This window comes from Microtus pennsylvanicus, chromosome 9, assembly GCF_037038515.1.
Source record: "Microtus pennsylvanicus isolate mMicPen1 chromosome 9, mMicPen1.hap1, whole genome shotgun sequence".
Taxonomy (NCBI): Eukaryota; Metazoa; Chordata; class Mammalia; order Rodentia; family Cricetidae; genus Microtus; species Microtus pennsylvanicus.
In genome coordinates, this window is record NC_134587.1 from 92,293,495 (window position 1) to 92,571,064 (window position 277,570).

The window sequence follows — 277,570 nt, forward strand, 5'->3', positions numbered from 1 at the left end:
TGTATGATCAGTTCACAAGAGCCTGAGGGCTTCCTTTTCTTGACTTTACCATATTAAATATCACGCTTAAGTGACAAAGAAGAGGGGAAGTTTTGCCAAGTCTACAGAGGATAATGCCTGGGATTGCTAGTGTTATCGAAGAAGAAAAAGTTCTCAGTCTGTATGCATCTCAGTTACTATCTGGAATATTTGGGGAATAAATAGAAAGACTAAGTTCTCAAATCTTCTGCCTTCCATAATTCTATAAGTACACAGGTACACAGTTATTGTGAAACTTAGCAGGAGGTGGAAAGTGAATTGTTCTACCAAATTGCAAATTTAAGTTAGGTATGGGAATGAATGAAAAGAATGAAAGATTGCTCCTCAACCCTTTGTGCAATATATTTGATGTAAGTGAGCTTTGCAAGGGCCATCTGGGGACTTTTCCCAAGACAAAAACTGTCCAGACTTCTGTAGAGGCAGATACTGAGTTAATCCTGAATCATCCAAATGCCATGCATGTGTTAGGGCCTGTAGACCTTTCTACTCACTTTGTACCCCTACCTGCTGTTCTCTCAACCAAAGATAGCTTCTGGAAACACCATTTCTGCAGGTTCCAACTCTGTGGGTATTGGCAATATAGTAGCAACCGGTATGCTTCTCAGACACACTAGTTTCCTCTAAATAAGGACAGGAAAGGTCTTAGTTCAAAGAAATCATTCCATTATGGTGGATACTGGAAGTGAGGTATTTAACTAAGACTTCTGACCATTCTCAAATGACAACAAAGGTGATGTTAACACACACCTGCCCCGACTATAAAATATTAGTTCTGATTGCCTCACTCATGAAACTTCTGTATCAATAATCCAGGTTCATGCCAAGCACATCAGCAAAACCCCCTCCATATCTTCAGCCCCGAAGACATCTTGCAACTGCTAGAAATAATGCTTCCTTTCCCTGTAGCATAAGAAGATTCAGTTCCAGAGTCACTGTCAGTGAATATTCAAACATTATGCAAATGAGAAAAATTTATTCTGAGCTTTGCTCCTTCATCAAAAACCATGACAACAACCACAAGAATTTTCCATAATTCTGCCTACAAAGCTCTCCAGAAATAGAGTGTCCATTAAGTTGGATTTCAGAGTGTAACATTAGAAAGATCAAGTCTTTTTTAAAACCACAAAGAGAATAGAGTTGCGGAGTCTGGTATTGCCAGGGCAAGACTCCAGACTCCCTGCAGGGTTCGACCCTGTGGTAATAGCTCTTCTCCTTTTCCATGTTGGCTCTGAACCACAAGACCTTTGCTGCACACATAATGTTTACCGTTGTCTCCCTACCCCACCCGCAGACCATTATTCCTGATTTAACTGCTCTGGAAGGCAGGTGTGGGAAATGAAATGTTACTGAAAGATAAATATAAATTGAGGTTAGCCATTAGATTTCAAACTACATTTTAAAACCAGTATGTAATTTATTTAAACTTCATACAGTTTCAGAGGCTATCTTTTTCCTTAAGAGAGAAAGAAAAACCTGGCACATTATTGCAGAATTCATAAAGAAAGAAGCAAAGAAAATTATTCTTGACTAGCTACATGGATAAGCGGTTATATACTTTAACTATAGAATATAAGTATTCATGTAAATCCTGTCAATGTCAACTTCACCTTACACCCCACCCTCGTCTAGCAGTCTCTTCCCCCTCCTCTGTGTGTGTATGTGTCTGTGTGTGCCTCTATCTCTGTTTCTATTTTCCTTGTGTCTCTCTGTGTGTCTGTCTGTCTGTCTCTCTCTCTCTCTCTCTCACTTCCTTCTCTTTTTGTCTCTGCTTCTGCATTTTTGCCTTGTGTCTCTCTATCTCTGTCTCTACCTATGTTTCTCTATTTCTCCCTGTCTCTGTGTCTGTCTATGTCTGTCTCTCTACCTCTCTGTCTTTGTCTTTCTCCCCTTCCACATTTTCTTCTTCCCTCCCTCTCTCTTTCTATCTCACTCTTTGTCTATTACTTCACATCTTTTCTTAACTTGGGAAAGTATCAGATAGAGTATGTGATGCTTGTTTGACTTAATATGGTCACTTATGAAATGAAATTGGGGAAAATAAAAGAGAATGTCTTGGATAGTTTTAGAAAACAAAGGAGAGTTATAGAATATCAATGACCTTTCCAATAAGATAAAATTGAATCTAAATACAGAGAACTTACTTTAGAACATGTGAAAATCTGACTTGATTAACAGTTTCTTCTTCATGTATGGACTTTCTCAAAAGCAAAATCAGATGGAACAAGTTGTACCTGCATACCACATACCATATATGGCAAACCTAGACACAATTATAAAGGCAGCTCTGGCGGTTAGCTATTACTGTTCATCTTCTCTTGTCTACAGAATTAAAGTTAATAAAGAAGATAAGGGAATCTTAGTGGCTTTCAAACTGTGACTTAATAAAACAAAACAGTTTCATAGTCAAGAGGGAAGAGTTCCTGACCCTCAGTCGTGTCTTCACTGCATCATATTGATTTCAGACTGTTTTATATCCCATGCACAAGTTCCTTGAACAGTGTCCAGCATGTAGTTCATATTCAGTAACTACTTGTTGAACAATAGGGCGATAATTGAGTATTTGTTAAAAAGTAAGATCCTGCTTAAGGATATATATTCTAAAGAGATACTGCTTGGTTAAAAACAAAATAGAAAAGAAAAAAGAAAAACAGAAAGGATCAAACACTCTAATCTAGTTCTACAGTCTGCAGAGTAAGGACTAACTACTCTACTTGCTTGGAGTTTTCAGGGTACTTGCCATCCATCCTGTATATATGTCATAAAATTAAGATACTGTTTCCTTTTTTCCCCAAGAAAACTCTCCTCTTGCCTTTATCTTCCAAACTGTGACTCATGCACTTTATAATGGAATTTGGTCCAAGGTATATTAAACAAGCAGGTAATGAAAGCAGCTAAATACAGGTTTTTAATATATGATAGGTTGAGAAACATACTCCAGGAGCCTTTAGTTTAAATGCAACAAATTCTAAAACACTGAAGTTATAGTTTGCAGCTTCAGCGTCTTTTATCTCTTAGATTTAAAATTGTAGGAATAATCAACTAAATCTCTTAAAAGAGCCTGGTAGGAAAATTTACATTTGATTCAAACAGGAAATACCAGAAGACCAGGAAGCGGTGGATCCTAGAGAGATATGCAGCTCAGGTTACAAATCCCAAGGATGTAAATGTATTGGATGATACTCAGAAGAAAAATAATGATAAATTATTTACTTTTGTCCAATGAAATCACCTTCAAATACTTTTTTACTAGCATTCAGCTCTCAGTTTGAAAACCATTGGCTGTGAGGCCTCTATTTTTCATTCTTATACCCCATTTTACCTTAAAGTCACTCTTGTCTTGATTAGGAATTCTTATTAAACCATCTTAAGGCAATCCTATCATTGTGATAGTAGATTATTGCACAATTATCCTAAGGTACTGGTTGTGTAATGACTAGCCAGCATATAATGAACTTTCTTTTCCTGATTACATCTCATAATATTATCTCATACAATAATACCAATGTAGTTACTAGTAAACAATATATGGCTAAGAGATGACATAAGTATTAAAATAGTGCATTTCTTAAGCCTTGAAATGTAGCATGCCTTTCCAGTACTAGGAGCTTTAAATTTCTTGGTGCTTTTCTATGGGCGTAATATACATATATATATATATATATGAACTGTTTATTGGTGCAAGAAATGCTAGCTTTAGTTATTTCAATATTCCTCAAAAATAAATAAATTAACCCACTCTAGAGCTTAAATAATACAAAATAAAATAATTTAAATGTGCAAAGGAACCTGGAAGGACTACTTTCTGGCATTTTAGGGTATGGGAAAACATATTAATGTCCAGGTATGTACTGAAGCAGAGTTTTCATTAAAGGACTCTTGTTCGTGGATTGTGTATCTTGGCTAAACAGCTTGTGAACAAAGGAAACCCAACTTTGCTCCTGGATTCAATTTTCCAGTGTAATGCGTGAGTACAAAGGAAACCAATGTTGACCTCCCCAGTGTCAAGTAGCTAAAACTCCTACTAAGATTAGAGGCTAGCAGAGTCTCTCCCTTCCACTCTCCCTCCCTCTCCAAGTGACAAGGCAGTTGCAAGCTGTTTTCTATATTTCATTAAATGTCAATAGAAATTCCATGATATACTAATAACATATTAACAGCATAAATCACTGCTTTTAGTTTTAACAACTGCAAGGCCAGAGGCTCCTATGGTAGGTCTCAAGTAATCCAGATATAGAGCAGACTGCATGAAACCAGGACACTTACCTATTGGAAACTAGTATACTTATCTCCCCAATCTATTCTTCAAATGCCCTCTACTTGGTTTACATAACATTAAATTACGTGAAAGAATCATAAAGCCATTTTTAATGGTGTGTTGATTAAATAACATTTATCAAGCAGACCCCTTCTAAGTGCTCTGATTATTATTGTGAATACTGGTTACAGTCTGGATGAAGTGACATGATGAGGAGAAGGAATCAGAATTGATGGTGAATGGTCAATTCCAATAAAACCAACAAGTTATATAATTCTGATTCCAAAACTAGTAATGGGTGCATAGAATATGCCATAGGAAAACAATGATGTCAGAGAAGAATTATGGTGAAGAAAATAAACAGAATAAAAAAAACAGTTTGCATAGCTTTAGCTGGAATTGTGTGTTTGTGTTTAATACAGTTTATTTGATAAATTTATCTCTTTATTATAAATACCCTAAGAGAAAAGATCTAAATGGGACTCACCTCAAAATAATACGCAGAGTACATGATAGATTATTATCTAACAATAGACCAAGTGGAACCACTCCAAAAACTTTCTAAGATCCTAAACAAGACAAGGACACCTATCTTCAACACTTTCAAAAATATATTTGAGAATGTCATGCATAATTCCATCATTGTCTTTCCCTGATTCCTTCCACACACCCTCAAAAGCATGACCTCTTCTTTTAGTTACTGTTTTATTCAATTTAATATTGGAATCTCATCCAAGGTAATCAAACGAGAGAGAAAAAGTAAAGGTATCTAAGTCAGAAAGTAAAAGTTTCCCTTCCACAGTTGTGGATGCCATTATCATGCAATTATAGAGAAAACTAAAACATCCTCTAGAAGAATTAAATGCTACCAGTTTGCAGCATATAAATGTTGGAGGGAGGCTGCTTGTTGATTCCTGGCTGCCCAGCTAGGAATCACTGCTTGGCCCATTAGCTCTAACTTCTTATTGGCTAACTCTTTCATATTAATTTAACCCATATCTATTAATCTGTATATCACCACAAGGTTGTGGCCTACCCGCAAAATTTTATCACGTATATTTCCAGTGGCTGCTCCATGGTGTCTCTCTGACTCTGCCTTCTTCCTCCCAGAATACAGCCTAGCTTTCCCCACCTAGTTCTGTTCTTCCCAGCCATAAGCTCAAAGCAGTTCTTTATTCATTAGCCAATAAAAGCAACACATAGACAGAAGGACCTCCCACACCATATAAAGTCAACATGGGACCGTCATTAAACTTACTACAAACTAATAGAATATTACCGCATATAGAAATAAATTTAACCAAACAGGCTTATCACAATGAAAGTTAAAAAATAATAAAGAGAGAAATATAATAAAACACTATAAATTAAAAAAGCATCCTATGTCCAAGCCTTAGAAAGTTAATATTATTATAAAATGTTCATATTACTCAAAAAATCTACAGAGTCAGTGAAATTTCTATCCAAATACCAATGACAAACTAGCATCATAGTACTAAAATATATCTGGAAAAAAAACAAAAAAAATAGCCCAAGAATTATTTAGAAAAATATTAAAGTAGGGAGATATACATTTTCTGATTTCAATGGATACTATAAACCTATAGTAACAAAAACAATATTAATTTCTATTAAAACCAAAACATAGACCAATGGAACAGAATAGAGTAGATATAAAGATATGTTTTCACAACGAAATGATTTTCAAAAAATGCATTGAGAATATGAATTGGAAGAGGATAGTCTTTTTTAATTAACAATGCTGAGGAAAATTGATATCCACATGCAGAAGGCTGGAGCCAGATTCCTATCTCTTACCAAATACAAAAGTCAACACACATGGATTCACACTCTAAATTTAAGATGTGAAACAATCAGCAATATGTCCACTTCAGCACAAATAGAGGATTGCACAGGAAAATCCAGGCCTTCTGAGAATATAACATAGGCTATGTGACTTAGAAACACAGAAATTTGAGGCAGGAGAAATGGCTCAGCAGTTAAGGAAACTTGATTTGCAGATGACCTGGGTTCAGTTCCCAGTCCTTTGTAACACTTCAGTTCTATGAGATATGGGTGACCTCTTCTGACCTTCAATAGCACAAAGCATGCACAACAGTTGTATAAACAACTAACTATATCCAAACTAATGAAAGGGATCATAATTAATTTCAATGATCTAATAAATAATATGAATATACAAAGAGAAGTTATGGGGAATAAAGATGGGGGTTGACATAATCAAATATATTATATACAGAAATTAAATTGTTAAATAATATACAATTAATAAGATTCTATCAACATCTGATGGAGCTGTTAGAGCAAGTCAATGCAGCGCATTTGATAACCCTCACACAAGGAAGATAGTGTGAGTTCTACACAAGTGCTAAAACATTAACTCAAAAACACATCAGGAAATGTAAGGGTGTAAAACAGAGGCACAACTAGTCTAAGTATTAAAGCCTCAACCAATAAAATGTAAAAAAAAAAGAATAAATTAAAACATTAAATAAATCATATGAGCTACACTAATAAACATTGGAGTACTGTTTTACAAATAGTAGATTTGGGGGAAATAAATTATTTTTCTAAAGCCAACCCTAGTAAGAAAAACTGCCAGAGCCTTTTGTTTGTGTTTGACTTTCCTGACAGGTGAGGGAGAGGTTAGTTTGATAACTGTTAGATTAGATTAGATTGGGTAGATTTGATCCAATGTCTTCCTCTCAGGTAGCTCTTGTCAACTTTTACTGTCTATGTAGATAACAGGGGAAGAAGTTTTGATTGATCCAGCCAGTGCTGGGATTCTACTCTTGGGAAAGCTTTGATGCAGTTGTTAGCATGAAAACAAGGTTCTCTTTCCTCTACACAAATTCCCTCCAGTTCTTCAGCTCCTTTCCATCACCTGCTTAAATACAAACTTCACAGTAACCTACAGGGCAAACCTTTTGAAAAGGGGAAATTAGATTGTCTTCAAAGTGTTCCACAAAGGGAGATGGGCCTTTGTTTTACAGTGCAGAGCTCACTAGATGAAACTGAAAACAAAAGGAGAGTCACATTTTTCAGTTAAGTGGTTTGTCTAATGAAAAATAAGCACCAAATCTTCCCAAAAAATCAAAACTGCAATTCTGATCTAAATGTAATTCACTTAATTTCCAGAATCCATTGCGAGTAATTATCAAAAAGAAAGTTCAGATGTGAACCTTTTTTCATTTTCTTTCCTAAATGCTTTTGCTGTCCTACTTTATTATATTATCTACAAAAGGAGTTTTCTGTTTTATGATCTGTGATTGCTAAGAGATGTTTTCACGTAGTATCAAAATTATTTGATTTATATTTTCCAGCCAGTGGCATTTTCAGAGGTGAAATTTGAAACACAAGCTTAACATTTGTTAGAGTACATCATCCTTTAGATGTATACTAAAAACTGTAGGAGGCAGGCCACTTATTTTTCCCAGTCGTCAGCCTAACTTAGACCCAAAAATAATCACACAGAAACCATATTATTTAAATCATGCTTGGCCCATTAGCTCTAGCTTCTTATTGGCTAAATCCTACATCTTAATTAACCCATCTCCATTAATCTGTGTATCACCATGAGGTCATGGCCTACCAGCCAAGTTTCAGCACGCCTATCTCTGGCTGGGCATTCATGGTGTCTCTCTGACTCTGCCCTTCTTCCTCTTAGCATTCAGTTTAGTCTTCCCCACCTACCTAAGTTTTACCCTATCAGACCAAGGCAGTGTCTTTATTCATTAACCAATAAAAGCACCACATAGACAGAAAGATCTCCCACACCAGAAAACCAACTCCCAAGCATTACTTCAGGATGAATGTAAATATGTGTGTATTCTTAGAAGCTAAATAACTAAGCAGTAAAGTTTTATGGCACATTAAATTTTAATTAATGAATCATGAATTTCTCCTCAAGCAACAAAAAAATCTAGTATTTATTAATTATTACATACAGATACTTAAAGTAGTTGTAGCAAACATAAGTTGTATGCCTGTCAAAATATTGCTGATTGACCTGTCCTCATCAATTTTATGAAAATAACTATTTTGTATTACTCTGTTGTCAGATTAACCCTGTATTTTAATAGGGTAAAATTAATAACTCCATACATTGATTTAACTCCATGCATTGGTTTTTCCAGTGAACCTCAACAGTATCCAAACTTCAAGGAATATCAGGAAATGTAATGGAATCACTCCTATGTCCCTTGGTGTCTCAGCAAGCATTAGGAGCTGCTTAGTTTTTCAGTCAAGTAATTAGGAACCAATTACATTAAAGATTCAAGAAATGAGAAATTAAGTATCATTTTCACTGTGAGTGGTTGTAAAATGTAGGTTGATCATTGCTGTTCATTAATCTATAATGATTTTTCCCTTCTTCCAAAAAGTACCATTTGCCTCAAAGAAATTCTTCGGGCAGCAAAAACAAATACATGATAGACAATGACTCCACCCAAAGTTAGGCAGATTCCTAAGATCATCAGAACTCTTTTCCCATCTTAGACAGCATTTTGTCCCATGCAGCCACAGTATTTGGTCCTTCCCACTCATGTTCTGAGGCTGAGAAAGTTATCTTGTCACCTAAGTTTTTCAAAAACATTCTTCTCTAAATCTTTTTTAACTCCTTTTTTCCTTCTACTTTATGAGGAAATTTGGGGCCTCTCAAAAACTATACCATTGCCATAATTTTTGTTGTCATTGTTGTTTTTAAGTATATTCCTTAGAAGGTTGTAGATCAAAAAGTAACTATCCTACAAATTCTTAAATTTGACTTTAGAAAATTTAAGTATGTCGAGGTTTATTAGTTACTCAAGAAATAACTCTTCAAACATTCTGTTCAATTAGACGTGGTAGCCATCAGTTTGAAGACAGCCTGAGCTACAGAGTGATTTCCAGATTTGTCAGGGCAAGAGTAAGAGTGCTTCAGATAAAAAAAAAAAGAAATAAAAAGAGAGAGGGGAGAGTGAGGGAGAGAGAGAGAGAAGATAAAAGGAGGGAAGGAAGGAGGGAGGGAGGAAGAAAAACAAAATCGATAAGAAAAATCCACTCTTTTTATCTGTTCCATTTCTTCCGGGCTTGATTTTCTTAAACTCTTTTAACTTTCATTCGCATCTAATGAAAAAGTAGAGGAAATGCATCCTGACACTGAGTTTAGCAACGATTTTTTTTGGATATCAAACCAAAATCTCAAACAACTAATGGAAAAATAAATAAGCAATACTAGATCAAATAAAAAAGTTTCTTTGCAAGGGCTCAACAAAATAAAAAGTCTATACTTTTGGAGAAAATGTTTGCAAATATAACAAAAAGTGATTAACATTCCAAACATAAAGAATTCATGAAACTCAATAGCAAAAATACAAATTACCTGATTAAAACAGGAAAATATCCTGGGTAAACATTTCTTCAAATAAGCTACACAAAAGATCAGCAGGTAGAAACCACCATGAGGTTTTACCCCATTGTTAGTAAGGCTATAATAAAAGAGATTCAAGATAGCAGAAGTTGAATGCATGTAAATATTTTACATCAAAAGCTATCATTTAGATTAATGGCATAATCACACTGGGAGGATCAAAGAAAGAGAAATTTGTCATTGAAAGAATATTAAAATAAGTCAAAGCATAAAATCAAAGTGCATTGCTTGCATGGTGGGATGATGAAATTCCACGGTGATAGAAAGGCCACCTATTAAACAAAGTTGGAGGTGAGATGGAATAAGAGAAGGTAGGAATTTGGAAGCTAACAAAATAAATATATATTGAGAAGAAATTTATAACTCAAAGTATTGAGGGAAAGATTTGAGATGCATACTTGAAGACTTAACAAAGCAAAAATTTAGTACCTCCAAGACTTAAAAAATGATCATAGGACACTGAATGTCTCAGTCATGAATAATTTTCCGAGAATTATAATGTTAGAATGGAACATGCATTTAATAAACCTTGCTATGGTTAAAATGAGGGTGGGTGAGTATACAGCTGGCAAAAAGCCAGAGGAGCAAAATCCACACCCAACAGTGGAGAACACATGTGACGCCTGAAGTTAGTGAGCAAAGATTAGAAAACCTAGAGAGGAGACCAAGCAAGGGTAAAGTAGGAAGGATAGAGGGTCATAGAAGGATCCATGGACATGAAAGTGGAAAAGATATTGGTGAGGAAAACAACAAACCAGGCCTAGAAGGGTGGAAGGGGGGACAAAGAAGAGGAATCTACTGAAGCACTCTGCTAGAAAATGCAGGAGGAGAGGAGGGAATTGGCATGTGATAGATAGATGGATGATAGATAGATAGATAGATGATAGATAGATAGATAGATAGATAGATAGATAGATAGATAGATAGATAGATAGATAGATAGATAGATAGATAGATAGATAGATGATAGATAGATAGATAGAGATAGAGAGAGAGAGAGAGAGAGAGAGAGAGAGAGAGAGAGAGAGAATTAAAAACAGAAAGAAAATGCCATAATGATGCCTATTACCTTGTCTGTTTTAAAATAATAAAGTTGGAAGGTGGTAGCATGTGCCCAGTATTCTGCAGGCAGAGGCAGGCAGATCTCTGCTAGTTTGAGGCCAGCCTAGTCTACAGAGTGAGTTCCAGGACAGGCTCCAAAGTTACACAGAGAAACCCTGTCTCAAAAACCAAAATAATAATAAGGATTATTATTATTATTCTATCAAAAATCAAAAAAAAAGTTGAGGCCCATCACTAGCCCAACTAAGTATACTTTTGCAAACCTTCCTTTAGAGTCAATCAGTTCTAGCTGTATTCCAAGTTCTAGAATAGTAGAAAGATTTGCAGAAAAGCCTCAGCTCACTTCCTGCCAGCCCTTTCTGTAGGAACAAGCAAACAGAAATTGTATGTATCTTCTGATGGTCAATTTTAAGTGTCAACTTGACTAGGCTACATCCCCTACTTAGTGACTTAAATATTAATTCCAGGTATTGTGAAGATGTGTGTGTGTGTGTGTGTGTGTGTGTGTGTGTGTGTGTGTGTGTGTGTGTATGTATTAACCTGACATGACCTGGGTAATCTATATGGACCTGATACCATCTGCTGAAAGGCTCAAGACTGGAACTGACTCTTCTTTGAGAAAGCAATAACTACAGCTTTAGCTCCTGCCTCACAGTCCATAGTATAAGCCATTCCAGCAGAGTTCTGACCTGCTTAGTCAGCCCCCACAGACATGTAATTATTTGCGATTTATATCTCCTAGAGGCTCTAAGAGATTAAACCAGGACCAAGATCTATACAATGCCAGGAGCAGGATATAAAAACAAAGCTGGACTGGAGTGATAAAATGTGAGTCAGGGAAAGATGTTGCTATTTTGTATTGGGTGGCCAGGAAAAGCTCACTGATGAGATGCTGTGGTTGACTGATTGTCTCCCTGGTGTAATTCTTCATCCCTCCATTATCCTGGCCTTTTACCATGTGACTTTGTAATACCTTTTACTAAACAGCAAGATAAATTTTCCCAGCCATTGACGAGGAAGAAAAAGATATGTTTCCCAGTCATCCCTACCTGACTGACTTTGTTGTGAGTTTTTTTTTCTTGATTATTGTTGTTTTTGCCAATAAGAAATTAAAAGATGAGCAGAAACTTGAGAAGGACCAGTCATACATCACATGCCTCTTGTTCTTTGGTCACAAAGATACAGCAGAGCTTAAAGAAGCTGCAGAGCTATTAGCCCTAATTATCCTAAGCATGGTCATAGATTAACCAAAAGGCACATGACTTTAGGACTCACGAGTCTGACCATCCCAGATAAACATGAAGAGCCCAGTTAAAAAGGAGACATTTAAGGAGTGAAGTGTGAACCACAAGCAAGTCTGGTTCAGACTGGGTGATGCTCATACATTACATGCATCGTTGTTGCTGGAATGCTTTGGTGTTTGTTATCTCTTGAAATTCAGTGTTACAGAAGCCATTGGTAACTGTGTGGTTTAAATTTTGAATAGACTTGATAGAGGCATAAAATAAGACTGTGGTAAAGCAACAGCATTCCAAACAACAAAAACAGCCCAGAGTAAACGTGCTAATGCAAGAGTCTGCTTGGAATGCGATGGATCAGTATATATACTTGTGTGACAGGATTATCAAGAGAAACATATCAGGAGAAAAGGCATGTCAAGTAGCAAATAGCCAAAACTATAAAGCTTTATAATATAAGGTAAGGCTTAGTGAGACAGGAAATTGATAGATGATTCTAAGCAAGTTTTTTTTCAGACCTGACTTCTAGTTTTAATTATAACCCTCAGCTGTGGAATGGAGAATGGAAATATTGTGGTAGGGGTGTGTAATACCCTCTGCCTTTGGCTCATATGTTCAAATGTTTAGTACCCACCCAGCTTGAAATAACTTTTGGGAAGATGGAACCATTAAAAGATGGGATATTATTGAAGGAGGAAACAAAAGCTAAAATGTGCAACCGAGAGCACTCTTTAAATATTTGTCCACTGAAGACAAACTCTAAAGATTCCTCTAGCAACAAATACTGTTTGTGCTACTGGCATTACAGGCTGCCCTCAAAGAGACATTCACTCTTTGCCTGAAAACTTCCAAAGCTGAAAATGATGTTATCTCTTTCAAAGACCCTCCGGACTTTACTCTGGGGGTGGCTATCAGAAGCGTCCACCAAATCTGCTTCTTTGTTTGCCTGATGAATACTCATGATGAATATGTTACATCATTTGCTTTGCCAATCAATGGGAAAATGTCTTATGTGGCCTCAGAGCTCTCTTTTAGAAGAAATTAAAGGCAAGGCCTAAAGGCACAGGTGATCAGTATCATTATTGTCAAGCAGTGTGCTACACCAGCGATTCCAACTCTTTGTGTGTGGGGGGGGTGCGTGTGTGTGAACGCACGTGTGTTGCTGTTTATTATTATTTTGTATTGATTATTTCTGTATTTGACAATTTCACACATCTATACTATGTATTCTGATTACTTCTTTCCATCATCTATCTATCATCTATCTATCTATCATCTATCTATCTATCATCTATCTATCATCTATCTATCTATCATCTATCTATCTATCATCTATCTATCTCTATCTCATTCTCATTGCTTTCACACTCTTATCAACCACTTTCTCCCTTCCAGTCCCTTTCCCAGATCCATACTTTTTCTTGAAATGGAGAATTCATTCCAGAATCCAAAATATGGGAACAGCTCAGTTTTGAATTTGGTGTGTCAACTTAATTTTACTACAAACCAAACGTTTTAAATATCTTAAAAATGGGCTTTCACCTTAGCGAACCATTTCTCAAATGAAGACATGATAAAGATTGTATGTGGCCAGGCTTTGTTTTGTTCTTGGTTTGGGCCTTTATATCTTAGACAGGATCCCTCACTAAGCCTGGTGCTTTCTCTGCTGGCAAGGCTGACTGGCAATAAGTTTTAAGAATGCACTGGTCTTACAATCCTCACACCCAGAACTGCCATGGTTTAGTCAAAGCATGTAGGTGAGAGGAACCCAAACTCAGGTCTTAAAACCTCATGGCAAGTACCTTTCAAGCTGAGATATCCTCTTAGTTACTTTTCTCTAACTATGATAAAACACCATAGCCAAGACAACTTATAAAAAGGTTTACGGCTTCTGAGAGTTAAAGTCTAACACCGTGGAGCAAAGGTAAGGGTGGCAGAAAAAAACAAACGATCACATTTAAAATCACAAGAAGGTAGCAGAAAGAACATCATGGCTGGAAGGAGGCTTTTGGAACCTCAAATACTTCCCCCAGTGACACCTCCTCCCAAAATATCACACCTCCAAATCCCTCTCAAACAGTCCCACCAACTGAGAGCCAAGTATGAAAGCAATATGAGCTGCTGGAGGCCATTCTCATTCAAACCACCACAGCCATCTCTCTAGCCCACAAATCTTAAAAGTCCAATAGAAATAATTTCAACGTAAGGAAGTTTCCTCAAGGATCTTTTTCTTTGTTCTTAAATACTATGGTATACTAGTGTCCTGATACCAAAACTCAAGGAAAAAGACCTCCCGGGTTTTAAATAATTTAATAAATCCAAAGTTATTGCAAAATGTTCTTAGGAGAAAACATTGCATAATTTCAGGGAAATCAAACTAACAAGGTCATCCAGACTGTGTGACTGAAGAATTCTTAGGGACATAAAATGTGAGTGAGTGAGTGAGTGAGTGAGTGAGTGAGTGAGTGAGTGAGTGAAAGTGTACCCGGAACTTACTTAGCAACATGGTGGCCACACAATACTAACTGGCATTAACTGAGAATAGGGAATCTATTAAGAAGTAAATGGGAAACATAATCATACAAGCTGTTGCTTTAATTATGCTTAATACTTGTACAAATAACAACCAGAAAGTTGATTTGTCTTTCAAAGAACGAAGCCCTATTGTGTTATATTGTGAAGGCTACTTGACATGGTTTCATCAAATATATTAGAGCTGCCACTCTGGCAGCAATTACTAACTTTTTTCCTCATGCTTAAAATCACCAAACACTTCAATGTTTGTTTGCCAGTTCTCTAAAAATACCATTTATATTTAATTCTAGTAATAGGCCAACAGGCAACCTCATGGGACGTCACTGTATTTTCTTACTTCAGTCTGTTACTTAGATATTTAAGAATACTTTACTCAAAGGCAAAACTTATTAGAATCACACTAATGTTACAATGCACATAGTAATAAGAAATTAGGAGGAATAAATTTATGTCAGACACTATCTTTGAATAGGTAGTGGATATAGTTATTTTCCTTAGCCATTTCAATTAGCTAAATTAGTTTAATAGAGTGCCCAGAAAGAATATTATTTTTAAAAGTAAATGTAGACTATCATCCTTTTATGAAGCATTAGGATGAATAACTTCTAAAAAGTATCACAGAAACAAGTATTTTCTAAAAATATCAGCTCAGTCTCTTCCCCTTCATAGCTTTGAAGTTAAAGAATGACTTCATTGTTTCCTTCGCCAGCTGTGATAGTAGTGATGTCCAAAGTGGATGATACAGAGGAAGCATAGCAGTGTTCAAATAACAATTTGTGGACAGTGAAATTCAGATTTTGAAAGTATTTTTATACATTATGAAACATTTTTTATTCTTTTTCAATGTCTTAAATTATAAAAATTATCCATACCAATTGATAATACATAAATATGGTGGAAGTCTGTTTTCATTATAGAACATTGTATAACCAAGTCCACCAGCCTAGCCTGTTGGAGATTGCTCCTTCAGGTTTCATATTTCTTTTTTCTATTGTTTTTATTGAGCTATACTTTTTTCTGCTCCCTCCCTTCCTCACCCTCTCCTTCTAACTTCTCCCATGACCCCCCAAATTTCTTAGCTATAGAATGAGGATATATAAACGCCTCTATCCATTTTTGTATCTGGTGATTTTTTTCCTGCAATTACCATAAAAATAGTTGATGTGTTAATAACTTACATTTTTAAGATATGGAATGATGTTTTCTTTGCAAAACTCTTTTACATCGAACCATTTAATCTTCCCCCTTTTCTATGAGCTAATGAGACTTTTTCAACTTTTTGGAAAAGAACAGGAAGGACCTGCGGTTTTAGGAAGGGTTCCAAAGGTCATTCAACTAACAAAGGCATACTCTGTTCTAGAATGCAGATCATTGGACCAAATCAAGTTCACTGAAAATTTGTAAGACATCGAAAAAATATCATGGGAAAAAAAGTGTTTAAAATATTCAATACTCGTGTTCTCAATATTTTGATCTCCCTGGGAAATGAGTAGGAAAGCTTTCAAATGAAATTGCACTTGTCTCATCCTTCCTGAGATGCAGGCTATAATTCTGAGAAGAAGCTAATGACGGCTGAGAAAAGAAAGGGGAAATTAAGTGGAATAGGTAATAGAACATCTGTGTCTTGTCTACATATCTTGTAAAATTGAGAAACTAGTAGCTGACACTTACATTTCAAGGTAATGAGCATCGCATTGAATTTTACATCCTCATAAATGCCTTGCCTGTTTCCAACTTGTCTACCCGCATAATAGGCTATATTCTTTATGTAAAGACAGCATTACCACTAAACTGAAATATCCCAGCTCACAGAGTCTCTTTAGTGACTCAACTAAACAATATCCTGACTTTTGGCCTTTTCTTCTTCATCTCTGATCAATTCCTTGACCTTCAAAACGTTAGTAATTGTTTGTCAGATTTTCTTTAACCACTAAATCCTAAAACTAAATTTATTAAGTATTTTAGTTAGCTGAAGTGATAATCTGTATGAAATGTAAGCAAAACAAACCAATTATACTTTAATTTTTTGACAGTTTCACACATGAGTACTGTTTACATCATTCCCATATCTCCCTCTCCTCTTTGTATGGCCCCCACTGAATCTCAAATTCATGACCTCTACTTATTGTCAACACACACATACATATTAGTGTAGCGTCTATAATGCATCTATATAGTACACACATATACCTATATATGTATAATATATGTAAGAAATTTGGGAGGGTCATGGGAGAAGTTAGGAGAGGGTGAGGAAGGGAGGTAGCAGGAAAAATGCCTAGCTCAATAAAAATATGTATGTAAAACCTGCTGAGTTAATTTAGTTTTACTTGCATGCATATGTGCTTAGCTTCAAAAGCTAAATACTTTGGAACTGATAACCGGTGGGGGAAACCAAATTATCTTAATGTCCTCATGTTATGACAAGTGGGTCATGCCACTTCTATAAGACTATGAACATTCATCCTAAAACTGTTAGGGTTAACTAATGCCTTGCAGTTTTATAGGCTCTATGCATATGACAGTGATTGAAGAACAACTTCTTATTCCCTAGAGCTTGCATTTTGTTGGGAAAGACAGATGTATAAATAAATCCATAGCTTCTCAAGTGTTAATAAGTGATATAATGTCTTAGTTAGGGTTTCTATTGTTGCAAGAAAACACCATGACCAAACAGCAAGTTGATTTTATTTGGCTTACACTTCGACATCATAGTTTATCATCAAAGTCAGGACAGGAACTGACACAGAGCAGGAACCTGGAGGTGAGAGGCTGATGCAGAGGTTATGGATGGGTGCTGCATATTAGTTTGCTTCCCATGGCTTGTTCAGCCTGCTTATTTATAGAACCTAGGACCACTAGCCCAGGGATGGCACCACCAGCAATGGGCTGAGTCGTCCTACATCAATCACTAGTTAAGAAAACATTACAGCTGGATCTTATGGAGACATTTTTTTTTCAGTTTAGGTTCTCTCCTTTAAGATGAGTCTATCTTGAGTAAAGCTGACATAAAACTAGGCAGGACAAATGTGAGGAAAAGCAAAATGAAATGAGAAACACGTTCAGTTGAAGAAGTTCTGGGCAATGACATTAGGCAAAATTATACACAAAGGCCATGAGGTACATTGTTTAGCAGCCCCAAAGCATAGCACCAGGGCCCAAATAGGTGAAGATGTAGAGCAAAAAAGGTGAATTAGCAAGGACCTGAGGCCAAACAGTATTCATCCTGCTGAGACAAAGAGCCTCGAAATGGAAATCTTCTTTGTAATGTAAAGCCATCATCTGACTTAACTCTTAATAGGACTGTCCAGATTATGTGTGAATAACACAGCATGAAAGAGCAAGGTCAGAGGCAATGATTTTTTTAAAAAGCAATTGCAAATGTCCCGGTGAGAATTCATGGTGAGCTGGCAAAGAGCTACTGTGGTGGAAATAATAAATGGTAGTCAGACTCTTTAAGGCATATGTCAAAGGAACAACTGCCAGAATTTCCTGGTAGTTTGGCAATGGGAAGTGAGGGGAGTCAGAAATAACTGAGAATGTTGGTGTGATGAACTAGAAGATGAATACGCCTTCAATAACATGAAGGGAGAAAAGGTGTATCGGATTGGTGAAGTGGGTGAATGTGTAAATCAAGAGTCTCCTTCTGGATATGTTAAAGTGATTGTCATGCAGAATGTTGGACGTGTGACATCTAAGTTCAGCAGAGGGTGGAGATACAACGTTGACTTTTGAAGAATGAGTTCACCTAAGAAATGAAAATGGCTGGAGAAAATAATATGACAGTTAACTCCCAGTGAGTCCACAAATGTTGAGAAGGTTAAAAGAAATGGAAAGACATACAGAAAATGGTTAGTGAGGAAGATGGAAGACTAGGAGTAAGAATGTTCTAACGACCAACCAAAAGAATAAATTGAGAAACTGCCTAAGATATGTAAAATGAAGTGTGAAGGTTAAGGTAAGGGAAACAATAGGAAGTAAGAAGTAACAAAATGAGAAAACAAAAGCATTGACCACGGAAGTAGCAATGCTCAAGTCTGACTATCTTACTGTGTTCCCTTGAGTGATGGAGGTGGCAAGACCCTTGTTGAAGTCGGAGTTAATTCAAAGGAAAAGAAGAAAGAAAAGTGAACACTTTAGTATATGAACACTTGCAAAAAGTTTTCATGCTAAAGGGGCTGAGAACTGGGGTAGTGATGGGGTCATGGTATAATAAAATTACAGTAAAGGAAAGTGATTCATAGAGGAACAAGAAGAATCTGTTTCAGTGACATGATCCTGGAGCAGACAGTAGCAGCTAGGGAACAATGCACGACAAAGGGCTGCTGTTGCTAAGATAACAGTCCAGTCATGGTGATAAGGAAGATAAAGTATGACAGGCAGGCATATGTAATGATAAGATCATGTGGACAGTCTCTTCTGATTGCATCAGGAAAATGAGGAGCAAGATCATCAACTGAAACTCACTAAAAAGTCAGAGAGTTTGGAGAAAACAGTTCAATAATGGCTTAATATAATGGGGGGAAAGGGAATTAAGGACAATATACTTCCTGGAAACTCTGAGTACACTTGGGATTACTTGTCATTAATATTTTAAAATTTAGTTATGATCATATACTTACTTTCTCTGAGCATGATCACCTCTTTAAGTATATAATAGTGTTCAGAGAACTTTGTGAGATGACACACGCCTATAATCCCAGTACTAGAGGGTTGAGGCAGGAGGATTAAAAATTTAGTGCTAGCTTGAACTATTCAGCAGGACCACATTTCAAAGAGGGGCAATCAGAGACTACAGTTTAGAAAGGGCTGAGTGGTTTTTAGGGGTTCATTCTGGACATAATAGGCTCAAATTACTCTAAGGACAAAAGTAGCTGGTGTCTTTGACATATAGCAAAACAAGATGTGGAATTCAGAGAATGAGATAGTTGAAGTTAGGTGACAAGGGTGATGCAGATACCGATAATAAATCCTCAGCCAGGATCTTATTGGGTGTGGGTGATTGAGGAAGGGTGGAGAAACAGTTTTGGAGATCAAGACACTGAAAGTCCTTTTCCCTTCTGTGGTCTAGGCCTGGCAGAGATGGGATGTCATCAGGAAAAGAAGTAATCAGTGGAATTCTTTTATTGTCCTGCAAAATTCAATGCAAACCAGCTGAGAAACTGGTTTGTTGAGCTCTTCTCCTGTCATCTATTAGCAGATTCAAACACATGGAACCCTCTGGACATCTGGTATCTGTGACAATGGAAAGGAACTTATAATAAAATTAGAAAAATATACTATTTCTCAAGATATGTGAAAATTTCAATTTTTTTAAGATGGACAGTCAACTAAAACCTTGGATTCATTTCGTCCTCTTCATGTGTGCACTGTTGTCATAAAAAGTGTTGGAAACAATGTCAATTTCCCTCTATTTCCAAGTCAGTTACTCATCTTAATTCTCTCAGAAGAAAAAATGAAATGAAACTAAGTATTGCTTCTTCTCTTGAAGCTTTCATTCATGAAATCCCAAGAAGGGCAGGAAATAGAATGGGTGTCAAAATTTCACTCTACACTTTAGGTAATGAGCAAAAAGTTACTCCTGTACAACCCACTTCTCAGGGAACATAACCTAATAAAAGTCAAAACTAAGGGCATTTTGAGGGTCTTTCATTTCCTGCTATTGAGGCAAAATAACATTAACATATAATTTTAGCAATAATAGTATATCATTAACTCAGACACACTAAGAGATACAAATTTTTTATCCTGAAATATTTCTCACAAATTTATTATTATAAATATCATAGAAAGATAAAATACATCTTGTCTCTGTCTTAGTTGCTTTAGATAAATTTTTCAAGTGAAATATATTAGCCATTTTAATTGAAGCTCCTTCTCTGTCAGATAGATAGATACATACATAGATGCATATAGACAGATCCATAGATAGATCCATAAAGATAAATAGATAGAGAGATAAATATATAGCAGTATGTAAGTAGATACATACATACATACATACATACATACATACGGATGGATAGATAGATGAGAGAGTAGTGTATGTATGACGAAATTGGATTTCCAGTCAGATTGGAAAATCAATACTCTCTCATCAGCCATGTACCTTTACTGTGCTTATATAATCTTACCACAATAAAATATATCTCATGGTTTTAATAGTACAAACTTCACAAAGGAAGAAGAAGAGGAGAGCTAAGAGAACAAAGCTAAGGAGAAACCAGATACACTGGGTGGGAAGTTATCAAACATTTGTCAGAGTGAAAGTGAAGTGTCCGCTGAAAGATCATGTTTGAACACTGAGTCCTCAGATGGTAACTGTGTTTGGGAACATTGTAGAATTGTGGCTTAGCCAAAAGCAGTAGATTGCTAGGGTATGCCTTGAAAGTGGTATCTGCTGCTGAGTCACCCTGGAGCTTTTCTGTTTCCTGATCCCGAGATGGGAAGAGGGTCATGCCACCAGCCATGTCTTCTAGCCACAGGATGGACTCTGTCTGAAACTGTGGGGCAAACTAAACTCTCTTCCTTCCAACTTTTTTTTTGGTCAGGTATTTTGTTACAGCAATGAACAACAGTAACTAATTATTACAGATTCATTAGAATCATTAGAATATAGTGAGCATCATGGGAGAAAGCAAATACATCTGTTCATTTGAATAAGTCCAAAAGAAAGAAGGAGACGGTTAAGTTGAATACAGAACCAGTGAGAAGCAGTGATCAGAAGTTGCATCCCTGCCCAAAACCTGACCCAGAGTCATTAACTCAAAGGGGAACATCTGTCAACATTTGACCTTGCTGGTATTTACATGGAGTTGAAGTTAGATACACCGAGATGTCACACTTGAATTAATTCCAGACAAAGGAAAAAATACATTTGCAAAGGAAAAATTATGGGGATAAGATACTTAAGGACTTCTTTTGTATAACTCTTGGAAGATGATTGCAGAAACAAGTAGAGAATTTGATTCTGCAGCCTGGATTTCTCGTAAGAAAGACAAAGTAAGAGAATTTGAAAGCCCTAAAAATGTAATTATCTAGGCAATAACTAATTGTTCCAATGAGGCAGAAAAATGAGGGTAAAGGAAGAAATAAATGAGTTCTATAAAGTGTTCTGAGTGAATTAAGATGGTAATAGATGAGCATCACAGCAGGCAGAATGAGCACATCGCCAAGGACAGATGTGAAGGTGCTGGCACGGAGAAGTCAGAAGCGCAGCATCCTTAAGTCAAGAAAATGGGAAAAGATGGGGTTGCGTAAGACAGATCATTTGAATGTTAACAGAAAATGGAAGGAAAAGAACTACCTATTGGGTTTTTATTTTTATTCACGTGCTGATTCAGACTATAAAAAGTAATATAAATACATTGCTCAGTAATGACTATCAAAAATATAGTGAGAAAGGTGTTGAATAAAAGGATAATTTTTAATTGCTACTCTCAGGTCACTTACTATATGGAAAGAGAAACTATGCCTTTATATTAAGGAGTTGTCATGCCTTAACAAAAAGGTCAGCTCTGCATTGTTGCAGGTGAGGGAGGCCAACTGGTATTATATAACTAATTATAAAGTAATATAACACTTTTCTACCAAAAATATTTACTCTAAATTTATATAAGGCTTTAAATGTAAGCATCAATTAGCAGAAAGTGCTAGAGCTAGTGAAGTAATCTAACTCCAAATTTGGAATATTTTAAGTTAAATAAATTAACCATTTTTTCAGGAGTGGATGGGAAGGTGAGCTGGAGGGGGAGGTGTGGTGGAGGGGGAGGAGAAACTGTGGTTTGTATGTAAAATAAATTAAAAACTTAAAATAAAAGAAACTCTTTACCTTCCTCCCAAATCACTGTAATAAATTAATACTAAAGCATGGAGAAAATGTTCTAGATACAAAATAGAATAGCAATCAAAGCAACACACGAGTTTAAATTGGATGCTGGTTCTGAAAGCAATCTTAGATGCAAGGTGGCATTGTAAGAAGAGGTCATCCTGTCTAGAGAAGCAGCCAATCATCTGGAAAAGGCAATCGAAAGTATTATTTGATCATTTTTGCAACCTTATAGGACACACAATAACTAGGGGAGTTCTCGATGATGAGAGAAGCACCTGGCTTTTTGAAATGAGCCACATGTGTAACCCAGTTGCAATCCCCATTCTTTAGCTACCCTACAACTGAGGGTGCAGCAGCTCCATGTCCCTCAAACAGGATGGGTGCTGAGAGCTTTGTTCTCCGAATGTGTTGGATAATGTAAAACCTGCATGGCTGCTTGCCTTCATCTCAGCTCTACCAACAGTAGTGACACTCGAGGATTTAAAGACACAAAACTCCATTGCTCCCGTTTTAGAGCCAGTTCTTTCAGGAAATCTTTGTCACATCTCTGACACTTGCATCTCACTGCTAGCTAGGGAGATGGAGCTGTGGAAGATGAGTTTGCACAGACAGCCAACACCCAGTCTACAAGAACATTACATGACACTGGTAAATTGGGTTTTATGTAGAGCTACTCAAGGAGCAAAGGGTCATGATGACACTGTCTCTCTCAATGCTTTCTTAAAGGTGGCAATGTGTATGATGTTGTGACGTGGACTTGAACCTGGAGAAACACCAGCTGATGTGCCATTTTCTGCCCTTTCTTCTCATGTGAGCTCAGCCAAGCTACTTACCCATGAAGAACCAGATTCTTTGTCTTACTGTAGGTAATACTGTTACTTAAGGAGGTTCAAATCTATAGCTTCTCTTCAGTGTTATCTGGTTCACTAACGTGAGATCTCATGCCAGGGAAAGATAGTATGTTCAGAGATTTTCCAGCAAGGTTAGTCCTCTATGAGGACCCTTGTTACCATGACATTGATCCAATCACTCATTGTCCCCTTAAGACTGGTTCTTGACTCATTTACCAATCCAGAGAAAAATGACTGCAGCTCTCAATAAAAATCAGATGAATTCTTTCTTCAGCCACTTCGCTCCATTTTTAGCTATATCTTCTCTGCCTTACTATATTATCAAAAAATAATTCAGTTTTAAATATTTTCTTTATTAAAGCATATCCCCAGCATTGTTGTGGGATAATGCTCTTGTAAAGATTTGTCGCTCCTATTGGTTTAACAAAATGTTAATTGGCCAGTAGTCATGTAGGCGGAGTGACCAGACTAGGAGAATTCTGGGAAGAGCCAAGGCTCTGTCTGCAGTCTCCACCCAGATGCAGAGGAAGAAAGCTAAAAATGCCGCATTGAAAAAATGTAACAAGGATGTTGAGCATTTCCTTAAGTGTCTTTCAGCCATTTTAGATTCCTCTGTTGAGAGTTCTCTGTTTAGGTCTGTACTCCAATTTTTTATTGGATTATTTGTTCTTTTGATGACCGGTTTTTTGAGTTCTTTGTATATTTTGGAGATCATGCAAATAAAAACAACTCTGAGATTCCATCTTACAGCCATAAGAATGGCCAAGATCAAAAACACTGATGACAACTTATGCTGGAGAGGTTGTGGGGTAAAGGGAACACTTCTGCTTTGCTGGTGAGAATGAAAGCTGGTACAGCCCTTTTGGATGTCAGTATGGTGATTTCTCAGAGGAAACAACCTTCCTCAAGACCCAGTAATACCACTTTTGGGTATATACCTAAAGGATGTTCAATCGTGCCACAAGGACCTATGCTCAGCTATGTTCATAGCAGCATCGTTTGTCATAGTCAGAAACTAAAAACAACCTAAATGCCCCTTGATTGAAGAATGGATAAGAAAAATGTAGTACACAATGGAGTACTACGCAGCAGAAAAAAAATAATGACATCTTGAATTTTGCAAGAAAATGGATGGAGCTAGACAACATCATTTTGAGTGAGGTAACCCAGACACTGAAAGACAACTGTAACATGTACTAACTCATAAGTGGTTTTTAAACATAAAAATCAGCCTATAAATCACAATCCCAGGAAACTTACACAACAATGAGGACACTAAGAGAGACATACATAGATCTAATCAACATGGGAAGTAGAAAAAGACAAGATCTCCTGAGTAAATTGGGAGCATGGGACCTTAGGGGAGAGTTAAAGGGGAGGGGAGAGGCAGGGAGGGGAGAGGCAGAGAGGGGAGCAGAAAAAATGCAGAACTCAATAAAAATTAATTTTCTTAAAAAAGGAAATAATAAAAGCTACCAAGTCACATTACTAAACATAGACCAGAATTATAGGTTAATTTAAGCTGTAAGAGCTAGTTAATAATAAACTGTAGCTAATTGGCCAAACAGTTCATAATTAATGTAAGCTTCTGTGTGTTTCTTTGGGACTGGATGGCTGTGGGACCAGGCAAAATGAAACTCTATCAGCATCAACTCAGTTAATCAGAAACTGGATTTTCCAGTTGATTCTAGTATCCTTTCCACACATTCTCAGAGAGAAATTATAAAATTACCAACATCCGCAAAATCTCGGTGTTCTTTCTTACATTCCGGGTAAGTTTCATGAATACCTTAATTTTGGGATCTCAGAGCTCCTTAATTGAAATTCTATTCCCTGTGAGCTGTGACTTCTGGTTTAATATTCTTATCTTTCATGATACTTCTTAGTGGTACTATTTACACGCACACAGATGATTCATCCACCTCCTGGCCACACTTCTTACATTCCTCTATTTTTTATTCCTGTGTCGTAATGTTCTTCACTGCCAGTATTGTATCATGCCATCTTCTGTGGAGCCTCCATCTATAATGCCATATCCTCAAATTATCCTACTCAAAAATAACCTCCTCTTTTAAATTCTTATACAAACTTCATTCCCCCAAAATTACTCTTAACTCTTCAATGACTTGAGTTTTCTTTTATTCAAGAGAGCAGTTACTGGTCTTCACTTTATTCTTTCCTCAATGTATAACCCATGGTTCTTTGTACACATAACCTTTAAATGAGCCAAAATCTTTGTATGTGATCTAATAAGTACTTACTTATATTTTTCACCTAAATAAAGTATGTTTCTTTACTTACCAAACAACATTTACGTTAAATTTAACAGACTCAAAAAAACGGTCATTTGACTATAAGAACAAAGTTTTCTAAAGCTTAGTTACAGCAAAACTTGGACTAGTGCATAGAAAATATGAGAATATTTAATTAATAATAATTTAACTATGCTTCTTTTTAACTTTAAAAGTTAGTGATAATTCAGTATGTTTAACTATATATATGATCTAATACTTTCTGCTCTTGTAAATGAATAAAGAGCTTATCAATTCTAGAAATTATGATATATACTTGGAGTCTTCAGTTTTAAGAACCTTTTTAGAAAAACTGAGTTCAAGGCCTGCCTAAAATCCATAGTAAAATACTATCAATAAACAAATAATAAATTCAGACAAAACAACACTAAAGAATTGGTCAGAATAATTACAAAACTAAAGCCAAAGTTGTTTTTAAGACATTATAATAATATATCTTGATATTTGGATGTACTAACAAGGGATTTTATAACAAAAATGTCAGACATGAAGTTCAATGCTTATCATGTATAAGAGTCACAATTTCACCCACCCGCCAAAATTACACAAAGTCCAGATGGACTACAATTTTGAAGCAAAAAATGACAGCTTTTATCAATGTTTATTGAGCATTCCTCAGTATGAGTACCGCAAAAAATTAATAATGTTGGCATATTTGTACATAACATATATTATTTATGTAAATTTATGGCATTAAGTACTTTGTGTGTGTATGTGTGTGTCAGTAAAGAAAATATGTATGAAAAAAACATATTCCAAGGTAAGTTAACACCATTAGAAATTAAAATAAAGGACCAGAGCTCCCCTTTGAATAAAAGTTTCAGCAAATTAGATCATATGAATAAGCCTAATTTAAAGATTAGCAAAGATTAATAAGGCTCTGTTTTTGTTAAGTGCATAGAAACACTGAAGCTTATTAATATAAAAGGATTTGATAAATTAATTGAAACAGATTTCAGGATTAAAAGTCCTCAAGACTGCTAAATTTCACAAACGACTTAAAACAACATAGAATTTAACCTTTAAAGCTGAAATCACACCAGTTTTCAGCCCTGTTTTGATCGAGTATTTTACTTCTTAAATTAAATAACCAAACTTGAGAAGTGACTCCCTGTAGTTTCTGCTGCTGTTCATGTATGCTTAATGTAACCTGTTTTTGTGCTTTGGGGTTGACATAGGCTTACAACATCAGGAGGTGTAGACTGGGTATGTTTTTGCTATCCATAAACAATGTGAAATTACATATCTAGAGTCATTATTGATGGATTTGCTTTCATAGTGTTTATAAAGAAGTGACCGTGAGGGAAGATGGCATGTGGGCATCTTTCAGGATAACTCAGTAGACATCAGATTAGTAAATAAATAGCTCTGACCTGTTTTCTCACATGTAAAAGTCACCTCCAATTTACGCAGATTTAATGAGTTGTTACACTGTCAAGCATTGTGTGACATGTCTGTAATCTAAGGGAGATGACTGAGTGAGGCATGAGGAAGTCAAGTTCAGAGCCAGCTACACAGTAAGACCTTGTCTTTAAAAATGAAGACGTAAATGCTTGGCACATAGAAAGAGCTTTGATGACATAGACACAGTACACCTGAGTCACACACATGAGATTCTTGATTTATGTGCAGGAAAAAGTTCAGCTTAAAATGTCGTTTTGGCTACTAACTACTTGTGCGAATATGACAGTTAATCTTTGAGTCTAGTCTTCTCATTTACAAAATAAGACTGATCATACTGACCTATATTTCCCTTATGTTCTAATATGAGTCACTTGCCTACAGTTACTTAAGAGTAACTGAAAACACTAAAAAAATTCTCATTTTTCAAAAAAGTAAAAGGATATTATTAATTAAGATGATAATTAAGAAATTGCTTCAACTAGTTTGTTGTCACAGTTGTAACACAGTGTAACAAAGAAAAAATGCATCATGAGAACAGTATTCAACCCAACATTAGAATAAATTAACTGAGTTAATATGGCTGAGTTTACTTACTACATAATGCTGTCATGTATCATGTACTGTCTGTGTTATTTATGTTTAATAGCATGTGTATATGGGTTACATACACAGATGTGCACATGTGTTTGAAGGCTAAAGGTGACTTTTGTGGACAGTCTTCCACCATACTTTTTGAGACAGCGTCTCACAGACTCAGTTAAGCTACCTAGCCAATTCACTTCAGAGATCCTTATATCTTACTCTTCCTCCTTACAGGGCTTGTGTTTTGACATGCACAGCCATGGCCAGCTATGCACGTGAGTGCTAAGAATGGCATCCAGGTGCTAATGCTGAAGAAGAAGAACCCTTACCAAGTGAGCCATCTCCTTGACCCCAGAGAGCTTGATTTGATCCATTCCAGTAGTAAGCCCCCGTTGGTGTAAAAAAAATGTTAAAAATTATTCCATGACATGTCAAGACTTTTAAACCTCAGCATCCTATGAATCAAAGCACGGTGTTTAAAAAAGAGTAGCATTGCACCAATCCTGCTGAAAAGTTCACACTGTAAACATACCTTCGGGGAAACAGTTGGATCAGCTTTACATAGTTATACTAATCTGCAGAATCCCAGGCACAATTGTTGAATAAACAATTTAACGTTACATTAGACATGAGAGACAGGGGAGGTAATAGATACTTGGAAAGACTGTGAAGTTATTTTCACAATTACAACAACAAGAAGGAGTCTGAGATATGCAGAAAATGCAGATTCTGTATATAAGACCCAACTAAATTTAAAAATTTTTCCTAGTTGTGTGAGATGGTTAATTAATTTGGCCTTTTATCCTTAAGTCTTTTGCTTGTCATGATACTTGTACTTATTCTCCAAAATGTACACATATTCTCCAAAATTTTTCAGGATGTGGACCTCAAGAATCCCAGTCTTATGCACTTTGAGCAAATCTACATAAAGAATGATGTGTAATTTTTATTACACTTTACAAATGTATATATTTGCCTGAGTACACTTGTTATGGCATAGGCGCATGCATGTGGAGCTCAGAGGATTTGTGTGTCCCAGAAATGCCAGCCAGATTGCCCGGCTTGGTGACAATTATGTTTACCTGCTGAGCCAACTTACCAGCCTAAATGTACTTCAGTATTGGAAAACAAAAATCCAACCAGTCACAAACATGGAGTTCACCCCAAAGACACAATAAGAATTTGAGCTATCCAATAAAAGGAATCTGCGTATTAAAGAAAATAAATCAAAGACTAGAGAGACACAACATTCTCTGTAGCTACTAGATCAAAACAAATCCAAACTGGATTTATCTTTTTATACAGTATACAGAGGTATGCCAAAAGTTGAGTAAATCATACAGATAAGTTTGACATTTGGGACAGAATATTGGTACTTCTAAATAACCAAGGTATAATGCAAGTTTTAGCAGTATCCATACCTTATAAATTTTGCTTTCTTTACAATTAAACATTCTTACCTTCACCAAATACATAATTTTATGTAATCTATGTAACTATACCTTATAACCTTATACATTACTATCATTGGTAATGAGGATTCTATTCTATACCCTGTGTTTCTCCAGCTTCGTATTCACAAGAATTAAGAATGGCAGCCTCTTCCCACTGTTTCTGCTTTCCAGATACATTAGATTGATGCCCGTACTCTAAAGGACCAAGTCTCCTGGATGTGTCAAGATGTTTCTCTCATGGTGACTAATGTGCTACTAGCATCTACACCCAAAGTCCTAGGAGGCAGTCAAGAGGTAGTTGTTTCTTGGGTGGAGCACATATGGATGGAGCAAGTCAGAATACATTTACCATGGAGCATCCATACTTGCAATAAGGGCACTGTGATAAGGAAGCAGTCAAGGGTTGGAAGGAAGAAAAGAACAAAGCTAGAAGCCAGCCCTTTCTTGTATTTTCACCCCCACCATTCCAAACTCTCCCAACCTGTTGTGATTTCCTTTTTATAACTTATCAAGTCCAATTTGTGCTGCCTATACACCCATAGGTATAGTGTCATTCAATGAAACATTATCGATCTACCAGAGGAGACAAAATAATGACCTCTCCTCCCCCAGAAGCCATCAACTGGAAACTGTTCCCCAGCCAGGGCTGTGGACTTGTGAATCCCTCTTGACCTCATACCAGAATGTGGACTGGCTTGAACTGGTGTGGATCATATGTAGGCCTCAGTGGCGGTTTGACTCCTTGGATGTAGCAGTCCTATCATGTCCAGAAGCCATATTTTCACTCTGGCCCTCCCTGAACACTGCCTCACAATGTTTCTGCCTCTTTTCTGAGATGGTCCCGAGTCTTGGGAAACAGATGTGATACGGTGCTCCCATGTGTGACTGATCCCTCCAACTGATATTTATTCTCTACACTTTGACCAATGTAAATGTCTGCATTCATTGTTGTATACTGCACAAAGTAATATTTTCTGATGATGTCTGAGAGCTGCACTCAACTATGGATCTAGAGATATAAACATATCTGGAGATATGATAGTTTAGAAAAATAAGATTAGTAGGTTCACTCCTGGGACAGATGAGCCCCCAACCACGGGTTCTTTGCCATATTTACAATATCGAGCAGGCATTTCTCCTATAGAGTTGGTTTTAAATTGTTCAGAAAGAGATTGGTGGCCACCCATAACACTCATGGCACTATTGTACCCATGTATCCTGCTATTCAGTCATTATTATAGTCATAAGGTTTGCAGTTGAGTAAGGCTGTTGACTTACTTTCTCCCAACAACCTGCACAGCACTTTTCAGTATATGAAAGTTTGCCAGCAGGGGAAAAGCTTCCTGATCAATACAAACTTGACCTCTTCATGTCCTGTGATCAAAGTGTGTGGTATGCTCAGCAATAGGGTCTTACCAAGTTACCAATAGTCCGGTGGTATTAAACACAAATATGCAGCTCTAAGTCATAATGGACATAATCTGTTTCAAGGAAAATGGAACATTTCACCTAATTTGCTATTATCTTAAGTTGCCATTAAGTATTTGGATATTTAGCCAATGTATTCTGGATCCTTCACTTAGAGCTAATATCAAAGGCAAGCTCTCAAGAAATGCTTCACTCGCAGCTAAAGGAGAAGTTGCTGTCCCTTTGTCCTAAAAGGAACTGAGAAGGTAAATATTAAAGCAGTGCTATCAGTGAGAATATGGTTGGGTACATTCTTTATGATGAATTTAACCATATAGTATAAATAAATGGCTTTGTTTTAGATATTTGTAACCACTGACTAACATGAGATTGTTTCAAACTCTATTCTGCAGCACCACAATTCATATTTTGTAAGGTTTCTTTTAATTTTTTTATTATATTTATTTAGTTAGTTAGTGTGTACGTTGTGTGTGTGTGCACGCACTTACATGCACACGTGCACATGTGACAGACAGAAACATGTGTATACCACAGTGTGCCACAGTGAGGCTGTGGAGGTCAAAGGACAAATTTTAGAGTTAGTTCCTTGCTTAGATCATGTGGCTTCTGCGGGATTGGAATCAGGACATCAGACTTGTCAGCAACACCTTTACATACTGAGCTATCTTGCCAGCACAGTTTTCACACTGATTAGAAAAGAAAACTCTGCTATGCTGGGCCTTGTCCTAACAAGATCCACATGCAGAAATGAGAGAAGGTTAACAACGGCAAAACAGAAATGTTTGTGAAGGTCCAGGTTCCCAAGAAGAAAGACTGCTTTGGTTTTATAGTACAGGGAACTTTTCATTTTATAATCAGTAGAAATGCTCGTTTGCCAGATCACAGTCTCAAAAATTTGATGTTAAACCCAGTAAACAGAGGGCCTGGCTATGTTTCCACACCAATAAGGAAAAGCCATTTGCCAGTGTAAACTTGGGCAGCATTGTTTTAAGGCAGCGGCTGCCTCTCTTATCAGAAATATGCAGGTCAAAGAAGAAAGTGGGGAGGTCTCAAGAACCCACCTCTGCTCAGCAAGCAAACATTCTCTCAGATTGGTTCCCGTGCTGAGGATGGACGTTACGACTGCTAATAAATCTGAAGGGGTACTTCTGCTCTTTAAAGGGAGGAAAAGGAACTGTGTGGCTTTGTAAGAAAGGAAACTGCCAGTGAATCCAATCTACAGAGAAATCAATTTCACACGGCCATAATTCAAGGAAATGGGGCTGCATGTAATGACGTGGAAATTCATTTTGCTCCTTAAAAATTTCAACTTTCTTCTTGGCTACGATTATTTTTGAAAACAGCTTGGATTTTTTTTCCTCATCACCCTCTGCAGCGTTCTTGCTAAGCATGGGAATCTATGAGACACAGGCTCAACCGTGACTCATTACTATTGTTTCCTTTAGCTTTTCTCATAGCCCATCCTGCATCATTTCCCTTTTCTCAAGAACTAAAAAGAGCACAGAAGAAAAAAACCAATGTTTTAAAACACACTAAACATGTAGTGAGAAATTGTCTAGGTTCGCTAAATTTGCCTTTGCTTTCCCCCAGGAGTACATTTAAGAGTTTGCTCGGAAATCATTTTCAAATGCAAATTTCTCATGAAGCAGCATAGTTGGTAAATTTCTGCTTCTTCTGTTTCTGAACAAGGGAAAGAGGAAAATTTTTTGTCATTTCTACTTTTGCTGAAAATAATGACTAAACAGTGGAAATGATAATAACTATATATTTTTAGAAATTTCCAGAACCTGAAAAATAGAAAACTCCATGTAACTTGGCTCTAGAAATTATAACAGCTACGGCTTTAAGAGTGATCATTTTAAATGAACAAGCATGCTTAGAGTAAAGTTTCGAGTCAAGAAACATTTTCATAAACCTATTTCAGGAAGTTGAGAGTACAATGTGTTACTTGATGCAGTCAAAGGGTACCACATTCCAGTTCCCAGACCAAAGTCTCCAACAGAAGGACCGCATTGTGGATGGAGAACTATAGAGTGATATTGTGGAAGGAAGACTGAGGACTTTTTCAATATATAAACGTTACTGCGGACAATAAAAGCTGCAGAAATGTCTCAGGCTTGGAAAGAAATCAATCATCTAATCTTATCTGTCAAGAGAGGAAGCCAAGTCTATGAGTACAGTAGTGCATCCAGGGTCATGTCGAATGGCGTGATCTGGATAAACTGCCCAAGTTTTGGATTCCAAACCTGTAACTTGGTGGCATTGTCTTTAACATTACTTGCATCTCCATTAAGTAAAGTTTATTGCATAGCAAAGCCTTAGAATTAGCACCTTTGAAAAGATTAATAATTACACTTTTGCTTAAGGTAGAAAATATATAAATAATGTATGTTTGATTGTTTTTTGTTTGAGACAGGGTTTCTCTCTGCAGCCCTGTCTGAGTCTAACTCAATTTGTAGACCAAGCTGGCCTTGAACTCACAGAAATATATCTACTTCTGCCTCCCAAGTGCCGGAATTAAAGGTGTGCCTGGCCATAAATGTATATTTGTGTTACTCCTCCATTATTCTGTCACTGTTGTTGTTTAGTATAATATTGAAGATGCTGGAGATAGAAAAACTCACAATGATAAATTCATTAATCTTTCATGCATTTGTCAAAATTAATCAACCCTTCTGAAAGTAGGTTGGTGTGGGAGTTCCTTCTGTTTGTGTGTCGCTTTCATTGGTTAATGAATAAAGAAACTGCATTGGCCTTTTGATAGGGCAGAAGTTAGGTAGGTAGGAAAATAGAATTGAATGCTGAGAGGAAGAAATCAGAGTCAGAGGAGAAGCCATGGGTCCTCCAGCTAAGTCAGATGCCAGTTAGAGTTTTTCCTGGTAAGCCACTGCCACATGGCGATACATAAATTAATAAAAATGGGTTAAATTAAGATAGCCGGGCAGTGGTGGCGCACGCCTTTAATCCCAGCACTCGGGAGGCAGAGGCAGGCAGATCTCTGTGAGTTCTAGACCAGCCTGGTCTACAAGAGCTAGTTCCAGGACAGGCTCCAAAACCACAGAGAAACCCTGTCTCGAAAAATCAAAAATAATAATAATAATAATAACAATGGGTTAAATTAAGATGTAAGAATTAGCCAATAAGAAACTAGAGCTAATGAGCCAAGCAATGATTTAATTAATACAGTTTCTGTGTGGTTATTTCGGGGCTAAGCTAGCTGGGTGGCTTGGATGAACAAGCAGCCTCTCCTTGCAACATTAGGTTCTATTTTCTCTTATTTAAAATCATTATAAACTTCACGTGAGTTGTAAGCTTGTGAAAATCAAGTTAGATGGTATAAATGAAAATTCCCAGCGTGTCGTCTGCCACTAGGGAAATACAAACACACCACCTTAGATGAGAGCATGCTATCTAAAGTTCAGATGACGATACGACATTAAACAAACACCCAGACAAGTTGCTGCTAAACAAGCGTTTGTGTTGTGATAATGCGGAGGACAGTAAGGCAAGGACACTCAGGATAAGCCACAAAACAATGAACTCATAGGAAAACATGGGGTTTGAATTTGAAAAGAAATACAATTGGTTGAGTGGTTGATGGAGTACGCAGGCCAAGATGGTCTAAGTGTGATTGAAAGGCAAGGGCTGGGAGGCAAGCCATGAATAAAACATCTTAGACCGAAGAGAAGCAGAGGAGACTTTCTGAAAGTATTAAAACATGGAACTGGACAAATAGAAGCCTCTCAGAGCCTTAAATGCCGGTGGGAGAGAGGTGCCTTTGTTATCGTAATGATATGCCCTAGATTTCAATGTAAGGAAATGGGGTAAAAGTGGGGATTTATAAACTAATAACATAGTAATAAAGGATATGATGTATTATATTAGGGGGAAATATCTTAGAAGATCAAGAGAATAAGTAAAGGCAATTCTAATTATCTAAAAACAAGGAAAGAGAGGCCTGGAGTAAAGATTCTAAGATGGCTAACGTGCATTTGTAAGTAGGCAATTGCCAATGGCCAGGACTGTCCTTGGCAGGCCTCCTAGGCCAAAGCAAATCTCCTCACACCTAGGCAAAGTACAAATCCAGGATTCTGCCCTTTCTGTGGACAGTTATAGACAAGGACCTAGGTCCCTCACTCAGCCCCAGCAACGTGCTCTGTGTGTCTAGCCTAGTGATCTCCCTTCTTAGAACTGTTCATCCAATTTTTGCTACCGAGGCCTTCCTACTTGAACAAAACCTTTAACACCTGCTTTTCCACGGACTAAGAATGTAAACTTTTTACTCCTAGCCTCCCCCTCTTGTTGATCCTCGCCTCCAGCCCTGGTTCCATAACCTGAAAAAGCCTTGTCTTAGGGTTTTGATAACAGTGACGGAGATCCTGTGTATGTGTTAATACATGACCCTCACTCTGTGACCTTTGGCAAGGAAATGCAGTATTAGGGAGGTGGTGATTGCTCTATGTGTGTGTGTGTGTGTGCTAACTTAGCAAGCCATTCAAGGCCTGACCTTCACATCCAGTTAATGTGCTGTCCAAACTGACTGTTCAAACCACGGGCCCCTCAGGTCTCTCCTTCTCAGCTTGACTCTAGACAAGAGGCAGGGGAAACTAAAACACTGAACACAAAAGACGCCTGGGTCCTGATCTTGCTTGAAATGAGCCTATCCTCTCAGTCCTCAGAAATATAGACTGTCTGTTCAGAATGTTTGGAGGAAGAAACTTATTAATATTTTAAAAACACGCTTCAAATTCTTTAAACAAAGATTACAACAGTGTTTCCATTTCAAATTCATATTCAACGTGTTAAAAACCCATATTTCATGTTGCAGCCTAACTTAGAGAAACTTTCATAGTATGAGAATTTGTCATGTTGATCCCAGTCAAGAGATCTCTAAATTATTTTATATCAAATGCTGCTGAAAATTAATAATCTATAGGGATCTCAAAGCTCACCCAACCAGAAAATGACAGAATGCCTCTCAACTCCTTCAAAGTGAGGAGGTGGAGCAATAAGCAAAGGGGCCTATGTTTTAACTTGCATTGTGTTCAACTTTAGCATATTCAAATTCATGCCAAAAGCAGTGCGTTTGTTTTGTCATGCTTCGGTGCCCCGATCACAGTTCTGACTTCTTATGGGAGTATCACTGCCTAGCAAGAGCCAACGAAGCTCATCAATCAGTGTGTTCAAATGCTGGCTGCTCATTAATGCTGATTCCACCCGGAGAATGTACACAGTCTCCTTCTCTGCTTTGCCCTTCCAGCAGGTCTCCTTGGACTATCATCACAGCTTAGACAGTCCCATGCCTCATCCCACGTTCCCACATACCCTAAAGACCTGGTAGCCATGCTCTAAGTCCCTTAGATTATGTGGTATACTGACACTTCTAAAGAAAACAAAGAGCCGGGCGGTGGTGGCGCATGCGTTTAATCCCAGCACTCGGGAGGCAGAGGCAGGCAGATCTCTGTGAGTTCTAGACCAGCCTGGTCTACAAGAGCTAGTTTTAGGACAGGAACCAAAAGCTACAGAGAAACCCTGTCTTGAAAATCCAAAAATAAAAATAAAAAAAAATAAATAAAACAAAGAGAGGGGTGAGAGAACTGTTTTCATCTTTCATTCATAAACCCTGATGTACACATCAATAATACAACATTTGAGGTACTACCAATTCTGTGAGGAGAAGTTCCGGTATAAAGCAGTATTTAAATTCTCTTCTGAACTTTACCATCATGTTAACTTTACTTGTGAGATTTTTTTTCAAACATGGCAAAAGAATTTTCTTCCTCATGATGAGACTGTGCTATTTTTTATAAAGTTACTAATAGCTCACTGCTACATGGCTTTTTCTTCCCTAATTTTTCCTAGTTTTATATAATTTGCTTCTCATCATTTGAGTTTCCTGGTGAGTAACTACTGCTTGGTATATAATCCTTCGATATGTAAAACTTAGGCAGATTCATCAAACATATCTCAATAGACTGAAGAGAATCATAGTTTTTATTTCATGTGCTTGCAAATGACCTGTAGACAAGGAAGATCCTTGGAGGAATCTAGGAAGAGCCCTCTGAGAAGCACTGTCAATGTGAATCCATCAGGCAAGGTCACTAGATAATCAGCAAGTCCTCTGCAGAAATGTTTCCTTTAATCAGGCAGGTTCTATAAACTTATCTGAAATGCAAGAGTCGCGTAAAATCACAGAGAAATCATCTCCCCACAACAGTTCCGAAGTTTTAAGGGAATATTGGCAAAATTGTTTCTTTTTCATGAGCATAGGCAGAGAATATGGAAGGTAAACCCCTAGTTGTTATTAAAGAGAGAAAGTGGGATTCAAATATATTTTAAGAAATATATAAGATTACATTGGCTTTTGCATTAGATGATAGATAGATAGATAGATAGATAGATAGATAGATAGATAGATAGATAGATAGATTTCTATGTACTATTGGAACTAGAGAGATGGCTCAACCTTTAGGCTGCGATTTATAACCAAAAAGAATAAAAGGCCATTTCCCCTGGCTAGGTATTACCCAAACTTACCTCCTGAATGTGAGGCTTGCTTTGCTCTAATATTTGGAAGTCCATTCTCATCTAGCACACTCTGTGACAGGGCCAAATGAAGGGAGGTGATGGGTATTTGCCATTGTGTTACCAGAACAATGGCAATATACCACAAGCCAGGTGATTTACTTTTTATTAACCTGCCCAGCGAAATCATAACCTCACATTGACATCAAAGCTTTGTCTTCATGTTTTTAATGTAGAAACCAATTATTTTACCACAAATATAAATTTAAATTCCGTTTTCTAGTTTATTTCCTGGTTCTAAGGTTCAGAAAATGAGATGGAGATTAACAGAAACTAACTGAGAAACTAAAAAATAAAAATCCATCATTGTTTGGATGTGAAATACCTTAAGTTCCTTGATAGGTTAATGGGAGACATTATTGTTGTGACAGATTATTGTCATTTATTATAACTAAAGGTGATTTCTCCTCTGCTGGTCATAGGCAGGCAGGAATGTATGTATGGTCATGAGCTAAACTTTGGATTCTAAAGGGAATGGCTGCCATCTGCTGGACGGCGTGATAAATGACAAGAAAGCAATTCAAGTAAAAACGCGCACAACTTCAGAATACATCAGTGTTTACAACCTAAAACGTGACGTTACCATCATTCCCCTGGGATCGAAAAGTAATGTCACGAAGTGAAGGAGCACAATGTGTAACTTTGCGTGGGGACATCATGTTCAATCCCATCACGAAAACTGGGCCAGGAGCAGTAACGCAGCCTCTATAAATAGTTCATGCCTGCTGCTCATGGCTTCTCCATGTCTCGCTGCTGACTTGTACCGTCTCAGGGTTCCTATCAGCTTGAGTCTTGCCAGGTCTCTGCAATCAATCAAATAGGCTTTGCCAATCTACAGTCAAAGAGTTGGCCATTAGCAGGGTCAAAACCCAACCTATCCTCCACATGAAAAACAGTCCTACCACCAAGCATTGCATTTCCCTGTCATACGTTGAGCTTGTAAAGACATATTACATTTTAAAGTGACTTCCTAATGAGATAAGGAAACGGTTGCTCACTGATAACCTACTGTCATTTTATTTGGATTACAGTCTAATTCCATAAAGTAGGCATTTAATTCCATCGTATAACGTGTTTCTCTCTTGTGATTTCGTTTTCCATTCAACAATGCAGCCGCTTGTTTGTTAATTTGTTTCACATGAGAACTTTCTGTATTTCTCACACTTCTTTATCTGAAGTGATTGTCTCATATCACACCCAAGTCACTGTGACTACCAACATGTGCCCTGCTCTGACTTAACTCCATTTTCTTTGTGGGAAGCCCGAGTGTCAGATAAACATAGAGATCTGCCCGCATTCACAGAGTGTAAGCAGGAGAACTCCCAATTCATTGTTCAGTTTGACTTGACTCCCTGGTCTGTGCTTTCTGTCACAAAAGCTACTGCAAGGGACACAGTCTTTTTCCCTGTCACGTTAAAGGTATTTTATTAACACTTTTCACAGTCACTTACTGAAAATCCTCCTCCCCACTCACAATCTCTCCCTGCTCTTGTTTTACCTTTTTTTTTGGGGGGGGGGGGTTCTTTTTTTTTAATATTATTTTTTTTATTGAAAAAAAAATTCTGCCTCCTCCCAGCCTCCCATTTTCCTCCCCCTCCCCCCACTCCTCTCCCCTTCCCTCTCCAGTCCAAAGAGCAGTCAGGGTTCCTTGCCCTGTGGAAAGTCCAAAGTACTCCCCCCTCCATCCTGGTCTAAGAAGGTGAATATCCAAACTGGCTAGGATCCCACAAAGCCAGTACATGAAGTAGGATCAAAACCCAGTGCCATTGTCCTTGGCTTCTCAGCAGCCCTCATTGTCCGCCATTACCTTTTTAAGTGGCAGTTAGGTTAAAGACCCCAGACGCTGAGAGAGAAGCCACAGAGATGCCAGTGACTCTGCCCTTGCTCAGTCTCTTCATTTGTATAGCAAAAGAAAACGGCCTCAGCTGTTTGGCCATCACTATTCTGCCATAACCTATTCAACAGCTGGGCATTCGCCATTCATCATCATTGAAAGAAACTCTATTTACTTTTTGGAATTTTTGATTTTCTTTGCAGTGTCACAAGGCAGTGAACTGGAAAGTCTGAACTCGATAATAGTCTGTTTTAGATACACATCCATTCGCGTTCTCTTTCTTGATGAAACATGAGAAATGCTTTAGCTTTGGGCCACTTTATCTTCTCTTTTATAGTCTGAAAATGAAATCTGTGTTCTATCCAAAAGGTAAAATATCCATATTCTGAATTAAAAGCCCATTGTAAGTGCTAAGGAAAACCTATGAATTTAGAAAAAGCCAGTTATATGATTTTCACCAACATAATACCCTTAAAATGCTAACAGTGTTTAAATTTCAAACATTGTGAGTTTTGGTTACTGTCTCTAAAATGGATAAAATGTATCCCAGGCATAGATTTGAGTATTAATCCAGGAGGAGACAAAAGAACAGTATGGTGTTTTCTGTGATTAAATTGCTGTATTTAAAATATGGAGCAGATTGCATTTTGGGCTCAATAGCACCACCTAGTGGAAATAAGCCAGAAATGCTGTAGCCTCTCATTACGTACATGGTCTGTGGAATTGCAGCTTTTCCCTGTGTCTTTCAGTAAGTAATACTGTGATTGAAGAGAAAGGAATGGTGAGAACACCCTCAAAACAAGTGTTAACTTTCCACAATACTGATTTTTGTTAAATATAACTGATAATACTTACGCCAGATTTCAATCTGATTATATATTAAAAAAAAGTATCTAACCCTGATCTGTTGCTATCCAAATCCTTATAAGCCATTGACAAATGTTCTTTACTGGGTGTCTTAGTGAGGGTTTCTATTGCTGTGAAGAGACACCATGGTCACGTAAACTATCATAAAGAAAAACATTTAACTGAGGTGAAAGGTTACAGTTTCAGAGACTAAGTCCATTATCATCATAGCAGGGAGCATAGAAGCCTGCAGGCAGACATGCTGCTGAAGAAAAAAGGTAACATGTTGATATGTAAGCAACAGGAAGTAAACTGCGTCCTGGGTGTGGCTTGAACATATATGAACCCTCAAAAGTTAAAACCTGCCTCCACAGTGACATACTTCCTTCAACAAGAGCACATCCCTTCAACAAAGCTACAGCTCCTAATACTGCCACTCACTTTGGGGGACCTTTTTCTTTCAGAACATCCCACTAGAGTTGAAGTGAGCTGAATGGAATGTTACCATTCATTGAAAAAAAAACAGAAAAAGAAACTTTGAGCTGCAGAGTCAAACTGGCCTGGCACAGCCCCTTCGTCTACTTTCACATTTGGGGGAGATGGTGGGTTTCATCTCACTCATCAGAAACATAAAACATTATTTCATCCGTGGGACCTTTTGAGGGGCTAGATTTATCCATATGGATTACCCATCCACTCAACGTTGAATTAGTGCTTTTGCATTCTCAGTCTTCAGCGCTTTGGCTTCTATTCTGCCCCTGTGCTTATTTTTAGTGTTCTCAAGCAAAGGCCTATCATCTTCTTAACCTTCTGCCTCCATCCTTTCTTCTTCCAATTCTTTCTTTCGTTTTTTTTCCTCTCTTTTATTTTTTTAACTTATTTGCTCTATCTTAATGCAAATGGATTTTTGGTTTACATGTATATATATGCACCGCTTGTACACCTGGTGCTTATGGAGGTTGAAAGAGGGTGTCATATTCCCTGCAACTGGAGTTACAGTTGTGAGTTATTATGCGGGTGTTAAGTCCTTGTAAAGCAATAAGTGCTCCTAATTGAGCCATCTTTCCATTGCTGTCCTTCTGTTTCTATTACTGCTGTTTCCTAAACTGCCCTGGAAACACAATTGGTGTTGTGTTCACTTCTATACAAATCCAGTATCCCTATTATACTATGCAAAAGCCACTCATTGTACAGGGTATTGAAACTATCCTGAAAATTAATTCTGGGTGGTGGTAAAACCAAAATACAGTAGGGAGACTACTAACTTTTTGATAACATGGCCCTAGGAAGAAACCCTTTTTGGAAACAGATGTTATTTATCCCTGATAAGCAACTGAAGTCAAGAAAAGAAGAAAGGAAGGAAGAAAGGAAGGAAGGAAGAAAGAAAAGAAGGAAGAAGAGGTTCCAAAAGTGATTGAAAACATATAACTATGTACTGTTCATATTCTGTAGACTGTAAATATAATCCACCTGCTCAAAGATGACCTGAAAAACTCCACTGCTTCATTTAACATACATCCTCTTCTTACTCCTCTTTTCCTCCTCCTTCCCCCCTCCTCTTCTTTTTCCCCCTCCTCCTCTTCTCCCTCCTGGTGTGGGAAGTCCTTCTGCCTATGTGTTGCTTTTATTGGTTAATAAAGAAACTGCTTTCAGCTAATGGCTTAACAGAAAAAAGCCAGGTTGAAGGAGTAGACAAAGTCAGAGCGAAGCCATGTAGCCACGACTGGGGACAGAAGCATTGGAACTTTGCCGGTAAGCCACAGCCACATGGCAATACACAGATTAATAGAAATGGGTTAGTTTAGGATATAAGAGCTATCCAATAAGAAGCTGGAGATAATAGGCCAAGCAGTAATTTAATTAACACAGTTTCTGTGTGGTTGTTTTGAGTCTGAGTAGCCAAAAACAAACAAACGGCTTCCCTCAACACCCTCCTCCTCTTCTTCCTTCTCTTCCTCCTCATCCTCTTCTTTCCCCTGATCCTCTTCTTCCTCCTCTGCTCTCTACTCCTCTTCCTCCTTCTCTCTCTCTCCTCTTCTTCCCAATCCTATTTTTCCCCTCCTCTTCTTCTTTCTCCTCTTCCTTCTCCTCCTTTTCTTCCTCCTGCTCTTCTCTCTCTTCTTCCCCCACCTCTTCTTCCCCCTCCTCTTCTTCCCCCACCTCTTCCTCTTCATCTTACTTCCAGCAATTCCTCCTCCTGGATCAAATCCCTGGATGTTTGGACACAGATTGCCCAGGACAGAGGCTGAATTACAAAGATCAGTGCCTGGCTAAAATCTCTACTATGTATTGTGATTAAAAGTAAATATTCTAATAAGCTACTGAAATTTGGTGGTTATTTTCAGAATAACACAAACAATCCTGATAGGATGAAATAAATTTAAAATATATGGCAAAATTCATAGATACATTAATGCAATAAACAGAAACCATTTTTAGTATATTGAAAGCAAAGAAGTGGGAGTATTACTTATTCCTCAGGGCTGTACAATTCCCATGGCCCCTGAGAGTGATTCATATTTTATGTGACAAGAGACTTTCTGAAACACTTACTAAACAAAGGTCTGAGAATATTTAACTTCCCTTACATCAGCTTCTACATCTATAAAATCATGTAAATAATATCTCCACGAACCTAAAATTATTTTTTGTTTAATGATCAATGAAACTTTTCTGATCATAAAATCTATGTCTACAGATAGAGTGGCAGAAAATAATCCCAATGTGAATGACCTGCAATGTATGAATCTCTCTAGGCTAAAAGGAATATAAAGTGGGGGTAGAAATAAAAGGCAACCTTCTGGGGAATTAATATGCAAAGGAATAGGATGCATTTAGTACATGTGCAAATAACCACAGAGTGGACCTGCAAGATCTAGGCTCCATTGTGTTTAATACTTGACCAATTTAAGTCTGTTTCTTTTTCTCCTGGGATTGGGAAAATTGCTACCATTTGCAATGCCATCAAGGATCTGAAGCATGTGGAGATGGTGAAACTTATGATATAGTTTATACTATCACATTAATTAAATATTTGTATACCGGAGATATAGAACATTGAGTGTTGCTGTCAAAAATGAGTAATGGAATGACAATGTATCTCCCCCCAGCTTATAAACGTGATGTGTATTTTCCCCTTTGGATTTATCTAAATCATCAGTTACTTGAATTAACATCACAATAATCATTTTAGTGGGATGCTGTTGGATTATTCCACACTATAGGTTTTAGAAAATGTTTTAGATTTCTATGGAATCAGTGAGTGACTTTCTCCTTCTTTCTCTTCTTTCTTGTCTTACCAATTACCACCTTTATAGGACCCCAAATCTTCATTCTAACTCACCAGAAAGTTCCCCAAATGTTTAGCTCTTATCATGAAATAAATGGAGGTGAGCAAAAAGTAAAAAATAGAACAACACTTGATTACCTATTACATAACGGACCTTGTCGTAGAAAAATAACTGTGTCTCCAGAGCATATCATGGTGGGAATTATTGTTGAACTAATAACACTGAGACTAAGAATAATTAATGCAGACTTAATAGATGCCAGCACAGTATTATCCAGTGTCTTGAAGTAGTAAAGATTGATAAAAGGTTCATCACAAAGATATGGTAGAAGAACTAAAGAAACAATGTTTGGTTAAATTTGATATATGTGCATAACATTAATTTAGTATTAACCAAATAAATTATATGTGGTGAATCTTTCTGTGTCCCACCTGCCAGCTCCTAAACAATGTACAGAGATTTATTATTATAAAAGCTTGACCTTAGCTTGTCCCATTAGATCTTATAACTTAAATTAACCTACTTATATTAACCTACATTTTGCCTTGTGGCTTTTTTTACCTTACTTTCATCTTATACCTCCTATTTCGTCTCCATCTGCCTGGCAACTTCATCCCTTTTTCTTCCCAGAGTTCTCCTCCTCTTTCTTCCTCTCCTTGGAAATGCCACCTATACCCCTTGAATAGCTATTGGCAGCTTTTTATTATACCAATCAGAACAACTACTGTAGCACAAATCTAATTGGTCTTAATAATAAAAACCCGAAGTCAGATATAGGGGTAAATACTGAAAGATCAGAGAAGCAGAGCAGTCAGTCACTAGTTCTTACCTCTACTGAATCTTCAGACAGAATGGGCAATCCTTTCTCTAGGAATCCTCAGACTGAACGCTGTCTCTAACGAAACCTCTGTCTAAATGCTGAGCTCCTGTCTCCTCTTGCTTTATGTTACTCTCTCTGCCCAGTCATATCACTTCCCATCTCCACTTCTTTAGTGCTGGGATTAAAGGTGTGAATAAGAATCACTTGGATCTTTCTCTCTTTAAAATAATTCAGTCTTATGTAGCCAGGGAGGCCTTGAACTCAGAGATACATCTATCTCTGTCTTCTGAGTGCTGGGATTAAAGATGGTGCCACCACTGCTTGGCCTCTATGACAAACTAGAATGGCTATCTCCACACTATGAACATCAGGCAAACTTTATTTGTTTAAGCACAAACAAAATATCACCACAAACTACATCTTCACACAGTTTACAAATATTCCACGACAATTATGTTAGTTTTTCATTGAAAAATCAGCAATTAAAAATATTTTCTTAGAAAAGAATCCTGTTCTGGCAACATTCTAAACAAATGATGTTTTGTTACTGTTGTGGTGACAAAACATCCCAACAAATAACCAGCCTACAGCCGCCACTTTACTATACCAGCATAGTATCTAAGCAGAGTAGAAGTATGTGGCCTTTACCCACAGATAAGTGTAGTCCACACCCTTCATTTAAAAAAAAATTCTCTTTGAAACAAAGAGAACCACAACCAATAAAAATGCAGAATTGTAGAGCCCAGACCCAACTGATATCTACAACAAAACTCCTGCATGTGCTGTGGAATAATCCTTTTGTATGCTGTGAATATGTATTACTCTCATTGGTAAATAAAAAAAAATACAATTGGCCTATAGCAAGGCAAAATAAGGCTAGGAGAGAAAGCCAAACTAAAAATGTTGGGGGGAAGAAAAGCAGAGGCATAGAGTCATGAACCAGCTGCCCAGGAAGCAAGACATGTTAGAGGACAGGTAAAGCTAGGTGCCACAAGGTAATACATAGATTCATAAAAATGAGTTAACTCAAATGTAAGAGCTAGTTAGTAATAAGCCTGAGCTATTGGCTGAACATTCACAATTAATATAAGCCTCTGAGTGTTTATTTAGAACCAGGCATTCAGGACAGGAAAATTCTGCCTGCATGCACTTAAAGCTCCAGAACCATTGCTGAAGAAAAGGTGGAAAGGCTGTAAGAAGCAGAGGAATAAGAAGTGTTTCTGTGAGAATGTTTTTCCTAGAAATGTCAGAGCACCTATTCCAATGAAGTCTCACCAACACGGCTGTCTAGACATGTTGGGTTGGCACAATAGACATGCTAACATGGACAGGCTGGGAGGGGAACAGGGCAGAGGGAGTGTTGCTTAGGAGGTTTCAATCCTAGAAAAAATTACAGTCAACTAAGAAAAAATGAGTAATAGTCCCTCTCAGGGAAAAGCTAGCAAATTGGTTAACCAATACCAAATGAATAATCTGAGCAGGTTGTATTTATATATCTCGGGAACACACAAACACACACAAACACACATACACACACACACACATACTACCATTACCACCACCATTACCACCACCAAAATAACAACAACAAAAACAAAAAGAGACTTTGAAAACAAGGGCGAGGATGCATGGGAATTTGGAGGGAGGAAGGGAAAGGTGGAAATGATATAATTATATTGTAATCTCAAAAAAAATTTTCATTAAGAAAAATAAACCTAGAAGGGAAAGAGTTTTAGTTCTGCACATGGTTGCAGAGTACACAACCAAATGAAAGCCAGAGTGACAGAAACTTGCAACCACTAAGTCACACCACAGTCAGGAACAGAGAGAGACTGGGCATGCTTGTGTCTTTGCTTGGCTGACTATGCTCGGCTCATGTTCTCCACTCATACTTTTCAGGAGGCCTGCCTAAGGAATGGTACTACCTACAGTGGGATGAATCTACCCACATTTAAGACAATCCTCTGCTGATAGGCCCACAGCCCGACCCAATGTAGGCAAGCCCTCATTGAGACTCATTCCAAGCAATATTAGGTTTTGTCATAATCATCATACGTGGGAACTCATAAATATCACTGACTTAAAATTCCTACCACTTCTCTGCAAGTTCTTTATTATTATATCATATATTGATCATAAATAAATTTCATGAAGTACATTTATAAATATTATTAATAATGTATTGATAATAAGAATTTATCATTGATTTGTTAACAATAAAAATTTATTTCTATTACTATATAAACATTTTAATATATGATGTTATATATTATTATATATAATATAAAAGTAACCACAAATATTTTTAACTCCAAATTCAAAAGTCTCTATTTAGGGACTTATCCTAGAAAAATTATCAACATCATCACACACATACACAAATATTTATAAACTCATACCCACACTAATGTATTTTTAATACTAGTTTTTTATCTCAAATTTAAATAATTGAATTATATCATATTGATTATCTATAAAATTTGACAGTATCTAAGGTCAAGAGGTTGCCAGTGGTCTGGGTTGCATTCAAGTGCCATACCGTCACTGGGGTCATGCTGATCTTGGTGTCCTGCGATGCCAGCTATGGCCCTGATGACATCTGGCCCCAGACCGCTATGAGTCGGTAGTCTGGGTCGGTAGTCTGGGTCTACATTGATGTCTACGGCCTGTATTTCCACCACAGGCCACACAGATGCCCAGGATCTGTGCCACCACCTGTGTTCATGTTTGTGCCCGAGGGCCATGCTGCTTACCGAGGCCATACAGACCTGAGTGACACGTGCTGCCAACAAGCACCATGGTGTTATATGGGCAGAGTCACAGCCAGAGCCATGTCTAGGTCTGTGGCCCAGCTGCAACCAAGGTCTGCGTTGATGTCTAGGTACCTGTGGCCATAGAGGGCTGTGCGGATGCCCAGGGTCTCGTCCACCACCTGGAGCCATATAAAGGGCCATGTGCACTGCCAGGGCCATAAATATCTAGGCAGCCTGCACTGCCACCTGGGGCCATGATGTCGTCCAGGCCTGAGTTGCTTCCAAAGGCTGTGCCTGAGTCCGTGTCCCTACCATAGCCCAAGTCTGTGTTGATGTCTGTGGCTCTAGTTACCACAGCAGACATTGAGGATAGGGCTGCGGGGAGTTGATCCCGCCCCTTACTGGCTACAGTACTAGGGAAGATTGGCCCTGACGCTCACCAACTGCAGCACTCGAGAGAGGGTTCTCTGAACCTTGCCTGGACAGCACAGTATAGCTGACCACATTGGCGCTGGTGCAGGTTAGCCCTGAAGGCAGGAGAGTGGGAGAGCTAGCCCCGCTATCTATCTGTCAAGAGGTGGCATGGGCAAGGGAGAGATGCTCCCCTTGCCCATCACCCTCGCCCCTCACTCCATGCCACCTACTTCAGGTGGGAAATGTCGTGAGTCACACGAGTGGGAGAGATGACCCTGACCTTCACTGGCTGCAGCACTCGGGAGAATGGGCCCTTCGCCTCTCTTGGGCAGCACACTAGAGCTGACCCTGTTGGCGAGGGCACAGGTGTGCAGGCCCTGAGGGCGTGAGAGGAAAGCTGACTCAGCCCTATCAGTCTGCCCTGTGGTGGCATGGTGAGGAAAAGATGTTCACACACACACACACACACACACACACACACACACACACACACCCCTTGCCACCCGCGGCATTCAAGAGAGATGGCAATGCACCTTGCCTAGGCAAAACAGTAAAGTTGGCCCTGGTGCTGTGTACCCAAGGACGTGAGAACTGGACCAGGAGAACCGGCCCTGCTCCTTACCGCATGCTTCATTGGGTGAGCTAGCTGGGCCATCCCAGCTACCTCCCAGGCCCAGAACCAGGTCTATGACTTGGTCAACCCCAACATCCACCTGGTCTATGAACTACTGGATAATGTGAAGGGGGCTGACCTACAAATCCAAAGCTACGGGACTTCCATGACACAAGGCAACAACTGGATATCCAAGAGGAGTTCCAGTGAGGGCAGACTATCAAGCGTGTAACAGAAGCCAGAGACATCGAACCAGACCAAGTAACGAGGCAGGGACTAAAGGATGTACCATGTGACCCACTGTGTCACGCTACAGTTTCCATGCTGAGACTTTTTTCTTTTTTTGTTTGTCTGTTTTTTATTTTTTGTTTTTCTATTAAATTTTTTGCAAAGAGGGTAAGGTTCCAAGGGCAGAGGGTGATGAATGGGATCAGGATACATGATATGAAAATCACAAAGAATCAATTTTTAAAAATTAATGGTACGGAAGATTATTTAACAGCATAGTAAAATGTTCAACATATAATAATTAAAACATATTATTATAATATACAATATGAATGTCAGTGTTGTATGTATACATAATAAGATTCTATATATTACAAACACATGTGATAATCTTGAGAGAGTTTTACTCAAGGTCAATCCTTTGATTCCTAATTCCCAGACTGCAGGGATGTTTAGCATGCTCTTATTTGTTTATTAGTTGTAGACTAGAGCTCATAAATTACAGGCATAGCTAAAAGAATTTCTCAATGATAGAAAATAGGTTGCATTTACTTTCAGAGCTCCATCCCATCCTCACCCTGATATATTGGCTGGAGTACCGCCAAACCACAGGTATAGCCATCTACCCAATAATGGCCCATGCTTTTAATTTCAAGTTATTTATTATACTAAGTTTAGGCAAAACAAATGATGACTGAAGGGATACCTAGACAGATTGTAGTTCTGGCGGAAGGGATAAAGAACAATATGCTTTTTTTTTAGACTGCAGAAAAAATTTCCAAATGACACTATAAAACTGACTTGAGAATGCTATTGCTGTTTCTGCCATGGTTAGGATGCCACTACACTATGGTTATTTTGGAAACTCATCCCCATTTGTGCCACTCCTCTGTGACTGAGATCTGAATCAGCCTCACACAAGCACTTTGGCTTCTTAGAATATAAATCATTACCCGCAGTGACTATTGGACACAGGGAATTGTGAGAATACGATGTGAGTTTGCCATCTCTTCAAACCGGGCCTTGTGAGAGCAAGTGCTTGCATAGCTAATTCTGTTTCCTTGGCAATCCAACTGTTTGACAACACAATACCTATACACAGAATTATTCCAATATTCACCTTTTAAGGCTTATTTTCTACTAACATAATGAAACTATCCCTGATAGAAGCACAAATATGCTCACCTTGTCCATGAACTGGGAAGTCAAAAGTCTCCTCAATTATCGCATTCATTGCTCATTTTTCATTCCAGGTATGGCTTCACTTTCATATTGCACAGACTAAAGGAACAAAGATCAAAAGCAACACAAATAGGAACCAGAAAAAAAGTAAGCATGCAAGAAACAGGTGCCTGGTAAAGTCATTTCTATAACTAGTCATGAAGCCTTGGTCAAACTTGACTGTTGTCCTCCTCTACATTTTAAAAACTGATTATATTGAATTTCTGTGTTTATTTTATGGGGGAGGAGGTAAACACAAGACACAGTACATATTATGTACATCAGTAGATCAAAGTTCTTTACCTAGTGGCTTGACCCAAGGCTTATTTCTTATTATTTTTTAATTTCACTATATAGTTAGTTGGAGGCAATTCAGTCTTATAATCTCCAGGCATAATTTTCCCCCGTCTTTTTTTGTATTTTTACCCCTCCTTGGATAAATAAAATAAATACCTTCAGTGAAGGTGACTATTAGCCTGTAATACACCTATAAAATTACAGGCCTTGGACTGGGCAGTGGTGTCGCACACCTTTAATCCCAGCTTTCGGGAGGCAGAGGCAGGAGAATCTCTGTGTGTTCAAGGCCAAGCTGGTCTACAGAGCTAGATCCAGGACAGCTAGGACTGTTATACAAAGAAAACGTGTCTCAAACAAAACAAACAAAAAACAATCACAGGCCTTGCAAATGTCTAGCAATTTTCCAGATTGAAACAAGAAATTGAATCAAGGCAGAAGCAAATGAAGATTCTTCTTTACGGAATGTCACCAGCCTTAGCAAGTCAACATTTTCAGACTGAGTCATCTTAGACATGGTCTCATAATTATGTTACTTTCTCTTATGTGTATATGTGTGTCTACCTATGAGTCTGAGTGCATGTGGGTTCCTCTAATCTCGTTGAGTGGGACACCAATGAGGCTTCCAAGAAATGACTCTGGTCTTCAGAAAGAGCAACAAACACTCTTAACCATTGAACAATCTTTGCAGGTCCGACAATATATAAGCCACAAGTCAGAGTAAGTGGAGGAAGTAAAAACAACTTCAGGAATAAGAATTTTCAAAAACAATAACAAAAAAATGAAAACATAAAATAGTCAAGTAGAAAAGACAGAATCAAATAAATTAGCAAAGACCAAGAGATTTAAAAAAAGACAGGTCACAATTACATATAATAAAGAATTTAAAGAAATAAAAAGTGTAGCAATAATAAATTAGCTGTGACTGAGAAGGAAAGTATTGATTCAATTCAGAGTTGAAGATTTGAAAACATTCCAAATGAGCTAAGACAAAACATGTGTGTAAGTAAATACATATACACATATGTGTAGTCAGGCTTTCTTTGGACCACCAGCTCCCAAACAATGACATGGAGACTTCTTATTAATTATGAAAGCTTGATCTTAGCTTAGACATGTTACCAATTAGCTCTTAAAACTTAATCCATGAATATTAATCTACATTCTGCCACAAGGCTCATTATCTTTTGTCCATCCTGTGTGTCTGACTCCCTCCACCTCTCGCTGGCAAATTTCCACTCTTTTCTTCCCAGAGTTCCTATATCTTCTCAGAACTCCTGCCTTTCTTCTCCTGTCTAGCTATTGGCCATTCAGCTCTTTATCAGAAGAGCCTTGGCAGAGACATCTTCACCGTGTACAAAAAGACTATCCCGACACATACATGTCTGAAAAAAGTTAGGATGATGAAAGAGAGTGATGCATAATACACATAACATATCAAATCAAAATTTGAAAATAATTTTTAGGTTATATAATAACCAATGAGTTTCACTATGGCATTTCATATACATGCATTATTATACTTTGCTCTTATTTTTCTGCACTGCTCTTTCTTGATTTATAATCCCTCTGACTAGCTCTTTTCTTTTCCCTAAAGTTTTCTCCCTCTCCTTTATTTTATCACGTGTTCTGCTAGCCCCTCTATTTCTCCTTCCTTAGCTTCTTCCTCTACACCCACAGCCATCTTTCTAGTCCTGTGACGCACACCCTCTCCTACCACCCCCACACTAGTAAACACACATTTACTCACACATACACATTCATAGTTTTCTCAATAACCCAGACTCAGACAAATAACATATGTTTTCTTTTAGATGAAGAACTTAAAGTATGTTCTATTTGCCTGAGTCTGGCTTATTTCAATGAACACACTGATGTCCAGTCCCACCCACTTTTCTACAAATGCTGTGATTTCATTGATCCTTACAACTATGTCAAATTTCGCTTTATGCGTGTAGTATATGATGCTGCTCCTTTCATCTATTGACAGACATGTAGGTTGTTTCCTTTTCACAGCTATTGTGAATGCTGAGGCAGTCAACACGGATGTGCTGGTATCTCTGCTATGCGTCCTTCGGGTATATACCCAGGAGGGGCATAGCTGGGCTGGTTGTAGCGTCATTTTCAGCTTTTCCACACTGATTTTCACAGTGGATGCGTAAGTTTACATTCCCACCAGTAGTGAATTATATGATGCCCCTCTAGCTACATCTGTTGTTGATTTTCTTCACTGCAGCCATTCTGACTGGGTCGGGGGCAGTGTCTTGAAGCAATTTTGATCTGCAACCACCTGTTGGCTACAGATGCTGACTGCTTTATAAAGTACTCATTGGACATTTGCATTATTCCTTTTGAAAAGTGTCTATTCAGACTCATGCCAAATTGAATATGGGAACAATCATGAAGCCTCAACCCTAAGGAATGCTGAGCGCTGGATAAATAGTCTTTCTCCACCCTGAAAACAAACTTACGTACAATTAACATTATATAGACTGAGCAGGTTATATTTAGGAATGTGAATGCATATGCATATACACCTATTCATGTAACAACAACTAAGGAATAAAGATGCCATGAATTTGAAATAAAAAGGGATATATGGAATGGGTTGGAGGGAGGAAAAACAAGGGGATAATTATATAATTATATTGGAATCTCAAAATGAAAGAAAATTATCTATTCAGTTTGTTAGGCCATTTATTGATTGTGTCTTTTAGTGTTTAATTTTTGCAGTCCATTTTATACCCTGAGCATCTATGTTGGTAATCATGAAGTGTCTTATTTCATGCTTGTCTTGAGTGCCTCTATTATTTTCCCATCAATTTTAAAAGACAAATTTGCTGGATGGTAGTCAATTATTTTCAGAACTTGAAATTTGTCACTCCAGAATTTCCTGGAGTTCTTGTTGCTGATGAGATGTTCGGTGTTATTTTGTTTTTTCTGCACTTGAAGATGAGTTGATATGTTTCCCTCCTAGCTTTGACTATTTGCTCTGGCTGTGTATCTTTTGGCATCTTGATTATAATATGTCATAGAAGAATTCTCCCTTGGTAATGTTGTTTGAAGTTCAAAACACATCTTGCGTTTGAGTGTTTATTTCTTTCTCTGGGTTGATGAAATGTCTTTCTATAAATTCATTGAATAGATTATTTATGCCTCTTATGTCTGTCTCAGCTCTTTCTGTCTTGGTGACTCTTAGATTTCGTCTTTCGATTGTTCGATTAAATCCCAGAGACCTTGGCTCTTGTGCACATGTGGTTTCCCCTTATTGATGACTGAGGTAGTATTTTGTGCTCTTGTGCACATGTGTTTTCCCCTTATTGATGACTGAGGTAGTATTTTGTGCTCTTGTGCACATGTGGTTTCCCCTTATTGATGACTGAGGTAGTATTTTGTGCTCTTGTGCACATGTGGTTTCCCCTTATTGATGACTGAGGTAGTATTTTGTGCTCTTGTGCACATGTGTTTTCCCCTTATTGATGACTGAGGTAGTATTTTGTGCTCTTGTGCACATGTGGTTTTCCCCTTATTGATGACTGAGGTAGTATTTTGTGCTCTTGTGCACATGTTGTTTTCCCCTTATTGATGACTGAGGTAGTATTTTGTGCTCTTGTGCACATGTGGTTTCCCCTTATTGATGACTGAGGTAGTATTTTGTGCTCTTGTGCACATGTGGTTTTCCCATTATTGATGACTGAGGTAGTATTTTGTGCTCTTGTGCACATGTTGTTTTCCCCTTATTGATGACTGAGGTAGTATTTTGTGCTCTTGTGCACATGTGGTTTCCCCTTATTGATGACTGAGGTAGTATTTTGTGCTCTTGTGCACATGTGGTTTCCCCTTATTGATGACTGAGGTAGTATTTTGTGCTCTTGTGCACATGTGGTTTCCCCTTATTGATGACTGAGGTAGTATTTTGTGCTCTTGTGCACATGTGGTCTTCCCCTTATTGATGACTGAGGTAGTATTTTGTGCTCTTGTGCACATGTGGTTTCCCCTTATTGATGACTGAGGTAGTTTTTGTGCTCTTGTGCACATGTGGTTTCCCCTTATTGATGACTGAGGTAGTATTTTGTGCTCTTGTGCACATGTGGTTTTCCCCTTATTGATGACTGAGGTAGTATTTTGTGCTCTTGTGCACATGTGGTTTCCCCTTATTGATGACTGAGGTAGTATTTTGTGCTCTTGTGCACATGTGGTTTTCCCCTTAATGATGACTGAGGTAGTATTTTGTGCTCTTGTGCACATGTGGTCTTCCCCTTATTGATGACTGAGGTAGTATTTTGTGCTCTTGTGCACATGTGGTTTTCCCCTTATTGATGACTGAGGTAGTATTTTGTGCTCTTGTGCACATGTGGTCTTCCCCTTATTGATGACTGAGGTAGTATTTTGTGCTCTTGTGCACATGTGGTTTCCCCTTATTGATGACTGAGGTAGTATTTTGTGCTCTTGTGCACATGTGTTTTCCCCTTGTTGATGACTGAGGTAGTATTTTGTGCTCTTGTGCACATGTGGTTTCCCCTTATTGATGACTGAGGTAGTATTTTGTGCTCTTGTGCACATGTGGTTTCCCCTTGTTGATGACTGAGGTAGTATTTTGTGCTCTTGTGCACAAGTGGTTTTCCCCTTATTGATGACTGAGGTAGTATTTTGTGCTCTTGTGCACATGTGGTTTCCCCTTATTGATGACTGAGGTAGTATTTTGTGCTCTTGTGCACATGTGGTTTTCCCCTTATTGATGACTGAGGTAGTATTTTGTGCTCTTGTGCACATGTGGTCTTCCCCTTATTGATGACTGAGGTAGTATTTTGTGCTCTTGTGCACATGTGGTTTTCCCCTTATTGATGACTGAGGTAGTATTTTGTGCTCTTGTGCACATGTGGTTTTCCCTTATTGATGACTGAGGTAGTATTTTGTGCTCTTGTGCACATGTGGTCTTCCCCTTATTGATGACTGAGGTAGTATTTTGTGCTCTTGTGCACATGTGGTTTCCCCTTGTTGTTGACTGAGGTAGTAATTTGTGCTCTTGTGCACATGTGTTTTCCCCTTGTTGATGACTGAGGTAGTATTTTGTGCTCTTGTGCACATGTGGTTTCCCCTTATTGATGACTGAGGTAGTATTTTGTGCTCTTGTGCACATGTGGTTTCCCCTTATTGATGACTGAGGTAGTATTTTGTGCTCTTGTGCACATGTGGTTTCCCCTTATTGATGACTGAGGTAGTATTTTGTGCTCTTCTGCACATGTGGTTTCCCCTTATTGATGACTGAGGTAGTATTTTGTGCTCTTGTACACATGTGGTTTCCCCTTATTGATGACTGAGGTAGTATTTTGTGCTCTTGTGCACATGTAGTTTTCCCCTTATTGATGACTGAGGTAGTATTTTGTGCTCTTGTGCACATGTGGTTTTCCCCTTATTGATGACTGAGGTAGTATTTTGTGCTCTTGTGCACATGTTGTTTTCCCCTTATTGATGACTGAGGTAGTATTTTGTGCTCTTGTGCACATGTTGTTTTCCCCTTATTGATGACTGAGGTAGTATTTTGTGCTCTTGTGCACATGTGGTTTCCCCTTATTGATGACTGAGGTAGTATTTTGTGCTCTTGTGCACATGTGGTTTCCCCTTATTGATGACTGAGGTAGTATTTTGTGCTCTTGTGCACATGTGGTTTCCCCTTATTGATGACTGAGGTAGTATTTTGTGCTCTTGTGCACATGTGGTCTTCCCCTTATTGATGACTGAGGTAGTATTTTGTGCTCTTGTGCACATGTGGTCTTCCCCTTATTGATGACTGAGGTAGTATTTTGTGCTCTTGTGCACATGTGGTCTTCCCCTTATTGATGACTGAGGTAGTATTTTGTGCTCTTGTGCAAATGTGGTTTTCCCCTTATTGATGACTGAGGTAGTATTTTGTGCTCTTGTGCACATGTGGTCTTCCCCTTATTGATGACTGAGGTAGTATTTTGTGCTCTTGTGCACATGTGGTTTTCCCTTATTGATGACTGAGGTAGTATTTTGTGCTCTTGTGCACATGTGGTTTTCCCTTATTGATGACTGAGGTAGTATTTTGTGCTCTTGTGCACATGTGGTCTTCCCCTTATTGATGACTGAGGTAGTATTTTGTGCTCTTGTGCACATGTGGTTTCCCCTTGTTGATGACTGAGGTAGTATTTTGTGCTCTTGTGCACATGTGGTTTCCCCTTGTTGATGACTGAGGTAGTATTTTGTGCTCTTGTGCACATGTGGTTTCCCCTTATTGATGACTGAGGTTGTATTTTGTGCTCTTGTGCACATGTGGTTTTCCCTTATTGATGACTGAGGTAGTATTTTGTGCTCTTGTGCACATGTGGTTTCCCCTTGTTGATGACTGAGGTAGTATTTTGTGCTCTTGTGCACACGTGGTTTTCCCCTTATTGATGACTGAGGTAGTATTTTGTGCTCTTGTGCACATGTGTTTTCCCCTTATTGATGACTGAGGTAGTATTTTGTGCTCTTGTGCACATGTGGTTTCCCCTTATTGATGACTGAGGTAGTATTTTGTGCTCTTGTGCACATGTGGTTTCCCCTTATTGATGACTGAGGTAGTATTTTGTGCTCTTGTGCACATGTGGTTTTCCCCTTATTGATGACTGAGGTAGTATTTTGTGCTCTTGTGCACATGTGGTTTTCCCCTTATTGATGACTGAGGTAGTATTTTGTGCTCTTGTGCACATGTTGTTTTCCCCTTATTGATGACTGAGGTAGTATTTTGTGCTCTTGTGCACATGTGGTCTTTCCCTTATTGATGACTGAGGTAGTATTTTGTGCTCTTGTGCACATGTGGTTTTCCCTTGTTGATGACTGAGGTAGTATTTTGTGCTCATGTGCACATGTGGTTTTCCCTTATTGATGACTGAGGTAGTATTTTGTGCTCTTGTGCACATGTGGTCTTCCCCTTATTGATGACTGAGGTAGTATTTTGTGCTCTTGTGCACATGTGTTTTCCCCTTGTTGATGACTGAGGTAGTATTTTGTGCTCTTGTGCACATGTGGTTTCCCCTTGTTGTTGACTGAGGTAGTATTTTGTGCTCTTGTGCACATGTGGTTTCCCCTTATTGATGACTGAGGTAGTATTTTGTGCTCTTGTGCACATGTGGTTTTCCCTTATTGATGACTGAGGTAGTATTTTGTGCTCTTGTGCACATGTGGTTTCCCCTTATTGATGACTGAGGTAGTATTTTGTGCTCTTGTGCACATGTGGTTTCCCCTTATTGATGACTGAGGTAGTATTTTGTGCTCTTGTGCACATGTGGTTTCCCCTTATTGATGACTGAGGTAGTATTTTGTGCTCTTGTGCACATGTGGTTTCCCCTTATTGATGACTGAGGTAGTATTTTGTGCTCTTGTGCACATGTGGTTTCCCCTTATTGATGACTGAGGTAGTATTTTGTGCTCTTGTGCACATGTGGTTTCCCCTTATTGATGACTGAGGTAGTATTTTGTGCTCTTGTGCACATGTGGTTTTCCCCTTGTTGATGACTGAGGTAGTATTTTGTGCTCTTGTGCACAAGGTTTCCCCTTATTGATGACTAAGGTAGTATTTTGTGCTCTTGTGCACATGTGGTTTCCCCTTATTGATGACTGAGGTAGTATTTTGTGCTCTTGTGCACATGTGGTTTCCCCTTGTTGATGACTGAGGTAGTATTTTGTGCTCTTGTGCACATGTGGTTTTCCCCTTATTGATGACTGAGGTAGTATTTTGTGCTGTTGTGCACATGTGGTTTTCCCCTTGTTGATGACTGAGGTAGTATTTTGTGCTCTTGTGCACATGTGGTTTTCCCCTTATTGATGACTGAGGTAGTATTTTGTGCTGTTGTGCACATGTGGTTTTCCCCTTGTTGATGACTGAGGTAGTATTTTGTGCTGTTGTGCACATGTGGTTTTCCCCTTGTTGATGACTGAGGTAGTATTTTGTGCTGTTGTGCACATGTGGTTTTCCCCTTGTTGATGACTGAGGTAGTATTTTGTGCTCTTGTGCACATGTGGTTTCCCCTTGTTGATGACTGAGGTAGTATTTTGTGCTCTTGTGCACATGTGGTTTCTTCTTATTGATGACTGAGGTAGTATTTTGTGCTCTTGTGCACATGTGGTTTCCCCTTGTTGATGACTGAGGTAGTATTTTGCCAGTCTTGTCCTACACCCAGTATTCTTCCTTCTGCTCAGTTGACTGCATTTGTTTTGTTCTATTTGGATTTGATTCAAAATGTCAGCTTCCTTGCTGCCTTGTTTGTCCGTTTGCTCTGCTATCCATATTGTTGGGTTTTTCCATCCATTTTGCTGACGTTTTCCTCTTCATTGTTGGCTTCTCTTACCATACCTTCAGTTGAATTCATTTCCTTGTCTGTATCCTCTTTCTTGCCCTTCAACATTTTACCAGAAACCTTAAATTCATCTTGTTCTTTCTCTTCTACAGCATTTTTGAATTCAGTAATTAGAGAGTTGTAATCTGGGCGTCCTGCTGTCTTGCTGTTTTACATTTCCTGGGTCTACATGCTGTGATTTTCACATCTCTTGGGTGCTGTGAATCTGGGTTTTATTTAGCCATCATCTTATTGAGCAGCCCAATCTGCGAGGCGCACAGCCCCAGGTGTCACTCGTAAGGAAAAACAAGCTGCTACTGGCACACAGATTCTGGACCTTTTTCCTGTAGAACTGAGACAAGAAATTCTCTTGTTGAAGCCACAAAGTCTGTTGATCTTTGTCATGGATGCCCAACTAAGCTGTTGTCCAAGAATAGAAAGCATTTCTCTATTGAAAGAATGAAATTGTGTACAATATACAGCAACACTGAGTTGAGGAAAGTGCTGGAGTGTCCCAGAGACAAATTGTATAGAAAGATGCTAAAATCTATCCATGTGCTCTCAATATAGATCAGGGAACTAAAGGCATAATGTCTGCTTGGATTTTTCTCCTGACTAGATGACAAAATCTTCTTCAAACCAAGCATGATACTCACCATTCAGTGTGCCAGTCACCAACAATATGAATCTTTTAAAAGAAAGCTTGTCAGAGTTGTTAAGTGTGGAGTATCAAGAAGCCCACATCTTAAAACCAGTTTCTTTACTCTGAATCTTATAAGAAGATCAAGAAGAGTAGAGATATTTGAAGAGATGGTGGGATGTTTCTAGAATTCACCAAATTACTTCATGAATTCAGAAAAACACAACTTAAACAAGAAAGAAAAGACCTTATGAATAGGTGTGGGAATAGGAGAATAAGACACTGATTAGACTCACAGATATATATATATAGCAAAAGAAGATAATTATCAGACTAGCTGATGCATTCTTAGAAGCTAAAGCAGAAGGCAGACAATAGATACAGACAAAGAAAGTATCTTGAAAGTGCTGAGAGAAAATGCCAGCTAATCTAGTGTCAAATACTCAGTAATGCTTTTCAAAATTTTAGACAGATAAGATTGTGTGATTAAAAAAAGAATTCAGGTGATTAAATCCATCAATCCCTCACCAGGAAACATATCTGAAGTAGACTTTGAAGGGAGAAAATCAAAAAGAGGTAATGGTGAATGGATGAAATGGTAAATAAAAGGAAATCAAGCAGTGACAATGATATCCATCATGTATCAACAAACTAAAAATTCTAAAAATATATACTTAGCCACATATCAAAATGGCAAAAATGATGGAAGAGCCAAACTGGCTGGGATCATTTAGAAACTTAGAATATGGACAGGGAACAAAAAGGAATAAAAGTTCCAGCTTGTGAAGCATATGTCCTGAATCCCTCTTATTCTTAAGCATTAATTTAAGAATCATTAATTCAAGAATCTGTCCCACCTGTGTGGTAACATATAAAGACTAACACTAAAAGTTTTAAATCAATGAATGAACACATAATAATAATAAGTAAACATGTTTCTTAACTCTAAAGAAAATATGGATGAAAAACTAAGCAAAAGAACATATTATATACAAAGCCCAGAGAGAGAGAGATGAAATATGTCCTTATATTGTAATAATCACTGATTAAAATAATTTATCTGATCATTTTTTTAATTCAGCTTAATGTTACTTTTAAACAGACACTTGAGTCTCAAGAGATGGCTCAGTGTTTAAGAGCACTAGCTGTTCTTCCAGAGGGCAACTTACAACCATCTGTACCTCCAGTTCCAGGGGATCAGATGCCCTCATAGGGCCTCTGTGGGCTCTGCACACATGTGGTACACAGACCTACATTCAGGCAAAACACCCATATATGAAAAATAATACAATCATTTTAAAAAATACCCAAAACCTATGAACAAGAAAAGAACAAAAGTTAAAAATGAAAGAAACCATAAAGTATAATGGCAACATATCTTATCATCCTTTCTTACTATAGCCTTTTCAATTTCAAATGGCTTCTCCCCTCATTGCTGTCATTTAAGAGGAAGCAAGATCTCATGTAGCTCAGCTGCCCTATTGACTAAGGACCTACAAGTTCTGATTCTCCTGCCTCTACCTTCTAAGTGCCAAATTTTCACATGTGTGTAGACACTATGCAGTCCCTCCAAACTGTTCATTTAGTTTTTTTTTTAATTGTGTTTGTATATGCTGTCTTAGTTACAGTTACTATTGCTGTTATGAAACACCATGACCAAAGCAACTTGGGGAGGAAAGGGTTTATTAGGCTGGGGGTTGTTCTTTCGCTATAATGATTGGCTCATTCAAAAGGGCTATTATCAATAATTGGCTGGAGAGTGGTTGCCAGATCAGATGAGGTAAGGGAAAACATCTGAGGGTCACTTTGCCCCTTTTCCAGGGCTTAATTAAAAACATCAGTAACTGAATCAACACCTAAGTGTTATCATGCCCCTATTCAAACTGAGTTCTATTTGGAGAACATCCGCAAGGACTCAGGGAGATGATGATAGTTCCCAACATTTGAGTATGTGTGTGGACAATTGTTAGGTTCTTGGTTCCCAGGGAAGGGGGGACATTACTGAGACTGAGAGTTGTCAGAGTTGGCTTCAGAGTTCCACAATATCACTATTCATTATCAAAAGAACTTAGAAAAGTAACTAGAACAGGGCAGGGAGCTAAAGACAGGAGCTGATGCAGAGGCCATACAGAGGAACTGTTTACTGGCTCACTCCCATGACTTGCTGGGCCTCCTTTCTAAAATAACAACAACAACAACAATAATAATAATAATAGGCCTACCAACCAAAGAAAGGTACCTCTACAATGAGCTGAGCCCTCCCCCATTAACCATCAATTAAGAAAACACCCTACAGGCTTGTCAGCAGCTGAATCTCATGGAGGCATTTTGTTAAATGAGGTACTCTCCTCTCAAATAAATTTAGCATGTGTCAAGTTGATGTAAAACTATCCAGAATATATAAATGATTAAAACTATACATGTTAGATGGGGTGTGCAGAAAGAAAGGGGAGAGGGAGGTAATAGAGTGCGGTGGAGAGAGGGAAGGTAGGGGAAGGGGAGCAGACTGAAAGGGACAGAGAGAAGAAGCATTGACTACATCGACTGGAAAGCAGGTTTTTGTTTCCACCAGTTTACACCACCAGAGGGCGCCAGAGGACAAGCTATTAAACAGCAAATAAGCATTTGCGGAGTCTGAAAATTATTGAAAATCTCTTCAAACTTTGCACAGTGTATCTGGTTTGAGTTAATTATTTCCAGTTCATCTAAGTCAATGGAATACAAGCCCAAGCCATAATGCCTGGGTACTTTGTTAAATAAAGGAATAAAATTTGAAACTAAGAAAACCAATTACATAACTCTATAGTGACTTTACATACTATACCAAATTAAAAATATATTTATAGAATAAATAATTCCTCTAAGATGCCCTGCTACTTTTGACATGAATTGAATATATTTGGCTCTTTCTCCTAAATTTTTTTTTGAGCTTGTGTTCTTGGGTACCTTGAGGTCATGAATTTCTTTTGTGAATTCTAGACACACTTGTTTCACCAGATGTTACCTAACTGCTAAATCCTTACAGCTAAGGCTGGAAGAAAGAAAAAAGGTATTGAAGTAGAGGTCAAAATACATGGAATTCTTCCCTGTCGCAGAGACCTGTCAGTGGCAGCTGTGCTGAGATGCCTTGTACTTTGGGGTTGGGCTATCATTCCCAGGTCTTTTAAAATCTGTATCCCTCTCCCTTCCCCCCCCCCCCATCCTACCTGTCCCTTAAATATCCCAAGAATTGCCTCCTGTTCTGATTTTTGGTAGTCGTCCTGTATTAAAGAGTTTTTTTCCTCATATCACTCTGACTCCTCCAGGTATCACTTGTGAAATAAGCAAACACACACAGAGACACACACACACACTTTATTAATCATGCCTGTGTATTTATTTTCATTAAAAGATCAGAGGACAGCTTGCATGAGTTAGTTCTTTCTTTCCACTGTGTTTGTCCTGGGGATCCATCACGGGTCACCAGGCCTGGCAGCAAGTACCTTTAACCTGCTGAGCCATTTTGCCAGACCCACTGCTTCATTTAAAATAGGACTTAGAGTATTGTCAGCTGGTGTTCCCCAGACTAGGTCGTCCAGGTTTTGGGTGTCTAATTTGATGGGTTAAAAAAGTCTATTTAAACAGCAAAGCAGCAATGATTTTCACTTATGAGCAAAGCAAAAGTACAGGCCAGACACATTTCAAGCCATGAAAGAAACTTACTCAATAGGAGTGGGTTGCCATTTGGAGTTTTCTTTTTCTTCCTCTTTCTTTCTCTTCTTTTCCTTCCTTCTTTCTTTCTCCCTTCCTTCCTTTCCTTTTTCCTTTCTTACTTACTTTCATTCTTTTCAGATTATAGTTACATCACATCCCCTTCACTTTCCTTTCTCTAAATCCTCCCTCATACCACCCCTTTCTCTCTTTCAAATTCAATGGCTTCTTTTTTAATTGTTTTTATACACACACATGCACAAACACTCTCTCTCTCTCTTTCTCTCTCTCTCTCTCTCTCTCTCTCTCTCTCTCTCTCTCTCTCTCTCTCTCTCCTAAATACATATATACTGGAAACCCAGCAAAGTGGCCAGGCTAATAAAGTTCTTGGAGGAGAACCTAAAACAGTGGTTTTTCAATCTATGGGTCTTGACCCCTTAGGGACATACATTAGATATCCTGCATATCAAATATTTATGATTCATAACAGTAGCAAAATTATAGTATGAAGTAATAATGAAATAATTCTATGGTTGGGGGTCACAACATGAGTTTGGTGGTTTGCAAGTAAATGACCTCCAAAGAGAGTGAAACTCTTAGGAGGTGTGGCCTTGTTCGAGAGGGTGTGGTCTTCTTGATGGAGGAAGTGTGTCACTGTGGAGGTGAGCTTAAAGATCGCATATATGCTCAAGCCACACCCAGTGTTACAGACCATTTCCTGTTGCCTACAAGTCAAGATGTAAGAACACTCAGCTCCTTAGCTAGCACTACGTCTGCCTGCATGCTGCCTTGTTTCCCACCATGATGAACTGTAAGCAAGCCACCACAATAAAATGTTTTTCTTTATTAGAGTTGCGATGGTCATGGTATTTCTTCACAGTAACAGAAGCTGTGAGGATCTTTATTAAAGGGTTGCAGCTTTTGGTTGAGAATCACGGACCCACAAACTCATCTTTACTAAACCAGCATAATCCCTAACCAAATTTTAAATCTGTTCCTAAACAAACAGGTAAATGTAATCATCACCCCTGATCAAGAAAACTCTTTATAGCCGGGCGGTCGTGACACAGGCCTTTAATCCCAGCACTTGGGAGGCAGAAGCAGGCGGATCTCTGAGTTCGAGGCCAGCCTGGTCTACAAGAGCTAGTTCCAGGACAGGAACGAAAAGCTACGGAGAAATCCTGTCTCGAAAATCCAAAAAAAAAAAGAAAAAAAAAGAAAGAAAACTCTTTATAACAGGTGGGAACCATTTCAGAAAACTACAATCAATCAACATGCAAAGTTGTGGAGCCCAATCCCACCTGGTACACCTACAGCTCTACTCCTGTAGCTAAGGCTCAGGGGTCACTGCAGGAGAGGTTCTGAAAAACTGTAACAGTCAGGTGAACAGGAAGTTTGCTGTGAGACTCTCCCCTAGAGATGTCAGAAGCTATACCCACAAAGCTTCACCAACATGACTGCCTAGACATGACAGGAACAAGGACACACCAGTAGAAATGCTAATGTCAGTAGGGGAAGATCAGGAGGCCTCAACCCTACACAAAGAACTAAAGACTATTAAGGAATGCTGAGATCTGAAGAAATAATCTTCCCCTAGGGCCTTCTTTTAGAGGCCCAGGAGAAAGGGAAGTTTCTCATTAAAGGGCCAAGGATGGGCAGCTTTTTGCTTTGATTGATAGGCTTGGGTTACACAAACTTTTGCTGACTCTGCATATCCTTTTATCCATAATGCATGCATCTCCAATTCTGCACAGGCATAAGGTGGAAAATATGTGATTATTCCCTAAAGGTTCACTCAGAGGCTGCAGTTTGCCTTACTATGCATGAGGCTTAAGCTCCAGGTTGGAACGCTGGTCTGTTGCCCTTTGATTATGGCTGTGCTCTAGGATGATTTTGATGATAAAGGGATGGGGGGACTAACAATTGCTAGGGAGCTGTAAGTGGTGTAACTGCAAGCCTTTATTTAAAGAGGGGTGTGGATGCTGTTTAATGTAGGTGGGGCTTCAGGTTACTAAGTGCATGATTGGGAAAGGAGTAGGTGTAGAGCTTAAGCCAAGCAGCGGTTGCTAAGTTACCCCTGCTCTCACCAACACTGCATTATCCCTTTTCCTTGTTATTTTTCTTTTTCCACAAAACATGTCTCGATTTTGTGTGTGTGCTAGATGCCAACATTCCACAAGAATAAAACCCACCCCCAAACCTCATTGTAAACATTGTTCCTTCTCTACCAAGCAAGTGGTGCACTAAGCAGCGCTTAGCAAGTATTTGTTGAATTAGTGAATCCCAATACTGCTACGACAAATCATGCAGCATGATTTTTTTCTTTTTGTCTACATGGTTTTATTATTTTATATTAAAAATAAGTATACTAACTTGCTAGGGGCCAGCCTCAGCGGAGAAGTATGTCTCAAGTGTGGGATGTCTGGAAGGTAAAATGAGTCCATGAACACAAGCTTCTGGTGCAATCTGACAGGCCATCAGCTTCAGGGCAGCTTCTTCTGCTGCTTCCTCCTCCTCCTCCTCCTCCTCCTCCTCCTCCTCCTCCTCCTCCTCCTCCTCCTCCTCTTTCTCTTCCTTCTTCTTCTGCCCTGACCTTCAAACCCAGTCTTTTATTGTGAATTTTACACAAGGAAAATGATTCTTTTTTTCTTGCCACAGTACCTGGGCAAAGCAGTTCGCAAGAAGTATAAAGATTCTTTGAAATCAATACATCATCATTTATTATAACATTTTCCCAGTTCCCAAGTCCCATGCCAGCCACTCTATTCTTAATTCTTAGCCGAGTTAATCATAAAACAACTTCTGAGGCTTTCAGCTCAGAAGCTAACTGCTTGCAGTTTACAGAAGCATAGTTCACTGGGTTTTACTCCATTGTCATAACTTTGCCACTGTTGTTCCTCACAATTCCAATTCCATAGGCAGGCAGCCCTAGATTCTTCAGAAACTTTATTCATCATAGCCAAGTTCTTTTCTGTTTCAGTATAATTCTTTTGCTGAGTTTTATAATCAGGCAAAGAACAATTTTTGCATTTTCCCCAAATTTCCCCCAATTCGAGGTTTTTCCCATAACCTGCATTACAGCTTCAATGTTGCCCGCTCTATCAGATCATGAAGACTCAAAGTATTGTACAGCACATCCATATCTTGAGAAGCCACTGGTGTGGAAGGATAAAAAGAACATGAAGAACAAGTACACTCGTAGAATTGCTATAACCCGAATCATCTGTAACATTGCCAAAAGCGTATGCAGACACCACAGAAGCAGCCCTCCAGGCATGAAGGTGGTAGGTGTTTTCTCCTTGACCCTCAAGTAACAGGCTCATTTAGCTGCCAATGGGTTTCCTGGAAGGAATTGCTTCCTTCATCCCAGGAACCCCACGTTGGGGTGGGGGGCTGTGCTTTGCTGTTTATTTTGTTGATTTTCCCCAAGAACCAACTCTTTGTCTCATTGACTCTTTGTATTGTTTTCTTTGTTTCTATTTTGCTGCTTTCAGCTCTCAAGTTGATTATTTTCTGCCATCTGGTCCTCCTGGGTGAGTTTGCTTCCTTTTGTTCTAGAGTTTTCAGGTATTCTGTTAACTCACTGGAGTGGGATTTTTCCAACTTCTTTATGTAGGTGTTTAGTGCTATGAATTTTCCTGTTAACACTGCTTTCATTGTGTGGGACCCTCACCCCTTATTCTCAAAGGAATTTCCTAGCAAAATGTTTTAAAAATAGAACCCCAGACTTGCTTGTTCCCAGGAAGATAGTGGCCTTACCCACTCCCACCCGAGAAACTATGCCTGGCCACCTGGTACAGGCTGATAAAGATGGCCTTGCTCTAAGAACAGGGAGATAGCTGACTTAGTAGGATGGGAGAGAGCAAAAGTCCATACCAAGGCAGCTTCAAAAAGCCTCTTTATAGTTATGCCTTTAAAAGCTTAGCCCACAGAGGAGATCCAACTCCTCTCTCTACTCCACTACAATGAGGATGGAGAAGAGTTCCAAACATGTTTGTATCATGATGATTAAACCTCGCTTATTACAGTCTGGGCCTCTCTGGTGGTCTCTCTCTGGGGGTCGTAATCTGGGCACAACACATTGTGTCTCATAAATTTTGGTATTATTCTTGGGCTTGGTCTTTTCATGGTATCCCATATTTCCTGGATATTTTGTGTTAAGTTTTTGTTAGATTTAACATTTTCGTTAACTTACAAGTTTATTTCCTCTATTGTATCTTCAACACTTGAGATTCTTTCTTCCATATCTTGTGTTCTACTGTTTATGCTTGCATTTGTGGTTCCGGATCGTTTTCCCATATTTTCTATTTCCAGAATTCCCTTGGTTTGTTTTCTTTATTGTCTCTATTTCAGGATTTCAAGTCTTGAATTGTTTCTTTCACTTGTTTGATTGCTTCTTCTTGGTTTTCTTTAAGGGATTTGTTGATTTCTTCCAAGTTTTTGTTTGTCGTTTTCTCCATTTCTTTGAAAGAGGTGTTCATTCCCTCTCTAAGGGCCTCAAACATTCTCCTAAAGTTGTTTTGAGGTCATTTTCTTCTGCTTTATCTGTATTGGACTGTTCAAGTCTTGCTGTTTAGAGCCACTAGTTTTTGTTGGTGACATGTTGTTCTTTGAGGTGTTGAGTGTGTTCTTACTCTGTCTACCTATCACTTCCTCTGACTGGTGTAGTTGGGGCTGTTTCTCTGGTGACCAAGCGATCTCCATGGGAGCAAGACCAAATTACCTCCAGGATTGTAGAGCAACCTCTTCCGAGAGTGCTGAGCGACCTCCAGGACTGCCAAGTGACCTCAGGGGTGACTGGAATTGTGGCTCCAATTCCAGTTCAAGGAGGAACCATAGAGACTTGGATCCTCCCTTCCTTTTGAGACATCATGCTGCAAACATGAAAGTCCTCTTTATTGCCACAGTTAGGATAAAAGCATCTTTATTTCATGGTACATTTTTGTTATTCACATCAACCTTTGGTCTATCTCATTATTTGTTGTTTATCTCTGACCCTTCTCATGTCAGAAGACTAAAATGAGAGTAAATTCTTCTAGTTTTTAGGATAGTTAGTAAATTTTATGGTTACACTAAGAAAGAATTTTTTTTTTTGCCATGCTTACTTTTAACACTGAATGCACTCAACAATACTGGAAATCTCTTTACATGAACTCACAGCAATTCTGAAAGAAATGTATGGTCAACCTCATGTTTCTGAGGACAGGGCAGCAATGCTGGGAAGTAGAATTCAGAGTCTGGTACCAACCCCAGCATTCGATTATTGACTTTACACTAACCATTCTGGTGATCATGGACAAACAACTTGCCCATGTCTAATGAGAATAATGTCTGAGAATAGCACGAATGTGTGCAAGACCCTGAAGACCCCGACTCACTTGGCAAGAACCTGTGGACAGTTCACTGTATAATTCTGGGCATGACACCAGAACATGTATGCTACATGCTCTCCTTGCTTTCACTATGCTAGCCATACTGATGGCCTGAACAAGTCACAGTCAGTCATGAAGTTTAACATTACATATTTGCCTAGCTGTTCTGGAAAGAATTATTTTAACCATAAGAATTTTGAGACATATCTAGGAACAGGGAATGAATCAGAATCATAGAAACCCACAGTTCCATTTCTTATAGCTGTGCCCAAACCCTAAGAAGTCAACAGAGGGAAAGACATAAACACACATAAGCACAAAGGATAAACAGTGCCAACTATTAAGAGTAAGTTTCCATGTTATGTTGCCTATAGGATAAATGGAAAAACTTGATATCTCCCCAGAGGAGACAGAATAGTACAAAATGAAGAATAGATTGATCCAGCTTTGGATGATGTCTGTATCATAAAAATCCAGATGCTATCAGGTGTAAATGTTAACCACAAAAGACAAAAATGTCTCTTATTTTGCATAATGCTATAACCACATGTGCTGCCAGCTGGGCACATTTTTCTACCTGTGGGTATGGCTAGTTGGAAAAGCTTGTTTGTAGCTTCGAAGACTGCTTATGCTTCTTCAGTATAAGAGGTAATGGATACAAGTGGGAGAGTTGGGAGACCCGAGGGGAAACATGCAGAGAACAAACTGATAATTATTGAAACCATTTTTAGAGAATTAGGAAGCAAGAACTGATTGTAAAACTGTTCATGCAAACAATTAAAACTGTCCAAATAAAGACAGCCCAGGCTATCTGGGCACAATTGTTTGAACACCAGGTAGTTAGAGTCTCTTCTTGGAGCCGACTTCACATACCCATCACAGGTCATCAAACCCGTCTGGAGTAGGCTTCCAGAACATGTCTACATCAGCTTTCATTTCTTTAAAATAGTAATGATATTAGCATCACTTAAAGTACTGAATGAGTTAAATACGTGCTATGCAATATATATTGCATATGTAGTTCAATAAGCATGAAACAAGATTGGAAACTTTTATGTTAGCTAACTGCATATAATTTTCTCAGGTTCACATAACTACCAAGGGATAGTACCAGAATTCAAATCCAGGTATTTCTGATTTAAAGGCCCGTACATTTTCTTTTATATATTACAGCATGATATATGGTAAATAACTATGGCAGAAAATAGCTTTAAAAAGTACTAATTAACTAAAAGTTGAAAATGCAAAACTAAAATTTTATTATGAAAATAGAAGTCATAATGAGATATAGTATTTTTTAATTTTAATTTATTTTTATTATTTTATTTTTTTAAAAGAAAATAAACGATCTCTTTTCATTTTACATACCAATCCCAGTTCCCACTCCTTCCCCTCCTCCCATTCACTCCAACTTCTTCCCCACCTCACCCCACTTCCACTCCTCAGAGAGGGTAAAGAGCATTGTTTTGGGGAAGGTCCAAGGCCCTCTCTGCTATACCTAGGCTGAGCATGGTATTTATCCAAAGAGAATGGGTTCCCAAAAAGCCAGTAAAAGCAGTAGGGATAAGTCCTGGTGCCACTGCCAGTGGTCCCACAGTATGCCCCAGCCATACAACTGTCACACAATTCAGAGGGTCTAGTTTGGTCCTATGCTGGTTTCTTCCCTGTCTGCCTGGAGTTATTGAGCTCCAATTAGCTCAGGTACACTGTTTCAGTGGATGTTCCCATCAAGATACCATATATTAATATACAATAAATCAATGTCAAACAATAGAAAATTAGCAAGTTGTTAAAGTAATACAAAGAAAAATGTATGAAAATTGTAATGGTTTAAATAAAATGCTGTGGATCCCCAAGGAGCACAGTGGCAGAAACATTGCAGGTCTCCCAGTGGTGGCAGTGGACAGTGGGCCATGAGAACTTGGCAGACCATGAAGGTGGTGATTCCCAAGCAGGCAGCCATGTGGCAGTTGAGAGACCAAGACGAATAGGCATGCCATGCAGGTGAAGTTGGATATTTATTTAATGGGTTATGGAAGGAAAGGGGGGAAGTAAAGAAGGGGGAAGAGCAGAGAGAGGGAGAGAGAGAGAGAAACAGAGAGGGGAGAGGAGGGAAGAAGCCACAGCAGGAGCTACCTCTTTGGGAGATGGAGGAAAAGGAAGAGACTCAGGCTGAAAGCTGAAGATCAGCTTGCCTCTTAGGAAGGGGGAGGAAGTGGGTGTGGCTTGTCTGTTAAAGGAATAGGACAGACCATTGTATTTCCATCTTTTTTTTTTCTTAATATTAAAAAGGCGTGAGTTTAGGCACAACAGGTTAAAGGAATTGAGGCAGCAGATCCTCAAGACTGTTCCTGTTTATTTGTGGGCATCATTTTCGGGGGGGGGGTTGGCAACCTGAGAAACCTGGGTGCTGGTCACAGGCATTCTAGGGTAGCTGGTCTCTGTTCCTGTCCGGTGTTTGTGGAATGGAAATGCCTGGTGTCTCTTATACTTGTTTAAGTTATTGTCATAACAGAGGACAAAGTTAAGCTTAGGGAAAAAAAATTTAGGACCAGGGAATTGAGAGGGGGTATCTGACCTGTTTAATGTGGATCCTTCAATTCGGCTCCTTGGAACTCACAAGAATTCTTTGGGTTTGGGAAAACAGAAGTTTCACACAGCAGCAGAATGATTGTGACAGATGTTTTTGCACAATGAAAAGTATTTTTAAGATTCTGAAAGGCAGCATGAGAGAAATTTGATAATTCATATTTATCCTTACACCTTTATAACCTGCAGGTACACTCCTTAATAACTTGTATTTATATTTTGCTGAAATTTGTTTGGTGAGGTTGTTCTTTTAAACTGACAAAACCTCTCAGCTGTCAAACTGCATCAGAGATCTTTGAGATGAATAAATTTTTACTTGAGTTGTTGATTTAGAAACAGCAGAGAACTTACTTGGTTGTCACCTAGAGCTCCTCCTCAGGGTCCTCTATAGTTGCTGAGGGTTGTATTTTTCTTTTGCTGTTTAGTGCAGGCCCTAACAGGCTCCAGAAGATCCTGTGGGCTAAAGAAAATCTGTAGAGCTCTTTTCCATCTTCCTCTCAGAGAGGCAGCTTCGCTTCTGCCTCCCTCCCCACTTCTCTGCTTCCCCCTTCTCTGTCTTCTTCTCCCCCCTCTCTCCCCCTCTCCCTCTCTCTCTGTTCCCCCCTTCACCCTTTCTCCTCCATAACTCCCTGAATAAACATTCAACCTCAAAAAAAAAAAAAAAGAAAGAAAATCTGTAGAAAGACAGAGCGGCTAGGCTGTCAATTCCAGCGATTCTGTCCACTGTCCAGAGATCTTCAGTTTAGATAAAAGGCAGTTTTGCCCAGTGATCATCACTTGGCAGTTGAAGCAAATTGTGGATGGACGTTGTGTTGCGCCCATTTGTCTTCTGTCTTCTTTGGAAGAAACAGTGTGCTGCTGCTAGGAGCCAAACTGTCTCTTTTTGTTATGAAAAGTTTTTAATAATTAAATATTTAAATGCCATATTCTCCAGATATCTGAGCAGTTTGAGGGCTGTTTATCAGGTATAACTACAGTATAGAATCTGCCTGGAGAGCTGGGTGTGATCTTGACCGTACTGGTTCTTAACAAGTAAGATTTATACTCATAAAAAGACAGAAAGAAGAAAAAACTGTTTGAAATACAAGGTTAAAAGCAGAACCGACAATAGTAGAGAACAGCTTAATATATTTTAAATGAGGGTTGGATTAAATATAAAGTATTTTTGTAAGAGTCTTAAAAGTACATGCCGATTTAAAACATGAAACATTGTTTTTGTAGTCTGAAATGAGATGTAATAAACAGACAATTATAACATTTGACAGTAAACATAGGTGCATTTAAGTTACATGTATGAACATACACACAGAGTGAACAGGAATTGGGCAAAGTGGAGGCTCTTGGTGGGCCCTACCAAAGGCACGCCACTGCACAAAACACATGCAACAGAGTCAACAAGAGGAATTTAGTGAAAAATAATGGGAGATCTTGGTCACCTGACCTGGCTCTCAGTTAAGATGACAGCAAGGTCATCCATGTAACAGAGTTAACATTGGGTTGCTTTGACCAGCCTCGACATGAGGACTCTGCCTTGTCTTATTGTATGTTGTTCTGTGGCTGTTTGGCTGTACTACTCTCTTGGAGGTCTGCTGTTTCCTGAAGAGTAAGCAGAAGGTGAGTGGATCTGGAAGGGAGGGGAGGGGGAGGGTAGCTGGGAGAGTAGAGGGAGGGGAAACTGTGGTTGGTGTATATTGTAAGATAGAAGAATCTATTATCAATAAAAATAAACCAATAATCTTAAAAAAGAAAGAATCGAGAAAGAAGGGGGAATGGGGGAGTAGAGACTGAGCGTTTCCAACTGCTCTTAGGTTTGCACTACTGTGGATCTGCCTGTGTTCAGTAGAAATATTCTGATGTTCTTTCTCACGCCTGTTGTTTATCTTTATCAGAATTCCACAATATTTGCCCAGGTCTACCAGTGATCCATGAGAATGTCTGATTAATTCTGAGAATATTTCATAGGTTTACAGTGAGTTTTATCACTTTGGTTTGTTTCCTTGAGACATGGTTTCTCTATCTAGACCTGGTTGTCCTGGAACTCACTCTGTAGACTAGGCTGGCCTTGAAGACTCCTCTGTCTGCCTCTGCCTCCCAAGTGCTGGGATTAAAGGATTAAAGGTGTGAGTCGTGTTCCTAACTATGTGAACTGTTGTTACTTTTACAAATAATGATAATGATATCATATATTATGAATAATTTATTTGTTCACTTTTAAAATGATTGAAACTTTGAAAATAAATTAAGAGATTATTTTGAATCTACATATGCTATACATGCATATACAATCACTTTTTGTCAAGAAGTTAAAGTTATCAAATAAAGATGTCAATATAGCATTCTCTATAGTATTTATCACAGGATAATTTTTTTCTGAAGAGAAATCTATCATTGAAAGAGAAAAAACAAGGGGGCTGGAGAGATGGCTCAGAGGTTAAGAGCATTGCCTGCTCTTCCAAAGGTCCTGAGTTCAATTCCCAGCAACTACATGGTGGCTCACAACATCTGTAATGAGGTCTGGTGCCCTCTTCTGGCCTGCAGGCATATACACAGACAGAATATTGTATACATAATAAATAAATAAAATATTAAAAAAAAGAAAGAGAAAAAACAATAAAAATGTTAAACACCACAGAAGACCTTATTGGAAAAATGTTTCTAAATTCCAGACCATTATGGTGCTAAATTCCAGCTGGATACATTTGAATACATTTGTTAAAAATAATGCCTAAGAGTAATACCAGTGTGTACTTTAAAATGCTAATATTTATTCACTAAAATGCTTTTATTTTAACAGCACATAGTTTCCAATGTTTAATGATGTTAAAGATATTTTTCTAAGAATTTACATGTAGACAAAAACCAGCTAGAATTCATTTTCTACAGAAACAAACTCTGACATCCAGTCACTGACACAGAACAATGTCCACCAGTAGACAGGTAAAGGTACCACCTACTCTGGGGCCACACAGACTCAAGGCTTTCCCTGAGGCCTTGCTGTTTTCAGAAGCTTTTTGCTTAAAACAAGGAAATTGCTTCAGAAGACCAGCAATGGCCCGAGGCATGGACCTTGGAGAAGCTGTGACTTCCTCCTGAGAATTCTACCTCCCCTAGAGTGCTGTCAACTATCCCAGGCTCCTGTGTGCTAGGTCTGTCTTCCCTTTTTGCAAAGTTGCTTGGTTAGCTTTCTGTTGACTCTTCTCATTGTACGACGATTTTTCAAGTTTCCCTCATTTCCCCCGAAAACTTTAAATAAGATGCTCTATTTCTTAATAAATTGGCCTCACAAACAATACAACTTGTACAAAGCACTAGATTTCCTTTCTTCCTCTCTTCTCTTCACCTGGTCCTCCCTGTTAGAACCCTGTCACTGAAGAACGACCCACAGGGTCAGCTTCCCATGGATGGATTGTCAAGGATGACTCCTTATCACTGGATTACTACATAGCAATGAATATTAACAAATTACAGATTTGTATAAAAGACATAAATCAGTTATTTAAATTCAGTGCTCATTCAAAACATCAAAACCCCCAAATATATCTATAGTAAAGATCAACTTATATTCATAACCAAGTGAAAATAAACTTCATAACAAATACCTGATGAATCACAAGCTAAGAAACACTCTTCCCTTCTTTATACCTAATGCCAAATAATCTGCAGTATTTCCCTTGGGGAATTTATAACTGTGATTTATAACTGACTCTCAGTTATATGATATGCTTGAGCCAACAAATGAATAGCAATGATACTAGTCACATTGGAAGTTCCACAATTTCCCACCAATTTTGTGTACTAGAAGAAACCTTTTTGTTTTCCAATCTAGTCTATGAAATGAAGACACATATTATTTTTCCTAGATCAGCCCTCCTTGATGCAAGAAACACGTTTTCATAGACGACCTTGAGTCTTCTCCTTTTCAGAATGGCACCCAAACTGACAAATCTGATGCCATATGGGTAGCAAACACCTAAGCAACGCTGAACACGGAGTGAAAAAGTGAAAGCAGGGTGGGGGAAAGGTGATGCAGAAAACTTGTGGAAGCTGAGGCCAGCAGCAATGGTACTGCTCTAATTATCAGTTTAATCAGCAGCAATAGCAACATATTTAGAAGTATTCACTAAATTACATGTTAATGGCTCATATATTTACTCTACCCTTCATAAGGTAAAGGTAAAATACATAAGAATTTATGATTGTTCGGATTTGCTGACTTGTCTCACTGTATGGAAATAATTTTTTTCTTTTTCTTGTTTCCTTCCTTCCTTCTTTCCTTCCTTCCTTTCTTTTTCTTAGGTTTTTCAAGACAGGGTTTCTCTGTGTCACAGCTCTGGCTGTCCTGGAACTCACTTTGCAGACCAGGCTGGCCTTGAACTCACTGAGATCCACCTGCCTCTGCCTCCCAGAGTGCTGGGATTCACACTTTCTGGCTGGAAATAATTCTTTATCTGTCTATCATTTCACATTAAGCACTCATCACCAAAGCTAACTTAAAACAACTTATCTTGCCTAGGTGTCTGTGTTTGCATATGGTATGCATAAGTATAGTGCGTGTATAAGGATGTGTGAGTATAAGTCAGAAGAGAATTTCAGCAGTTAGTTTTTGCCTCCCACCTTGAGGCAGGAACTGTCTTGTTCCAGGCCTCTGCACTGCACACTCTAGGCCTTCTGGTACACAAGCTTTAGAATGTTTCTCCCTTCCATACATACTCATCTCTATACAGCAGGAATAATTAATTAATGAATGCAAACCATTCTCTCTCTCTCTCTCTCTCTCTCTCTCTCTCTCTCTCTCTCTCTCTCTCTCTCTCTCTCTGTGTGTGTGTGTGTGTCTGCCTGTCTGTGTATATGTATGTTTTCCAAGGAACTAATCATGTGATTTGGCTTATACACTCAACATTTGTACAAGGTAAGCAATTTTCCTAGCCAGAACTCTAACTTTTTAGAAAGGAGAGACAGAGACATAGACATAGAATAGACATAGACGGGGGGTGGGGGAGGGCTAATTCATTTAGCAATAGAAAATTTACTAGGAGATGTTTTGATATATTTTTACCAAAAACAAAACATGTGGGCAAACCACTATACTCAACCAGCCAACCAAATCAACAGTTTTCACATCTGCAGATCCACCTAAGTGTGACAAAATGTTTGAAGTTCAACTGGTGCTGCTCTGTGCTGTGCAGTTAGGTCTCCAATGCCTGTGTCTGTTCTAAACATGTATAGATTCTCCTCACCCTTAAATAACATAAATGTTTACATAGCATTTACATTATTTTAGGCATCATAGGTAATCAAGAGATGACTTAAAAGTATAAGGAAGTCTACTTTTGTATTATGTACAAACACTACACCATTTTACCTAAGGGAGTCAAGCATTTTTGATTTGGGTGTCCTCATGAAGTCCTTAAGAATTAATCTCTCAAGGCTAACAAAGGTCAATTGTAAAGAAAATTTACTAAACACACTTTCATTTCCTTGCCTTTTATTAATTCACACAGCAATAAGTATTTAACTAGCCTAAAAGAAAACAAAGAAACCAAGTCTCCATACAGAAAACTGTTAACCAGTAAGGGCTTTATATATACACATGTATATAGGTATTCATTTGCAAGCATGCAAACACAAAGGCGCGACAAATATAAAATAACAAAGTCATGATTCGGCAAAACATTTGCTGGGTTTGAGGCTAGCAAGGAAATCAACAGTGAGGAAGGTATGTGCTCTGGTGCTGTGCTCCAGGAAGCCAATCTTACACTTCTTAAAGCCGTGGTGACACAGAAGTGTTAGTATGTTCTTGGAAGTTCAGATTACCTACACACAGCTAAGTCACACTCCTACTTCTTCCAAGCTCAGACACCATCAACAATTACGCATGTAAGCTGTCAAACAACTCGAGCAGACTTTGGCAAAGTATTCTTTATATATTTAAACTGCATCAAGTTATATAAAGAGCAACAAACACAGTGGGTCGAAACATAAACTGGGCAGAGCCAAACTAAAGTGCTACGACAAAACAGAAACAAACAAACAAAAACCCTATTTTCTTTTCCGACTCTGAATGTAGGAATAAGCTACAAAGCTCAGGTCAGTCACCATCAGATCAATCCTTAACGTTTGGACATCACACACCAAATGTGCGCACACACCCAAATTAAGAACAAAACAAACACACTCCTGACAACTGGTTCTTGCCGTTCCAGCTGGTGAACACCAAGTGGCAACATAATTAGGTATGCTAGTGGCCTCGACCTGTGGGTTGCAACCCTTCCACAGAGGTCATCTAAGACCAGCAAAAAACACAGATATTGCCAGGCGTTGGTGGCGCACGCCTTTATTCCCAGCACTCGGGAGGCAGAGGCAGGTAGATCTCTGTGAGTTCGAGGCCAGCCTGGTCTACAAGAACTAGTTCCAGGACAGGAACCAAAAGCTACGGAGTAACCCTGTCTCGAAAAATAAAAAAAAAACCCACAGATACTTACAATTTATAACAGTAGCACAATTAGTTCTGGAGTGGCAATGAAAATGTTATGGCTGGGGTCACAACATCTGGAACTGTATTAAGGGTCACAACATTAGGGAGGTTGAGAGCAAGTGCACTAAGCAAAAGTTTGGCTCCTTACAAGTGTGCTTCTGAGAAGCAGCTGTCCAGCTGCAATTTCCCACATGCCCCTTGCATCAATACTGGGTGGTGGAATTCATTTACCCCTAGAAGATGTTGATGGTATAACACTAGAGCAGGGGAATTTTTTTTCTTATTTTTGAAACCTTACCCAATTAATTCAAATCTACGGGGTGAAAGAACGCTAAATCCTTAGGTGACAGTCCCCAAAACTATAAGGCACGAGCCCTTCCATCACACCTTGCTCAAGGATTCTTTAACAACCACAACAGCTACTACATGAGTAAAAGTCAATTCACTTAAGCTAGAGAAATTTTGTTACTTTATATGGAGATTTGGGTTAGCTCGGGGCTTAACTGGGCTCTCCAATATTGATCAGAAAGCAACCATCAGATGGCAGCTCTGGGTTGTGTCTAGAAGGCAGTAGCAGCCACTGAAGCTTCTGCTTCTCTAACCTAGCAGACACCCACTGGGAAGAGTCCTCGGGATCCAGTTAACACCAAGCTCAAGCTATTCCAGATCCGCACTGCCCCTCAGAGTCCTCTCCTCACTATAGTAAGTCCCTTCCCATTCTTTGTATTAAGTCACTAGCTAGGAAAGCTGAAGCCATTCCAGGCCCACAAGAGGGAATGTGGATAAGGCACATGCATGAACTGTATTTTCTGTCCCAAATGTTTAATTTTAATCAGCACTTTTTTTGCCAACTGCAAAACGCCGACCTCCAAGTATCCACAAATAAGCGCAAGGCTCAGGGAGAGGCTTGAGGGTTCCCTTGAAGGTGGTGTCTGCATAAATTCATACCGAAGTACTGAAGGGGATCAGTACACATCAAGCAAGGGTACCGAAAGCCGAGGTTTCGCTTTTATTCTTTTCCAGGGAAGAGGTAAGAGGACAAAAGTGTGAAGCAAAACTTCTAAGGAGCAAAGAATGTTCGGGCATGGAGGGGGGGGGGTGTGCTCCTGGGGAAGGATAGAAACCCAGTCCCAAACCTCTTATTACCCAATGGAAGACAATAAGCTCATTGATTTTATTTTGATGGAACAATTTTGTTTGTCTAAGTTTGCTGATACGGGTTCCTTCTGAGAAACTCTTCTCTTGAGATAACAAATGGAGAATTTCCACACTTCAGTAGGTTCAGTGCTGTCAACTGGGCCAAGCCAGAGCTAATGCCCAAGCAAAGGTCACGACATACACCAGGCTTTCAAATAGCCGTGCAGTGGGCTTCACTTCTTCAGAGCTACACTTAAGAAGCAGTCTGAGTATTTTGCTTTAGTCTGCTTCCTTGGTTCTTCTTGTCACGGCCACTCAGTGCTCTCACTGTGAAAACCCGAAAGAGAGCAGTGACAGAACTTGGGGGAACACCACCAGGTACCCCACTGGACAGTCCAACTGAGCTTGAAGACACAGGAAGAGAAACCAGGAGAGAATCAAAAAAGCAGCATTCAAAAAGGGGACAATGAACAGACAGTTCCTGAGGCTGCATCAGACACAAGCACTGCGCCACCAATATTGATTGGGTTCTGCCTATCATCTGCCAGACCCTTTGCTGGGTTCTGGGCAGGATCCAAGGGCAGATCTGACAGCATGCGCTCACAGGACTTACAGTCTAGTACAGGGGCACACAGCCCCCAGCACATCCTGAGTGGAACGAGCCTCCAAGGCCTGGCTGTGCACTCCTTCCTAACACCTGATGTTCACTACAACTGGGTTTCCTTTCAGTTTAGCAGCTTCCCCAAAATACATATATATGGACATCTTTAAAATACATACTTTTACTCAGAAAAGAACTCATTTTATTAAAAAATGTTGAATATTTATTGTAATTAAGAAAATCTTCACATATATATTCAGCATTTTAATGGAATATTTTCTTGTGAATTTAACAAGAAAGTAAACAATTTCCCAAATCTATGGAATAACTTTTTTTAAAACATACATCTCTGAACCATCGGCAGTCTCATGGTAAAGTACACAGGCCTGCTACTGAAAGCGAGGGAAGCTTTTGAAATAGACAAATGTTTGCTTACAATCAAAGGTCACAGCTACAAGGTCTCCTCTGTAGACTTATTACTGTTAATTCAAAGTATAACAAAGCAAAACCTCCACTAGCCCCAAGCCAAAGCTTTAGATCCTTAAAGTCCATTTCTTCACATGAAGAACTGACTAGCCAGACTGTTGAAGAACTATAAGATAACTACCAGAAAAGACATTCAAACCAACAAATGCTCCGATTACATTCTTAACAGTTTTTGATGTTGCCATTTTCCTTTTGGCATAAGGACAGCAAATGCCATGCATGGTCCTACAGCACCAGAGGAAGCTGTTTCTAGGGGAGCCTGAAGGGGATATGCTGAGTGCTATATTTTATTCATTTTTAACCACAACCACCCTACTAAGTAGCTTGCAATTAACCTCTTTTCCAAGAATCAGCTATGGGATCAGATTCTATCCATAGATTACCTTGGCTTGTTAAAATCTGAAGCACCAAGTCTCTTCGAGACCTGACGAGACTTCTCTGAAATAGAGACTAGAGATGCTCATCAAACACACAAAGTGTGTAAGGTGAGGACTGTCACAAACTAATAAAGCTGTCCAACACAAAATTGAGTTCCTGAGAAACAGGGCTAGAGGTACACTGGGTCAGCAGTATCCTGGGCAGCTCCTTAGTCACATTGTACAAACTGGGCCTTCCCGGCTTTCCTTTACCAAACTCCTAAAATTGGGCTGTTCAAATGAATAGTAACCTTATAAATCTTCAGTTCTAGTTTGTCTGTGCTGGACTAACAGATCCATTCACCACAAAACATAGTGAACAACTAGTGGAACAGAGGTCGGGCTTTAATCTACAGGCTTGTGCATGGCTTCCTTAACCAGGACACACCCACATATTCTAAGCTTTGACACGTGTAGATTTTCCACAGCTAGTATATGCTCAATGTATAAAGCTCAACTTTATAGGTCTAAAATGTAACAGAAGCTCAGACCACTATGAACTATGTGATAATCTCTCTATCACCTCCTTGACTTCAGATGACTAACGTGATTTCCTGTTCATGAGCTGCTGAAGAGCAAACACTTCAGATGTGTATCGTACGTAGTAAAGAATCATTTTTATAGACAGGAAACAGACAGCCTGAAATGTTTAATGAAACTGCTAGTGCCAAATTCAGGCTGTACCTTTGACCTTTCTGATTTGAAAACCTCATGCACATGCGTTTGCAAGAACTGCACCACCACACACAAGAACTGCTAAAACGAGTATCACCAAGCAACGATACACTTCAAATGAGGTAAACAGAACAAACACTAATTAATTTATGCTAGTGCTAGAAAACAACCTGTTTTGGGTTACTGCTTGGATGTGCCTAGACTGCCTGTTCTTGGATTAAGAGTAGCCAATCTGCAACTGGTAACTGAGGGCGCTGATTGCTTCAAAAAAATATTTCATGTCAAATATAATTATATAGTTAGTTATATACAATGTATTTAATCTCTAAATTATTTTATAAACCTAGGTAGTTTTAATTTGGATAAAAATGAATAGTCACAGATAAAAATATCACTGTGTGTAAAAATGAATATCCACAGATAAAAGCATTACTGTGTGTGTTGCTGGCTATTGGAAAACTAGTTTCACACTCCATCACTTCTAGAAGGAATGTAACAAAAACTATAATAAAATTAGGTGAGTGGGATTACTGTGTAAACTGAGGTATAAGAGAACTCCACTGCTTGCTATTCAATCTGGGTGCAAGTCAGTAAATTTCTGGGTTTCAGTTTCTTCCCCTGCAAAGAGCTAACATTTGCAGCGTCCACCTCATTAGGACTACTCAAGACAACACTCAAACATGAGCAAATTCTGTAGATGGGAAAGCACATAATAAGAATTCTTACGATTCCAACTGTCAAAATATGGAGCTAATTACAGCAGCATGTTCAGTGGGACAAATCCAGTTCAGGAGGCAAACCATGCAAACATTTTCAGCTTTCAATAGCAAAGCTTAAAATTTATAGAGATATACAAAGGAGCATTCTGGAAGCACTAAAAGACACACATTATGGTTGAGTTGAGATTTTAAAATGAGCTTGTAAGATTTTACAGCACACAAAGAGGTTCTTGGTCTTTGTTTGAAGAAAGCTGCTAGTAACCTAAGGAAGACAAGCATTACGGGTATTTCTAAAACAAATGGAATACAATTTTACCACTGTGCTCTTTTGTAAACCAGACTTCAAAGAGCCACACTAATGTTCCCAATAATCTAACATACGCTAAAAGATAAAAGAGAGTGTTCAGGTGTAAGTCACAGTCACTGTCAACTTTGCATGAACACAAAACAAATAATTAATAAATCTTCTGACTCTGTAGACACCTGGGAGTTTAACAGCCCTTTATGCTCATTTTATATTCCGTAAGACAATGCAAATAAAAGAAATATTCAAACCCCGCTTACACGGTCTTCCTCTGCAGCTGCCCCATTCTTAAACTACTCCTCTCTGGCGGTCTTCACTTTGTCAGCAAAGCTAAGCTTAAGCAACCCAGACCCTTTCACTTCAACTCTGTCTTTTGACGTTAGCCGTTCGTATCCCAAAACCGAAAGAAAAAGAAAACTATAACCAAAACAAATGAGGATACAGGAAAGATATGAGATGTAATTCATCACGTATAAAAATATGCTTCAAATTCACAATAATTTAGTAACTCTTTGTTATTTCATAGGTATCTGGAAATGGGACAGATACATGTCCTGATCCTGTCACGAGAGGTAGAATCCCAGCATTTGGTACAACATTCCAAGAGAGCGTCAAGGTGACATTCCTGTTGCCCCTACAAAAAGATGTAATAACAAAGGTTAGCAGAACAGTCATTTAATAAAAATAATTTCAATCAAGTACTATGGGGCCACATACTTAATTTATTACTAGCTATTTCTAATAGACAAAACAAAACAATTTCTTCATCCTATTTGAAATCTACAGACAGCATAGAAGACACCAGCATTAACCCATAGGTAACCTAAATGGCCAACCTAACCTCACAGCTGCCATTAATTACCAACAAAAAGCTTAAATGAAGAAAACACAATGAAGAAAAAATGAGACTCATGCTAGAAATCTGAAGGTAATAATCTGAAATCTAATTTTGCTATTCTTTAGAGGCACAAACTCCAGCAGACAAAATCTATCATGTTCAAAATTCTTTATTTGTAAGTCCAAAGGTGTGGCTAGGTCAAAATAGCTCTTTTCCTATACCCTTTCTTATAAATCATAAAAAGGTCAAAATGACCTGAGATCTTGACCATCAATCATTTGATTTCCTCTTTTTGTGAAGAGTATACTGAGCTTTGGGAAAAAAAAAATTCAGAGAAGCAAAACTAGAAACCTAGGTACCTGCCCTAGATCTCGCACATCACTTCCTCATGAGGCTGCCCTGACTTGCGCTAGAAAGTAGGTCTTTTAACTTCTCCGTGTGGATCCTTTCACTCATGAGAGAGCCTGAGTCCTACTCACCTGACAGAAAAGCTATCGCACAGGTCAGTTTTCTGTCAACACACCATAAGATATAGTCATTTCAGAAGAAGGAAGCTCAATTGAGGAACCCCATCAGATTGGCAAGTAGGCAAGCTTGTGTGACATTTCATGACTGATGTGAAAGGATTGAGCCCACCACTGTCAATGACACCATCCCTGGGTACCATCCCAGGTAGTCCTGGGGTGTATAAGCAGACAAACTGACGAAACTAATAAGGAACATTCCTAAGTGGTCTCTGCATCAGTTCTCATCTTGGCTTCCCCTGATGATGAACTATAACATGTAAGCCAAATCAATCCTTTTTCTCCAAGTTGATCTGTTCATAGTGTTTTATCACAGCTATAGCAAGCAAACTATAACAGCTATGGACTATTGTGACTAGTGCATTTAGCAATAGTAGAGAAATGATTGCTAGGACATTTGTATCTTTCCTTGGATTTTTAGCTAAGTTCAGAACACATCAACACTTCTCTCACTAGTCCCCCATTCCTAGCCCTATCTTCTTCCCTTCTTTCCTGTCTTCAGAGTTGAACCAGATCCTGTGCATGCTAAACAAGTGTCCTACCTCTGAGCTACTTCCCCAGGTACAATATCTTTTCTTTAAAACAAATACAGTTCAACTTCCTCTCACCAACCTTACTTAAAAATGTTAAAAATAGCATAGATTCACTCACTTGAGGCCGTTTCCATCATCAAAGAAAAAATACTTTGTCTTCATGTCTTTCAAAAGCAGCTTCGGATTATCACCTCTCAAAACGATCTTGTCCCAAAGGACGACTTGGTTCAGAGCCTGCATCAAATTCAAAGTCACTTAGATAACTCAGCAGAAACATTATCACTTCAAATTCAAAATTTAAGTGTTTTAAATTTTGGACTTACTGAGGTAAACCAGAATTACATGTGCTCACCATAAGAGTAACATTGATCCTTGTAATTTTTTTATACCCAAAAATAGTGTTTATGTACAGTAGTTACTCTTATTTTGAAGAACAGGTTTTTTTTTATTTTTAAAATGCAGAACTTTTATTTTGAAGGACAGCATTTCTGCTATCTTTAAAATATATTTTGTTGATTTAAAGTTCACTCACTCCAATATTCTCAATGCCCAATGAAATACCCGGAATAAGATATATACACCAAGTAATTAGCTGTAGTGCCAAAAATTACTACATAAAGCTGTTTAACATGCTGCCAATACAGGCCAGTAAATATAACAGTAACAATAACAACAATAAATAATACAGGTCAAATAAAAAAATAGACCCATCTTTAATTACAAATTCCCTACCTACACTAATGAGAAACACAGAACTGCTTTGGCAAAAACAACACAGAAGCGATGTTTTGTTTATACATATCTCAGTTTGATGTGCTAAACCACTGCCTACCTTCGGCCGTGGTTCTACCAGAGAAGCTAAGGCAATCAAACAATACTCTGCTGTTACACAGCATGTACTTCTTTCTGGACCCTATAATGCTAGAGAGCTAAGGCACACACAGTATCAACAGACTTCTGCAGGGGAGAGAGCTTTCTCATCACAGTCATCTCTCCATAAGCTTGATTTGTTCTGTTGTTGTTTTTTTTAAATAAGTATGCAGGTCAGATATTTTGAATATATAAAAATTGATATTCTCGGGCCAGTAAACAGACTCAGTGGGTCCAATCCCTGAATCCTTAAGGTAGGAATGAACTACTTTCTAACAGGTCACTTTTAAAATTATATTCTTTTACAAGAAATAATATTTAAAAAGAAATGATTACAATATACTTAGACAAATACTTACATTATTTTTTGTTGAATACTCTGCTGACAAATAAAGAAATAACTGCTTAACATTCCAATCAAATATATTCTCTAGATGTAAACAAATTAAGGACTCTAAGGATTGCAAAGCAGCACACAACTTTCAAAGAAATCTCAGTCTTAAAACATCCATAGCAACATGAACATGAAAAAAAAATATAATAGGCAGTCCAGAAATATACCAAATCACCATTTTAAGATAAAAATACAGGATAATATATGGCAAGACCTAGCACATTTGAAAGGGTTGTGCATCAGGACAGATTACCATTCTCCCTGTAAACATAACTAGCTGACATATTTATTAAAAAAAAAAAAAACACAAGAAACTGAAGTTTTAATTCTGTCTAAAGCGGACCCAGTTGTCACTACCCAAAGAAGCAACATGCGCATATGCACAGAGCTCAGGCAATTAACCAAGTCCAGCATTCTGTACAAGCTAATTTGGTTACAGGTCAGTATAAACCACGCTGCCTCAGTGTGTGGGGTTCTGTGGTAGGAGCGGAGAAACGCAACATGGCCCTGATCATCTCGGAGAGGGGTGCTCACTATAGAGAGGGGTACTCAATATAGAGATGGATACTCACCATATGAACTACAACACTGTGCCTCAACTGAGAAATGAGCTAACACCGGGATTTTATTAAGTATTACATGCAATTACTAATTTTATCTGTGTATATACCTATTGGTAGTAATAGGCTTATTGTAATCTAGTTTTGAGGTACACCTATCACAAGCTATTGTTCAGAATTGAGGGGCCTGCAGCAGTCCCGTACAAAAGAACAAACCCATTTTCAAGAATCAGGAGCACATTACGAAAATCTGAACAAACTGTAAGATTGATGATGTATAAAAACAGTAGTCAAGAATTCCCTTGAATATCTGATCCTCAACCCTGCCCTTCCCTCTCTGGTGCTGGGATTATAGGCATGCCCCACTAACCCAGTTTACACAGTGCTGGGCAAGCCCTCTACCAAATGACTTACATCCCCAGAGGCTTACTGTAATTTCTAGATTATGAATTACTCCTTTCACCTATGTATAAACTCCTTCCTATATGAATTTTAAAAGTAGAATGAAAATGTAAACATAAAGCTTATCCTGAGATTTTTCTAATGACATCTCTATTTCCAAAAAATTGGGTACACTGAAAACTCCTATAACTAAATCCAATAATTTGTTTCATTAAAAAGTGCAAATGGTTTCAGAATGAACAGCAGGTATACCTGTCAATAACATGTTAGTCAGATGCTTAATACAAGCAATCTCCATAACATAATAATAATAATAATAAACAACTGCCAGGATTCTAACCTGTGGCCCTAAAGTTACCAAGATGATGAGCTGCTGAAGACAGAAGCTCAAGATAAAGGGGACACAGGTCATCCTGGCTCACTCACTTCATGAAGATACGGAGTTTGGTTTTCTTGTTGTTGTTTGGTTTTTGAGACGGGGCTTCTCTATCAGCCCTGGCTGTCCTGGAACTCATTCTGTAGACCCGGCTGGCCTCAAACTCAAGATCTGCCTGCATCTGCCTCCCAAGTGCAAGGATTAAAGGTGTGTGCCACCACTGCCCAGCAGCTTATGGTTTTGTTTTTTTTTTTATCGTTTTCTATAATAAAAAACAGGGAATTATTTGGGACTGAAAATGGACTATATCTAGGCAGGATGATCTCTGGTGAAGTTTTTCTTCTTTAACCAAAATGATGTTTTATCTTTTCTTTCCTAGGTTCAAATCAATGTGTACATGGCAAATTAAGAAATATTCACACTATTAACTTTTCATGAAGTGTGAACAAGGAAATCTCAACATTGTTTTACTGATGAAAGAACAGAGCTGTGGTGGAGTCAATTTTCATACTCACGCATCCTCAAACACCCACACCTGCATCTCATTTCAAACCTACAGAAAAAGCAAGCCAACACTTTTGGTGAAGGATATCAGCAGTTATATCAAACGTGATGAATCCCAGGTCGCTTCTTTCTCGAGGGCCAGTGAAGTCTTCTACATTTTTTCTAAAAGTAAAGATAAAGGTTTCACCATCTCTTCAGGGCATCACACAAAATTTACACCACTTAAACCTGCAAGGGTTAGCAGTGTGCATCAGTAAAATATAAACGTCACGAAGAAATGGGTTGGGTAAAAGAGAAACTGTAAGTGTAAAAGTAATTAAGTATTATAATTCAATATAAAATAAGGTACTCAGCTATTTCCATTTGCCTGAAGAGAACTTTTGAGAAAACTCAGCGGAAAATAAAACATAAAAAGAAAACACAAATACTTCATGGAGAGCAGGTAAGAAGAGTGAATTTGAGAGCTGTGAGCGGCCACAAGGTGACCTGGGAAACAGCACCTGTTCATGAGAGCACAGCATATGGCAGAGCCACCTCGTACTCCCCACAACTATCCTAAATCCTGCCAGTTACTTTCTTCACTAGCAACAAAAACTAGCAAGCAGGAGAGCAAGAAACCTATTTAGGATCACATCAACGTTTAATTCGCTTCAAGTTCATCTATGCCCTCAGAGAACTGAAAGTAACGGTGGCGCTGGTATCTAAACCACACTTCTTTTCATCAACAACAGTACTGAATAAAATCAATACAGACTAAATGAGAAATCAAAAAAAAAAAAAAGCAGCAGCTGCAGTAATCGAAGGGAGGGGACACTTGTGATTCTGACCAAAAATAAATAAACTAAGGGAAGGACAGGTTATAGAAGACAGCAAAGAGCAAACAAGAATTAAAAACACTTATTAATTACAGAAGTGAAAGAAAAAAGAGGGGAATGCTATAAATAAAACAGGCAGCACGGGGAGGGCAGTCACTCTGACATTCTATTTTTAGTGTCTCCAAACATTTATTCAGTTTGCTGGCTAAAAGAATGACAATTAAAATAACAAGAAAGCACTGTATCCAAGGCTGGGGTCTTTAAACCGCCCGGTGCAGCCTGTCTAGATTCACATCCACACTTCAAGACAGTGGCGGTGTGTCCAGAAGGAGAAAGGCGCCCTAAAGGCATTGTCAAAAGGAACCAACTGTGTGGGGCCGGTGACACCAGAGCCACCCACTGAACCGCCTGAGCCTCGGGCTGGCAAGGGGTGACACCGGCGACCCCACGCGAGCTCGCAGGCGGGGACGGGCCAGGCGGAAGAGCGGGTGTGGGTGTGCTGGTGTGTTGCTCGCTCATTGGCCAGCGTGGGTGAGGGACGTGAAAAACAGGAAGGAAGGGCAGCGCCGACCCAGGCCACTCGGGAGCTGACCGCGCAGGGCTGGGGGTCCCAAGGCCACCGGGCCCCGTGGCCCCCGCGGTGGCGGAGTCTGCGGGGACAGATCCGGGCCGGCGCGCACACGCGAGCCCAGCCCCGGCAGCCCCGCCCGGCCGCACTCACAGCATGATCCGCGAGACGTGCAGCCGCACCGGGACGCTCCGGTCTTTGAAGGCGGTGGTGATGAAGCAGCCGAAGGTGAGCGCCGCCATCACGCTCAGCGAGAAGGCGAAGAGCGAGTTCGCGCGCGACAGCACGGTGTTCATCGTGACGCCCTTCCCTCAGGAGCCCTGCCGCCGACGCCCGTCCCAGGCTCCGCTTCCCCGCCGCCCCGCTGCAGACCAGTCCCTCCCACCCGCGCACCCGGTGCGCACCTTCCGGGAGCGCGCGCCGCCCCGCCCCGCCCCCTTTCCGGTACTCGGCACCTTCCGGGAGCGCGCACGCTCCCTTTCCCCCCTCCCGCTAGGACACACCCACCGCTTGGCCGTGCACGCGCTTGGGGGGCGGTGCTCTCAGTCAGTCCGCCAATCAGCGGTAAGCACTGGGGTTGGCTTTTGCCACAGGAGTCCCGCCTCCTCCCGGGCTCACGTCCTTGGTTCCTGAATCTGTAGAGCGTGCCCATTTACCAGTTGGCCTTCAGATGTGTTTTGGGGGACGGCCCCTCCTTAACTATACATGTGACATTCACTTTCAAAACGCATGGTCCTAGTTCCTATCTATCAAAGCTGTCAAATTGCGACGTTTTCGTAAAGGAGAAAAAATTAAGTCATTCAATGTGAAGGCACACAGACGTGTGGCTTCTGACAACTCATGCCCCTAAATAGCAATAAGGAGCCCCAGCCTTGGTGGGCCATAGCTGTCGGCCACCCAGCCTTAGTGTAATTCCTCTTGCTCTGCTTTCAACGGAGAATGGAAGTTCTCACATTATGTGTGTTCATACCACAATTCCAAATACTTTTCACTTAACCAACATAGGTAAAGAACATGTAGACCATGAAAGGTGTCAATGAGAAGCTGATATTAGTTGAACTCCTTTTAGTCAATTTCATACAGCACACGGGCAGGATTTTTAAGAATTGCCTAGCACGTGACAGGAACAGGTCTAGGCTCTGAATGGAGAATGCCACACGAATAAGCCCCGCCTCAAACAGAATAGGGCCAAGAAATGAAATCTTTAATCTGAACTATAGTCTGAAAGGTGTTTACTCTGTTAAAACCTTGAATTCTTTACTCTCCCGGGTAACCACACTTTATTCAATAAAGCAAGGTTCTAATAAATGCTGTGTTCAAGTGACACACAAATGTGTACGGATCACTTTCTACCACACTGGGGGTTATAATCGAGTAAAGTTATCAAAATCAGTGCTGCAGTCTAGATTATAAAAGCAGGTATGAATATTGAGAGAGGCCACATAGCGCTACAGACTTAAAATAAGAAGTTATATATGTGGTGAGGTGGAGCAAAACTACATGCAAAAATTTTAAAACCATCCTACAGGCTGCCTTATATTATCACTGTAGAGTAACATAGAGAAAGATGTCTGCTGTGACAGATGATGAGGGCCAAGATAAATGCCACACTGGGCATAACTTCAGCATATAAGAGACCTCAAAGCCTGTGTCCTCAGTGACACTCTTCCTCCAATAAGGCCACACCTCCTAATAGTGCCATTCCTTGTGGGCCAAACTTTCAGATACATAAATCTACGGGGCCATATCTATTTAAACTATCACAACCAACAATATGTTGTTACTATGACAGGAATTGGAGCAGCATTTATTGCAAATGGGAAGGTAAAGAGAGATCTCAGAAGCAATCTGTTGTCTTCAGAGAAAATGTCAGAAGAGGAAGCCAGCCTAAGACTAAACTGTGAACACTGGATTTGATAATTATTGCTGGTCAAATGTCCTTAATCCACATCTTACATAATTTAAACATGCAGTAGTTTTGTGGCATAGTGAAAATCGGGTATGATCATAGCATGTTCATTGATATAAAATAACAATGTTTATCTGACATATTTTGGAAGCCAAAAAGATATTCTAAGGAAAGAGTAGGGGTGAATGTTGACTGCATGATCTGTATATTACTATCAGTCTTTTAAAGTTAATTTTTATATATTGACCATTTTTAGTCATCTTGCTGTCTCCTTTCCTAATGTATTTTCAGGTGCTGACTAATTTGCTAATTTGATAGAAATCACAAAATGAGAAATATTTGTTGATGACTGTCACTGCTGCCTAAAATCCCAAATGATTTAATGGTTTCAATAATTGGATGCATTTTTTTAGGTGATACAGTATAACAGTTAAATTACATTTTCATTTTATTCAGCATTATATTCAGCATTCAGGCCTCAAGATGCTTTTGTTGAGTATGTTAAGAATAGTAAAGGAATGTGTTTTCATGATTTGAGACTGATGCACACACATATAAACAGGTAAAAATGAATCTCATTTAGCAAAATTAATGCCCTACAATTAGACTTGTATATTATTAAGTGGGGAAAAGCTAAACAACCGTTTTCAATTCGGTTACCTTTGTTAAAGAGTAAGGAATCTCACTGAACCACTGAAACATGCGACATTTTCATCTTATGTCTTATTTATTTACCCTCCTGCATCATTATGCCAGGTGTTTCTGTCACCACAGAATATAACTTTGCTAAGGATGTGGATTGTAGAGAAGATAATCCATTGCAATGGAAGTGGAAAAATAATGGGGAAATGTTCCATTGCGAATAGAATATGTAGATTCAAACAGATCCTTAGCTGCTGAAGATTCTAGTAGGCAACTCTGTTTAGAAAGAGCTGCTCCTGCACATGGCCCATGAAAAGCTCATTAGCTGGCTGGCTTTTCTTGGACAATTTAAAGAACTTATATACATCTAAAGTAGTGTTTCGTTACTAGGATAAGTCACATTGTGATTTTGTACTCTGTAACCATTTCCCTTCTTGTTGCCCTTTGCATGAAGTGAATTATGTGATCGGCAGGTGCTGAGAGAAAAGTGTGGGCATAGCTCAGCTACTCTATTCTATGTTTTACCTCTTAGAAACTAGGTTCTCACAGGAAGGAAGGATTCACTGTAACAGTCTCGCTTTGTTTTGGGACGGCAACTACATTCTTACAGTGTCTGTCTTAGGGCTTTATTGTTGTGAAGAGGCAATACTGCAACTCTTATAAAGGACAACATTTTATTGGGGCTGGCTTACAGTTCAGAAGTTTAGTTCATTGTCATCCTTGTGGGAAGCATGGTGTCACATGGCAGTCATGGTGCTGGTGATGTAGCTGAGAGCTCTATATTCAGATTGGTAGGCAGCAGGAAGAAAGTGCCACTGGGCCTAGCTTGGGTTTCTGATACCCCAAAGCCCACCCCAGTTGCCGTACCTACTCCAAAAAGGTCACACCTCCCAATAGTGCCACTCCCTGTGAGCCCATGGGGGCCATTTTCATTCAGAGCACTACAAGGGCCAATGTTATTGGTAACAAAGGGTGAAATTTTTATTCTCATTTTCAGTTTTTCTTCTTTCTGTGGAAGGATGAAGATGTTGATAATTGGGTTCCTTCAAGACTTCATTGTTTTGTTGCATTGGCCAAGATCATAGAGAAATAAATGATCAAGTATTTAACCTAGTGGGAATGTACCAAGACTGAGCTAGGGCCTCATACTTTCTTGTGTGGAGAGTGCATATTAAAGCCTGTACCAGAGCTGACTTAGTCCATAGTCATAGTAGGCATAGAAACTAAGTTTGGAGAATAGCTTGGGATACACAAGAATGTTTTCATTTCTTTAATTTTTGAAGAATAAAAAGAAGAAACACATGTAACCCTGCTTGTATTTGTTTTCATACCAATGCAATCAGAGCATATTATTTTGTTTTTAAAATATTTTGATTTTTTTTAGGTCTTTAAATAATCCAAGAAAAAAACAGCCAGAACAGGAGCTTTGATTGGGGCATGTGTAGAAGCAGTTCTGCTGGCTCAGAGTCTAGAGTTCATGTTTGGTTTTGTTTCTGGAGTTGATCTCTCTATTCACATGATCTTAAAAGCAGTTTGACTGACTTCTGTTCTTTTACTTTCTTTGATAAAGGAAGTTTTATAAATAGAGCTTCCTACTGGAATCTTCAGTAGCATAAGGATCTGTTTGGATTTACACAATAGCAATGGAATATTTCCCCATTATTTTTTCACTTCTTTTACAATGGGTTATGTTCTCTACAATTCAAATCCTTTATTAATAAACTGGTATTTTAACAGTTTGGTAGCATTTTAATTATTTTAATGATGGGAGCTCCTAAAGGCAGAAAAGATAAATATCCACCAAAATCATACTGCCACTCTGCTTAATGGTCTGTGAAAAAATTTAATTCTGCTTGTCAGCTGTTCACAGTCCAGTTGGTTTTAAATTGCTCTGAACTAATTTAAGTTGGTATAAGCCACTAACGGTCATTCTGTTGTGTCCACAGGTTAGTGGCTGCTCTTCATGAAGCTAGAATGGCTCACGTGAGGTGCTCTCAGCAAACAGCCCTTGGGCAGGATCTTCCTGGAGAAAGACACAAGGTCATCAACAAGAGAGATGTCATGGGACACAGGCTCTTGCTGTTCGACCTCTGAATTCATTTTCTTAGCTATGGATATCAACAGATATTACTATGTCAGGAATTGGAGCAGCGTTTATTGGAAGCACAGATTTTAGGAGAATATCACAGTTACTTTTAAACAGTGCACGGCAGCCAAGAGCTGATACTACTAGCAAACGCTACTAAGATTCTAAACTTATAATCAAAACTACCTAAATTCTACATTTAAGTATATGAGAGCTAATCTTTGTTGTCAATTTGACTACATCTTAAATCAACTAAAATCCAAGCCACTGGCCATTCTTGTGAGGGACTTTTGCCATTAGACCATTTGAACCCGAAAGGTCTACCTACATCTAGGTGATCCTGTCTGTGGTAATCAAGAAAATAAATGATATGAAAGAAGAAAATACTGCTTTTGGCTTCTTGCCCTCACTTTCCCTGAAAGTTCATCTATTTCTTAGCACTTCTTCTCTTCATGGTATTAGAACCGCTCCTTTTTAATTCCATGAGACTGAAGAGAAGCGGCCTCTAGGAATCCTCCAGGATTTCCGTGGCAGATTCCGACTCCTAAGATGTCTAGTCTCTGAATGGTTCTCAGTTTTTTTTTTCAGTGTGAGATAGCCATTTTGGAACTATCTGGACCACATCCTGTAAGCCAGTCTTTTAAATGCCCATTTAATATTTACAATCACTCCATTCGTCTGTTTTTTTAGATGCTAATGCAGAACACAAGTTAAGGCTGTACTCACAAAAACTCTGAATTCTGAATTTGTCTAACTTTTCCAAAGAGTCAAATATAAAAATACTCGAAGAATCTTAAAAATGTCAAAATGATCATCAACATCAAAGCCAGGTTGCTAGTGCAACCTTCAGTTCCTGAGTTTATTGGAGTTGGTTTGTGAAACTTCATTTGTTACTACCTCGTTAACTCCCATTTCTGTCAGATTGTGGAGTTCACACACAAAGCTGCAATAGAAACAGAAGGCTGAGCCGGGCAGTGGTGGCACACGCCTTTAATCCCAGCACTTGGGAAGCAGAGGCGGGCAGATCTCTGTGAGTTCAAGGCCAGCCTGGTCCAACAAGAGCTAGTTCTAGGACAGGATCCAATCTACAGAGAAACCAAACCAAACCAAACAAATGAAGGGACAAAAAACCAAGAGGCCGAGAGGGGAACTGGAAATGATGATGATTAGCTGGATGGAAAGGAAAGAGCTCCAAGTAAGACCTAGAAATGTCTCAAGTGCATTAGAATATTTTTTATAAAATGTCCACCACAGCACTGTTCTCTCAAAGAGGAGTTTTTGGACTTTTCGGTAAATGAAAAATACCAAGGACACGGGACTGAAATTTGATGTTTTAAACAAGATTTATTTTCTGTGTATCTGTGTGTGTCTGCATGTGTATGTGTGCATTGTGTGATTGCCTAGTCTGCACAGAAGTCAGATCCCCTTGACCTGGAGTCACAGTGGTCCTGAGCTTTCACGTGCATCCCGGAACCCAGCCTGGGTTTTCTGTAATAGCAACGAGTGCGCTTAACTACTGAGCCATCTGTCCAGCTCCTGAAGCTGTACTCTTGATGCTCTCAAATTATAGTTATTCAAATAAAAACACACGTTGAGATGCATTTGATGCCTCAAGTGAGTGAGAATTACAATCTCAATGAGACTTCAACTGTAAATCAGTTCCTAAGAGTGTCTCTCACTGAGGCTGAGCAGAACAGGAAATTGGAAAAATTATTTTTGCTGGAGGATTTTGGTTATTTGCTTTCCTTCTATAATTAATAACAACAAACAAACTCAATTTTGAATTCTAACTCCTTTGTGTGCTAACATGTTAATGAATTTATTTCCATTTTTAAAGTAATTATGAAATCCAACAACAAATCAAAAATTCATAAAAATGTACATTTTAACAGATTGTTATAATGTGATCATCCAAGTTCAGGGCACAGAGAGAGGGTTGCCTTTTCTGTCATACCTCATGACTCTGGAAGCTAGCTACCAACTCAAACAGGAAACAAAAGAATGCTTCTGCTGCCTAAGAATATGGCCTATTTTAGCTTCCTATGGGATTTACTTAAGTGAAAGTATGCACTTCCATTTTCTATGTAGGCAGTCAGTTCCAAAACATGATGTTTGTGGAGGTCATACATGTGTAGCTGTGTTCTGTTTTCATAACCAGCTAAGTGCCTGTAGGTCCTAGCTTACTGATGAAATGGTTCAGCCTCAGTGCTGACCGAAAGTAGACATAATTTCTCCCTTCACTGACTAGCACTTAGTTCCATGCTCACATTTATGGCCAGTAGTCCCCTTGGTGACTCTCTTATTTTTATTGTACTTGTGTGGTGACCAGTATCCTAACTGCTTACTTGGTTTTATACTTGGAAAACTTTCGAGTTCGGGGCCATAAACTATGAAAACAAACCACAGTTGCTAAATTAACTCTTTGCGAAGCTCTTTTAGATAACCACGGTTAGGAACCTCTAACACCCGATTCTGTGTTACCCCCTCGGTACAGTTCGCACCCACGAGTCGGGCAAAGGCCTGGAGATTGAAAGAACAGGAGAATGGGGAAATCCTTATCTACCTGACTGCTGCGCAAGGATTTCCGCCCAGGCAGGTGGGAAATTACCACACCAAAGATGGAGTCAGCAATCCCCTACAGCTAATCACCAGGAAGGGCAGAGGGAGCACAGAAACAGAATGTTTTAGCTGGCTGACCAGAAACTGTCCTCAAGATGAACCCCAAGAACAAGGGTAGACCCAGGCCCTACAGGAACCAATTTTTATTAACTTAGGTAAGGTCAAACTGAGCTGCTCACTGAGCCTTGCATGACCCAGTATGTAGGCATTGCAGCCTAGATTTATAACCACAGCAAACATGACAGCATATCCACTGTCCCAGAATCTGGATAGTCAATGGATGTTTTTGTCTCTTGTTGTCATTAAGGTAATTCCACTTATGTAAATAGCAGTAAGTTAAATTTTTTTTTATAAGTAGACATCATCATTTTTACTTAGTACTTTTAAAAGCAATAAAGTCAGGTGAGATGCTTTAAAATGATACCAAACAAAATATTGGACAAATATTCCTCCTTGCAAATCCACAAGATAATAGTTATCCCTCTATGTAGGTGAAAATTCAGGATTAGAGAGACTAAAGGATTTGTTCAGGTACACTAAAGTTAGAGGAAATGGAACTTTTTATTTGTTCTTTTTAAAAATTGAGATGTATCTATTATTTATTATGCCCTTATGAATTTTTGTATGTGTGGATGCATGGCCATATGTATGCACATACATGTGGGTTAACATGTGTATGTGTATTGATGTACATACATGTGGGGGGTGAGCATCTGTGTGTGTGTGTCCTCTCATGCACCTATCAAGCCCAAAGTAAATGTCAAGTGACTTCTTTGATTGCGTTCCACTTTATTTTTTTACACAGGTATATTGATGACCCAGGAGGTCACTGATGTAGCTGGCAGCAAGCCCCAGGAATCCTCCTGCTCCATTCCTGGACTGAGTTTAGAGACATGCACCTCTTAAAAAAAAATGTAGATTCTACAGATCCAAGATTCAAACTCATGTCCTCCTGGTTGTATATCATAAATTTACTGACTTCATCATCTACCCTCCTTGTCCTGGACATTTCTTTCTAATTGTAACCAGGTAGGGGTTACAATCACTGCCTGCTCTTCCAAAAGTCCTGAATTCAATTCCCAGCAACCATATGGGGGCTCACAACCCTCTGTAATGAGATCTGAGGAAGAGATCTGGTCAGTCGTCTCATCAACTTAGACCATGAAACCCAATATGGACAGGTACAGCAGAAACTGCCATATACGGGCTGCCCATGGTTAAAAAAAAAAAAGGTACTTATCAAAGTATATGCTATGGCTTTAAATTGACCCTACAGATTTCATTTTCTTCTTTTACCTTTGGCTTCAGTTAACTCATTGACTGGATTATGGTTGCAATGTTTAACAAAAATCATGTTGCTGCCACTAACCTTATTTTCATCAACATTATCACATCATCAGGTAAGATTTGGCTGCACCATAACTTTGCAAAGCCATAACTTAATGTTTTCAGTCAAAATATACGATACTAGAAGGAGATGGCATCTTGAAACCCATAGTATCTTCTTTATTCCCAATATGTCCAGAGGGTTGCTTATCTTTGTCTCAGAGTCAAGGAAAGCTAAAATAAATAAAAATATTCATGATGATGATATTTCTTTGAAGCTATAAATAGATAGTCTTTCTTATCACCGAGAAAACAGTATGTGGTGGTTTAAATGAAGGTAGCCCCAAAGTCTTTTTTTTTTTTTTTAATTTTTCAAGACAGGGTTTCTCCGTAGCTTTTTTGGTTTCTGTCCTGGAACTAGCTCTTGTAGACCAGGCCTGCCTCTGCCTCCCGAGTGCTGGGATTAAAGGCATGCACCACTACCGCCCAAAATGTTTGTTTGTTTGTTTATTTATTTATTTATTATGTATACAATATTCTATCTGTGTGTATGCCCACACACCAGAAGAAGGCACTAGACCTTGTTACAGATGGTTGTGAGCCACCATGTGGTTGCTGGGAATTGAACTCAGGACCTTTGGAAGAGCAGGCAATGCTCTTAACCACTGAGCCATCTCTCCAGCCCCTGCCCCAAAGTCTTATATATTTACATATCTAGTCCCCAGCTGGTGAGTGTTTGAGAAGGATTAGGAGGTGTGACCTTGTTGGAGAAGGAATGGACTTGTTGGAGGAGGTGTGTCATTAGGGGGTGGGCTTTGAGGTTTCAATAGTTCACTCCAGGCCCAGATTTTCTCTCTTCACATATTATATTATATTATATTATATTATATTATATTATATTGGATATAAAGCTCTCAGCTACTGGTCCACTACCACCTCTGTCTGCTTTCGACCCTAATAGGAATGGATTAAATCCCTGAAACTATAAGCCAGCTCTCCATTAAATGCATTCTTTCGTAAGACTTGCTATGGTTATAGTGGGTCTTTATAACAATAGAATTTTAATTAAGAAATAGTATATCATTTGTTTTATGGTCAGCATTGCTTATGAGTTCTGTAAGAAATGGATACACCTTCCAACACTACCAGTAGGAAAATGAAGGACTTGAACTTTAGTCTTGACTTCCCCAGGTAAAATGTATAATTTAGAGAATAATCAGAGACTCAGTCTTTTCCACCTTATTAAACTTGATAAAGGAAAGATGAAGCCAGCTTATTTTCCCTGGAATAATCATGTAGAAGAATTAACTTTTACTTTGTTTTACCTAGGTGAGATGGGTTAAAGGAGAGACAATCAGGTATTTTGCACACCCTCACATGGCTGACATCATCCCTATTCCAGGTTTATTTTACTTACTTTTCATATAGCAGCTGTTAATACTAATATTTACATTTATTCTTAAAGATTTATTCTTATTTATGTGTGTGCGTGTGTGTGTGTGTGTGTGTGTGAGAGAGAGAGAGAGTGTGAGTGTATGCATGTGTTTGAGTGCCCACAGAGGCCAGAAGAGAGTGTCTGATGCCCCCGTATTGGACTTATAGGTGGTCGTTAGTCACCCAATGTGTGTTCTGTGAACTGAACTTGGGCCTGCTGCAAAGGCAGCAAGTTCACCTAACCACTGTGCTCTTTCTCCAGCTGTGTTAACATTTATAATGGACCTTTCACCATCTTCCTATTTTCCGTCTAGAATTACCAAAGATCAGCGGATGCCAGTCAGAGGTTGATGGTGGTGGAGCACTGAAAGGTGACCCCTGATCCTCCATGGACTTGGTTTTGCTCATTTTCTGTCACACTGGAACGAGGAAGGAGCGTGCAGAGAATACAGAGCTGACTGCAAATCACAGTGGAAAGGTGACACACACTAGTGCTGTTCTTACTAAGTAATGAGTACTAGAGCCATAAATCTGACAACAATGTGTTTAAGCTATGATCCCCCCTCCAAATTCATAATTGATGCTAAAATTAAACTTAAAAGCATTCCAGGCAATCTTTCTGTTGCCAAGGAAACTACAACAGAATGCCAACCAGAATCATCCAAATATACCAATTTTAATAGCCAATTGATCACATTCTAGGTTAACTATGTATTTTATTTCAGGAAAAATAATAATTATTAATTGATGTAACTGTCGAAGAATTCTGATCCCATTTCCAGGCCTAGCATACTTAGAGGATGACCTAATCATGATGCTTCTCATGTAGTTCCATTCTTTGACCTTCAACACATGGGGTAGGGAAAGGTTCCCCTATCTGTAACGCCTTAAATACGTAATTAGCCAAAGTGTGACAATTAGAACAAATTCTTAATCTCAGAAGGTTCGTTGAAGCCCGTTGGATTCAGGCCACTGAAGCACACACGTATTTAGCCCAAGGCTATTTATAGTGCACACATGGCTCAGATGCACACTGCGATCGCCAGGTGTGGGAAGCAGAGGCCTGTGGGTAAACTACACAGTGACTGTTTCAGTGCTGACGTGTGAACGCTAGCCTCAGAGGCATGGCCATGGCCATGGAATCCTTGTGCTCCTACTTCCAGATATGTAGCTTGCAAATCCCCCCCAAGTCCCCCCCCACCCTTTTTAAGCTTCTTCCTCCCAACTTCATAGCTTCTTCATAAAGACTCCAATAAATATATCAGGACATTTTGTTTACAAGTTGAAAAAACCCAAATTCAAATCTGATTTAATTAGCAGGAAGGACTTTAATATTTTATGTTACTATTAAATTCAAATTACTATTGCATAGATCTGTTTTAGTTAAACCTATACCAAGATTCCCCAATGAAGATAATCTGATGCTTCCTATATTAATATTGACTCAGCTTCCCTTTTTATTGGCATGACCCACACACAAACCTTTTTATACTATTGAAGAGCTACTAGCAACTTTGCTTCTTCTGCAGAATAGAAGAAAAATTTTAACTCTTCAGAAATATTCTCAAAAATATCTTTTATTGGCCTTATTTAGACAAATGTCCTTTGCTTAAGCCAAAAAATTAAGTGAAGGGAACCAAGTTGAGTTAGATATTATCCCTTAGAGATATTCTGGACCTGTAAGCCAAAGAAGAAGTTGAAAAGCAAAATAAAGTATTTAGAAAAGTATTTAGCATAGATTACTTATTAATATATATTTATAATAAAGATATATAATTTAAACTTTTGAATATGCCTAGCTGCTAACTTTCAGTCATATTTTCTTGGGCCACACATAAAAGATGAGAACATGATGAACACAAGGAAAATTCTATTAGATCTAATCAAATTTGTGAGTTTGATATATCTCAAAGTTTGGACAGAATCTATTCTATGTTTCAGAGAAAACCAATGACTTTCACCTGGGGGCCTAGATGCAACCTAAATTAATAATAATCTTGTGATAAAACATTTGTGTGAACTATCGTAACAATAACAGATTATTGTTTTGGTTCGTTATTCTGGTAATTGATCTAGAAACCCAACACATTTACTCCCAAGTCCCACAGTCAAACAAAGTAGAATGGTTCTCACCCAAACTTTACCCACCAAAAATTTAAGTAACAAGTATTGTGTGAATTTTAATCCTAATTACGATATATCTTTTATCAATAGTTAATGGAAAAGAAGATGGGAGGATCTCCGGGGAGCTGGGGGAGGAGAAACTGTAGCCAGAATATATTATATGAAAACAAATCTGTTTTACATAAAGAATTTAGTCAATTCAAAAAAGAATAAGTAATAGAAACCTAGCACATTGGCATCCATAGCTCTTCTTTGAAAATGTTTGTTTATGACAGAGACATCACATCATAATGTCTATGACTTTAGAAAGAACTGTGACCAAGTGCCTTGACTTGCTTTTATAAAATGTCTTTCTTATAAGAGCAACTTTGGGGTAAGGATAAACAGGATTTACTAAATGAAGATAAGGCAAAATTCATTTACTAATTTCTTTTAAGAAGCTCCTGTATAGACATTTCTGTACTTATTTCTGACGCTTCTCCACTCTAAATATCTAAGTCTTCAGTATATTTATTTTTTTTCTCATGAAGTTTCACAAAACTAAAAAAAAAAGCTTACATTCTAATGGTGTTTTAAGTGGTAATAGTGATGTACAATATGTTTTAAGTGGTAACAGTGATGTACAATATCCCCAGTAAGAACTTGTGTGATTTCTTTTTCTTTCATTTTGTTTCAGCCATAACAAGCCTTCATAGTTATGGGTAAACAGCAGTTTACACTCACTGTTTTCCCCAGCGTCCCTGTTCTAGGACTGGAAAGATGCCTGGAATTAGTGGAGCTGGGCATTAGCAGCTCCTCAGTGTTTGAAATATGTTCTTGTCATTTTTCTTTTATTTTGGAACTCAATATTGTAGATTCATTAAGAGCCTGTATATTTCTGCCAGAAAATAAAGGGACATAGTGTACTTTAAAACTAGTGAATGCATATAAATGAGCTCATTATCACCTTAAGCAAAACAAGCCTGATTCAGAAGACAAATATTGTATGTTTTCTCTCACTTATAGATTCTGTGTCTTATGGGAAGGGGGAGGGAAGGAAGAAGAACGAGAGGCTATAGAGACATAAATATGGTGAAAATACAAAATAGAATGACAAAGAAGACTTTGTCATTCTGAAAGCTCCAATTATATATGTCAAATTATTTTAATCTATTTCCCAGTTTTTGAGAATTTCACAGAAGAGTAACTGCGTTTACATCATTTCCACTTCATTCTTTTCCCTCCAACTCCTCCTGTACTCCCAATCACTCTCAAATTCATGATTTCTGAACTTATTGTTATTGCATATGTGCATGTGTCCGTGCGTCTGTATAAATATAGCCTTCTGCATCCACTTAGTGTTGTTCTTCCCATGTGTATGTGGTTAGGCTGATCACTTAGGATTGCATACCATCAGGGGATTTGTCCTTGGAGAAGGCAGATTCCCTGTCTCTAGGGGCCATTAATTACCTGTACCTTTTCATCTAAGGGGTGGGGCCTTATGAAATTTCACTGTCCACAAAGGAATGTCAGCTGGTGTTGTTACACAGGTCTTGTTTAGTTGGTCACATTATTAAGATTTCTTGAGTACAGCTCTCCTGTTATATACAGAAAACATCAGGCTTTTAGAGTCTTTCTGCCCCCTCTCCTCCTTCAGTGTTCATGAGCCTTAGGTGATGGGATTTTGTTGTGGGTGAACTTTTTAAAGTGGGGCATCCCACAGTCACTGATTCTCTACATTTTGACCAGTTGGGGATTTATGTGATGGTCTGGGTCTGTGACAAAAAAAAAAAAGAAAGAAAGAAAGAAAGAAAGAAAGAAAGAAAGAAAGAAAGAAAGAAAGACAGACTTTTGGTGAAGGATGAAAACTACACTTTGCTGTGGCTAAAAGGACAAGTATTTGGAATTCAGTAAGTAATTACACTGATTTGGGAAGGTAGCCACAGTAAGTTCTCTCTAGGATCCATACCTCACCAGCCACAGGGAGACAGCTAGGATAACAAAGAATAACGGGGTATGAGTTCTCTCTTGTTGAGAAGGCCTTAGTTCCAATTAGACTTCTGCTTCTGCTTACTCCTAAGACCTAAGTGCCACTACTGTGCCCTTGTGAGTGTCTTGTCCTGTTTGTCATTATGTGCTTATAGGCTATGCAATGGGTAGGATTGTTGTTGTTTTTGCTCCGTTGGAAGCTTGCATAGCACCTTTGGATTCTATAGGAGCTGGTCCTCAGGGAGGAGGTTTCCGGGTCCCATCCAGTTCAAATCTTCCAAGTCCTGGGTCCAAAGTGCATGATGTTTTCAACAACTGGGTCTTACCTTTAAGTTCTTGGAGGCAACCAAGGGCGATGGTCAAATTCTTTATTGTTTTAGGGATCTCTTGGACTACTTTGAGGTTTCCCATGCCAGATACTAGTAGTCCGTGACCCTGGTGAGGGACAATGCACATTCTGACCACAATTGACCAATTTCACTTAAAATGTGTGTGTGTGTGTGCATTTTTAAGTAAATAAAGTAATATGATTTCCTATGGCTTTTTTTTGTTTGTTTGTTTTTTGAGACAGGGTTTCTCTGTAGTTTTGGAGCCTGTCCTGGAACTAGGTCTTGTAGACCAGGCTGGTCTCGAACTCACAAAGATCCGCCTGCCTCTGCCTCCCAAGTGCTGGGATTAAAGGCGTGCGCCACCACTGCCCGGCTTTCCTATGGCTTTTTTTTTTTTTTTTTTTTGGTTTTTCGAGACAGGGTTTCTCTGTAGCTTTGGAGCCTGTCCTGGAACTCCCTTTGTAGACCAGGCTGGCCTCGAACTCACAGAGATCCACCTGCCTCTGCCTCCCGAGTGCTAGGATTACAGGCGTGCGCCACCACCGCCCGGCACTCCCTATGGCTTTTTAAACATCCTTTTTGTACGTTATCCATTCTCCTTCCCTCGCTCTCTGTATTTCCCTTTCTTCTCTCCAGATAGAGCCCCTCCAAGTTTTTCTATTTTCTACTTTATAGTGCCTGTATCCTGCCGTCTGCTTCCCTAGACTTAAATGCATGGGAGAAGGTGAGATGGAAATGCTATGAAGTTCTCATATATTAAATTCTCAAGAAACATACTAAAAGAAGAAACAGCAAAAATTTACTTTGATTCAGAAAAAAGAGAAAGAAAATTTTAAGCCAAGAAAATGGATGTACAAATACTTTTCAAAGTCTTTTATATATTGCCAATCATTTAAGATGATGTTTTGGAGTCTTTTATATGGAAATTAGCATCTGATTTGTATTTCTCAGATCATTTACTACGTTATTTTATTAGGCCTTCAAATTAAGAAGCTAGCAGGTGGCAAGTTTTATTATGGGTGGGTGTTACCTTCATAAAACAAAGAGGTGAGAATGAATGAATTTATTAAAAAAAAACTAAATTTGACATCTGCAAATAAAATTTTAAGTATCGTGTGGTAATGTGTTGCTACTAGCAAGGCAGGAGGGATTGAAGCCTGCTGGGCTGATGACTTCAGCCGTAGTGAATGGAAGTGTTTCTTAGCCCCCAGGAATCTAGGCTACCGAGTAGCTGCTGTGTGGGGATTATTTATAAGAGCATTTACTGGTAAGAGAAAGGGCCGAAACCTTAGACAGGCACTTAGATGTGACTAAGGCAGGTTTATTTCTGATTCCAGAGCACTGGAGGGGAAGTCACTCCATGAGTCAGAGCATTGTGATGGGCCAGCTGTTCACGGGCTCCTCTCCAGTGTGTGCTCAGACCTCGCCATGCCAGCCAGAAGAATCACCAGAACATAATTCCGGTGAGTTCACTCTCTTGACACAGTTTCCACATCAGGGGTAGAGAGGACCATGTGGTCACTCTGTCTTCAGTGCTTCAACAGTCGTGGGCGCTGTGTCCTAGATGGCACATGTATGCAACCGCCATGTCTCCTTTCTCTTAGGACTATTTGGTGAGAGTCAAGACTGTCTTGATAAGAGACACATTAAAATGACAAGTCACGCTTCTCAGTATGCCACATCACAGATATGATCCTTGCCTCCGCCAGAGCTGCTGTTGTTTGCTTATATTTTGTTACTTTGAAACCTAACAGAATTAAGACATAATCTAAAACAAGCAGACCCTAAATCTGGTGACATAAACATATATCACAATATTTTGTATTAGTTTTTTTTTTTTACTCAAATGCTTATGTTAGCAAGGGAAAGTATTACTTCAAAAGAAAATTAAAGTAAATTGAATTTATGAAAACAAAGTCTCTGTTCATCATTTTTCTAAATAATTGATTCCATTTCTCTTTTAAATTATCATTTATTTTTGGAAATACATAAGACCGCTCATATATACATAAGATACACATATATTTCATTCCCAAATTGATCTTTGTTATTCAAGAGTATAGGTCTAGAAAGTACATTTTAGGTTGATCATAACTAGACCTGTGACTAAGTTTAGTTGGTTTGCTTTTGCAGTTTTTTTTTTGTGAAACAGTTATATTTGTTCAGTAATTTTTTGTGTATCACTCCCCCATCCCCAGGAAGCCTTCTCATTTCCTGCTGGAATTAAACATTTTGCCGCTTTATCTTTTATTTGTCTAAGTTCTTCCATTTTGCTTCTGAAACTTTGCTGCCCTAGTGGCAGGCACTGTTAGGTCTTGGGCTCAGCATATAGAAAACAGCCAATAGGTGTTTGAAAGTGTGGCACTAACAGTTTAAGTCTATTAATAGATGACAGGATAGCCTAATTTATATAAAAACATAAACTATTGTGTAACAAAATCAATGTAATCATTTACTTCAATGGGTCCTCATTCAGATCCCATTTGTGGACTATCTGATGATTTAGTTCATGGCCAACAAATTTTAAACTCTTGAGTTAGAACAATTAATTTCTCTTCAGTATTATTACATAAACCATGTGTATAAAATACATAAAAATATTCAATTTTCTTTTTAAGTTATTTATTTTTGTGAGTGCCTGCGCGTGCGTGCACACGTACACACACACACACACACACACACACACACACACACACCACAGCACATGCAAGCAGGTCTGAGAACAAATGGAAGTTAGTACCCTCCTTCCACTGTGTGGGTCCGAGTGGTGGAACTCAGGTCTCCAGGCTTGGTGCCAGATGCCTTTTCTGAGCCCTGCCTCTGCCCTCCAGTTGTTCTTGATAATTAGATACCAAAAAGGGAAATCATCGGCATTATTTATTTCAATATTTGACTCCTACATCCAGGAACAGAAAGAGGGTGTATCATTTTATATGGAGAATGGAAAGTCAGGAGGCTTGCGAAACGTGATTTGGTTGCTTCCATGGAATATTGTCAGACCAATAGGAGCTGGCGAAGAACTTTTATGGACAGTATAAATAAATTGAGCCTTAGACATCATTACCAGTTGATATTTTCTTTCCTGAGGACCAGCTGTTCAAGAGTACCCCGGAACAGAGCCAGGCACAGTTGAGACTCGGCTGGGGCTTGGCACCGCGGCAGATTCCTCTGCAGCAATGTCGGTGTTAGAAGAAAGCCGGCCGTTTGCTCAACAGCTATCCAATGTCTATTTTACGATACTCTCCCTTTTCTGTTTTAAACTTTTTGTGAAAATCAGCCTTGCCATCCTTAGTCATTTCTACATCGTGAAAGGCAACCGAAAAGAGGCCGCCAGGATAGCAGCTGAATTTTATGGCGTAACCCAAGGACAAGGTACGATTATGATCACAGGCTCCTGTTTCAAGTGGAGTTGAACTATCATTTGATCTTCAATCCAAGAAAACATCACAGGTTCTCTTTATGGGATGTTTTGAAGACTTTACTGGGAGGAAGTTCTTGTAACTTACTTTCATTGGCTTCATGAAAAAGATAGCTGTTTTTCAGTATAAGTGCTTGGGCAGTATGGGACTACAGCATTAAGTATAGATATCCTTGCCTAGTAATCATTTTAAAACATTACATATTTCATTTTCCACATTGTTGTTACAGAGAATAATGAAGAGATAACTAATTTGACTTCAATTGTCCTATAACGTTAAATTTAGCATTGTGATTTTTTTAAAGGATATATTAAAGTCATATATAAAAGTGTCCAGTTGAGCCTGGTGATGCAACGTGTATTCCTAGCAACTCAGGTGGTGGAGGCAGGAGAATTGTAATCTCTGGGCCTCACTGGGCTTTAGTGAGTTCAAGTAGAGTCAAGACAGTGTACTGAGACCCTGTCTCACAACGAGGACTGAACGGAAGACAGTGGATAGCTCAGTAGGAAAGCACCCCCTGATATATGAAAGGCCCTAGGCTCAAACCTCAGTACTGAACAATTAATTAAAGTAAAATGAAATAATTGGTATTAAACATAGAGGATTTCAGAATTGTTTATCGTACAATTTTATAACTTTATTGTGGAATAAAACCCAGACACTAGCATTTACGGACATATTTTCCTAAAGGGATTGATACTGCTTTGTTTGGATTGTGGAAATTGTTTACTACAAGGCAGGATCATGAATAAGCAAATCTGATGTTTGTGCAGTCAGGCTCCTCAGTGCGTTTTAGAAGAAGTTGAAATGAGATGAAATAAAAAAGTGGTACCACCACTCACAGATTTTCAATTTTATAAGACCATTCTATGCTAGTGGAGTAATATTCTAGATAGTAAAAATGATTCATGTGTTGGTTGGGAAAGTGACGTTTTAATTTCTTGTAATCTTCCAGTTTATTTCTGATTTGGAATTACCCAAGCCAATATTGTATATGTGTCCTGATACCCCCCAGACAATTTAAATATTCAAAGTAAAAACTTCCATCACATAATTAGAGAATACAGCATTTTTAAGAAAGAGCCTTTTAAGTTGTGTTGAAACTGATTTTCCTCTATATTTTAATTTTTTACGTGATTCACTTTAAAGTTCAAGCTACTGTCGGTGTGTGGGAATGTTGAATAAATGTGAGGAATTTTAAGTGGTTTGTGGAGTCACGACTGTCCCCTAAGGGGTGTAAACTGAGGACCTCATCTACAAACTCAGTGAGGAAAATTTGAGTGTCCAGAAGTTCTCATAGAGAAAATAAAACCTAGATGAAATAGGCCGCAACCCATTCTCTACCAGCACTGATCCCGAACTAGCATTAAAAAGCAGTGTCTTTATTTTATGATCCATGGAAAATGGAAATGTCATTTGGTAGATGGAGTATTTGAGTACTAAATGAAAACATAAAAATAGCTTTTAAAACCCAAGTCATATTTCTAGATGTGGCTAAGCAAATTATGAGATTATAAGGTGTTAAAATGTATCTTTCCAGAAACCACATAGCTCGTTATTTCAGAGACAGACCTTATCTCCATTTTATAAGAACATTCGTACATAAAGCAGTGAAACATTGACTAAAAAGAAGAAAGGTATTTCTGCCTTCACAAAGGTGGCAGAGCAGACCATGGAAAAATCTTTCTGTGCATCTTGGCAAATAAGAGAAGCAGGCACGCTCTGTTAGATCATAGTGTTCCCTTCAGCGTGTTTTAGACTGAGATTTTTAAGACTTACTCCAAAATAGTGTGTCTATCTTTTGATATCAGTGTTCTTTATTTTGAGCTTTGAGGGTTGCAAATGCACCTTTGAAGTATTTGTTTGTTTCAAAATAGATTGGATTCATGAACAGAATATTTGGCTGTGGAAATTAACTCAAAGAAATGTGTCCCCGTGAGTCTGTGGGTTGACTTTGAAAGTATCTGGCGACACTGAACCTCACAAGGAAGACCTTTTGTAGTTGAGACTTAGGAACTTAAGATGCATGAAAATTTATGTCTGTGATTCTGATTTCACATATTTCTGAACTTACATTCGGCATCATGGTTACTGTCAAACATACATTTCTTGTCATATGTATAGTTGAGACTTGAAAGTAGTATATAATATAATATGCCACCTTCAGTCAAATGTCAAAACAAGTTGCCATATTGAAGAATAGTACAACCAAAATATAAAAAGAAGCTAGATTTATATCTAACTATACATGGTTGTTTATTTCTTTTGTGGTGCTAGGACTGAAGCCAAAATGTCACAAAGGCTTGGCATGTGCTGTATAAGTAAACTATACCCCAAGATACCTTCTATCTCTTACTCTATATCAAAAAGCCTTGCTGTGTTGATGTTTGCTTTAATAACTAAACTTAGTAGTAGCTTCCAGCAATATCAGAAATGATATGCATTCTACCATTTCTGAAGAATAATGTTTTGTGTGCTACTGTTGGATTATTTATGAGATCAGTTGTCGTAGAAACATCAATTATGTCAACAATGAATACTTTCAGGAGGCAGGTAGGATGAGGTCTTTAATGGTTTAAATTATATAAATGTGTAAAAACCACCATGAACATATTTTCTGGACTTAGATGAAATAGCTCTCTATAGGAATAACTGAAATCAACAGATGTGCTCCTAAATGACAAAAGACATTACACGAAAAAGATGTTTTAATTTGTCCAAGCTCTGTTCTATTTTAGAATGCCAGAACATCTTTTGTACAAGAGGCTATTGTTCTCTGGTGACTCAAAAAAAAATTTAAGAACAAGGTTTCAAGCTTAGAAATGACTGTCAGATTTTAATATATTTATAATTTCTCCTGCTGTGTTTGGTGAGAAATGTATTAATTCTGGACTTAGAGAACATAACAACTCATAGTGTTTGACAGCATAAGTTTCCTTAGGAATATATTTCTTATGCATTTGTTCCCTTCTTCTGTTATAATTTTATCATTCTATATTTCCTTCTTACAAAGTCCACACTATTTATTTTCATTTGCCCAAAGTCAAAGGTACTGTATTTGGCACTAAGATACAATATACCAAAGCCCACAGTCTCCTGAATGTGTGTGGGTATTTTACAGAGTCAACCAATTGCTATGCGGGAATGAAAGGAGAGGACCCAGCCAGGAGTAGCCTTGCCTGGGACAGGTCAGTTTTAAGCTGTACTAACAATATTCATGTTCTCTTTTCCAACTGTGCACATGTTTCTTTCAGAATGTTTCAGAATTTCAAATTCTCCACTTCTGCTCCATATGTCTTGTTCATTTCTCAACGTGTCACATCTGAGTCATATATATCACACATACAGCTTTACCCCAATCATTTCACTGTGGAACATTTTTATCTCTAGGAAAGGCACATGCTGGTGTTCTCAGCTTTCCTAGGCTTTTTGAAGACATCTCATGGTCAGTCCATCAACTCATAAAAATTTTCTTGTCTATGCAGGAAGTAAAGAAATAAAAATGAATTCTTAACTTGTTTCCTGTATTACTGTTTCTTTTAGAAATTGGTAAGACGTTCTTAAAATTGGCTATTTTTCTTATTTATTGACACAGTTAAGATAGTCCTCAGTCAACTCCAGGCCAACAAATATTGGATATCACTTTATTCCTGGCACAGTGTTGTATGTTGCATACTCATATTATATATAATGAATATATAAATATATATAGTATACACAAAATACACATGGAATATATGCATATATACTTTCTAGACAGACTATTAAATTACAGCATGTATGTGGTACAATATTTTTACTTATTTTTTACTAAAAGGAGGCAATGTAATTAAGAGTCAGACATTACACATGTAAAATAACCAAACAGCAAACAAGGCAGAATTCATAAGGTCCTAAAAGGAAAATGACCACATTTAGAATTCAGTGAGGGGAAAAATATGGAGTTCACTCAAAGAGATAGCGTAATTTAAGGCAGAAAATACATGTTTACGAAGAAGTATAAATAAGATCAAATTGCATGCAAAGAAAAAGAGGGCAAATTTAAAATTAGAAACATAGAAGCATTGGTTTATTTTTACTGAAGTATGAATCTTAGAGCTAATGATAACTTGGTTGAGTAGATGATGCACCTTTTCTCAGATCCTGTATGCAAACACCACAGTTCTGCTCAGAACTTTCTAATGTCTTTACTGGATTAAGCATATGAAAGTGTCACGGGCTTATAGGAGGAATAATTACCACCGTATGTACTTTGTCAAGTCCCTGTTGTAATGATTCAGTGTGTCATGGTCTACATTGTATGAACTGAATATCAGAGAGGGTAGGTGGTCTCTTTGTTATAGGCTTAGCAATGCATGCCCTCACAGTGTCTCTTAGTCCTTGTTGAAATGAGTCCGTTTGCCATAGTATACACCTTATGAACTGCATGTTGGAGAAGGGGCCTGGCCTCCTTGTTGTGGGCTTAGCAGGGCATGTCCTCACTGTGTCTCCATGAATGTTTAATGGATACTGGCAAAAACTAGTATACTAAGCACATTTCTATATTGAAGAAAGATTTTTTTTCTCAATGACTCCCTTTGTCTACCAACAATGTGATCTGAAAGATAATTATTTAGAATGTCTTTTCCTCCAAATCCTCATTGAAGTGGAAGGAACGGATGAAGGATATGTATTTATGTGTATGTATGTATGTATATATGTAGGTAAGTGTGTATGTATGAGCTGTGAGGGACATTTGGCATTCTTCACCAGCACAGGGAACAATTCTTCTTTCCAGCCTTTCTTTGTTAATATTGCGAAATGAACCATGGGCTTCTAGACTGGGAATGGTCAGTTACTTCAGAGAGTGTCATGAGTAAGCAAGTCTGCGTTAAACTTAGGGACAAATTGAATGCTGTATAACTTTTTGACCAGGCAAAACTCCGTGAGTTTCTTTGAGGAAAAAGTTTGAATGTCATTTTATTATATTTAAGGGAGTCTGGAAAAGGCTGAAAGACTAAGAAGCTTGGGTGGTGTGGGGAAGATAGGTTCTCATGGCCTCCTTTCGCTCTTTAGCTGGAACAAGTCTTTCTTCATGAATCTTCCTAAGCTGGGCAGTAGAAAAGGTTTTTTTTTTCCCCAAAGAATAAGATAATATTTATAACTAAACCATCTCAGTTAGTAAGGTATTATTTAATAAACCGTATGCAGCATTGTTGAACCTGACAAGCTTATATGACCAATCACCAAGCAGCCGTTCAACATTCTTCTCAGGGGATCAGAAAGAACAGTTAAGATTTCGGACCCCTCAGGAATGTGCATAACCGTGAAGTGGTATGAGGGCAGCTTTTCTCCAACAGGGCAGCTGAAATATCCATGGCACCATTGCCTACGGAGTAAAATAGAAACCTTCAGAAATCCACAGACTCTTTCCAGAAGGCTTATCGTCTTAAACTCCGGGCAGAGAACAAACAAACTGAAATGTAACACCGAAATGCCACTCATGTTCTTAAATAGAAGCACTGGCTCCTGGGAGCTGTCAAGTGTGCTGCTTGAGTCCGAGGGAAAATGGCAACAATTGAGCTTGAGTCCCTGAAAGCCTACTGTTCTCCATCCTAACGTCGTAAAGTCCCTCATTAGAGCGAGCCAGGGGAGACTGCCTGAGGGTGGGAGGAAGCCACCCAGCGTCTGAAAAGACTTCTTCACAGTATAATAGGGCTTCAATCATGAGTGCAGAAGTAAGAACGCCTCTGTGGCCCAACTCGGTACCAACTAAGCACATCCTTGACTGACCACTAATGAGAACTGAAAGCACTTATTTTTCTGAATTTTATCCTGTTACTAGGAACATAATAACTTCCCTTCAAGTGAAAGCAAAGAGGATTTTTTTAGAATTATGTGGTATGGCGAACGTGTGACCGGATTTGGAAGTTGTTCATTGTCCCTTAAACTTTGATCCACAGTGGTAAATTTGGAAAATGAAAAAGTGTTAGTTGGTTTTGAGTTCAAATACACAGAAGATCATGAATAATGTCTTCCTAGTGACTCTTCTAGCATTTCAAGTCCAGGAGTTGATTCTTTAATCCCAGCACTTGGGAGGCAGAGGTAGACAGATCTCTGTGAGTTCGGGGTCAGCCTGGTCTACAGAGTGAGCTTCAGGACAGAAAGAAAAACAAAACGAAACCTTTGATTCTTCTTTCACCTTTATCATTCCCACTTTAGACAATTGTGATGAAATGGCTCACTGATTAAGTTTTATGGCTTTTTTAAGTTAAAAAAGTCAACAAACAAGACCAATTTAGGTTATAAGAATCTCCTGAACTTTAAGTCCTAAAACAATATTTGTATACCTAATTATTCTGGTATTTCAAGAATATGAAAGATGGAAGAGTCTTTCAAGAAAGCTGAGAAAGCAGAATCCACTAAGATGGATTTTATCTTTAGAATTTCATTTATGAAGGTCAATTGGATTCAAAAATGGAATTAATTATTTAAAGGTCAATCATATTACTATTATAGAACCACAGAATTTAATTCTGTAGAGTTAATATGAAATAAGTCTACAGAATCAAAAATGATATTTTCACTTTTAAGATATTTTTAAAAGACAAAATTGATATTCAGGTGAAAAAGAAAAGTATACTTAGTACATATCTACTTAACCTAAGATAACTACAACTCTTGTGAAGTAATTGAGTATAGAATAATTGTTAACAATATGATAGAGGACATTTCAAGACCATTGCTATTCTGAAGAAAGAAATTATAGCTTACTAGACAAGATGTCACTTGTTCTTTGAAAGAACTGTTCATGGCACACAGGAAAAGCAGTGCCTTAGATATTGAAGAAAGTCAGTAAATATTTTTAGAATGAATAAAAGACCCTTAGAGAAAATGGGGATTAAAGTTGCATTACGCATGGCTAAGTACATTAGTCAGACAGAAACAGATCTATTGCGGTTCTAGCTTGCTTTAGTTGTGTCATCCATGGAAAATAGCTTAGTATCTGCAGGTCTCAGTTTCTTCATCAGTAAAACAGAAATAACTACCTGGACTCCCATGGATTAGTGTAAATTTTACTTGAGAGATATGTTGTCTAAAATGACCAAAACCACTTCCTACTATATCTGGCTTACAGCTTATACTGTGTAAATGTTAGCTTTTTACATAACATTGTTATTTTTAAAAAATGGTATACTACTTGCCATAATTTAGAAGTGAAACTGCTGATAGGGTATCCAATCCCAAGTGGTCAGCCCTAAACATACTTACATAATGATAACGATAATTGGATCTAGTTTGTTGTTGTTGTAGGGTGTGTGTGTGTGTGTGTATCAATAGTTATTCTAGAAGAAGTCACAAATTTGAGAGATGGTCAAGACATAGAAGTAGCTATAGGGAAAAGGATGATTGAAATGATATAAACACCGTATACTCATGAATGAAATTCCAAAAGAATTAAAAATTAAAAAAGAAAACACTTCAGAATTCTAATAAGAAACAATGTTGCCAAAAAGCATGTGATCGATCATGCCAGGCTGTGTCTAGTAAGCATGTCTTATATGCCAACTGTGTTAATTCAATAGGTAAATAATTTCAGAACCCAAGTGTTTGATTATTTTTGTCAGAGTTATACTAATCGGTGGGGCCCCTACAGTATTTAGTAAGTTGTTATATGTTCATTAAATACCTAGAAGTAGAACAATTTCAATCAGGTTCTGCTGGCTGCTAACTTCTGCTACCACCAGCAGCTACTTCTATTCCAGTCCTTCATGCTTACAAAAGAAGCAGAGAAGGAGCAACAGCAACAACAAAATCAAAGCTCAAATTTGCGATTCCCTGTCCCACCACTCTGCCTGCTCTCCCTGCTGGCCTCCAGCATGCAGAAGGACGAGTATCAGAGAATCGGAATTATTCAGTCTACAAAACAAAACTGGCTAAAGACCCAAGCAAGAGAAGCAGTGAATTTTATTTTAAAGATTACGGATATCCTTGTTTGATACTGTGATATCCTTCATGAATATCGGCCATCTCGAGCCATTACCTAGAACTGGAGCGAAGCAGTGAAAGTGGTTGGCTGGTAGACTGGACCTAAGCAGAACTCCATTTAGACAGCCTAGCTCACACGTGAAACTTTCCTCTACGCTCTCCATGTCAAAGGGATTTTCCTTCACATAAATGCATTGAACAGAAATGATTCAGGTCTCTATTCTTAGAGCTGTATGGTTTGTGGTAACACCTTCCTCTACTTAATAACCATTCTAGCTGTGGTTTTCTTCTTGCTGTCGTTATCAGCCACCTGTTGAGATTTTGTGCTATGTTGACTTCATTATGCTAGAATTACTCTCATTTTTTTGTGTTTTTCTGTATTGAATTGGCCAGACCAGAGACGTGAGTATAAGGTTTGTTAGCAGCATAACAAAGCAGCCAGTTTTACCCTGTAAAGTTATCATGGGGCAGCCAGTATTACGCCTGTTTGCAAATGCCACTAGTTAGTTCAGATATCCAGATCTACAGTTATCGATAATCCACCCAATCTCTCTTTTTTGAGCCATTTGTGTCCCCAAATCAGGCCTACAAAGATTTTATGTAGGACACCAGCTTCTGCTCCATTGTCAAGGTTTCTGTCCTTCCCAGTTCCTGCCATTGTTAAGTCCCAAAGAAATCGCATAGAGGTCTACATTAACCATAAGCTGATTGTTCCATTAGCTCAGGCTTCTTATTAACTCGTATAACTTATATTAACCCATTATTCGTATCTATGTTAGCCACATGGCTTGGTACCTTTTGCAGTGAGGCAGTCAGCAGTCACATCTTCCTTCTTCTGTGTCTGGGTAGGACTGCAGAGGAATGGGCTTTCCTCTTTCCCAGAATTCTCCTGTTCTCATTTCCCCACCTCTACTTCCTGTCTGGTTTTCCTGCCTATACTTCCTGCCTGGCTATTGGCCAATCAGCATTTATTTAAAACATAATTGACAAAACACAGAATTGTCCCACACTACTCCTCTTGTCACTTGTCAAGAATATATTCATAGACAGACATGGTTGCACACTTTTTCTGTAGGTTCGGCTTCATTTTTGCTTTCCTCCATTTCACATAAGCATTCAATCTATTAGTGAGGGCCACTGTAGTGACTCGAAGCCCAACATTGGGTACAAAGGTTTCTTAACCAGATTCTGCAAAGGTGGAACATATAATTTAGCATAGCATACCCCTCATACTGAGAGAGATCAAGCTAACAGAACTTTACTAAGGCCTCTAACATTTGCTACAAGAAAAGTAAATTTAGGATAATATTACTTACGAATATATGGGAAATTTTTCAAGTATTCATGAATTAAATCCAGCATAATAAATGAGCTTCCTAAGAAATTTATTATGAACATTTTTCTATTTTAAACAACATTCTGGTTGTAAATTGAAAAGAAAAATAATAATGTTTTGGTACATACAAACTTGCTTTTGTAAAGAGCACTGACAAACTTGTGAAATTTCTCAGGTAAATTATTTTGAAGCAAACCTTAGACATTCCCGTTAATCAGTAGAGAATGAATGGACCAGATGATGGCCCGTGGGTGGGGCTCAGTAACTATTTCAGTGTTGACTTTTCCCATGTTGGCGATCAAACATCCAGAGTCTTGAACGTGCAAAGCAAGGGCTTTCCAGTAAGCTTTATTCCTGCACTCATTGATAGGATTTTATAGCTTGACCTTAGGAGCAATGGAATTAGAAGTAAAATGTGGAGATGATCAAGGAAAATTCAGGAGTGGTGTACTGACAAAATGAAGTCATGGATTGAATTATGCATACTTACACTTCAGTAAAAGCCTTGGGGTAGAGATAACTGAGTTTATTAAGACATTGTCTGTGTAACATGTGAGAATGCATTTTTATTCATTTTTAAAAAATATTTATTATTATGTATACAATATTCTGTCTCTGTCTGTGCCTGCAGGCCGGAAAAGGGCACTAGACCCCATTACAGATGTGAGCCACCATGTGGTTGCTGGGAATTGAACTCAGGACCTTTGGAAGAGCAGGCAATGCTCTTAACCTCTGAGCCATCTCTCTAGCCCCGAGAATGCATTTTTAAACACTTACCTTCCATCAATTCCCTATTGATCTCCAGTTCACCTAAGGAAATACTTAGACAACAGTACTTGATTCACACCAGCAAACCCGCAGTAGACATTGTCCAGACTACATGTATTAAATATCCATGATCTTCTAGCACTTGTAAGCCAGTGACAGGAGGATTGGGAGACTTCTAGGCTTCAAATGTATCACAGCTTCAATTTACTTCAAAACCTGCTGCTTTTTTGGGACATGGAAAGAAAGGAAAGAAATCCTGAGTTTGAGGTGATAGTGTGGAGCTGTCATTCCAGCACTTCTGCTACAGAAGAATCCTGAGGGCAGCCGGGGCTGCACAAGACCCTATCTTGAAAGCAAAGATAACAAAAAATACAGAACACAGAATAATTCTTCATTCCTAGTTTTATTTTATTTTATTTTTTGTTTTTTAGGGTTTTTTGTTTTTTTTTAAATTTATTTATTTATTAAGGATTTCTGCCTCCTCCCCACAACCGCTTCCCATTTCCCTCCCCCTCCCCTGATCAAGTCCCCCTCCCTCATCTGCTGGAAGAGCAATCAGGGTTCCCTGCCCTGTGGGAAGTCCAAGGCCCACCCACGTCTTTTCCTCTTGGAAATGGCTCATTGTTTAAACGGTGCATCTTACCCCTGAGTGAAATGAGGTCATAACTGCCCGAAGGTGTGACTGAAGAGAACACTTTTCTTGTAGATTGAGGGAGGCAAACAGGAGAATCCTCAGCAGGGAGAAAAAGTAGTTGACTGTACTTGACCACGTACGTGGGGGTGAAAAGAAGAAAACAGAGAGAGAGGAACAAGAGGACCAAGAAAGCAAAAAGAATCGAAAAAGGGAGAGCATGACCTGGCAGAAATAACAAGGTTATAGAAGAATGGGAAGCTGTGGGAAGGGAAGCTAGAAAGATTTTAGGATGGGGTGTGGGATAAGAGCTGAGGGAGACAAGATGCCAATGGCCTCTGTAGCAGGTACTGGCCAAGAGCACCTAGAGGCCAGCATGTGCCTTGACATGCTCATATGCACCACAGCCTTTTGTCAGGAGTTTCTTTTGGTTCTGACAACACCCTGCTTATGTTTCTTACATTGTACCCAGTTTGTGATGTTTAAAAAGATGTAGCATGTCTTCTCAAAATTGTCTCCATACATACTGATGATAAAATGTCCTTTGCGTCTTGCTCGTAAGTGCTATTTTCTAGCTCTACTGACCATCTTTCCTGGAAGTGGGTGACTTTTTCTATGCCCTTTCCTACCCACTCTGCTCTAGTCAAGAGGGAAATATCAGGAACCACAAGACTGTCAGCTGTAGGTTTCACTGCCGTGTAAAACAAATGCTAACTGTTAGATAACAATCCCTGTGGACCTCCTCTTTGGCTTGCCCTCAGGCTTCCCCTACCCTCATCTATTTACTGGACCATCAGACTTAGCCTATCATGTTCACATAGAATAGAAAAGGAAGTCAAATGGAGCAAGAATGGGGGTCTGAAATATCTCCTAGAATTGTATGGACACATGGCCTTGTAAGCAAGCTCCAGCACGGCCTGTCGGGAGTGAGTGATGCTGCTTTGTAAGGAGGAACACTTACCCCTGGGAGGTAAGGCTTCCTCAGGGGCTTTATGATGCTATAAAGTGACAATCCTGCCTAGTCCTAGCCGACTCATCAGTAATTTGGATGGTTAAGTAAACATGGAGTGAGGGTAAAGGGGCTGCTCAAAGGGAAAAGGTGGCTGCCATGCAAGGCTGACAAGTGGAGTTTAAACACTGGAGTGGCCCATGTGAGACATGCGCACGCGCGCGCACGCGCGCGCACACACACACACACATCCCATATAGACACAACAATAATAAAGAGGGTATAAAATAATTTCCCAATAATGAAGGATTTAAAGAGCATATAAATTAAAGTGCCCCTGTAGAAGCAAACTTATAAATTGAGTTCTATGGGAAAGAAAAACTCTCAAGCCATTCTGTAATAAAATTGCTGTTTTTTTCTTTGATAGAATACTGTGATTACAGTGAAAGTGGTAGAGACAGATGCTGAAATATTTATATATGAAATTATGAACTGAGATTTGCTGCCAAAATGTCCTAGAAGCCTTTTTAGAGTACAATGATGGTTATGTCGATGTGTTTGCTCGGTAAAACACTGGGGAAGGAACCAATCTAGACTTAAGCAGGGGCTTGCTTGTTTATCCTATCTTTTTCTGACCGTGGAAGAAAAACCTGTTCTGGATTCAAGTCTCATCATTGAGAAATATACTTTCAGAAATGCTAATCTTTGAATAATCATGGATTCAACTAAATGCTGCCTCTGAGAAGCAATAATCTATGTGGACTGGTTATGCCAACTTAAGAAAAAAGGTTAAATTTGAGCCACAGAGAAACCCTGTCTAGAAAAATCAAAAAAAAATAATTGTGCCTTGAAGTTAGATTTGTAACGTGGTCAGCAGGTAGGCCCTCTTTCTATTTTTTTTTAAGTTCATATTTGCCTAATCATGTCTTACATCCTTATATAGATTTCTGTCATACTTCTTCTCAGGTTTTAGCTTTCTGGCTTGTAGTGTCTAGAAGGAAGAATCTTTGTCCTCCATAAGAACTTCCATGTCTTAAGTGACTTTCGGTGCCTTTTTCTGAATCATTTCCAGTTTCATCATCTCACTGGGGACTAGTCACCACACCAAAGATGCCTGTGTGTTTAGACACATTGGCACTAATGAAAATGGGAATAAAATCAGATCCTTTCATATTCCAACACTATATTTCAGCCTTTATGAGTAGAAATTACTGGGTCAGCTCTGGTTCATAATATATTTTCGTTATTTTTTCTCTAATATTTAATAAATTAGAGTCCATAATCTTCTATGGAAAATGATTTTTCTTAGTTTCCCTAGTATTTTATCTGAGATTAGTCATACTAATATCATAACTACTCATCATAACCTAATGATACCTTATATATACAACTTACTTTTTGCATTTACGCTAGGAAAGATATTAGATTCTTCTATATAAGTAGAGTTAACAGTACACAGATAACCAACATCTAAAGGTATCTATTTCAAATATTTAATTTACTGCGATTTATTTTAATGAAATAATGTAGCTAAGCAGATCATGTATAAAATGAGCATCTTCTATTCAATAGTTTATAGTTTTTTATTGAATGACCTATATCATATTTCTTAATCCATGAAATCACTTTTAAAAATCCCTTTCTTATGAGTAATTTACAATATTAAAATGGAAAAAGTCTGCCTCAGTTTATCTGCAAGTCAAAACATAACTCAGTTAAGTATATAGTTATGATCAAATCCAGTGTCTTCTTTTATAGACAGACAGCTAGATGGATGGGTGGATAGATAGATAGATAGATAGATAGATAGATAGATAGATAGATAGATAGATAGATAAAATATAATCGTATCACCCCTTTATCTTTCCTCCAGCTCTCCCAATTACTCTCACTCAAACTCAAACCCATAACCTCCCTGAAGTTAGTAATTTTTCTTTGACTATTATTGTCACACACATGTGTATATTTATGCATGTGTATGAACAAATATTATATAACCTGCTTGAGCCTGATTTTGTTGGTAGTGTGTATGGACTTTCAAAGATGGTCCTCTGCATCGAATACCAAAAAGGATTCCCATTTCTGGTACAAGCTAATTCTCCTTTTCCCAGAAGTCATTAGTTACCTGTAGTTACTCATCTAGGAGTGAGACCCTCTTATACCCTTTCCACATTCCCATGCCCATTGATATTGCCATTGTTGTGGTCCTACTCATATAGCCATTTATAGGAGAGATGGATTCACAGAAGACTTCCTGGTATTCTAGCTCTTACAGTCTTTCCTCCTTCTTTCTCATGATGTTGTCGGAGCCACAGATGCAGGAGCTGTGATGTAGTTGCATTCACTTGGGCTATACTTCCCTTGATTTGTTGATCTCTCCATTCGGTCCCATTGTGTTTCTCTGTAGTGGTCTCCACTGGCTGCAAAGCGAGACTTTTAAGAGGAGGAAGAACAAATTAATCTTTAGAAAACAGTACAGATTATGTTGGTTATTTTACCCCTTCGCTGTACTGGAAATTTGCATCACCCAAGACTTAGAAAAACTTCTGAGATTTCCTTAAGTTTCGTATTTGTGTTACTCTTTAAGATGGCATGCCATTTAAAAGATGGGCCAGGGAAATAACACAGTGATTCAGGCCTTGCGGTCATACTATACAACTTAGGTGGAGAGTCAGACATAGACAGTTTAATATAATACATTGTATCTACGACTGTTTTAAGGACAAAATTGTTCCAGTATTTGAATCTTCCTGTATTTATTTTTTTACATTAACAAAAGCATGAAGCTGAAAAATCCCGAGCCTAAAACTGAAGTTTCTTATAATTTTTTAAACAAAAAATATTATTTACTTTTATTGTAACAATCATACTTTCTTAGTGAGTGTAAAACTATGCCACAAGGAGCCAGTGGTCAAGTATCATTGGCTCAAGTCAATACAAAACACTGAATAGGCCTTTCTAGTCTTTATTTCATCTGGGGAACGAGCCACCCATACCAATTGCCCTAGCTGAGCTGTCTCTGAGCGTAAGTTTTACTGGGAATATCTAGGTTTTGCAGTGGCAATATATGGTGCCTAAAACTCCAGTACTAACTTTTCTTTTATGTGTGCCATAAAAACTGAATCAAAGACTCTTAGAGACAGAAGAGTATGATGACACCCACCCAGCCAATGTTTTAGAAAGTGAGGAAGGGGTATAGATAGTTAGGTGACTTTTCCACGTCAGCGCTTGAGATAAGAAAGACATGTTTTGGGGTATCCATTAGTGATTTATTTGATGTAAGTAGCAGCACTGTAACGTGGCAGCAGATGTCAACAGGTAAAGCATGGAAAATCACTTTATTAAATGATTCGTTCTCCTCCTCCTTGACTTATTACAGGGGGACAGAGCTCCAATTATTTCATTCCCTCTATGGCCAATAGCAGCTAGAGCCCTAAAGATGGCACTAAAGAAATGAAGGCAGATAATTGGCTCTGTCACCATTTTTCATCTGGACAAATCTCAATATGTAAATATCCTGTAATATGATGAGCAGCTCAGTTAATCCATGGAGTCCCTTCACACTTTACTTGTTCTTCTTCCTCCACCGTGGACTGTTAACCCTGCTCAATCCTACATGCTAGCAATAAACAAATAAACAACAGGCACATGTTTAGTTTTTTCCACTCATCTCTCCAACTTCTTCTCCTTTTACCTTTTAGGGTAAAAAATCTCAGCCGTACTTCAGTCGCCTACTGACTGACGTCTTCTGGTTTAGAAATGACCGCTGAAAAAAATCACAGTAGTGAGCTGTGCCTATGGGAATAAGAAGTCTAAACTTAGATACTCACAAAATTAAAACACAAGTTAGATACCAACGGATCCGTATGCATATATAATGCTTATTTCTGATGATGCTGGGGTAAGGCCGAAGGAATCTTTGAGCCTGAGCCTTCTGACTATGAATTTCTATCTAGCCTTCATCAGTGGACAGTTTTACATTTTATCAGTAGGCAGTTTTACATTTGGTTGATGTGCATGTCACTGAAATAGGTTTCGACATTAAAGCAACAGCAAGTGATTTTAGTAGTATTTCACGATTTGCATCACACAAACAGTTAAACATTTCTTGCTGCGGAGAGTCTCCGCTTTAAAAATAGAAAATGCTGCAGCCTTTCTGGCCCTTCCCCCACACTGCATCTACCAGCCCCTTTCCAAGTATTTCTGAATAGAGCTCAGTGCTGAAGCTTTTCTCCAGGCAGCACACAGGAAACGTTGTGAAAGTCAGAAGGGGAGGAAAAAGTAGGTAGAGAGCCAGATGCTAATATTTCTTCTGGGGAAGAGCACTTGTATCCATGACACCTGCTTGTTACAGACAAACACACCAACCAAAGTATGTCTGCAGACATTGCTGTGGAAGGGAACGCCATTAAGCAAATCCTCCCGAAAAGAAAACTAGCAAATGTAGAGGAATGTTCTTCTAAGCGAAAAGCTAGCTGGGGTATTCTGACCAGTCAAGGTTAGTATAGCAGCCATTTGCAGTAAACTACATTGACCTAGTTTGGCAAATACTAACTTTAAACTGTGGGCGCTTTCCAGAATGTAGATTCGGGAACGTATGACGTGGCAGAGGACTGCACAGCAGTTTCATCCTTTAGTGTGTTTGAAAATGCATCTGCCAAGTCTCCACTGTGATTGGATATTAAAGACAATGGTCAACTTTTAGATGCTGTGTTAATCCTCTTTGCGTTTTAGCAGTGAACTCTACATTGGCATGGGAATGGAAACAGGCTATGATGCAGGAAAAGGCTGTTTAGAAACAATATGAATTTTAAATCATGTATTTTAGACCATAAGCTAGAAGGGTGATTTAACTAAGAAAATGAGTGCACGGTCTTTGTTGAAATGTCCTTACATTTTGTGAATTTTAACGATAGAAAATTGTGTTAAGCATGAAGAAGATTGAACACAGTAGTTCAAAGAGCGGTTCTGGGAGGGAACTTTATGTTAAAAGCAGAAAATACCTTAGCAAATAACAGGACACCAATATAGTCCATAAAAGATTTAAATGCTGGAAATGTGGAATCGGAAACAAACTATTACCCCATCGTAGCAATTATGTTTACTGTATAATAGGGTTTGAAGATTGTTATTTATAAATTATTCATTTTCAAATAAAGCAGTTATAAATCAGACACATATTTTTAAAAGATTGAAGCATGCAGTTGGATTGTTTCTCCTCACTACAAACACATCTCCTTACTTAAGATTATCAATGTGCTTAACAATAAAAAAGCCGAACAGCATGAGCACAGTTTGACTGCAAAGAAGACAGGCAGAAAGGCAAAAAATAAATAAATAAATAAAATGAGCTGTCACTTTAAAATATGAAAGCCTAATTCAGTGACCTACAAATTGTTTTTCTCTTGTGTGTTTATGATGCCCTGGGAATAGTAACAGCTGTTGGAAAGTATCACCAAGTAGTTTCACGTGTCCCGCTAAGCCTTTACGTCCGCAGTGAATGCAGTGCTTTTGGAAGAAATAATGATCTTTTAGACTTTCGTTAAATGGAAAGAAAATTATCCCAGGGGTAGACCTTGCGAAGTGACAATGATTGATGTGTGAGAGATGGCCAAAAAAGGGCCTGAATTCACCTAAGTGAGTCTCTGGCATCTTAGTGCTGATAGAGGCTCCATGGGAGGTTGAAAGTAAGCTACATAATTACACTCAGAATCTAATTATGATAATGACCTTTGACCTACCTTGACTATATTGAAATTATGGTAAATGGGAAATTCACTATATTTTGAGGGGAAAACAAGACTTAGCAAATTTCTACTTGACTAAGCTTCAGGATTTTCCAACACTGTTAATGAGTGTAAATAGGTCCAGTCCTGATGGGGGTCATTTGATGGTAAGGATTAAAATTTTAGGAATTTCTTGAGCATACATGGAGGGATATTCACAAAGCTAAGTGAATCTGCTGATTTACTAAATCTAGAAGCCATTTGAGGGCTAGCAAAATTATAGATAGGTTGAATTGTGATTTACCAATAGGGAGATTTTAAGGACTCCAAATTAAGAGTTCTACTGTGTTAGATTATCTATTTAAATATCTAAGTGGAAAAGTTGAATAGTTAGCTGGACATGAATTCTCAATTTGAGAGGAAAGGACTGGTCTGGAGATAAACAACTGGGGTAACCACCATGGGTAATGTTTGTACACAGAAAAATGGTTCAGAGGGTACAAGGTGCATGCCCCTAGTCAAGCTTGCCAACCTGAGTTTGCCTTAGAAACCCACATAGTAGAAAGAAAAATGCCTCCCACAAGATCTCTGATCGCCACCCTCATGTGCTGGCCTGCATCTGCTTGTGACACACACACATGTACAAATACAGGCACACATTAAATAATTAAATGTAACAATAAGTGTACTGATAATTAGTTGATACATGATAAGGTAAATAGTAATATATATGACTATGATAAGTGATTAATACCAAATAGTATTTATGTAAAATGCTACAGAATTGTATTTTGTGACATGAAACGATGACAGTATGACTAAATGAAACAAGTAGAGTCCTGGCATGGTAGGTTACTTCTGTAATCTCAGCCTACTGGAGGCTGAGGCAGGTTGATGGCCATGAGTTTGAGGCCAGCCGAAGCTACCTAATGAGTTCCAGTATGGCCTAGACGACAGAGGGGTACACTATATAAAAACCTTGAAAACAGAACCCCTAATAGATTCAAGGCAGAGTGAATCATATGATTGCATCTCCATTTAAGCACTTGTTTACTTTAAAAAATTTATTAAGAGGCCCGGCGGTGGTGGCGCACGCCTTTAATCCCAGCACTCGGGAGGCAGAGGCAGGCAGATCTCTGTGAGTTTGAGGTCAGCCTGGTCTACAGATCAAGTTCCAGGATAGTCAGGGTGACACAGAGAAACCTTGTATTATTACTAGTTTTTCAATAATAATAGTAATAATAATAATAAAGTTATTAAAGTAGATAAGTAGAATTGCCATTTACCAATTTACGGGCTGCTTCAAATCAAGAATTCAATTAAGTTGAAATGCCTGTTTACTCATCTAAAGGAAGAGGTTGGATAGCAGCTGGGACTGAAGTGTAAAATTTAGAGAAGAATGAACTGGATAAAACAACTGGGATACCCAACCTGTGATATTTAATAACCATGGGATGGGCAAAGATCTCAAGAGCTAGTGGACAGAAAGACACAGTCTGACATAGAGGGCAGGCAATGAAAAGAGAACATCTGAGCCACTAAGAGTTGATTCCTATCAAAGAAACACAGGAATGGTAAATGCGTATGAGGTTCTTGAACAACGTAGACTTAACTTTAAGACTATGTCACTATGGCCACTTGCTAGGATGGGAATTCCTTTTAAACCAGTGGAGAAGGAAAACAAAAAGTAGCTGCTTTTTCGGGAAATGATGAGTTTGCTTTTAAAAATGTTTTGAGAAGTCAGAACGTTATCTGAATGAATGTTCCAATGTGGGTACTAAGACACCCACACACTGAGACAATGGGGATGTTCTATCGGGAATTCACCAAGGCCAGCTGGCCTGGGTCCGAAAAAGCATGGGATAAAACCAGACTTGCTGAACATAGCAGACAATGAGGAATACTGAGAACTCAAGAACAATGGCAATGAGTTTTTGATCCTACTGCACGTACTGGCTTTGGGGGAGCCTAGACAGTTTGGATGCTCACCTTACTAGACCTGGATGTAGGTGGGCGGTCCTTGGACTTCCCACAGGTCAGGGAACCCTGATTGCTCTTCGAGCTGATGAGGGAGGGGGTCTTGATTGGGGGAGGGGGAGGGAAATGGGAGGCGGTGGCGGGGAGGAGGCAGAAATCCTTAACAAATAAATAAATTAAAAAAAAAGATTTATTAGAGGAATCAGGCTGACTTCTAGCTGTGGAGTTATTCATTTATATACTCATGATGACTGTCCTTGTACTGTGACCATTCCTTACCTACTCATCTCATTTATGATGATAGATGAAAAAGGTTTGATGATATAGAGCTTCATAATCATAAATAAGTTATCCCTTCTTCTGTTCATTATATATAGCTAATTTGTTTCTTGTAAGAGGCACTCACTGTGAGAACAATTAGGAGCCAGTATTCAAAACTGAAACACCATGAGAAAGCTATTTCTCTCTATATTTGCTTAGACATTTCCTGACATTTACTCGTCCATAATAAGAAAAAGGAACCAAAATGTTCATGGGTGACCAATGGAAACCACAGGAAGCTTCTAGTTTGCCTGATGTTAGTCTCTTAATGTATTTATTTGTTTATAAGCTCATTAACACCAAAAGCCTATGTTAAAGTATAACATTAAATAATTTTTAAACATGTATCTTAAGTGCATGGTTGGTGAGAGTTTTTCATGCATGTATGTATGTGTAACATGTGCTTGTCTGGTACCTGTGGAGATCAGAAGAGGGGGTTTTATATTCTGAGCCACAGTTATGGAAGCCTGTGAACCCTCATGTGGGTGTCGGGAACCAAACCAGGTCTTCTGCAAGAACTAATGCGCTTAACCACAGCACTATCTTACCAGCCCTCAAATAGAGTCATGGTTTCTATATGCACTTTTGGCTTTGATGTTTTCTGTCATACTAATAATTTTAGTTTGTATTTTGACTTTTTTTTGATTTTGGGGGCTTTTTTCTTTGTTTTTTCTTTCTTTTTGTCTTTAGAGGGGGAATGGAGAAAACATGAAATTAGGTGGGTGGGTAGGTGGGAAGCATCTGGGGAGAGTTGGGAGAGCAGGGAAGGGGAATGACTATGATCAAAATATATTGTGTGAAAAATTTTTAATAAGAAGATCAAAGTATAACATTACTGTTTTGTAATGGCGTAAATGAATGCAAACAGATTGTAAAAATATATACAGCTTTAATGGGGAAATAGACTTACAGAACCACCGTTCAGGCGAGTGCTGCAAGCATGCTCGCCAGATTTATAGGTAAACATTATCCCAAGGCAAACACTCCCCCTAAGGGGCGGGACTTATCCCTACACTGTTTGGTTTTCAAATGAAATTCACTATTTCATTTCATTGGTTTTGCATGATATTATAAACAAGAATCATAAAAATGATCAGTAATGTCTTTCAATTCCAACGCTGATCAGACAGCTAGAAAGAAACCAGTAGCATCTATAATGATTTGTAGTTATGGTCTAAAGATACATTGACCTGAAGTTGGTTGAGTATAATTATGTAACTTTCTTTGATTCTAATAAACTCAACAGCTGAATCTTAACTGTTTTCTGTGAAAATTTTATTGCTTATATGGTCAAATATTTTTTCCTCTGTGAAAAATTTCAGAAACTGGGAAAACACTTTACTTTTCTTTTAAAAAATGATATGCACCTAAAAGTTCTTGAGGAAAAAACATAAAAATATTAAATTTATGGAAGTTTTATTCAAACAGTCATAGCATTAGGCTAAGTTCTTTATTAATACTGACTTCAATCCCATAAGGAGTTGGAATTACCTTCCTTTTTGACGTTAAGAAAACGTTGTTTTCAGGTGCTGACTTCCAAAGGTCCCATAAGTTGTTATATATGTAGGCTTGATTTTGAAATCAAGAATTTCTCCTGGCAGCACCATTCATCTATAGGGGCAAATTGATATGATTAGATTATCTGCCTCAAACTAAGGCCTTCTTTTAGAAAAAATATTTAAAGTCATTTCTCTTGATTTGGAATACATTTAGAAGAAACTGATCAGTGAAGACACTGCAAACTTTATTTAGTTCCTTAAGATAAAGGGTGACATGCATTTTGTTTGTCTTATTTGCTTAGTTTTTCTAATTCTGTCCAACCCCATAAGCAGAGGCTGTCTTACAAGATAATGAATGGCTCATAGTGAACAAGAAAAACTAATTAGAATAAGTTGCATCTTCATGTAATTCAGTGTATTCTTCTATAACCATGGAGAGTCCAGCTATGGCTGTGCTAATATTATTATAAGAAAAATTTCGTAGTGGTGATAGGAATAGAAAGATAAGGTCAGTCTCTGTTCTTGAAGACACTAGTTTTGACAGCACATTATTTCCATCTTACTAAACATGTCCTCAAGAATATCTGTTAATCTGGTTGTTTGTATATACAACATAGCTCATTACATGCCTGGTGACTTATTTGTAAACTTGTGAGAGAGGGACAAAAAAATCTTGGGCCTGGAGCCTACATGTTTGGGGGTGTGTTTAAGTTCTTAAGTTACAGAGTTTTACAAAGGATTCTTGTCAGTTATGGTCCTAAACCTAAGTTGCCTTGTATTCATAGTGAATCTGCATCGATTGCAAAGAAGACAGTTGGTTTAATATCTTATAACTAAGGGGAGTTATAAAATGCCTCAACATTTCCCATAAAAATGAAAAGGTTACATGAAAAATGCCATTGTTTTTCTCATGATTATAATTTCTTGTTTGAGGTAAGTGTGGTGCAATTCATATTTGGGAAAATATTTTTTTAAAAAAAAAAAAAAGCCAGAGTACCCAAACGCCCAAGTCCTCCATATCATTGCTAAGTCAGCTCTTCAGTGAGTCCAGTTGTCACGATATTGATGGGGCTAAGAACTGGAACAGGCAAAGACTATCTAAATAACAACATGATGTCACCGTAGCCAGGGACAGAAGTAAAAGTAAAATGCTTTTGTTTTCATGACAGGATCCATGGTCTTAAGGATAAAAATAATTTAGGGTTACTATTTCTCAAAGAGGGCAATCAACTAGAAAAATAGAATTTTGAAGATAATTCGGATGTTCTAAACAACAAGTCATCATATTACAAGGATCTTTCAGCTCTTTAAAATGGCTGAGCACAGCTAGTAAATGACAAGGGATTTTTTTTTTTCATGCTGCTAAAAAAAGATGAGTCGAATTTACCTCAGCAGCGGCTGGCTTGAAGTGCCATGGGGAGACGGTGACTTAGGTATGGTATAGATCTTTATGAAACTGTGTATATATAGAGATACAGATATAGATATGAAATCATGAATTTTTTTTGCTCTTGCAATGTGATATTTAAGAGCAGGCGCTTACCCTGTAATAATAAACCAGATGTCTGGGAACTAGTTCTATTTCTAAATATAGACAGTCACCCCTGCATAGCTCCACACACTGTAGCAGTATGAATTTGATTAGCATGATGAAAGTTACATTTTGTAAAAAAAACAAATTCCATACTGATAATTTATCTGGATGAGTAAGATAAACATTTTTCAAAGGATTTTCCCTTTGATCCTAGATACACAAAGTGTAAAAATTTGAAATACTACAAAATAGTTATATATTAAGCTATTTTTATCTTGTTTGATCTTGAAAAATAATATAAAGCATGTCCATATGGAGAAGTATGATATTTAACATTGAATATATTTGAATAGATATTTGTAGTGGTTAAATTTCTGATACTAACAGAAAAAAGCAGGGATTGGTGAAGACATTTTGAAATAGAACAATTTGAAACAAATAATTTTTGTATAAGGTGATGTGTATATTTATAGATAATTTCTTTCATAGATTGAGTCATTTGTTGATTAATTACTTGATGAATTCATGAAGAAAAAGTGTAATGCAGTTACTTATTGTTTTCAAGCTGGAACCAGCTGTTGTAAGCATCAGTACAGTCAATAAGGTGAACCCATCGTTAGAATGCAGAAGAGACCTTGCTGGAAGGACTGTGGAGGATCCCTCTGCTGTAAACCTTGTTAGCTTTGCTGATTCTTAAAGGCCTTCATGATGCTGGGAAGGTCTGGGCCTAAAATAAACTTCAAAGATCATTTTTCTAGGCTTTTGTCATTCTTATCATTCAGTTGTCTTACATAGCAACAGTTGTAAAATGTGTAGTCATAATGAAGTAGAATCACATTATTTAGTGTCTGTTGTTAGAATAAATAAAAAATGCTGAACTTTATTACATCATTAGTTAGGAACTAAAAAACTGACATTGTAAATATTATGATTGAATTCAATCATATATCTAAGCATTTTTGATTTGAGACTCAGTGATTCCCTACCTCTCTGTTGATGAAACTGAATGTAGTGACAATCTATTTTGAAAGGTAACATAATTTTCATATTTTCTTGCTTGAATATTCACAATAAGAACTGATCTACATTTGAAGTGCTCAGGCATTTCATTTTGCATTAAATTTTCAGTGACAGAATAAACCAATGTGGATGATTTGATAGGCATCACATTTCACCCTGGAATCTTGGTCACAGCACACATTATGGAAGTCAGAAGACATTTAGGGGGAGTTGGCTGTCCCCTTCAACCATCTGCGTTCCAGGGATCCAACTCAAGCTGACAAAGCACTCTTACCCCGATGGGCTCCTCACCAGCCCTTTCTTTCTTTTTGTGAAAGGTGTATGTGCCTGGGCGTGCGTTAGTTTGCGTATATATGGGTGCTCACACAGGTAAAGTGTTTAGACAGCAGGTAAAGGGCTTAGAGTAGTGTCATACACATAGTGTACCTCTTTAACATTAACTATGACCACTATGATTTGCAGGTAAACAGGAAAGAAAATAAGGCACTCTTGCCCCCTCTGCCTTAGTATTTCCATTTTCAGTAAAATACTCTTTTGCCTTTAGATGTAAAGATTCTGCTGTGTGGCCAGTGACCTCAACACTTTGTGTCAGGCTCGTGTGCTTACTTATTTTTCCTTGTCATGTGTACCCAGACTTTATTCAGTGGAATTATTTAGGTATCATTTACAGGGTTCTGGTCAGTTTGTGGAAAGATTATGATACACAGGTAGAATCAAGAGGACTTTTGAATTCTCTAAACGGTGGAAATAATGAAGTCATTTCTAAAATACAGCATTCTTCTGTACTTACATCACTAATAATTTCATTATATAAATAAAGTTTAGATAGGAATTTCATAACACGTGCATTGTTGACTAATATCCAACTGACTATATCAATTTATGAAGTCAAATTAATTGGTGGTCTTAAAATGTGTGTGTTTATTCTATCCTATGGATTTAATAAGGGAAGAGAATTAGAGGGAAGATAGATATTAGTATTCATAATTTTACTATTTTATGAATATTTTTAGTCAGTTTTGGTTTCATTTCTTAAATTTTATTTAAATAAATGTTTTCTGGCACATATAGCCTCCTTATTTAATCACTTTAAATCCTATATTATTATCTTTAATATCCAGTAAATTAAACCAATAGAGACAGGACTGGGGCTATTTTAACTGCAGGAATCATGGTGAACCAGTCCAGCACACTTTCTAACTGCTTGACTGACCCTGACCCTCCGAGAGAGAGAGAGAGAGAGAGAGAGAGAGAGAGAGAGAGAGAGAGAGAGAGAGAGAGAGAGAGAGAGGAGAGAGAGGAGCAGTTGATGTGTCTCTTGAAGAGAGGGAGAGAAGAGCTCACGCACAAAGACCTCTTTTCCTAATGGGTGGGATATAAGAAACACCTGAGAAGAGGAAATTGAAGAGCATGACATCTAGGTTGGAAGACAAGTGCTCTGGTTTACCCACGCCTAATACACAAAGAATGCGTGATCTACCAGTGGGCCTTTGACAATATTGGCACCATTTCCAAAATAGTTGACTCTGTGTCCCCTTTGATAACACCTTTCTGGGACCTATTTAGGCTATGCCATGACCCAGACTTGGGGCTCACCTACTTGTCCTTCTTAAGCAACATTTTGAAGCTCATACACACCAGGATGAGGAGAATCTGAAGGCTGGGGTTAGGAGAGATAATAGGGCAGGCTGGGAGTGTGAAGCCATGGGTTTGGCTCTTAGCACTACTAAAAATCCAATAAGTACATCATTTGTGCTTATATACGAAAAAGCGTTTACTCCAAACTTTGGACCTTTTGTGTGTCCCATACTTTTTGGTTGATTACTCAGTAGATACTGTAAGCCTGCTGTAATTCAATTCTAGAGCAAATACAGCTCTCTGCATTTACACATTCACTAGCGGGATACTTCAACTAAGTTTTTTAAAGTTTTTTAAAATATGGGATCAGTCACTGGGTCACTTTGTTAAATGCTGGATGTGAATAATTTACATTGAACCTCATAGAGTTTGTGTTGACCCACGGGATCTTGTCATTTGTTTTTACAGGCTCCTGGGCAGATCGATCACCACTCCATGAAGCTGCAAGCCAAGGTCGACTTCTTGCTCTGAGGACACTATTATCACAAGTAAACTATTACATTATACTTCAAAATAAGCTCCCTTCGAATGAGCACAGACCACTGTCAAAGCAAATCCCTTTGAAATAAACTTTCTTAAATGTTACTACTGTTCCTTCTTTATAACTTGTATCAGATAAGACATTAGTTTCTGTTTTACATTTGAAATTCTTTCCTGAGTATTTTGTCATAATGCTATGTCTTCCTATTTCAAATTTCTCTTGTAGTATAGTTGAACAGTAATGTGGATTTTAGAAATTAGTTATTGCATTTATGTGTTACTTATTAAGCATTCTAAATATGTGTATTTTTATGTAGTATGTACAGCTAACTATAGTCTTAGTTCAGTCACATGTCTCCAAAGGGGTAGGCAGACAAGATGTTTAAGCAGCATATTTTACATTGTGGTCTTTTATGAAATATCATGGTGAACTGCCTGTGAAGTCAGTAGAATGCTATTCCTATACTTCATCAGAGGGAGCAGAGAGAGAAAGAAAAGCATAGATTCCTCCTTCAAACAGAAAGTGGCTAAGCTTGTGTCAGTGCATTACATATTATCAGCTTCCAGTCTGACTGTAATGTATACTCAGGGCATTAGTGATTCCCAGTGAAGGAATTTCTCAGATGGTTATGAGAAAGGAAGGTTTCTAACAACATAGTTGGAACAACACCGGACACTTGACATAGCCACAGCCTACCCAAGTTTCAGTTTCTCACCTGTCACATGAAGATGTGTCCAAGGTGTTCCCTTGGAGTGTCCAGTCCTGTGACAGCCATGTGACTGTTTTACTCATCACTTCAGGGTGGAGGGAGGACCTGTGCAAAAAGGTCAGTGGTTTCAAAGGCTAATCCCCTGGGGAGGGTCACATAATGCTTTCAGAGGATGGCAGTCCCAGTGTTTCCCAATGTGTCTCCTCCCCACAGATGATGCCAACCCTGAGGAGGGAAAGGCTCCCGCAGCTCCTTCTCACATGCCTCCATCATTGGGTCCTACTAGCATGTGGCCACATCTCCTCAAACAAGACCGGTTACTAGGAATTTGAAATCATGAAAACGATAAGGACAGGGTTGATAAAAATTCGACTTTCTAGCAACAAGATACACTGAGATTGTCTATGCCTGTGCCTCCATGTGTTCCCCTGTGACAGTTTATGACACTCTATGCTAAGATTTTGCCTTGAAACTTCATATAAAGTTCTTACTAAAATTAACAACAATAAACCATGAATTATTAATGATCTCCAGGAGGCAAAGACTCTTACATCCTAATAATTTTATATGATTTAGTCTGATATTATTAGCTTAATTAGAGCACAATGCTTATTAAGATAGAGAATTAAGTGAAATCTCATATTTTCCACTCACTGGGAACAGTAATAATTGCCATAAACGTATTATCCCATTTAACTCTCATGACCACTCTAAATTTAGAACTCAGAATATTTTTTCCAATTATCATGATTATTGTGAGTCATGCTTTAAACGCAAATCTAATTTTCAGGACAGAGTTCTCAACCTTACTGTATAACTAAATCATATCTATTAAATGAATAGCTATTTCATGACACATTCATAAATCAATTTACAAACATTTATTTTTTCAGTCTGGAATTGACCATTGATTTTATGATTTTTATAAAAAGTCTTTAATTCTATAAAATAAAAAATAGAGAACTAATACCCCACCAAAGATCTTAAGAAAATGAACTTTAAAGAAAATGTGCCAGAATCAATTAACAAAATACTTACCATTATTAGGTGATGCTGCTATAATAATGGCAGTGTTTTTAAACCTCAATTGTGTCATTAAAGGGACACATTATAATGATTATGTGTTTACAGGCACAGTGTAGTAAAATGTGTATATAATGTATAATGACCAAACCAATGTAGCTAACTTTTCCATGTCATACATTTAAAATTTTACTAACACTTAATAATTGTGCATATTTATTGAGTATAGTATGACATTCCAGCACATGTATTCACTGTTGCTGGGCAAAACAGAATAATTGATTTATAGTAGTTACTTTTCTCATTATTGACCCCAACTGTCGTACAAGAAGTCACTGGAGTGGGGGAAGGGTTTGTTTGGACTCACGCTGTCATGTAGGGGAGGCTGGTTGACTGGGGCTCCGGCAGGAGCGAGGCGACAGCTGGCCACACAATTTGTTATATTTTCACAAGGAAGAAGCAGAGCAGGCTGACAAGAAACAGTAGGAATATAACCATAAACTCATCCTGCACCAAAGTGGTTTACTTCAGTCAGTTAGACTTTTCCTCTTAAAAACTCCAGGACAGAATTATAAGTAAAAATGAGATACAGGGTATTAAGTAGGCAGTTGGCACAGAAAAATATCACAAAAAAAGCTTTAAAATGTTGACGTGAAGACAGAATAATGACTAGCTGAAATTAAAGGGCTCCAGAACATGGTCAGATGACATTTATAGTGACTTAACATTCATACTGTGCATAAATAGAAGAGGGGACTAAAGAGTTTCAACAGCTGACTCAGCTGCTACACTGATTAGATCCTTTCGTCTTTAAACAAGCTCCGTGACATGTATACCTTCTTGTCTCACTCTAGGGTTATAATGTAAATGCAGTAACCATAGACCATGTCACCCCCCTCCACGAAGCTTGCCTGGGAGATCATGTGGCATGTGCAAGGACTCTTCTGGAAGCTGGAGCTAATGTAAGTACTAACACGAAGTTAAGAACTTCACATCTACTGACCAAGAGAACAAAAGTTTTCATTTTATTTTCCTTTCCTTCTTTCTTAGCAGTAAGTATTGAAGACACAAGAATACAAACAATGCCCTAGGACTGCCTCAGCCTTCTCAAGAAACCTGCAGAGGAATCCCAGTCATTGTGTAGAACAGTGCATTGATGATCTTTAGATTTTCTGTTTTTGTGAATCAAAATAACAACAGATGACCATCCGTATCTTGTATCTTTGCTTGTTTTCTGAACAAGTTTCAAAAAACTTCTCAGAAATAATAGCTATGGTGCATACTTGTATTCCTGGATCTTTGGAGGCAGGGTAATGAGGAGTTATATAGTAAGTTGGATAAAACCATAGATCCTCTCAAAATACATACATAAGTACATACACATATACATACAAATCTCAGAATAAAATCGATACCACATTGAAATATCCACTAGTAAAGTGGCCTTATCATTTCCTTCGCTATTACTTGCTTCTTCCTTTTTTGACTTGTTGATTTTGTGTGACTTCTCTATTTGAATATTGACTTTTCAATGAACAATAGCAGGGTGTCCATTCCTGTGACTGCTCTCGCACCTCATGTTGAAGGTGTAAAGCTTGTCTCATTGATGTCTATGAAGTAAATGCACATTGTCGTATTTACAGTGCACACTTCCCAATTATCAAGTCATATAGCTTTGAGCAATGCATCAACCAGTTCCTAAGTCCTGCATGATTCATGAATCATCTCGTTTTCCGATTCTGGGTTCTGTTTAGGCAAATGCAATCACGATAGACGGTGTGACTCCCTTGTTCAACGCATGCTCACAAGGCAGTGCAAGCTGTGCAGAACTTCTTTTGGAATATGGTGCCAAAGCCCAACTGGAGTCCTGTTTTCCATCCCCAACACATGAGGCTGTGAGTAAAGGTTAGTTATTGGGTTAAGTCAAAAAGGGACACTATCCCCAGTTGTGCATACTCCTATATGTATTTCAATGAATTATACGTCTCTGGAAAACATCAGGTGAGGTAAAAGCTCAAGAGAGAACATTAACAAAAAGTAAAGCTGTCTTTTATTGTGTTGGCAGGGCACCATGAATGTCTAGATATTCTGATGGCCTGGGGTATCGATGTTGACCAAGACATTCCTCACCTGGGAACTCCTCTTTATGTGGCTTGTATGTCACAGCAATTCCACTGCATCTGGAAGCTTCTTTATGCTGGTACTTCTCCATTCTCTCCATGCTTGTAGATAATTGTTCATCTAGCTAAGCTTCTTCTAAAAGTCTTATCTAATTGTGAAAATGTTCTTATTATAAACATTACCACTTCTGCATGTATAATAATTAAAGAAACACATTTGATGAGAATACTTCAAGGCTCATAGATGAGTATACACTCTCTATGGGCTGCATCTGAGTCAGTATACCATTTGTTACATAACTGAGACGTTCCTTGTAATCAGTCATAAAAATAAGATTCTCCAGACTGAATATGATGTTGCTAAGTATGTAAAGAAATCTCAAAATATTAGGGACTCTGAGGACCTGGATAACCTTATTGTCTACCATTGAAAAACCCATAGACTGTCCCAGACTTTGGACTTTTTGTCCTGTTGTTTGAAAAAGCTTATGGCCTTCCCCACTAAGTTCCTCAAAGCTCAGTTTTTGCTCCTTGAGAAACAATCCTAACCCTTTCAGAATTTGGTGGTCTCTCCCACATTAGAGCTGGAAACTCTTTGGAGATGGTTTGTGCCCTGCCTCCCACCACCATCATCTATTTTCCCTAGCAGAGTGCCTCTCTGTCATGTGCTAGCTACATAGGATATACATGAATGAGACCCTAGAGTTTTGTGCTATTTATTTTGTTTGTGACTAAAATATACTATTTACTTCTGGTATATTCAGACATATAATTTTAGCAACCCCTTGACACATTACTCATAGTGTCTTACCTGACCTATACATGTCTTATGAGCAGGACGTCACATGCCCTATTTTATTCACTTTGCACATAGAATTGTAAACATGAATTCTGTTAATATTGACAAATTATTTCCTAGAAAATTGATCATAAATTTGGTGTAACTAATACAATATATGTTTTATCACCCATCTTCAGTTTTTGAGAATTTTTTCACCAAACACTTTAATGTATATTAAAGAACATTGGAAATTGTTGTTAGCAATCATTGATGGGTTGCTATTTTCAGGCTCCTTTCCTCTCATAAAGTTGATCATCCCAATGAAGTTTGTGATTTCTTTATGGAAATTTGGCCAACAGACATTTCTTGACTAGATACTTTATATTTGTTTAAAAATACCGAAAGCAGTTATATCTCCTGAAGGTTGAAAGCACAAAAGAGCTATGAATAAACTTATGTGAACTGATTCTTATGGGTATGGGTAATTTTACAAACTATCAGAAGGCTGACTCAGAAAGCACGTATGATTTTTGTTAGTAGACATTTCTTGGTTTCTAACCATTTATATACTAGACAATAGTATTAATAAACTTTTATAGCATTAGCTATTACCTACTTATATCACCTGCAGTCACTGAATGACCCTTATGTTCCAGACTTGGGCTAAGATGAATAACCAAGCAGTAGAAAATTTGTATATAAGCTTATGGTTTTCAAGGAGAACATATTCAAAAGTTTGAGGTTTTATGCAGATATCATTGAAGTGTTTTTCCACTACAGAGGTTTAGTCTTTATGTATTTACTGACTGAATATACGCAAGTGAAAATTGGCAGGCTAATTTATATACATTTCACCTAAATCATTCACATGTTGATATTCATGAGTTCCCAAAGAAACCAACAAGTTTTCTTGCCTTAAATGAAAATAATGAAATCAATATTATTCCAAATAACTTTAAGAACTATTATCTATGATAAAAGTATGTGTGTGCGACTGAACAATGCTTTTAGGCTGAGATGGCTCAGTGCGCAAGGACACTTGCCTTGCAAGTCTGATGATCTGAATTCAATCCCTGGAGACCATGTGAAGATGGAAGGAGAGAACTGACTCCTTGAAGCTGTCCTGTGGCCAAAACACGCACCCTATGGATGGCATCCAGACCTATACACACACATCTAAAGTGTGCGCGCATGCACAAACACATACCGTTATAATAAATAAGAACCTTGTCAAAATTAAAAGACTCTGTCTCCTGACATATTTCTAGATGTCAGAAAAAAATACTCAGAAAAGTATTTGAAAATAATATAACTAATGTGTATACCTCCATATCCAGAGGTAGCAAGTTAAAGATTTTACATAACAGCTCATCACCAATAAATACTCTTCCCCAAGTTGTCTGCCACTCTTTTACCTGCAAAGGTAACTACCCATGTCATAAGTGCTTTTCAGAGATCATTCCTGTCTACTTCCATACAGGTGCTGATGTCCACAAAGGCAAGTATTGGGACACGCCACTCCACGCTGCTGCTCAGCAGCCCAGTACTGAAATTGTGAACTTGCTGCTAGAATTTGGAGCAGACATCAATGCCAAGAACACAGAACTTCTGCGGCCAGTTGATATGGCTACATCTAACAGTGCTGTTGAGAGACTACTTCTTCAACATGAAGGTAGGGAGAACATTTGGGAGCGTTTATAAATGCAAACATCTACTTCCCCCCAAACAGATGAAAGCGAAAGTGCCTTGTTACCATATGAAGTAGCAATGACATAAAATTTCAAGTGTTTGTTGTAGGAACCAAAGAATTCAACTTGGGCTCTATGTTAGGAAAATATGACAATTTTATGATTTTTATTGAATCTAAACTTTTATTTTCCTTTAGTAAAATATATTGAATTTTTATCAACAATAAATAATATGCCATTTTCTGATGCAATCTCTATTTACATGCACTATTTTTAAAAATATTTGAGCACATGGCATGGTGGCATAGGCCTTAATCCTATCACTCGGGAGGCAGAGACAGGCAGATCTCTGTTCATGTTTAAACAATAACAACAAACCTGAGAACTAAGTAACTGAGCCTTAGATCTAGCACAAAGCACACCAGCACATACTAGGCCAGCTCTCTACCAATGAGTCACATTTCCAAGCAGCTAAATCCCCCAGATCCCTTCTGGCTCCCCTATAACTTTTGAGGGTTTGGTTGTTGTTTTTTTGGTATGGTTTTCTGTATCTTATGCTGGCCTTGAACTCATTAGATAGCTAAGGACAACCTTGAAAATTAATTCTCTGACTGTGCCTCTCAAGTGCTAGGATTATAGACATGTGCCACCAAGCCTAGTTCATGTAGTGCTGTGGAGCAAGCCAGAACTCCATCTGTTCTAGGCAAGCAGTCTGCAACTGAGCTCCATCCCCAACCCATTCATGCCCCATTTTATAAGGCGTGGTGCATGTTCTTTAGTGTATTGTAGATTTGTAGATACATAATAAGGAAAGAGGTTTTTTTCCCTTTAAGACTTTTATCAAGCAACTTTTATAAAGGTTAGTTCAGAATGTAACTTTAAAAGTTTGCCTTTGTGATCTATATCTTGGTTCTTGAGTTAGATCTCCTTTAAAGATAAGAATTTGTTCTAAAAATTCTGTGAAGCAAGAATTTTAATAATCTACAAGATAATTATGAATGTTATTATGTATTTGTATTTTGTATGTGTGAGTGTTTTGCCAGCTTGCATGCAAGTGCACTGCATGCCTGGTACCTGCAAAAGCCAGAAGAGAGTACCAGATCCCCTGGAGTGGGAGTTAAGGACTTTTGTCAGCCATTGCATACTGTGGGTGCTGGGAAGTGAACTCAAGTCCTCTGTAGGAGGAGCAAGTGCTCTTAACTGCTGAGCGACCTCTCCAACAATTTGAAGACTGTTATGATTTAAAGAACATGTATGGTACATTCAGTCATGAGACATAGCTCAAGATCTCACAAATAAAGGCAATATAATGAAAAACGTGTCTTTAGCCAAATTAATTTACTGTTTTATGCTTTTATTTAATATAGCTTATCACATATAAAAATTCATTTTTTAATAAATATGTCGATGTCTTCTTGTAGCTACCCCAAGTTCTCTTTGCCAACTCTGTCGACTCTGTATCCGCAACTACATAGGAAGACAAAGGTTGCATCTTCTCTCCCAGCTCCAGTTACCAACGTTGCTGCAGAATTTCATACAGTATCGATAACACAGTAAATAGTTTTACATTCTTTGAAAATCAAAACTTTATATTTCATTTTCTTTTTAAAATATAGATTGATATGGGTGAAGGCAAGTATAGTTCACCTAAGGAAGCAGTGGAATCTCAACAGAGTTGCATTGAAGAATACTCACTAGTACTATTTATGAATTTTTGTGGTCTTTTGAACTATAATATGTTTAAAATATCTATACTATGTTAGCAATCTCAGTATACCTTCTTGACTTAGGGGAATATGAGTATTATTCATTTTATGTTTTTTATTATAGAGTAGAAAAATTACATACTTTTACTAAATTTTTAATTCAATAATAAATTTCATACTGTGTTACATTTTGAAGAATCTGTAGTCTTCAAATAATGGGCTAACTGTAATTTCAGCTGCTACATTGGTTATCTCTATATTTTTAATATTGACAAAAATTTTAGAGCAACTAATATGCTTTTTGAAATAAAGATGAATTATACACTTGCTGTTGTAATGATCAGTCTTTCCTCCTCTGTACAGAGCTCCAATTTGGTTTCATAGTCTTGTGGTAGACTAAGTGACAGAAGCAACAGATGTGGGAGGTTCAACACCTGTGAGGGCTATTTATAGACCTTCTCAAGAGATGTTTCACAAGGTGTGACGTCAGTGCTTCCAGATGTTACTGTACTTTTCTGCCAGTTCAAAGACTGTCACAATAGCAAACTGAAGAAAACAGACCTTATGCCTCAGTGACGAAGTCATGAGTTACAGTCATACAATGAATGAGTTCGGCGATAACTGTCCCAGAAGAGTGGGTACCAGGACTCCTTAACTCCTTAGGGTTTACACTTTAAGTGACTGGGTCACTCTCTTGATAAGTGAATCCCTTGGCTTCAGTCTTTGAAATAGGGTCAATGATGAAGGAAGCAGATGAATTCATTCTATATCCTGTTTCTTTTGTTACCATAAACAATTACACATAACCCTGCAGCAGGGATTCTCAAGCTGCGGGTTATGATCCCTTGCGGGGGTCGAACTGACCCTTTTACAGGGGTCCCAAAGCAGATATCCTGACTATCATATATTTATATTAAAATTCATAATGGGAGCAAAATTACAGTTATGAAGTAGCAATGAATATAATTTTATGTTTGGGGATCACCACAACATGAGCAACTATGCTAAGGGGTCGCAGATTTAGGAAGGCTGAAAGCTGCTGCTCCAGCAGAAGGAGGTTAGACGAGGCACGTTACTATTCCTTAAGAGGAAGATGATACACATGTGTCTTTGGTAAGGGGAGACATGTGACTATGACACAATGCAACGTATAGAAAACGCACATCGGAAAAGACGGACAAGCAACAAAGTTCCCTTAGTGTGAACACAGGTGGGCACAGGGCTCTAAAGATAATCAGACCCACAACCCTACTGAAGGCTTTAATTATTCTTGGAAGAGTAATGTTTTTAGTTAATTGTCATGGAAACGTAGTTTTAAGATAAGATGCATTAGATGTGTTCTCAGCAGAGGGCAGAACAGCAACGTGATGACCTGTAGTCACATCCCAGCCCCATAGCATTTGTATACCATTTGCTTTCTTGACTCCTTCAAGGCTTGCGGAGGTAAACACAAATACTGCGAGCAAATTCCACTGGCATCTTCTCAAAGTTAGATGTCCTCCCTGGAGAGAGTAGAGTGAAAGTGGAGTTTACCAAGGAAAGTTAGAGATTACCGAATTGGCTGAGTTTGGTCAAATTTCACTTGGGAAAGGGAAGCTTGGATAACAAAAGTAAATAAGTGTTGTTCTGAGTAGACTTTTTGCAAACATGAGCATATAGTTTTTCCAGTTTTCACTCCCAATATGAGCACGCAGTTTTTCCAGTTTCACTCCGAATATATGGTTTTCATAGGCTAAAATTACTTTGACCCCAATATTACTTGTAAACATATTTAGTAAGGGCTTAGATGATAAAATCTCTTGCCATACAAAGGATTTGATTCAACCCCTCAGAACCCAGTAAATGTTGAGAACTATTTGATTTGGACCACTTTGATTCTACACACACACACACACACACACACACACACACACACACACACACAAAGATACTGAGCTAGATTCTCTTGCAAAGCTGAACAGATAGAGGGGGTGCCATGCTGACTTATCAATCAGATAATAATGTTGTAACAATCTTCAAGTTTTTGAATGATACCAAGATTTTTTTTTTTTTTTTACTGTTCAGAAACTGTGTAGACAACTTTGTCCTTCTGTGCAGCTATTCACACACCAATGAATAACAGCCACCTGGTAGAAGTCTTCCTTTCTCTTAGATTAGCCAGGTGAGGATTTTTTCAGATAATTCCCTGGAAAGAGAACTTAGTAACCCAGTACCAAGAACCAACCCCAGGAGTGCGGTCTATTAGTTACTTTGCAGTCTTTGATCAAACTCCATGGCCTATTCAGCTAACAGAAGAAAGGCTTTGCTTGGGCTTATAGTTCTAGCACACTGGTTCTCAACCTTCCTAATAATGAGACCCTTTTATACAGTTCTTCATGTTGTGGTGAAGGCCCCCAACCATAAAAATTGTTGCTATTTCATAACTGTCATTTTAAGCTATTATGGATGGTAATGTAAATGTTTTTGGAGATGGAGAATTGCAAAAGGGTTCGGGACACACAGGCTGCAGCACTTACAGATTAACAGCCAATATATACCTTCCATCTTTTCATATTATTATTTTTACAATGACCACATGACCCAGAGGGCCCTTCTGCACCTTCCTGGATCCCTGTGCTTAGCTACGTTTATGTCAACTTAATACATGCTAAAGTCATCTGGGAAGTGGAAAGTTCAATTGAGAAAATGGCTCCCCAAATTGGTCTGTGGGCAAAGCTGTGTGTATGTTCTTGATTGATGCTTGATGTGGGAGGGCCAAGCTCATTGTTGGCTGTGTCACTCCCTGGCATGGTGGTCCTGGCTCTATAATAAAGCAGGCTGAGCAAGCCATGAAGAGCAAGCCAGTAAGCCGCACTCCTCCATGACCTCTGTATCAGCTCCTGCCTCTAGGATCCTGTCCTGGTGAGTTCTGCTCTGACTTCAATTAGTAAGGGACTGTGATGTCGAACTGTAAATTGATATAGACACTCTCCTATCCAAGTTGCTTTTAGTCGTGTGTTTTATCACAGCAATAGGAACCCCTAAAAATAACCCCAAATGTGGAAACTGCTTCTTGCACCATGACACAAAGCACGAACAAAATGCCCTTTTCTGGCCACCAAGATTTTTTAGTTTATGAATCTTATTTAGGATCATACCTCTTAATAAACTAATTTTCTTACAACCTTAGGTAATCACAGTATAAGATCCAATAGTTTATTTTTTGTCACGCTCGACTCTTGATTCGTTTTTCTGCAAGCACAGTTCTGTATAGTTAAGAAAAAGAAGGATATCTATTCACACTAGAGTTTCTATTTGTAAAGTAGTAGACATAACTCATAATAATTGTTTTTTATTTGAAACTTACTTGCCATTAGGCAATGTTATCCATCATTTCATCTATGTAGATAAAAGCAGGAATGGATTATATCAGCATGTTATTATAATTGATGCTTCTGGTATATGTTGCCTGGTTTAGAGACAGTAACTCAAATTATGAGTACACAAACAACAAAGAGTTTCTAGACATATTAGCTTCAAAATAATTCAAATTAATAATATCATTTGAGGGATCAAGCTTTTTAAGTGGATGATTAAATCCTACAACCATTTTAAAGAAGTTTATTCTAATATTAGAAATATTTAGCAATATGACAAGTGGATATACTCTTGAGCTTGAAATTCTAATTATTTAAATATGAACAATTTTTCCAATCGATTGTTTAATTATTTCATTTTCATGGTTGTATCTTACAAATTAAAATGATTTCAAGGGGTGATGTAACTGTTTAAAAGTTTCTTCTCCATTCTAGTTACCTTAAAAATGGACCTAATATTTCAGTAAAACCTTCTCTGAAAATTGGGCCTTGCTTGCGACATTACAAATTAGCATTGGGATGAGATTCCCAAAGAAGGAAACAGATAGATGGCTTAGTTAGAAGACAAGTGAGAAAATTTATGTTCACAGGCAGAGTAGAAGTTCACTTGGATATGATTCTATCTATTCAAGAGCAAATGTTCAGTGGGTGTAGACCATTCTATAAGACTGGGGTTTCCCAAAGTCGGGCATCCCAGGCAATGATGTGCCCACGTTATGTCTAATCTTTGCGTTTGCACTGTTTTTGATTATCCTGTGAGCTGTGAAAGACAAGAGCAGTGTGGCCTGAAATCTGAGGTCTTACTGTTTCCTATGCTGATATATCAAGTTCTTTAATTCTGTTCCCAGAGTTTGGAGTCTTCCACAGGATCCACGAAACAGATAGGGTAACTCTCTTCAGGTGGTCTCTACAAAAAATAGAAAGCAAACTACAACTCCCTAAACAGAAACAAAACCCTCATACCTTTCACAGTTCTTGGCAGCACTGCCTCTTAAACTTCACTGTGATGGGCAAGTAAAACTATTCTCAGCGGTTCACTATTAGATCTTGGAAGGGGTTCAGTAATTATACCCCATTTCTTGGCCAAATTCAAACAACAGCATGGAGATATTTGCTCTCTGCTTCTAAGATAAGTAGCGATCTGTGGGGTCTTCACATCTCACAGCCAGTCACACTACCCCTACATTGACAGTAGTACAAAAACTGAACCCAGTGAACAAGAAGCAGCTAGCTCCTTAGATGGCCTTGGTAAGAGGTGGGTGAGCTAGCAGTAGGAGAAAAATTTTCTTCAGTTATTAGTCAGCATCCTGTCAGAAAAGAGAAGTGCTCTGGGTACCCATCACTGAGAACTTAATGTAAGGAACTTGTTAAATAGATGCTCAAAAACCGAGCAACTAAAACAGGAACATCGAATTGTTACTGCCACTGATGCTTCTGGCAGCAGTAATCAACCCCCTTGCAGATGTCGAGGTTGTAAACAACTGGGATTTGGGGGCCAAGCACCATAAACTTGTGAGCAAAAGATGTCCACAGCTAGTGCTTCATTTCAAGAGCTCCAGAGGACCATCCCAGGACAAAATCTGGGTCTCAAACTTTTAAGGAGGATAACTTATGGGTGGTTGCTAAAAATCTACCCCTGTGAGAGCATGAAAATACAGACAAGATGGAAAAAATAAAAAGGAAACAAAGAAAGAAACATCGGATTAGATACTAGAACCAACAGCCAGAGCCAGGGGAGGTCTTGTTGTTATGGTAACATGGAAATGAATAACAAGCAAATTGGGAACAGCAAATCCTGCCTTTTGTCCCCCTAGTCTCCTGGGTTCTTCTGTCTCCCTTGCTGTCAGAGTTTATCAGATGTTTAGTGAATGAGAAGTCAGACTCCAGAATCCCAGTTCAGAAGTAAGGAGAATATGTCGTAACAGTGATACATGTACTTAACACCAGACACATTACAGAAACAAAATTCTAGCATCAGAGTAAGACTCCAGAATTAAACCCCAGTGGCTAGCTCACTTGCCTCTGTGAGTGGTAGCAAGCAAGTCTTGGGTTAGTCTTCATGCATAAACACTCTCCATAAGCCCAACGGGTAACTCATTTCCTGAGGAAACATTTACAGACATGCTAACATGGAAGGGTGAAAAATTCATGAGGTCCCACACCTAGACAAAGAACTACAGAGAACTTCTGACTGCTCAGAGGACAGCTTCCACCAGGGGTGAGCCCCTGATTGGTTGTCCAATGCAGAGTGGCCAGTTTTCAGATCACAGATACACTAGAAACACCACCAAGCAAAACAGACTCAGCAGTGTGTGTGTGTGTGTGTGCGTGTGTGTGTGTGTGTGTGTGTTTGTCTGTATTCCCTGAATTTGTTTACATTAACTTAATCCAATGCACAGTAGAAAGTTAGTTGAGCTAGCAGTAGGGGGAATTTTTACTTTGTGTGTGTGTGTGCATGCATATACATACATATAGATCTGTGTATATAACAATAACAAAAAAGGATATTAACTTAAGAGGGCAGCTATGGGATCAGAGCAAGGGAGGCCGGCCAGGAGGGGCCAGAGTGAGGGAAGGGGAAAACGATGAGATTCTATTTTCATTACAAACATGTTGTTAAAAACCATTTCTCTATCCTTTTATTCACATTGGTCATTCCATGTGGAACTGCCATTTCCTCTATGAGGAAACTTATTTCCAGGCCCATAAAAATGATAATATACACTGAGGACAAAGTACTACCTGTGTCTTCTGTTGCTCTAAGACTATATATTTTGAGGTTTATATTTAGTCCTCAGAAACCTTGTTTTATCCTATTTTCATATTTTATAAATAAGATTGGTTAAATAACTTGCCCAAAGCCACATAGCTAATGAGAAGTAGAACCAGTTCCTTAAAGCTCACATCTTAAATATATTTAGTTATAAGGATACGTCTGTGTGTGGATACGTTCATGTGAGTACAGGCTCTCTGTAGAGGCCAGCGGTGTCTGATTCCCCTAGAGCTGGAGTAACAGGGGTTGTGAGCAGCCTGACATGGTGCTGGGAACCGAACTCCTAACCCTTAAGACATTTCTCCAGGCTCTGAAACTGTCTCTCAACTAAGAATACTGCCTTCTGAAATCCAAATACAACATCATTTCCTCAGAGAGCACTTGCTAGATTACCTCAGGCCAAATTACCTATTCCATTGTTGGACACACACACACACACACACACACACACACACACACACACCCCACCTTGTCAGTTTAAGTGATTTTTCACTTACATAAACACATCTGTACCTCAAAAGAAGTTCCCACAGTGGTGAAGCCTGTATCAGCGTTATCTAGTATGATAGAGAGGCCCACGCATGGGTATTGGACAGACAAAATTTACTGAATTTATTATATTAAATTGATTTCACTTTAACTACAAACATCCACATGTGACTAAGAGCTACAATAGCAGACAGTTAAGCTTCACTTCATAGCGTCAAGATAGTTTCTTAAAAATTAAATGAATGAATCATTGATAGACATAATACTGAGCAAGGAGAAAACAACGGTATTTCATTTCTCTCTTTCATTTTTATTCTTTAAGGATTATATTGCTTTAGTATGTATGTTTTTATGGGAACTCATGTGCCACAAGTGCATATAATGTCAAAAGACAACTTGAGGGGCTGATTTTTCTCACTCTATCACTGTACAAACTGAAGTCTGAAGCTTTAACAGCAAGTGCCTTAACCACCTGAGCTGTCTCTCCAGCCCCTATTTTAACTACGTACAAATTCACATTAATATATTTTACTAATGATCACACATACAAATACAAATAAACATTCAATAAAATATTATATAGTGCCACCCAAAAGATCCAGTCCATGTTTTACATTGTGGAATATGTATTCATATTTGACATTAAACATATTGTTGCTATAAAGACTTTAAGGCGTTTCCATAATCTTTCCTACATAGATACTTAATTTATAATTGCCTATGATCACTTTGAAATAGCTTTTTTATTTTCTCCATCACTCGCTAATGAATTGCAAGTGTCTACATTACTGGCACAGAAGGACTCAGTAAATATTTGTTGAATAAAATCATACATCCCGTGACGCTTTGAAGTATAAAAATGTAATCTATAAATTGTTTTAAAATACGTGACTTTAATGGACATTTGATGTAATCATTAAGGAAATTGTTATGATAAATTTTAAAGTTATTTTTCTTTTTGAAACAAAATTTCTGCGGCTTCCAGTTCTAGCCTCTACTTCCCCTATCCCCACCCCCCCAAAAAAAACTACTTTCACTGCATTCTAGAGCTTTCTCACATCTTTATTCAAAATGCTTTATTGAATACTGGCCTTTGCTGACAGGCCATAATATGCACAATATAAAAATGTGTGACCCCGGATATATATATATACTCTCAACATAGTGCAAATAAAACCAACTTACACTTGAAGCTCTGCCTAAGGTATAAGTTCCTCAGACTGTTACGTTCTAATGGGTCCAGAGATACCGGAACTCAGCATACAGCTTCACTTCCTAAACTTCTAAAAAGTTTCCAAAGGTCCGGAGCAACCACTGATGCAGATTCAACGTCCAGATCGAAGCCCCGCCCCTTGACGTTAAGCGTCCCACTCCCGCCCCCACCCACGCACAGCTTGTCTGTTGTCATAGAAACTTAGACAGTGCCATGGCTGCCGCCGGCCAGGCTGATGAGTGTTCACCACTGCCGGCGGCAGCCCCATCCCAGCCAGCCTCAGCGGCTTTACTGCCAGCGGTTCCCGCCCAAAAGAAGATTAAGAAATGTCTGGTGTATCCGCACCCCCCGAGGAGCTCCCGCCTGTCGCGTTCGGTCCTGCGCTGGCTCCAGGGGCTGGATCTCAGCTTCTTCCCTAGGAACATCACCAGGTGCGGAAGCCAGCCAGGTCCCAGAGAAATCTCAGCCTCCCTCGGTCACCTGTGGCGCTTCAGCTCAGTCTGGCTTTTGATCCTAATGGAAACACTCTCCCTGCTTGCTCACTCACCCCACAAGGCATACACATCACGAAAGGATGCTCAAGAAAAACGTGAAACATTTTTTTACATTGATTTTATTCCACTGATCACTACATTGCTGACTTTGACTTAGGCTAACACGGAATGCTCTGGTGATAACTACAAAAGCCAAGGGCTCTTTGTATTAATAAGGAGAAGAATTAGTTTACCCTCCTTTAGAAATAGCGTCTGGTTTGAGTGTTACCTGAGATTTAAAAAGCCTCTGTTTACCAGAAACTACACTGAATGTAACTACTGGCCGTTACTATGGAATGTGAACAAAATTCCGTAAAAATGAAGACCATTGTTCTTTTGCAAAATAACTCTAGTTTACTAATTTCATAGTGGGTTTTTCAAACAAACACCTGTGGAAATCTCAATGAGCATTTGAATTACTAGGAAATATTGTTAAAGCGAATAATTTGGATTCATTAAAAAAAAACACCAAAGTCGTAGACAATAATTTTAACAAACTGCTTTCCCAATAAGAGTCCTCAAAAAAATGAACCAATACAAATTTTCCTAGATGTTTTGCCATTATAAAGTATTAGACAACCATTAATTACAAAATTATGTAAATTATATTAACTATACTTTTTCTTTTCCTTATTGTTATGCATCAGGGATTTTTCAAATGGCTACCTAGTTGCAGAGATATTCTGTATATATTACCCCTGGGACCTTAGATTATCATCCTTTGAAAACGGAACCTCCTTAAAAGTCAAGTTGGATAACTGGGCACAGATAGAGAAGGTAAATTAATAAATTAGCAGCAGTTTACTGTGAAGGTTGTTTTAGGAAAGTGCACTCTTTACACTGTTGATATCTGTGTGAAGAAAAACAGAAAGGCCAGAGAGAATGTGTCAAGTCTAGAAAATAACCAAAGTTTGTCATATTCCAATTGTTTACTGATGGAGGAGTTACTTTCATTTAATAAAGAAACTGCCTTGGCCCATTTGATAGGCCAACCCTTAGGTGGGTGGAGTAAGCAGAACAGAATTCTGGGAGAAAGAAAGCCGAGTCAGTGAGTCACCATGATTCTCCCTCTCCAGACAGACGCAGGTTAAGATCTTCCCTGGTAAACCACCTCGTGGGCTACACAGATTATTAGAAATGGGTTAGATCAATATGTAAGAGCTAGCCAATAAGAAGCTGGAACTAATGGGCCAGGCAGTGTTTAAAATAATACAGTTTACATGTAATTATTTAGGGGCATAAGCTAGCCAGGTGGCCGTGAGCCGGAGTGGTAGGAACGCAGCCCGCCACTCCTCTCCATTCCAACATTTACATTACAAAATTATAAATGATCTGTGAAATTTAACATATATCAATTAGTGTGGCACATAGTAGTGGCTTTCTTGAAAAACAATAATGAATGTTAGTAATCAACCAAAAAATTAGTTCAAAGGGGAAGAGGGTTGGTTAAAGTAAATTCATAGCACTTGGTTTTATTTTCCTAGAACTTCTGATGACGAAGTATTTTCTTTCTGTTATTGAAGTTTCTAGCAAAGAAAAAATTTAAACTACCTAAAGAACTAATCCATGGAACAATTCACTGTAAAGCCGGGGTGCCCGAAATACTGATCCAGGAGGTGTACACTTTACTAACACATCAAGAGTAAGTAGTTTGAGATTTTCTAACTATATAATTGAGTGTAAATGTGTCACGATATAAGGCTCATTAGTAAGACATGGGGTGCCAACAATATTTTGTTTCTTATTTCCAGAATTAAATGTGTCCAGGATGACTACGCCAATTTCACAGACTATAGTTACCAAATGCGCTTGCCGCTCGTTCGCAGGTCTACAGTTTCAAAGTCTATTAAAGATAACATTAGGTTATCGGAGTTACTGAGCAATCCTAATATGCTCAGCAATGAACTCAAGATAGAATTCCTCTTCCTTTTACAAATGTTGCAAAGAAAATTAAGCAGAAAATTGAACCCAGGTAAGCTTTCCCTAGAGACAGGTGAGTTCTAAAATCAGCACGGCTTTTCTTCAGCTCTGATGAGAGAAAAATTTTAATGAGTTCTTACCACTGGAGTGGATTCTTTCTCAATCCATTCCTTCCTATGGAAGCACAAGTTACATAAGGATATATGCCCCATTTTTAGAAAAAAAAAACGTTTGTCAGTCTATTAACTAAACTTCTGTGGGAAATAAGTTCATCTCCCACCATAACTCAAGAGAGCAGGAACATTTGACTCAAGCCATCCTTAAGATTTTGGGAAGAGCAAAGATTATGATTCAGTCTCAATTCTGTGTGGGAGAATATGGTAAGAGATATTTCCTCCATAGTACAGTTGTTGGTGTGTGGGTGGAAGGGCAGCTTTCCAAAGGCTCACCAAAAAGATTGTTAAGTCACCTTGAGCTCTTGCCATACAGCCCATTAGTTGTCCCAGGCCGGTGACAAAGTAAGTGGTAGTGGTATTCTGTCCATATCACTATCTTTGTTTTCTGGTCTCTGGTTTTATCTTTCTCATATCTATATCTTATCCACTGCCTAGATTTCACAAATAGAAAAATGATTGTTTCTGTAGCAAACTAACTAACGTTAGTATGTTAGTAAATACGTATGTCATTAGGATGTTTTTTCACTTTGGACTATATTTACTGAAGGAAAGAGCCGTTTTCTCTCCTGTCTCTGGAAGGCAGAAGGCTGCAGCTTGAATGCTTTTCCATATTTGGGCTATTTGTATAGTTCCCCCCCCATATGAGTACTGTTTGCCTTTTGTCTTCCCTTACTATGTTCATTTTTTAAACTCCTATATTGTTTCCCTTCCTTGAGCTGCTATGACCTCTGGATCTGCTCATTTATTTGTGAGCAAAGAAATAAAATATTAATAATTTTGCAGGATTTTATATTTAATATGTGTGTGTCTTAAACATTAGAGTTAAACATTACAATTTTGCTGCAAAATGTATTGCACACCAGGTATATAATACATGAACAGTTTGAGAAGCTGCAGATCATGGCAAACAGTTGTGCATCTTTATGCAGCTTAAGAAATGGAATATTATTAACACCTTCTTGATTGAACTCATTACACTACCTCCCAGGGAAACCACTGTCTTCCTGCTTGTGCCAGTAATTTCCTAGATTAAAATACAGTTAAGCTATATATACTACAATGTTATTTTCAGCTTTAGCCACACACATACCCACTTGTGTTTGCATGTTGTGTAAGAGTTGTATTAGTGATTGAATCAAGGGCCTCATGCATGCTAGGCAGGTTCTCTACTATTTAGTTATATCTCCCCCCACCACACACACACTATCTTTTTTCAGACAGGGTTTCTCTGTGTAACAGACAACCTGGCTGTCCTGGAACTTGCTTTTTAGATCAGGCTCGCCTTGTATCCACAGATATCTGCCTGCTCCCCAGCTCCTGTCTCCCAAGTGCTAGGATCAAAGGCGTGGTTCACCATGTCCAGCTATATCTCCATGTTTTATATTCTTTTTAAAGTGGGCTTCTTTAATTTTACTTATTTTTATTGCTTTTGTTGTTTTATTGAATATAGTTTGTTTTCACATGATGTATTCTGATTAGAGTTTTTTCTCCCCCAACCCCTCCCCATCTTCCCTCTCACTTTATGGAAGAGAAAGTTATTTTCATACAATATATTCTGATTACAGTTTTGTCCTCATTTCTTCCTGGATCCTCCTCACTCTTCCAACTTCACACTTTCTCTCTCTCTCTCTCTCTCTCTCTCTCTCTCTCTCTCTCTCTCTCTGTCTCTCTTAAAAAAACAGACAAATAAAAAGACAAATAAATAAAACAAACTAAACAAAACAAGAAAAAGAAACTAATAACAGGAGAAACACACACAACAGAGTCACAAACAAAACCCTTATCAATACATCTAAACTTCTGTTGATTTTACTGGGCTTTGTAATGTGCAGAACACATCTTTGAGAAGTATATTTATCACATTATATTGCAGAGAGTCTTTTGTCCAACCAAAGCTTGGAATTTATAATAGGAAATAGACGACAGATAAATCAGTGGGCTATTACATGAGCTCTTATATGGCTACGGACATTTTTTCTCATTCTTTAAACAATGCTCAGTATCTTATGGTGATTTGTATTTTTCAATTTTATTAATTTGTTTGATTGTTATTGTTACGTGTGTGTGTGTGTGTGCGTGTGCGTACGCGATGTGTGCAAGCACCCTTACCACAGCACACATGGTCCTAGAACAACTCTGGAATTAGTTCTCCCACCTTTACCTTTTATCCTGCTGGACCATTTCACTGGGCTCATCTTGATTCTTGGTACTTTTCATTATAAGAATTTTTATTGTAATCTATTCCAAAGCAGTTAGTAGACATGTTATAGTTATGGGAATGCTGCTTGTGGGTGTTTCTTTTGCCCTCAGACAGCATGAGTGATGAGTAAACAACCTTGGTGTAAAATTAGCTACAAGGATGGAAAGGGCCTTTAAGTATAGAGGGAAAACGCTCAAAAATAGGATTAGTTTAAAAGAAATGTGAGAACTTTGAAAACAATTTTGTCACTAAAGTAAATACATGTTTCCAAAATAAAAAATATATGCTGTGATTTATTTACATGAATTTCAGAAATAGGTAAAACTAACTTAGAGTGACAGTTGTCAATATCCTTGTAGGATACAACGGGCAACAGTGGAGGGCCTGGGGTACTGGGATTAAAGGATATATTCTGAGCTGTATAATAATACCTCAAGGCGTGTCCATACCAATAGAAGCAATTCATTGGAATGAATTAAATTTATAATCTATCTTTTTATGTAACATCTTGAATAAAGCCAACTAAAGCAGAAGGGGCCACCTACAAGTCTCAGTGGAAAAAAAAGTGTCACAAAAAAAAAACCTGATGACCTACATTTGATCCCCACAACCCGCATGGTAGAAGGAGAAAACCAACTCCTTCAAGCCACGACACTCATGCATCACCTCCCTCTTCACACATACACTACAAGCAACAAAATTAAAAAAAAAATACAGGAACATAAAGATACTACCTTTAAAGTAATAATTTCAAGTACAGTGACTACTTTGTTCATCAAAAATGACCACTGGGGAGAAGAGTTATTAACTAATAGAATATGATAAAAACAATAATGTCCTCAATTATTAAAACCCAATGTCTTCTTTTAGTAATTCTCATATGGATTTAAAAAATAACTGGTGTTTATATCTTATAGGGTGGTTTAACGTCAAACCAACTGTGGGAGAAATTACAATTAATCGTCTTCCTGCGCAGGGCTATGGGAGCAGATATAGACCAAAGGTTTCTAAGGAAAAACCTGTGTCTGTTTTACGTAAGTTTTGTTTTTAAGTTTTAGTCTGCAGGAATAATTTTTAAAAATTCTTCCCTTAGAATTTTGGAATAAGTTAAAATGTTAGTCTGAACTTCACCCTAAAACCAGGTATTGACTTAGCGGTGTTCTGTGTCTCGACAAGAAGAGTAACATAGCCAAAGGTCTTCTTTCCCAAACCACACTATACTAACCATTTGAGTTCTCATTTATCCTCAAGTGCATCTGCCAGAAATAAGAGAAGCTTCTCTCAGAGCTCAAAACTCAGTCCCTCCATAGCTGGGGTCGAGGGATGAGCTGGATTTTCCAGAAGAAAATGACAAGAGTACACTTGTCATTGTAAACCTCGTCAACACAGAAAGCATCTAAATTACAGCAAACCACAGACCACGGGAACAAGGACAGCCCATTCAACTGTTGTGTAGCTTATCAGTTCAGAAAGCATTTTTTCCCCAAATTTGTGATGGCTGGAAAAAATCAAAGCAACATTTCCAGACATGAGAATATGTAATGGAATTCAAGGTTTTGTGTTGATAAACTACACAGGATGTACCACCCAGCCTGTTTTCTGCCTGGTTGTGAAATTACTCTACAGTTGCAGGGTAACATAGTTGCCCAAGAAATTTTATAGCTCACAAACTGAAGTTGCCAGAGTTAGCTGGTAACAACCAAGGTTCTTTTTAAATTTTTTGAATTTTAAAATTCTTTTCAAATTTTCTATTTTGAGACACCACCCTGTTTTGTAGTCCAGGCAATACCCCTGCCTCAGTTTTCTGAATGTTGGGGTTATAGACGTTTCCTGCCATACATGGCTATGGTTATTTACAATGAATAACATACTTACTTAGTATACATTTTCACTTAAAAGACAATACTTATCTTGAATATATATTTATTAGATGTTGAAAGATGTTTCTGTTCTGCCTGGTCCCACAGCCGATTATCCCAAAGAATTACACAATGGCTTACATTAATTATAAACTGGTTGGCTTATTAGCTCAGGCTTTTTGTTAGTTATTTTTTAAATCTTAAATTAGCCCTTATTCTTGTCTGTTAGCTACCTGGCTTGGTACCTTTATCAGCGAGGCTTTCTCATCTTGCTTCCTCTGTGTCTGTGTGACCACTGCAGACTGACCATTTCCTCTTCCCAGAATTCTTCTGTTCTCCTTGCCCTGCCTCTATTTCCTGCCTCGTTGCCCCACTTATACTTCCTGCCTGGCTACTGGCCAGTGTTTTGTTAAAACACAAATGATAAATCTTTACAAAGGAAAAGACCATTGTCCCACAGTAACTAGATACTATGCATTTTATTTGACAGTTCTAAAATACTATCTAGTCCTTTATCGAGCATACTTGTTCATGTTGGAATGTGTTTTTTACATGCTAAATTTTAATTGGTAGGTGGTATTCCTTGTTTCCATCAGATATGATAAAGCAATCTCAGTAGATCCATTACAAAAGAATTATGGGGGCCTTAAATATACTGATATATATATATATATACATATATATATACATTAAAAATGTTTTGATTCTTTTTAAAAATTCATAAATTACTATTATTTACTTTTGTTTTGTTCAATAGCCTTGTTGAACAAGTGTTTTTCAGAGCCCAGGTTGTAGGTTTTAATATCCACACATGAAACTGCCCATCAAAACCCCTTAACTCATCATCTAGCTGAGTCGTGTACAAGGCTTAGTATTTTAGAATTTGACAGGTATGTGACTTACGATGCTTATATGAAAAACATATCCAGAATCTCTTCAGATTCCTGGAATACATCCTGCCTTTCAATATTCTTCTGTTGTATAATATTATTTTAGGTGTTTTGTATTTGTTTATGCTCTAGAACGTTTGTTTAACCATGTAAAGATTTGTTGCTTTTGTTTATGTTGCATTTGTTGAAATCTGTGAAGCTGTGATTTCTTGCCTCTCTAGAACAGCTGGTTTAATAGAGAGCTGAGCAACCAATAGAGAGGCAGGAGCAAGGATAGGCGGGACTGGCAGGCACAGAATATAAGTAGAAGGAACACTAGGGAAGAGAGACGAAGGGGCAAGATAGAACAAGGGGAGGAGGACTTAAAGGGCCATCCACCCAGCCACCTAACCAGCCATGGAGGAAGAGTGAAAGTAAGAAAAGGAAAGACCCCAAGGCAAAAGGTAGTCAGAAATCTTTTGAGTTTAGAAACACTAGCTAAAAACAAATCAAGCTAAGGCTGGACATTCATAATTAATAATATGTGTGTAATTTATTTGGGGGTTTGGTGGTAGGCCCACCAAAGAGTAAAGAGGAAAAAAAAAGACAACATTTTGGCATTCCAATGAGAAGCGAGAGTAAAAGAAAATAAAGCAAACTTTCATAAGCATTTTTCTACAAGTGGGATTGGTAATAAAGGCTCCAGCTTGGTGGGACTGTCAGTAGAAACAGTATGGAATTGATGCTGGTGGGAAGACCACAGGAGTTTGCTCCATCCTCATCTCCTTGCTTCATTTTCCTTATGGCTGTTGGATCTAATTAGGGATGGGAAATGGTCTGAGCATGGTTTCCTTCCTGTGTAAGAAAGAGAGGCAAGAAACGTACAAAATCCTGGACCTGCACATTCACACAATGATATGCAAAAAGAGTAAATTAATTAATTAAGAAAAAGAATTTAGAACATGGCCTGTGTGCTGGCTCTATCAACTTGTCAAAAACTTGGAGTCATCAGAGAGGAGGAATCCTAAATTGAGAATATGCCTCTATGAGACTGGGCTGTAGGCAAGCCTGGAGGGCATTTTCTTTATTAGTGATTAAGTGGGAGGGCCCAGCCAGCTGAGTGGTGTCATCCTTGGGCTGGTGAACCTGAGTACTATAAGAAAGCAGGCTGAGGATGCTATTTGAACCAAACCAGTAAACAGCACCCATCCATGGCCTTTGCATCAACTCCTGCCTCCACGTTCCTGCCCTGCTTGAGTTCCAGCCCTTACTGTTTTTGATAGTGAACTGTTAGATAGAACAGTGAATGAAATAAAACTTGTTAAAGTCGAGAAAGCTTAACTGAATTGCAAAAAGATTTTTCTGATTGTGGTTATTTAATTTGGAAAGCTCTAAAACCTCACACAGGTCTTTAGAAAAACTGACCGCCAAACTACTAGGCAAGGTAGTGTTTGTGTGTGTTTAATTCCTCCATCATTTGTCAGGCTGAGACCAGCTTGAATTACATAGTGGGATGCTGTGTCTAAATAACTACATAAGAAAGTAAACCGAAAGAAACAAGGAAATGAAAACAGCTTGCTTTCATTACTTCACAAAGAACTTCAAATAGAATGAATGTTTGCATTAAACATTTGAAAAAATACACTGCTGTGTAGACACTTCCTCCTTCATAGTGTTCTTTCAGCAGTCAGGTTAGTGACCCTCTTGATGGCCCTTTAGGATCTGTGATTCTCTTCTTTCTTCCAAATGGCTGATATATTTGAGGGAGGATTCCCACTGGATGGAATGCTGGACACACAATATTGCTTTTTACTTCTCTCAACCCTGTTCTAGCCACTTAAATTCTTGAGCCACACAAAGAATAGAGGGATGCTGTGAGTTTGATTTGGGTAATTAATATGTGAAAAGTATTTAAAATTTTTTATTCAAGTAATTTCAGGTCAGTTTTTTTTTTGCTGAAAGGATACAATGATTATTTCAAGTCAGCTTTTATGAAGTGAAAGCTAATAAAAGGAGAAAGAAGTACTACACTCTAAGGAGTGTGGTCAGAATCTCACTAAATTGCAGGCTGTTCTCTGGAATACAAAATTCCATTTAGCAGTAAAACAAGCTATCATTTCAAAACTTACACTCTTAAGTTTCTGTATTCATTTGCCTCAATCTTGTGTCTCAAGGGACAACAAAGGCAGATTTCTTAATTGCCACTGGCCCATCATATTAGAACTGAATGATCGATCTGGAGTCTGGCATGCAGAGTGTATGACAGAGTAATGGGAGCTCTATAAAATGTGTTATGACCCATGCTAAAGCTAAGGACAAAATCATGTCTCTGTTCAGCTGCTTTCTGAAGCAATATCTAAAAATACTGAGTTATATCATATGTACCAAAATAAACCCTGGATATTTTTAGGCATTGCTGACAAGATTTGGAGGAGGTAATGCATTCATGTATTATATTATACATATGATTTAAATATTTTGTTCATTAAGTATAACTAGTGCTGAATATATTTGATGTATGAGAGAGATACTGATAGGGCTATAGATATTTCATAACCATGAATTAATTCTTTGTTACTTTAAATATCTCAGAAAAATCAAGCAATGATGACAATATACATAGAGAAATTCAGGTGAAGCAAAGTGGAAAACCTTCTTGTGAGTCTGTTACAAAACCCATGAGAAATGTGGCAGAAACAACGCTGGACCCCTATGAAGTACCTTTGAAGAAGTAATGTCACCAACACCTAACGCAATATGAGAACATAATGACCCAGTCGTGGAAGTATTTAATAAACAAATTGGTGTCTTAGCTGTAATTGAGCTAAAAACATTTGTCTGTTTTATGTGATACAGCAAATAGCTTGTAAGTATCGTCAGAACATGGACAATTGGGTGACCCATGGTGAACAAGGCCTTGGGGAACTGAGAGAGAGGCTCCAGGAAAACATGCAGAGAGCCTTTTACCTCGGGTGCATTTTGTTCCCTGGATTGTCCTTGGATGCAATTTCATGCCTCCTGCAACAAACATTCAATTTATAAGGCATGTTTATTCTTGTTGGATGTTGCACCATAGCTAGAGAACCCCATCTGGTGAAAGGGTGTGCTGAGCACTATCCTCTGAATCTGGGTATGGCCTTCTGCTTCGCTTTCATGCTTTTCCAGATATAATCTATAGTACATGCCGGGAAATTGTGTTTAAAGTGGTCTGCCCTGAGAAAGTTTTGGAAAATGGCTGCTTTGTTAATATTTAGTATGTGCTTATTGGCATTTATTTACATGTTTTTCTGATAATGTTTTTTTCTGAACTCAAACAACTCAAGAAACCTTGCTTTCTTTGTTTCATTTATATATAAAGGTACTCTGAAATTAAGGTAAAATTGTCTACACCATTAGACTATATTTTACCCTAATCTTTAAGGTTCTCAAATCCCAGGTCTTGCAGACAGATCTACACAGGTCAGTGAAAGTCGACAAGTAGGAGCATCAAGAAACCACTGAACACAACCAAACTCTTGTGACAAGAAATAGTAGCACCCAGCTGGGAAAGTTTATTGGGTTATATAGGGGCAGTGGTGGGAGGGGGGCTCAAACACTGGAATATCCAGGCGGGTAACCATGGGAACACTGGAGATATTTCAGTTGTGGTCAGAAGCATTCATGTGCTAACTGCCATGGTCAGGAGTGTTCACGCATTGCTGCTCTGGTCAGCAATGCTCAGGGAGCCATTAGGGATTTTCTGAGAATACTTCACTCTTTTGTTTTTCAGCAAAACCAAGTCTTCTAGCAAAGCTGGTAGAGCCTGGACCAGCACTCTAAAATACTGGCATCAGCTCTACCAAGTTGGTGACCCCGTCTTGGGGACTTAGCTTTTCAGTCCTTTGTCGGTAATGAGGGATAGCAATAGTTGTCTTAAGCCACTTACAGCTGAATAGAAATATTGGAAAAATGAAGACTTGGAATTCTGGTCATAGGCAGGGCCTCAAACTGACCGATAGTGATAGGAGACCTGAGGACATTCTATCAGATTGTCTGGTTCACTGAACATGGGGTCAGCTCATTATTTCCTGAAAAAAAGTCTGAAGAGACTGGGTAATCATTACTATGAGGAGAATGCAGGTGGGAGGCCAAGGAGAGGCACCAGCCTAGAGGCCACAGGAGAACACAGTGAGGGTCCTGTATTGGAATCAGTCCCTGGGGCTCAGACTCTGCATGCCAGGTCCTGTAGGGTTTTAATTTGCTCTTCTACCTGGCTAGACTGCTTTACATAGCAGCAGAATCCTTACTGAGTATGAAACAAGTGCCTTCTCCCTTAGCTGCCAATGGGTCCTAGGGACCTTTGATCTTGCAGTGCCAGTGAGGCCAGAAAGCTGAGCTGTTTTTGTTTTTTTTTTTGGCAGTTGGGTTGAAGTGGAATGCTCAGTGATGTGTGTTACGTGGGTGGGGATCTGTTGAGATGCAGACTCTTACCCATCCCACTGCCACCAAGTCCATGACATCCACCGAGATTACCAACTTTTCTCCAATCACAAGTAGATGGGCTACTGCATCCCAGTCCCTATGGGAGGGTTGGGGAAGATTATAGACTTCCTCTTCAACATATAGAGGAACTAACAAAGTTGGGAGCAAGGACCAGGGGTAGATGCATCTCTGCCTTTATAGAGCTTAGAGCGACACCAGAAGAGGGTCCTTCTGGGGATAGTATGGGTTTTGAAACTGAGCTAGCCTTATGAGCAGATGAGCTCAGGAGTAAATGGAGTAGATGTCAGGGTTACCTTGGAGAGGGGGATAGCACCACAAGAGACCAGAGCAAGAGAGCAGAGAGAGGAAATGATACTGTATTGAGGAACCCCATGTCTCTACTGAAGGAAAATCATTTAAGATCTGCGGGGGGACAATGCTCTTAAACACTGCCAAGATTTATCACTCGAATTGTTTAATAAAACACTGATTGGTCAGTAGCCAAGCAGGAAGTACAGGTGGACAAGGAGACTAGAAGAATTCTGGGAAGAGGACGGGCGGGGTCAGGAGTCACCAGCCAGGTGCAGAGGAAGCAAGATGAGAGAATGCTGCACCGAGAACAGGTACCAAGCCACGTGGCTAAACATAGATAAGAATTACGGATTAATTTAAGAATAAAAACTGATTAGTAATAAAACTGAGCTACCAGCCAAACATTTACAATTAATATAAGTCTCTTGTATAGAAATTTGGGAGGCAGCTGTGGAATGGGGCAGGACAGAATCTCACCTCCAATTACAAAGATGGTTTCCATGAGATAGGGTTGAAAAGTTTAAGTTTATAGAATTCTGAGTCTAGATTAGATACTGATTGTTAATGGTCTTGGCTGCAGTGCCAGTAGGGGTGGAAGAGGCCTTCTTAAAGGTCCTTCCTTCTGTGAATTGGGACACCGTCTCTCACACTGTAATCCCTGTCAGTCCACCTTTTGTTTTCAGGGTTTTGGATGGTGAAAGTAGCCATAACATGTGCAAGCTGGAAGTGAAGTTGTTGTGGCTGCATGCCTCAGCCTGGCTCAGAGTAATAATTTCTACATCCTCAGTTCTGATATACATCCCAGGAAGAGTCAGCCAGACAGTCCTTATCTGCTTGATCATAAGAAAAACAAAATATTTGGGGTTATTGTGAAAAGTAGAGGCAGGGGGTCTTTGATGGCTCGTGCAGGTGGGAAAGAGAGCAGGCTGCATGAGAGTCAAAGGTCAGCTGGCTCTCTGAGTTGCAACCAGGGAGGGGACTGAAGGTGGCATTCAAGATGAATGTAGTTTGGACAGAGTATATTTGAAAATTCCATGCCAGTCACCATGCCTGATATATCAAGAGGGCTGAGAAAATTCCCAGCGAAAGAGGGAAGAAAGAGTCCATTTTGGGTGTTCTCAAGGACAGGAGGTTAGCATTCTCCAGAGGAGCAGAACTAATAGAATGAATACAGATGATAGATAGATAGATAGATAGATAGATAGATAGATAGATAGATAGATCGATAGATAGAAAGATATAGATAGATAGGGGACTTATTAGGCTTACAGGCTGTCAATTTGGATTAAAAATGGGTCTTCCCACTTCAAATCATTCAATTAAGAAACCCCCCTCAAAAGTACATCCAACCACTTGTGTTTTAGTTCATTGCAGATGTGGTCCAAGTTGACAACCATCATAAATAGCCATTATAGGAGGCAAGCAAGAGATTCTTAGTTCTAGTGATCCCATGTACCAACAGAAGTACTTATCTTAGAGGAGGGATCAGGGGCCTGTTTGAGCTATAACAGATGGGTCCAAGCCAAGACTCCCTGGAGCTTAGCCACTGTTGGGGAGGTGAGGATGACCTGATGTGGGAAAGTCTGTGGATGAGAGGCTATCAAGGAAACCCACTTCCGTGGTAGGGTGGTATGGGTGACGGGTCAGCTGAGTGTGGACACAAGCAGCATGTCCACTGAGAAGGTGTCTTAAGAGACTAAGTGAAGGGAAATAGTCATAGAGTGCGCCTGCTTCCAGAGGAGGTAAATTTCCTAGAAGACCAGAATAGCAGTACATTAACGAACTCAAATGGGCGGAGGGAAGGGGACTGGGGCCTGTCCTGAATGTGAGTTAGGCTTAGAGGTAAGAGTTGAGCGCAAGGAAGGTCAAGTTCAGAAGGCAATTTTGGTCAATGAGTTTTAATAAGTACATTAGCTCTCTACCTTTCCCGAGGATCTAGAGTGAACGGAATACGAAGATGCCAGAGCTCTTGATACTAGCAGGGTGGTGACTTAGGAGATGAATGCCAGGCCGTTATCTGACTGGACAGAAGTTCAAACATGAGCAAAATCTTCATGAGGTGGAAACATGCCATTTCTGTAGTCTCAGCAAGAGCAGGGAAAGCTCCTACCCATACTGAGAAAGTGTCTACCATAGTAAGAAGGGTTTTTTTTTTTTTGTTATGAGACATATGTGTGAAATCTGCCTGCCAGTCTTCCCCAGGATGACTATTTCAAACTTGGTATGGATTAAAGGAAGACGGGTTCACAAAGCCCTCTGTGAAAGTTTGGGTATGGGTGCAGGGGGTGGGTTACCCTGCGTGGTGGCTTTAAGAAGACCAGAAAAGCTGGGGTGGAAGAAGAGAGGTTGGAAGAAGTGGTGAAGAGATTGAAACCCAACATGAAAGGACTTTTGGATATCAGTCTGTAAGGACTTTGCCTGAGCATCAGGGAGAAGTATCTGTCTTGTAGAAGAAGCCGGCCCTACAGGCCTGAATTCAATTAAAATGTCCCTGTAAATGTAAAAATAATATAATTTATCAATGAGATATGCATTTTTTCCTTTGGAATTATATATTTTATTTTTGAAATCAATAAAATTTAATATTATTTCTTCATATCTTCCAACCACCAACCCACCTCCCAACATATTATTCTTCAACAACCAAAATGAAGGTGATAAATACCCCAAATTTCTTTTTTACAAAAACTACTAATTACAGAGAAAAACAATCTGCAGTCAAAATGGATTGAGTCGTATTCCAGTTCCTAAAGGTGAGAATGGATTCACCTTTGCCCACATCAGAGCGTCGTTCAAAGAAACAGTGGATTTCCCATCTTCCAGGAAATACACAGGCCCCTGTGCAGAGTTGAGAAAGAGAAGATGAGACTGGACATTTGCAGCAGTGGCTGGAAATTTAGATGCATTCACCACTAGCTGTAGAAACACCTTCAAACACTTCACTCATGTACCTCCATTTTCTGATGGCTGCTCAAACAGCCATTAATATAAATTAATGCTACAATTTTAACTCTTTGTATATAACAGTACTACAAATGACAATAAGTGCGGTTAGTTTATTAACTGCCCCAAAGTTAATTAAGTTATGAAAGCCCACTGTCAATAACAGATATGGATATACTTGATTGTGTTAGTTAATGTAGCTGATGGCAGCATGGCTGGGAAGTGTCTGAAGCCAGAAGCTTGCATCCCTCTCTACAGAAGAAAAGGGGGCTTTGGCTCTACATGTGTGTGGTTTAAAATTACACTCTGCCTCATGACTTGAGAGACTGTTTGCAGTTTAGTCACATCAGTTATTAGTACATCCTGAGTAGTTTTGAAAAGTCTTTCAATCTGTCTCACTCTGCTCCAAGGAGGAAAAGCATAGTGTAAAATATAATAATAAATAAATCATAAGATAGTACAATTTTAGATTTTTTTGATCTATCAAGTTCTGTTTATAATAGTAAATACCTGTTTTATGGTTTGTAAATTATTTTTAGAGTTGGACAAGTTAATCATTAGTTAACTTCACATTAGTAAGTACTTGAGATGCATAAAACAAAACATATTAATTTCAAGTTAAAAATCCTCTAGAAAGGTATTACTTATTCTATATTAGTTACATATGCACTGGGATAATTTGTATATCCTATTGTGGGTGTGGTCCTGTGTAAAAAAAATCAGATTTATTGGTAAGTTACTGGGTTCGTTGTTTGTTTTAAATCTCTAAACACAAGTGAGTAATGCCAGTGTACAAAGTCGTGTGTCCTATGCTTTTAGAGATTATTGGTGTGTTCTCAAGAGTCTGGCTTACAATTGGTGAACTAAGCTAGAGGCAGGGATTGTATTAATGGGTGGCTATTCCACTTATTGTGAGTATCTGGATCACTCATTGGCCTGCCATGTCATGACAATGAACATGATTTTACTAGTTCATCGGGACTATAATGACATGGCCATTAATGTGTATAACCCTGGCAGCTGGCACACTCTGTGACAGATTGTGATAATCCACTTTGCTGAATTTGGCTTTGTTTACTGCTCAGAGACTTCTACTCTCAGACAATGAAGACTGCTCTTATAACAATCTCCTTGGGTTCCACTCAGAGCTCTAAGCATTGTTCATCATCAATTTGTCTATATGATAAAGAATGCTCTTCTGAAATCAGTCATCCTCCGTGATGAGTCACGGTGAACTTTAATTTTGTTAAAGTTCAGTAAAATAATGGAAGATCAGTGATATACATCTATTGGTTTTATTTTATTGTGCTTATGCAACACAAATGGAGACTAGAAAGGAAAATACAATCTTCTGTGACAAAATCATGTGTAATTGTCGATTATCTCACTGGCTTACTTGTTTTAGGATATAAAGTGTATTTTTAAAAAGCTTTGTTTCTCTATAGGCGATAAACTGCTGCTAAATGCGTGCATTACACAATTGCTTCAGTGATAATAGCTCAGTGATCACATCTCTGGGGTTTATCTTAAGGGAAAAGAGACAACCTGTATTATCACAGAAGCACAAAGGGCGATATTTTAATACTGAAATCTATACATTTGCCAGGTTTACTGAGCTTATATTTGTTTGAGGATAACATGTAAAACACATAATAGAAATATAAAGTTGATCTCTGATATTAGTCTGTACCTGAATTTTTAGTCCAGTAAGACAAGAGATGTGAATGTCTGAATGACTTGGAAGATTTGACCCAGTCACATAATCTGGTCCAACAATTCCCTTGAGCGGCTCTTCTTTCAGTCTCTTTAATAAAGTTTCATAAATGGTTCGTTGCAAATCAGAAGGGGGTGTACATGGAGACTCTTCCGATGATCTACGTATTAAACAAATGTTCATATTTCATTTTTTAATATTGTGGAATAATATATTTTTGTTTACATTGAAGATGTGTCTCTTTGATTGGTTTAATAAAAAACTAAATGGTCAAGAGCTAGGCAGGATTTTTAGGTACAGAGGATGCCAGAGGACATGGAAGAAGCAGGGAAGCAGGATGAGCAGTATGCAGATGAGGTACAAGCCTTGGGGCAGCACATAGATGAATAGAAATGGGCTATTATAAGTTATAAGCGCTAGAAACTAAGCCCAACCTATCAACTGAGCTTTTCTAATTAATAATGAGTTTCTGTGTTGTGATTTGAAAACTGCCTGGCTGGACAGAGAAAGAATCTTTATGTTCTAATTAGTCCATTATCCTATATAGATAGAGACAAATAAATTAAGTTATTGAAAAACAACTTCAGAAAGGCAGGGATTAAAATCACAATAAATTACTATTAAGTATATGCTTAAAAATTGACAAATTATTTTCCTAAAATCGATTTAAAAATAAACATGCACATCCCAACACTTTTGTCTGTAACATTAAATTCCTTCTGCATTTGAATGCTATGGTGTATTCACTCACTGGTTGGCAGACTGTGTGCAAGCTCTCCACGCATTCAATTCCTCAGAGAGATGTTCTATTTTTAAAGGTACCGACACCACTCGGCGTTTTAATAGCTGACTGAAACATAAAAAAAAGGCATCTGGCAATCTCGCATAACAGCAAAACATCAGACAAAACAAATGAACTTTAATAACTGAAATTTTATCTATATCAATTGTTTAACAGTGTGCATGCACATACAATTATGTATACATAGGCACATATATGTTCACTTATATGTTTATCACTTAAGTCCCTGGTAAGTCTAAAATGCTCAAGAAACATGGCTGGAGGAGTGACTGCAGCTAATTGTGAATAGTCTATGGAGCATGGTGAGACAAGACAAGCAATGTTGAAGGGAGATACAACAGCTACTTAGAACCTTGACTTAGTTCTGAATAGCAGGAATATAAATACACTATTAGAAAAGGAAAAGGACTCGATTTGAGAAGCTTGTTTTACTTGAGAACTCAGTTTAAGGCTGGAGTGGTGTAGACCCCTAGACTCACAAATCAGGTAAAGCTCAGAAACAAGGTTTCGGTGCTAACTGTGCAAGCCTGGCAATCTGAGTTTGAGTCACAGGATCCATGTAAAGGTGGAAGGAGAGAATCAGATCCACAGGGGTTTCCTCTGCCTCCTGATGTATGCCTTAGAATAGGCATGAACACTCCACCCCCATCACATGTACATGCAAACATGCACACACAGATACACACATGCACATATGTACACACACACACTTTGCAAATGAACCTTCTGTAGAACAAATAATAGCACAGAGAGAGAAGTGTGAAGATATGAGTGTTTAGGGGGTGGGGAAGCAGGGGAAGAAAAGAAGTGGAAACGAAGCTGACAAGACGATGGGGAATTGGAGATTTAGTACAGCATAAAAATAAACCTGGGCTTCAGGACATAACAACCATCATAAAGAATTATCTGGAACTGAGACTTCTTAAAGTTCTCTTTCTTAATCATCATGTTTCCATTACCTAGACATATTCTATGACATTTCTCTTGCCTTGCACATAATAACTTTGGCTTTTATGCTTTGTTTGATTCCCAGTTTCTGAGGCAGTCTCATTCTGTATGCAGGCTTATGTGGAACTCTCCATGTAGCCCAGGCTGGCTTTGAACCAGTGGGAATCCTTTGAGCTCAGCTCCCTATGATGAGATTGCAGATATGAGTCGCCACTCCCTTCTTCCATCTATTGATTATTAATACTAATTTAAGAGACTGTTTTCTCTCCCTTGTCATCAGTGAACTCACACATAGCTGGACAGACTCAGCATGATTTTAATGTCTATGAAACCCCCTATTTTAAGGTTGAAAGTGGGTTTGACATTTGGTTTGTTGCCTGGACTTAAACAAATTCTCTTTGAGCATCCTGATGGCCTTAGCCTACCTTATTATTTGGCTTGTACTAGGTAGCAGTGTCTGCTTCTTCAATAGAGTTATTAGGAATAAGAAAATTTTCCATTTCCCTCACAATCTCCTACCTTCTGTAAAAGATACTCAGAAAAACATGTTCCCCCAGATTCTAAGCATCAAAAATCAAAAGGTTACACACTATACTATTTAGCAAGTTGATGGACTTCTAAATTAATTTCTGGAAATACTCTGTGAATTTGCTCACTCCTGGAATCACACTCATACAGTGAGATGTGTCTTGTTAAGCAGTGAGATGGATTAGAAATGAAGAATCTTTGTTTCAGCCTTGGATTTTATTTTTGAATGAAGGAAGTTGTAAGTCTAATGGACAATGACTGAAGCTTAGCAAGCTATTAGAGAATGTAGATGGTTGGCTGGCAGGGTTATAAAATCCAATCTACAATGAATGTAAAATACTTGCCTATTTGCTACTTAAAAATGTCCTTTACTTGAGATTGGGAACTAATACATATGGCTTACTATATTTTAACAGTGGTGTTTTGCAGTGATGGAAGTGAAATGCAGGCATGAATATGGATGGGAGACTTTCTAGAAAAAATGAAGAAGTCTTGCCTGCAGACACTCTTTTAAATCCACTTCTACTGCCTCTGTGTTCTCTCTAGATTGCAGACACGATGTATAGGGGCTAGCATGGCTCTTGAAACCTTGGGAAACTCAGAAGAAGAGAGGCTAAGAGTTTCAGAGTAGAAAAAGTAGGAAAGATACAGGTCTTTGATGGAATTGCTGGGCCATTTTATGAGTTCTGGGACACCTCTCTGAAGCGTCCTGATAGGCAGACATCAACAAATCCTAGAGCACACACCAAGAAAACAAGTGAATGCAAGAGAACACAATAATGCATTCAGTTCCTGTGACCTACTTAGAGGCTATGTACCTTAGTACAAAGGATTTCTCTACAAAATATTTTTATTTTTACCTTGTGTACTCATAAAGAGCTGGAACAATGCTTTGATATTGTCTCCTGATAGCCAGTAAGGCACCAACGTAACCACATAATATGAGTAATTCATTTCGAGCACTGAAAGAGAATATATTTATTTTTAACTTTTACAATTTGAAGCATAGGGTACTAATCTCTTACATAATTCAAACACAACTGTTTATATTCTGAAAAATGATACTTATAAAATACAATTGGGGGGCTGGAGAGATGGCTCAGTGGTTAAGAGCATTGCCTGCTCTTCCAAAGGTCCTGAGTTCAATTCCCAGCAACCACATGGTGGCTCACAACCATCTGTAATGAGGTCTGGTGCCCTCTTCTGGCCTGCAGACATACACACAGACAGAATATTGTATACATAATAAATAAATATTTAAGAAAAAATACAATTGGGGACTGAAGAAATGGTTCAGTTGCTGCTCTTCCAGAGGTTCAGCTTTATTCCCAGCTACCACATGGTGGCTCACAGCCATCTATAATGGGATCTAATGCCCTCTCCTGTCAGGCAGGTGCACATGCAGACAGAGCATTCATAAATAAAAAAGAAATTAAATTAAAAAAAACAGAAATTATAAAAAATACATTTACGAAATTTTGTAAAATTGGAGAAAATGATTTTTTCATTAGATAAAAATTAATCCAGAATTCTTATTCCAAAATAAATGCTATGAAATAAATTATAATTTAAAGCAAGTATCTTTAAATAGCATTTAGTTCTTATCTGCTTATTTTATATATTTAACAATTTTGTGTTTTTATGCTGGTACCTGAACTAGAGTCCTCAAACAAAATAAGTGCCCTATTGTTCTAATTGATTTGCACGCTGAGGCCTCTCCTGCCTCTCTCTCTTCATGTCATTTATCTCTAAGTAATTCCTTTTATCAGATTTAGGAACTTAATGGCCCATTATGTCCACCCTAGGAAAGAACCAGCAAAATCAGTTTCATTTACCATGGGGTTATGGGGTTAACTTGACAGTTTCCCAGACTTTCATTGAAAGTCTCTCTAACAAATTATCCTCAAATCTCTGAGGACTTTAGTTATATATGAAAGAAAATTCCTAGGTGGTCCTTGAGTTTGAGGATGTTGTCATTTTCTGTTTTCTAGCATGGTGTCTCTCTCTTTTAATCTTAGTATGCTGGTTTACATACAATATATATTGAATAAATATGACCTTTAATTTCTTAAGAATTCCATGCCGACAACCATCAAAATGTTTTCAATTAGCCTTCTTGAATAAGTATGTATAAATGAAACTACACACATGTTCACATACATAAAGTATACACATACTAGCTATTGTTAATAGTAAGTATTCATTTCAAGTTCACGATATTGTCCTGTCTTGTTATTGTTGTCATAACAACAAAGGTGATAACAAAAACATCATTTGTCCTAAAACCTCAGCTACTTAAGCTGATTCTATTTCTTGATTTGAACACCAAACACATCAGTGCCATTTAAAATATTATACTGATTGTTTTTATGTCTGGAACAAAAGTACTTACTTAGTGCATGTATGCAAGAGTAATTTTTCAGTACGAATGAAACTCAATAGGTCAAGCACAGGGAAAACAGTATCCACAGACCAGTCTGAGCTGCTGATACATCCTGTCAAAGTAAAACCAAATGAAATGCATTTTAAATTACAGTATTAAGTCTTAATCATCCAATTTTTAAAATTGTATAATCAGCCCTTGTCAGTCCTTGAAGCACGGATAATAAAAACCGAGAGACAGAAATTGAGGCTCAACCTGAAGGTCAGAAAAACAAAACAGTCAGCCACTGGCTCTTACCTTTCCATCAGTCAAAATGGCGATTCTGCCTCCAGGAACCTCAGAATGAGACTGTGTTCCTGAGCTGTCTCCTCCTATCTTATATTCCTCTCTAGGGCTGGGATTAAAGGTGTACACTGCCCCGTTTCTATGACAAACTCGTGTAGCTACTGTGATTAAACGTGTGCGTTACTACTGACTGGTCTGTAAGGCTGACCAGTGGGACTGCTTTACTCTGTGATCTTCAGGCAAGCTTTATTTATTAAAAAACAAATAATATATCACTATCAATCCTAATTCTGTAGTTTGTAGAGAAAATATTATTCTTTTCACTGTCTCTAGGTCCTCCCATACCATAAAATCAGGAGAGACACCGTATTTTACATCAGTAATCTCTCTCCTTGTGAAATGAGTGGTGACTAGTGCTTGATTATCAAGACGATTATCAGTTAGTGAAAATATCAATGAAAAAAATAGACCAAAAATCAACTGCCAATTAGAAACTTACCTTTGACAAAGTCAATACCAATAGGAAGAGCCTTTTCAGGTTCCTGGCTTAGTAAATAATACTTTATGGTTTCAAATACATTGCCATCTTCATGGGCCTTTTCAGCTAACAGAATACATTCTTCTACTGGAGGTAGATTGCACTAGGAAATAATTTATTGAAAGACAATGTTACTAAGATTTGTAGAGTTAAAAGCTATAGCAGAAACATTCATTATTGCCACAATAAGCTCTGTTTGTTTCATTTTTAAAGTTGCCCAAAATATATGTAAAATTAAATTGTTTATAAATGAAATTATTTATGGAGATAATTTTAAGACAAAAGAATGCAGAAGAACAAATTAATGAACAAATTAATGGCTTTCACCACAAATGCCTAATAAAGATGTAGAACTAAATTTTTCTTATCAGTGATGTAGGATTCCCTTCTGTATGCTGTGAATACCATTGGTTAATAAAAAATTGGCTTGGCCTGGTAGGGTAGAACAGAGCTAGGCAGAGAAAACTGAATTGAATGCTGAGAGAAAGGAGGCAAAGTCAAAGAGAAGCCATGTAGCCCTGCTAAAGACAGACACTGGTCAGAATCTTGCTGGTAAGTCAGAGCCATGTGGCAATACATAGATTACTAGAAATGGGTTAAATTAAGATGTAAGATTTAGCCAATAAGAAGTAAGAGCTAATGGGCCAAGCAGTGATTTAATTAATACAGTTTCTGTGTTGTTATTTTGGTTCTGGGCAGCCGGGATGAACAAGCGGCCTCTTACAGCAGATGAGAATGCTGTAATTAATTTTCACCAATGCAGTTCACAAAAGTGAGCAATATAAGCCCCATCTGAAGTCATCCATTTTAGAGTAAACATATAATACAGACATTGTCAAAGCTACATTAAATGTAACAAATATAACATCACACTATCACATATTCCTTTGCACTAGAATTGAATTTAATCTTTGAGGCCAAACAACCCTAATTCTAAGACACTAAATATACTTAATGTCTAAAACTGTACAGTTTAAGATGTACACAGAGTGGAAAGCTTGGGTCCCCAAAATTTCATCATTACCAAAGGAAAAATAATGTCCCTTAATATTAAAAACAGACCTTTCTGTGGAAATGGAAATTATGGTCTCTCAATGAACATGTTTCACTTTCATTTATGAATAGAATTAATTACCACATATCATTTTAAATGTATGTAAAATATATTGTACAAAATGAAAATGAAATCCATTCAATCTCAACAATATTGCTACGTAAACAAGAGCCAAACAATTCCAACAACAACTGGCATGCCAACATAGGTGGGGAAATTTTCCCAGGCCCCTACCCCTAGATAAATAAATAACTGCTAAGAGAGGGAGAATTAGTCCTCCCCAGTGATCAGGCAAAGACTGGTTATTTAATACTGGGCTACTTTGAAATATATATACATGTAGGCCACGTTGAACAGACTATGCAGGTTGTGTTTATGCGTTCATGTCTCTGTATGTATATGGAGTGACAGTGGTTAAAGGAGAGGAAGCTGTGCATTTGGGAAGGAGACATACATGGGATGGTTATGAGAGGGGAAATGATGTAATTATATTTTAAACAAACTTAAAGAATGCTAAAGCTTACTCTTAAGCAACATAATGTTGCTTAAAAGCTAAGTAGACTAAATAGTTTAGGTATCTCCTTCTCCTCCTCTTCTCAAAAAAATCACAATAAACCTTGCTAAGAAGTATGTGTGTGTATGTATATAATATATATATTCTATATATGGAATGTTTATATATAAATAGATAAGTCATACATAGGGTTTATATATAAGCCATATATAAACAATCACTAATATATATATTATATTTGGCTGATACTATTGCATTTCCATCATTATTATAACTCATTAAAATCTTTTAAAAGGTAGATATTATACCTGAATTAAAAATTAGGCTTAAAAATAATAAGAAGTAATTGTCACTGAAATTTCAGACTCTAGAGTACAAGATTAGTCTCAAATTTAATGCCCTATCATTAAATTTCTCAAATAGAGTAATACTGTGATTTTTATCACCTTAGACATTTTTCAGATTTATTAACAACTTTACAATCACTGATTGTCTGAAGAACAAATAATAAATTCTGATTAAAGACTCTGATAATATCCTTTAGCATGTATAATGAACATTAGCTGAAGATGCTCTTGCCTCTATTATTCCAGCAAGAAAGGGAGATGCTAATCGTGCTCTCTACAGCTCAGAATCACAGACAAGAGGAGTTTTTAAGTTCTGTTCTGCTGCATAGCAAGGTGATTGCATTTAATAGTAGTGTATCTTTCAAAACACTTTGAGGAAAGGATTTCAGGTGTTTTTACATTAGATAATAATAAATATTTGAGGTGGTGGGTGTGGAAGTTGCTCTGACTTAATTATAATGCATATATATAGGTGTGTGTATATACATACATACATTCATACAATATGTTTATAGTGAGACCTGAGACCCTGTTTCAAACAAACAAGCAAATAAATAAAAGTAGTTTCTAATGTGTTATAACAATATGCACATTATTGGCTATTTTTCAAATGAAACCATACACATGTTCTTTATAGACATATACTTACAATATTAAAGTCAATCTCATGATTTTTTTAAACAAAGAAACATACTCTAATCTGTATAAATAATCTCTTCTATTAGATACTGGTTCTTTTTATATGTAATATTGGTAATTAAGATTCCGGCAGTCTTTGAATCAATATTTTTTAAATCACATTTGAATACCATGTATGAAATTTATTGATTTTTTAAAAGAAAAGCTATTAATAGGGTCATGTGATAGCTCAGTCAATAAAGCACATGGCTTGTAGTCATGAGGTCCTGAGTTTGCCTCTCCAGGACCTGTACGAAAGCCCAGCAAATCAGTCTTGTTTTTAACATCAGCAATGAAGAGGTGGGGATGGGAAGGTTCCTGGAGTTGACTGGTCAAACAGTCTTAGCAACCAGTGAGATCTACGTCCCATGAATGTGTTCCTAAAAACAAAAAGGTGGGAGCAATAGAGGAAAGCATCTGACGTTGTCCTGTGACCCCCTGATGTGTATGTGTGTGAACACACACACAAACAAAGATGTTAAAATATGGTCTTAACTTGTAAACACACCTTCAGATACAAAGTGGTACAGTAGAAAGGACTACGGATTAGTTAGACTTTTTGGAGTTGAGATTCTCAATCCATCTTCAATTAATTTGGGCAGATTCTTTACTTCTGTGAGTTTCCTTTCTTTGTATTTTATATGTGTGTGTATAATATATATGTATATATCCATCCAAACTATATGTGTTATATATTATATATATTATATATATTCCAAGCCATGAATAGAAGTCAATAAGTGTTCTTTCTTTTGGTTATTGTTTTTGGTTATTAAGTTAATAGGTATCCCAAAGTGACCATGTCATTATTTAATTTTTGGCATGAATTTCTATTCATACCAAAAATTACTAAATTCATAGCATTTCATTCCAGACTAGATTCATTAATATATCATCAGCTACCTTCTTGTGAAGATCATTTATCTCTTCATTGCACCCTGGGTAGAAGGCACACAGTTTTACTAACTGTACTTCGTTATCAGGAGTCATCAGGAGAAGATCAGCTGCCAAGTTCCTGTTTGTGTAACAAAGGAGAAAGCTCCATTGAGGAAATGATCCAAAAATAGATCCATAAGTGTTTCAACAAAAGGAGACTCATAAAATACACCAGCCTTGCTTATCTATCTACGTAATGTTTATTTCATTATTTATAGCAAACTGTCACAAATACAGATTACAGAAAACACTATGAAGGATGAGTGCATTATCAAAAGTTTTCAAAATGCCAAATTTGAATAAACTAAATTTTCAATCTACAGCACTCCATTTTATTATTAGAGAAGAATTCTCTACCAGACTACAGTGTTGTAATAGGATTTTGGAGAAAACCATTAAGTAAAGAGAAAGCTAACTAATTTCCCCTCTTTATCTTTCCTGTCAACAATGGAAGTTCTATTAGCCTATGCTCTGATGCCAGGAAAATAGAAATCTTAAATCTTTGACTTCTGTTGTTCTGCATGCTTTTTAAGTTATAAGGAAATTAAAGGAAGAAATATAGTTTTAAGGTATTTTAAACGATTTCTACTAGTGTAATAAATTTCTTACAAGGACAAAGTGATATGGACTTAACATTGTGATATTTCCTTTGAGAAGTTAGTCTCAAAGCAGTAAGAAAGGAATTTTTTGTTTCATGTATTATAATTAATGAAACACCAAATTTCCAGTGGCTCAAGGGGACATTTAACTTTTAAGAATGGCATACACACACACACGCTCACAAACACAGTGCTTTCCTATATAACTTTAATTGCAAAATCATGTATTTAGCTATAAAAATATTCTTATTGTTCTATGACTAGGTTATATATGTATATATATGTATACATATATATATATCTTACATATACAAATTGGAATATTATAAAACGAAATAGTATGAAGCTAGTCTTAAATACTTAAAATTGTGTGAACTTTTAAAATAACATGCTAATATGAACAAAACTAAAACATTACCTGTATGCAACTGATGGGAAGCTGGAGAGAAGATATTGAATATGAATATCAGAAAACATAACTACCAGGAGGCAAACAAAACTGCATTGGTAAATGTAAAATAAACAAACTGATTTGATTTATGAAATTATAACTAGCTACCTTAAACCAAATAACAAAATTTTATTGATCTTTAATCTGTAGAATTCAAATAGCTATGTATGCATTATTTATGAAAATTATTATACTAAACATGATAGTTTCCAGAATTTGAACCTTATTCTGGTTTCTGGTGTCAGATTATGAAAAGGAAGAACACCTGGTGGGGGGGTTCACCAGGGAATGGAAGTTTGATCTTTGTTAGAAGAAAGTATGACAGATATCAGCTCAGTAAAAAAGTTCCTAACACCTGAATAAAACAATTACAAATTTAGCAATTAGCAACCATTTTATCTTTACTTTTTTCTTTTTTCAAATATATAACATATTTTTACTTTTTGAAATCAGAATTACATCATTTGTACGATTGCCTCCATCCAAACCTTCCATGTACCCTTTCCCTCACTCAAATCTATGCCTTCTTCTTCTTTGTTGATACAATATATATATAATATATTGTATATGTAATATATTATATATATAAGCCTAAACTTATTAATACAACTGTTCATTCAATCTAATGTTACCTGTATATATCATCTTTTAAAACTTTTAAAAACACTTAATTCAGATTAGATGTCATTAATGTGAATAAATGTCAGCCATATTTGTAAATAAATGATTTGTGTTAGATTTCAAACTTTTTGATTGGCCTCAGGCCAATCATAGTAGACTACATGGTGGATTGTTGCAGGCTTTTGACAGGGATGGTGTCATTTGGAACTCTCAGCGCACAGTGGTGTTGGAGACATTTGAATCTATCATGGGGTACCACTATATTTTTGTAGTGGAGAGTGCTCTTAAATCACTATAAGACTTGAGTAAACTCTGAGTAATGATGATATCCTTAGTTTACTATCCAAGGTCAAGAAAAAAAGGAAAAGAAAAAAGTAGAAAGCTTCTTTTCAATGAGACAGTGATATAGTCTGGTAGTTAAGGGCACAAACTTTTTATCTAGCTCTTACTTTCGATCATGATTCATTGAGTCCTCTGGCAAATCAGTGTCTGCTTCACAGAATAGTGTAGTTCATGGCATGTAAACTATTTAAACTATTGCTTGGTACCCAGTAAGAAGTTCAAATGTGTTAGCTGGGCCTGAATCATCCCATCATAATCATCCCATCCTTTCCTCCTCCTCCTCATCATCATCATTAACAGCAGAAGCTTTGATACTTATGGTCATCACCAAATCTTACCAGTTTGTTCACATGAAGTGTGGACTAGGAAGAAGTAAAAGTCCTCATTTAAAAGCTTGTTTAGAAACTTCCCATAGGTATTTTTGGAGAAAGATAAAGTAAAATTCTGAAGAGTTATACTTATTTTAGTTTTTGGTGAGTATTTGTGTTTGAATATAAGTTGTGTACCAATGTGTACAGGTGCCTACAGGGACCAAAAGGAGGCACTTAAACTGGAGTTAGGAGTGCTTGTAAGCTGTTTGACATGGGTACTGGGAACTGAACTTGGGTGCTCTGTAAGAACAGCAAGTACTTTTAACGGCTAGGCCATCTTTCCAACCTCAAACAAACAAACAATCTCTATAGTCATCTTTAGTCAGGACTTACCCATTGAACAACAGCATCCTATGTTTTCTAAAAGGGCCTATGTAGTGACTGATTGTCTGTCCTAAGAAGAGGGTGATGCAAACTGAACGAGAATGACTTAGATCCAGATTTCCATGCAACCCATTGAAAGCACAGAGTCTGGACAAGGACTGCTCTATTATTTCAGACAAACAAACCTTGTTTCTCAGCCTTAAAGTAAATCACAAAGATAGGACAAGAATAGAGGAGATGTGAAAATTTTTAATAGTGGAAATTGGGGCCCTAGCAATGGTGAAAAAACATACACTTGTTGTCTCATGATATTATATCACTTGAAGTATTACAAAATTATAACCAGGCTACCTCTGAAAGGGTCATGATAGATTTAATTCCCCTGCTACACTTTCTTTCACAATGATATCTCAAACATATATATAACAGATATAAAAAGATATAACACACATAACATATTCTTCACATTATCTTCTTAAAATCTGTTTTTAATTTTCTAAAATGCATGCCATAACTGCAAAATTACTCTTTCAATTAGAAGTTTCTTACCACATTGGAGTCATCATGCATTTTCTGGCCAGTAACTGCAGGGCATAATGGGTTGCTGGGGCTGCAGATTCTCCTAGGACAGTGCCCACCGAGACTGCCAGCTCTAGTTCGTTCCCACGGATCAGGTATGCCATAGCATGCTTGTTTGTAAGAAAACAGTTCTTTCAGTTGCATAGATGCTTAGTGGAATGGTTATTTTCATTCAAGCTTATAAGCAGATAAATTAATATTAGCCTAGATACTAATTTTCTTCGATATATTGAATATATTTCCATAATAATTCAGATTTTCAGATGGGAGAAATGAAGCTGACTGTGAAAAATAAAGCTTATTTTCCAACTTAGAATTTAAAATGTTACAACTCAATTTTTTGCAACCCAAGGCTTCATAAATTCTAGTTAAGTTTTGTGTCAATGAGCCATGATTCTAATCTCTTTGCTCCTATAATATTGGCCTATATCTTGAACATGTCATCTGTCTTCATCAGAAGAGAACATTAAAAGCTTCTCCTAGATTATGCAACAATACTAAATTATTGCCTAGGTTGTTACAAATATTTATCTGGTAAGCAAAATAGATAAAACAAAGCACATAGTGCGTAGTATGTGCATGTGCTATTTCATCGTGAGACTTGGAAGCATGCTACACCAGATGCCATCTGGTTTCCCCCCTTCCAGCACCATAACATACTTGAGAGCTATTTATCCATATCAGTAGTTTTCAACTTACCTAATGCTGTGACCCTTTTATACGGTTCCTCATGTTACGATGACTACCAACCATAAAATTATGTCGTTGTTACTTCATAATTGTAATTTTGCTACTGTTATGAATTGCAATGTAAATGCTTGTGTTTTCTGATGGTCTTAGGTGAACCCCATGAAAATGTCAGTTAGCCCCATCAAAGGGGTCAGTGACCCACAGGTTGAGAACCTCTGAGCTATATGGATCATTTTGAACTATTGTACCTCAATATCATCTACAGCAAGATGACAGCACGCAGCCAACACTGCTCGGCCATCCTGAAAATACCATTCTGCCAGCTCATTAATGACTTTGTGTAGGATCCTAGAAAGAAAAAAAGTAATTGGTATTAACTTAGTAATTCTATCACAAATGTGAATTAATGCCCTTTTAAGGCAATTAAGAGAACAAATAGTTCAGTTCACATTCTTGTTTTAGACTTAACCCTGATTTAAGTCAGAAATCAGACTTTAAGAAAGTGTGATATAAAGCTCTTTCCAGTCTTGGTTCCCACAAGTGCCAACAGGAAGGCTTGGGAAGTCAAGACATGATTGTGGTGTCTACCATTCTGCATCGAATAATTTGCAACAGCTATAGGCTGACTGTAGAATAATCAAGGTTGAAATGTCATTTTAAAAAATTTTAGTTAATATCAACGATGTGACATGTACCTATCTTTAACAGGCCAAGTTTAGAAGAAGAAAGGCAGCTAAGACACAAAAAGAAATACTTGTTTAACATTTCAGTTGGGACTGAAGAGATGGCCCAGCTGTTAAGAGCTCATTTCCCAGTGCACTTCCCAGCAACCACATGGTAGCTCACAACATCTGTAATGACACCTGGTGCCCTCTTCTGGCCTGCAGGCAAACATGCAGACAGAATACTGCATACAAAAATAAACATTTCACAATTGTTTGCTAAATGGCAGGAAGCTTAAAAAAGTACAATATTGTCCTGGAAATTAATAGGAATCATTAGAAATATCATAGGAAAGACAGATAAGCAAATCAACTTAAGGGAAAGGTTGAAAGTCTACAAAATTTTAAGTCAAAACTTTTTACAAGGATTTCTTCTTTAAAAGAAGAATAAATCATATTCTAGGCACTAACACTGACAAATGTGGTTACCGAGAGATCTTGGATATTGGGTATTCTGCTTTTTAAAGCAAAGCCACCCCTCCTCTACTACATGTCTTCCTCTGTCCCATTGCTCTCCCCCTGGAAGTGCTGAGTGTGCAGAGGCTGTATCTACCTGCCTAGCAGTTTTTCCTTCATAGGGATGGATGTTGTCATGGAGCTAGATAATGGAAGAAATGCATTTGCACACTAGAGGGCAAGTGCTCACTTCACAAAAGGAGGCTGAATGACCTTATTTCAAAACTTCTAAAGGGAAAACAGCCATAAAATAATGACCAGAAACAAAGGCATATCACTCACTCATTAAAATCTTCTTTGTAAATATCATCAGAACATGAAGCTCCGTTAGGTGGAGAAACATGTAAGGGTTGCATATTTCCTTCACAGGCAGCCTACAATACAATTGAAGTTTAATTAATTATTAGATAATTACTGGTATCCAACTTCAGTGCTGATCAACACGACTTTCTCTACCCCCCATATCCAGCCACAATGTATTCACCTGGCATGCTTATGTAATTATACCTGTGCAACAAGCAGAGCTTCTTTAAGCTGACCTCTGGACACAAAAAAGTTGACGAGTTTTTTCACATCACCAATGGCTATGCAGTATGGAATGACATCATCCTTATCTTCCTGAATTAATTGGTCAGCTCTCCTAAAGAGAGAAAGACTATCTTTATTACTCTAAATTCAATTGAAATCTTAGTTTTAAGGTTTCTCAATTAGACTGTTATTTAAAAAAACATGGCTAAAATTTCTAGGTTTCATAAATACTGAAGTTCATATTTTAAACATAGATCATGTAAGGAATATGAATAAAAGCTCTACAAAATACTTGATTGATTTTCCCTTGAAATACTTTTAGCCCTTCTTCTTCTTCTTCTTCTTCTTCTTCTTCTTCTTCTTCTTCTTCTTCTTCTTCTTCTTCTTCTTCTTCTTCTTCTTCTCTCTCTCTCTCTCTCTCTCTCTCTCTCTCTCTCTCTCTCTCTCTCTCTCTCTCTCTCTCTCCCCCTCTCTCTCCCCCTTCTTCTTCCCCTTTCCATTCCCCTTCCCTTCCCTTCCCTTCCCTCCTCCCTCCCTCCCTCCCTCCCTCCCTCCCTCCCTTCCTTCCTTTCTATCCATCTAACTAGAGAAAGGGTCTAGTTTTGAACACAGTATATATTTGAGGATAAACCTGAATTACATTCTTACTACTTCTATGTCCAGAGTGCTTGGATTACAGGCATGTGCCAATGCTTAATTTATAAGGTGCTAGGGATCGATCCCAGGAATCTGTGTGTTCTAGGCAAGCGCTCTATCAACTGAGTCACATTTAAGAAACAGAAGGAAAAAATCAGGCATTGGCTTTTAAAGATATGTTTTAAATTTTTTTCTGCATTCCAATCTGCTCCTCCTGTCCTATTTAGCTTATTCTAATCTTGTTTTCTCTTTTCTGCCCAAAGCTTTTGACCTTTCAAATCTTACAAAGGAAAGTACTATCCTAGTGTGGTCCAACTTTCTTATATGGACTAAAGAAGTAATATTATCTACTTTATATTGCTATGAAAATAACAAGGAAATCTTCAATTTAACAAGCTCTGTGAAAACTAACAATCTCATGTGCTAATTATTTTAAGTATGCCTAGATTTTGTTGGTACTTCGTGTTGTAGTTTAGGGCAGGAGGAGGGAGATGAACTACAATGTACGAGAAACCCACGTGGCAGTTTATTCATGGGAGGGGGGTGAAAAGGGAGAAAGGAGAGGTCTGTGGAGGCCTGCCTCGGAAAGAAAAGAGAAGAGCAAGGAACGGGCAAAGCCTGCTTTTAAAGGGGACTTGGTGCATGTGTACGGAGACTTGTGCAGCTATGCAATGAATACACATTGATTACGTAGTGATTCACAGCTCTAGGCCCCTGGATTAACTAAGTATGTCACTGAACACTGACTACGCATGCGCATCAGTAGGACCCTGGGCCTGGCTAGGTGGTAACGGAAATGCTTTGTTTTGAAATCTCAAGTCAACAGAAAGCAACATCTACCTTTTTTTTTTCAAGTCTACGACCCAAGAATTATCTATACAATCATGTCTCTGACTAAAGCCAGTTCACTTTAACTCTTTAAGTAGTCACATGTGTTAGCCCTTCTTCCCTGTCACTGTGTAAGGGTTCCACGCCTCTCTTGTCTCGTGGAGCAGATGCCACTGGGCTTTTCTCCTAGCTATTATTGGTCTTCTCCAATCTGTCTCCTTCTTCAGTTTATGTGAATTTTCAATACAGAAGTTCGAGGTGGTCACTTTCTACCCTGTTTAAGATCTTTTAATGTCTTCTGTTGGTCTTAGGAACAAGAAAATAATTTTAAATGTTTAAAAGCCCAGAACAGTTAGGTCTTGTTTCCTTCCCATTTCCATTGGGCACTCATGCCTGAGACCTGCACTCCAGCCTTTAATTCCCTTTCTCTACTGACTAGATCTCAAACGCTTTTACTAGTGCATTCTATTAATGTCTCTTGATTTGTGGCAGAGAGGACAAATACAAGTCTATGCCAGATGTCTTCTGTGATAATATATTTGAAGGTTGTTTACATTTATCTCATAAATAACTACCATTAAAAATATAACATTATTATGGTAAAGATGCTGCAAAAGTATATTAACAATCATATAAAATACCAAATATTTTTAGTTTTACCTGCTATCAACAATGAGTGAGTGACTGTACTTTTGTCCTAAGTGACATTCACTTTAGTTTATATTGATGGAGGAAAAATGGTTTTTTATGTAATAAGTCACTACTAACTTGAATTTATTAAGCATTCACGGGAACAGTATCATTCCCAAGTTTGTTGATAAAGTATAGAAAGGATCTGACATTCTCAGAACTTGAAGGTTCAAGCAAATGGTGTACTTATACTATTTCTGGAAGACTGAATCGTAGCCAATAGTATACCTTTCCATGGCAAACTATACACATCCTTCTAGCTTTCATGCTTAGCCTTCACTAATTTTAATTTATGTGCCTGACTAGAAATAGGATTTTTCTTAAACCAAGACTTAAAAGAAAAAAAAACTCTCAAATTTCTCTTTATAATAGCAAAAGAAAGATTATTACTCTCTAACAGTACTCTACTGGCTTAGCACAAAGATTAGCATATAACCACTTAATGGTTATAAAACAGTTGCTGAATGTCAGATTAGATAAAAATGTGTTCTGACTATAAATGTGCTCCAAAAGGCATACATTTAATTCTTAACATTTGGAATCTTTGAAAGCAATATTACAACAAAATACTTTTTTTCTATGTAACTTACTAAATTAATAGGGGGTTATACCAAATTAGGATAAGGTAGGTCTAAATTCCAGAAGGAATATTTTAAGAAAAATTAAATTTGGCCAAAGATACACAGTGGATAAATCAGTGAGAACAGCAATGTAGCTTTAGCTAGCAGAAGCTGGAGATTATAGCAGTGAACAGAGGGTTCTTCCTCAGAACCTCCATAGTTAAATCAACTCTGTCAACGAACTGATTTTGAATTTTTAATTTCAGGAACTCTGAGATTACAATCCATCTTGTGGCCATTTGTTACGGTAACTTTAGAAAATTAAGAAAAAATAAAAGCATAATATGTTTTTTTAAAGAATATACAAAAAGTTCCTTCAGTGGTCAGACAAATCTGTTATGTGGTCAGACAAATCTGTTATTAATTTAGACTTAACATGGAGGCATGGCAAGAATTCATTTCCCCAGAGAGAGGCATTATACATAGAGCAATATTCTACAAGCTTATGATAACCTCAGAAAGTCTTCCCACTGCTACTTCAGTAGTAATATATATTTGGTAATTTGCTAGTCTTTGTTTTTCTTCATTGGTAAGGAGAAACATCTGGCTACTATAGTGTTAAGATCTCAGGATAAACATAATAATACCAAAATGATTTGTAAACAATTATCTAATTATTATAGTGGTAGATACAAAATTCTTTTATTATTTAGTATAACATAGGTATATGGACTGTTAAGAACTACTGTCATATTTGCATGTTCTTTCTATGTCAATACATAACATTAAGATCTCTCTTTGAACACAGACTGTCACTTTACCTCTGCATTAACTTCCTCCAGTATTTCACAGATACTCCAGGTGCAATGGACAAGGCTTTGTCCCACTACAAAGTTGAGCAAGAACAGAAATGTACACATTTAGATAAGTAATTCTAAGCAGACATTTTACAGATTCATGTTAGTCATAAACACTTTTTAGAGTTATCATAATATCAGAAATACAATAATAAGCTCTTTAATATAGTCCAAAACAGGTAAACAGCAACATATTGTAAAATAAAATACATGAAATTCTACTGTTTAAGGGAAAATCCTACTACAAACTTCGAAAGAATTATTAGTTTCTTTTGTTGAATAAATGCATCATTTCTATTGTATAACTTATTGTGTAAAAGCTATTTACTATCATAGCTTTCTTTAAAACTAAATCTGTCATATTTTATAACATGGGCAACATTTAAAGGTCATTCTTAATTCAAAACTGATTATTATTGTCACTTCAACATATGGGTTTGAGGTCTAATAAGAAATGGAAGAGAAAATATTTTAAAATATCACTGCATAAATAAAAACTTCACTTTAATTAAGGCTTTCCAAAGCACTGGGGTCTATAGTGCAATTAAGGCTAAAAGACTGGTAATTAACTTAAAAATTGAAGTTAAAATTTAAATAATATATTGAATATATCTGTATACATTTTTTGTGTGCATATGCATGATATTCTAATCTTTTTAAAACTGCATACTTAAATCATGTTAATAAACAGTTTCCTTAAATATGTTTTTACTAAAAAACGTCTTCATTGTAGGGGAATGGAAGAATAAACGTTGAAATGTAGATAAGCTTTCAATTCACTAAGCTGCTCCAATAAAAACATAAGTCTTGTAAGTGAAAAAGGGAAAGGCTTTCCTAATTTCATAGCAATAGGTTTCCTGAAATAGGAACTGTTCATAGAGTCATGGTGACGAGTACGTATAAGTCGACTCCGATTCTGAAGAATTCAGGTACAATTCCAGGAGTAATTGAGGCCATTAGGATGTGCACAGTAGTACTACTACACAGCTTCAGAAATAGATTCCCAACTGAGAAAGGGATGTAGGGAAGAGTTTACAATCTTGCCAGGCAGTTGTGGTGCACTCCTTTAATCCCAGCACTAGGGAGGCAGAGGCACGTAGATCTCTGGGAGTTTGAGGCCAGCCTGGTCAAGCCTGCTCTACGGAGAGAGTTCCAGGACAGACTCCAAAGCTATACAGAGAATCTCTGCCTGAAAAATGAACAAACAACCAAATAAAAAGTAGAAAAAAAAGGAATTTAAAATCTCATATACTCACATGCAAACAAACATCAATGAAGAAGAATGCACCGTTCTCCTAAAACTTATCTATTCACTTGACACCCTGGCTTTAAGGGCTCTGTGGATATTGTAACATTTAATCAAACAGTCACAATATGAAAAATAAATAATTTTATTACTTTTAAATACTTTTAAGTGCCTATTAATCAGGATATTTTATTATTTGTCAATTTGCAATTCATTTTTTATCTATATGTGTGCCAAAAGTTATAAAAAGATAGGAGTTAAATTGCATTTTGCTACACTTTAATTTTACTTATTTATGCATTCCTTTGTTTTAGGTTGATTTTTATTTTTATTTAGGGTTATATGTATGTGTGTATCTATGTGAGTGCAGGCCACATGAGTGTGGGTATCTACAGAGGCCAGGAGAAGATGTCAGAAAAATGTGCTTTGTTGCTTTGGTCTCCATTAGAAATTGTAACAGTCCCTACCACATTTAAATGCACCCATTGAGGCATTCCTCTTTCAGCCAGGGTGGGATCTAGGTGTGCCAAGTGGAGGAGATGCTACTCGAAGCAAATCAGCCAACACAGACACATCACAACAGTCCTGGAGTAACTCTCACACTTCGGCACAGATGACAATAGCCACAAGGGCTTACAAAAACCAAGCACAGATGCTTGAAGTGCAGACCAACTTTCATGCTCTTGTAGGTCTGGTGTGGGTCTGGCGTTGCTAGCCTGGAGACCTCACTTTGCTAACTCCCTATGATACAACCTGACACCTGCTTGTTAATTATATGGGGCAAAGTGAACTTCTATATGGAATTAGTTGAATTCCTAGTATGTGGGGTATCGTGGTCGACACAGTTCTCTTCCTTTAATCGCACATTACCTCTCCGAGCTCCACCATCAGTTCACAGTATCTCTGAATCTGCCCTAATCTCAGGTGTATTTCAGCAGCTTCCTTCAGCTTTTTCTCCTTAGTAGGTGTGCCAATACCTCCACCGAATTTAGATACCTTGATTGTTGTGAGTTCTTGGGCTTCAGACTAAAGAGAAGATTATAAATAGATGAATGAGTATGAGAACAGATATTTTAAGAGCATGTACTATTGGAAATTAAATATTTTAAAGTGATATTTTTATCTGTAAAATATGATCGTCTTTACACCCTTCTGAGCAGTTCGCGGAGTAAGCACTCTGGAAGCAGTGTGTCCCTCGTTCCTTATTCCCTCCCAGTGTGGGTTATCTAGAATCCCAGAGGCTGAACGTGGTGAGACACAACTGTTTAGACACACAGAAATGCTTTCCAATGGGAGTGAAAATTACTGGCTCACTTCGGCTCCTATATTGTAGACCTGTTTTTCTAAAACAGTTTCAGATATTTGTTTGTGACTTAAGAATTCTCTTTTTATGAAGGGAAACATCAAATCTGATTCCTAGTGTGATTTCCGTGCTGTCTGAATCACTGCTTTTTATTAAAAATATATAAACTTTTGCCTTGTTGTTGTTGTTTTAGCTTCCAGGGCAGATTTTGTCGTCAATGGTATATATTATCTCAGCAGGTGGTAGCTAGTAGTGCCAAGAGCCCATCAGCTAAGCTGTGACCACCTGAGGTAGCAGTAAAGAGAAGACTTTTCATGGAGTCCCAACTCAACTTGAAGACTCATGTAATTTAATCTCTACAAACTACGGCTACCTTATTCTCGTCTTTTCACTGCTGTTACTAATTTTGTCTTCTCAGTGTTTATTTCAGTCTACCAACCACTTTCTTGCTTCAGTGGGTAGAAAAGGAAAACTTCGGTGGGAATATACCGTGCTTGTGTGATCACTTACTGTTTTAAATTTAACCAGGTGTTTTGAGTGCATTATCCCTTTGCAGTAGTTCTGAGGAAGCAGGCTGTCATCTTGTCCTTTAATCACAGCCACCAGGTTCCACAAATTGTCACTGCCACCTGGAGGCTGGAAGGAATTATGAGATAATCAAAGAGAAATCCGCACACAAGAAAAATCCTCACAGCATTCTAGCCCTCAGAGGCATTACATCATACAGTCAATAAATTAACAGAAAGCTAAGTACACATTCTTATTTTTTCTTGTGGTTTTAGCTCCACCCTCTAATATTGTACAGATCATATTAAAATACTGAGCTGCGATGGTTCATGCAAACGGGCTACAGTTTAAAGATAAGACCTTTTCTCACTGTGGTGACTTATTCTGCCTAAAGAGACAATGTCCACTTATAATTTCTATAATACTTACTGATAAACATTCTGAAAACAATCTTAGTTTTTTCACGTGAGGGTTACACGTTAGTTTTTCTGCTTCTTGTTTAACGTCTCTTGACACTTTCCCACACAGTAGAGGAGGGGAGCCTTGTTTTATAGCATTGTCTGAAGACAAAACACCATTCAGTGAGGACATTTTTCTTAGAGAACATTACTTAAAGATAAAATCAAGTGCATGCACATATTCAATACCAGTGTTCCCGATAATTTCTTCCCAAGATCTGTCTGCCAGAATATTTATTTGTAAAGGGGTGATTAAAGGTATTAATGACCAGAGTCTCACTGTAGAATCACGGGAGCAGGAAGCCATAGTGAAGGGACGACGTGGATGACAAGTTAAACCTGATGGGAGAAAAAAAAAGCCTGCTTTAACAAAAGTAAACCTGGAACAATGCTTTAAAAACATATGCATGCTTTCATTAAACCATAACAGAACTGAAGTTATGAATAAATGTGGGCAATTCAAAGGCTCTCCCTCTGAGCCAGCCTTCTACTTGTGTTTAATGAATAAAGGGAGGTAATAAGTTGGTTAGTATATCCTATAAATATAGTTAGAAACGCGTGGTTATGAGAAAGCAACATTTCACTTGTTAAGCAGTAAGTACACTGGAATTCCATCTGGGCGTATGAAACCTATGAATTAACGGACGAATAAAGGAACCTTCTAATTTCAAAATGAAAAGCTCAAGACATTTAAGTGTAGACATCAGAAAAAGAATTATATATTATATTTTATTAAAATATTTATTATGTTAAACTACTGAGACTTAGGCCTCCATTAAACTTATCAGTGGCCGGGTCCTACTCTGGCAGGTGATAATGGTTGGAAGTAAAGGACTTTCTTTGGGTGATCCGTTCAAATTTAGCTTATCATGGCTGGCTCCTACATGGAGCTCCACAGCCTCTGCTCTGAATAGTTATTCTAACTGTAGAGAAGTTCACTGCATGTATAAGCTTTAGGTCTGGTTAATTTTGGTATGTAAGTTTTTTGTTATTATTTTTATAAAAAAATATTTGCAAGTATCGCTGGGGGGCAGGTAGCACACACCGTTAATCCCAGCACTAGGGAGGCAGAGGCAAATGGATCTCTATGAGTTCAAGGCCAGCCTGGTCTGCAGAGCCAGTGACAGGACAGGCTCCAAAGCTACAGAGAGAAAATCTGTCTCGAAAAATCAACAAAAGAAAGAAAAAGAGAGAGAGAGAGAGGGAGGGAGGAAGGAAGGAAGGAAGGAAGGAAGGAAAGAAAGAAGGAAGGAAGGAAGAAAGAAGCCATGTCTTGAAAGGACAAGGGAAAAATATTTGCATTTATTTATTTATTTATTCATTCATTCATTCATTTTGGTTTTTCAAAACAAGGTTTCTTTGTGTGGGTTTGATTATTCTGGAAGTAGCTTTGTAAACCAGGCTGTTCCTGAGCTCATAAAGATTTTCTTGCCTCTGCCTCCTAAATGCTGGGATATAAAGCTTATGTTGCCACCATCTAGTTTTGCAAGTTTTTTCTTATAATAACCTTCATACAATTAAAGTTTTATATATATATATATTATATATATATATAAACAAATTATATATATACACATACACACACACACACACACACAACCACACAACTCAATGAACTTCTCTACAGTTAGAACAATCATTCAAAGTAGAAGCTATGGAACTACACATTAAATTATATATTTTATATATATAATTATAATTTATAATATATTATTATATATATACTGAGTCTCAGTAGTTTAACCTGAAGCAGTGCTTGGTTGCAGGAAGGACCATTAAACTAAGATTACCTGAGCACCACCCAAGAACAGACGATCCAAAGGAAATGCCTAACGTTCCAACCACTGTAGATAGGATCACCTGCCAGCACACTCATCAGGACACCCCTAGACAAATGTCAGCCAATCAGGAGTCCTGAACCTCAGAAACCCCTCACCCCTACCTTTACTACTATAAAAACCCAATTCTAATTGAGCTCGGGGCTCTCCATTTATTCCAATACATTGGACATATGGAGGGTCCAAGTTTGCAAACTTGCATAAAATAAAGGCTCTTTGCTTTTACACATGGAAAAATAAAATAAAATATTTATTATGTATATGGAATTTTATAAATGAGTACTAGAACATTCTACTCCTTCCCCTTCACGCCTTATTTCTCAGATTCAGGTGTATCTTCTATAATTATTGTTGTTTTATATGAACATATGTGTGTGTTTGTATATACACATAGCCTACTGATCTTACCTAGTGTTGTTCATATATATACGTATTTAGGGCTAGCTACTTGAGATCTGATGACCTACTGAATATTCATCCCTTGAAAAAAATGATTTTCCCTTTCTCAGATGGTGCGGGAGAATTGTCTGTATTCTGTCAATCATATTTTAAATAAATGCTGATTGGCCAGGCAGGAAATAGAAATGATGTAATGAGAACAGGAGAATTCTGGGAAGGAGGAAGCTAATTCCTCCCACTCCTGCCCAGATCACCGAAGCAACAGGATGTGATCTGCCTCACTGAAAAAGGTACTGAGCCACATGGCTAACATAGATAATAAAAATGGGTTAATCAAGATGTGAGAGTTAGCCAATGAGAGGCTAGAGCTAATGGGCCAATCAGCTTATAATTTATGGAGACCTATGTGTGATTTTTTTGGGGGGGCTAAACAGTTATGGGGTACCGGGCGGGACAGAAAACAACAACAAACAAGCAGACCTGGACCCTCCATGTTACACTCAGAAGTCACTGACTGCCTTAACTAGAAGGCTACTAGGGAAAGCAAATGGTTGTGAAGGCAAGGATTTGATCTGCTTTGCCTAGAGCATGTTTTCAACTCTTCATCTGCCTACTTACTCCCAGCAAGGCTTTAGAATAACAGAAAATGCAAATACAAATGGGTAAGTTGCTTTCTATTTTAAGCTTAGCTGTACTAACAATTGTAATATTCAAGAAAAAAAACACTGCCTGCAATAACTTCAAATAAAGTAATGGACAGATGATACTGGCTCATTTTGTGTATCAACTTGACACATACTAGAATCGTCAGAGGAAGGAGCCTCAAATGAGAAAAATGTTTCGATTCGATAAGATCCAGCTGTAAGGCATTTTCTGTAAGGCGTTTTCTCATTTAGTGATCAATGTGGGAGGGCCCCGCCCATGAGGGGTAATGCCGTGCCTGGGCTGCTGGTCTTGAATACTATAAAAAGGTAGGCTGAAGAACAATGAGAAGCAACCTAATAAGCAGCTCCCTTCCATGGACTCTGCCTCAGCTCCTGCCTCTGAAATCCTGCCCTGTTTGAGGTCCTGTCCTGACTTCCTTCCGTGATGAACAGCAATGCTGATGTGTTTGCCAAATAGACCCTTTCCTCTCGACTTGCATTTTGGTCGTGGTGTTTTGTCGCAGCAATAGAAACCCTAACTAATACAGTAGATAAGTTGTATCCATGCTATTATTAATTTCATATTCTTTGGCTATTTTTTGGCAATTCTAATAGTTTTATTAAAAAAATAGATGTGTTTTCTCCAATGAGAAATAGTGTCATTTCAAGATGAAATGCTGTGACTTATTTAAAAATACTGCATTGCTCAAAATATAGCATCATAATTACAACAAAATAACAAATACATGGAAAAAATTTACCATATACATCTGCACCATGATCATACACAGTGTCTAGGCAAACTCCATCTCGAGTATCCCATACTTTGATAGTATAGTCCCAGCTTCCAGATATTAGCAGGTACGGAATCTCTGTATTCCACATTAATCCCCTTACAGGTGCAGTGTGTCCATTGAGAATGTTTATACAAGCATCTTGAGTATAATCCCAGATTCGAATAGAGCTGAAAGACAGTTTTATGTCTATATTATAATTTATACCAAATAGTAACATTGTCTTATTACAACACAATGCTTATTTCTTAACATATTTAAAAAGAATTTTTTGGGAGTGGAGAGAAGGTTGGTAGGCTAAGAGCAATAGATACTCTTCCAGAAGATATGGTTTCAATTCTCAGCACTCACAAGGTGACTCATAACCATGCATAACTCTAATTCCAGGTGACTGCATGCCCTCTTCTGGCCTCCTTGGGCACTAAACATGTACAAGGTGCACAGAGGAAAGCAAAGCACCTATGTGTGTAGAACAATAAAAATTTTAAAAGCATTTTATGTACAAGACTTGTGAATTTTCTTTTTACAGTGACATAAATGAATATATTAGAGTTGTCTATTCTAACATAGTTTTTCATTTCATTGGTAATTTATCATGGATACCAAATACAGTGTTTTAGAATTTTTAAAAACAATTTTTGTTATTATTTTTATCAGTTTGTTTTGATTTTTATTTTGTTTTTATTTTTGTTTGGGGAGAGAGAAGAAGAGAGGGAACATGAAGGAGGAGCTGGGAAAGGGGAAGGAAAATGATCAAAATATATTATATAAAAATTTTAATCAAAAGAAGAAAAGATAATCTTTCAGAATTTATATGACCAAGAGAGGAATTAGTATGAACCAGTAGCTCTAAAAAGACTAACTAGGTTACCCAGGACAATGTTTAAAAGTTAAAGATGCATTAGAAATGTATAAATGTCATCCATGCTAATGGTAATTACTACATGGGGAGTAAACAACCAGAATTTAGTAAAGGCTTCTAATTGTCATTAAAATGAAAATAGCACGTCTTTACAGATTAAATTTTAGAAAATTATGAGATGACACAGTTTTCCATGCAGAATGCAATTTAGATGTTGAACTCTATGCTGAGAGACTGGAATAGTCTCATGAATAAAAGTATATCCAACTTCATACAATAATCATACTAAAAGTCATATTGCAAATGATTTCTCCTAGTTAGTTGGAATTTAATCCAAAAAAGCAAAGGTGAAAATCCTCAGCTATCCAATAAGAATCTGGAAGTATTATGCACTATGACTTTAATTTATACAAAGTAAGGTTATTGTTAACATAATTTTATCTTCAAAATGTGATTAAACAAATTATAATCTCAAAAGTAAAGGAAAATACACAATATTTCAGAAACTCTTGCCAATAGAAAAAAGTGTAAAATTGTTCCCATTTCCAGTGTTTTGCTTTAAGATAAATTTTATAGTCAGTTTTTATTCCAGTTTTGACAAGAATACAAATGTGTTCTACATAAAACATAAAATGTTATAAATTATCTCAATTTATAAATATTTATTTCAGATCTTTTTAATTTTATAATTATTTTTCTATGAATATTCTTGATAATAAGCTAGAAATGAGCATTGACATTGAGGAAAATAAATAAGACAATTAAAATCAAGAATACAGCGGCAGTGTAAACAGGATAGGATTTAATTTAATCTTCAGAACTTATTTTGACTCCTTCTTAGTTGTCTACATGTTAAGTGCCTATATCTCTCCATAAATTGTTATTACAACATATGCATATCTGGGAAACTGTAAGTTTATGATTTAAAGAACAAGAATATTAGAATCCAAAAATACATACCCATCATCAGAACCACTGCAGAGAATTCCTTCCCTCAGAGGAGACCACTTAACATGGAAGACTCGTGCTGTGTGCCCACTAAACACCTTCAGTGGCTGGCTAGAGCTAGTGGCTACACAGAAGATCCGGACGTTTTTGTCTTCACAGCCAGTGGCTATCATATCTCTGAAATGCCACCCATGGAGTGTTAAAATATGACAATCAAATTAACTACCACTAACAATTTTAAAAGTATGTCACAGTTCTAATTACTAAAGATGTTCTTCTTGCTTCCTTGATATAAAATATATTAGCTATAATTACACAGCTGCTCATTTGTAGAAACTGAATAGTTGTGTAGTGTAGTTTCATTCTCAGTGTTCATTTTTCATTGGCTGATTTTGTGCTTCCTTTATTATAGACCTTAAGTTGACTTTCAGCATCTCAGGCTTAAAATTTCTTATGCTTCTCAAACAGTATTTTTTCATTTATTTTGTCTTATGACGGTCCCACACAGTGAGTGATGAGATTTGTTTACTTACTGCTCACCCAATTATTATGATACATAATAGACCTTTTTTTTCTTTCTGTGGAATATTTCACCTAAGGTTGAACATAGATAATATCTACCTGGTTCTCAGTAAAAAAACTAATTTTTAAATTTTTATTTTTGTCTTTTGTTGTATTTCCCACTTACTCAACCTCCCCCCTTCTCCCAGGATCTACCCTTCCCAGCTCCACATCTTTCTAACAAATTTTGTGTAAAAATGAAATAGAAATAAAATGTTTCTCCTAAAGAAAGTTTTTGAGGGTCTTCTGGATTCTCTTTATTATCTAAGGAAGAAGACCAGGAGGAGACTGGATCTTTCATCTATATCTAAAACGTTGCTGTCTCTAAGACTATACAATACCGATTGTCTTCCCAGATTTAATGAATTTTTTTTATGCTTAAAAAGGGAGCCTGCATTTTTGTTCTACAATCAGGGGGATAATATTCAGGAATTACCCAGAAGAATGGTGTGTGAAGCTCTGTGTTTTCTTTTGTTCTTTGTACTGGGGGTAGAAGCTCTAGGATCTCACATGTGCTGGGCAAGCCTTTACCTCTGCTTGCTCCCAGACCTGTGTTTTAAATTTTCAATGACCACAGTATAACAAATATTACTGATGCTGGATATTTAATCACATAGTGAACCCCGAGTTTGCATTTGTGTGAATTAAATAAAATCAATCTTGGGTCAGGAGGCCGAGTTAGCAAATAGTTGATAAAAAGTCATCATAGAGAGCCAGAAGGAGTCTGGAAGATGAGAGAGAGATGCGCAGAAAGTAGGGAGGGACTTTGTGTGGAATGGGTTTTAATTTTTGGAAAGAGGGAAGGGCCATCTCTTTTTCAGAGAAGCAGGCAAAGAGAAAAGGTCAGCTAGTTGCTACCTCTCTGAGCTAGCAGGTTTTCGACTAGCTTCTGGCTCCCAAATCTTATTGATAAATAAAACGAGGGAGATTTAATTAAAATCATTTTTTGGTGGCAGCCACAGAGCTGGTGCCTGTGGGAACAAAATTGCCAGCAGGTTGCAGGCTGAGCAGCTGGGCCACTGGCAGAGAAGCAGGCCTGTAACTACAGAGCCACAGGTACTGGCTGAACGGCAGCAGACTAAAGCGTAGCCTCTGTTCTGATGGGAAAACAACAGGTGACAGAGAAAAGGCAGACATCATAAGACATGTAACTTCTGAAAGGACTTTGAAGGAAGCCAAAACCAACCCTATAAATACCCAAACTGCATAATATCTGGAAAGGGCATGTTGGGATATAAATATTCAGCAATAACCACAGGTCATGAGGAATTGAGTCAGATTGTATTCAGCAATAGTCCAGCTGTAAAAAACTGCTTAGTCCCAACCTGATACTTCCTGGTAGTGTGTGTGTGTGTGTGTGTGTGTGTGTGTGTGTGTGTGTGTGTGGCCCCAAACCCTCTAAATGTGATTCACCTTCATCCCATGGAAAGATTGGGGCCTCTTGCAATTTCAGTATAGTAGTCTCAGCCTGTTGAGACTGATTCTGCTTTTTTGCTTCACTTTTCTTCCAAGTATAACCAGCATTGGTGGTTATGATAGGGCATGAAATGATAGGGTATGGAAAATACCACCACCACCAAAGCCTCCTGCATGGCAGCCTTTGTTGTCAATGATTGTTAGTCTTCAAGACAAGAAATGCGGGGGAATGTCAGCCTGGTCATGAGCTAATTTTGTATATCAGCTAGTTATATGCTAATAAATTCTGTTATCGACTGGAGCATACCTACTGGAAGAAACACAGATCCATTATTTTGAATTGTATATTATTTGTTTCAGGAAGCATGTTTTTAATATTTAATTATGCTTTTGATATTTAGTACAGCGAAGCATAAGAGAATTCATGGTGTTTCTGACAATATCTAAAGATAGCTTCCATTTAAAACACACTACTTATATCCTATAAAAGAAGGTTTTAAGCAAAATTATTTGAAGTGCAGTCAGTTGGAGGTCCAATTTTACTGGAATTTTACTTGTATTTAATTTTAAATGGAAGTTGATTCTTACAGGAGAAGTAGTTCTCATGCAAGCCTGTCTTTCAAATCCACCCACTGAAGTTCTACATCTTGGGAAATTATGCAACGCAGAGGCTGTTGACTGTGCTGGGGGGGGGGGGGGTAGAAAGTCAATGCAGAACTGCTGAGATGCTTAAAGAAATTAGAAAAAGAACCATGTTTGTCTAAGAGTCACACATTGGATAGGCTCACTTCTAATTTTTATTAGTTTTATTAGCAGTGTGTTTTTCTCCAGTGTATCATAAACTGATTTTGAAGATGGTAAATCGTATTCTTAAGTCATATAAGAAAGCACCTTGGTGCTGGGGAAATTCCTGGGAGTCCGCAAGAATGACTCCAGCTAAGAATCCTAGCAATAGTGGAGAGGGTGCCTGAACTGGCCTTCCCCTATCATCAGATGTGACTACCCTAATTGTCATCAGAGAACCTCCATCTAATAACTGAAGGAAGCAGATACAGAGATCTTCAGCCAAGCTCTGGGCTGAGCTCCTGGAGTCCAGTCAGAAAGAGGAGGGGCGATTATATGAGTAGGAGGGTTCAAGGTCACGATGGGGGAATCCCACAGAGACAGCTGACCAACTCAAGCTAGTGGGAGCTCATGGACTCTGGACTGACAGTTGGGGAGCCCGTATGGGACCAAACTAGGCCTTCTGAATGTGGATGACAGTTGTGCTTTGTCTGTTTGTGGAGCCACAGGCTTCCTGGTGCATGAGTTGGCAAGAGCCCAATCTCTATGGTGGAATGCCTTGTTTAGCCTTCATGTTGAGGAGAGGGGCTTGGTCCTGCCTCAATTTGATATGCCAGGCTTAGTTGCCTCCCCACTGTAGGCTTTACACTCTCTGAGAAGTGGGTAAGTAGAGGAGCTGGGGAGAAGCAGGAGGAGGAGTGAGCGGGGTAACTGGTTGGTATATGAAGCGAAAAAAAAAGAGAGAGAGAGAGAGAGAAAGAGAGAGAGAGGAAGAGAGAGGAAGAAGAAGAAGAAGAAGAAGAAGAAGAAGAAGAAGAAGAAGAAGAAGAAGAAGAAGAAGAAGAAGAAGAAGAAGAAGAAGAAGAAGAAAAGAAGAAGAAAAGAAGAAGAAGAAGAAGAAGAAGAAGAAGAAGAAAAGAAGAAGAAGAAAAGAAGAAGAAGAAGAAGAAGAAGAAGAGAAGAAGAAGAAGAAGAAGAAGAAGAGAAGAAGAAGAAGAAGAAGAAGAAGAAGAAGAAGAAGAAGAAGAAGAAGAAGAAGAAGAAGAAGAAGAAAAGAAAATACCACGGACTACAAAGAGCCAAAACAAATGGACAGTTACCATGCTTTTCATCTGCCAGAAAAAGAAATTAATATCCAAGGAGAATAGGTATTATCTACGGGAGTAGCTTTAAAGTTCTGTTTCCAATCTCTCAAATACAATTATTATTTGGAAAAACAAACTTACTTGTTGTTTTGACTCCAATCACAACCGAACACTGCAGCTGGGTGTTTGTACTTGTGTAGAAGTTTACCATCAATTGTTCGGATGATACTAAAATTAGGTAAACAAAGTCATAATTGCCACTTTCAAAGGTCAGTATTCTAAGATAAAAGCCATCTCTGAAATTGCAAAGAACATTTAAAGGAAAAAGAGGTGCTAGATGTGGGGACACAGGAGACAGAGGGATACAGATGACTATGAGTTCAAGGCCAACCTGGTCTATATAAAAAGGTCCAGGTCAGTGAAGGTTATACAGAGAGACCCGGAAACACACACACACACACACACACACACACACACACACACACACACACACACGAGCCAACCATGAGAAGCTTAATAGAAACAGACCACCCAAAGGAAGTTCTTCCCACCATTATCACCTGCCAGTGTAGGACTCAGTCTTGATAGGCTTAATGGAGGTCTGGGTCTTAGTAGTTTACCCTGAAGCAATACCTGGTTGCAGGAAGGACCACAAACTGAGATTACCCAAGAACCACCAAAAAACAGACCATCCAAAGGAAATTCCTAATGTTCCAACCTTTGTAGATAGAATCACCTTCCAGCACACACTCACCAGGAGACCCCTAGATAAATGTCAGCCAATCAGGGGTCCTGAACCTTAGAAATCCCTTACCCCCCCCCAACCTTTACTACTATAAAAACCCAGCTGAAACTGAGCTCGGGACTCCCCCATTATTTCAATACGTTGGACACAAGGAGAGACCGAGTTTGCAAACTTGTATAAAATAAAGGCTCTTTGCTTTTATATACAGGACTTAGTCTCCTTGTTGGTTATTGGGGGACTTCGCGGATCTAGGCATAACAACACACACACACACACACACACACACACACACACACAAATGATGATACCAATTACAAATCTACTTCACATAATATGAATTACCATAATCCATTTAGATCAAATTATAAGTGATAACTGATTCAGAAGCTATTTGGTTAAAAAGTTTTCTTAATTATAGAAAAATATAATTTCAAGTACTACCAGATATATAACAGATATATTAGATTTTCAGCTTGAAATTTAAGTGCTTAAAATTTATTTTGCTTGCTCATTCACAAAATTCATTCAATGCACTATTTCACCAAGACCGGAACTTACATTACAGTATTTTCCCTGGTGTATATTCAGTAATGCAACTTAAATTCAGAGATCCTTAATACAGAAAAGTGCCTTTATTATTTGATAATAGGAAATAATCTCTGTTAGCTTATTTTATTATTGTCACAATACAAGTGCTATTGACTCCTCTGGAGATTAATCTCTTTAGAAGATGCTTTTATTTTATTTTATTTTATTTTTTTTAAATAAACTTTCTTTTTTCATTTTACATACCAATCCCAGTTCCCACTCCCTCCCCTCCTCCTATTCCCCTCATCTCCCCCAACCCACTCTCCATCCACTCCCTAGAGAGGGCAAAGCACATTGCTCCAAGGAAGGACCAAGGCCTTCCCTACTGTATCCAGGCTAAGTAAGGTATCCATCCAAAGAAAATGGGTTCCAAAAAACAGGTACACGCAGCAGGGACAAATCTTGGTGCTACTGTCAGTGGCCCTGCAGTCTGCTCCAGCCATGCAACTGTCACCCACATTCAGAGGGTTTAACTTGGTCCTATGCTAGTTCCTTCCCTGTTTGGCTAGAGTTAGTGAGCTCACATTAGCTCAGGTAAGCTCTTTCAGTGGGTGTCCCCATCAAGATGTTGACCTCTTTGTCCATATTCTCATTCCTCCTACTCTTCCACTGGACTTTGAGAGTTCAGTCCAGTGCTCCACTGCAGGTCTCTCTGCCCTGGTCTCTATCAGTTGCTGGATAAAGGTTGTATGGTGACATTTAAGATTGCCATCAATCTGACTACCGGGCAAGGCCAGTTAAGGCACCCACCCTTTCCACTATTGCTTAGGATCTTAGTTGGAGTCGTCCTTGTGGATTTATGGGAAATTTTTCTAGTGCCAGGTTTCTTGCTAGCCCCATAATGGTTCCCTCAATCAAAATATCTCTTTCCTTGTTCTCCATCTGTGTCATTCCCCGATTTTTTTTTTGGTTTTTTTCTTTTTTTTTTTGGTTTTTTGAGACAGGGTTTCTCTGTAGCTTTGGTGCCTGTCCCGGAACTAGCTCTTGTAGACCAGGCTGGCCTCGAACTCCCAGAGATCCACCTGCATCTGCCTCCCGAGTGCTGGGATTAAAGGCGTGGGCCACCACCGCCCTGCCCTTCCCAGACCTTGATTATCCCTTCCCCTCAAGTTCTTCTCTCCCCTCCCCTTCTCCTCTCCTCCTCTCTTTCAACCATCTCTTTTCCTCCTCACCCCTATGCTCCCAATTTGGTCAGGAGATCTTGTCTATTTTCACTTTCCTGGTGGATCTATATGTGTTTCTCTTAGGTTTATTGAAGGTTTACCTAGAGCAATAAGACAACAAAAGGAGATCAAGAGTATACAAATTGGAAAGGAAGACATCAAACTTTCACTATTTGCAGATGATATAATAATATACATAAGTGACCCCAAAAATTCTACCAGGGAACTCCTACAGCTGATAAATACCTTCAGTAATATGACAGGATATAAGGTTAACTCAAAAAAATCAGTAGCCCTTCTATATACAAATGATAAAGAAACTGAGAAAGAAATCAGAGAAACATCACTCTTTACAATAGCCACAAATAACATAATATATCTTGGGGTAACACTAACCAAAGAAGTGAAAGACCTGTTTGACAAGAAATTTAAGTCTTTGAAGAAAAAAATTTAAGAAGATATCAGAAAATGGAAAGATCTCCAATGCTTTTGGATAGGTAGGATCAACATAAAAAAATGGTAATCTTACTGAAGGCAATCTATAGATTCAATGCAATCCCCATCAAAAATCCCAACACAATTCTTCACAGACCTTGAGAGAACAATACTCAACTTCATATGGAAAAACAAAAACCCAGAACAGGTAAAACAATCTTCTACAATAAAGGAACTTCTGGAGGCATCACCTTCCTTGACATCAATACAGCAAGGAAAACAACTTGGTGTTGGCATAAAAACAGAGATGTTGACCAGTGGAGTCGAACTGAAGACCCGGATATTAATCCACACACCTATGAACATCTGACTTTTGACAAAGAAGCTAAAATGGAAGACGCTTCTGAACTGCATTAGGCTTGTCAAAACTTTGTAGGTGCCTGCACACTGGCGATGAGTGATGCTCACAAATGAAGCTAAATAATGTCCTGAAGATGTGTGGTGAAATTAATTGTGGATTCTTTAGTTTTAAAAATCTTATGCATGTCTTAGACTTTAGTAAATACCAATTATCAACTCACTCTTTAAGGAGGAAAGCCACTAATGGTGGCTTGTTCAGCATGCTTTTGTTTACCTTTGTTCTTTTTCTTCCAGTTCTAATTTTCTAAATGAGGGTGAAAAAAATTGGACTTCGTACAGCAAAATCTAATGAAGATAAGTTTCCCCACCCTCAATGAGCAACCCTCAATGATGACTCAATTCCTAATACAAGGTAGCATTGACTTAAAACATGGTAATTATTTCTGTATGGGTTTTTACTTGGAAATTCACTTTTTCCTGGGACTTGTAAGAAGTAAGAAAGCATGTATGCCTGAAACACAGTGAAATCAGCTCCAGGGGAGGGCTTTTCACTTTACTGTCCTATTCCTACTTTCAACAGTGTGGAGCCTGAGAAATGCGGGCCCTTTCCACCTTGTCTGAGGGTCAGAGAGTTTGGAGGTTACTCAAATGATGGACAAGGTAGTTGGGTTTCCCAACTCAGGGTGCATGCAATTGCTTGGTTCTTTTAACATTAAAATAGCTTATCCTAGTAAGGCCATGCCATCCAGACAGGTGGTCAGAATATGTAAATGTACTTCTGCTCCTTCTTTTGTAACTATGAGGTCACCTAGGGAAGGGCAGCCTTCAACATACATGACCTAGAACACTTTGGCTACCTAGACTACAGAATGCTAATGATTTGCTGTCTCAGAGTGAAAAAGTGATAGACTGTATTATCCTTTGTATCAAGTTAATAAAGTCTTTTGTTATCTCCCCCCATTTACATTGGTTATAAAAGCTGTGAAAAAAATAAATGAGGGTGATTTCAGGATTTCAGTCACTGGAATGCCCTCTCAATAGTTTCTATGGTTTTTGTCCTGTTATTTTTTTTAATGCCTCTTCATATTCTTTACTTATATTTCCAAAATTCCCATGCCCCTCTCCTGGCAAGAGGTGATTTTGTGGAGGCCGGTTCTTGACACACAGCTTTCATCCTTTTATAAATAGTGGAATCTGTAAATCTGGGAGTATTTATATTACTTAGCGTCTCTTAAGTTTTCTGCGAAATTGAGTACTCAAAGGGCAGTTTATTCCTTCAGTTTAATATTTTCACTTAGAAGGCAATGTCTCTGCCAGGCATGGTGGCACACACTTATAATCCCAAACTTGGAAGGTGGCAGCAGGAGGATCAGAAGTTCAAGGTCATCCTCAGCTCCATAGGGAGTTGAAGGCCAGCCTAAGACTTAAAAGACCCTGTTTAAAAAAAAACAAATTCTATATTTGGTTCATTTTTTTTTATTTTGAAAAGATTTTGTATTGCATTGTTCTTTAGCAATAATATATCACATCAATATAGCATGTGTCTATATGAAGATTTAAATAAAATTTATAATGGAACATTGTACAAACAAAATATACAACTGAGATGACCAAAGGTGTTCTTTCTAGACAGATTAGCTTTATACTATCGGATATAGTACTTACCAAAAACCATCGCCACTGCAGGTTGCTATTCGTTTAGAATCTTTATGACTCCAGGCAATGTAGAATATTCCATTTTTTCCATGCTTGAAAAAAAAATACAACAGTTGTCAGTAAAAGTTAATTAACCCCTTTTAAAACTTTAGTTATTTCTAGGAATAACTTTTATTAGTAACTTAGTCTAGGTGATACCAATATAAACATTAATGTCAATGACAATTTTATTTCTGTGTGTGGTGTGCATGATAAGTGTATGTTCATGTATGTGCATGTATGCCATGACAAGTGTTAGGAGCAGTGAACCCCCAGATCCTGAATTTCTGGTAAGCAACTTGTTTTCCCCTGATCTGAGTGCCTACAGCTGCTCTGAGCACGAGACCCTAAGGAGTTCCTGATGGCAGGGGAATGGTTTCTGGTGTGTTTGGCTGGGGCGTGGCTATCCCTATATAAGCTGCCCCTGGACACAATAAAGGGGGCATTCTTGGGGGCATTTTGGCATCAAGGATGACCTGTGTCTCTCTCTGGCTGTCTCTCTGTGTTTCAAGCTCCAGCCCCTTGCCTGGTTCACGAATGATATGGTGGCACAGAAGGGCGTCCTGCGCCACAGACAAGTATACCATTTTCCATGCACATGCACAAGACCCATGTTCTCAACTTGTGTGGCAAGCAGTTTATATACTTGGACTTCTCCCCAATTTTAGGTTAAAGTGGGCCCCCCAAGTAGTAGTGCTGCTGGCCATGTCCTAAATGACAGTGTAGGCTCAGCACCGGCTGGACTCTGATTGGATAAACAGGATAGCTACTTAAAGTCAGCATTCCTGGAATCTCCCAAAGAGGGCTTCCATTTGTAAGGAGAAGCTATTACTTCCCTTATCCGCCTCTGCAGCTGATTGCATCCTGCAATGGGAACTCTCGCTCCTATTAGCTCAAACTAGTCCACAACAGATCAAAGTCCTACAACTAACTCCCAGGCCATAGCTCCCAGGCCATAGCTCCCAGGCCATTTGGTCCCACTCCCAGTACTCTGTCTCCTAGGCTGTTCCAGCTTACATGCTTCCTCCTCCACACAGCCTGTCTTTCATCATCCGGTAAGGCTCTCCCTGCAGTTTTGATAATCTCTTTGTCTTCTGGAAGATAGCCCGACAGTTTCGATTCCCCAATAAACCTTTCTTTCTAGTCATGGCGTGGTCTAGCTTGATGGTTTCACCAGGCCCTCCTCAGAACCTGAATACATATTTTAAGAATATATAAAGGAGTGACCACTCTTAAAAACAGATTTATTAAGCATAAAATAGGCCCTTGTTTGTGTTGTACACAAAGTTAAAAGTTGAAATTGGCCTCTTTGGCCATCCAGACGATTCAGACTGACTATTGGTCCCTGTGAAGTTCATCATATGCTGATATTCACCTTCTTGCATTCAAACACAGATAATGTATAAAGTATGATGACAAGGTATACCACAACTAATGTCTAAGGTATAATGTCAGTATGGTTTTTCACTCATGTTGTTCTAGCTTCAAAGGCTTATTTTCATTAAAATACCTGGAAAATGTCTAGGACTGGGAAACACCCAAGAAGTATAGTTACAGCTCATACAAGGAGAACATTTTAAAACACATAGAATGTATATCTTTTATCAACTGTGGGAGGAGGAAATGAAAGCTGCAACCAACCCATTCCCAGATTGTAATCAAATTTTCTTTGTTTCATGAACTGCTTAAATAATGTATGCTATTAGAGTAAAGTAAAAAATATTTATAACCTCCATTTTAAGGTTCATTTATAAAAACATATACTCAAACTGTTAAAACAATTTTCAGTGGTTTTCATTTCTTTGAAGAGCCACAGAAGGCTAATTTATACAAGTGAATTAAAAATGAGATTAGTCCCTCTATATTTGTAAAGTGCATATGTACTTTTTAAGAATGTTATGATTATTCATTTTGTTTGTAGATATTAGAGAGCTCTAATGGCATTAAGGATAGATACAACTTTCATACCCAGCAGCTTCTAAAATCAAGATCTCAGACTTTGAGATCTTTAATTTCTGGTCAGAAAAATGTGATCTGAATATCTCTGGACCAGATGAATCCATGACATTCTATCTGAATTGCTCAACAATCCTAAGATTTCTATCTTCTCAGAGGCTTTCTGGTAAAGAAGAAAGACATACCACTGCCTTTTTCTGTAAGAGATAATTTCAACAGACATGATGATCATCTATATAGGAAAACACTCTTTAGGAAAACTGTCTATAGACTTTAAGAAGGACATAAAACCTACTTAAACAGGTAAGTGGACACAAGACATTCAGGAAGCTTAGAGGAAGGCCGTAGAGAGGTCCTGGTTACATTGTGACCTATAGTTCTGTCTTTCCGGTCTGTAATCGTTTCCGGTGGATCCCAGAAAACATCCTATGATTTTTTTTTAAAAGAAATCTAAGAACCTCTCTGAACAGTATCACTTCAGAAGTCACCAAAATCATCCATATGGTTATTGTTAAGGCATGTAGATATGACATTCTCTCATGAAAAACCCTCACTTAGGTTACGGAGCATATTGTACTTTCCCTAAATATAGGTCTTTTTTTTTCTTTAATTACCATACTTAAATCTATGTTGAAATAATACACACACAGAGACTTCAATTTGTTTCAACCTGACTGGGAGCAGATTATCTGTGAAGACGCATCTCAGCGTGCAGCTTTGTTTCTCAGTCCTACTAATAGGACAGTTGTAGGGCTTGTCATGAAATAAGAGAATTTGTGTGAAGATCAAAGCCACTGTGGAGTCCATCTTTATCATTTTGTATGTGAAGAACCAGGGTTATAACAATAAATTGAGTCTATATCAAGCGATATTGCTAACAGAACCACGTCTTGTAGTAAAGCTGTTTCTTCAGTCAGGCCATTGCCATCATAAGCCATTTTTGTTGACCTACTTTGGCTCATATGTCTGTACAATTCAGTGATGGTCAGGTCTATACTAATGTTAATGATGCTGTTAATACTCCCTCCTAGAAGAAGTGACTAGGTTCTCCTCACTCCTGCCTTAGATGCATATGTCTTAGTGGCTACTAGAGTATACATAGGGGGTAGATGGACTAGGGAAGGGTCTTTGGTGACATTTCTACAAGGTGAGCCAATTTAGAGGAAACGTCTCAGTGATGTACCCATTTTAAGTGATACTTGCTCTTTACATAACCACGACAGATCACAAAGGTTCACAGGCTGAACTTAGAATTCTGTTTTGGATGCTTGGGCAGAAAATTCTTCATGATTTTATGAAAAATGTCACAAAACAGGTAATATTTTAGGATTTCTGAGTTAGTCTTCTACCCATTATTTGCTTAGATTTTGTGAGAAGTATAACTTAAAATTCTTTGGAATCTCTGGTGCAATTTGAGATGAATTTTTCTAAATTCCGTTGTAATTCTCAAATTTATCCTGAATCAGCACTAGTTTGTTGTAGTTTCTTCTAGTTGGAAAAGCATACATACCATTATATAGATGAAACATTTACATGCTGTGTAGTAAGACATAATGCGATTCAATAGCAGTAAGTTATCTTACCTCATTAAATCGATGTATCATTTTGCCCTTTTGAACATCCCAAATAAAAGCACCATTTTGGGAAGTGGCACCCGCAATGCAATCGGAATCACCTTAGGACACAAGTGGTCAGAGATTACACATTCAATATTTTGTAACAATATGATTCTCTTTTAAAATGTAATTTCTGATCAGGTGGTTGCAACACATGCCTTTAATCCCAGCACTCAGGAGGCAGAGATAGGTGTATCTCTGAGTTCGAGGACAGTCTGGTTTACAGAGCAAGTTCAAGGACAGGTTCCAAAGCCAAACAGAGAAGTCTTGTCTTGAAAAAAAAAAAAACAAAAAAACAAAACCAAAAACCAAACCAAACCAAATTCTAAAAATGTAAGACTCTGCATTTATTTAAGAATCATAGTTAATAATAATTTTTTATTTCTGTGGGGAGGGGCATGTATGTTTTGGAACTTGGAGGGAGGTTATAGGAATTGGTTTTCCCAGTCTACAGTGCAGGTACCAGGAGATTCAACTCAGGCCACTGGGCTTGGCAATAAACTCTGTTTCCCAAACACTGGACCCATAGTTGACAATATTTACAATGGAAATTTTGCAAAGTATAATTATAAAAATTTCATCAATGTGTCAAGTATGAAAGAGAACAAATAAATGAATATATTGGCTATACAACTTCAATAGTTACATGATCAATTTATTTAGTCTATACCTCCTACTAAATTTTTGGGACAAATATCTGATAACATCTTGAGATCAATAAAAAATTCATAATAGAAGTTGAAAAGACAGGAATGTCTCTATTATCAAGCCAAGTACTATAGGCCGCATCTGCCAAGTTATCAGTTGCTGCTAAGTATTCCATGAATGTATAATATGTTTCCTATTCATATTTCCTAACTATCAAGTAACATTTTATTGATTATGAAAATATATTTGTAAGGTGATAAAATTTTAAAAAATCAGTTGAAAATACAAACAATACTTCTTTTTTGAAAAAATGAAGTGATGGCAGAGGGTCATGTGTCTATGTGTTACTTTCATTGGTTAATAAAGAAACTGCCTTGGCCCTTTGATAGGACAGAAAATTAGGTAGGCAGGGAAGACAGAACAGAATGCTGGGAGGAAGAAGGCGGTGAGGCAGACACGATGAAGCTCCAGCCCAGGATGGACGTAGGAAGATTATCTTTCCAGGTAAGCCACCACATTGTGGTGCTACACAGATTATAAGAAATGGGTTAATCAAGATGTGAGAATTAGCCAATAAGAGGCTGAAACTAATGGGCCAGGCAGTGTTTAAAAGAATACAACTTGTGTGTTGTTATTTCGGGTGTAAAGCTAGCCGTGCCAGAGCTGGGCGGGACGAAAAGCAGGCCTGCTGCTCCTTTCTACAATGAAAAAAATACACAAAATTGAAACCATTGCCTAGAAGTTTTTATTTTCACAAATCTGAATCACAGGAACATTTTCAGAAAAAAATTTTATCATGCAAAATCAATTAATCTTTAAAGGCAGAACTCTACAAATACAGCCAAAATTAGATAATATTCAAATCATCTATATTTACTGTAAGTTTTCTATGTGGCTGTTATTGTAATAGCCCAGGAATCAAAGTTCTTTTGCAGGTGAGCTATATTACAGCCTTACATCTCACAGATGTAATAATAATAATAATAATGCTATTAATTTGCCTCTTACAGCCACTTGGAACAAGATTAAATCTGGATGAAGAAGATAAATTTGAATAAAATCAGGAAAGTCACTTGATTTCATTCTGAATTTTAATAAAAGGAAGTCTTACCTGGAGCCCATGAAAGCGCAAAAATGACCCCTTCATTACCAGGAGATGTATACAGGGCTGTTAAGGTGTTTATATCCCAGACTTTTATAGTGCCATCATATGAAGCTGTTGCTAAAAGATTTGGATCATCAGGTTTGAATTTGCAGTCAAATATAGTTTCCACATGGCCCTAGAATTAATTAGTTTTTTTTAAAAAAAATCACATATGGAGGAACCCCTTATTAATAAAGCACAAAACATAATAAAATTTATACATGTACAGTGACAAGAACACACATAAGGACATAATTTCCACTATTTATACTTAAGATATTTTTCCTGTGGCTGCGCTTTCAAATTGCAGCTTTGGAAACCTGAAACCTCACATGGCAAAATCAAATATTTCTTGTTTCTTTGTGCCAAAAGGAAAAGATATGTCCAAGAGAGAAAAAAATAGAATTTTTCTTCATTTCAAAGCCTTGTTTTGAAGGTTTTTGATGCCCAGTGAGGCAGCAACTAGAAGGAGGCTTCCCAAATGCTAAGTAATGCGTGAGAGTCAGGCCTGGTCAACAGATCAACATGTTGGGATTATTCAGAAGTGGTAGAAATTTCAGGAGGTACGGTCTCATGAACAGATGTAGGTCTTGGGGGCCCTGTTTAGGGTGTATCTCTTTGGTTCCCCCCACACTACCTCTGCTTCCTGGCGGCCAAGAGCACATGCCAGTCATTTTTCTTTCAATAATATACTGCTGCCTACTCCTTCCTTCCTTCTCTTCTGTGGAGCTAGAGACTAAATCACGTCTCAAACACAAGACAAACCATGTACCAATGGGCCACATCCCCAGCTTTTTGTTGCTGTTGTTATTCTGTGTTATTTTCTACAATGTTTTAACAACAAAAACATCAGCACGTTATTACCTACAGAATAATGTTCTTTTTTATATACTGAATCACAGGTGTATATAAATATCACAGATCTGCAGAAAATAAGCATGGTGACTAACAGAAGGGAAAACTGAAGACATACCAGTTCCCTAAGAAAATCCCACTTCCTGGCTCCCATGTCATAAAGCCCAACGCCACCATCCAGGAAACAGCACACCACATGACCAGGAGGAAGAGAAAATGCTTGATTCTGTGTCGCATTCGGGGGAGGGTCCGCTTCACTTGTTGAAGACGTATAATGATTTTTGTTTGGAGACCGGACTGAAACTAAAATAGGATTGAACAATAAACAATCATTTTTCTCTAGAATGAAATTACAGGACCTAATTTATATTTCAACTTTCCGCTTTCTTCTAAATTTATATCTATCAATGAGTACAATTTCTACTTCCTCAGAATCACCAAAACTACGAAAATATGAACATAAAACTTGATTATGATAAAGAAGTACATACAAGTACAGACAAATCAATATGACTGAAAATTAGTCAGAAATCTTATTCTTTTAAGAATATGTTGCTTGTTATCTCCAAAAATTAAAATATGATATTATTATTTCTAAAAGTTTTCTTTCCAAATACTGTCATAGTAAGCCAGAAATGACAGCTCAGCAGTTAAGAGAGCTGGCTGTACAATCACAAGAACTAGAGTTAAAATTCAATCTCCTATGTAACAAACCTGGATGCCTTATGGATATATGAAGCTCTATCTCTAGTGGATCCCATGCCCTCTTCTACCTCCCCACATAAAGCCATACACACATGTGCATATGTACTCCACAATTACATGAAGAGACATATATCAGCACACACCAAAATAAAATGAACAGTACAAAAGCTTCATACTCAACCACACACATAGGTGATGTTTTTCTATCATATAACTTTATGAGTTAATGTTCAAGTCAGTAAGAATTGCTTGTATTGCTTGATGCCATTGTAAATTATCAGTACAACCTATTATTAATTACTCATTGAAATATGCATAAGTACTTCTTAGTATTTTATTTTCTGTTTAAAACATAAGAAAGTTCTTGTTGCATTCAATATGGATGTTGCTCATTTCTTTGATCCTGAGAGTGATGGGGAGTCTAAACCAGAATGGATAATAAGAAAATAGGCATTTGATAGTAATCAGTTTAGTTCAACGACATATAGTATGGGTGAAAGTTAACATGATCCATAATATTTCTTGAATATTTTAATTATTTCAGATCATGTGTGGTCTTGACAAACTTTCTTCATCAATCTCTTAGAATTCTTGTAGTTTATAATTAAATGTCTTTACTTTTAAATTTCATTTCATAATGGTTCTTAGTTCATGGTATTGTGTTCAATGCAAAGTAGGAAAATAAGCCTGCAAGTCTGCCTAACAACAGTATTTGAAAGATACTACTCAAAAATGACAATATTATTATGTGCTTCTTTACAATTTTGGGCTTTTTACTAATAGACATGGTGACTTCTATAGTCAGAAAAATATGAAAGAAAAGGATTATGAAGTCTAAGTCTTTCCACAATATTAAAATTCATAATGGCAGAACAAAGAAAGTAATGCCGACAGAAAAAGCACCTAGAAGCAATGTGCAATGTGCTAGCTAGCCTCTCAAACATCCTCCTCCTAATTCCTCTAAACCTACGTTCAAATTCCTGAAAAGCTGGGACTCTACAGAAAGGTTCAATGGTTGGGGTTCAAATATAGTAACTTTGAACTATTTATCAATTTTATCTAATTCTCTGAATTAGAACAAAAAACATTAATTTGAATAGTCATTATTAATTATTTTTATTTGTTTAAAGAAAAATAGACTCAAGTAAGGAGGAAATGACTATTCTAGATTAGTGTGTGTGTGTGCGCATGTATGTATGTGCGCATGTGTGTGCATGGTGTGTGTCTGTATCTGAGTGTACACTACATGTGTGCAGGTTCCTGTAAAGGCCAGATGAAGGTGTCAGATGTCCTGAAGCTGGGGTAACAATGTAACGTGTGAGCTGCCTGAATTTTAGTGTTGGGAACTGAACTCAAGTCCTCTGAAAGAACAGCAAGCTCTCTTTTAACCACTAAGTGCCAATCCTAGATTATTGTTTTAATCAAAAGCCCCATGTGAGGCTGTTCAATACACTGTGGTATATATATATATATATTTCTAAAGCTATATGAATATGCAGCCAACACTGAATGAACTCAGCAAATCATATTTAAGCTGATTCTTTTATGTTTATCTGTGATAGCAATGGCTAAAGAAGAGAAGTCTATGAATTTGGGGGATCAGACATTGGAGGCGGAGGAAATTTATTTAATTATGTTTTATTGGAGGAGAGAGTTCTTTAGTCCACAGTTTTGCAGTCACAATATGGATACACTACCAGCTATGCACAATTATAATAGACCTAGTAGAAAGTCAATTTTATTCTTGCTTACTTTATTCAAAAACATCTAATTAAAAATTATTCCAATGTTCCAGATTGTTTATTTAGAAAATGTGTTTTATTATTTATCTAACATTAGAAAAGCACAAATAACCAGAAAATAATGTGCAAAAAAGAGTAGAGATGATTAAAAATTCTATAAATTCGGTGACATCTGATAGCCAAAATTGAAACCCAGATTTCTAAGTCCTATAATTTGAATACTGATATTATTTTAACATTTTTGCTATAAACTTTGTAGCTTGTAAATGATGTATACTTAAAACATTAATTATATCTGCAGTGGTAATTTTATTTAATCTCACCATTCTTGATAATTTCTATCAATATCATTGTTTCATCCTCTTCACAGCAATAATTTAAGAGTATTTGAATATTATCATTCAATGGCATTTTGCAAATATAGGTTGGCTTTAAATAGTTCTATATAAGGAATCCAAATTATTCTGTGGATTTGATGGTTTCTTTAGCATGGATATTTTCAAAGATAATTCTCTAAAGTGTTTTTCAGCAGTATAAAATATGATACATTTATGTTGTGATATCACTTTATGTGCAGAAATTTGATACTGTGAAATAGTAAAACTTCTATATTTTTACTTACATTTCTTCTTTGGAGGAGAATTAACTACATGTAAGCAATGAAATCCAGTTTTCTTTAATTTAAAATTATCAATAGGTGTTGTTCTTGAAACATTCCAAATGCGCAAAACGCCCACTTGAGAATCTAGTCAGATCATCAGAAATGCAAATGTCAATTTATTTGTTTGATAGTAAAATATCCAGTATGAGAAGTAACAACAAGACGTCCAGCAGCAGTCACTGTATCACTGAAATATTAATGATAGCCTGCTCTAGTTTCAAATTTGGGACATGTTTATTTTTTATTCCATTACACTCTGTCACGGGGTTAGAAACCTCCTTCCCTACGTGTCCACTGTGAAGGTCAGATAGGATGATCACAGTCAATCTCCATTGACAACACTCACTCTAGGAAGTGGTCCAGCAGAGAAACTTGTCCACTTCTAACAATAAGCATTCCTTCTATATTAAAATATCCATCAACCGCTTATTATCTGCTTCCAGTAAAATAAATCAAACATGCTTAAAAATCAATTAGAGAACTGCTGTCCCCTCCAAACCTTTCCTTAATACCTGGCATGGAGAACAGTCTGCCCATGTCTCAAACAATCACACACATCATAATATCACCTTATTACACAGCAATTTTACCAGTGTTTATAAGTTAACAGAATTATAAAAGTTCACATAACAGTTCTATACTGATGCTCATAATAACAATATTATTCATAATCACCTACAGAGCAAATAGTATAAATAGATACCAATGACATGATGGGATATTACTTATGACAGGAAGGAGTAAAATACTGTTCTATACTACAACACAGACGAATCTTGGAAATAATGTATTAAGTTAAAGAAGCAAACACAAAAGACCATATTTGGAATGATTGCCTGAAAAGCCCCAAATAGGTAAACTCAGGGGCAGAGAGTAGATTGTCTGTTTAGATGCATGTGTGGTTTTCAGGGTGTAGAAAGGAACAGTCGAACTTGGTTATTAGGGGGTACAGGTTTTGTTGGGAAAAAAAATAAACACTCTGGATTGAGATAATGGCCATAAATCCTTGAGGATAGACTAGAAACCACTGAACTGTAGTTGAAACAGGTGAATTTTGTGGTAAGTGAAGTTTATCTTAATAGTAATAAATCTATTTAAAATTTTCTTATCTATTATTCATAAAATCTCATAAACTTATTAAAGTTTGCTAAGATATGTAAATCAGGAATCCATCCATTCTTTATTTTTTTTTTTAAAAAAGATCTATTTATTTATTGTGTATACAACATTCTGTCTGCATGTCTGCCTACAGGCTAGAAGAGGGTACCAGATCTCATTACAGATGGTGGTGAGCCACCATGTGGTTGCTGGGAATTGAACTCAGGACCTCACTGGAAAAGCAGCTATTGCTCTTAACCTCTGAGCCATTGCTCCAGCCCCTCATCTATTCTTTATTTAAATTAAATCTGCAAAAGTAAAACAAGTACAGAATCCCACAAACCACTGAGATGAAAAATGAAAAATAATATTATTTTATGCCATGTAAATGTAACCCTCATGGAATGTTTGACTTTCTTTCTCTGTGTTGCTTTCTCTCTCTCTCTCTCTCTCTCTCTCTCTCTCTCTCTCTCTCTCTCTCTCTCTCTCTTTCTCTCTCTCTCTCTCTCTCTCTCTCTCTCTCTCTCTTCTCTCTCTCCTCTCTCTCTCCCTCCTCCTCCTCCTCCTCCTCCTTCTTCTTCTTCTTCCTCTCTCTCTCTCTCTCTCTCTCTCTCTCTCTCTCTCTCTCCTCTTCTCTCTCTCTCTTTTTCTCTCTGAGACTGAGTAAATGGTAATAGCTGAATGTCACATTGCTATGGCTACTCCTAAGTTGTTCTACCTTCTCAGATTTCATTACTCACCTTGATAGCCTCTCTCGGGTGGGAACTATTTACTACTTTCATTTTTAATCTGATTGAAAAGCCTTCACTGCCTTAACATATCTGGCGACAATCTGTTAAAATTAGTGAGGTTAATAGGGCTCCTATCAGAAAATTTGATTGTTTTCCAATCAGTACCTTTATTATCTCTCCACACCTGGAATCCAATTGGTTGTTGTTTATGCACATATAAACACAGGTACATGTATACACACACACAATATTACAATATAATTTCACACACAAGAAATATAGTGCCTTAATTTTACTTTACTCATGTCAATGACACACTTTATAAACCAGACACTTAGATATTGAGTATTTGTGATGTTAATTAACAAGTTTTATGAAGTCAACTAACAAAATACAATGTATCTAATTCAGTTAGTGAATATTCATGCATTCGAACCTTTCAGGAATATGGATACATTACCTCCGGTTATAAACATGCCTGGGGCACTGGGAATCCAGGCTAAGCACTGCACAGACACGGCTGTGCTGGGAAAACTGAACGTTGTGATGCAATAAAGTGACTCCGAATCCAGCAGACGAATGCCATGCTGCAAATTCGCCACCAGGAGATAGTCAGTGGACAGTGGGTCCCACTCCAGGGCTGTCACTGGGTCCTCTTCATCTGTTCCCTCAAGATTCTCAGGTCTCAGAACGTGCTTCTGATGTTTACTACCTAGTCCATAAACAGAAAATTGTTTCAATGAGCTTCAAAGATCATTGTTTCATTGTTGCTTTCTACCGTATGTCTCCAGTCTGAGACTCCAGAAGGCATCGATGACATGTGAATGGCAGAATTGTGTGCCCTGATAATGCGAGACAGGGTTAATGGCTTTGCTTTGATATTCTTGAGAGCTCTATGTATTTCACATACTTATTACTGAAAATCTGAAAGAAAAAGGTGTGCTTCTCTAGTCAGAAAAAAATTCACTTTCTCATGACAGGACAGGGATGGGGAAGTAGTTGGGGAATAGAAAATATCAGTAAAATGTTTTTTGAAAGGAAAAACAGTAACTTTGGAGTGGGTTTCCTAGGTCCACACTCAGGTTTTTACTGACTAGCTTTGCTCTCCTGAACAAGACACAGTCTTTGATGCCTGAGCTTCTCTGGTTTTACAATGGAGGGTTCAGTATTGGTGCACAGAGATTGGAAAGCCATTACATGAGTAGCTCGTTAAAGAACTGATCACAGTAGGCTCCGTTACAAGCGGCATTATCAGTATTTTCAGTTAATTCCCTTCTCAGTCATCATCATTAGTTATCATAATTCAAACCAGAGCATTAAAGCAAGAAATTCAAGGTGAGCCAAAATTAGCCAAAATAAACTTTTTGTTTTTCAAGTTGTTCATTCTCAGACTAAAAATACATGAATGTGAATAAGAAAATAGATTTGCTAAGAAAAAAAGATGATATCAAGATAAATAAATACTTACCAGGCTGAAAAATTGATATGCTTCCATCCATATGACCAAATACAACTTTTCCCTTCTTTTGGGTGTTCCATCTAAATATACAGATATCGGACACAAAACTATGAGCTTCTTTGTGTACAGACACTCCACTATCTGGTCCTGAGATAGTCCAAATGAGCAGAGGCCCTTTCTGGGAAACAAATGCCACAGCATTGTCTGTGTTCCAGCACCAGCCGAGACAGGCAGGTGTCCCTGGAAAAAATTAAATGCAGACACACAAAACAGAAAGATGGGCATAAGATTCTAACATCTTGCCTGGTGGTGGTGGCACATACCTTTAATCCCAGCACTCGGGAGGCAGAGTCAGGTTGAGTTTGAAACCAGCCTGGTCTACAAGAACTAGTTCCAGGACAGCCTCCAAAGCTACAGAGAAACCCTGTCTCAAAAAATGAAAAACAAACAAAACAAAACAAAACAAAAAACAAAGATTCTTACAGCTATTGTTTGCACTGCACATTTATCAAAATTCAAATGTAAGAATTATTTCATTATTTTAAAAAACAATCAACTTCTTAATATGGGAATTATACTTACAAGATAACCTTTAAAATTACAGGGAATATACATAGAGAATACCAACTCATTTAATCCAGCAATTTTTACATTTGAAATATGCAAGGCTACTCAATATGTTTCTGTGTAGAGCTAGTGACAACTTTAACATTGAATAATTGAGCAAATCTAACACTTATTCCACTAGATAGATTACTAAGGGAGAAACAAAAATAGATATGAAAAACACACAGATCCAACACTGTATGTGGGAGTGAAAATTTTGTTAAAAATAACAATATTTAAACATTTCTAAATAAAGTATTACAGCCTTCAGTTTCAAACTAGGAAAATATTTGGATATAACCTGGAGGAATTATCAATTAGTCTTTAAAAAAATTTTCAAAGCAAAATTAAAACAAAATTTTCCCACACTATTATGACAGTCATTTAATTTTTTTCTACAAGCGGCTGTGAAAAAGTCCCTTTAAACTGTGTATCCAGAGACACGGGGGTCTAAGGCGAAGTGAAAAAGTCTTTTTAAGTTGTATATCCAGAGACACAGGGGACTTTGACTCAGGATCTAAAGCTGACTCTGCAGCAGATACATTAGATTCACAGAAGGTTTGGTCATTAATATTTGACAAAGGTAGGTATTATTTATCTGTGCTTCCTATTATTTTCAAACATAGGTCAATACAGACTCTGTGCTGTTGAATTTATGAGAAAACGCATCACAAATCTTTAGTTTCTTTATCATAAAATATTAAATTAATTTCAAGTAGAGTATTCTGTCTTCTATAAGATCATTTACAAAAACAAAGTATTTGGTATATATACTATTATTACTGTAAGCAATATTAGAATGATTCATAGAACGTTTGATTAACTGAAATGATCAGAAAAAAAATGTAGAGATATGAAAACTTCTGACTCAGGCCACGAATAGCTGTTTTTATGTCAAAGTGGATTTTTTTTCTCAGTGATACACTAAAAACATCAAAGAAGAACTGTCAACTATATTAATAGACATTCACTAAATGGTTGGCTTTATAAATACCCTTCTCAGAGCTTGAAGCAAATTTTACTCGGTATCTAATCACTGGTTATTCCAATAAAAACCAGATTACATGAATTTAGAAGTAAAATTCACCTTTTACAGTTGCAAATTATTCTAATTTGGAAAACACCTGAAAACCACACTTGAGTAACAAAATATATCTTTTTCCCTGAACTTTTAAACATTTTTAGTGACCTAAATTGAAAAGGCAATATATTGAATATGTTAAATATTGCTAGAAAGTAAAAGAAAAAAAGGTTGTACTGTTACAGAAAACTTAGAGATAAAGGTATATATGAATTACTACTATTGCAAGTACATGTTAGAATATAATAAAGAAATCTTGAACAAATTTAAACTACTACAATAGTTGTGTCTCAGTTTCTTTCTTTTTTCTTTTTCTTTTTTCTTTTGTTTTTGGTTTTTCGAGACAGGGTTTCTCTGTAGCTTTGGTGCCCATCCCGGAAGTAGCTCTTGTAGACCAGGCTGGCCTAGAACTCCCAGAGATCCGCCTGCCTCTGCCTCCCGAGTGCTGGGATTAAAGGTGTGCACCACCACCGCCCGGCTGTGTCTCAGTTTCTATCTCAAACTTATTTATATTACTTTTAAAAGAAATTCAATATTGACAGTATATCTAGAAATACCTTATACAATTATAAATAATCATCAAATTATCACTGGAACTGAAAAATAAAGTGAACTATGATATTGAAGATAAGATCATTATTCAATTATATCATCATTATAGATCAAATTAAAGCCCAATGGTGAGTAAAATAAAGTTGAGATATTATCAAATTCCCAAAGACCTGTTAGTTGAAACAAGCTTTTATCTTTACCATATCACACAGAAAGTCACAAAACGAGCCCAGCAGTACATCATGGAGATGCATATTGTCTGCATATTCTCGTCCTATGTGTCACAGATCATTAGGGAATACCCTAATAAGAAGACAAGGCCTGCTACTTACCTAATCAATTTTTCTACTTTGATTTGTGTACTTATTCAAGAAATTCTCATATTAAATTTTAACATTAGTTTGATTATTTGTAGCTGGTTACATCCTTAGTTAATAACATCCTCTATGAATATTTTATTTTAAGAAGTTTTGCTTCATTTTTGTACCATGCACTTGCATTTCATATACGTTACTACTAGAAATTTTAAATATTGTTTAAAATCTAAACTAATTAAACAGATGGTGATTATCGAAACAGAAATATTTTACTTTGATAAAATACTTAGTGGTAAGTATACCTTTGATGTGGTCAAGTTTAGCAATGACTTTCTGCTCTGCAACGTTCCAAACGATCACCAAATTATCAGTGCTGCCACTTGCAAACAGGTCAGGGTTATGTGGGCACCAAGAGATTGCCGTGATGGTCTTTTTATGTTCCGACATGATTGCATGAAGTTTGAACTCATTATAACGGTGATCCAACTAAAACGAAGCACAACAAGCAGTTCAGTCTCCTCTTTCAGTCCTGTGCTCTTTATTAGAAATCATACTATATAAAACAAACCGTGCACAGAAAGACTGGTTTGCATAATAATAAATTTAATTTATGCCTTGGTTTTCATACAACTGAATTCAGTGAGCTGAAGGAAACCACTTGGAAAAAAAACTGAAGAAGCAATGATTTTAAATTAGAAGTAGTCAATTGTTTACATTTTAAACATGCATATTTTATAAATTTATGACATTTTTATCAATGTTTCATGAAATACAAAAGCCCTGTTGATTCAGAATCTTTTAAATAATTTCACGAATTTAAATTAAAAATTAGATTAAAGGGTTGGAGAGATGGCTCAGCGGTTAAGAGTACTGCCTGCTCTTCCAAAGGTCCTGAGTTCAATTCCCAGCAACCACATGGTGGCTCACAACCATCTGTAATGAAGTCTGGTGCCCTCTTCTGGCCTGCAGGCATACACGCAGACAGAATATTGTATACATAATAAGTAAATAAATATTTTTTTTAAATTAGGTTAAATAAATCGACTTCGTTTTTTTTACAGAAAAACATAAATAGGTTTTAGTTTAAAATAAGTTTATTAATAAAAACCACTTAACTGTTTATAACAACTTTTAAGAAGTTTTCAATGATGTGCAAAAACAGTTCTCCAAAATATTAAAGGTGTTTCCTTTTTAAAATGTATTTCTTTGACTGTCTCAGGAATGTATTTAATGTATTCTGGTTATGGTTTCCCACTAGTCTCTCTTACTTTCCCCTGAACCTATCAACTCAACTCACCTCCTCCCTATCTTCCCTTTCCTAGATAAATGATTTTGAGTGTGTGTGTGTGTGTGTGTGTGTGTGTGTGTGTGTGTATGTGAGGGGGGGGAACCTGTTTAGTTTAACCAGGACTAACTGTGAGAGTGTTGGATTAGGATAATCCACTGGAATTTGATGGGGCCAGCAGTGCCACCACAAGGAATTCAATGACTGGCCCTCTCCCTGAATATAAAGAAGCTCAGGACAAATGGCTAACCCCAAGGAGCCTATTAGCATTACCAAAGTGTCTGTTTGGTCTCTAGCAAGTACCTGTTAGGGAGCCCAGGCTCCACTCAACACTTCTCACCCAGCCCCCTACCCTAAACTTCAGCAGCCCTGAACCTCACTTCCCTTTCCCCAGCTTCCTCCTATGTAACTGCCATCTTGGCCACAGCTCTCTTGTTGGCTTCTAGGTTCTCTCTCTCTCTCTCTCTCTCTCTCTCTCTCTCTCTCTCTCTCTCTCTTTCTGAAATGATTCAGCTACTCATTTTTAAACTAGTTATGGTGTAACAGACCCTATATATCATTGTCTCGGTGTGTGTGAGTTTGTATGTGTAAGTGCCTCCAATTAATTATTACTGTAGAAATTAATTTCATATTATTTTATCACTTGAATTTATTATGTCTTGTACGTTCACATATCAGTGAACCTTCACAGTAGCCCTTGAAGTTTTAAAAACCTTTAAATTAAAGGTTAGCTCTTTTTTTAACCATATGCTTGAGGTAAAATCCCACGTGCTAACATACTGTATAGTTTCCTACATGATCAAACTTCTATCTCATTGTTCCCTTGGCCTCTAATGCTTTCCTCACTGATTTTCTCATTATTCTTCACTCAGCACCCCAGAATATGAGTTCAAAAATCACTCCTCAGAAACACACTTTCAGACCAAGTTCCTTAAATTCATGATCTCTCCATAAAACACAGCCTGGAAGACTCTGGCCTGTTGTATATTTCATAGGCCATGTGCCACCGAATCGCTTTTTATTTTTTAATTATTATGTATGACTCCTCAGGCTCTTATTCTTATGAAGAGGACAGTGTCTACAAGGAGGGTCAGCCTCATTGGCTCCTAGTTGCATTTCTAGAGTCAAGATTCAGAAAACACTAAAAAAAAAAAAAAAAAAAAAAAAAAAAAAAAAAAAAAAACCAACACACCCTTATGTTACTGCTCAGCATTTCAATAGCTCTCCTCTTTGCTATACCAACAAGCTACAGTGAATACCATGGTGTAAACAATATTGAGTAAAGGCCTAGCCATTTCCCGAGACTCCTCTTCCATAAAATTTTCTCTTTCTTTAATTATAGCTTTTCTTTGACAATTTGGATGACATGAATGCTTACATCTGGCTAGCACTGCAAGTGATAACAATTTTAGGGTGTCCTATTTGCATAACTATTTACTTTGTGTAGCTATTTCATTTTAAAATTCAAAATTGGTTAGCAGTGTAAACTATCTTAAGCAATACTGTGAGTGTCCCCAATGAGTCTAACAAACAAGTGTGCTCTATGTATTAGCAGTTCAACAGAAATATCTCTATATACACAGATACATGAAGAAGCAATGTATTGTATTCCAGTGATCTTCGTTGACTTTACTATCATAGTGTAGAATGTTAATTTATTAATAACTCCTATTATAACAGTATTATGAAACTCTTCTGTTACACTGATAGGGATCATAAATTGCTATTTGAATAATTTAGCTTAATATATTTTCTTCATTGTATTTGAACAGATATATCAAATTCTAATGCCAGGTAGAAAAAAATACCATTTAATAACATAGAAAATATGCTAACAAATTATTGGTATATCTAAAATGTGACAGGTTATTTCACTTTAGCTACACAGTTAGTGTGCCCTGGTATCAGTAACTATTTAATAAACAGCCTCTGAAAAGAATTTTTTAAATTTGTGTATATGTGTGTGTATGTCTGCATGTGGGCATATAAATATAGCGCCCAAGGAGGCCAGAAAAGGGCACCAGATCTGAAGCTGGGGTTTTAGCCAGTTGTTAGCTGTCTGATGTGGGCTCTGGAAAACAAACTTAGGTTTTCTGAAAGAGCAGTTCATGTTCTGAAATCACTGACTCATTTCTTCAGACCCTAAAAATAATTTTAACATTTTCTCCTCATGTACCACATTTTGCAAAGCACTTTAGATGGCATTTAAAACCATACGCTTAAGTAAGATTAATATCATTGTTTAGTGATCTAATTTACAATGTTAATATAAATATTCAAAGCAAATATACAAATATCAATTAAATTATCATTTTTAATATTACATAGAGTTAATATAAACATTAATTCAGTAATAACGGTATCCACTAGAATCATAATTGAGATGATCCATGCTGTTAGACCTGGTAGATATAGATGGCCAGAGTTGCGCAGTATGCAAACCGGTCTCCGCTGGCAGCACACACGTCTTTGTTCCATGGCTGACACCCAGCAGCCAGCAGGCCCACTTGTCTGACCTGGGACATGGTTGCCTTAAAAGCAAATTTGAACAAGTGTCAATCATTTTCATCATTTGATACTGTGGATCATTTGATAAACTTCAGAACTTTATCTTCCATGTATCTTGCCTTTATGCACTGCAAATATATTGCTGGTAGTATAAATCTCAACCTAATATTTTCCAATAAAAATAGTTGAAATCACCAAATAGATTTCAAAGAAGGCAATTTGAGATAGAAAAGGCATTCATAAAATGGTAACTGCCATAAGACATGGACTAAGGCAGGACGCCTGTCAGGGTTGGTTAGGGTAGAGGGCAAGGGAAAAAGCATCTACATGGATTTAAAACAGAAACACTCAGATGTCCCTGTGACATATACCAGTTTTCAAATATCGGCAATTTATTCAAGGTAGCAAATCCAAATTTGAAATACAATGTGTGAATGTTGGGACAGCTATGACCTATTTTATTAAACCTGATGTTTTACATTGATCTTTATCCTTGGGAGGAAGGGGGACATTTGAAGTACATAAGACAGATAAACAAGCTGGGATAATGATATCCAAAATTGTTAGGAGGGGACAAAAAGAGAACTAGAAACTATATTTGAATGCCATTGTGATAGGAGAATAAGTATTTATGAAAACAACTATTTTTGTTTCTTTTCTATTGCTGATAAAACAACCAAGAAAAGCAAATTAAGCAAAGAAGAGATTATTTCAGTTTAGAGCTCCAGGTTAGAATCCATGGTTGCTTGGGAATCACAGAGGCAGGAGGGAGCTTCTCACAGCACATCCATACTCATGGAGAGAAAACAATGACCATAAACATGCCACAGTTCAGCTAGATTCTTTCCACTTAAATAGCTCAGGTCCCACCCATAATTAGGATGGGTCTTTCCACATCAATTGACTTAATCAGGACCCCCCCCCCACACACACACACACTTATACACAGGCATGCCTTCCATCCCCATACAGGCATGCCCCTCCCCCAGCAGGCTCCAAGGCCCAGTTCCCAGTTGATTTTGGAAATTGACAAGTGGACAGTTAAGAGTGACCATCTCGACAACCTTCTGCAATAGGTAACTGTAACACAGTGAAAGGTATCCAGGACAGAAACCAAGAATAGTAGCTAAAGACCGACTCTACTCTGGGTATGACTGTGAATTGAAAGACAACAAAACCCTCACATGGCTGCTTCTTGCAGCTACTTTTTTGGTATGTTGATAATATCTGATGCACAAAACTTATTTTTAAGAAGTCCTCTTTGCTCACCTTTTTCTTGGGTTTCCTGTGTTTCTTGTGTAATTCACAAGAAGACAATGAATTAGTATTGTGAATTTTCCCCTGTGATTTTATTCCAAGGCTTTAATTTTTCTATGAAGGACTCCTTAATTCTATGTAAATGTTAGGAGTTATTTTTTAATTTCTGCAAAAACATCATTTAGACTTTGGTAGAGAATACTCTGAATTTAAAGCCTACACTGTCATCTTAACCACATGAAATGTGTTTTTATTTATGTCTAGTTTCTTTTAACATTCTTTTGTTATTTTACTGGAAAAGTATTTTACATCTGTGGTTAAGCTAAGTACTGAATATTGAATCATTTTGAAGCTATGATAATTGGAAATGTCCTGATCTTGAACTTGCAACAATTTTCAAGCCCCAGCCTCCTCCCCTTCCCTCCCTCCGTCCCTCCGTCCCTCCCTCCCTCCCTCCCTCCCTCCCTCCCTCCCTCCCCCCTTCTCTCCCTCCCTTCCTCCTTCTCTCCCTCCCTCCCCCCTTCCCTCCCTATTTCTCTCACTCTCAGTGTGTGTGTGCATGTGTGTGTGTGTGTTGTGTGTGTGTGTGTGTGTGTCTGTGTGTGTAAGCCACTACCCTGCTTGCTGGGAAGTTTTTGATATTGATCCAACCTCTTTACTAATTATGGAATTACTTATAGTTTGTGTTTCTTCATGGGGTAATGCCTACTGGCTTTCTATTTCTGTAAAATTTTCAGTTCATCTAGTTAATCCAATTTGTTTGGGTATACTTCTCTTTAGTACTAGTTATAACAATTTTCATTTTTATAGACTAAAGTGACACTCACTTATAATGTTAATAATCTGTGTCTGTTCTCTTGTATTCTTACTCCATCTGACATATTTATCAATTGTGTTCCTCTGTTCAAGGAATAATTTTTAGTTTCGTTGATTTATCTCTATTATCTTTTTGGTCTCCATTTCATTTAACATTAGTATTCAATTTATAGTAGAATTTTACTGACTAGTTTATTTGTTTTCTCACTCCATTAAAATATAAAATTAGATTGTGATTTAAGATCTTCCTTGCTGATTAGTATCAAGTGCTATGTATCCCATTTTGGTGCTGCACTCCTTGTATCTGATGTTTGTGTATATTGTGTCTTTATCTTCATGCTTAAGTACTTCTTATATTATCTTGTAAGTTCTGATTTTCATATATTGGTTTTCTTAGAGGTTTTTATTTGCCTAATCTCCACAGATTAGACAATTTTACTGTTTCCTTTCTGTTACAAATTCTAATTGTATTTAAGTCTGATTAGAAAACACGTATTTCATGATAGTTATCTTTTAAAGTCTATTGAGACCTCATTTGTTGTCTGGTATATCAATCCTGGAAAATTTCTTCATTCAGAAGAATGTGCATGCAGTTGCTAAGTGAGCTGTTCTGTATGCATGTCTGTAGACCTACTTAGACTGATATTCACAGGACTCCATTTCCTTGACTTTGTTTTGGTTGACACACCATGCCTGTTTAATACTGAAAAAGTATTTAATTCTGTAACTATTGTTGGTGAATTCAATGTGCGTCCCTTCCATTCAGGTTTTACTTCATATGTTATCATGATCTTTTGGGAAGGATACTAGGTTTATAATATGTTGGATTTTTATTCACAATGCTTTGTCTCTTCTACATTCTTTGGGATCACTGACAATATTGTCTGATATTAACATAGGATACTTTCTTTTAGTTACTGTGTGAATGAAAAGAATTTTCATTTTTTCTGATTTATGAAATTTGTGTCTTAAGATTTAAAGATGATTAACTGTTAATACCATACAATCATTTTAAATTCAATGTTAGTCTCTCTCTTTTGCTTAGAGAATATTCTATTTAAAGCACAAGTGTCATAAGTGACAATACTGGTCCATTACAGAATATATACAGATATTCTTTCTATCATTCATTTGAATACTTATGTCTCTTAAGCCAACATCAGAGTTGTGGTGATACTACTTGTAGACTAGGGGTTTAAATTTTATGTTTTTAAAATCAGATGAACCATGATAATAGAATTACAAACCATTATTTACAACATTAGCTTTTATAGTTACCCATGTGTCTATTTTATTGAAATCATCATTATATCATATAGTGCAGTGGTAATGTTTTAGTGTCCTTTTCTCTTAGCCAGGAATATTCTCTTGAAAATGTTTTGGGACAGTTAAGCAGTAATGAATTCTTTCATATTTGTTTGCAGGATCATTTTTTAAAGATAGTTTGGTCAGATTTGGAAAGTTTGGTCGACAAACATTTTTTTTTCTTGCAGCAATTTCTTGTCTTTATGCTCTAGTCTCCAATGGATAAGAATCTTGATGGTTATCCTAGAGAGGGCACAGAGTATGTGACAATATGCTTCTCTCTTACTGGTTTCAAGATTCTGTGTCTTGTCTTTGCTCATAAAACGTTTGATCATACTGACTTCATTTGGAACTATTAAAATTCATGTCAATTGAATCTGGCTGAAATTTTGAAGACTCATGGTGAGTCATTCCGTGGCTGTACTTGCTAGTCTGTCTTCACATGTCCTCTCTCCTCTCTGAACACAAGAACATGCTAGTCTGCTGGTGCTATCTCCTAGGTCCTTCACTTTCAGTTACTTCTCTCAGTAGTTTTTTTTTTTTTTTTACAAGACAAGGTTTCTCTGTAGCTATGGAGTAGTGTTTTCTTTTTGTCCCGACAACAATTTCTATTTCCCTGCTTTCAAATCTACAGGCATATTTTCTCCTGTCTGCCAAAAAGTCTTATAAATTGTTGTAATGACATTTTAATTCAGTTATTGGACTTTTCACAACCTAACATTGCTCTTCTGATTATTTTATTATTCCATGGTCTTCACACACTATTGTCTTGATTTTCTCTATGTCTTCTTTTAGTTGTCTGGACACCTTTAAAATAGTCATTGTAAAGTCTTTGTCTAATAGACATATACATATATGTATATGTACATGTATACATAATATGTATATGTAATACTAGACAAGTACTCTACCACTAAGCGACATCTATCTCCAACCCTTCTCTTTATAGTCTTATTTTTAGACAAGGTCTCACTAAGTTGCTCAGGCTGGCCTTTAACTAGAACCCGTGAGCCATCTGTCCGGGCCTTCCAAGTAGGTAGGGTTACAGGCTAATAACCCCTCTTCGTTAGGTCTTGGTACTTTTGGTTTAAAAACTTGACATTTGAATTGAATGATATAATAGTTCTGGAAATTAGATTCTCTCTTATGCAGTATTTTCTGCCTTGTTATTAATTTCATTTATTGTTTTGTTTTCTTATCTGTCAAGGAGATCAGCTTTGGATAGAAACTAATGGGCTTCAGAGTTGTTTAAGCGTGTACCATTACCTTCCATATTAAATAGGTCTTGCAAATCTATGATACAATAAGTTACATTCCTTTATCTATTTTTATTTATTTGTATTTTGGTTTTTCTGAGACAGGGACCTGTTATGTTGTCCAGGATGTCATCTAACTCTCCTAATACAAGATGGTCTGAAATTGCACCAGTTCTCTGGCCTCTACCACGAGAATGCTGGGATTATAGGTGAGGAGGCCGCTCTCACTATTAACTCCATTTAAACTTTAGGACTGAAAAATCTTTCAAGCCAGATACTAAAATAGCAAATAGGAAAAATTAAAAATTGCATTTATTCTTAAAATCACTTGGTTTTGAATATAGTTTTTTAAACTATATATTGTGTATCAATAAACAAATAAATACTCTTGCACTAAAAAAAACATATTGGGCATTTTAATAAATCCTAGCATTTATCTAGAGTATTTTTTCAGCAGGATCATAAAATATAGATGTAAGACTTTTATAGATTTTATTAGGAGATGGAATGAAATTCTCAAACATCTCTGCTGTCAGCTTGAATAGTTACACAGTTCGTGATTCTCTATTACTAAAAATAGAAAATATTCAACTTAAGGGACATTTTTTTTTTTTTTTATTAAATTTATTTATTTATTAAAGATTTCTGTCTCTTCCCCGCCACCGCCTCCCATTTCCCTCCCCCTCCCCCAATTAAGTCTCCCCCCCCAGCCCGAAAGGCAATCAGGGTTCCCTGTCCTGTGGGAAGTCCAAGGAACCCCCACCTCCATCCAGGTTTTTAAATATATGCTGCAAAAGGTCACATGGAAAGACAAACGTTTTGCTGTAGCAAGTAACATTTTACAGATAGAAAAAAAATCCTCACTATCCTCACTTCATCATGTAGCATGGTTTGTGAGTCAGTTGAGTTTCATTTGTGTTCTAAACATCTGCTATTTGGGAAAAATAATCCTTTTGGTCCAGAAATAACACGAGCACCTTACTGAAAAACTAAGCTCAAAAGCAGACTGAATAATACAGACTTGTAGTGGGCTCAGGAAGAAAGCCTTTGCATTGTTAAAGCCACATGCAAATGACATGTGGTTGACATCAACAGAGATATTATTTTCATTTTGTTAACCTGTGTTCTAGGTTTGCTCTCAACCCCATATACAAAACGTGCAAAATTACACATGCACAGATTATGGCAAATATACTCTTTTGTAGTAAATGAAATATAGCAGAAAACAAGCCACAGAATTATTTTATATATTAGGGTTTTAGAGGTAGTGATGTTTACTTTTGAATGTGTGGGATTATTATAAAAGGATCAAGCTATTAAAATATAAATTATATGGAATTATAATACAGTTAAAATAAATTATAAAAGTTTATATATGTGTTTGTATATTTAAGTCATAAATCATTATTAAGTAAAGTATAAGTGTCAACTTATTGCTCTAAATATCAAATTTACACTTATATGTCAGTTTTGAAACTCAACATTTTGAGTTTGTAATTTTTAACTCAGAAATTTACTTTGTTTCTTACTAACATTTAAAAATGATAATCATATAGCCATATATATATATATCCATATATGTTTACACACACACATAAAAAGCACAACCTGTAAAATAAGCTGGACATCTGGTGGAGATAAAAGCCAATACTTTTGTGCCAGTTTTCAACAACTAAAATGTGAGTTTTCATCTCACCCATGCCTGTACACAAATGAGCAAAGTCTAAGCAAGAAGAAACCCAAATTCACAAAGACGATATGGCCAATTTTAGGGGTAAACTTTTTTGTGGTTTAAAATACTCTTTTAATGCCTTGGTTTAGTTACAAAGGCCCACAATAATATAGTGGCTGAAAAGGGAAAGACTCTAAACCCTCATGATCTCTATGTGATGTTCCAAAGGCACTTTAAAATAACATACATTTTAGTAAAAGGCATTTTTGTTAAAATCAGTTCTTCCTTGGCCCTAAATTATACTATCACCTTATGGATTGCATGTAAAAGAAAATCTTTTTTAAACATTAATATAAATTGTTGTTGTATTTAAGGTGTACTCACACACTTTAAAAGTGTGTTGACATCGTAATGCCATGTTTACTTCGTAGAGTTTGCATTCTGCTATTAGAACTCATAGGCTGAAATTTCCCCATTATTTTTATTGCATTATCTCATTATTGAAGTTTAGAATTCAGGATGGAGAGCTCTTTACTAAGTCACGGCATCTTTCCTGAAGAATGTTTAAAATTTACTTTATGCATGTTTTTCTGCAGAGACAGATGGCTACTAGATCCAGAATGTTTATCATCTTGTTCCACAGTAAAGAAAACAAAAAGAGTATACGGAAAAAAAATCCCAAGAGGCTATGCACTGCTGATCGCTTATAATTAAAAAGAAGTAAAATAATGATTAAATATTTGTGATTGATGTGATTAGAACAGAGTGCAGGGAAGCAAATATAAAGAGAAAAATGACTGCGTATCTTCAGTAGCATGTGCCACTGAACCGCAAGGAGGAGAACCATGGTCAAAGCTCACAAAAACACTGGCTCTTTTGTTCACAACTTAATGCAACGAAAATCCACAGTCTTCTCCTAAATATTAACAAATTCTCCATTGAAAAAGTAAAATTAAAAACTTTGCCATGGCATATTTTAAAGAAGACATTTTTCTTTTACCATTACAATGCAAATTATACTTTCTTCAGAATAATGGACTGAGTTGTCAAGGTAACATTTTAACTGCCTATGAAACAATTATAAATATTTTAATTTTCTTAAATTTATCCGATACTGTGGTACTCAGGATGTTTATTTTTCTTCTAATAATAGTATCATAATACTAAGTAGTATTAGCATACAACTTTTTTCTATTTAATTAAATGCTTTTATTTATGGGAAAAGGTTTGTAATAATTGATATTTTTACACACGAATCACATTCAAAATAGTATTTTATAGCTCAATCGTAAGACAGTCTGAAAATATTACTGGAATTTCTCTACAGAGGGATCATGCCTCAGGCTACCTAGCTGTGCAGAAGACTGGCGCAGAAATGCCACAGGTTCAAGGCCAGCCTAGGCAGTTTAATGAGATTCTGTCTCAAAACACAAATATAAAGAGGGCTGGGCATAGAGATCAGGGTAGAACAACCACTTAGCATCCAGAGGACCATAAGTACCAGTCAAAACTGAAAAAGAAAATCATCTACAATTGAAATGGGAAGGAACCTTTGGTCAGTGTAAAATTACAGCTATTGTCACAAATTATATTCTTACTTCTGTTTAAATGGCTACCATATTCTCAGAATCTTGTTTTACAAAATGTCTACAAATATAAGGAATGAGACAGAGCTCTAGGAAGAAAAGCAAGCAAGAAAAAAAAACCCTCACAGAAAATTGTAATTACAACATAAATATATCTTACTCTTTGTAGTCCTTCATACCAATCATCTTGCTCAAACCAATGAGAAATGTAAGTCATCCAAGCCATAGACTGTGTGTGCTTTAATCCAGTCAGTTGGAAGAACTGTCAGCACCTGAAGTAACAACAATGGGTTTCAACCAAACAAGTTTCACCAGGATCGCCCAGTGAAATCATGTTCAGTACAGCAAGCTAATACTAAACAAGCATTTCAACTGAAGCAGTTCTCATAACTTGCACAAAGCTATTGAGAGAAAGCTACATCAGAAATCCCCAACCTGTATTCAAAATTGAAAACCAAAGCAACTTTACGTTGTGGAGTTCCAGGAAATGACTATCAAATATTCGGCCTTAACTCACGTTCTAGAAACACCTTAGATTTGTTTTAAGGAACAAGCAAATGATTTATAAAAGTTAACAGGTTTTTTTTTTTTTAATTCCAGGAAAATAACAAAAGGGGAGCAAAATCCATCCATCATGTTTGTTTTTCCTACCATACTTGAGAGATAAATCATTTAGCATGTAATGAACTGCAGCTCAGGTAGCTGCGTCAAAATTTTAAAGGTTGTGCATCTCTTAATAAAGTGCTAAAAATTAGAGCATGATAAAAATCACAGTTTAATATTAGTTTAGTTTTATTTGTTCTGGGGAAAATAATTACTAGCTATAATGGTATAATGTAATATATACTACATTATATATGGTGCGGTGGTTTGAATAAAAATGGCTTCCATAGTCTCAAAGGGAGTAGCACTAATAGTGGCCTTATCGAAGTAGGCATGACTTTGTTGCAGGAAGAGCATCGCTAGGGGTGGGTTTTGAGTTCTCAAATGCTCCAGCAAGATCTAGTGTGACACTGACTTCCTGCTCCCCTCTGATGCAGATGTAGACCATCAGCTCCTTCTCCAGCATCATGTCTGCCTGCATGCTGTCATGCTTCCTATCATAATGATGTCTGAACTGTAAGTCAGCCCCAATTAAATGTTTTCCCTTCTAAGAGCTGTCATGGTTATGGTGTCTCTTCACAACAATAAAACCCTAACTATAAGATATGGAGAAAGAGTGTGTTTTGTGTTTCTATTTGAGTGACTTCGCCTTCACATAAAAGGATAAAGGCAAGCTTTGTTCTGCTGTGGAAAGGGGCACATGGGTGAAAATTCGCATCACTAGTTAGTTGAGAACAGTCTCATCCTTATTGTGATCCCTATTCTTTAGAAGTATTTTTACTAATGTCTGCTTGCAACTTCAGACCAAAAAGCATGGGCATAGATTCTGGCTACTACAGGAAGTTCCAAGTGCTTGTTTCTGTCATTCCATTTTGATATTGTCCCTCATTCTGGACCTTGGCTCTTCTGCCTGGCTCTTTATTTCACACAGAGAATTTTGTTCCTGATGACCTCAAAGTTGGAATCTCAGACATTTTCTTACCTTCCTATTCTCCTCTCTCTTTCTTATGCTGTTTTGACTTGCATTTTTTTTTTTTTGTTGTTGTTTCTTGAGACAGGGTTTATCTGTGTATAGCCCTCACTGTCCTGGAACTAGCTGTAGATCAGGCCAGCCCCGAACTCACAGAGATCCACCTGCTACTGCCTCCCAGGTGCTGGGATTAAAGGCGTGCATCACCACTGCCTGGGCGGCTTGCAATATTTGATCTAAGTCCTGCCATATGACTTTCATCTGTTATTGAATCTTAGCTAGCACCACTCATTTCAGTGACTGCTTCCTAGAGCCAATTCCTCTCCCCATGTATGGAGCCTACTCTAAGCTTGCAAATCTCATCAACTTCATTTCAAACTCCCTACTTAACCTAGAAACTTCAGATTTCTACCTAGTTATTTCAGTATCAACATGTTCAAACTAGCCTATGTCTTTCAAGGGAAGCTTCTTTTTCTATCACCAACAAACAAACAATAATTTTCTCCTGTTATTATTGGTCATTTGGACCACTACCATCATACTCTAGGAAGTGACCAGAGGCAAACCCCATCAAACTGCATTTAGTCATTTCATTAATGTATCTTTCCTTCCCAGTATATTTGTTCAATAAGCTTTACAAACCTTTGCAAAGCCCTTTTCACCACTCTAATGTCATTGCTCTTAGCAACCCCCCGCCACTGCCATGATGCCTGATCCAGACTCCTGCAGAAGGCTGATAACTAGGGCCTTGATTTCATTGCAGTACTCACGTGCATTAGTTTGGTTCTATGGTGCTGTGATAATCACCGTGACCAAAAGCAGGGCGGGAAGGGAAAGGTTCATTCTGCATAAGATCACCATCTATCACCGAGGAAATTCCAGGCAGACCAGGGGCAGAACATGAAGTCGAGACCCAGATTTTCTCCGTTAATTTATTTACATAGCCTAGACCCATCCACCTAGGCATGTCACTGTCTACAGAAATATGGGCCCTCCTACATCTATTAGAAATTAATAAAGTGCTCCACAGACATTCCCACAGGCCAATATGTCAGCGATAGTTCCTCAATGAGGTTCCTGCTTCCCAGGTGACTCTAGCTGTGTTAAATTGACAAAACCTAACCAGCACATTAAATGTGTATTGATCTTTACTTTTTGATGCTTTTATATGGGCAGTATTTTCTTTTCACCTTTTTCTGTGAATAATGAGCTCTTTCAGTTTCCAAGACCCTGAGTAGATACATTTTTCTTCTCATATTATCAAAATTCTTCACCTTTGTATATTAATACCTGATATTAAGAACTCCATGGAAAGTAATTTTTGTAGGTATAAAGTGTGAGTTCTCCCAAGACAAAAACAAGACAAAGAAGCTGCTTATTCTTCACTGTATAGAAGTTATGAAATGTTTTCTAGGGGAACTTGGACACACAGTGTCAGGGAACTCTGCCATCTAGTGGTGGTACCCATGAATAAGCAGCACATATTTCTGATACTTGGAAAGGATACTAAAGAATGCACTGAGAATGAAACGAGATTGCAATCATATAGGAGTTACAATCCATTTTCTTGTAGTAAAGTGGCTAACCAAATAGCTTACCACAAAGCTTCAGAGGTTAAAACACAAACCAGAGGTTGTAAATATGTTTTGTTATCATGTCAAACACCAGCTGTGCATTATGTTCTTATAAGCCCAGTGTAGTTACTATTAATACATTGTTTATGAGGCATGCATATAATAGCTTTGCTTTATTTGTTGATACATTTTCCAAAGCACTACCTTAGCTCTTTGAATAAGAAGGTCCAGGGAAGGCTTATCTCATGTACTTGATCCCTCTTTTGGAGGTGTTGTTAGGGGGAAGTTTAGGAGGTGTGGCTTTGTTGGAGCATTTATGTCACTGGAGGTGGGAGTTTAAAGACTGATGCCATTTCTAGTTATCTCTCTGCCTGTTGATTGCCGTGGAAGATGTGAGCTCTTGGCTTTCTGTTACTGCTGCCATGCCTGCACCTGCTGCCATACTGTCCCCACTACATGGACTCCAGCCCTCTGAACCTGGCTGCATTTCCCATGCCTGCACCTGCTGCCGTGCTGTCCCCACCACATGGACTCCAGCCCTCTGAACCTGGCTACTGTTCCCATGCCTGCACCTGCTGCCATACTGTCCACACCATAGGACTCCAGACCTCTAGAACTGTGAATACAAATCAACTCTTTCTCCTGTAAGTTGCCTTAGTTAAAGTCCTTTTATCACAGCAACAGAAAAGTTACTAGTACATCTACTGAACGGGTTTTTAATTGTAATCATGTATGTGTGTGCCTGTGTGTACGCGCGTGTGTGTATGTGAGTATGAAAACATGAATGAGGGAACCCTCCTGGGCTAGAAGAGGTCATCAGATACCTCAGAGCTGGAGTTAGGGGTGTTTCACTATGATTGCTCAGAACTGAACATGGGTCCTCTGCAGAAGCAACAACAACCTTTAACTACAGCCCTATAATTTAACCTTACTTTCAATATTAAAGGCAAAATACGTCCTGTCACGCCATACCAGATTGTATTGCACAATTTTTTTCTTGGTCTTATTCCATGTATTTTGATTTTACTTCCTTTAATGTCATAATGGTAAATGGGGTTTATCTCCTACACCTTTCTGAAGGGCACAACTGAATCCCTTAGTTAACTCTCATAAAAATGCATGTCATGGCTAATCAGCAGTAATCAACAGGACGGAAAATGTCACAGTGTGAATTTTTCCACATATTTGCATCTCAGAAACTATGTTCATCTGTATAAATCACTAATAGTTTATTACCCACAAATGTCATCAATTCACATAAGCAGATTATTACACAGTTTGCACTTAGCAATGAAAAGAAATGATAAAAATCAAACGCTGCTAGCGCTTAAAATAAAAATAATGAAGTAAATTGATTAGAAGACTAAATACTATGAGCATAAGACATCCAAACCTACAAGGAATCTGCAGTCTTATTTTTAGTTCTGATTTTCATATATTTCTCTCTTCATCTACATCTTTCATAACTTCATCATGAGAAGACGCCACATCTCTGCCTATTTTGCCTTTGAGGTTGTGATGCAACTTGCTTTGCCCAGTGATAGATGGGCAAAAGTCACTTACTTGTTTCCACTGCAGGCCATGACTATTAAGCTTTTTCATTTATATCTTTGTGTTTCTCAAATTAGTGTGAAATGCTGCCACCTTTTAATAGAGTTCCTCATTTTGTGGAACTATAAAATTATCTTTGTTGCTACTTCATAACTATAATTTTGCTTCTGTTATGAATCATGATGTACATATCCGATATGCAGGATATCTGACATGCGACCCCTGTGAAAGAGTCCTTCTCCCCACTGAAGGGGTCGTGACCCATAGATTGAGAACCATTGTCCTATAGCTATTCCACTGGTCTAAGAAAGACGATCAAGAAAAGTAAGCTTCTGCTTATTCTCTCAAGTTTTGCCTCCATCATTTCTGCTCTGACTTATGTTGACATTTGTCAGTCCCATTTGACTTGCTTTCTGAGACCCAGACATTGAGTATGACTCTGAAATGTTGCTGTTTTCAGCCTGTCATTTTTACACCATTAACCTCGCGTTCACATTCTGTTATTCTTACATATTCTGCTAAAAGCACAATTAGTTCCTAAATGGAAAGTGTGAGGCACAGTATTAGTTAGGGATTAGTATTAGTTAGGAAGTACCAGGCGCAGACTGAGTTTGCATTTCTTTTCAAGCTTCAACTAAGAGCCTTGGAAAAAGGCAAGAGGAAAATCTGGGAGAATCTTTCAGTGGTGCTGAAATGCGGAGTCCAACTTTCTTTTGATACAGTAGCTCTGTAACACTGTATACTTTCCCAAATCTTCCTTTGATTAAAGAACAGTCTTTCAGTTTGTTAGAGAAAAGAGAGAAATAAACATTGCTTTCCTAAACGCCATCTACTGGTTGTTTTTTCTTCAGTAAAACATCTTGGGCCTTGTCCTCTACCAAAATAAAACATATATTTGTCACTGTTGGGTGAAGCACAAGAAATGGCTCCTAAATATCAGGCATCCCACAGTCCGGCTGTCACAGATGGGAGGGTGGGTACAGGGGAAGAGCCCCAGAAATCTCCCTAAGAGCTCAGTCTGGAAGATGAACACTGTAACGCACTCTCCCATTGGCATAACACACTAATTCAATTGCCATGTTACTACTGAGTTGTCCGGATGCTATGGCATCATCTGCACAAAGAACTGTAACGCTGTCTTCATTTAAAAATATTTACTGAGCATATAGTTATTTATTTCTTAACAGGTTAATTGTAATTTATAACTGAATTATTATCTCCTGAAATTTTCAGCAACATTTTTTTAAATTAGAATCTCCAGTTCATTCCAACATAAAACTACTGAAAAACAAGCAACCAAAAGCAAGACTTGTATTTCTGTAACAACTCACTAACGTTAATGCACCTCTAAGATGTCCAGCATACATTATAATATGTCATATGCTATATATTTTTAGTTATAATACTATAAAATGGAGTTCCAAGAGCTATTTAAAATGATTTTATTTTCTAAGGAAATTTATCTTGAGTTCCTGCTAAATAAATTATAATTATAAGAAATGTGACCACAAGCAATCAACATTCAGAGAAAAGCATTTTACTTCTATGAAAGTCAGTTTGTTTCAGCAGAAAAATATAACAAGCCATTTTACTTTTTATTAAGGGTGTATTTTCCTGTCTAAAACACATCTTTGACCTCATTATTTCATAAAACTCAAGAAAACTGCAGGCTTGCAGTAATTCTATCACTATTGAAACACACTATTTTCATCTGCCTAGCTATGTAAGATGGTACTTTTATTGACGGTATTTCTATCATGTGCATCTGACTTTATTTCCAATGACACAAACACCTGTATCTACAGTATATAACTCCAGCTACTTCAGAGACTGGACAGAAGTTCAGAACAGAAGGTGCGGAGTACCTTAAGGTACTCTGCTTTAGGTAGTCAAGAAGGCTATAAAAAAGGAAAAGTTTAAACTATCAGGTAAGCATTCTTTATCCACATCTAAGGTGAGATGGCAAAAATGCGAGAGATGGTCCAGCGTGGAAAGGGACAAATAGGTGGGGCTAAGAAGATGTCAAATTGTAGAGTTCATGACACAGAATATGATTGGTGCTGCATTGTGCTGAGGGTTCTTTGAGCCATTTTAAACACACTGACAATCAGAGTTGGAGGTTGATGAATATCATCCTAATTCTATACAGACAGGGATCAGAATACCAAGACACGAGCTACAGAGACAATGACAAGGTTTTAAACTAACAGCTAAGGGAAAGTGAGGGATAAGGAAGACTCAAGGAAGGTTCTAGATCTCTGTCATCTAATAGGGAGATCATATAAGGGTAACGCTTGATTAAGATAGAGTGTCAGCTTTCTGACACTGTAGTGGGTTCCCGAGTGAATCAACTCATAAACTGGGTTTATTTCACTCACAGTTTTGGTGTTGTCTGTGATTGGTTGGCCCTGTTGCTTTCCCGCTATGGAAAAGCAAAGCAGCCGGGTAGAAGCTCGTGCCAAACAAAACACTATACCCTATGACCATGAGACAAGATCAACAGGAAGAGAAGGCTGGAGTCTCACTGTTCCCTCAAATCAAGACCCTAACAACCTAAAGATGTTATTGTGTCCCTGCTTGTAAGGATTCTACCTCCTATCAACAGTGCCACATTGGTGACAGAGTCTTCCCCATACAGACCTTTGGGGTCACCCAAGCTCCCACCTACATCAGATATATTGAATGCAGAGAGTAGAAGGGATATCAGATGGCAAAATGGAGACTTAAATCCAAAAACATGGAGAACAGTGAGAGATAAACATTTTACATATAATTTTGAACTATTATACTGGCTAAAGAATAAGTAGAGGAAATGATATAATGGATGGAAAGTTGAATGAAAGAAGTGATTAAAGAAATTAAAACATTGAAAAAATAATGACTCAAATATGAATATTTGAGAGGGTACATATTTCCAAGAGACCAAGTAAGGTTATAAATTAAACATTTGCCTTATATTCAGGGATTAAGAGGAAGATAGTTGTTAAACATAGTTGCTTATGTCTAGAATTCCACAAATAGGGAGTCTTGGGCAAGAGAACCTCTACTTCTGGGGTCTATAGTGAGTTTAAATCTAGCCAAATTCTATCATTATAGATTAATTTATATGAGTGGTGTAGGAGGTTCTTCTCTATTCGTGTTGTTTTCATTGGTTGAATAAAGATGCTGCTTGGCCTTTTGATAGGGCAGCCCTTAAGTGGGTAGAGTAGGCAGAATAGAATTCTGGGAGGAAGAAGGCAGGCAGAGATTGCTGCCATGGAGCCAGCCACCAAGTCAGACATGCTGAATCTTTCCCGGTAAGCCATGACCTCATAGTGAACACAGATTATTAGAAATCGGTTAAATCAAGATGTGAGAGTTAGCCAATAACAGGCTAAAAGTAATGGACCAGGCAATGTTTAAATTAATACAAGTTCCATGTGGTTATTTCAGGGGTTAAGCTAGCCGGGCGCTGGGAATGCAGCCTGCTTTCATATTACATATGAGCTGTCATTTTTACTTACAGTATATGAGTAAAAACACACATTCACAAATAGTATCACCTCAGTCAAAATAATATCTCAGGGCTACATTATAATCTAAGAGGAATTCTCACTAAAGATAAGCTAAATGATGGATATCATAGCTGCTTTTTGAAAGGTAATATGAATATATTAATAACTGATAATGCTGACAGAAATTCAACAGTCTTAATCCCAGAAAGAATGCATAAATTTAATTACCACTAATTCATTATATGGCCTCAATTTAGGGAAAAAAATAGGCAGAAGAACAAAAGGGGCTGGGGGAATTCAGTGGGTAAAATACTCACCACACAAGGGTGAAGACTTGAATTCAAATCCCCAGAGCCCAAGGGAAACTGGGTGCAATAGGATGTTCTGTAACTCAGAGCTTCTACTCGGAAGTGGGGGGCAGAGAGTGATGAAACCAGGAACTCCTAAGTCAACTAACCTTCTGTATGCAGCTCTCACCAACAAACGGAGGTTTTGTCTCAAGCCGGACCTCCACATGTGCTTCATGACGTGTGTATACACACACACACACACACACACACACACACACACACACACACACACTTGAATGCACTCGACCATATGCATGCACGCACACAACATGAAAGTAATAGTGAAATGTTCTACTATGGGAACAAAGAAGAGTAATGGAAAGAAGGAAGAGGCAGAAAATGTATGACGAGAAAAGAACACTCAAAATACATTGTGTGTGTATGTGTTAATATATATGATGTATATTTGTATTAAATGTCCTTATGTAACCAAACACCATCCATAGTGGATATATACCCATAGAAATAAACAAACAAATAAACATAAATATATTGTTTTCCAGCTGCACCCACATACACACATTAACATATCCAGTAGTATTCAGTTCTTTCACAGTCTTCTGAGATTATAAAGATATTTTTAAATGTTGCATACAATTGGAGAAAATTCATTTTGACATTTATCTCTATTATACTGATTTAAAAGTTCATAGAGCTGGCCATATGGTGCAGGCTTGTAATCTGAGCTACTTGGTGTTAGGCATAAGATTCTCAGTTTTGAGGTTAGCCTTAGGTTACAGAAAAGTTCAAAGCCAGCCTAGGTGATTAGTGAGACTCTATGACAAAGCAAAAGTCAAAAAGAGCTGGCGTTCATTACAAAGGTAGCATGCTTGTCTATCATGTATGAATCCAATCATTCATGTTGAAACAAAGCAAGTGGAAAAGTGGAAAAGAAAAGAAAGCTTATCTAAAACCAGAACCACAACAATTGTATATTTAGCCAAAGAACTATTGTGGTCTCACTATCTTATAGAGTAAATAACATTCATCTATGAAGGAAAATACTGAAAGAAATTTTATAAATACAACAATTTGGAAAACCGATTGCACATTTTATCTTGCTAAAAGTATTTGACCAAATTTCTAGACTTCTGAACATTAAGAAAAACAAAAATCTGTAATATTGATTGTCTTCTAATTTTTAAGATGTATGAAGCAAAAAACTTGAACAAGATCATAAAGATAACAACAGAAACAGCAAATTTTGAAAGAAGATAGATGGCCACAAAGTTAATTGTGAAAGTTTACGTATTAGACTTTGTTTTCTCAGATAATGAGATTAAGGGAAAGAAGAGAAAATAATAATAATTTATAATAACTTACCATTTAACATACATAATCACTAGATGAGCATTTTTATTTTGGGGTAGAAACTGATACAAACTACTAACAAATTTTGAAAGTTACTTGTGTAATTTAAAATCAATTATGAAATGACAAATTATTTAAAATTTTGAAATTTTATGTTATTCCATTAAATTAATGTAAACATTCCAATAAAGTATATTAATATACAAAGAAGTATTAGAAATAAATGATTTGGAAAAAAGACTGTAAGTAGTTTAAGAAGTATATTATGAAAACAATTACATTTATATATAGGTATGTACACATACACTAAAATTAAAATAATTAGCAATTTCTGAGTGATAAAATTTTGGAGAATAGTCCAACTACTTATAATTTCATTAACCACTTTCCAAATCATTTATTTATTAAAAATATTCATTAATCAATTAATATATACTACTTAGGGAAGAAATTTTGATCAACAAAACTAATTAGAGTATTTTTTTATACTTCTTAATTTTATAGGATGGAAGTATAAAATGAATGAAATACACAAGTGTTTTATACATATATATGTTCAAATAATGGTATGATTAATCAAAGCAATCAATACACATATATAAATGTATATATAAGCTCAAAATATATATCATATATATATAATAAAATTATTTGTGGTGGAGAAAAATAGCCATAGCAGTGTTTAAAATATGAATGCAAATAGAGAAAAAAAGTTACAAAAAGCTACACTCTAATTATATAATTTTTTTACTGCTTGGTGAAATATTTGAAAATTACAAAAAATTAGAAGGAATAATTTTAATTATTGTTTTGGCTCACTAATATCAAATCTTCTTATTCCTGGTATTTATAATTCAAAATAACTACTATCCTCATGGTGACAGTTTATTAAACAATATTTTATAATTCTCTAAATCAGCTTATCACCATATGTGTTTCTCATTTGTTTGACACCTCAATTAACTTAGAAATGTTCTACAAATGCAGGTATCCGGATCACATGTTTAATTCTACTGAATCAGAATTGTTGTTGGGGCAAGGCAACGTATCCTCACATGATTTATCTGATTAGCAAAGCAAGAGAACAGGCCAATAGTAGAGACAATTTATCAGGAAAAGTACATCTAGTATGTTGTGAGAACAAGAATTCATTTTCTAAACTCCTGTCACTCTTGAGTTTATGCTCAACACAACATTTTATGTAAAGATTCTCTGTGTATGTCAATTCATGACGTTCGTAAAAGCTTAGAGGATAAAAATAGGTCACAATAAGTACAGTATTAGTCTACTTTGAGATCCTGGATTAGGGGGTGAGCAGAAAAGGTTAAGATTCTTAAATGTTTTTAGCTTGAACTCACAAGCTCATACCTGTGTAAGTTTCAGTTTGTCAACACAGCCAGGAGTTTGTGTGTAAGGTCTAATAATAGGTATAACCCAGAAAAGGAAGACAGTGATTCAAACAGGCAGAAATGTGGATGAGATATTTTCACCGTGCACCTAAATATAATTATTCTTATGTAAGTGTATAAATGTGTGTTTGTGTGTGTGGAGTTGCATGTATGAATGTGCAGCTATGCGCATGTATGTGGGTACCAGAAGACAATCTTGGTGGTCATCCTCAGGACTGCTGCTCATCTCTTTTGAGATAAAGTCTCTCATTGGCCCAGAGCTCCCACATTAAATTAAAGTGCATGGTCAGTGAGCCACAGAGATCCTCCTGTGTCTACCTTAACAGTACTTGAGGCTAGCTTTAAAAAAAAATATGGGGAGCTTGTTAGAAATTCTGACTTAGCAGATATGTGACCTGCTGATTTATTGTTTATCAAGAACTCAGGAAAGCTTATGCTGCTGGTCTTAGTAAATGGGTGATAGATGCCATTTAGTACCAAAGCAGATGACAAGCCTAGACTTTAAATTTTTAACTGACGGTAGCCATAATCTATGCTTTAGATGTAACTTCACAAAGCATCTTAATTCTAATATTCTTAATGACTAATGTAAGTGTGTTAACTATGTAAATTTATGCACCGAAAGGTGCATTGGGTTGAAGGACTATATTTTAGTCACAAAAGACTTACATGCGAAACTTTGATCACATTAATTTATAAGCAAATCAACAAGTTAGAATAATTGTGGAAAGGAAGCTTTTAACTAGTATTTTAAGTAAACAGTTTTATGTGATGAAATCAAATATGTATACAGTTTGTTAGATACAACCATTATTTTAGGAATATATAAGTGATTTAAATCTTAACTATTCAAATTGGGTCAGCCCTCGAAGAATTACAATGCGAAACTAATATTGGAAGTACACATTGCAACTCTTGAGAGTTAATAAAGAACGCCAGAAACCCAGAGCCTGAGGGGCTCAAGACCAAGTTTTCATTGCTAAATTTGAGAGTCAGTCTGAATGTATTTGGTCCTCACCCATGTTCTAGGAGTCCTTGCATTAAATTCTGAAATGATTCCTTCAAATCCGTTATCATAGTTCCATCTAAGAAAAATACAAGCTAGAAGGGTGAGGTGGCTTGTGTCTGTAAACCCAACACTCTAGAGGCTCAAGCAGGAGGATTGCTATGAGTTGCAGGCCAGCCTGGGCTCCAGAGTGAGTTGCAGGCCATTTTTACTGATGATGTGAGAGTCTATCTCTAAACAAAACAAACAAAACACTATGTAATTACATTTTTATTGGGATTTACTCAAATATATATTGAAAAACAAGGAATTAAATGCAAGCTATTACTAAGCAACTACTCAATTTTCAAGACTCTACGTGCAGATATTTTATAAGAAAATGAAAGCTACTTTGTATCACATCTAACATGAGTGTTCTGTATAATAAGAATTACTTCCTGCTTTCCAATTGCAAAGTGACTTTTCTGACATGTAGCTTATTAGATATGAAATTTCCTGGAAAATTAACAATGTTAATAATTTAAGGTGCCAAGAATTTGAAATAGGTAAACAGTAAACCTGTGTTCAAGGAAAGCTACTTAAGGAACTCCGCTTTGAACTCCCCATCTCCCAGCTTCTGAATCTATCAAGCAAGCACTAGATGTTCTAACATCCTCATGGACGTCTCTTCTGCCAGGATTATCTGAACATGAAATTTATCTGATAACCCTGACAAAGCAAATGATACCAATGAACTATCTCCTATAGTTGAAGATTTATATGACTGCCAGTCTCTGTGTTGGTGGGTTTTATAAATTGGAATGCAGAACTCCAGGAACACAGCATACTCTAAGTATCTGTGAGGTTATGAAAGCAACATCTATCATTGCAAACAGAAGCACTATTTCACAGAGCTGCTGGTAGGACTGCGTGGAAAGGACCAGCTGTGACTCCGAATTCAGAATGTCCCTTCGCCCTTCTTTTTGGCAAAATCCAGCAAATTTTTAAATGGCTGAATTTCCCTTCGATGTTTCTAAAAATAACCATGGGATTTTCTTTCTCCATTTATGTTTCCAACCAGCTTCAGCCAGCACATGTCTTCAACCAGCTGCTTGAGAGTACGTTCCTCTACCTGGATTGAAGCTTTGGGTAAATAAGAGCTTTTCAAATCCTGGCCTCTAGGAGGTTTTGTGTGTCTCAGTCTTGGCATCCGGGGTAGTGACAGTAGGCAGTGGGAAGCAGTATGATAGAGTCCTGGGCAGGCCTGGCACACGGAAGTCACTTCCATCACAAGGGTTAACAATTTTCAGCTCCTGATCTGTGACCTTTGACCCTGAAGATGAGAGCTCTCTGAAACTTTTCTAGTGATCAACACCTGCAGGTTCTATTCCTCCAGCGCTGGCTGCTCTAGAACTTTCAGCTGAGCTGTAGATAATCAGTGGCTGCTGCCAGAACTAAAGATATCTGCCTCTGTCCCCAAACACTTGGAAGTCGGAGCAGCCAGGGGTTGTTCAGGAACTAGAGCATCAAGTGCAGTTAGGATCTGTGAGACATGGGCTGCCCCTTCCCATCAGCAGCAGGGTCCACAGAGTGGATAGTTTGTGCCATCCCTATGGGCTTCACCCTGCCTTTTCTTTAGCAGCCAAGCAGTGACTGCTGGCATGCTGTGCTAAGAAGCTGTCCCTGGGGCTAGAGGGTTCAGTGTTATGGAGCCCTTGCTTGGTATCAGACACGCAGCACTACAATCACTTTAATAGACTTAACAGACACTAAATGATGCTTTACAGCTTCACAGCCCACAAGGAGTGCTGGGTCCTTCTTGGAACTCTTAAATAATGCCAGATGGGAAATCAGTTTCCCTCTAGGTTTTGTTTCTATAGCAGAATCTCTAGGGGAATTTCGAAAATTCTCCTTAGGCATTGGTATGTAATTGCTTTCTCTCAGATCTCCACAGTCTCATTAACAGTGGAGGAATAATGGCTATGATATTACCAAAGGGCAACAACATATAGTAGTAGGTACTGGAAGTGTCACTTGCAGTTTAATATGCTTCTAAAACAAATGAACGAGCATGATTAATAAATTCATAAGAAACTCTTTTTTATCTCCTAATAAGGTTTATTTTAAAATAAAATATTCTAGTCAGGCGGTGATAGCACATGCCTTTAATCCAGGCACTCAGGAGGCAGAGAAAGGTGGATCTCTGTGAATCTGAGGCCAGCCTGGTCTACTGAGCAAGTTCTAGAACAGGCTCCAAAGCTACAAAAACAAACAAACAAAAAATTCTGCATAGGCCATTCATCTATGAAGATACTGAAAGTCAAATAACTAACATTTCTTTCTTCCATGCATAGACACAGCATCAGCATGAATGACCAACTAAACTGGCTATCCAAATAATAATAACTATTGATATTCTTTCTGTATAGGTCAGATTTTAACTAAATCAGGAATATGGGAAGAAAATGCTAATCCTCCAAATTAATGGAGCTTTCATTTTAGTCTTCATTACAATGCTTCAGAAAATTAAGTTAAGTTAGAGAATTTATACATCTTATTAGCAATGACACAGTAACCATTCATGTTGACCTTGTATGCCTCAGCAAGTTAAAAGAAACAAAACATACAGGCAAACAAACACAAGACATGTTATATTCTTCTAGAGAGGCTCAAAGAAGACTCTTGCCTCATCTCTGCTTGGACTACGGGTTTCAAAGTCACAGAAAACAATAACAAAATAGTCTATCTCTAGTCATCTTAGAGAAGATCAACCTGAAAAAATGAATTTTAAGCTAATTCATTTATAGCTTTCTATGCATAATATTATTATATATTGTGACCAAAGTGTGACTTTAGAATTCCAATATATCAATTTTAAATTATAAAATTAAAAAGAATGAGAATTTTTAAAGTCAATTATATATAATATTTCCCCCAGATGTCTATGATTCTTTAAAAATTTCTTTTAAAATCAACATAAGAGGATGTTGGATCAATACAAATTAAAATCCAACTAGTCTTGATATGTGTGTGTTTGTGTGTGCTTATGTATGTGTGTTTATAGAGCACACTCAGAAACATGGTTTTCCTTTTATGGGTTTCTTTTGAAATAGATCATTAGTTGATTTCAATTTAGAAAACTTCCCAAGCACTCTTAATTTAATGTCCCCAAACTACCATGCGTTGGATATAATCTACATGGGAAGTAGAAAAAGACAAGATCTCCTGAGTAAATTGGGAGCGTGGGGATCATGGCAGAAAGTAGAAGGGGAGGAGGAGGGAAAAGAGGGAGCAGAGAAAAATATATAGGTCAATCAAAACAACAAAAAACTACCACGTGCTACATTAATCCATAGATAATCCATTAAATCAAGATTTTCACATTTTCTGAAATTGACAACTTTTCAGAGTCACTTAAGTTAATCAAACGATCCCAGATTTCTGCCTTCCAATATAGAACTGTAATCAGGGTCTGGCACATTCAGGCAGCTGCAGCAGCCCCTTGGAGAACAGAGGAATACTCTTTCCATACATGTTACAATCTCTAGTATGACAGTGTTAGGTTCTCCCCATGTGGAATGATAAGATAATTCATGAGTCAACTAATATGTATAATATTTCTATCTATATTGAGTTCAAGCTTTTAAATCCTCATAAATTTTCTTGCATGTAGCTAGCTTTTGATTACTGAAACCCAGAAATGATATTATAATGCTAATCCTGGCAATTACAATTTAACATTATTGATTTTTAAATTGAGTATTTCATGTCTCTTAAGCAATAAATGTGTGTTTGTGTTCTTAGTTTTTTTTGGAGGTGAGTTATTTTGAATAAACTAGAAATATATCTTCAAATCTTTCTTAAAAACATTTATGTGAAATAAATGTGACTTGTGTTTGATATATGTGCCAACTTTTCAGTGTATTTCATTCTAATTGATTTTAAACAGCATCATTTTTGCTACTATGAATATCTGGATGCAAAAAAAATGTATATATGGGGAACAAAAGAAGAAAGCATTTTTATGATTCCCTCAATATGCAATAATCTTTCCTTGGGTTTAGTATTGCCCATTTATTATAGCCGAGTTCTTCTCCAAAGTTTTCTTGGTACAAACATTTCAAAGAGAGAAGGTAATCTATACAAGTGTGTCTGGCGCCTTGACGGAGTAACATTCTAGGCTCGAGACATCGGTATGCTTAAACTTAGAAATAAAATCTAGAAACAAACACAGCTTCCATGCAGGAAAAGTTCACATACATGTCTGTTGAGTTCTTACTGTGCCTTCTAATACTCGGGTGTATGGCTCTAAAACTCTGGGGATTAGACGGTTAAGCACCACAGTTTGCACAGAGCCCTAGTCTGCGACCTCAGAGTGCTGGTTTCTGAGCAGAAGCCAACTCCTTCAAACATCACCCTCTTCCACCGGACGCTGACCGGAGTCGCATACTTTGTCTCCCCACCGGGACCCTTACCTGGAGGAGGCAGCAGCTGCAGGTGTGGGCAACTGGACAACGGCAGGTGCTGAAGCGGGAACGGCCAGAGGGAACGCCCCTGCCCGCGCACCCGCCACGCCCTCCTCGCCACCCACTCAGCTCTCAGGGGCGGGGCGGCCCTGAGCATCCCGGAGCCTGTGGCGGAGTCCGCCCACCCTCCACAGTGCAGGGTGGGGCCGACAGCACTCTGGCTCCCGCCCCCGAATAGCACGTGATAGGCACGCTCGCGTCTGATTGGAGCTCCCGGGGCAGCGAGGCGGAAATCTCTGCTGACCTCTGGAAACCAGGCTGAGAGCGAGTTGGTTACCTAGCAACGGGGCTGCTGTTCAGAAGATGCAATTCCTAAGCACTGGGGCAAAGCTTCAAGCAAAGCCTGTGCAATGAGGTTTTAAAAGGTAGGGCAGACAGACTGTAACCCACCAGCGTTGCCACCGACTAATATTCCACAAAATTTATATTGCATATAAAAATGGGTCGAATGAACAAGAAACAAGGCACCTGGCTTCTACATTAGTCCTGAACCATTGCTTGGAATGTGAGTGTAGAATGCTCTCTGTCCTGCAGTTCCTACTCTTTGGCTCAAATGGCCCCATGAACCAACCTCGGCGAATGAGGTTGTTTTGATTAGCCCAGCTGCGTGCAGTTAATATGTGTGTCCATACAGTGAGCAAAATATATTTCCCCTGTGGACTCTTGTGGAATGCGAATGTTTGCTTTCGTTACTCATGTAATTAGGGTCTACATATTTCTGAAATAGCTTCTTTAATTAGGTCCTTTAGTCAATACATGGGAGGAAACAGGCCTTCATGTACTTGAAAATGACCTTTAAAAGCGCAGTATTCACTACAAAGGGAGTAAGCAGATGCTCAGAATCAATGCAAGAGGCCATGGCAAAGGAACACTGATGCAGGCTGCCGCAAATAGTGTGTTTCCCCGTGGAAATAGTTAGCAAATTTTTTGTAACCAAAGAACAAAAGTCAGAAATCAACGCATTTGTCAGATGCGTTGTTGGGAACGTCAGATAAGCAGGTTACACAAAGCTGAGAAATTCAGTAGATGCTGTCTACAGACTAGGAGAAGCTAGTGGTCTGCTAATTTAATGAATTCGAAAAGTTTTACATAATAGTGAAAGGAATTTTATATCAGATACCAGACAATGAACAGCTGCTAAAGGGAGTAAAGTGTTTCCAAATAATTTTGGCTATGCATCTTTTTCCAACTCTCTAAAATCATGAGAGTTCTAATTAGTTAATCAGTCTACAGTGCTTTCTACAAAACTGTGAATATTTTTCAGAGGACCTCGGCTTACAGAATGCAATTTATTGTAACATTTAGAGTTTCAATCATATGTCAAGTTCTGAATAATCATCTAGCCTTCCATGATAAATTGTTGGGAAATAATTCCTATTCACCTTCATAATACATTTTCCTGTTATTTTCTTCCAACACATTCTCTAGAGGTACTGTTCTCTTGGGACCACTAATACTATATTTGTAAATCAAAATTTATTTAAAATTAGGCTCTCCCTGTAGAAAATGAATTTGTTAAAAGTTGATATTGTTTCTTACAGCTGTTTGCCCTACATCATAAATGAAGTAACTAATAATATCAGGTCTACAGTGTTTGATGAATGAATGAGTGAATGAAACCTAAATGGCACACAATATACCTGAAAATGATAAGAATTAATACATAGAAAATTATGTGTTAAACCCTAAATGTAGTTATGCAATGATGCTATCAGTTGATTTCAGCAGATGGAGTTTTGGAGAAAAGTTTTTTTTTCTGATTATTCAGGAAACAGAAACAAATAGGATTTAGTTAGACAGCAAAGGAGATGGGCAAACTGTGCAATAAGGACAACACTTGGAAAGAACACCATGAATTTAGTTAATTTTGTCTTGCTTGTCTTCTTTGTGTGAGGTAAGGGTTGCTATCCACAGAAGCAAAAGGGTCTAGGGATGGTGGAAGGAAAGACAAAGCTAGAAAAATAAAAAAAAATTAGGAGAGAACAGAGACCAATAATAGGTCAAACATTAATCTCTTGCAGCCAAGAGAATCCAATAGTTTTAGTTAGGATTTCTATTGCTGTGAAGAGACAGCAAATTATTTTAATATATACAATTGGAGAAGGCTTACATTTTCAGAGGTTTTGGGTTTTGTCCATTATCATCATGGCAGGAAGTATGGCAGTGTGCAATCAGACATGGTGCTGGAGGAGCTGAGAATTCTACATTTTGATCTGTAAGCAACAGGAAGTAGATTGTGTCTCACACTGAGCCTAGTTAGAGCAAAGGAGACCTCAAAGCCCACTCCCACAGTGACACTCTTCCTCCAACAAGGCCAGCCTACTCTAACAAGGCCACACCTCCTAATAGTGACAATCTCTGAGCTTATATGGGTCAATTACATTCAAACTACATGATTAAAATTTGTAAAATAATAATAATAAAAATTGAGCTTTTTTCTTAAGGGGTAATATCTTGAAGGTTGTATACAAGGACCCAGAGGGATAAAAGACATGCTTGGTTAGGGAGAAAAAAAGGCATGTTGGTTGTCTGGGCTGATACCATGATAACAAGAATGACAATGACATTCCTATGAAAAAATGCTACAAGAATTGGCTTATCTTCCAAGTAGAGAGATGAGTGCCTGATAATGGACCTGAAGAGGGAAAAAAAATACCTCTCCATGTAAGAAAATATACTGAATGAGTTCTCCACATGCAGCAATTTATAGCTGTGCACTCACTTTTTAAAGAAAAGAAATACTGACACTTGAAAATGATTATCAAATATGTGGACAGATTCACTCATGTGTCTATGAACACCACACACATTGCATACACGTGGATGGACAACTGTGGATGCCTGTGGAAGCTGATTTGTTTCCTTCTGCTCTGTGAATCCTGGGAGTTGAAGTCTGGTGGTCTGCTTTGGTGTCAGGCAGCTGAGCTGTTTGCCTAGCAGTTCGGTTCAGTAGTTTTTAAGTAGGAGAGGTAAACAATTACAACCAGAGTTAGATACAGAGGAATGTGATCTCATCTCTAAAGGAAGGCTGGGTTAACCCTGCTCCACAGTCTTTTCTTCAATTGGTGTTCAATCTGATGTTCCCATGCACCGGGAGGAATGTGTCAGTTACTCGGGGTGACTGACATCTTCTGAGCCATGATTAGCTCTTGCCATTGCAAGTGCATGGAGCTCCTCAGCATTAAAAAGTGCATGAATGTGCTCCCATGGTACAAATGGGAGAAGCGAAGTTTAGACTTCTGCTTCCAGAAACTATACCAGGAAACATTTTGCTATGAAAACAAAGCAAGATGTTGCTGGGTCTGGGAGTCCCATATGGAGCAATTTGTTGAAAATATTTCAGAAGACTTTGATTCTCTAGATACGAGCATTTTTGTTGAAAACTGGCTGCCAGCACGTGTTTTTAATACAAGGTTTATGTCTTTAAATGACACCAGATTGTATGAAAGTTAATTTTTCAGGTTTTTTTAATCCTAAAATTATAATGGTAAGCAAAAATCCAGTCTTCACAAAAATCTGTTCAGAGTATGGCTAATTCCCTTTGGGTATGCATTTCAGAGTTGTTACACACTGAGCCTCAGGGCATTGCCTCTGCTGCCATGGTACTCTCAGTTCATAGAATGCTTGCCAGGAAGAAAATCTCCAGAAATCCATTATAAAATATGAATCCAGGATATTGCCTTATATTTTTCATGATAGTAAAATTTTAAATGATGGATTTTATTACATAGATCTTCTTTTTTTGTTTTTTCTCCTTTTTTTCTATTTATTTTTTGATTTTTTGGTTGGTTTTTTTGAGACAGAGTTTCTCCACTTAACCCTGACTGTCTTGGAACTCACACTGTAGACTAGACTGGTCTCTACCTCCTGAGTGCAGAGATTAAAAGCACATGCCCCACCACCTAAAATTTTCTTTCAAGAAGTATAACAGGCTGTGGATTCTAGAGGCAAGGTCTTTTTACACAGCCTAGACTTACCTCAAACTGCAAACACATATGCTGTGATTACAGGTATCTACTACCATTTTCATCAAAATGTGTTAAATTAGGAGAAATTGTGTCATCTTTTTGCATGTTATTCTTTTCACAATGGTTTACATGTTCCCTATCCTCATAGAATACTAATCAAAATTTGCTTTCAGAGAAATTGAATTACCAATTTAAAATATTTTCTCCAATTGTAAAGTGTGGTTTAAATAATTAAGGTACTAAAGAAGTTATTCAACATCTATCCAATATTGATCTTCACTTCAACAAATATCAAGATGTTTAACTTTACATTTGATTAATTGATAGTTATGTTAACTTTCTAAAGTTTGCATTGAATAATGTGTTTTATTTAAAGTAGAAAACTAGACAATAATCTTAAAACAAAAGTCCTTAGAGACTGGGCTGGTGAGTTTTTACCGGTTTGACACAAACCTAGTCATCTGGGAAGAGAGCCACATTTGAGGAATTACCTTCATTACATCAGACTACTGCCATGTATGCAGGACAGTTTTTGTTTGACTCATACATTGGGAAGACCCAGCCCATTGTGGGTAGTGCCATTCCTGGGACGGTGGTCCTTCCTAGGTAATGCAAGAAAGCAAGCTGAGCAAGCCATTGAGAGCAAGTCAATAAGAACTGTTCTTCCATGGTCTCTGCTTCACTTCCTGTTTTAGCCTCAATGGACGATAATCCATCTTTTGGAAGTGTAAAATGGAATAGTCTTGTTTGCTCAAATTGCTTCTGGTAAGTGTTTTATCTCAACAGAGAAGCCAAGCAGAACAGAGACCAATTTCTAACTATTGTCTAAATCATTAATTGCTAGAGCATCCTACTTATTATTATTATTATTATTATGCAATGGAATTTTCCAACTAATTCTTGAAAGACATTGGTCAAATTTTGAAGTTTGTATGCCAGGGTGGTGCCTCACACTTATAATCCCAATACTTGGGAGATTGTAGCAGGTAGTCTTGTATCTGGGTCTAGCATGGACTATGGAGTAGGTTCTAGGACAGTTTTGCATACAGTGTGAAAAGCTGTCTCCAAAAATTATTTTTTCATTCAAGGATTTTTTCATTCAATTAATATAACTTCTTTACATTTATAAGCATTTTATGGATCAGAATGGTATGATAAATAGTTCAAAGGAAAATAGTTCAGAACCATATAAGCTCATATTATATGAATAAATACATTGATAATAAAATATAGAGAATGTTAATTTAAAACAGTTCTTCAGGATGCATATTTTAGTGTTTATTAAAGATTAAAATAAATTTGCCTACTGAGACACATGTACCTGTTTAGTCTTCCCATAAATAACTAAATCACAGCAAAATATTGACACTGCAGGACACAGAGCATCTTTAAGGTTTTTCAGAATATTGAACAATATTCTTATTTGGTTATGGAAAATGCTGAGAATGCCACTTTACTTAGTACAGAATGACAGAAGTGTATATCAGGCTATTTTTAAAGTTGTTGGACATTGTGTCCTAATTTGATACCAAAATTCATTCAAGAATTTTACAATTTTATTTACAATGTACATTGGTCATATTTACCTTGCTTATCCCTTCCACTCCTCCATGGCCCCTTCTCCACAATAGTCCCCCCATGCACTCTCATTTCTTTTTAACTATATTGTCTTTGTGTGACTTATTGTGTTTAATTACAGTTGCTTTCATGAGTTTCAATGAGGACTTTTTTTTTTTCAAAAAATGACAGCTAACCAATAGCTATACCACTGAGGAATATGGCTCCCAGCTCCCTCTGCAATCTTTAACTGCCTGTATCTCCCTGGGGAAGAAGTGGGTCCTCATGAGACACTCCAGTGCAGGGCAAGGTCAGTGATGTCTTTCCTCCCCTAGCAGCCTACCTAGTATCTTCCAGCCCCATACAGAAAGTCGGTGGGGAGGAAGCTTCCAGGTCAGCTCTAGTTTGATTTCTCTTTGTTCCGCAACCAAAGTGTGTGGTCTCTTCAGCAGCAGAGTTTTGTCATTTAGTTATGGTGAGCAACAAATCGCAATGGCAATACCATGTATTGTTTTGAGGTTTCTGGGGGACTCCTTGAAGAGCAACCCCATAGGTTGATACACACGCACACACACAGATACACACACACACACACATGAATGTATATACATACATATGTAAATGTATGTGTGTATACATATGTATGTATATGTAAATGTATGTGTGTATATGTATTTCAACATAATACACCCATCCTACTCAGTGTGTACCTTGTTACTTGTATGTGTGTTTGGGGCTCTGAATTTAGTTCTGGATAATCAATTGATAGCTTACCAACTGTCAGAGGTGAATCAGCCCATCTTTGCTTTTAAATGAACAGAACTAGTGGGAGTTTATAGCAGGAAACTTACATGAGCCAAAAATTTTTAATCTTTGGGACAAAGATTTAAAAATTCACCAACTCTGCTTGATGAGACACTGAGAACTGACCTCCTGCCCTTGTATTAGAGGTTTCCTAGGGAAAATAGGTTATGAGAAGGCCACTGAAGGACTATTCTGAGAGTTACAGATCTTAGGCTACAAAATGTCAGATAAGAAAGTCCAACATTTTTTAATTTAAAAGTATTTTTTTCCTTTTACAGTTCCCCAAACCTTCTTTCCTCCTGCTCCCTGCCACCTTTAACCCACCAGACCCTCATCTACTCCACAGAAAGGGTAAGGCCTCTCATGGGGAATCTACAAGGTATAGAACATTAAGTAGAGGCAGGACCAAGCCTCTCCCCACTGTATGGCCTCTGAACAAGATAACCCTCCATAGGGAATGGAAAGCCCAACGTTATACATCAGAATTTATGTATCTCAACTCAGAGCTAAGAGGAGGCAAAAAGAGCCTCTCTCAGAATAGGAGTGTTGCCATCCTTCAGATTCCAACTCCAAAGACTAAGAGACGGGTTTGAATATTCCTAGGTGAAGCTAAGTATTGCTGCTTCTTGATACCAGAGTTTGTAGAACTAGCAAGGTCTCTATACATCAGCACAAAATGGAGTACCAAACCTCTAATCTGACCTGAGATTAAACAAAAGACAGTACAAAAGATGTTTTAACTCAAACTTTGGAGCTGTGGAAATGTCCTGTGGTATACCTGTCCAAACAAACTATTGGAATCTTTAGCCACAGGATGGCCCACCTGTCTAAGAGCTATGGAAATTACTGCTAGTTTAATAATAATAAAAGAAAAGCAAGAAAATTAAGTCTGGGTCAAGATCTTATACTCACAACATTCCATGACATGGATAAGGCAGTCCTCGGAGCAGCATGAGAAATGCTGTCTGTCTAATGACTGTGTTGTAATGGTCTGCTCTGTCCCTTTAAGAGACAAGCCAAGCTGGGCAGTGGTGGCGCATGCCTTTAATCCCAGCACTTGGGAGGCAGAGGCAGGCGGATCTCTGTGAGTTCAAGGCCAGCCTGGTCTACAAGAGCTAGTTCCAGGACAGGAACCAAAAAAAGAAAAAAAAAACTACAGAAAAACCCTGTCTTGAAAAATAAAAAAAAGAGAGAGAGAGAGAGAGACAAGCCATGGCCACTCCCTCCCCTGTCCGCTGATCTTCAGCTTCCAGCAAGAGTCCCTTCTTTTTACCATCTCTCTCCAAAGAGGTTCTTCTGCTTTGCTCCATTCTCCCCCCTTCTCCCCTTACCCCATCTCCCCTTCCATAACCCACTAAATAAATATCCAACCTCCCTCTGCATGGTTTGCTTATGCATGTTTCTGTCTCTCACCAGCCACGTGGCTTCATGCCTTGGACCAGCTGCCTTTGGAGACCTGGGGCGTGGTCTCATGGTGTGCCCATCTGTCTGTCTCTCCTTGTAGGACTCATCGCCACTCGTGGACTACTGCAGACACTTGGGGATCTGTGCTAGTCCCTGACTGGGACTGGCTGCCCTAGGGACCTGCTGCCCACTGCTTGGGGACCTGCAGTGTTTCTGCCATTGCAGCCACTTGGGGATCCGCAGCATTTTTACTTAATCTATTCCATGTATGACCCAATATCAGGCCCTACACTTAGCCCACTCTGGAGTCTTGAGAAACTCACCACTGTCAATGTGGATACCCTTTGCCTGATGACTCAGATGCTCCTCAATGACTATCATGAGATGAAAGCTAAAACCAGGTATGTGGGAGTTCCTGTACTTACTTCATTGGGAGCAATCAGGGCCCAAGTCAGGTACCTCAGCCTAGAGAGAAGAGCTGATTGATCTGACCTAGGCTTTCAGGTGGGGAAAAGGAAAGTTGTAGGCCCATATTTCTACATGGTATGGCAGCCAGGATATCGAGCTATAGTTACCCACCTGAGGTGGTCACATAATCTTTCAGACAGGTTGTCACTAACCTAACAAAAGGTCAGGATGTTGCTCTGCTCTTTCTTTGTAATTCGGAGGATGCCTGAAAAGAAGTGCTAATTTAGCCTATGTGGCAGAGCTAGCATACATACCAGGAAGACATGATAGCAAGCACAGGTAGATGTGAACATGACTAAAAGCCATTTACCTGATGGAGGAAGGTCATTGGTTAAATAAAAAGAAACTGCTTGGTCCTCATTGGTTAGAAGATAGGTGGGAGGAGTAAACAGAACAGAATGCTGGGAGGAAGAGGAAGTGAGCTCAGACTCCACAGCTCTCCTCTTGGGAGCAGACGCCTCAGAGAGACGCCATGCCCCAGCTCCGACCCAGGATGGACTTAGACTAGAATCTTCCCGGTAAGACCGGTGCTCACAGATTATTAGAGATGGGTTGATCGGGATATCAGAATTAGCCAGTAAGGGCTAGAGCTGAAGGGTCAAGCAGTGATTAAAAGAATACAGTGTCCGTGTAATTATTTCGGGGCATAAGCTAGCTGAGCAGGCGGCTGGGGTGTTGGGGACGCAGCCCCACCACCGCTCCTTATTACTACATTTACCTGGTTACCTAGAAAACATAATGCTAATGTATTTTCCCTCAGTTTATGTTTTGATATATAAGGCTGTTTAGAGAATAAATGAGAAATTCCTCAGCATGTGAACTCAGGATTTTATGAGGGATCACTGAGAATCTCCCTCCTGATAAAGCCGTGTGAGTTGTGTCTTTATTCCCACACCTCCATGCCAGTCCAGAGAGAGATAGTTTATGTTGGGGTCTGGTCCAGAGAAATAGTTGAGGGTCTGGGCTAGCACCAGACCCTGACAGTAAGTCTGCCAACATATACAGGGACCATCTACTGGCCATATCTACAGTGTTATTTATAGAGAAAGAGGGCTTCTCATCACTGGGAAAAAAGAATATTAAAAAATCTTGGCCCTCTTCAAGACCACTTGGCTTTCCCTACAAATTGCTGTACTTCACTGATGGGATTCTGACTTTGATGCTCAACAAACAGCCCTGAGACCAGTGGGGCCTACTGATACTCTGATGGCATATCATGACCTGATGTTGCCTCATACTTTATGGTAGAGAAGAAATAGACAGCTCAAACTTGCAGGGTGACTAAGGACCCCAGAAGGAAAGATCATTCTTCCAGAAAAAACTGACAGCCTCTGGTAACTAACCCTCACCAGGCTACTCATCTGGTATCTGCAAAACATTCTGAGCTGTTCAGGCCAAGGTATGTTATACCTAGACTAGACAGCAGCAGCCGAGTGCAGGATGTCTCAGGCAAGGGCCAGATTTGTGCTTAAGCGAATCTAAACAGAGAGCCTTTACCCAGAAAGGGATCCAAAAGGGAGACCAAGACTCTGCTGAACTCTGGGAAAACTGACTTCACCAAGTTCTGGCCTGCTGAGGGAGACCAGCTTTGACTAAAATCCCACTTACCAGGGTAGGCACGTGAGGGTTAAAGAAGTAGTAAAGAGCACAATGACATGAGTGAAAATAATAAAACAGAAACATAGGACAGTACCAGGAGGGAGTTCCAATGAATCCGGAAATTCCTTCATTTAATTTTCCATACACTTTATAACCCACTACAACAGGAGGAAGAAGACAAGAGACTGCATTGACATGACACAAAGGGCAACTAGAGCAGTTATTTGCTTCAGTATTTTGTATCATCAAGCCATAAATCCTTGAAAAAAAATTCTATCATTTAGGCAGTGAACCCACCTTAGATCAAGTATCCTGAAGGAGCCACTCCCAAGTAGTTACGTAGACAGGTCGATGAAGACACAGAGGTACTAAGATAGCAGTCATCCCTTGTGGACATGATCCAACAAAACCAGAAACACTTAAACTCCCTTCTCAAAAGCTAAAGAAAACTATGTCCGGCTTTGGGGGCGGGGGGACCTGTTGTTTCTATGTTAATTGATTAGGAGTAATTAAAAAAAATCTCATCACAATTTAGACAGAAAGAGAGAGAGAGAGAGAGAGAGAGAGAGAGAGAGAGAGAGAGAGAGAGAGAGAGAGAGAGAGGATCAGATAATTGGCACGGGTCTCTGTTCTCTTGCACCCCCAACCTGACAAACTAACTGCTTTGCTGTCAGCACTGACTAGGCCTTTAATTGTTGGGGGAGGGTACTCATTTGTTTCCTGGTCACTTGGCCAATAAAAGCAACACATAGAAGGACTTCTCACAGCATTTAATTCTCATTGTGATTGGATTAACAATGGAGGCCTGCATCTTAAACTAAAACAGGATGAGTCCATGATTTGACTCATTCACTAAGACCAGTGGGAACGTAATAGGGCCCCAGACCTTAGGAGGCCTCCAGACCTTCGCACAGCTGACTCTATGAAGTGCTATTCAGGCAGTAAAACCTAGCATGTAGACCACCACTTACAAATGAAAACAAGATTTAGTCCATTAAAGTCCATAGTGATGGGAAAGTCTCTAAATGTACTAACCTTGTGATTTGGCTTATTCAGTTCTGCTTCTTGGTTACTGTTCTTTTAACTGTAATATGTCAATCCAGGTCATGGCTTGCATGCTTAAAAACTCACCCTAAGAAAGGCTTGGGGCCACAATGGGATCCTGAACACCAAGAATAGTCAATGGCTGGCTAGTAAAGACTTTCTATTAGCTTATACCTATGTCTGAGCAGTCTTCCTGGTGAATACACCACAGAATGCCAAAAATCTGTTGTATATAACTGCATAGGTTTATATATGGGATCTCTATTCTGTTTGACTTACCCTTTTACTCCAATACCAAATTGGTTCTTAAAAAGAAATTTGAAACTAATTTAAAGTTTATTGAAAGAAATGCTAGGAGGAGAGCTTTGTTTAGGCTCACAATGTAGAGGGGTAAAGTACATCATCATGGCGGGGAATGAGGCGACAACCTACTCACATCTGGGTGGATCAGACCAGAAGCAGGACTAGATTCTAAAATCTCAAGTCCCATCCCACAGTGACACACTTCCTCCAGGTAGGTGCCGCCTACCATACTTACACAATCTTCCAAAACACAACCACCAGCTGGGGAGGAGTGCTTAAAACCATGAGTCTGTGGAGGTTTACTTCACATCCACTGAACAAGAAATACAGGGTCCTGAAGAATAAACACATTCTTAGCATTTGGAAAAATCAAAAGAGCACTTAAAGTTGGGTGCACAATACTGTCTGGTCATGATTGTAAATTAGAATCATTTAACAGTTACCAATGTGTTATAAGAAGATTTTGGCCTACTTATTACCTACTGTTGTTCCAAAGAGTCTTTTTAATTTTTAGTAATTCTTTTTAATAGTTGTCATTATTAAAGTAATTTCTAGCAGATAGTTTTCAATGAGGCAAGGAGCTAGAAACAAGGAGTGAAGTCTCTTTCTAGTGTGAAGTATTAAATTTAATACTAAAAATTACGGCTAATCTTGGCTTGGCCAAAGGATATAGCTTAAAACAATATTTCTGATATTATTTATTTATGTCTTATCTGGATACTTCTAGCTTTCCTAATGATTTTAAAATGTGAACCAGTTCTCATTTGCCACTAGATGACACCATTGCCTCCACAGAAGCCTGAACACAGAGGCTGATTTCTAGTATGCGTATTTGGGAAAGGGAAGTTCTGCCAGTCATTCTTCCTGTTTAGCCTGTTCATTTCATCTTCTTGTTTATTCACATCGTTCTAAATTGTTGTTTTCCGCAACCTTGAAATCATGTAGTAATTACTAAAACCAATAGAATCAATACAGGGAAGTCCAAGTATTAGCCCTTCTTCTTCAAGAGGGTGTCTTGCTTTGTGCTTGGTTGAAAGCAGTAGGATCTTCCTGAGTCCTGCAGTTTTTGCCTTCTTGGCTGTTCTTATTCTCTCCTGTGCCACCCCTTTGCCACCGATGGCTAGACAAATAAACAGAATTACTTTGGTGAGATGATGTTCTGTCTGCCAAAGCTGTGGTAATGGGAAAGTACAGAACACCCACAGACCAGATGAGTTTTCAATTTATTCACATTCTCCCCTAGTGCTAAAGGATGCATTGGACTTCCCCAAAGAACTTCTATAACAAAAGAACTTGATGCAATGGGGAATATCTTCACACTAAATGCAAAATATGTGTTTTATTACCATTCAGATTCTAAGCATCAACCCCCACAAAAAAACATTAAGTTAAATTTATTTTTGTAGTATAAAATTTCCTAAAGGGTACTCTTAGTCTTGTAGCTTTTCCATCAGTAATTGGTACATTGTGAAGTTATTTTCATCTTGTAATAGATTGAATAAAAATGGTTGCCTTCTGCTCATATATTTGAATGCTTAGACATCAGGGAGTGGCCCTACTTGAGAAGGATTAGGAAGTGTGGCCTTGTTACAGTAGATGCAACTTTGTGAGAGTAGGTGAAGCCTTTATTAGAGGAAGTGCGTCATTGGGGATGGGCTTTGAAGTTTCAAAAATTGAAGCCAAGCCCAGTGTCTCACTCTGGGGATCCAGATATTGAACTTTCAGCTATTTCTCTCTTTCTGCTGCTAGCATCTAAATGTAGAACTCTCAACCACTTCTTCAGTACCACGTCTGCCTACATGCCACCTTGCTCTCCACCATGAGGATAATGGACTAAACCTCTGAAACTGTAAACAAGCCCCAATTAAATGTTCCCATTATAAGAGTTTCTGTTGTCATGGTGTGTTTTTATAACAATAGAACACTAACCAAGACACTTCTCCCTGTAGACTCTCTACTCACTATGGAAGGACTCCACCTATTATCAACAAAGTTTATTTTGTCTCAGAATTCGTCCTTGTCTTCATAGCAGAATGGGTGTCCTAAATAAAAAAAATAATAAAGGCATTCTAAAATGCCACCTTTGTAAGGTGTGAGGACAAAGGAAGCAGAAAGAGTAAAGGAAGGGTTTGTTCTGGCAAAGTTAGTCTCTTAGTGCAGACTTCTAGCTCATAGTAGGAACCTTAGTGGAGTGTGGTGCCAGTAGCACCTGATTTTCATCCCATCCCTTGGGAAGCAGAGGCAGGCAGATCTCTGAGTTCAAGGCAAGCATGGTCTACAAAGTAAGTTCCAGAACAGCCAGGGCTACAGAGAGAAATGTTGTCTTGGAAAACTACGAAAAATGAAAACAAAACAAAAACAACCCCCCAGCCAAACAGAATCTCAATAGAAATAAATAATTTTGGTCTTTTCCATTCAACGCCTTCTGGTACTGTCTTTGAGCAATGCTTCTTTCTTTGTTGTCAAATGAGACACTGAGAAAATAAACAGAGGAGCAACAAACACACTCTGGAGACAAGTATCAATTAGCACAGTCTGTGTAACTTAAATTGACATTACCAATATGTCAGGCTATGTCTAGCCAATAAATAGCATTGTGTTTAACTGAAAGGCTTAGAATGTTTATTTTAAAAACATTTCAGTAGGCTCTGTTTTAGTTTTGTGAACGTTTTGCGGATGTTGGAGCAGAGGGAGAAAGATCCCTAACTTCTCGCCCTATTCTTGTCCACAGCTCCTCTCAGAACAAGCAAAAAGTAACCAAGCTACTTTACTATTACAAACTTAGTAATCTTCCTAATAAATAGACAGCTGTCATGATACACCTTTACCTGTTCTTAGCCTCCCTTCTCCATTCAAGACTCTTATTATTTTAGCTTTTCTATGCAAATCATAGCTGAGCCATGGTCAATATAGAACTGGGATTCCAATGATGTCATAAGCTGGGCTACACAGTCACTGACGCTCTGCCTGAGGCAGAAGACTTTATGGCTAGTCGCTGGAAGGAGAAGCACAAAATTAAAATGGAAATCCAGTGAAAACACTAGTCATAGTGAGAAGACTCCAGTCAGCATTTCCAATGAGACTATACCAGATCACAACACGGACCTGACTTACCTTGGAACCCCACTATAAAGCCACTTCTTCCCACCACATGGTCAAAGCTGTACACCAGCTGTATTACCTAATGTATATTGTTGGTTAGAAACACAAAAGCAAAAACATCTTAGTAACCTGGTCATCTCCTATACTGTCACCAATAACTTACCATTATCTGGGTTATATACCACTTTCTGTATTTTATTAAAATAGCACCCCACATTCTTTGTACTTTTTAAAAATACCTTTGTTCCACTTTAAAACTGGCAAACTTTTAGTTTTGGAGATTCTGACATTATACTCTCTATCCAATGCAAAGACAATTGCTTTTATACCTCAAAATATACTTTCTATATCATTGAAAGTAATCAAAAGATTGATAAAATTGTTTTGACATCTAGAAATTTGAAACTCACTGTTGTTTGGGGGAGGAATGGAGAGTATGTTGTAAATCAATTGAAAACAAGAAAATGGCTATAGAGTGAGCAAAGATGTCTATTCTTGTTGTTAAGAGATGGGGGCAAAATCAGCAAACTATGATATGCATGTTTTAGGAAGGGCCGATAGACCATGTGCTAGTTTTTTGGGACATGTTTGAACACCATTGACAACCGACTTAGCATTGTTGCCATGTAGCCATTTCAGCTGTCCTCAGGAGTGGCAATCTGTGGCATCAGTGTTAGCTGTAATATTGAACACAATGAACAAACAAACATGAATTTTCTGTATTGATTATTTCCAAAATCAGCTCTTGGTACTAGCTTACAGATATAGCCAGATTTTCCCAGGGGAAAAATGATTGATTTACTTAAGAGCTGGAGGATCTAATTTATAAAATTATTTATAATGAGAATTACATTGGGAAAAGCTAGAGGAACCTTTTGCTTATTTTGGAGACATCACAATATGCACTGGTTTTAATCGACTTTCACTTCGCACTGTCATGTTTACTTACTCCTTCTTGATTCCACTGACCTCTTGACTAACGAGTGTGATATAAGCCTGGGCTTGGTTCTGAGATAATAAACTCTGAAAGACCAATTTGCTAGGTTCATGAATGTCACAGTCTAATGGAAACCCTGAAAAACAACTCTACCACAGTGTGATAAGTGTTATAGTAAAATCAGAGTGTGGAGTTTTAGAAATAGAAATCTATTTGAGAAATTGGGATGCCTCCATAGAAAAATAAATGTCTGGTCAAATGAAATATCACTATTTTACAAATGTTTTAATTAAATGACTGAGCAAAAGAAACATAAAATAGCACTTTAAAATGCAATTGTAATTTATTTTATGTTAATAGAAAATATGATATTGATCCCTCTGCTTTCAACACTTAACCACAGACGTTGTGCTCCCATAGGTACTCTCTTCCATATTGTTGGGGCACTTCCTTTACCTTTTTGCCCCTCTCCCATTCTCACACTGGGATACTTAGTGTGGTACACAGAAAAACACACTAATATCTAAAGCCCTGGAGTACATGTTCTCCTTGAGGATAAAGGAATGTGAGCAGAAACAACAGCTTTATGTTTAAGCCTCATCCTTGTCCTTTTGATATGATAATCTGTTTTCACATGTCATTTCTCCTCACAACTCCCTACTTCCGGGCATCATGTTTTTCTCTCTAAATACTTCTGGACCAGTGATGCCGCCATCCTTATATGTCTCCTGTCTTGAAGTCAAGCCACTCCTTTCATTATTGTCAATGTCAGTATTTTGTTCTAACACACTCAGATTGATGCCATAATGCGGAAGATCAGCATATTATACTTGCAAATATGAACAATCTAAAATGTCTCCAATGTTGCATTCATATATAAAAATATATATCATATATATTTATGGTGTATATATTACTTATATGTGCATACATGTATGTATATGTACATATGTAGTATACATGCACTTGTGAATGTGTATATTGTATGCACATTTATATGTGTGTATGCATAAAAGAAATTTTAAGTCTCTGAAAATAGGCTTTATTTGTTCACAATATAGTTGTTTGATTCCCTTAACTTAGGTCTTTTTTGAAAAGCAAGAACATATGACCTTGGTTTTTATATTCTTAAAAATTATTGGGAAACCCCAAATGTTTATGTTTATATTATGATAAATTAAAACTGAAAATTTAAAAATACTTATAATTTTATCTTAAATAACCATTAAATTACTTGCAAATATGACTAGGTAATTTTTTACCAAATATTTGTATTTAGCAATTAGAAAAAATTAGTTGATATTTTGAATAAATATGTAAACAGAAAATGACTAGTGGATTGAATGTTTAGACTGAATGCTTTACATTAATCTTGTTCTGGTGTGTATGATGAGGCTTTTAGAAGATCTTTTAGAAAACAAGATGCAGAAACAGCAAATGGTACTTAATGATTTTCATGAGGAAATTATGAAAAATAAACTATCATACTTGGCACCTCATTGGTCTTCGGTGTAGCCTGGTTCCACCACAATCCTCAACCTTCCTTTTCTACTTGGTACCCAGAGAAATTTCACCAGTTTCTTCCTGTTCTAAAGGAACTGTCTCAAACACTCTGTGAACAGAATCAGTCAGCAGTAAGTTCTTTAATAATAAGTGTTCAGTGTACTTGTTTTTATTGAAGGTAAGGGCAGCAAGAACTGTACATCCCCATCCATAGTGAGGTAGTCGGGAGAATGGCCATAGAAATACCTGGGAAAAGAGCATACTTTACTGTAAGGCAAGGAGAAAATAAAGGTAACAAATAAAATTTTTTAAACTGCCTTGCAGCTTAAAGTGGACAACTTGTAGGTGTGGGAGCAAAGTAGAATCACTTCAACTCTGCTCTGTGTCTACAAAGTCTCCCTGTAGAGCTTCAAAACTAGCGATAAACTTAGAACTGATACAGCATGAATTTTCATAGAAATATGCCATATTTTATAAGCATGTGGTGACTTGCCAACCACAATATGACTACGTAAAATGGAGGTAAGTTGAGCAAATCCAGAATGTGTGGAACGGACACTCAGCTTAGTGGACCACTATGGACTAATGTCGAACTCAGAGATGAAGGATGCTTAAAAGAAATACCACACTAGCTCAGAATTGAGAAATAGATGATTATTTATTTAGGGGTAGACTCACAAATCAGAATCCTCTGCTGGAACGGAGATCAGAAACCGAATCCTGAAGCTGGAGAAGAGGGTGGATGCATGTTTTACATTGGCATAAATAGTATAAGAGGCCACGCCCCAGTGGGTGGGTAACCACTGGCTGTAGGATTTCCTATAGCACAGAGAGTACATCATCAAAGTAAAAGTTAGGGTAAATGTAAAACTTTTGACCTAAAAAGCTGTGTGAGTATCTTGTATAGAACAGCTAGTTAATCAAATGCCAGAATCCAGACCAAAGGTCAGCAACTTAACTTGAGGATTTCGCACATGTAACAGTGAAACACAACTATATTCGTGGCCACTTTCTCTTTTCAAAAATGGTCCCTTCCAGTGTCCTGTCCTTTAAAAACAGTTTTTATTGTTGTTATTCTATTTTGTTTTTGCTTATTCACTAAGAGCAATTAGTCCTTCCATTATGTGTTTGGGTGTGGAGCCATCTACTGGAGCATAAGAAATCTACCAGTGACCACACCTTAGAAAAAAGTTTCTCCTTCCTTCCTCTAGCAACTCTCCACTGCTCATAGCGTTCATAGTGCTAGAAAGTGTTAGCAGGCTACAGAGAAGAAAAGATGCCAGCTACCTTACCAGTCAGTGTATCCTATATACCACAATACTGACCTATACCAGGCCAGATGTTTTCAATGGTGCAGAAGTAGAGTGGCTGTTATGGAGTAATTAACTGCATTTGGAATGGATTTAAGGCCTGTTCTAGAGGAAAGAATTTCATGCATGGTAAGATAGCTTTTGCCAAAGGCCCAAGGTTGGTGTGCTGGCTAGTTTTGTCCCAACTTGCCACAAGCGAGAGTTATCTGTAAGGAGGGAACCTCAACTGAAAAAAAAAATGTCTCCATTAGAACTAACTGTATGACATTTTCTTAATTAGTGATTAATGGGGGACGGACCAGGTCATTGTGAGTAAGACCATCCTTGGACTGGTTGGTCATGCTTGTATAAGAGAGCAGGTTCAGCAAGTCATGAGGAGCAAGCTGGTATGTTGCACTTCAATATGGCCTCTGCATCAGTTCCTGCCTCTAGTTTCCTGCCCTGTTTGAGTATCTTGCCCGGACTTCCTTTAGCGATGGAGTATGATATGGAACTGTAACCAACCCCCCTCAAAACTCTTTCCTCCTCAACTTGTATTTGGTCATGGCAAATTTCATGACAGCAATAGAAACCTAGCTAGGACAGTAGGGGAGGTTATAGGCCGTAGGGAAGCTTTCCATCTTAGTCAGAGACGCTTATTTGTGCAGTGGCCTATAGTCAATACTGAAGTACACAACTGGTCCAAATGACAAGAAAAAGAGACTGGGTGCTCATCCCTAAATGGTATGACTTTTTCAACTCCGAACCCCACTCCTCGAGGCCCAAGGAGCATTATGGAGACAGAAGTGCTATAAGTGCCAGACTGTAAGTCCAAATGATGGTGAGAAGTTGTATGAAATGCAATCCTCTGGACTCCAGAGGCTGCAGCACTCAAAAACTCACAGTAGCTGTGTGTACCTGCATGAGACCTGCTCAAGCTTGATCCATATCCCAGCAGGCTGGGGAGGTGATCTCCAGACTCTATCCCTTATTGAGAACCTGCATTCTTCAGAAATTAGGTGGTACACAGTGTGTTCCTTTGCTATTAAGTATTTCAGCAAATAGTTTATGAAAGTAAAATGGTACCTTATTGACCAATTAATTATAACTATTAAAATTTGAAATTCAATATTGAGATTGCTACCCAGTCCACAGGAACTTTTATTTTCATCTTTCTCAGTAATTTCAAATAAATTCCTGACCAAATATTTGCAGTTGAATGTTTTGATTTTTTTTAAACTATGGTTTAAAATATTTCCCAGGACTTCTTGATTTGCTCATGCAAGTTTGCTGGCATGAGATGAAATGCTTTCTTCCTTTACTATGCCTTTCCAGATAATATACAGATCACAGGGTAAAAAGTCAGCCAAACAAACAAGGAATGAATACTCTAAAACATTAAGCAAAATAAACTTTCCCCAGTAAAGCTGATGATGTGGGAGTGATTTCTTTCTAATCTGTTGCTTTCATTGGTTAATTAATAAAGAAACTGCCTTGGCCCATTTGATAGGCCAACCCTTAGGTGAGTGGAGTAAACAGAACAAAATGCTGGGAGAAAGAAGCTGAGTCAGGCATTTGCCATAATTCTCCAACTCCAGACAGACACCGGTTAAGATCTTTCCTGGTAAGCCAGCTCGTGGTGCTACACAGAATATTAGAAATGGGTTAGATCAATATGTAAGAGCTAGCCAATAAGAAGCTGGAACTAATGGGCCAGGCAGTGTTTAAAAGAATACAGTTTACGTGTAATTATTTCAGGGAAAGCTAGCCGGGTGGTGGGAACGTAGCCTGCCGCTCCTATTTACAACAAGCTGATATACCTCTGGTTTTTGTTATAGCTTTGGAACACTGACTGACACAGTTGCCTCCAAATAAGTTATATTGCATTCCTAACTATGTATATAATAAGAGAACATTTGAAACTAAGATATAAATATTCTTTTATTCATCAGATCTTCATCCACAATTTTAGTATCTCTTAATGACTCTTTTGGAATCAATTGCAGTATAATGGCTACCAAAACATGATTATCTAATCTTAATAGTCCTTTTTTAATCAGAAGTAAAATAGATTCTATAATTGTTTTTATGCTCTTTTGGTTTAATTGTTTTCTTAATGGGTTTAGACGTTTCCATTCTCTCCCAATCCTAAAAATTTTCTAAACATTGTGATAGTCGTTTGGTCAGAAGCTATTTTATAGGCTCATTTGCATTCCCACATAAAAATAATTATTTGTTTTAGTTATTTTAATCATTTTTCAAATAAAAATGCTGCAAATCTTTTAGAATGTAAGTTTTAAGTATGAAATGTGGCATTATAAAGACAAATTAATGTTTTTCATTAAATGACTTGGGCTAGATTTCCCCCAAAACATTAAATTCACCAGGTCATGCCTATATTTTGACAATATGATAAGCATGGAATCAGCAGAGTTCTTAGGTAGATTGATTTAATTACAATGACTTTCATTTGAATTTACTTCTTTCTGAAATGTATTTCACAATGTGTTTTATGATATAGAAAGAAATTTTTTACACGTTGAATGTGAGTTTACAGAAAGTATGATTTAGTGCTGATGGCAAGAATAATTCTTACAACACACACATATATGTACACACACATGCACATATATATACACATATATGCTACTATTTTCCTGAGTACCTGATATCATTTATGTACATTGATCATGTGTATCTTCAAGGACTAAGCAAAATAAACATCTTTGTAAACTGATGTGTCTCAAGTACCTCCTTGCAGCTTTGGAAGGTTGAATGGCATAGTCACTGTCTTTATGTTAAGCTATATTCTTTTTCTATTTATATTATTGTCGACTTTTGCTGATCTATGCAGACCTGGGATGCGAGGACTCAAAGTATGGGGCACATAAACCACAGTCTAATGCTGTGGACAACCTTAATCCAGTTTCAGTGTACTTCTACTCACAAATGTAAGAAGACAGCAATCCAAGGGAGGTTTCTTGAATTCAGAAAAAAAAACAACCATGTTAATAAATACCAGAGAGTGCATACTAAATGTTGACAGAGTAGAACTTTCTCAGGACAAATCAATCTAAATATAATTGCCTGGTGTAGGCAAAAGATTATGTCTGGGAAACCATCAAAGCAAGGCAGAAGGTCATACCCAGATTCAGGGTATACTGGCCAGATTGGGTTCTTCAGCTATGTTCTGACATCCGACAAGAATAAATATATCATGTAAATTGAATGCGAATGTTTAACACAGAAGTCATAAAAACACATCCAAGAACCATCCAGGGAACAAAATGCACCTGAGGTAAAAGGCACTCTCTGTCTTTTTTCCTGGAACCTCTCTCACAGTTCCCCAAGGCATTGCTCATTATATGTCATTCTTTTGACTGGATTCTGGCATGTTGGGAATAATAATCTGTAACTATATGGATACATATGTATATATGAATATAATATCAAGTAGCCATAGTGATGGTAGCATTTCAATTTACCGTGAATAGACAAACTAAAATGCTAGATATTGCTTGCATTCTAAAGTTTTCCCTATGTATACATATAATAGAAAGATATGATGGACAGAAAATCTTTACCAATAGGCAAACATTGCTCAAAAGCTATAGTAATTTTATCACTGGTTATTAAAATAAAATCATTGTCAAAGTTTATAGTCCACTTTAAAAGCATAGAGGAAGAAATGTTAGAAAATGATACAAATTTTCTTTATCCGTGTTTTTCCTTGGGTCTTTCTATATTTCCTTCATTCTGTAGGTCCTACTCCTGCTTTTCATATCTGGCTGGCTGGTGGCTGCCTAACTGGCTGACAGCAGACACCTCCTTCTGTTTCTCCCCCATTCATTTCTCTCTTTTGAACCTAGGTTCCTCCTCCTACATATTCTCTCTGTTTGCTAGCCTGACCTATCTTTCTACTGCATAGCTATTGTCCACTCAGCTTTTTATTAGACAAATTGGGTACGTTAGGCAGACAACACAACACATATTTACATCATTAAACAGAAGTTGCATAAACAAATGTAACTCATCTTTGTGTAGTTAAAGTAATATTCCACAACATTAGTGACTGAGTTAATTCATATCTACTGAAAGAGGAAGTACCTATGATGTTAGTTGAACAGGGCACTGATCTATGGGTATAGTCATAAGTCATTAGGAGTTATTTTATTGCTGTTTCTTTAACAGAATAATAGTAATAACATTTCAACTAGGACTGTGACCTATCTACTCTCAGGTTCTCTAATACTGAACTTGTTAGGTACGGGTTCCTTCTCATGGAGTGAGCCTTAACCCTAATCAGAAAGTGGTTGGTTACTCCCTTAACACTTGTGCCAAGATTACACAAGTGTATCTTGCAAGCAAATTGTTTTTGTAGATCTCAGGGTTTGTAGCTGGGTGATGATTATTTTTCCTCTCTGGTAGTATGAAGCTTATAGTTAGGCACCGGCTCAATTTCCCTGTGTTCAATGACTTAAGAAAGTGTTATCTTCAGCCACAGAACCATACCAACAGGTTGAGAAATATCCAGTGTTTTCATAGAAGTTGTATAATTTTACATCCTATTAACTGTGTACAGGGTTCAATGAGTTCACATCTTCACTGATACTTGTCATTTTCTTCTTTATAATTCCTATATTAATAGATTTGAAGTGCTAGCTCCCTGTAGTTTTGATTGGCATTTCTATAATAGTGATTCTGAACATTTTCTTGTGCTTATTGGCAATTTGTTTATCATCTCTGAATAAATATCTATTCAAGTCCTTTTCACATCTTGAATCTAATTGTTTGTTACTGAGATTTCAGAGTTCTCTATATTCTTGATATTATTCCCTTCTCAAACTTGCTTGTTGGAGATTTTCTCCCACCCTGGCCATTGTCTTTGTATTCTGTTCATTAAGAACTAGCTTTATTTTTAGAGATACATGTTTAGAATATGTAATTTTCACAGATTGAATGTATTTTTAGATCAGGATATGAAGTGTTTATTCTAATCATCAAGAAAAATTTCAATGCTGGCAAAAAATCTTAAGTTTAAGTGCAAAGATTTAGAATGCCCTAATTTTAAAATAACATTTTGTGAATTGTAAGCAATTATACTGTTAAGTATACTATTGGTCTTGATATAAATATGAACTTTTATAAACAGCAATGTTGTTATAATTTTATTATGCATTCTTAATAAATGTAAGTTTTACAGGACCATAACCAACAGTTAAATGATGTCTCCTATTTTGATAAAGTGATTTGTTGGTACAGCTTGAGTTCGTATTATGTAATTTAAGTATCAATTAGATAAAAGAAAAGTAACGACACAGAACTTTACAGCTTGACACTTGTCTTTTGAGTTTTATTTTCTGTGAGATAAACCATCATTTAACTTTATTAGTCTCCTCTGGTAAGTTCAGATAATAAAAACTTATTTTATGAAGATTTTCACATTATGGTTTTAGTGTTAGTTTTGAAATAATTTTTTCTTCAAAAGTTCTAATTTATACTTAGTATGAGTCCAAGATACTCAGTCATTTTCTTATCCAAACCAATTCACACTTGGCAATGATATACGCTTGACTCATAGTTAAGTACCAATATCACAGGTGGTAGTACACCAGTTAGGAACCAGGGGCTTTGAGAATGATGAGTTGATCGATGGACTTAGCTCCATTTGTATTCTCCTTCACCATTGTTTGTTAGCAGGAGACTGGCTCGGTGTTTCCTTCTCTCAGTAAGATATTCTTGCAGTAGATAAGAAACACATTATCTTCTGGTGTAAAGCCAACTGCCCTAAAACTTGGCAGCTTGAAAGAACACTGATTTATGCTGTTTATAACTGATAGCTGAGTGGTTCTCTCCACGTGGAGGCGGTGGGGTACTTCACATGACTACACTCAGTCAATAACTTACCCCAACTTAGGGACTTTAGTGCTGAGGCATCTCATTTTCCGTGTGGTGTTTAATTCTGCCCAGTTCCTTTGTAAAACCATGATATTCTGGACATTTTATCTAGTGGCTAAAGAATCTAGTGAAACACAGTGTCTCCTTCTGGTTCTGGTAGAATGTAGCTTCCAATGTACTCTTTTGAGCGAACAGGTTAGAAATTCAGCCTGATTCAAAGGTAGGAAAAATAAATCTCATTTACATGAATGTTATATGTACATAGAAAGGAGGAACATTTTGTTAGATACTTTTCTAACTGTAAAAAGGCAGACTTTTATGTTAGCAAAGTTTCTTTCTCACATTTGGCAGCAATTATTTTGTTTTCCTAGTTTCAGTCCATCTGTTTTGAGTATACCCCCCAGCATATTATTTTCTTTGTGAGTTCGTTAATGAAAGCATGATCTAAATGAAAGTCATGTGAGTGGATTAAAGTTCATTTTTCTGGTCTTTTTGAAAAGTGAGATTCCTACTCTTTCTCTTAAATAAGTTGAAGCTATAGTGATTTTGCTCAATAGATCTAATAAAATAGAAACTTTGTCAGAGACAGAATTCAATGACAGAAAGTCACATCTGTAGCTTGGACCTGGCACTATCATGCTCAAAGACAGAACTAGCCCATGATTTTCTGCATTGTTACTGATTCCTTTGTGTACATAAAGGAGATTAAAGTGGATTGTATTCACTTAGAATAGATTAAGATTTTTAACAAATTAAAAACAATGAATTAAGTTAGGCCACAAGTCAATTCCTGTCTTCACTTTTATGGCTCAAAGATCTTGAAGACACAGAAATAAAGAGAAAGAATGGTCCTGTGAAAAATGAGTGTTTATCCAAGTCTTAAGGTCATGATTGTCACCATATCCATATTGGGAAATGAAAACAAAGATGTTGACAAAGCCAAATACAGGATATCAGAGATTATTTGGTGAGGGGGATAATGGTATTTCCTTGAAATAACAGAATATTCAAAGCCCTGCATGGAGGGGAAGCTTGTTAAATTGTAGAAACATAATGAAATAAAATTGATCATGAAGATTGAACATAAATATTAATGAAGGAAATCACAACCAAAGAGGAGACTGCCAGATGGTTACTAGGTAACCCTATGGGGAAAGGCCCAACAGGCCATTTAAAGTGCTTTCATTTCCTTTTAGTATTCGGTGGATGGTGTTAGGATATTCTGCAACTTGATTTATAGATTTAAGAAGTTGGGTTAAACTGTAGAACAAAGGATAAATTGATGGTATGCAAGTACGGCTAATTAAGAAGATGTCCCGTGTGGGTAAGCTGAGGAGTTCCAACAGTCTCTCTTGCTCCGATACATTGTATTGCCTGTACTCTACGCCAGCAGCTATATTACAAGATCTTTTATCCTGCGCTGCTCCGGCTATTCTTCTTATAGTCTACATGAGCAAGAACTACTAGAACTTGTTGGTAGTCTCATAGCTATTTGTTTCTTTCACTAGTACTCATTTACAAAGCAATCACTCAGTAGCATCTTTCTTCCACTAATGTTTTTGGAGGTCAGTAAAGAATCTCATTCTTCTCATTTAGTGGAGATAATTTGGGGGATATCAGAGTTGTATCACTATAGAATAATTCCTCTGAATTTGTCTTCATATATACAAATTGCATTGCAATTATGAGCTACTATCATTTCATATTCATTTTAGCTTATTGAGAGGATTATATTATACCATGTGGTTATAGACTTATTGAAAGTACTACAATAAAAACGTATCTATAATTACATTCAGCCTGACATTTTTAATTCCTTTTTTCATAAGATTTGAGGGAAATAATATAACTCTAACTCCTTGGAATTGATTACCTGATCAAAATAGCATTAATTGGGTGTTATATTTATATCTAGGTTTATTAGCACAAGAGGCAGAATCGTAACACAGAAGCTGTCATAAGAACATACCAAGCATCTTCAATGGCAGAAACAAATAAAGAAATTTGAAAGTGCTTCTTTTTGTTTATGAAATATATGCGGGAGGACTGACATAACACAGATTGAAGCCAGCCATGCTCTGTAGGGATATATTTTGTTTGTTGGTTTTAGTTTTTGGTTTTTGGAGACAGGGTTTCTCTATGTATCTTTGGAGCCTGTCCTGCCACTTGCTCTGTAGACCAGACTAGCTTCAAACTCACTGAGCCCCGCCTGCCTCCGCCTACCAAGTGCTGGGACTAAAGATGTGTGCTACCACCACCCGGCAAAATATACATAAATTAACTACATTATTTTCTGTTTCATGATGAAAATGTTAATATTGTTCTAGATAAAATATATCTTCATCTTTTATATCAAATGTAAAACTCATTTGAATTTTATTTTAGTGAAAATGTTTTTAAGATATTGAGGTAATTTCTTATAGTATGAATATGTTTGAATTTATAAAACCTCACTACTGAAATCATAGCATCATTTTATCTGTACAGTATATAAAATGAAGTGAATAACACTTAAAACTAGAAAACTTGAGTCTAATTTACTTTGGCAATTGGATTTTTATTTTACAATAGATTTAAAGTGATCTATTAACTTTCTCCCATACCCTTGGGTACATACAAGATTGCATGTTGTTCATCCTTCTTTTAAAAATGCAAAAACCTGCTATTCCCAAAAAGTCATTCTAAATTCTGTATTTGACCCTCAACTTTCATTATCTGGAAGGTTCTGTAGTTTTTAAATTTTTATATGACTTTTAAAAGTGATGTTGGCTATGCTTGTTTATATTATATAGTATATGAAAAGATGCATTTTGTAACCAATTTCTGTATAAGATTATAGTCATGGTCTTCTCGACTGTTTTTCTTCCCATTTAATGTCAAACACCTAAGAAGACTTTCCCACAAATTTCAGAATAAGAATTTCAAATTTGCAAGTATCGTTTTTATTTTTTCAGCAACAGAAATTACTCTCTACTAGTTCCTTGTCTTATTACTCTGGCAAAATAATTGACAAAAACCAAGTTGAAGTGGGGAAGATTCATGCTAGCTTCGGGTCTTCGGGGTACCATCTTTCATAGCATCCTGTGGTAGCAAGAGTATGAACAGCTCATGAAACAGTATTGTGCCAGCTCAGGAAACAGACAGGAGACTTCTGGTGCCTACCTGCTTTTTCATTTATTCCAGCATCTGGACCCATGAAATGATACCACCCCAATCCAGGATGTCTCTTCACACATTAGTTAACCCCCTTTAGAAATGCCCTAAGTGACACTCCTCAAATTTTGTCTCTTGGTGATTCTAAATCTCATGAGTTGTCAATGGAGACTGGTCATTCCATCAGGGATATGTGTGTCTCTAAAACTTCGTTTTCTAAATAGTGATCAATAAGCAAAAGGATACATTTTCCCAGCACTGATTTATATTTTTTGAGTATCTTCTGTTTAGAACCTATCTATCAGGGGAGCATAGTCAAGTATAAAAGTATGCATTACCCTTTTTGCATTATAAGTCACAGCTTTGGGCTGATATATGTACCTTCCAGGCAAGAATTATCATCTGTGGCCTTCTAGAAGACAGGTTGATGATAGTCATACAGTATGAGTTATGGAATCATACTTCCTGAGTATCTCTGTGATCCTGTATGAGTTTATTTAAATTCCCTTTCACTTTTCCCATTTACAACAAAATAATTTGGGTAGAGAAGGCAAGGTAATGAGAAACATGACTAGCAAATAACACGATGCAATTATTAATATTAATTAATACCAAGAGGATACTCCAGTCAGAATACAATATCTGTGGTGCCTTGGAACAGCTCTTCAGCTAGAGCCCCGTTAATTGTACTTAATAATTTTAGGTGCTTTGTTTGGGACTAAGTGAATTCTGAGAGATTATGTAACTCTGCTGTTTTATTGCAAGTCTACTGAGCACTGAGTGGCAGTAGCTTGCTGAGAGTATAAACACAGTTATGACACTCCCACACAACAGTCTGCTGGAGGTAAAGCAAATGAAGTTTGAAAATAAATTGGGTTACATATGAAAAATAAAAAAAAAGGATTGGAGTTTATACCGAGGGCCTGTATTAGCCAGCCTTTCATTTGTATAATAAATGTCTGAGATAAACCAACATTTCAAAGAGAAAGGATTTATTTTAGTTCAGTGGTTGGAAGGTTTGTTGTGTATTCAGTTGGCTGCATTACTTTTGGGGCCACAGTACATCATGGTTGGTGTATGCGATAGGACAGGGAAAGTCACTCACCTTGTGATTGGGAAGAGGAAGCATTCAGGATCCTGCTCTCTCCTTTGAAGTCATACCCACTCAGTTGAAAACCATCCAGCATGCCTTCCACCTTAAAGTTTTCCACTACCTCTCACAACTTGTAACAATAAGCTAAGAATCAGGTATTTTACATCTGGGTCTTTGGAGGACATTTAAGATCTGAACTATAGTGGAGATTATCTATCATGGGATTTTTATTGCTATTGTCATTATCATGTTCATTTATGTTATACAAATAAAATTAACTCAAGAGAGACTTAAATAAAGAGACTTAACTAAAATGTTTTGAAAAATGTCTATTGCCTCAAGGTCATGGTAAGAAATATAATATGATTTTAAATATTCAAGAATGTAAAATTAAGCAATGGAATAAAAAGACAGTCTGAGATTGACACTTTTAAGGCCCTAAAACTATAATCAGTTGCAAACACTAAAGCAGTGTGGTTATAGAATAATTATGGATACATGTCAGATACCAAAGGAGCACAATTTTGGCAGCAGAAGCAGGGAATGGATGTAATAATGAGAATCAGCACAGAAGGGGAACAAAGTCACCATCAAGAGATATAAAGTTAGATTAGGTTCAGCATTGCTTAGGGGAAGGAATGGGGATTTCCATACCAGTTTTTACTCTGAAATCCAGTGGTTGCATATGATGGGAAAGAACACAGCATGTTTAACCCCAGATTTTTTCATCTGTTATATAAATAATGTCAATATTATTAATTTTTAAGAAAGGAGAGTTTTGGTGTATGTGTGTTTGGACTTGTATATGCTGGTGTATATGCCAAAAGTGGAAGCAACCACAGTGTCTTTAGTAGGTGAAATATAGTTAAACCATCCTATATGTGGACAGAAATATTAAGGAGTCAGAAAGCACATGCAAAATCTTTGCCTTCAGTCTAGTATTCTGTGAATCTAAAACCATCATAAAAATGTATTAAATGTGAATGAAAAAATAAAGAAAGGACAGAAGGATGTCAGGCAAGCACAAAAAGAAATTTTCTACCATATAATATATGCTACATATAATGTATTTCCACTAAAACTGTATTATGCCCAGGGACCTAAAGACAGAAAACATACAAAGCTAATATGTAAACTGTCTTCTCATCAAGTTTGCTATTTTCAGTCAGCAATCTCTTTTCTGCTTCTCTAGGCTTCTCCCTGTGCCAAAAGTGTACTCAACACTGTGGATGTGTGGCGCCTGGGAGTCCTTCTCTAGGCATTATGACGGGTTCCTAGTGGTCAACACACAACATTTCCTTTGACTCTTTTTCTTCCGTTTGTTTGATTTGTCCTATTATGGCGTATTTGTTTTTATTTGATCTAATCTACTGTCATTCATTTTTTAGTTGCCTGTTTGTATCCTGTGGGAGAGAGAAAGAAAGGGTGTGGATTTTGGATGCGTGAAGAAGTGGGGAGGATCTGAGAAGAATTGAGGGAGGGGAAGCCATAATCAGAATATATTGTATTTTTTAAAAACCTATTTTCAAAAAAACAAAAATAAAAACAAACCAGCATTGAAGTCTGTTGTGATAGGAGTGGCGGGGTGCTTCCCGCCACCCTGCTAGCTTTACCCGAAATAATTACATGGAAACTGTATTCATTTAAACACTGCCTGGCCCATTAGTTCCAGCCTCTTAATGGCTAGCTCTTACATATCGATCTACCCCATTTCTAATATCCCTGTAACACCACGAGGTGTCTCACCAAGGAAGATCTTAACCTGCGTCTGTGTTTGGTAGGAGAATCATGGCAACTCCTTGACTCAGCTTCTTTCTCCCAGCATTCTGTTCTGTTTACTCTGCCTACCTAATTTTATGTCCTATTAAAGGGCCAAGGCAGTCTCTTTATTTAACCAATGAAATTAACACAAGCCAGAAGACTCTCCCCCATCAGAGGTCATGCATGGGTTGGGGTTGAGGGGGCGGATCTTTGTGTTGTTCATTGAATAGTTATATTCACATTAGATCTCCTGGCCTGAGAATGAACAGGAATCATGATAGAAAGGTAGAATCAGTTCCAGGATCCCTGCTAAAACCCTGTTCTGCTAGAGATAAAGAGCATTCCTACAAGGCCTTTCACTCTTGCCCAGTGGACTCCCCTCCACCCCAACACCAGCTCATGTTAGAGCCATGTCAGAATTGCTGTCCTGAACAGGGTATCTCACAAGTGAAAACAGTCTCCAGTCTTCCCAGTCTGAGTAGGTGAAGAACCAAATCTGCCTGAATGAGGGACTTCAGCCTTGCTGCCAAAAGCCAATCCTTACACAGGGCTACGGGGCCTCTGTAGGATAGTCTTTACCGTGATCTACATGAATCTGCATTTTAAGTTAAAAGAGAGAGAAAGAGACTAGAATGAAGCTGAAAGTCATATTAAGCAATCAAACAACATGGAAGGAAGCAAAGGTAGATGTCTGTAATAATATCGTCTAAGAATATCCACTATGCTCCATTACTTGAACAGGAGGCTCCTGAGAGCCAGGGGGCCCAATGTAATGGTGTGGAATATGGGGCCAGGACAGCACACAAACAACTGCTAGAGGAAGCTCAATAAGAAGCATAAGGTGCCGTGCCTGCAGAAGCCAGCGGACAATGAACACTTTATATTTCGGAGAATGAAGTCGTCCACCCTGTCTTGAATGTATTTTCTCTACAAGGTTCAAATTAAGATGATATCCACACTTCTAATATCTTTAGAAGCAAGTCTAAGGGCTTCTGTAGCCAGTAGAGGACAAGTGAAGTCTCTTCAGGACTTTTAAAGGAAACACAGAGAACCTAACCCCTTCCCTTTTCTATTTTCCTTTTTGCAGCATGATGGGGGAGCTTCACGCTGCTTCATGTTTACTGCCATGAGGTGCTGTCCTGCCACAGGGTGAAAGGCAATGGGGTCAAAGAAATGAGTTGACACCTCTAAAACCTAGAGTCTAAACAAACATTTCCTTGCCAGGCATGGTGGAACACACCTTTAATCCCATTACTCCAGAGGCAAAGGTAGGTGGATCTCTATGAGTTCAAGGCCAGGCTGGTCTGCAGAGTGAGTTCCAGAACAGCCAGGGCAATGCAAAGAAACCCTCTCTTGAAAAAGCAAACCAAGAAAAATTTATCCTATAAATTGATTATCCCAGGAATTTTTGTCAAGCAACAGAAAACTGAATTCACGCAAACACTCCAATAAGGCTAAAACAAATGAACAAAAGTGAGAAATAAAACACAATAAAATGACATCTTGGGTCATTGGCTCAGTGAAGAACATTTATTCTTACTGAGGAACAGGGTTCACTTCCCAGCACATATGCGGTGGTTCAAAACCATCCATAACTCCAGTTACAAGAGATGTGATGCCTTCTTCTGACCTCTGCAGTCACCAATCATACATGTGCTGGTGCATTTATATATAGAGGCAAAATCCTCAGAAAATAAACTAAATAAATCTAAAACAAGTATGTCTTGTGAGTGAACTTTCACTTCTTGTCAAGTCAGAATCTTTCTGCATTGTTTCCAATATTTTATATGCTGGTCAAGCATCTAAAAATTTTTGTTTTTTTACATATAAATCATGACCATTTTTATTTTGTGACCATCCACAGGTCATGATAAATTTTACTCATTATCTCCATATCAAAATTCATATTCATAATTGCAATTTAAAGTAGTATTACTTTATATTTTCAGTATTTCAAATGAATTTTACTGCTTAAATTTTATTTATGAGCATTCTCCTTTCCAACTTCTATTATCCCTGGGACATAATTCACTACACCTATAACATTCCTAATATCTATCTACAAAGTCTCACCTCTTTATAATGAAGATTATGTCCACCAAGCTTTATAAATGAACTTCACTGGTAATCCCAAGGTTTACATCCTCCATAACCCCGAATTCTTATGTAAAAATAGCAGAGCATCAACTTCATACCTCACCACCATTCATGTTTTATTTCCACTGAATTTGCTTGAAAATTTCATTTATGCACTAAGGAATTTGACATAAGATTTATTCCAGTATATTGATATTGTTCTGGGGTCCTCTTTCTTCTTAACAGAGCTCAGACTAAAAGAGAATTATTTAACAGACACTCAATCAAACTCTGACACATATGTATAGACGCACATTATACATAAGCAGATTACACACACATGTGCACATGCAAATTTTGTTTGTTTTATAGAATGAGTCTGATTATATAGTTCAGTCTGGCTTTGACCTCAATAAGAAGCCCAGGCTGAGTTAAAATATCTAACACTTTTGCCTCAACTTCACCATAGCTGAGACTGAATAACAACTTTTTCCACTACCACCACCACCACCACCACCACCACCACCACCACCACCACCACCACCAGCAGCAGCACAGCCACCACCACCACCAACAGCAACAAGAGGAACACTTCCTCCTCCTCTCACTTCTTCTTATTTTTTTGATCTCATTTGCATAACCGTTTTTCCTCTCATATCTCTTCTAGAAGATGGACAAAATTTCTCAGTCTTTTATTAATACACCTACGCGCTTCATCTCTTCTGTCCAGGATATTATAAAGTGCTGAAATAATCACAAAAACAATAGTGTATTTCTTCCTCATAAATTTCTTCCAGTATCTGCTGGGGTCCCAATGCTGCCTAGTATTTCTTTTATACACTGTGTTCCCCTCCCCTCCCACTCACTGTGGCAGCTTTGGCAAGCTTCCTTACTTTCTTCCAATTGAGCTACAACATTAATCATTTCTCCTAATGCCCAAAGGATGCTGAGATGATGAAGACTATGTTGCTCTACCTCTACCTCACATCTCTGTACTTATTTAAAGTTTTCTTCTCTTTACCAATCCTTTTCTTTTTCAAAATTCTTTATCAGACATTTAAACTCTCCTCCCTCATCTCTAGGTTATCATCTATCCTTTGTTTTAGATCAGGAGTAGCTTTTTAAGTGTCTAATCTCTATATTCACTATTTAACTAAACATTGCAGCAATTACTTTAGCTTCCATAAAGTGAGCATTTCCTGACCCCTATACACCTTACTTCCCTACTTATTTTTCTGCAAACCTCTATATCAATGTAATTCTTATATATGTCCATTTTATATAAAACTTGGTTATGAGAGGCTTAGTGACACAGCTGAACGTGCCTTAAAGCTTTCCTGTCCATTATTTTAACTTTTCTATTTTGTGACTGGTGAATTTAGTCACCTATCATTCTTTCTTGTTAAACCTCAATCTGAGCACATTTGAGGACACAATACTTAACTGAGACTCTCAAGACTCGAAAGTTCTGTTATGTGAACATTCATAGACTCCCTTATTAAAGTCTGTATGTTTCTTTCTACAAGGAGGCTATGGGAATAATTAGCATGCTCTCCCCATCTACTCCAGGCAATCAACCTTTCTGTTCTCTTCAGGTTTTGTTCCGTTTTGTTTGACCATGCTTATTTGCTTTAGCACTTACCTGTAGCATGACTTTAAGTTGGTTTTAATAATAAAAACCAAGAATCATACATAAGGGTTAATGCTGAAGATCAGAGAAGCAGAGAGGCCAGCTACTAGCGCGTTCTTTTACTACTGTGAATGCTCAGACTGAAGGGATTACCCTGTCCTTAGACTACATCTCCAGACACCACCCGTCTTCACCAAACCTCAGACTGCAACTGTCTCCACCAAACTTCACACTGCAACTCTCTCCCTCCACCAAACCTCAAGCACTGCTCGTGTCTCCCCCAGCCTTATATTCATCTCTGTGCTCAGGCATATCACTCCTGTCTCCTAACCCTAACCCTAACCCAAATCCCAAAGTGCTGGGATCAAAGGTTTGGGATCTCAAGTGCTGGGATCACTTTTGTGTTGTCTGTTTCTCTTTTAGACAGATGCAGTCTTATGTAGCCAAGGAAAGCCTTGAACTAACAGATATCCCTCTGCCTCTGTCTCCTGAGTCCTGGAGGTAAAGGTGTGTATCTTTACTCCCTGGCCTCTAGTGGTTTAGATCTGTACTCTGATCT

General features: G+C 37.7%; 4 protein-coding genes across 9 annotated transcripts; 2 read left to right on the forward strand and 2 right to left on the reverse strand.

The window, feature by feature from the left end:
- Positions 1 to 78,363: 78,363 nt before the first annotated feature.
- On the reverse strand, positions 78,364 to 87,553 carry Spcs3 (signal peptidase complex subunit 3). The gene is made up of 5 exons (XM_075986780.1): positions 87,301 to 87,553; positions 85,853 to 85,926; positions 83,888 to 83,964; positions 82,777 to 82,892; positions 78,364 to 81,397 (listed from the first exon to the last, which is right to left on the reverse strand). Exons 1-5 carry the CDS (start codon positions 87,441 to 87,443, stop codon positions 81,265 to 81,267), a joined length of 543 nt encoding a protein of 180 aa, XP_075842895.1. The 5' UTR covers positions 87,444 to 87,553; the 3' UTR covers positions 78,364 to 81,264.
- Positions 87,554 to 96,740: 9,187 nt separating this feature from the next.
- Positions 96,741 to 139,205, forward strand: Asb5 (ankyrin repeat and SOCS box containing 5). 4 transcript variants are annotated; one of them, XM_075986778.1, is made up of 9 exons: positions 96,741 to 97,131; positions 97,478 to 97,641; positions 102,922 to 103,047; positions 130,779 to 130,858; positions 133,438 to 133,545; positions 134,338 to 134,488; positions 134,649 to 134,783; positions 136,965 to 137,156; positions 138,594 to 139,205. In XM_075986778.1, the coding sequence occupies exons 3-9, from the start codon at positions 102,945 to 102,947 to the stop codon at positions 138,719 to 138,721; spliced, it is 897 nt and encodes a 298-aa protein (XP_075842893.1). In that variant the 5' UTR covers positions 96,741 to 97,131; positions 97,478 to 97,641; positions 102,922 to 102,944; the 3' UTR covers positions 138,722 to 139,205. The 4 variants fall into 4 exon arrangements, with proteins under 4 accessions (XP_075842893.1, XP_075842890.1, XP_075842892.1 ...); XM_075986775.1 differs by lacking the exons at positions 96,741 to 97,131; positions 97,478 to 97,641; positions 102,922 to 103,047 and adding an exon at positions 104,637 to 104,956; XM_075986777.1 differs by lacking the exons at positions 96,741 to 97,131; positions 97,478 to 97,641; positions 102,922 to 103,047 and adding an exon at positions 120,955 to 121,153.
- A 7,717-nt stretch (positions 139,206 to 146,922) lies between these two features.
- On the forward strand, positions 146,923 to 158,135 carry Spata4 (spermatogenesis associated 4). Its single transcript, XM_075984653.1, is given in 7 exon segments — positions 146,923 to 147,140; positions 147,890 to 148,019; positions 148,766 to 148,884; positions 148,994 to 149,214; positions 152,456 to 152,572; positions 156,859 to 157,051; positions 158,036 to 158,135. Coding segments are annotated over 7 exon segments (1,098 nt in total).
- Positions 158,136 to 161,578: 3,443 nt separating this feature from the next.
- On the reverse strand, positions 161,579 to 243,580 carry Wdr17 (WD repeat domain 17). Of its 3 annotated transcripts, XM_075986781.1 has the most exons (31): positions 243,372 to 243,439; positions 226,810 to 226,921; positions 218,652 to 218,780; positions 215,267 to 215,450; positions 212,418 to 212,648; positions 211,410 to 211,661; positions 209,082 to 209,204; positions 206,131 to 206,315; positions 205,125 to 205,293; positions 203,333 to 203,424; positions 199,764 to 199,846; positions 194,949 to 195,035; positions 190,975 to 191,139; positions 189,120 to 189,322; positions 185,667 to 185,816; positions 185,449 to 185,579; positions 185,023 to 185,148; positions 184,080 to 184,235; positions 181,928 to 181,992; positions 178,372 to 178,504; positions 178,147 to 178,238; positions 176,935 to 177,034; positions 175,967 to 176,106; positions 173,727 to 173,747; positions 172,677 to 172,788; positions 169,142 to 169,283; positions 168,367 to 168,469; positions 166,835 to 166,936; positions 164,448 to 164,546; positions 163,673 to 163,856; positions 161,666 to 161,877 (listed from the first exon to the last, which is right to left on the reverse strand). In XM_075986781.1, the coding sequence occupies exons 2-31, from the start codon at positions 226,873 to 226,875 to the stop codon at positions 161,758 to 161,760; spliced, it is 3,945 nt and encodes a 1,314-aa protein (XP_075842896.1). In that variant the 5' UTR covers positions 226,876 to 226,921; positions 243,372 to 243,439; the 3' UTR covers positions 161,666 to 161,757. The 3 variants fall into 3 exon arrangements, with proteins under 3 accessions (XP_075842897.1, XP_075842898.1, XP_075842896.1); XM_075986782.1 differs by lacking the exon at positions 173,727 to 173,747 and having other exon boundaries at positions 161,579 to 161,877; positions 172,677 to 172,812; positions 243,372 to 243,576; XM_075986783.1 differs by lacking the exons at positions 173,727 to 173,747; positions 226,810 to 226,921 and having other exon boundaries at positions 161,579 to 161,877; positions 172,677 to 172,812; positions 243,372 to 243,580.
- Between the last annotated feature and the right edge of the window lie 33,990 nt (positions 243,581 to 277,570).

What these genes read in the sequence shown, in the direction of transcription:
- Asb5 (XM_075986775.1), top strand. Translation starts at nt 104,761, where the DNA reads ATGTCGGTGTTAGAAGAAAGCCGGCCGTTTGCTCAACAGCTATCCAAT. An exon ending in TTCTGGAAGCTGGAGCTAAT is followed by an intron (nt 133,546 to 134,337) that starts GTAAGTACTAAC and finishes GGTTCTGTTTAG; the next exon opens with GCAAATGCAATCACGATAGA. An exon ending in CTGGAAGCTTCTTTATGCTG is followed by an intron (nt 134,784 to 136,964) that starts GTACTTCTCCAT and finishes ACTTCCATACAG; the next exon opens with GTGCTGATGTCCACAAAGGC.
- Spcs3 (XM_075986780.1), bottom strand. Translation starts at nt 87,443, where the DNA reads ATGAACACCGTGCTGTCGCGCGCGAACTCGCTCTTCGCCTTCTCGCTG. An exon ending in CACGTCTCGCGGATCATGCT is followed by an intron (nt 85,927 to 87,300) that starts GTGAGTGCGGCC and finishes CTTTACTTTTAG; the next exon opens with AAAAAATGTAGAAGACTTCA. An exon ending in AGTATTCAACAAAAAATAAT is followed by an intron (nt 82,893 to 83,887) that starts GTAAGTATTTGT and finishes AATTTGATGCAG; the next exon opens with GCTCTGAACCAAGTCGTCCT.
- Wdr17 (XM_075986782.1), bottom strand. Translation starts at nt 226,875, where the DNA reads ATGGCTTGGATGACTTACATTTCTCATTGGTTTGAGCAAGATGATTGG. An exon ending in GATTGGAGTCAAAACAACAA is followed by an intron (nt 191,140 to 194,948) that starts GTAAGTTTGTTT and finishes GTGGCATTTCAG; the next exon opens with AGATATGATAGCCACTGGCT. An exon ending in TAAATGATCTTCACAAGAAG is followed by an intron (nt 169,284 to 172,676) that starts GTAGCTGATGAT and finishes ATTATTTCCTAG; the next exon opens with TGCAATCTACCTCCAGTAGA.